The following is a 226,474-nucleotide window of genomic DNA, read 5'->3' on the forward strand; positions in this document are numbered from 1 at the left end:
CCGACGATGACGTCACCCCACTGATGGTCCAGCAGGCGGGGCACCGATCGCACGTTCCACCTGGGGCGCCGGCTGCCGCAGCCTGCATCGGGCCGCTCCTGCCAAGTGGCGCATCAGTCCGGACTGACACGAACCCAGCTCCTTCCTCGCACCCAACCTGTCTGGTCAATAGGTTGGGTCGCGCAACACACTGGTAGCTATTCCATCAGCAGGACGTGTGTGTGTGTGTGTGTGTGTGTGTGTGTGTGTGTGTGTGTGTGTGCGTGGTGTGTGTGTGTGTGTGTGTGCGTGTGGCGTGGTGTGTGCGTGGTGTGTGTGTGTGTGTGTGTGTGGCGTGGTGTGTGTGTGTGTGTGTGTGGCGTGGTGTGTGTGTGTGCGTGTGTGTGTGTGTGTGTGTGCGCGTGTGTGTGTGTGCATGCTACTTTATTATATTATCAATAAATGTGGCATGTTGCCTTATCCCCCTGAAAAAGATCCCCTGTGCTTCTTTTAAGCATAATAATGGGGCTTGCTAGGAAGAAGATGACTGGCACACCCTCCGGAACTTGTTCCCCCACCAGCCCCGCCACCGGGGGCTGAGATGCTGCCCTCACTCAACCCCCTCTGGGCTGCGTGGAGGTGCCATCCGGGGCCAGGCAAGCCCTGCTGGGCCAGGGGGAGGCTGCCCGCCGGCCCTTTCCCCAGCACCAGCCTGCACCCGCTGCTAAATGTGCGAAGGGTCAGAGCAGCCAAACAGCTGACGGCACCAGGCGCTTCCCCAAAGCAGAGCCATGACAAGGCCAGAAAGGGGAAGTGGCCCATTCACCCAGATTTCTCTCCAGCCTGGGATGAAATCACTCTCCCCGGAGCCAGTGGGCACAGACGGCAGCTCGTCGGGCCGGAGGGGATTTCCTAAGGCAGCTGCTCTCTGAGAAGGTAACGTTTCCTGCTCCTCCAGCCCCGTTCGGGACCCCCGGCGGGGGCGTGTCGTGTCCTGGGGGGCCCTTGCGGCTGGACTCGGGGATAAGGGGGGTGTCATCGGGCACTGCTTGGGTGCAGGGTGGTCCCGGGGTGACATGCGGAGACCCAGAATGCAGCACAGTTCGGATCCTATCAGAGGACAGCTCGTCGGGCTGCAGGCTCAGGCCGGGCCCGGGGGTGGCGTTCCAGGGGGGAGCCAGAGCTAAGGAAGGGAGTCGGTGAGACATCAGCTGGGCGTTAGGCAGCACGGGCCTTCGGAAAGGATGCGAGGAGTGGGGAGACCTCGGGGGGGGGGAAGTGACCCCACGCAGACACCTGCCGGAATCCAGCACAAGGAGGGGACCCGAGAAGGTCGGTGGGAAGCTGGGAACCCCACCACGGTGCTTCTCAGCACTGGTGGCCCTGGATGGAGCCAGGCATGGGGAGAAGGGTCTGCTCCCTTATGGGGAGTTTCTAGAGCCACAAGCACCTGGCACAGCCCCTAGGTCCTGCCTCCCCTAGAGCGGTGTGCACCCCCGGCACCCGGCTGCCTCTGGCAGTGACCCAGGGCTGTGTGCACCCCAGGACGGGCCCCTGGGCACCTTTGCCAGGACCACAGAGAGGACGTGTCCCTGCGGGGGAAGGAGAGAAATGGGTCTTCCCGTCAGCCTACAGGAGCCTGCTGAAAATCAGGCTCGGCCGCGCACCCTCGGCCAATAAAGGCAGATTCTCTGCTGCATGGTTGCCAGAAGTACCAGGAGCTAAGAGGGGTGAAGGGACAAGCGGGAGACTGGTGAATTGAAAGGAAACGGGCTGCCTGGAATCCACAGGGAGGGTGTTAGCAGCCCTGTTCTGTGCTGCTAGCTAGAGATGAATGACTCCACCGTCCTGGTCTTTCACTTGTACTTCTCTGCTCTGGAGGTCCCCAGTTCAGCCAGTGGGCAGGTGTCATCCCACTTCCATGCACAAGGTACAGCTAACCTGCAGAACTCCCTGCTGCAGGGTTGGGCACTGGACAATTCCCAAAGGGCCTGAGTAGCTAACGGGAAGTTGATGTTGGCCAGTCGTGGGCTCCTGCAGGTACGGCTTGCATCTCTCTGGTGTGCTCTTCCTCCTTGGTTGTGGGGGAGGAGAAGAAGGGAGCTGTGGCCAGAGACTCCCCCTCGCTCGTTCCCCCGCTCCCGAAGGAATGGGCTGCGTGGGAGGGGCCCGTAGTGCTGCCCCCCTGGGGCTCCAGGAAGGCAGTAATGCATCATGGAAGGTGTAGTCCAGCTGGGAAGCCCATCCCAGAGAGGTGAATGGAGACAGGTGGCCCTTCAACTACAACTCCCAGGATGCATTGCCACTGCATTTCCAAATTGCCAGGTGTCGCGGTTTTTCCCCTTTCCCTGGAATGCAGCTGGGGGGCCTGTCCTGAGGCAGGGGAGCCTCTGGGGCGGTGCTCGCCACAGTGAGATGGGTCCCAGCTGTAACACGTGGGGCTGAGACCTGTGGGTTTGCATTGGACCCATCTCTCATATGTCACAGCGGCACTGAGAGACCCTAACCCCAATCAGGCCCCATTGCGCTGGGCTCTGCCCAGACCCACGGTCCCTGCCCCAAAGAGTTCATAAGCTAAGGCTTTGCGGGCTAGTGGGCAGAGCACCGGCCTGGCAGTCAGGACAGCAGCCTTCCATTCCTGGTCTGGGGAGTGACCTCAGACAACCCTGTGCCTCGGTTTCCCCATCTGTAAAATGGGGATACTGCCCTCCTTTGTAAAGCACCTTGAGCGTGCGGGATGAGGCGCGCTAGACGGGAGCTGGGTATTCCCATCAAATCAAGCTAACGGGGGGGTGGGGGCAGAGACCACGAGAGTTGCCCAGGGTCATGCAGAACTAGGAGCAGCCCCCAGACCCCCTGCATCTGTGACTAGTGCCCTAGCCCCTGGACCACCACAGCCAGCACCGCGAGAGGGGTCAGACCCAGACCCCCAGAGCCTTGGGGCTGTTCAAACCCACATTCAGATCCCAATGCCACAAGTGGTTCTTGGACCACCCACAGGCCTAACCCGCGTCCCAGCATCCCTTGCTTCAGAGAGCTGCCAGAGAAACCCAGGTGAGCCGACAGCCTCGCCGGGCCCCTGGACGCGGGCGGGAGGAGGGTAGCTCCATGCTCCAGAAAGGGGTGTGGCTTCAGGCAGACGGGGCGGGGCCAAGGGCAGCCAACTATCAATGGCACCTGGACCATGTTGCCTACCCCCAGCAGTGCTTAGAGCACGCCACGCAATGCCCACGCCTCCTCTGGCAGCCCTAGGAACTGCCCGGAACATGCCACGCAGTGCCCACGCCTCCTCCGGCAGCCCTAAGAACTGCCCGGAACATGCCACTCAGTGCCCACGCCTCCTCCGGCAGCCCTAAGCATTGCCCGGAACATGCCACTCAGTGCCCACGCCTCCTCTGGCAGCCCTAAGAACTGCGTGGAACATGCCACGCAGTGCCCACGCCCCCTCTGGCAGCCCTAAGAACTGCCCGGAACATGCCACGCAGTGCCCACGCCTCCTCCGGCAGCCCTAAGAACTGCCCGGAACATGCCACGCAGTGCCCACGCTTCCTCTGGCAGCCATAAGAACTGCACGGAACATGCCACTCAGTGCCCACGCCTCCTCCGGCAGCCCTAAGCATTGCCCGGAACATGCCACGCAGTGCCCACACCTCCTCTGGCAGCCCTAAGAACTGCCCGGAGCATGCCACGCAGTGCCCACGCCTCCTCTGGCAGCCCTAAGAACTGCCCGGAACATGCCACTCAGTGCCCACGCCTCCTCTGGCAGCCCTAAGAACTGCCTGGAACGCGCCATGCGGCGCACCCCCATTCCCCAGCAGCCCTAAGAACTGCCCGGAACATGCCACGCAGTGCCCACGCCTCCTCCGGCAGCCCTAAGCATTGCCCGGAACATGCCACGCAGTGCCCACGCCTCCTCTGGCAGCCCTAAGAACTGCCCGGAACATGCCACTCAGTGCCCACGCCTCCTCCGGCAGCCCTAAGCATTGCCCGGAACATGCCACGCAGTGCCCACGCCTCCTCCGGCAGCCCTAAAATCTGCACGGAACATGCCACTCAGTGCCCACGCCTCCTCCGGCAGCCCTAAGCATTGCCCAGAACATGCCACGCAGTGCCCACGCCTCCTCCGGCAGCCCTAAGAACTGCCCGGAACATGCCACTCAGTGCCCACGCCTCCTCCGGCAGCCCTAAGCATTGCCCAGAACATGCCACGCAGTGCCCACGCCTCCTCTGGCAGCCCTAAGAACTGCGTGGAACATGCCACGCAGTGCCCATGCCTCCTCTGTCAGCCCTAAGAACTGCGTGGAACATGCCACGCAATGCCCACGCCTCCTCTGGCAGCCCTAAGAACTGCGTGGAACATGCCACGCAGTGCCCACACCTCCTCTGGCAGCCCTAAGAACTGCGTGGAACATGCCACGCAGTGCCCATGCCTCCTCTGGCAGCCCTAAGAACTGCCCGGCACATGCCACGCAGTGCCCACGCCTCCTCTGGCAGCCCTAAGATCTGCCCGGAACGCGCCATGCGGCACCCCCTCATTCCCCAGCAGCCCTAAGAATTGTCCGGAGCATGCCACGTTGTACCCCTGCCTCCCCCAGCAGCCCTAAGAACTGCCCGGAATATGCCACGTTACACCCCTGCCTCCCCCAGCAGCCCTAAGAACTGCCCGGAATATGCCACGTTACACCCCTGCCTCCCCCAGCAGCCCTAAGAACTGCCCGGAATATGCCACGTTACACCCCTGCCTCCCCCAGCAGCCCTAAGAACTGCCCGGAATATGCCACGTTACACCCCTGCCTCCACCAGCAGCCCTAAGAACTGCCCAGAATATGCCACGTTACACCCCTGCCTCCCCCAGCAGCCCTAAGAACTGCCCAGAATATGCCACGTTACACCCCTGCCTCCCCCAGCAGCCCTAAGAACTGCCCAGAATATGCCACGTTACACCCCTGCCTCCCCCAGCAGCCCTAAGAGCCACCAGGAATGTGCCATGTGGCACCCCAGGCAGCCCTAAGAGCTACTCGGAACGCACCACGTGGTACCCCCGCCTCTCCAGGAAGCCCTAAGAGCCACCCAGAGCCACCATGTGGCATCCCAGGCAGATCTAAAAGCCACCCAGAACGCACCAGGTGGCACCTCCGCCTCCCCAGGCAGCCCTTGAGCCACCCGGGGCATGCCATGTGGCATCTCCGCATCCCCCAGGAGCCCTAAGAACTGCCCGGAGTGTGCCACGTTGCACCCCTGCCTCCCCCAGCAGCCCTAAGAACTGCCCTGAGCATGCCACGTTGCACCCCTGCCTCCCCCAGCAGCCCTTAGAGCTGCCCGGAACGCACCATGTGGCAACCCAGGCAGCCCAAAAAGCCACCCGGAACGCGCCACATGGCACTCCAGCTGCAGTTTAAAGGGCTTGGGGCTCCGAGTGCCTTTGCTGCCATAGTAGCCGCTGGAGTTGACTCACCAGGGCGTGGGGCAGTTGCCCCGTTCCCCGCCCCCACAACTGACAGGCCTGGTGAAAACGAAACTGTAAAACCAGGGCAGGAGCACAGAGAAACGAAACTTAGTGGCAAAGCGTGTGGGGAACCAGCTGGGACCCTGCAGGGAGACGGGACCTTCACTTCCTTCTCGGCCCTGCAGGCTCTCTGGCACCCCGCCCGCCTGGGTCAGCGCGGTAATGTGGCGGTCGTCTTTGGCGCCAAGTTGGGACAAACACATAGGCCCCTAATTCCCAGTGGGATGCCCTGGGTGGGGGCGTATCCCCCACTGAGCTTTGCCATTCAGCCATGAGGGGGTGGATCATTTTCCAGCGGGGAGCCCCGAGCGGACCAGGTGGCAATCGCAACTGGCCTGTCCTACCCCCCGCACCGCAAACTTGCACCCTGGAGATGGCTGGGAAACGCAGATGCTGTTTGCAAAGCAGGTCGGAAAGTTGTCACCGTCACGCTTGCCCAGATTTCACCTTTTGGAAAAGGCCCGGCCTGCGAAAAAATCACCAAATTAAACCACAAACATTTTCCAGTAAAAAAAAAGTTGTGTCAAAACTCGTCGCACTTTCAACTGGCTTCGTTTTCCAAGCCTCATAGACTCCTAGACTTTAAGGTCAGAAGGGACCATTATGATCATCTAGTCTGACCCCCTGCACAGTGCAGGCCACAGAATCTCAACCACCCCTCCTAGAATAATCCTCTCACCTATGTCTCAGATATTGAAGCCTTCAAATACTTTGAAGACCCCAAGATGCAGAGAATCCTCCAGCTGTGATCTGTGCCCCATGCTACAGAGGAAGGCGAAAAACCTCCAGGGTCTCTGCCAATCTACCCTGGAGGAAAATTCCTTCCCGACCCCAAATATGGCGATCAGCTAAACCCTGAGCATGTGGGCAAGACTCATCAGCCAGACACCCAGAAATTCTCTATAGTAACTCCTATCATCCCTCCATTGACCTATTTACCTCTGATAATGAATGGTCAGTTAGTTACCAAGATCATGTTATCTCATCAAACCATCCCCTTCGTAAACCCATCTAATTTAATCTTGAAACCAGATAGATCTTTTGCCCCCACTACTTCCCTTGGAAGGCCGTTCCAGAACCTCACTCCTCTAATGGTTAGAAACCTTCGTCTAATCTCACGTCTAAACTTCCTACTAGCCAGCTTATATCCATTTGTTCTTGTGTCCACATTAGTATTAAACTTAAATAATTCCTCTCGCTCCCTGGTATTTATCCCTCTAATATATTTAAAGAGTGCAATCATATCTCCCCTCAGCCTTCTTTTGGTTAAAGTAAACAAGCCAAGCTCCTTGAGTCTCCTTTCATAAGACAGGTTTTCCATTCCTCGGATCATCCTAGTGGCCCTTCTTTGTACCTGTTCCAGTTTGAATTCACCCTTCTTAAACATGGGAGACCAGAACCGCACACAGTATTCCAACTGGGGTCTCACCAATGCCTTGTATAATGGCACTAACACCTCCTTATCTCTACTGGAAATACCTCGCTTAATACATCCCAAGACCGTATTAGCCTTTTTCATGGACATGTCACAATGGTGGCTCATAGTCATCCTATAATCAACCAGGACTCCGAGGTCCTTCTCCTCCTCCGTTACTTCCAACTGATGTGTCCCCAGGTTATAACTAAAATTCTTGTTATTAATCCCTAAATGCATAACCTTACACTTCTCACTATTCAATTTCATCCTATTGCTATCACTCCAATTTACAAGATCATCCAGATCTTCCTGTATGATATCCCGATCCTTTTCTGAATTGGCAATAGCTCCCAACTTTGTGTCATCCGCAAATTTTATCAGGACACTTCCACTTTTGGTGCCAAGGTCAGCGATAAAAAGATTAAATAAAATTGGCCCCAAAACTGTCCGGAGCATGCTATGCCTGGGGGGAAGCATGTGGTCTTGTCCCCAGCAAGCAGCTGGCCTGGGCCAGGGATAAAAGCCTGCGACGACAGCTTCTGGCCTTCGCTGGAGATCTCGGGGTCTGTCTTTGCTAGTGTCCCAGAGTGGAGGATGTAGATGGTAAAGGGTGCCCATAGAGGGCTGTTTGCAACGTACTCTATCTTCAGTACTACTAGCACTCCCATGGGCATAGCATCAGCATTGCTCCTCACCTCTGTTTATTCATAGACCTAGGGATAAACACAGAACCTAGACCTCCCAACCCTCCTAACTAGCTCACCTAACTGCTAGGCCATCCTGCTCTCAGACTCTGAGCCATCCCCATAACGACATCTGGGCCCCGCCTCAGGCCAGGGGGCCAGACTAGACCTCTCTGGCCCCTTTCACCCCTCCCTTTCTGTGGTTGGACCTAGAAAACGGATGAGTAATGCATCAGGTGCTGTTCTTCCTATATGCCCTAGGTGCTGCTGTTTCAACAAATCACATAGACCTCAGTAGGCACCACACCAGGGCACGTCTACACTAGGAAACTAGTTCGAAATAACTAAAATCGATTGAATAACTCCCAATTTTACAAAATCGACCTAGCGCGTCCACACTGCGGGGAAGCCTCGTAATGAGTCCAAGGCAGGCTCCGTGAATGCGGACGCACCATCTCGACTTAGCGCCCCAGGAAGCACTGGGGAGTAATTCGTTCGAATGACTCTGGGAAGTCGTTATTTCAAAGTAGCGGCAGCGGAGGGTCCACACTAACGCTATTTCGAAATAACGATTTTCAAAGGAAGTGTTATTCCCTGAGGAAAGCAGGAGTCCAGATTTCGAAATAAGCGGCCCGTTATTTCAAAATAAAGGGTTTGGTAGTGTGGACACTCTGCTTATTCATTTGACCTAAGGAGGGTTATTTCGAAATAAAGCCCTAGTGTAGACCAGGGCCAGGAGTGCTTAATATTGTATGGATTACAGAGAAAAGATGACTAATATTCCAATTCACTGAATCCTTAGACCTTGAAAGGGCAAACTTCTTAAACCTTTGTACTCCGAGTGGAGCATAGGTCATCTGCAAGTCTCCTCCACTTTACTCTGTCTTGAGACAAAACTTCCAGCTGACTCCAGGAGTGCCCCAGTTGTTGTCTTTCAGTCTCAGTAAATCTTCTCCACGTTGTCCAAGGTCTTCCTCTTTTGCGTTTTCCTTGCGGGTTCCATGGGAGAGCTTGGCGGACTATGCTGGAAGATGGTTTTCTGAGAGTGTGGCCTCGCCAGCCCCACTTTCTTCTCTTGATTTGAATGTCAAGTGGTTCTTGTCCTGCGCTGTTCCAAAGCTCCTCACTTGTGACAAAGTCTTGCCGTTTGCTGTGAAGGATGGACCTCAGGCATCTGTTTAGGAATGTCTGTAGCTGGTGATTTGAAGACTTTTTAGTACGCCAGGTCTCGCAGCCATACAAGGGGTCTATTGAAAGGACAATAGATTAGTATAAATACTGACTTCAAGTCTAAAAAAGGTACTAGGTCATGAGCGTTGGTGAGTAAAACCCACTTCATCAGATGAGTTGAAGTGGAAATATAGAATCCAAAGGATATGTAACAGCAAAGGAAGCTACCTGTCAATTGTAGGACCAGTGTTAATGAAGCTAATTAAGTCAGGGTGGATGAGTTTCATTCACAGCATTTGAAGTGAGGATGCGAATATCAAAGGCAGGGAAGTTGTCTTTGTAGTGCGATAACCAGTTAAGATCTTTATTCAAGCCTAAGTGGATAGCGTTGGAACTTATAAATGAACCCCAGTTCCACCGGCTCCCTCTGTAATTGGATGATAAAATTCTTTTGTAGAAGTAAGGCTGCTTTTAAATCTCTTATTGAATGTCCAGGGAGGTTAAAATGTTCTCCTATACTATAGGTGTGTGTGTGTTCATAGAATCATAGAGCTGGAAGAGACCTTAGGAGGCCATCAAGTCCAGCCCCCTACTCAAGGCAGGATCGATCCCAATTAAATCAATCCAGCCAGGACTTTGTCAAGCTGAGACTTAAATACCTCTAGGGATGGAGACTCCACTACTTCCCTAGGGAACCCATCCCAGGGCTTCCCCACCCTCCTAGTGAAATAGTTTTCCCTAATATCCAACCTGGACCTCTCCCACCAGAGCTTCCAAACAAGCCATGCAGAAAGGTAGTTTTGTCTAAGGCCTCTCATTGGCTGCCCAGAACTAGTGGGTTGTCCAATCAGGAGGGGGTTATCTTCAAGCAGCAGGTAAGTGACAGGTGAGGTCTCCAACCAACACCCTCTCTGGAGGGGTCTGGTTTAACAAGGCCATGGAGCTAGGTTACGCTCCCCCGCCCCCCGCACACACGCAATGCCCCACGCCCCCGTCCCTGGACCACAGGAAGGCCAGGTACGTGTTTTTCCAGCTGCGGTGGAGTCACTGTAGAGAACAGAATCCAGATTCCGGTGGCTGTAGTGTGAATCCGGAGTAACCATGCAGGAGTCAGCGGCGTTCCTCTACCCCGGTCCTGGTTCAGTTGAGAGCCAAATGTATCCCGTTGCAAACAAAAGCCGTTTGATGGGTGTTCAGCATAATCCAGGTGAGATGAGTGGGGTCTTGGCCCCAGGCCTTGCAGGCAGATGACCCTTAGTCTGAGCAGAGGGGCCAAGGATTCGCTGGGCCATGAAGACTACATCTGGTTGCGGTTGCAGCACAGCGGAAGGGCAGCATGGAGGAACCCTGCCCTACTGCTTCTCAGCCTGCATCGTATCTGTGGTTTAAAGCAAACCAAAGGCAGTACTCTTCACACAACCTGTGGAACTCCTCGCCAGGGGATGTTCTGAAGACCAGGACTTTAACAGGGTTCCAAAAAGAGCTAGATAAATTCATGGACAATAGGTCCGTCAGTGGCTATTAACCAGGTTGGGCAAGAATGGTGTCCCTAGCTCCTGTTTGTCAGAGGCTGGGAATGGGTGACAGGCCCTTATCATAAAAACTAACCATCCCACGAGAGCCTACTGAATGATCCTCTTTTCCGTTCCACCAGGATCTTCCATAACCTCGCCCAGCGGGAGCAGCCATGCCCTTCTTACTGCAGCTTATCTTCCTGGCCAGCCACGTCCAGCAAGGTACGGTGCCAAGTGTAACCCTAGCAATAATGATCAATGACGTTCTGTGCTGCCCCTCTCCTCCCTCTGCCTGGCACAGCTCACGGTTTGGACCATTGGGAAAAGGCTAAATAATCAGGCAGAAAGTATCATAATCCTGCTCTATAACTCCTGGTACACTCATGCTTTGAGTACTGCCTACAGTTCTGGTCACCCCAACTCAAAAGATGTATTAACAATGGAATTGCACCAGGAAGGGCGTCATGGCTCCTTCCCCACCCTGGCACAATAAATGCAGAAGTGGGGGCCAGCAAGTGTACCCCAAAACCTTATCTACCAGGCTTTGGCATAAAACTTCCCCCAAAATCTTAAAACCCTAGATTTTGGGAATAAAACTTCCACTGCCACCACCCAAATATTAATAAATAGACCAGGCGAGAGACTATTTGAGAAACTCACCCTGAAAATAAAAATCAGGGCACACAATTAACCAATGCTAGGTTAATAAAAAGGAAGGAGAAAGAACTTTTATTATTACAACAATATTCCTGTTGCAAGCATAGTGACTAGATGGAAAGATAACAAAATATACACTTGGAGAGACGTCATGGGCCTAGAATTTAGTTACAAAGAAAAGCCAAAACATCTTTTGAACGGTGCCCAGATCTCAGATCCCATTCCCAAACCTTAAAACAATAAAACCGAATGGATTTATCTAAACTTTACCCTACTTACAGAAAGTGAAGGATTGTTCCTTGGGGAGAGAGGCGTGTCTGTATGCCTCTCTCTGTAGCTGCAGAGGAACTGTCAGAGAGACAAAGGAGGGAAAAACCCAAATTCCTTTGTCCCAGTTTGAAATTCCGACCTACATTCCTATTGGCCACTCCACCTGGCTAGGTGTAGTTAACCCCTTAGTCCCCAGGCTGCTGGCTAACCCTCATAATCATGACAAAGGGCAACAAAAATGATTAGGGGGATGGAACAGCTTCCATATGAGGAGAGATTCAAAAGACTGTGACTGTTCAGTTTGGAAAAGAGGCGCCTAAGGAGGGATGTGATAAAGGTTAATCAATGCATGGAGTGAAGAAAGTGAGTCGGGAAGTGTTACTGACGCTGTCTCACAACACAAGAGTCAGGGGTTACCCACTGAAATGTATAGACAGTGGGTTTAAAATAAACAAAAGGAAGTATTTCTGCACACAGTGCAAAGTTAACTTGTGGAACTCCTTGCCAGGGGACGCTGTGAAGGCCAAAGCTATAACAGGCTTCAGAAAAGAATATTAGCCAAGATGGCCAGGAATACATGCCCCTGCTCTGGGTGCCACTAGCCTGGAATGGGTGACAGGGAAGGGGTCACTTGATGGCTACCTGTTCTGTTCATTCCCTGTTAACCCCTGGCATTAACCACTGTGGAAAACAGGACACTGGGTTAGCTGGACCATTGGCCTGACCCAGTGTAGCTGTGCTTGTGTTCTAATCCCGAGCTTGGCGCATTCTCTCTCCTAAGTTCAGGAACAATGCCGGACTGGAGCCCTATATATTCTCCCAGGGCAGAACTCCCTGGTTTTACACAGCGTGGGTGGAAGTAGAATCAAACAACGGAGCATTTTCTGGCCCTAAAGTTCTGAACAAACCTTAATTAACCAATCTTTTTGCAGCAGGTGGCATTAAGTATTTGTATTTCTGTTACACTTAGGACACAGAACACAGGTGGTGCGTCTTTATCCCCATTTTACAGACAGGCAAACTGAGGCAATGAGTGACAGCACCCCAAACTTCCTGATTTTGGACGCCCAGCTTCTGGGCCCAATAAAAGCACCAGCCGCTCACTCTAGGACAAATTCCCGACTGGGATGACTCTGTTAACTTGAACGGAGTTACCCCAGGAACCGGTTTGGCTCCTTGACTTTAAGGGGAATTGCGGCTGGTTGGCGCTTCTGAAAATCTGGGCCCAAGAGAGATGCTCAAGCCCCTGCCCCTCTCCCTGCCCCGCAGACTTACACACAGAGAGACATGGCAGATGAGTAGCAAGGCCAGAACGGAAGGGATCTCTACCCAGGGATCTACTGATGGCCTGGGTAGATTTGCTCTGTTCCCCTCCGTCTGCTGCAGCCTTTGGCTCGTGGGGAGTCAACTACCCCGAAACTCTGCATGGCGTGGAGGGTTCCTGCGTCCTGATCCCCTGCACCTTCAGCTACCCCAGCACGGTGACCCCCACGAACGGCATCATGGCCATCTGGTACAAGGGTTACGAAGAACAGCGCATCGTGATCTACCACTCGGCCACTCCCAGCGAGGTCAACGGCCAGTTCCAGGGCCGCACTGAGCTGCTGGGCAGCCCAGCCACTCAGAACTGCACCCTGCTGCTACGGGGCCTGAGGCCCGAGGACAGCGGGAAGTATAACTTCAGGTTCGAGATCAATGAGGGCGACCGCTGGTCAGACCTACGTGGGGTGACGCTGACAGTTACCGGTGAGTATGGAGACGAGCTGGCCCGAGGGGGTGAAAGTACACCTGCTCCAGTGTGTGTCATGAGCCCTGTACTGCTGCCAGCTGTGGGCGAGTCTCCTGCAGCTCCTGCTTTTGCAGCAGCTGAGTTCTATCCCTGGTGCTGCCATGAATGTCCAAGGGTACAGCACCATGATGGAGGAATGAACTGGCAGCGCTGCTAGCCCATTGCAGATACCCCAGAATATCCCCGTTCTTTCCATCCCTAGGTGCCCCCAGCAGCCCGACCATTGCTGCCCCAGACGACATAAGGGAGGGCACGAGAGTGAACTTTACCTGCTCCAGTCCATACGCCTGCCCGTACGACAGCGTCACTCTGCAGTGGAGGGGCTACAATGCTCCGGGCGCCACCGTAGTGGGGACGGTGCAACTGGACACGGCTGGGGCCCTCCGCCAGGAGACCCTGGTGACCTCCTTGTCCTGGCAGGACCACTCCAAAAAACTGTCCTGCCAAGTATCTGTTGGCGCTAAGCAGGCAGTGGGGGAAATCGCTCTGCAGGTGAAATGTGAGTAGCTCAGACGCGGGCCGTGCGGATGGGGAGGGAGGACCAGCCGCTCCGGCCGCGGTTTCTCCATTGCCCAAGTCACGTCTTAAGAACAGAAGAAGTCTTCTCTGCACACAATGCTGCTAGTTGTGCTCTGCCACCCGCCCAGAAATTCATGGCTGGATTCAAATGGGCGTCTGGGCTCCCTAAATCCTCTTCCAAGCTTGACTCTGTAGTTTAGAACAGAGTTGTCAGACCTGTAGATGGGGAGAAAACAACATGGTTTCTGGAAAGGGAAATCCTGCCTTACTAATCTGCTAGATAAAAAATAGTCTGGTAGCACTTTATAGACTAACAAAACATCTAAGAAGCGGGCTGTGCCCACAAAAGCTCATGATCCCATCGATCTGTTTTGTTTGTCTATAAAGTGCTACCAGACCATTTGTTGTTTTTTAAGTTTATCCTGTACAGTGACGCAGTGGGGGGGCTGTCTGCTCCCCCCCCCCCCCCGCGCTGCGAAGTGTGATTCCCACTGACACATCCACATGTGGTAATGTAGTGTCAGTTCCTTGCGGGTTGCTATGCTGTGGGCTGTGGCTGACCCCTACTGGCTGGTGTCCAGAGCACTGCCTAGCAGGTGGGCTGCCTAGGTCACATAGACAAGGACCCAACCGGTCAGACCGGTTGAGGGCAGCAAGGGAACTAAGGAAGTGAGTGTGCAGGGGAAGGGGAATCTGGGGCTGGAACCATGAAGGAGACAGACTAAGGAGGGGGCTAGGAATCTAAGGGTCCAGGGACCCCATCTCAAGGGGGTCTGAGGCATCCTGGCCCAGACTCCTGTAGCCACATCATGTCTATGCTGTGCTGTACCCTGGAGAAGCAATACACCCCCTCTATTCTACTGGTGGGTGGAGTCTGTTCTTGCTGCTACGGGGCTGCAGGATTGGAGGAACCCCAACTCACCGTCATACAGACTAACTTGGCTACCCTCTGAAGCTTCTGAATAATCTATTAGAGCATGGGTTCCCAAACTGGGGGGGCGTGACTCCCTGGGGGGGGCGTGAAGAAGTTCCAGGGAGGGCCTGAGGCGACCCAGCCTCCCCCATCAAGTTTTGCTCCTCTTAGCCGATGGGGACTGTGCGGCAGCCACGTCCTCCCCACGGCACTGGCTTCCTGGGCCCAGCCCGTTCCAGTCCCTACTCATGCTGCTGCCTCCTTTCCGGGGGGCGGCGAGGCCCCAGGCTGTGCTGCCCAGGGGGCGCGGTTTGGAAACAGCCTGGAGTCCCGGATCCAGCCTCCCGCGATTCCCGTCTGTGGCGGCGCCCGTCAGGTGCTTCATTCCTCGCCTGCCACTTCCTTCCCCTGCCGCCCCTGCAGACGCCCCGAAGGGCACCAAGGCGTCGCTCAGCCCCTCTGCGAAGAACATCCGGGTGGGCGACAGCGTGACGCTCTCGTGCAGCGTGAACAGCAGCTTCCCCGCCGTCACCGCCTACCGGTGGTACAAGGGCGAGGCCGCCCTGGCGAGCCAGCAGAGCCTGACGCTGCAGAGCGTGACGCGGGACGATTACGGCCCGTACCACTGCGAAGCGGAGAACCCAGTCGGGACAGGAGTGGCCGAAGCGGTTGTGCTGTATGTTTTCTGTGAGTATGGCAGACGGGGGCCTCGGGTCCCTTCGGGATAATCCACCGGTGGGCCGGGGGAGATTGGCGGACACTGCCCGTCCACTGGCCTGGCTTCCTGTGGTTCTCACTGGCCACGAATCACTGGTCCCGGTCAGTGGACACTGCGGGGAGCCGTGCCGGTGGAAGCGCCACCTCAGCAAAACGGATGAGCGGCGTGACGCAGGCCGTGGGTTGCCCGCCACGTGGTTTCAAGGTGACCACATGCAGCAAAGAGGCCTAAAACCAGTCCCTCATCTAGGCCAGGATGGCCAGAGACGGGTGTTGTCACAAACCAGCAAAATTCTCTCCACCCTAATGCAACGGACCGCCTACCCCAGTGGTTTTCGCTAGAGTTGGCTGGGAACTTTGCGAGGAATGTGGAGTTGGGTTTGTTTGGTAATAAAATGCGGATTTGTCAAAACCCAAACCGTTTGCAAAGCAGGGTCGGTTGGAAGGACTCTCGCCACTCAAAAATGTCACAGGAAACATTTCTGAAATGGTAATGCTGACCAGTGTTGACGTGTTGACATTGGAGTGTTACCATTTTAAAGCTGAAAATGACTTTTTTTTTTAAAGAAATGTTCATACATTTTGACTAAAAAAGTTAAGGGGCAAAGGTCAAAATCAACCCAAAACAGGCCATTGACCCAAACCAATTTTTTCTCCTGTTCACAAAAATTTGAGATTTTGACTTTTCGTCCCAATTCTGGACAGGAACATGTTTTTAATGTCTCCGGGGTTTCCCCCGACCCTCTGGTTAGATGGGAAAACTGTTTCATACTCAGCTTGATTGATCACCCTCATGTCCGAGGGCCTCGCATGCACCAATGATCCTACCCTTTGGGAGAAGGAAGTATTGCTAGTTCTCTTTCACACATGGGGAAACTGAGGCACGGAGCGAGTAAAGGACTTGCCCAAACACAGCACGCCTGAAGTGTAGGAACAACTGAGTCCCAAATCTCCTAGGACCCAATGAGGTGGATTAACCACAAACCCAGCCTTCCTCCCCATTTACTCTTGCATCCCAGAGAGGATGGCGTCTTCACGCAGCGCGCAGTCAACCTGTGGAACTCCTTGCCAGAGGATGTGGTGAAGATCAGGACCTGAATAGGGCTCAAAAAAGAGCTGGACATATTCATGGAGGTTAGGTCCATCAATGGCTCTTAGCCAGGATGGGTAGGGACGGTGTCCCTGGCCTTTGTTTGTCTGGAAATGGATGACAGGAGAGGGATCATGTGAGGATACCTGTTCTGGTCACTCCCTCTGGAGCACCTGGCACTGGCCACTGTGGGCAGGCAGGACACTGAGCTAGATGGACCTTTAGTCTGACCCAGCCTGGCCATTCTGATATTCTTAAAGCTTTATAACTGTCTTCTTGAATCCGGATGGTGTCCAATTCGTGGCTAGAAGCTTGACCCTCAGTAGCCCTTCAAATCGGGCTGCTGCCCTCTCATGGGTGCCGAAAGTTGGCTAGGCTCAGCTGGGTGTGTCCCACGTGCCCCGTTCCCTGACTCAGCAGGGGTCCGGAGCACTGGGGCACCTCGCCCTGTTCTCTGCCCGTGGCGCAAAGCAATCTAGCGCCCCAAAGGCGGTCACATTGTGGGGTGACTCGGGCAGGGGTGAGGGGGTGGCCGGGCGGTGCTGGTGGCCCACGCAATGCCGGTCAGACTGGACCATCTGCCCGCCCCTTCTAGCGTTAACCCACCCTGCTGTCGTCCCCTGCAGCTGCCGTGCTCTCGGTGACTCCTTCTGCGGAGACCCAGGAAGGCCAGAGGGTCACGCTGAGCTGCGACGTGCCCGGCGACGACAGCCAGGACCTCACCTACAGCTGGTACAAGAACAACGTCTGGCTCAAGGCAGGCACGGCCCGCGCCCTGGTGTTTCACCAGGTGGCCGCCAGCGACACCGGCTACTACGCGTGCAAGGCGCACAACGACAAAGGGAGCGAGATGTCCCAGGTCGTCGGGCTGAGCGTGTTCTGTAAGTGTGCCGCCCAACGCGCGCGCAGCTCCCGCCTGGGCACAGACCCACAGGGCCCTAGAGCAGGAGGGGGCCTCGCGAGAGCACCGGATCCAGTCCCCGGCGCTCACGGCAGGACCACGCGCCATCCAGATCAGTCCTGAGGTGTCTGGCCAAGCTGCCCTGCCATATCTCCAGCGATGGAGATTCCCCAACCCCCCCACGCCACAGGGCACCGGGATCATGAAGGGTTAATCGATGATGAATCGATGGGAGGAGCTCGCCAAGGAGAGGGGCAAACTGCAGAGCTTTGCCCACGGAGGTCTCTGGGTGAAGGAGAATGTGGGTGGCCCACAAGCCCCTTCCCCCGCTTGGAGGAGGCTAGCCCCATGGCTCCTGCCCCTGCCTGCCCCCCCACCGGAGCCCCTGGGTGCCAGCCACCCCGCAGTGCCAGGCGCAGCGCTGGGCACTGAGTTCCCACCAGGGTGGGGGCCAGGCCGCGATTTAGGGGAGGTTTAACAGGGGCAGCAGGAATCACAGGCGGGGGAGGCTTTGCCTTCCTAAACCGCCAGTCTGGCCCCGCCCACGCTCTGGCCAGCGTACGTGCAGGAAGTAGGGATGTGGGGGGAGCGTGCGGCACCCCCAGGCTTTGCACCCAGCTTCTCCACACCCAGGCCCCAGCCCCGCTGCCAACCTGCCGCTGGCTCCCCCAGCCTGGGGTCACGGCCTCTGGGTGGACTCTCCGGGATCCCCCCCCCCGCCACCCCCCAGAGCCCAGGCCGCCAGCTGTGGCTGTGGTCTGGGAGAGATGGCCACCCTAGGAGAGACCCCCCGCCTGGGCGATGGGGGGGGGGCAAACAGGTGCGATTCCCCCCATCTTCCCCCACAGCGCTTCACCGCCCGGCTCGGCACAGCCCCAATGCCGTGTCTCCCTTCCCCCCACAGACCCCCCGCGGGCGCTGGCGATCGCCTTGTTCCAGGAGACGCAGGAGGGGCGGCTGGCCATCGTTCACTGCACGGTGGACAGCCACCCGCTCTCGGCCCTGGCCCTCTACCACAACGGGGCCCTCCTGGCCAGCAGCAGCTCCCATGCCGCCCCCAACCAGCGCCTCAGCGTCACCGCCTCCCACAACTCCCTGAAGCTGGAGCTCCGGGACGTGCTGCCGGAGGACGACGGGCAGTACCGGTGCACGGCGAGCAACGCCTACGGCAACGCCACCGCCGTCCGGCTCTTCCACGCCCAAAGTGAGTGCGCCCTCGGGGGCTCCCGCTGGGGGGGGCTGCCACAGAGCGGCCGCTCGCCCCCTCCCGGATTTGGGGCCTTCTCTGAGGAGCATGAACCTCCTCACAGGGCAGACCCTGGGCCACGTGGTCTCAGCGCCCCAGCCAGCTGGCGCTAACCTCCCTCCCCGGAGGGGGACAGGGGCAGGAACGGAGTACAACTGACTCTTCAAAATGGCCCCAGTACAAGAGAGACCCCTGCCCCCTCGGGTGCCTAACACCCATCCTCCTCCAGGGGCCATGTGCCTCTGGCCCCAGGTTCACAGCCTCTGCCCACCAGGTTTTCCCTGGGTTCTGGGCCCTCTGGTTCCAGGCCTCCCTTGTCCTTCAGCCCAGGGTGCGGCGGCGCGTCAGGTTCCCCTGCCCCCTGCACCCCCATAATGGCATGGACAGACTCCCCCAGCCAGTAGAACAGAGGGAGTTTATTGCTTCTCCAGGATACAGCACAGCACAGATGTCACCAGGTTCCAGGGCAGGCCTAGGATGCCTCAGGCCCCCTTGAGATGGGGGAGTCTGGCCCCCTAAATCCCAGCCCCTTTCCCTAGGCTGCTTCCTCCATGATACCAGACTAAAAACCGTCCCTTCCAGCCCTGCCCCCCAGCCAGGAGCTGGCCTCCCCTCCTTCCTTTGTTTCTCTCCCTGGGAGATAACTGGTCGGACAGGTTGGGAGCCCCTTGCATAATGACTCATCCCCTGCCCTGCTGGGCCGTGCTACAAACAGCTGCCAGCGGAGATCACCCACAGCCCACCGCCCAGCAAAGCAACCAGCAAGGTACCTCCCACTACGTCACACAGGGCAACCCTCAGCTCTCTCTTACCTGGCTCTCCTCCCTTTCTCTGCCTTGGGCGCCTTCCTGTGTGAGCACCGCTCTCTTCCCAGCTGGGCTGGGGCCCCCGCTGCGCCTGGCCACTCCCACCCCCTCCGCAGTCAAACTCACAAACTCACCGAAAGCTCCGAGCCAGTGCAACATGGCCACCGTTGTTTGTATTTTTCCAACGTCTTCATGCGTTTGGCTTTGAGAAATGCCAGCGTTTCGTTTCCCTTCCTTTCACGGCCTCCTCTCTTGACCGAAATCACGTGGGCGCTGGGCGGAGTGTTCCTTCCCCGCTCGCTTTTCCCTTTCCTCATTTTTCCTTTTTCCACTCGGTGACGTGTCCCGTCTTCCCCCCCGTTTCAGACCAGTTAGGCTATGTCTAGACTGTAGGGATCTATTGGAAAAAGCTACGCAAATTGTGCTCTGCAATTTGCGTAGCTTTTTACAATAGTTTTTTCGGAAGAGGCTTTTCTGAAATTTGGCCCTTCTACAATGGAACAAATTTCGGAAAAGCCTCCTCTTTCGAAGGATCCCTTATTCCTCGTGGAATGAGGAATGCAGGGATCCCTTAAAGAGCACATTTACTCTTCCGCCAAAAAAGCGGAAGAGCAAACTTATTCCCTGCATGCGGCGGAGTTTTCCTGGGATACACCCCCGCAGCGTAGACATAGCCTTAGAGAGCAGCAAAAGGGAAAAAAAGAAGAGGAAAGTGGAAGGGGGAGGAGAAACAACCTCGCCAGTTTGCTCATCCAGTTGGATACACAGAGAGGGAAGGAAAGAAGAGAAAAAAGAAAAAATACCCAAAATTTATAGTTTCCAAATTTAAGGAATTTTTACATCTTTGAAAATGAAAATGAAACCAAAATGTCACTGGGAATAAACGGAAACATTTAGTTCTGGTTAGAAATTTCGTATTGAAAAATGGCATTTTGCTCAACAACATAATCCCTTTTTAGCAAATCCCATTTTTTTCAGTAGGAAAATCTTTGGGATAAAACATGTGGGCCAGCTGTAGCTATAGAGTGCTCACGGACTGATGCTTTCAACTTACTTTTCTCCAGTCTCCTGGATCGGGCCTCGAAGAAGCTACAGCTGATGACAAATGCAGATGTTTGGGTTCTGGCTAGGTGGGGAGGAAGAGAGCGTGTTCTGGTGCTGAAATTCTTATTTCTGAGCCAAGATGCTTCATACCGGCCTGGTGTCTCCTTAGAGAATTCTTTTCTTTTCAGCTGTCTCTGGAAGGAACCTATTACTTTGATTGGAAAAGCCAGGGGCCTCCCTTGCAGAACTAGTCAGAAAACGTTTGGAGGTTTTTTTCCTGTTGGAAATTTTGAGTTTTTACCCAATTTTTTTGATTTCTTGGCAAAAAAACTGAAAAATTAAACTTATTGATTGAAAATTTTCAACTACAGCCTGTCCCCGAGTTGCGAACGGTCGACTTACGACCGTTCGCATTTACGACCGAAGCTGTTGTAAATGGCGGACCCCAAGTTAAGAACATGATCTGCACTTACGAACAGCATGGTTGCATGTAACTCTTTGAGGTCCAACTTACAAACAAACCGAGTTACGACCAATTGCTCGGTCCGTAACCGGTTCGTAAGTCGGGGAGAGGCTATAGAAGCCAAAAACATTTCAGTTTGGAAATATAGTGATGGTACTTTATGGGAATTGTAGTGTAGGGGCTTCATGGTCCCTTTCACTTCTATAGTCCAGAATCCCTGGCCAAACCACAATTCCCATGATGCATCCTGGCTCCCTTCTTGCCGAGCGACCACAGGTGCATCATGGGACCTCCTGGTACAATGCATCACAGGAGATATATTTTCACTAGGGAACCCAGCCCACAGAGAAGAATGGGGGCAGGAGATCCCAGAACTACAACTCCCATGAGGCACTGCAATAGTATCACTTCATCAAAGTGTTTCAGCTTTGGCCATAAACTTCTCTGGGTTTGGATGTAGGGTTGCCAGGTGTCTGGTATTCACCCGGACAGTCTGGTATTTTTGCCTCCTGTCCAGTAAAAAAAAATCAGAGAATACTGAACACCTGAGATGTCCGAAATTTTCTGATTTTTTCCCTGGCTAGGAGGTGAAAATGCCAGGCACCTGGCAACCCTACAAACACTCGGTGCCCGGCCTCCTGCCCCCCCCCCCCCGATTCCCTCCTGGCCCCCAATACCCCCAGCCTCCTGACCCCAACTTACCTGGTTCTGCAAGGCTGCCGGCACAAAATGGCTGCTGGCAAAAAGACCCAGAGGAAGTAATGCAATCCCCGCACTCACTCTTAAAGGGGACATGCTGTTTTAATGCTGTTTTATTTAATTTTTTTTCTTTGCTTAATAAGTCTTGGAGTCCTTTTTTTTTTCTTTCCTTCAACAGAATGTTTTACCCGTGTTTTGGGGTTTTTTTTGGGGGGGGTGTCGGTATTTTTGTTTCAATCATCTGGCAACCCTATTTGGATGTTAGAGGTTTTTTGACAAACAGTCATGTTTCCCCACACAGAAAGCAGACTTCTTTTGTGGAAAACTTAGTTTTGCAACACACACACAAAAAAATCTGTGGAAAAAATGTATGTCAACAGAATTTTTCCACCCCCTTCAGCTGCCTGCTCTTTTGGGGCAGCTATCCAAAGGTGGTTGGACAGGCTGAAAGCCATCTCGCCAGTCATACAGGGGCCTCTTCTCCTTCCCCCAAGCAGGAAACAATTAAACAGAACAGCAAAGAACGAACCGCAGCCCACAACGCTGCTGAGTAGGCAAAACCAGCCACAAGCAGGGCACTGAATGGAGGCTCAGCAGCTGGACTAGAGGCCCGATTCCAGTGTCCCTGGCGTCCTTGCCTTCCCCTCCCCCTCCCAGGACTCCCTTTGCCCTCCACGCAGGAGCTGATCAGCCTGGGTGAGGCCCGGAGCGTACGTCGTGGGTAACGACCCCACGAGGCTTCACCTCCAAGTTCCGACTCCTCAGCTTCCCTCCCTCTTCCAGCGGCCAGGGTGCTGATCAGTCCCTCCCCGGAGGTGCGCGAAGGAGACGGGGTCACCCTGAGGTGCGTCGCCACCCGAAGCGCCGAGGAGGGGACCAGCTACATCTGGTATAAGAACGCCAGGTGGCTGAAGGAGAGCTCTGAGAACACCCTGCTCCTCCCGGCCGCCGGCAGCAAGGACGCGGGCGCCTTCCAGTGTACGGCCCGGAATAGCCGAGGCAGCAGCACCTCTCCGGCGGTGCCCCTGCGGGTGCTGTGTAAGTCTGGCCTCCCTTCCGCAGCCCTCGGAGTAAGGCAGGAGGGGGAATTCTGTGTCCGTAGGGATCTGGCTACTACGCCGATCAGCTGGGGGACATCTTGGGGAGTGTCCACACCCCAAAGGCCAGGGTCTGCTCTTATTTACCCCACTGTGAAACCAAAGTGATCCCCGAATCAGTGGTTACTCCAGACTTACACCAGCCTGTCTGAGTGCGGAATCCGGCCCTGACCACCTGTAGTAAGGAAGTAAGATGGGAGTCGGTTATCTGATCAGTCTGGAAGTACCGCCCTGGTCATGAGCTGATGCTAGGCCCGGCAACCTCCACACCCCAGCAACCTTCTCGCTGAAGTCACCCAGGATCTGTCTACACAGCAGTGCTCTAGCTACCCCGCGTCTATTTCGAAATAGAGCGGACCTGCTATTTCGCCATCCCTGTAAACCTCATTCTATGAGGAGTAAGGGATGCTCGAAATAGCCTTTATTTCAATTGTTGGTGCTGTGTAGACAGCACCAAATTTCAAAATAGACTCAAAATAAGCTACACAATTTGCATAGCACAAATTGCGTATCTTTTTTTGAGTTTTGGGCGCTGTGTAGATGCACCCACAGTGGGGCAGCACTGCCGGAGTTGTCATCTCACAGGTGAGATGTAGCACCGGTGTCGTGACCATTCATGGTAGATAAAAGCAGGCCTGGACTGGCACTCTGCATAAGAATACAGGTGGAACCTCTCTAATCCGGCACTCTCTGGTCCGGCAACCTCCGTGGTCCGGCATGATTTTAATTAGCCAGATGTCCACTTTGCATGGGTGTGGCCAAGTTTCCCGTGGACCCATAAAGTCTGTTTACAGCCGACAGTCCTAGCTCTCAGTGTTCTGGGCTGTGATTTAGCTCTAATTTACCCCTCCATGTCTTCTAAGACCCAGCAAGCAGTGACATTGTGGGTAATGTTGCCTGACAATATTGACCTCCCCTGGTCCAGCAAATTCTCTGGTTCAGCACCAGGCAGGTCCCGAGGGTACCAGACTAGAGAGGTCCAACCTGTATTAACTCCCATGCCCGGCCCAAATTCCACCTGTGGCAATTGCCTCTCTTCTCCCTGTCGTTTTAGCAGGAATTGGTTGGTTTTGCAGCCTTAACTTCAGCATAACGTCGCCACGTGCTGTTCACCAGCTGCTATGTTCCACCCCAGAGCTGCATGTGCATTTCAGTGGTGAATAAAGTGTTCGCTACTCACAGTGTCCGTATGAGTTTAGATTTCTGGCCTCTATCGGGATGTAAGGTATTGCCAGCCGTGTTCCCTGTAAGCTGAGCGCTTGGGCGGCCACCCAGTAGAGATTCAAATGCCACCCGGACGATTAGCAGAGCACCCACCACTGGTTACGTGTTTGTCTATGGTGGTGCACATCTGTACATTCCTTGGTGCATATAACAAAATTGATTCCACACACGGATGGAAAAAATGAGAGGGAACATTGGTTGCCAGGGTTTGTCCTGATGTAGTAAACAGTCATACGTCATACAATGTTTTAACCCTGCAGTCCCACCGAGACGGCCCCTGATGAGCTCCCTGCTCGAGACGCCGGACAGGCATGTGGGTGTGATCCTGTGCACGGCCGACAGCGACCCACCAGCTGAATTAGCCCTGTCCAGAGGCGATGACTTGGTAGCTTCCACCAGTGGCTCCCGCACGCTGCCCGGCCAGAGGGTCAGTGCGACGGCCTCGCACAACAGCCTGCGGGTGGAGATCCGCGAGGTGGCGCTGGAGGACGAAGGGACGTACGTGTGCTCGGCTAGGAACGCCTTGGGCAACGCAAGCGCCTCCATGGTCTTCAGCGCAGAGAGTGAGTGGGGGGGACCCAGGCAGGCCGGGGGGGCCAGGCCCTGTGTGGGTGCCAAGGGATGATTCATGCGGGTGGCTGTAAGAACCACGCCCGGCCGTTCCGGTGATTGCTGTGGGGTTCGCTGGAGGGGCAGGTCGTGTCCTGCCACGGTGTGACCCACACGCCTGCCGGGGGAAGGGCACTGTCTCACGGGGTGGCACGGAGACCACTTACCGAGAGAGGAGTTTCCTCTGCAGCCGTGGCTTTCAAACGAGGGGGGGCCCCAGCGCTGGGCGGGGGGATGTCGGGTGCTGGGGCTTGTGGCTGCAGGGGGATCAGGGGAGCAGTGGGGGGCTGAGGCAGCTCCCTGCCTGGCCTGGCACTGCAGACTGCGCTGCACCCCAGAAGCAGCTGCAGCAGGCCCGGCTCCTAGTTGGTGGGGGGAAGCACTGTCCCTGCTCCAAGCACTTGCTCTGCCCTCCCATGGGCTGGGAACCTGCTGCCGGCTGCTTCTGGGGCACAGCCTGGTCTGCAGGGCCAGGAGAGGCAGGAAGCTGCCTTAGCCCCCCTACTGCACCGCTGAGTGGGAGCTGCTCGAGGTCAGTCCCTTCTGCACCCCCAAAGCCGGAGCCAAAGCTCTCACCCTCAGCCCCACCCCATCTCTGACAAACAGAGGCCAGGGACACCATTTCTATCCCCTGGCTAATAGCCTCTTATGGACCTAACCTCCATGAAATTATCTAGCTTCTCTTTAAACTCTGTTATAGTCCTAGCCTTCACAGCCTCCTCTGGCAAGGAGTTCCACAGGTTGACTACACGCTGTGTGAAGAAGAACTTCCTTTTATTAGTTTTAAACCTGCTCCCCATTAACTTCATTTGCTGTCCTCTAGTTCTTCTATTATGGGAACTAATAAATAACTTTTCTTTATCGGCCCTCTCCACCCCACTCATGATTTTATAGACCTCTATCATATCCCCCCTCAGTCTCCTCTTTTCTAAACTGAAAAGTCCCAGTCGCTTTAGCCTCTCCTCATATGGGACCCGTTCCAAACCCCTGATCATTTTAGTTGCTCTTTTCTGAACCCTTTCTAAGGCCAAAATATCTTTTTTTTTTGAGGTGAGGAGACCACAACAGTACACAGTATTCAAGATGTGGGCGTACCATAGTTTTATACAGAGGCAGTAAGATATTCTGGGTCTTATTTTCTATCCCTTTCCTAATCATTCCTAACATCCTATTTGCCTTTTTGACTGCCGCTGCACACTGTGAACGTTTTCAGAGAACTATCCACGTTAACGCCAAGATCTTTCTTGACTTGTCGTAGCCAAATTAGCCCCCATCGTACTGGACGTATAGTTGGGGTTATTTTTTCCAACGTGTATTACTTTACACTTATCCACTTTAATTTCAAAACCTCTGGCCTCCCGCCTTAGCCGCAAGCCAGCTGGCTTTTTGCGCAAGCGGCAGAGACTCACGCACTAAGCGAGAGAGGTCCCAGGTACAGAATGGCTGTAGTGAGGGACTGAGCAAGTATCACATTGTTTGGACATCCTGAGGGCCATTAACTCCCGGGACGACTTCCCCAGGGCCCGGACGGATTCTCCCTCCCTGGCAATTTGGGAATCAGGGAGATGTGCTTCTAAAAGCTGCTCGGGGGATTATCGTGGGGAAGATCTCTGGGCGGAGCTACTCAGATCACAATGACCCCTTCTGGGCTTAGAACCCATGACTCCATGGGTGATTCACTACTGAATCCCCCTTTTCACTCCTGAGGGGGAATGCCTCCCATTTCCGGGGATCCTGTGGAACCGCGGGGCACTGAATAGCACAGATTCATGGAAAGACAGGTCAGCTGTCTGATCCGTCACGCGGGAAGGAAGCTGCCCGGAAGTTCCGCGTGTCCGATTTGGGCCTTTTGCCTGAGTTGGCTACGTGAAACCGAGCGTGTGCGCGTGGAGTCACCATCGTGGAGTCATCCACCACCTCACAAACGACTTCGGGCCGTGCAGTGTTCCCAAGCCGTGGCCGTAGGACAGATTTTCAGGGGACAGCGGTAGGAAAGTGGCTGCCTGAGGGCAGGGTACAGGCCCGCGTGTGGCATCCGAGACGACTCGGTTCATTCGCGGCGAATCAACGACAGGCGTGAGATTTGCAAAACGTTTCCCAAGCCTCGACGCGCCAGAGGCGACGCCTCCCCTCCGCGGGCCAGATTCTGCTGGTGGGAACGCGGTAAATCCGGAGTCGACTGTGACACGTTTACACCGGTGTAACTGTCAAAGCACCATGCCAAAGGTCATCTCACAAGTGCTGGCTGTACCCTCCCCCCACCCCATTTCTCCCCCACAAACGTTCACACGCGCTCGATTGTGCATCCTCCAGGACTTCGCGTACTGCGGTTTTAACTATGAAAACGACACTCCCCCCGTTTCTGAGAGCTTGCTCCCCTGCCTCAGAGAATGACAGAGGCTAGCCCAGAGCCGGGTTGAGTCTAATTGACACGTCCCACACAATGGGGCCCCAGTCCGTCTTTTGGGAGAGTATCCTGCAGCTGCATGTCAGGAAATTAATTGTAGGGTCCAGACAACTCCCCCTTGGGCTAAGCCCATCCCTTGCACCCCCACCAGCTCCCTCCCGGGTCTTCCCTCTGTAGCAGGCATTGTCTTGTGCCCTGTGGCACCTCTGTGTAACTGCCACCAGGTGGATTTGAACCTGGGACCTCAGTACAGGAGCCTCTGCCCTCTGAGCGAAAAGCCAGCTGGCCCTCAGCCCATCCTGTAGAGGTCTCTTGTTCTTAGCGGTTGCTGTGGTCTAGGTGCCACTGCATGGGACAGTGCCCCACACTAGAGCTCTGTCTACACGCACGGCTTCTTGTGCGAGTAATATGCAAATGAGGCTAAGCGTGGAATATCGCCGAGCCTCATTTGCATACCTAACGAGCCACCATTTTTTTTCAGAAGAGGCTCTTGCGCAAGGAGGAGCGTCTACACTGCCCTTCCTTGCGCAAGAAAACCCCTCTTGCGCAATGCCGTTACACCTAGTACTTTTCAGGAAGAACGGCATTGCGCAAGAGGGGTTTTCTTGTGCAAGAAGGGGCCGTGTAGACGCTTCTTCTTGCGCAAGAGCCTCTTCTGCAAAAAATGGTGGCTCATTAGGAATTCAAATGAGGCTCGGCGATATTCCACGCTTAGCCTCATTTGCATATTCCTCACGCAAGAAGCCGCGGGTGTAGACAGAGCCTGGGTGTCTGGGTTGCACCTGCATCTCATTTGTCTCTCTCCCCGTCAGCCGCCAGGATCGTCGCCACCCCTGCCTCCGAGGTGCAGGAAGGCCGGGGGGTCAACCTCACCTGCCAAGTGAGCAGCAACTCCTCCGCCACCACCAGTTACCGCTGGAACAGAAACGGCCAGTGGCTGGCCGAGGGCCTGGCCGGCTCCCTGGTGTTCCGGCAGGTGGCCAGCACGGACGCCGGGGTCTATTACTGCCAGGCCACCAACAACGGCACCCGCAGGAGCTCGGCCTTGCTCTCGCTGAACGTGCTGTGTAAGTTCCGGGCACTGGGCAGCCTCGCTAGTCGGGCCCGTTCCAGCCACTGCAGCTGGGTGCGTGGGGCGGGGGGGTGGTCTGTCCGGGGGAGGTGCCTCGAGGCATGCCGACGGACACATGGGGGTATGGGTGCATGGGCTCCTATCGTGTGCATGCGTAAGATTGTGGTAGTGTGGAGTGTGCACCCGTGTGCATTGTTTGCATGAGAATGCACACATGCATATGCCTGTCTGGGCTCTTGCGTGCATGCCGGCGCATATATGTGTGTGTGGCAACACGTATGTGCACATACAACCTGCACGCCTTCACACTGGCACTCTGGGCCCACTTGGGGCTGAATCATATGGACGGTGAAGACCTTGTCATGCCCTAACCAGAGCCCAGTGACCAGTCTTTTCTTCTGTGTGTCATAGCCCTCGTACTGCTTACCGCTAGTGGTGATTCTCCGCTAGCTCAATCAGCCAAGATCCCATGCTGTCTCTCCCCGTCCCCTCCTCACATATCCAGGCTGCTTGCTTCAGGCTCCAAACTGCTCGCCCGGCTTCTTCCAACTCGCTGCAGGTTTTTTCACGTCAGCCTCCAAACCTCCGAAACGCCTCCTCTGTATTCTCCTGCTCCTGGTCTTTAGTGTCAGCTTCTGCTCTGCCCTGCACATGGCCTGGTCCCTGTGTCCAAGACCACCTCCTCCACCATGGATCCTGCCCCTTGGAACGGCACCAAGAGTAGATTTCAGGGGTTACCATAGCAAGCTATAACCAGAGCACGTCACAATAAATAGCCTGTCTGTAATTAACCGGCTAATGTGGAGAGACTGTGTGTCTGTGTGTGTGTGGGGGTTAGAATGCACATAAGCATGTGTGTGTGTATTTTAGTATGCGTGCATCTTAGAATGCGTGTGTGTATTTTAGCGTGTGTGTGTTAGAATGCGTGTGAGTGTGCGGTTTAGCATGCGTGTGTTAGCATGTAGCTAAGCATGCACGTGTTGCATACAGTTTTAGAGAAGTACGGCACCCCTAGAAAGCCGACACCCCTAGGCATGTGGCGATTGTGCCTAACTGGAAACCGGGTCCCACATGTGAGCATGCGTGTGCCTTAGAATGTACATGTGTGTTCTGGCACACGTGGGAGCATGTGTCTCTGTGTGTGATTCTTTCGAGTGGAACGGAACCAGCGCTTTTCTTCTGTGCGTCATAGCCCTCGTACTGCTTACCGCTGGTGGCGATTCTCCGCTAGCTCAATCAGCCAAGGAGCGGCGTCCCATCGCCGTGGCTGTGGTGTGCAGCAGTGATGACAATGTGCAGGGGGCTTTGGGAGGGACACGGTGGGTCCCCAGGATATTCACAACTCAAAGGCGATCTTTCCTCCCGACTCTTCAGACGCCCCCAGGAATCCCCGGATGACCTCGTTCCTGGAGGCGGAGCTGGGCAGCCTGGCCATCATCCGGTGCGCGGTGGACAGCAACCCCCCCGCCCTGCTCTCCCTGTATAAAGGAGACGAACTTGTGGCCTCCTCCGGCCCCGGCACAGCAGCCGCCCAGCGGGTCAGCGTCACCGCCTCCCAGAACTCCCTGAGGGTGGAGCTCCGGGACATGACGCTGGAGGACGAAGGGAGCTATCGCTTCACCGCCACCAACCCGTACGGCACCTCTTCCGGCCAGCTGTACTTCCGCGTGCAAAGTGAGTACCGAGGAAAGGGCTCGCTCTGTCCTGCCTTCTGCGGGCTGCACCCGGGGCTGCTCACCTGTGTGTCCTAGACCCCACGCTGCTGGGCGGGGTGGAGATGCGCCTTTGGCTCCAGAGCCTCAGGAGCGCAAGATCCAAGTTCGATCCCCGCTCTCATTGTGGACCCCCTCGGATGGGCCTGGGTGGGGTCCCTTTAAAGGCCCCTGCACTAGAGACAGCTGGGAGTCCACAACCGGCCGGGAACCCCGATGAGGCTCCCAGAATGCACCTGGCTAGAAATACCACGAGATGGGCCTTCCTTGTGGGGAGGTTGGGCCCTTGGTCTTCTGTCCATTGCTAGCGGGTTTGGCCTAAGTTCCCCTTCCCTGCAGCCTTCCCCTTCCTGCCCTTTCTGGTGCGGCATAAACAGCTGCCACGCTCCACTGCAGAGGTGGCTGCATCGGGAGGGTGGGGGGTCCGGACTGTAATGCACCGAGGAAGCATTCGGGGTCTATCAGCGCTCACTAGGATTCCTGATGTCTCCCTGAGAGGCAGGCAGAGCCCTGCGCAGGCAGCCAAAGATCCCTGCCCCAGGAAGGCTACACACCAAGGACTCCATCCGGACGTCCTCGCTCAGCCCTTCCTCGGGCGAACGCTCGTCGCCTTTGGGTGCGTGAGCACGGAGCGCAGCCGCTATGGTCCCAGCCCACCTGGACATGGCGGGAGCCCACTCTGAGAGCCGGGCCGAGATCTAGACGTCCCATGTCGGAGACCAAGGGCTGAGTCACAACCGGCCCCATCTCTGGGTTCAGCTCTACCCGTGGCACGTCTGGCCCATCTGGGGGGGAGGGCAGGGCGAGGCGTCCCCTTGCTGCCGAGAGCCTCGAAGTCATTCTCTCTCTCTGCTGTGGCCTGTCTCCATGGCTAGCGGCCCGAGTGCTGATCAGCCCCTCCCCGGAAGTGCAGGAAGGGGACCGTGTCTCCCTGACCTGTGACGTGACCGGAGACGCGCCGGAGGACGCCACCTACACCTGGTACAAGAACAGCCGCCGGGTTCCGGAGGGCTCCGAGCGCTCCCTCACCTTCCCACGCGTCACCAGTGGGGATACCGGCTCCTACCACTGCCAGGCTCGCAGCCCCGAGGGAACCGGCCGCAGCATCTCCCCAGCCGTCAGCTTGCACGTCTCATGTGAGTGGCGTTGTTTCTCCGGGCGTGGCCGCTCCAGTTCTTATGGAGGTCTATGGGCAGCCACCTGTTGATAGTGGAGCCACCCGCTGCATTGCTTAGCTGCACACAGGCCGGGTGCCCTGCGTCTCTCCCAAGCCATGGCTGGAGGGTGGGGGGAGGAATGGCTCGTCACTGGAGCTGGTTGGGAATTTCCCCACCCGCGCAGTTCCCATCAGGCAATGCAGGTTCACCGGCAGCAAAGCGTGCCGCAGCAATGCGCCGTCTGCGGTCAGAATTCATTTTGCAAAGGAAAATGCAAAAAGGGCGTTTTCCACGGGGCGCAATGTTCCATCGACGTGTTTCTTGTTGGCACAGAACGTTTTGCTCTTCCGTGTCGACAGGACTGGGGACGTCAGGTGGCTCCAGTTTTTATTACAAAATCTTACTGTGTGTTTTAGAAACACGAGTCTGTCTGTCTGTGAGTCCATGTGTTCAAGAGCGCCTCCTACAGGATAAGAGCTAGGACCACCAAATTCAGTAGGCAGACTCCTCTTAAAGCAAGCTCAGAGTTTGGCTGAGCCAAGACAATGGGATGTGCCTGGAATTGGATTGTTTCTCATAAAATGGAAAGGGAGGGTGTAGCACAGGCGTGTCAAACTCGAAGGGCCTCACAAATGAAAACTGATAGCTTTCGGGGCCACCAAAGAAAATGTACTTCTATCAGAAAGTCATAATTATTTATTATTATAGATTATATTTTAGGTATACTTTATAATTTTTCAGGTCTTATTTTAATATAATATAATATAATTTGATAATATAATATAATATAATAATTTGACGTGTAAAACTATTTGCCCATATAAAATAATTTGTAATTTAAATATAAATTTTAGGAACTTTTTAATTTTATATAGGATACATAGCTTGTTTTGTTGAAATAAAAAAAAAAGTATAGACCATGGTTAATCAAATAGAACAGGCTTCTGTGAAAATTTCAGATACTTTGTAAGTTTGAGATTTTGCAGAAACATATAATATTCGTGCAATTGCAAAAAATTGACATATATTTATTGATATACAATGAATATACATTTCGTGATTTTAGTTGGGAATAAATAAATAAAAAGCAAAATGTTAACAAAACTTCCCCCTTTTCTCTCCCCCAGAGCCAAGCACTCCCATGCCCCCGTTCTAACCCAATCCCCCTCCGCTCCCCCAGAGTCCCCTCCTGCTCTAACCCAATGCCTCGCCCCCTCCTCCGGAGCCAGGCACCCCCAACCTAATGCCTCCTCCCTCCCCCAGAGCCAGGCACTCCCAGCTCCCCCAATCTAATGCCTGGAGTCACTGCCGCCACCACACGTTTCTTCCTTGGCCACTGGGGTGGCATGAGCCGTCATTGCGGTGCTGTGCGCAGAGCAGCCGGGCGGCCGGCTGTGATCTGCACTCAGCCCCATCCTCCGAGCGGCCAGCGGGCTGCACTTTATTCTTTTATAAGAATGTCGTGGTGGGCTGCAAAAACTTTCCATCGGGCTGCATGCGGCCTGTTTGACACACCTGGTAGCCAGGAGGGACAGTTGTTCTGCAAAATGACCACAAGGGGGCAGCAAGGGGACTGGGACAGCTCTAACCCCAGTGGGCCAGCAGGGGGCGGGGATGGAGAAAGGGACAGCTGGCTCTATCTGTTTCAGAGAGTTTGTCTGTCTGTCTGTGTGTCTGTCTTTCCCCCAGCCCGGGGACATGCACCCTGCCCCTGGCTGTGCCTGCTGGAGCTGCAGCAGACATGGACAGGTGCTTCTCTCCTGGCCCCAAGCTGCAGCAGGGAGAGATGGTGGGGGTTGCCCTCCCCCCCAGGGTAGCCTGCACCCTGAACCCCTCCCCCCCCCACTCCACCCCAGAGCAAAGAGCGAATGAAGAAAAACAAAACGCATTTGAGTTAAGGACCAGAGCGACGCTGGGTGCATCTCCTAGTAGAATCTAAAACGGAAACAAGGAGGCGACCTCGGTACAGCCCCTTTCAGCTGTGTCCAAACGAAATCTGTCGGTTGGCCTGAAGCATCATTGTTTTCCTTCTGAATTTCGGGGAGCGGGAAATTCCAGCGCTCTTTGGTTGTGGCCCATTCTGGGAAGTGAAAAGGCCGGTTCCTGCCCAGCTCCGATTCTGCCGGCAGCCGCTGCTGGCCTGGCTGCTCTAGGGCAGCCCATGCCTCCCGGGGTTCGGGCTCTGCTTGGGACGAGCCCGATGCAGGAGCCCAAATTACCCGGCAATGCTCACGCTGACCTCAGCCAAGACAGCCCAGAAACCACGGGGAAGAGAAGTTCCCTCTTATTTTTCCCATTTCCAAGCAGAATGAATTTTGTTACGTGCACCAATGTGCAGGTGACGTGTGACACGGAGAGGATGTGTGACGCGGAGGTAAAGCCACTCATCACCTTCCCATTGGTGCTCATAACAGAATTCAGGGGGTGGGCCAAGGGGTTCTGAGCTTGGGAGGGGGCTCTGGTCTGGGACAGAGGCTTGGGGTGGAAGGGTTCTGGTTGGGGATGAGGGGTTTGGGGTGCAGGAAGGGGCTGCAGGCTGGGGGATTTGGAAACCCAGAGGAGGCTGCAGGTTGAGGCAGGGGGGTGAGGCAGGAGCAGCTACCCGACAGAGTCAATGAAGCTGGGATTCAAATATTGCGGCAGTCAAGACGCAGATTGGTCGACGGGGAACACCTTTGTCGGCCTGGTCGACGGGGAACACCTTTGTCGGCCACTCCTGTAAACCGTGTTTCACGAGGCATAAGGGAGCGGTTGGCAAAGGCTTCCCTTATCGATTGATCCACGTCTTGACTTGTGCGCTGTGCCGACGATCAGCTGAGCCGGCCCAGCGCGGCAGCCATTTTTATTTTAATGAAGCGGGGGATATTTAAATCCCCACTTCACTGGCTATGCCGGGTAGTCTGATTTACACGCCGGCAGAGGCACGTAGTCTAGACATACCCTAAAAGTCTAACTGGCTGACACTTCAAACCCCAACAGCCACAGTGACCTCAAAAGCGAGACCTTTTCACTTTAACCCTTTGGAAGCTTTCTCCCCCCCCAAAAACGTTATTCAAGGCCGGAGATTTGTCGATTTCACAAGCAGGACCGTTTTCAGTTAATCAAGATTTTTTACCTCCCCCACCCCACGTTTTACACTGAAAAGTCCCAATCAGCTCTAGAAATAGGGGCCAGACACAAATATTCATTGGAAGGTACTCACAGTGGAATGGGAGAGGAGCTGTTCGGACTCTTCCAGGCGGATCGGTCTGTCTCTTCCTTTTCCCGTTATTGGGAGTGTGGGAGGGGCTGCAAGGCGGCACGGTCCCTGCCCCGGAGAGCCTACACGACAAAAGGCCTTGAGCGGTGAAGGGGGGAGGGGAGAGGGTCCCAGCACCGACCTCTCAAGCGGCCGACAGTGAACGTGCTGCCGGTGACTCAGGCTGGCCGCCTGCTTTGCTGGTCAAAGGCGGAATCGTGGCAGGGGAGGCTCCGGGTGATGGGCGCGGCGAGCTTAACGCCAGTGTCTCGCCCCACAGATCCGCCCCGGCAGCCCCAGCTCAGCTCCCTCCTGGGGACGCAGGGCGGGCCGCTGGGGGTTCTCCAGTGCACCGTTGCCAGCGACCCGCCGGCCGAGTTAGCCCTCTTCCGCGGAGGGGAGCTCCTGGCTTCGAGCGCTGGCTCCCAGCCCGCGGCCGGGCAGCGCCTCAGGGTCTCCTCCGCGCACAACAGCTTGAGGGTGGAGATCCAGGCTGTGGTCATGGAGGACGAAGGAGAGTACGTGTGTTCAGCCAGGAACGCCTACGGCAACGCCAGCACCGCCCTGAACTTCACCGCCGAGAGTGAGTGCGGGGCTGGCCTCTGCCGCCCGCCGGCTGCCCCTGCGTTGGCTGTGTCCAGCCCCATGCATACTGCTGTGTCCAGCCGCCCCCAGCCCCTGCATACTGCTGTGTCCAGCCCCATGCATTCTGCTGTGTCCAGCCCCATGCATACTGCTGTGTCCAGCCGCCTCCAGCCCCCTGCATACTGCTGTGTCCAGCCGCCCCCAGCCCCATGCATACTGCTGTGTCCAGCCGCCTCCACCCCCTGCATACTGCTGTGTCCAGCCACCCCCAGCCCCTGCATACTGCTGTGTCCAGCCGCCCCCACCCCATGCATACTGCTGTGTCCAGCCGCCTCCACCCCCTGTATACTGCTGTGTCCAGCCGCCCCCAGCCCCTGCATACTGCTGTGTCCAGCCGCCTCCACCCCCTGTATACTGCTGTGTCCAGCCGCCCCCAGCCCCTGCATACTGCTGTGTCCAGCCGCCTCCACCCCCTGCATACTGCTGTGTCCAGCCGCCCCCAGCCCCATGCATACTGCTGTGTCCAGCCGCCCCCGCCCCCTGCATACTGCTGTGTCCAGCCGCCCCCAGCCCCATGCATACTGCTGTGTCCAGCCAACCCCACCCCCTGCATACTGCTGTGTCCAGCCGCCCCCAGCCCCTGCATACTGCTGTGTCCAGCCACCCCCAGCCCCTGCATACTGCTGTGTCCAGCCACCCCCAGCCCCTGCATACTGCTGTGTCCAGCCGCCCCCAGCCCCTGCATACTGCTGTGTCCAGCCGCCCCCAGCCCCTGCATACTGCTGTGTCCAGCCGCCCCCACCCCCTGCATACTGCTGTGTCCAGCCGCCCCCAGCCCCATGCATACTGCTGTGTCCAGCCGCCCCCAGCCCCTGCATACTGGTGTGTCCAGCCGCCTCCACCCCCTGCATACTGCTGTGTCCAGCCGCCCCCAGCCCCTGCATACTGGTGTGTCCAGCCGCCCCCACCCTCCTGCATTGGCTGTGTCCAGCCCCATGCATACTGCTGTGTGCAGCCGCCCCCAGCCCCATGCATACTGCTGTGTCCAGCCAACCCCACCCCCTGCATACTGCTGTGTGCAGCCGCCCCCAGCCCCATGCATACTGCTGTGTCCAGCCAACCCCACCCCATGCATACTGCTGTGTCCAGCCGCCCCCGCCCCCTGCATACTGCTGTGTCCATCCACCCCCACCCTCCTGCATTGGCTGTGTCCAGCCCCATGCATACTGCTGTGTGCAGCCGCCCCCAGCCCCATGCATACTGCTGTGTGCAGCCGCCCCCAGCCCCATGCATACTGCAGTGTCCAGCCAACCCCACCCCCTGCATACTGCTGTGTCCAGCCCCATGCATTCTGCTGTGTCCAGCCGCCCCCAGCCCCATGCATACTGCTGTGTCCAGCCGCCCCCAGCCCCATGCATACTGCTGTGTCCAGCCGCCCCCAGCCCCATGCATACTGCTGTGTCCAGCCGCCCCCAGCCCCTGCATACTGCTGTGTCCAGCCGCCCCCAGCCCCATGCATACTGCTGTGTCCAGCCGCCTCCACCCCCTGCATACTGCTGTGTCCAGCCACCCCCAGCCCCTGCATACTGCTGTGTCCAGCCGCCCCCAGCCCCTGCATACTGCTGTGTCCAGCCGCCTCCACCCCCTGCATACTGCTGTGTCCAGCCGCCCCCAGCCCCATGCATACTGCTGTGTCCAGCCGCCTCCACCCCCTGCATACTGCTGTGTCCAGCCGCCCCCAGCCCCATGCATACTGCTGTGTCCAGCCAACCCCACCCCCTGCATACTGCTGTGTCCAGCCGCCCCCAGCCCCTGCATACTGGTGTGTCCAGCCGCCCCCACCCTCCTGCATTGGCTGTGTCCAGCCCCATGCATACTGCTGTGTGCAGCCGCCCCCAGCCCCATGCATACTGCTGTGTCCAGCCAACCCCACCCCATGCATACTGCTGTGTCCAGCCGCCCCCCCCCCCTGCATACTGCTGTGTCCATCCACCCCCACCCTCCTGCATTGGCTGTGTCCAGCCCCATGCATACTGCTGTGTGCAGCCGCCCCCAGCCCCATGCATACTGCTGTGTGCAGCCGCCCCCAGCCCCATGCATACTGCTGTGTCCAGCCACCCCCACCCCCTGCATACTGCTGTGTCCAGCCGCCCCCACCCCCTGCATACTGGTGTGTCCAGCCGCCCCCACCCCCCTGCATACTGCTGTGTCCAGCCGCCCCCAGCCCCTGCATACTGCTGTGTCCAGCCGCCCCCAGCCCCATGCATACTGCTGTGTCCAGCCGCCCCCAGCCCCATGCATACTGCTGTGTCCAGCCGCCCCCACCCCCCTGCATACTGCTGTGTCCAGCCGCCCCCACCCCCCTGCATACTGCTGTGTCCAGCCACCCCCCCACTCCCTGCATACTGCTGTGTCCAGCCGTCCCCCACCCTCCTGCATACTGCTGTGTCCAGCCACCCCCACCCCCACATTCTTCTGTGTTGTGTCCAGCCATCCAGCCACCTGCCTCCCCCTTGTATCTATAGTCCCCTCCATCCACCCCCATCCACACCCTGCACCCATCCATCCATCTGCAAGTACCCACTTATCTGCCTGCCCATCCCCCTACATATCTCTTTATATCTATCCATCCTTCACCATATTTATCCATGTACCTATTTAATCCCTGCATCCCTGTATATACCCCTGAATTCCTCCATCAATCCCCCTTCATGCCCACTTTATCTATCTATCCCCCCAAACACCCTCAATCTATTTATCTATCCCCATACACCCACCTCTATCTCTATCCGCACACACGCCCTCTATCCATCTATCCATCCATCCCCCCACACCCCCTCTATCTGTCATTTTCTTGCCTTCTTTCCCCCAGCTGCCCGGGTGTGGATCTCGCCCTCCCCGGACGTCCGCGAAGGGGAGGCCGTTAACCTGACCTGCGCAGTGGACAGCGACGCGCCGGCGATGCCGCACTACACCTGGTACAAGAACAGTATCTGGTTCCGCGAGGGCCCCGCCAGGTCTCTCGTGTTTCCCAAGGTCGCGGCCGCCGACGCTGGGTCCTACCACTGCACGGCGACGACCCAGGACAGGGTTAGAAGCTCTTCCCCGGGCGCTCTGAACGTCCTGTGTGAGTCCTCGGCATGGGCGGGGGTCAGAGAAAAATGCCTCTGTGCACCCACCGGCTCCGCCCAGAGCGCCCAGCCCACCGGCGCTAGGAGAGGAAGCGGGATAAGAGACCACTCCGTATATCGGTGGGGAGGGGAGGCTCGACCTTCCGAAGCATCCTGCTTTGGCCACACATAGTGTGTGTCCCGGCCCAGTCTCCAGAAAGTGGACAGCGGCCCATGCAAACCACGTCTGAGAGGAAAGGCATCCAAACATTAGTGAGAGAGATGCCTCTGGGGGGAGCCTTAGGCGGCTGAGCTAGCCCTTGGGAACTGGGGGCTCGAAGGATCTGGGAATGGCGTCCAGGAAGGGGCGGGGGCTAGTCTGGGCTCAGGGAAGGGTCCTGGTCCCACCCTGACTCGCCAGAGAGGAAATTCTGGTGTTTGCCCATCCCCGTATTAGATCTTTGTCTGCTAGACTGAAGAGCCCGTTCGTCGATGTTCATTCCGCGTGTCGGTTCAGAGGGGACCGGGATTGTGGAGTTAAACAAACCCTTCTGCCCAATGTCTTGGCCCAGCCCTGAGGTCCCCCCAAAACTCAGCCAACGCACACCGGGTTCTCCTCGCTCCGGCTATCCTGCGTATCAGGCGCTGAGCCGAGAATGCGGAATGAACGTCGCTGAGAACGGCCCACGAGGACGGGCTTGGATTCTGAGCGGAGTCCCCGTCGCCGCGGTTCTAGCCCTGTTTGAGTTTCTCCTCTCTGAACAGTCGTGCAGAATTGATCCCTGGAGGGCGGGGGGGGGGGGCAAAGGTCCCCTTCACCCAATCAGAGGACAGGAACACACCATGTGACACGGAGGTGTCCCATGAACACACAGCTCGATTTTCATAGGGAACACTCGTCACACACAGCTTACTGATGAGCTACAGTACTAATAGCTACAGTTATTAGTTTTATTAAAACTAATACAAGAAAGTCCTTCTTCACACAGCGTGTAGTCAACCTGTGGAACTCCTTGCCAGAGGAGGCTGTGAAGGCTAGAACTATAACAGAGTTTAAAGAGAAGCTAGATAATTTCATGGAGGTTAGATCCACAAAAGGCTATTAGAAGGGATAGAAATGGTATCTCTGGCCTCTGTTTGTCAGAGGCTGGAGATAGATGGCAGGAGACAAATCGCTTGATCATTGTCTTCGGTCCACCCCCTCCGGGCACGACGCTGACCACTTTGGCAGACAGGATACTGGGCTAGATGGACCTTTGGTCTGACCCAGTACGGCCGTTCATATGTTCTTATGCACAGGCCAAGTGTCAGTCATAGAAATCCCTGGCCAAGTCGCGTCGAATAAGGACGGGAGAAAAAAGAGGCACGGGGCCCCGAACGGGCGATCGGTGACCGACCGCTTGCCTAGCTCTGACAACGGCTCCTTCGTGGCTCTAGGTCACAGATTCATGGAGGCCATCTGATTGTCCAGCCTACCCGCCGCTGGAGCACAGGGAATTCCACCCCCTTGGGAGCTCTCACGAAATCCTCCTTCCTTGCAGACCCGCCCAGGAACCTCTGGGTGAAGTCCTTCCTGGAGATCCCAGGTGGGAAGCTCGCCATCATCGCCTGTGCGGTGGACAGTAACCCGCTGTCGGAACTGGCCCTGCGCCGGGGCGCCGAGCTGGTGGCTTCCGACTCCTCCCGCGGCGCTGGAGCCGCCGGAGGGAGGCTCCACGTCTCGGCCTCTCCGAATGCCTTGAAACTGGAGATCCGGGGCGTCAGCGTGGAGGATGCAGGGACGTACGAGTGCCTGGCAACCAATCAGGTCGGCAAGGCCAGCGCCTCTGTGCGCGTCAGCGTCGAGAGTGAGTTCGGAGTGCACCATGCTGGCTTAGGGGGGATTCAGGGCACAGCCTCTCCCCTTTGCTCTGCCCCCTGCGCCAGGGAGTGGAATCTTCCTGTCTATTTTGGCAGGGAGTCTCCCGCCCAGGGGCGTGCTAAGGGGGCAAAGAAGCAGTGGAGTGGTCCCACCGAGCACAGGGGGTGTGGCGAGACCGGGAGGCTGAAACATGCTGCCCCCGGCTGGTGACTACGGATCATTGCCAGATGTGGAGGCTGGAGCAGCCCCCAGGCGGCTGTAACCTCTGCCGGGGCTGGGGCGGAAGGAGGCAAAGCAGCGCGGATCCGTACCCATCCCGCGAGCGGTCTCCAGCTGCTAATCGTGGGCATCAGAGGGCTGCCCCAGCTGTATCCCGCTTTGCTCCGGTTTCTTCCCCAGCCGCGAGGGTTGTCATCCAGCCAGGGCCTGACGTACGGGAGGGGGACCCGGTCACGCTGACCTGTGAGGATACCGGTGCCCGGCCGAGCACCGTTTACACCTGGCACAAGAACGCCAAATGGCTGAGGGAGGGTCCTGCCAAGGCCTTCACCATCCGGGGCGCGGCGGGCTCCGACGCCGGCTCGTACAGCTGCACGGCTCACGACGACGGGGGAAGGAGGACGTCTCTGCCCACCGCCTTGCAGGTGCTCTGTAAGTTGCCTGCCGTTTAGACACCGTTACGAGGGAGGCGTGGAAGCGAATTCCCAGGGCGGGTGACTCCGGCCACTCAACCGGGGCGGGGGATGGTTTCCCTGGACGAAGGGGGACCGTTCCCGACTGGTTACCCCCCAAGTGGGTCCAGTGCTTGAAACGTGACCCATACTCGGGAAGCTCTTTGTCTCCCTCTAGTGGCTGAGCCACGTCAGCGGTTAACGAGGCCGCCACCGTAATGAACCAACTTGGCTCTTCCCCCCGTGCTTTTAGCTCCGTAAGCCCTGCGTTCCAACCCCGCTGGCCCAAACGGGGGGAGGCATAGAATCGGACCAGGCCAGAACCCGCAACGTAAACCCAGAGGGCCGGGTTCTCCCGAGCGCTACCGCCCTCCGGTGATCCACGGACCGCTGAGCAATGTAGACCTTACAACGATACGGGCCTTCAAAATGCCAGCGCTAGAAAGAGAGTGACTCCGGCAGCGCCACTCTGTGTTTACACCAGAGCCTGGAAAGTGGTGCGCATCTGCCCACGCATTCTATTAGCAGTGGGTCCCACCGCCACGGTTTCCCACCTTGCTGCCTGCCTTCCCTCGGCCCTGGCTTGCCGGGCAAGCTCCAGAGGGGAGAGAGGAGACGCTGCGGCCCATGCCACCTTCGGCCTCGCTGCTGTGACGGCCACTGGGAGGCGATCAGAGCCAGCAGCGAGGCTCAGACCCCCAGTCACTTCTCAGAGGTCAGTGGACAGCCCTTCAGCGCCCGTGGACAGCTAGTCTGGGAGGAGAGCAGGGGGCTACTGGCATGGGCCTCGCTCCGGAGCAGAAATTCCAATTTTATTTGGCCACAGAACCCTTTGAAACTCAAAAGGATTTTGCGGATCCTCTAACAACAGTCTGATATATGGAGTCATAGAATCCTAGCGCTGGAAGAGACCTCGGGTCACCAAGTCCAGCCCCCTGCCCAAGGCAGGACCAATCCCAATTAAATCAACCCAGCCAGGGCTTTGTCAAGCCGAGACTTAAACACCTCTAGAGATGGAGATTCCACCCCCTCCCTAGGGAACCCAGCCCAGCGCTTCCCCACCCGCCTAGGGAAATCGTTTTTCCTAATGTCCAACCTAGACCTCCCCCACTGCAACTTGAGCCCATTGCTCCTTGTTCTGCCACCTGTCACTACTGAGAACAGCCTTTCTCCAGCCTCTTTGGAACCTCCCTTCCGGGATTTGAAGGCTGCTCTCAAATCCCCCCTCACTCTTCTCTTCTGCAAACTAAACAGACCCAAATCCCTCAGCCTCTCCTCGTAGGTCATGTGCTCCAGCCCCCAAATCATTTTGTTGCCCTCCACTGGCCCCTCTCCAATGTGCCCACATCCTTTCTGTAGTGGGGGGCCCAGAACTGGACACAATACTCCAGATGTGGCCTCCCCAGAGCCGAATAAAGGGGAATAATGACATCTCTGGATCTCCTGGCCATGCCCCTCCTAATGCAGCCTAGTACGTCGTCAGCCTTCTTGGCTACAAGGGCGCCCTGTTGACTCATATCCAGCTTCTCCTCCACTGTAACCCCCAGGGCCTTTTCTGCAGAACTGCTGCTTAGCCAGTCGGTCCCCAGCCTGTAACAATATTTGGGATTCCTCCGTCCCAAGGGCAGGACTCTGCACTTGTCCTTGTTGAACCTCATCAGATTTATTTTGTCCCAATCCTCTCATCTGTTTAGATCACTCTGGACCCTATCCCTGCCCTCCAGCGTATCTACCTCTCCCCCTAATTTAGTGTCAACTGGAGCTGAAAAAGTAGACCACAAATGAGTAATACTAAAGAAATGCTCAACAAGGTCATGAGATCGACATTTAGTTTAATTGCACATATTTAAAAACAAAAATCACATTTAATGTGTACAAAAAATAAAGCTAAAAAACTAATGAAGCGTTTCCTTTTTTCAAATGATTCAAGCTTCCACTTAAAAAAACTAACGTCTTTATCTCTGTATTCTGAGTGATCTGTTTCAAAATGTCTTCGCAATTTAGCAGGTACTAAAGAGCTATTAGAGAATATTTTGTTTCACAGTATACACTGGGCATCTGGAGCATCTTTATTTCTATCGCTTGTGAATCCAAATGACAAATAGTCCTCAGCATACCTGTGTTTCTTATTACTTGGCTGTAATTCTTCATAATTAGCTTAAGCTGCCTCGTTATCGTCTTTGCTGGTTTCAGTAACAACAGGAGTGTTTGAAGTACAGGTACTCACTTTTTTCTTTACAGTTCCTTCTTTTAGCCAATGATCCATGGGGAATTTTTGTATCAAGAATTTAAATTCTATGTGTAGATACTGTTAACGTGTCGTATTGTTAAAGTCACCCATGTGATCCACGCTCCCTGACAGTGAGTACGGGGATTTCCGGTGTTATATAGCACGCGACTGCATCACTGCCTGCCTGCACGTGCAGCGCTGAGTAGTGAATAGAATTTTCTCACGGAATCCTTAGTTTCACGTTGCGGAAACTGTGGGGTTCCACGGAATACCATTTGGGAAACACTGCTTTAGAGCCAATGGGGAAATGTGAAAGCAAAAAATTCCTTGCAGCCAAACAGAGGAAAGGGTCAGTTTCCCTTCTCCAACATGTTTGAACAGGAGTTTCTCGGTTGCTGACACACCCCATTTTGCCACGTTCTAAATGTGCTTTGATTCAAAAAGATGTCCCGTTTTCGGCATTTAAGCTCACCGAAGATACAAACCACGTACAAATCATGCATCGGCCCACACATAAAAAAACCGCATCAGCAATTCTTGAAACAAAACGCTTTGCTTGCCATGCTCAGAAACAAATGCCAGATTTGTGGTGTGCCCACGTTTTTGAGATTTGGGGTTTTCATCCTGATTTGGGACAGGAAGAATTGTTGAAGTCTCAAAAACACCCAAAGGACGGGAAACGCTTTCTCTGTCCAGCACTACTCCATACCCCCTGCCAATCCCCAGGGCTGTGTGGTCAAACTGTGCAACCCCCTTCCAGGAGAAAGTCACCCTCTTTGTTTCTTGTTCTCGCCCCTGCAGATGCCCCAAAGCAGCCTTCTCTGAGCTCCTTCCTCAATGCCCAAGATGGGCGCCGGGCCATCATCCAATGCACCGTGGACAGTCACCCACCGTCAGATCTGGCCTTGTACAGAGGAGATAAAGTCACCCTCGTGGCTGCGACCCAGGGCTCTCCTGGCTTGCCCAGCCAGCGTCTGAGCATCCAGGTGTCCCCGAACTCCCTCACGGTGGAGATGAAGGACATAGTGTTGGAAGATGCCGGCCAGTATGTCTGCTCGGCTAACAACACCTACGGCACCGCCACGGCGTCCGTGCGCTTCGGCGTGGAGAGTGAGTGCCGGTGTCTTTTCACCCTGCAGGCCGCGCCCTCTCCCACGAGCACCCACAGGCGGGGCGGGGGAAGGGGGTTGGATTCTGCTCCACAGTATGAGGCAAAGCAGAATCTGGATTTGGGGCACCACCCTGCAGTCCACAGGGAGACTGAGTGGGACTCCCGAGCTGAGCACGCCAGCTGATCTGTGTGCGGAGCTCAAGGCTGGCCCCCGGTGCCAGGCTGACACACTTGAGGCGCAGACGGAGCATTCCGAAGTGGTCTAGGGGGTTTAGACACGTGCCTACCCATACGGTGATGTTGACGAGGCGGGTGAGGTCTGTGCAGAAGTTGATCCAACAAAAGATACCGTGTCACCCATCTTGTCTCGCTAATATCCTGGGGTGATATGGCTACCACAACACTGTCTAGGAGATAGGTGTCAAAATCCCCTAGGCTCTTCCCCGCCCCCGTGCTAGCTGTCTCTGCACAGGCAGTGGCGGTGCAACGTGCTTCTCCCAGCCAACGTGCCCCAACTCTGACCAGCAGTGCGTAGATCATTCGTTTGTTTGGTCCACTCCAAGGAGTCAGCAAGGATGGAATCAGTACCAGTGACGAGGGTGGGTAGGCATCGGTCCACGGGGAGCTGGACTAAGACCAGCCACGCTGCCCTCAGAAGGGACATGTGATGGGTTCCTTCCAGGGTGCCAGGTGGACCTGGGGTACCACTGAGCCCCTGTCTCCCTAGCCAGTGCAAGCCTGCACTTCCACCTGCCTTCACCCGGGTGGGGACACCAGACTCCCTCGCCACCAGCTTCCTGGCCTGCTCCCTGAAGCGGCCACCGTGTCCCTGCGTCCCCTAGGCTAGGGGCAATTGGGGGAGCGCCGTGCACTGCCCCCGCCCTGAGTACTGGCTCTGCAGCTCCCATTGGCTGGGAACTGCAGCCAATGGGAGCTCCAGGGGCAGCACGCAGAACTACCTGGGCCCTTGGCCTAGGGGCCACAGGGACTAGCCGGGTGCTTTCATGAGCAGCACAGAGCCAGGGCAGACACTGCGTGGCCAACTGGGAGCCATCAGAGGTAAGTGCCACCCAGCCAGAGTCTGTGCCCAGATCCCCCTCCCTTCGCCCCAACTCCTACCCCAGGCCAGAACCCCCTCCCACTCTCTAACTCTCTTCCAGACCCCACTCCTCAGCCCCCCTCCCCCATACCCAAACAGCCTCCCACACCCCAATTCCCTGCCCCAGCCCGGAGCCCTCTCTTGCACCCCAACTCCCTGCCCAGAGCCCCCTCCTGCACCCCAGCCCCTCATCCCCAGCCCCACCCAGAGCCTGCATTCCCGGCGGCGCTGTGTGGGGCCCAAGGTGGGAGGAAACGCTCAGCTTCCCACCCCAGGGGCTGTGTGCACCTCGTGGCAGGGGTTCCCTGTCCCGTGTGGCGGCACTTGGACCACGTACCGCGTGCAAAAGGGCTGCACATGCGTGTTCGCGACAAACGGACAGGTCGTCACCGAGAGCAGAGATCAAAGCAGATTCCCTGGGAAACAGAGAAAACCCCAAAGGGCGTGTAGCCCTCTAGACAGGTTGGGCATCAAATTCTCACCCTGAGACGCAACCAGGCCTGCAGATTCTTAAGGCACAAGCTGCCTTGGCTTGGCGGCTGGAGTTTCTCAGGTTTTCACGCGCAGGCCAGAAATCCCTTTAGCCTGAGTCCGTGTCATCCCCCAGGTCAGTCTCGCCAGAGGAGGCTGTGACAGCCAGGAGCTTAACAGCATCCATGAAAGAGCTAGATACATCCATGGAGGATAGGTCCAACGGTGGCTATTAGCCTGGCAGGGACCTCAGGAGCCATCCAGTAGCCCCCTGCCCAAAGCAGGACCGACCCCAACTCAATCAACCCAGCCAGGGCTTGGTCAAGCAGGGACTTAAACACCTCTAGGGATGGAGATTCCACCCCCTCCCTAGGGAACCCAGCCCAGGGCTTCCCCACCCGCCTAGGGAAATCGTTTTTCCTAATATCCAACCTAGACCTCCCCCACTGCAACTTGACACCATTGCTCCTCATTCTGCCCTCCGCCCCCACTGGCTGTGTCTAGACTGCAGGGTTTTTTCGAAAAAACTTCCCCTGCGTCTAGACTACAGCCGCGTTCTTTTGAAATTAAATCAAAAGAACGCGGCTTTTCTTTCGACGGCGGTACTCCTCATTTCACGAGGAAGAACACCTTTTTTCAAAAGTGCTCTTTCGAAAAAAGACGTTCTTGAATGCAAACAGGGCTTTTTCGAAAGAGAGCATCCAGACTGCCTGGGTGCTCTTTTTCGAAAAAGCGGCTTGCTTTTTCAAAAGTACTGCTTGCAGTCTAGACGCTCTTTTTCGAAAGAGGCTTGCAGTCTCGACGTAGCCACTGTGAACAGCCTCTCTCCATCCTCTTTGGAACCCCCCTCCAGGGAACTGAAGGCTGCTCTCAAATCCCCCCTCACTCTTCTCTTCTGCAGACTCAACAAACCCAAATCCCTCAGCCTTTCCTCTGGGCCACATGCTCCATCCCCTAATCATTCTTCTCCCCATCAGCGGTCAGAGTCCGGATAGAGCCGTCTCAGGAAATCCAGGAAGGAGCCGCAGTCAATGTGACCTGCGTGGTTGCCAGTTGGCTCGGGGGAGAGACCAACTACACCTGGTATAAGAACAGCAAATGGCTGCAGGACGGCCCAGCGAGCTCGCTCCATCTCGACAGAGTAACCAGCACCGACACCGGGTCGTACCACTGTCGGGCAGAGGGCAGGACTGGGAGAGCCACCTCGGCCCTGCTCAGCTTGGACGTGCTCTGTGAGTGTCGCTGGGCTCGGTTTGTTCACGCTAAATCAAGGCAACTTGGGATCGACATTGTTATTATAAGCGGGGGAATGGTCCCGCTATTGTGGGGAACTTTCCTGGCTTCTATACACCCCGGTGAAATGAACCAGCGAAAGGATCTGAGTCCCCGCTCCCACTTCCTTTACCCCACAGCTCCCTGATCCTGAGGGCTCCCCCTCCACTCTCCTGAGTAGCAGAGTCCTCGAAACCCCAACAAAGCTGGGCCCAGGTTTCCTGGGGCTTAATCCCCGACCTTGTAGTCACTAGGGGCAGGAGTTAGGGTGTCCCCACTCCGAGGTGCTCTCTTCACACTGCAGGCCTTCTTGGCCCAGCGATCACTTCATAAGGTTCAAAGCAAATACAATTTATTAAACATCAACTGATTAAAGAGAAAAGAATAAGAAAAAATGAGAAAGTTTAAATGAGAACACACAGCCCTGCTCTGTAGCACGGGACATCAAACCAGCAGCCTGCAGAGTGTAAGGACAGTCCACAGTCTCTTCCTTAGAGGCCCCTTAGAGGCCATGGCTGTGCTGCAGGGGGGCTGCAGGCTGGACACGCTTGCTCTGGCAGTGACCACACAGCCTCAAGCTCTAAGTGGCCAGACCCCTGTGATGTAGTGGGGGTACTTGCTGGGCTGTGGTGACCCCTGCTGTCTGGAGCAAGACCCAGCAGGGGAAACCTGGCTAGGCAGAGATAAGGCCAAACTGGTTGAACCAGTGGCCAGACACCCCCCATGGAGAGGAACAAAGGAAGGTGGAATGCTGCCCTGACTGCGGGGGCAGGGCTGGAGGGGAATTTAGTTAGACTGTGGAAGAGCATGGAGGAGAGCCTAGGGGAAGGGGCTGGAGTTTAGGGGCCCAGTCTCCCCCATCTCAAGGGGGCCTGAGGCATCCTAGCCCAGTTCCTGTAACCAGATTACATCTGTGCTGCGCTGTGCTGGAGGAGCAATAAACCACCCTCAATTCCACTGGCTGGTGCAGTCTGTTTGTGCCATTTCGGGGTGCAGGAGACGGGGAACCCCCAACGCGCCGTCACACTGGTGTCAGAAGTGGGATCCACGGCACCCCGTGGATGAAGCTTCCAGCGGCGAGCGACAAGGCGCAGTAGAAGCAAGAGCCCTGGAGCCAGGCGTGCTGGAGACAGAGCGAAGCGGTTCCTGGGAATCGTGGGGCGCTGCAGCACTAGACTGGTGAGTCTGCACCGAGGGGCCCAGCGGGCAGATGGCCTACGCCCGACTCTTGAAGGCAGAGCTGGTGGGGCTGTGCAGAGAGAGGGGCTTGCCTGTGCAGAAAGCAACCAAGGCCCAGCTGATTGCTCAGCTAGAAGAGAACGACCAGCCACAGGGCCAGGATCTTGTCCCCAGGGGAAGCAGCCAGACCCCCCCTGAGAGTGTGTCAGGCTCAGAGAGGGGGAGGAGCGCTGGAACCCACAGGAGAGATGAGACAGCTTCCCCCAGGAGGCCTGCAAGCTGCAGCCCATCTAGGGCAGGGGCCAGCCAAGCAGAGCTGCGGCGGCTGGAGATCCAGCTGCGGATCAAGGAATTGGAAGTAGAGGACCGAGAAAGGGATCGCCAAGATCGAGAGAGGCAGCGGCAGCATGAGCTGGCCATGGCAGAGCGGAGAACCGGCGGGGCACCGGCTGCGCCAAGTGCGGATGGGCCCCAGGGTCCCAGGACTGCCAGATGCTTGGAGAGGCCCGTGGTGGCCCAATTGAAGGACATGGGTGACATAGACGGGTTCCTCAGTGCCTTTGAGAGGGCCTGTGGACTGCAACGGGTTCCCCCAGCTGACTGGCTGCAGGAGCTCATCCCCGCACTGAGCCAGGAGGCGGCCGGAGTGCTCAGTCAGCTGGAGGACCTACAGCCCGGGGATTACAACCGAGTCAAGGAGGCCCTGCTGCACAAGTTCGGGCTGACCCCCGAGATGTACAGGAAGAAGTTCCGGGGGGTACAGAAAGGGCCACGGGAGACCTATGTGGATCTGGCCTCCCGCCTGGCGCAATACTGCCGCAAGTGGGTGTCTGGAGTCGGAGCCCAGACCGCAGAGGAGCTGCTCAAGCTGGTCATGATGGAGCAGTTCTATGAAGCGTGCCCACCCAAACTGAGGCTGTGGCTCAAGGACCGGAGACCAGAGAACCCCCAGGAGGCCGGGAGGCTGGCGGATGAGTTCACGGAGAGCCGGTCCGGGTGTGAACGGGAGTCCCGGAGAGAAAGGGAACCGCGCAGAGACCGGATCTCGGCTGAGCGACGGAGGGAGTCAACTACGGGGCGAGACCAAGGAACAGGTCGTCTGCGCCCCAGAGAACCAGCCAGGGCCTGGACAGAGACAGCCCAAAGCCTAACTTGCCAGCGCTGTGGGCAAAAAGGCCACAAGAGGGCTCAGTGCACCAGGTCCCGGGACCGGGGACTTTCCAGGGTTAACTGGCTGGGGCGGGAGGAAGGGCAGGCTGCCCCAGAGGCAGGGGCTGGCAGGCAAACCTCAGCTCAGAGAGAGGGGAAGGATGCTCAGTGCACCTCCCCTGGGAGGTCTGATTCTCAGGAGGCGGATTTCTCCGTGTACCGGGTGGGGGCAGGACGGCCCCTGCGGAGCGAGTGCCTCATACCCCTGGAGGTGGATGGTAGGAAGGTGACGGGCTTCTGGGACACGGGGGCGGAGGTGACTCTGGCCCGATCTGACATAGTGGCCCAGGAGCGGATACTACCCCACGCGCAGCTGACCCTGAAGGGCATAGACGGGTCCCCGTTTAAGGTGCCTGTAGCCAGGGTGCATCTGAAATGGGGGGCCAAGGAGGGCCTCAAGGAAGTGGGGGTGCACCCGCACTTGCCCACCGAGGTGCTGATGGGGAATGACCTAGAGGAGTGGCCCCATGGATCCCAGCGGGCTCTAGTCCCTACCCGGAGCCAGAGCCAGCGGGGGGCCGACAACGTGGGTCCAGGGAAGGACTCCTGGCAGCGTCCTCAGGGTCCCATCCCAGTGGACACGGGGTCCAGCCAGGCTGGGACTCCGGACCTAGGCAGAGGTGGGGGACAGGTCCCGATCCCTGCCTCAGCAGCTGAATTCCAGGCTGAGGTGCAGGCAGACCCCTCCTTGCAGAGGCTGAGGGACCAGGCTGGCCTCCGTGCAGCTCAGCCCCGGGGGAGAGGTGGCCAGGAGAGATTCCTGCGGGAGCGTGGGCTCCTGTTCCGTGAGTGGCTCCCCCCCAGGAAGGCGAGGGCATGGGGTGTCCAGCGGCAGCTGGTCGTCCCCCGAAAGTATCGCCTCAAGCTGCTGTATTTGGCCCACGACGTCCCCGTTGGGGGCCACCGGGGGATCCGGAGCACCCGGCTGAAGCTGCTCCAGCACTTCTATTGGCCAGGAATCTTTACAGCCGTGCAGCGGTACTGCCGGTCCTGTGACTCCTGCCAGAGGGGCGGGAAGGCCCAAGACAGGAGGAAAGCGGCTTGGGGGTCTCTACCCCAGATAGACCCTCTGGGCTTGCTGAGAGAGTTATGGGAGGGGAAGACCTCCCTGGATGGAGCATCGGGGATGGAAGCCGCCCTGGCTGTCCAGAGAAGGCTCGCTGGGCTCATGGCCCCGGCCCGAGAGACCCTGGCCAGAGATCAAAGCCAGCGGAAGGGTGGGTGTGACCCCCGAGGACCGGCCTGCGCCAGTCGCCCTGGAGCGGGGCGGCGAGTGGACAGAGGGAAGCCAGCTCATGTGGGGCCTCGCCACGGCCGGCCCGAGTCAAGGGGAGCACCCATGTCCCCGGGGCGGGTTCCCACGCAGAGGACCCGAACTTCCCTAGGTCACGAGCGGAGTGACCCTGCTCAGTTCGCTCTCGGAGGGGGGAGAACTGTGATGTAGTGGGGGTACTTGCTGGGCTGTGGTGACCCCTGCTGTCTGGAGCAAGACCCAGCAGGGGAAACCTGGCTAGGCAGAGATAAGGCCAAACTGGTTGAACCAGTGGCCAGACACCCCCCATGGAGAGGAACAAAGGAAGGTGGAATGCTGCCCTGACTGCGGGGGCAGGGCTGGAGGGGAATTTAGTTAGACTGTGGAAGAGCATGGAGGAGAGCCTAGGGGAAGGGGCTGGAGTTTAGGGGCCCAGTCTCCCCCATCTCAAGGGGGCCTGAGGCATCCTAGCCCAGTTCCTGTAACCAGATTACATCTGTGCTGCGCTGTGCTGGAGGAGCAATAAACCACCCTCAATTCCACTGGCTGGTGCAGTCTGTTTGTGCCATTTCGGGGTGCAGGAGACGGGGAACCCCCAACGCGCCGTCACAACCCCTCTCCCAGTCTGGCCTGCAGGGCCTCTTGGCTGGTGATATCTCCCTGCCCAGAGCCTCTCCCCGCACTTTGCTGGTCCCAGCTGCTCACCACACCCAGCTGCAGGCTGTGCTGCTTTGCCAGTCTCCAGCTCCTTGCGTTGCTTCTCTGTCTCTTTTGGCTCTCTGAGCACTGCCAGTCTGCTGCTCAACACAGGGTCTGCGCTCCTTGGGCTGTGCGTGCCTGGCTTTGTTGCTGCAAAACTGCCCCTCAGCACAGCTTGCACTCCTTGGGCTGTGTGTGTCTGGCTCTGTTGCTGTAGGACTGCTTCTCCACACAGCTTGCACTCCTTGGGCTGTGCGTGCCTGGCTCTGTTGCTGCAGGACTGCTTCTCCACACAGCTTGCACTCCTTGGGCTGTGCGTGCCTGGCTCTGTTGCTGCAGGACTGCTTCTCCACACAGCTTGCACTCCTTGAGCAGTCTGTGCCTGGCTCTGTTGCTGCAAAACTGCCCCTCAGCACAGCTTGCACTCCTTGGGCTGTGTGTGCCTGGCTCTGCTGCTGCAAAACTGCCCCTCAGCACAGCTTGCACTCCTTGAGCTGTCTGTGCCTGGCTCTGTTGCTGCAGGACTTCTTCTCCATACAGCTTGCTCCTCTTAGCAGTCTCTCAGCTCTCTCCTTGCTCAGAGAGACCCAGAACAATCCCAGCTCACAGGGAGGACGGGGCTTGGCCTCTCACTTTCCTCACTGGCCTGTCCAACCTGTCAATCAGGCTGAGCTGGAGTGTTGGCTGCTTTCCATTGTCTCTGGGGTCTGTTAGTCTTATGGACCCTTTCCCTTTTGATACTGCGAGCTGGCAAACCAAAACTCCCACAGGCTACATCTACATTGGCACCCCTTTCCGGAAAAGGGATGCTAATGAGACCAGTCGGAATTGCAAATCCACGGGGGATTTAAATATCCCCCGCGGCATTTGCATTTACATGGCTGCCGCTTTTTTCCGGCTCGGGGTTATGCCGGAGAAAAGCGCCAGTCTAGATGCGATTTTCCGGAAAATAAACCCTTTTCCGGAAGATCTCTTATTCCTACTTTCAAGAGAAGGGCAACTAAAATGATGAGGAGTTTGGAACGGGCCGCATATGAGGAGAGATTAAAGAAACTAGGACTTTTCATCTTGGAAAAGAGGAGACTAAGGGGGGATAGGATAGAGGTCTATAAAAGCATGAGTGGGGTGGAGAAAATGAATAAGGAAAAGTGATGTACTTGTTCCCATAATATAAGAACTAGGGGTCACCGAAGTAAATTAATGGGCAGCAAGTTTAAAACAAATGAAAGGAATCATAGAATTCTAGCGCTGGAAGAGACCTCAGGAGTCATCAAGTCCAGCCCCCTGCCCAAGGCAGGACCAACCCCAACTCAATCAACCCAGCCAGGGCTTTGTCAAGCTGAGACTTAAACACCTCTAGGGATGAAGATTCCATCACCTCCCTACGTAACCCAATCCAGTGCTTCCCCACCCTCCTAGTGAAAGTTTTTCCTAATGTCCAACCCAGGCCTCTCCCATTGTAACTTGAGACCATTGCTCCTTGTTCCGCATCTGTCACTAAAAGTTCTTCTTCACACAGCGCACAGTCAACCTGTGGAACTCCTTGCCTGAGGAGATTGTGAAGGGTAGGACTATAACTGGGTTTAAAAGAGAACTAGATAATTTTAGGTCCATTAATAGCTATTAGCCAGGATGGGTAAGGAATGGTGTCCCTAACCTCTGTTTGTCAGAGGGTGGAGATGGATGGCAGGAGAGAGATGGCTTGATCATTACCTGTTCGGTTCACTCCCTTTGGGGCACCTGGTATTGGCCACTTTTGGCAGACAGGATACTGGGATGGATGGACCTTTGTGTGACCCCGTGTGGTCATTCGTACGTTCGTATGACCACATGGAACCATTTTGCCAGAATGCTCTGCTTGCACAGAAGTTTTCAAGGGGGAATGATCAAGCTGTTTGGTTGTGAGAAGGTCCAAATGTTTTGTTCCAGCCAGGCTGAAATACTTCATTTGGATACCAGCCCAGAAGAGTCGACATTCCTAAGTCGAAACGAAACCTTCTGACCGGACCCAAAGGACGTGTTCCAAGGCGGTGGAGATGAAATATTCCATAGGGCAAAATAAGGGGCGAGATTTCAAATCAGGACCAAAATGCACACTTGAAATCTCGGAATGTCCCATGGGCTGGAAACTCTGTTCTGTGATTGGTCCTTGTCAATCGCTGGAGACTACCATGGGCTGCTGTTACCCCGTCACTTCCTCTTCGGCGGTTGCAGACGTCCAGTCACCTGCTCTAACAATGACGTTGTCTCCCCTTTGCAGACGCTCCCAGGAACCCATCGCTGCAGGCCTTCCTGGAGAACCGTAACGCAAGGGTGGGGCTCCTCCATTGCACTGCCGATGGCAACCCCCAGGCTGAATTAGCCCTGTACAGAGAGGATAAGTTAGTGGCTTCCAGCCACGGCCCCCGCTCAGCAGCCAACCACAGGCTCAGCGTGTTTCCGTCCTTCAACGCCTTGAGAGTGGAGATCCGGGACGTCACGTCGGCGGACTCGGCAGAGTACACATGTGTTGCCAGGAACAGGCTGGGCAACGTGACAGTCACTGCCTACTTCAGGGCACAAAGTAAGTCAGGCGGCTCGGGGGCTGCCACGTCCTGTCGGGTCCATCCCCGCGGGCCACACTGGGTTATTCCCGACAGCATGTCCGTCCAGTCCAGTTATATCCAGCAGAGGGCTCAGACACTCCGAGGTGCAGGTCAGATCCCATCCAGCAGGGGGCAGGGAAGCACACGGGGATACATGCATAATAAGAACGGCCACACGGGGTCAGACCAAAGGTCCATCTCGCCCAGTGTCCTGTCTGCGGACAGCGGCCAGTGCCAGGTGCCCCAGAGGGAGTGAACACAACAGGGAATCGTCCAGTGATCCCTCCCGTCACCCATTCCCAGCCTCTGACAAACAGAGGCTTGGACACCTTTCCTTCCCATTCTGGCTAAGAGCCACTGATGGACCTAACCTCCATGAATTTATCTAGCTCTTTTTTAAATCTAATTACAATTTTGGCCTTCACAGCATCCCCTGGCAATGAGTTCCACAGGTTGACTGGGCGTTGTGGGATCACTTTTGTTGCCCTTCTCAGTCCCTTTTCCAGTTCTAAGGTATCTTTTTTGGGATGGGCTGCCCACATCCACACTCAGTTGAGGTGCAGGGCACCCCGGATTTCTATAGCGGCACTGTGGTTTTTTATGGTCTTTGTAGCTACCTAAGGGTTGCCAGCGTTCTGTTGGGGTGGTTGCCTGCCGCAGCACGTTGAGCAGATGTTTTCAGACAACTATCTGCAAAGTCTCCAAGATCTCTTGGAGGTCTGGACCCACCCCGCAGAGGGCAGGGGGACTCCCATGCAGGATGGGCTTTGTCCATCGGGGGGCGGTGGAGCACAGCCAGTAGACAGGAGTCGATGACCGGAACAACACATTGATGACTCGGCTGTTGCGGTAGAAGGACACAGCCCCATGGCTCTGAGCGTATTGTCACCACGCAGGCAGCTGTTGGTGGATTTCACATTGGCCGGACTAACCCGTCTCTTCTCCCTCCTCCTCAGCTCTCACTGAGCTCCGCATGTACAAGATCCTGGCCGGGTTGTTCATCACAGCGCTGCTGGCTGGAGCTCTGGCCATTGCGGCTGTCCTGCTCCGGCCCAGGTGACGTGGCTCTTGCTGCTGTTGGAAACGGCACAGGGGTGTCCCATTGGGCTGGCTCGCAGGAGCTGGGAAGGGACAACTTGTCCACGGGAGGGGCGGGGGAAGACACCTGAAGCCCAGCCCCTTCGCCCAAAGCCACGCCCCTTACCCTGAGACCACGCCCCTTCACAACCTTTTCTCTCTCCCTCTCCCCGCAGCCAAGCCTGCAGGGTGCAACCTGGGCTTCCCCGGCCACTGGGCTCCCATGTGGCGCACCCCAGCCCCTCCGGGGCGGCTGGGCAGCGTAGGCCACTTTGGGAAGGCAACGCCTTCCCTTGCCTCCATCACCCGCTGCCCAGGGGTTTGTCCCATGGGCTGGAGACCCTGAGCCTAATCAAAGGGGAGCCCAGCCATGGCAGGAGCAAGAAGTGGCAGAGAAAGGGGATGGCGTGGCAAGCGGCGGCAGCGTCTGGCTGCCGAGGGCGAGGAAGGCTCTCCAGGCAGGGAGGCCGGGAGAGGCGCTGACAAAGGTCTGCAAGGAGGAAGAGAGACCTGGGCTGTGTGGCTGCAGGACTGGACTTTGTTGTTGTGGGGAGAGGGGACGATTTTATGTATTGTTTTATATGGCTCAAACCAGCCCCCAAAGGGGGGGGGGGGCAAGTTTGAATGATGAATAAGCCTGAAGTGAAGTGGATTTGAACAGTCCAAGAGGGAAACTGAGGCAGGCTGCCTGTAGGCCATGAGGGGACGCACAGGAGGCTGCTGGCCGGGTGACAGGCTATGTTGCGGGGTTCCTGGCCGGGGCAGTGGTGAACAGGCGTTGTGTGACCCACAGAGGCTGGGACTGCGTCGGCTGGTCCCGCAGACGCTGTGGAGACTGGCTCTTTTAGCTAAGGAGGCCCCTGGCTCATGCCCTGATGGTGCCATCTGGGGGGCACCGGGGGGTGCTGCGGCAGGTCTCAGTCCAATTCCAGCCGTGGCAACCCAACGGGCCCCATCCTTAGCAGAGCCCAGTGACCGACTGGCCCTGGAGAACGGCCGCCCCTCCCCTCCCGAGTGGGTGGGTTCGGACACCCCCGCTGGAGGTCAGACGCCACGCTGAGGGGCGCATGGGACTAGCACGGTGCGTGTCAGATCCCTCATTAATGGCTGGCCCCCTGCAGGATAACAGTCTACTACTGCTAGCAGGGGCATTCCTTTAACTCCGGCAGCAGAGGCCCGCTCTGGGTTCTGCCCTGCGGAGGGCCCACACGAGGGGCGGGGATGCAGACGGGCAGGAGAGCGGGCCTGCTGGGCCGGGCTTTCTCTGCTCCTAAAATGATCCCTCGTGAGCATCCACCACCCTCAGCATGACACGGGTGTCGCCTCCCCCCTGCCCAGGCTGAAGAAGCTGATGAAGCTGCAAGCGGACGAGAGCGCCCTGGAGCTGACCGGCGCGCCGGAACGATCCCAGGTGCGGTTCCTGCCGGGCTGGCCTGCCACAGGGCGCGGCTCCTGGCCTGGGGCCAGACCCCGAGCTGCCCGGAGGTGGACAAGCCAGTGGGGGCTGTGTACCACTGGGAAGTGGGGCTGCAGTACCGCCATGCTGTGGGCATCCCCGCCACGTGCCCGTGCTGCCCAGAGGCCTGGCTGCTGGGCCCGCTGCTCTCCAGGGGCTCCGGTCCCAGGCCTGGGTCCCGCTCGGCTGCTGGTCACACTGCCAGGCCCCGCATTCTGGGTCCTGCCCAGCCGGCCCTGGGATCCTGGCCACCAGCCCCACATGCTGGGTCCTGCCCAGCCGAGCCCGGGATCCTGGCCACCAGCCCCACATGCGGGGTCCTGCCCAGCCGAGCCCGGGATCCTGGTCACCAGCCCCACATGCTGGGTCCTGCCCAGCCGAGCCCGGGATCCTGGCCACTAGCCCCACATGCTGGGTCCTGCCCAGCCGGCCCCGGGATCCTGGCCACCAGCCCCACATGCTGGGTCCTGCCCAGCCGGCCCCGGGATCCTGGCCACCAGCCCCACATGCGGGGTCCTGCCCAGCCGGCCCCGGGATCCTGGCCACTAGCCCCACATGCTGGGTCCTGCCCAGCCGAGCCCGGGATCCTGGCCACTAGCCCCACATGTGGGGTCCTGCCCAGCCGAGCCCGGGATCCTGGCCACTAGCCCCACATGCTGGGTCCTGCCCAGCCGAGCCCGGGATCCTGGCCACCAGCCCCACATGCTGGGTCCTGCCCAGCCGGGCCCGGGATCCTGGCCACTAGCCCCACATGCGGGGTCCTGCCCAGCCGAGCCCGGGATCCTGGCCACCAGCCCCACATGCGGGGTCCTGCCCAGCCGAGCCCGGGATCCTGGCCACTAGCCCCACATGCTGGGTCCTGCCCAGCCGAGCCCGGGATCCTGGCCACTAGCCCCACATGCGGGGTCCTGCCCAGCCGGCCCCGGGATCCTGGTCACTAGCCCCACATGCTGGGTCCTGCCCAGCCGAGCCCGGGATCCTGGCCACTAGCCCCACATGCAGGGTCCTGCCCAGCCGAGCCCGGGATCCTGGCCACTAGCCCCACATGCTGGGTCCTGCCCAGCCGAGCCCGGGATCCTGGCCACTAGCCCCACATGCGGGGTCCTGCCCAGCCGAGCCCGGGATCCTGGCCACTAGCCCCACATGCTGGGTCCTGCCCAGCCGAGCCCGGGATCCTGGCCACTAGCCCCACATGCAGGGTCCTGCCCAGCCGAGCCCGGGATCCTGGCCACTAGCCCCACATGCTGGGTCCTGCCCAGCCGAGCCCGGGATCCTGGCCACTAGCCCCACATGCGGGGTCCTGCCCATCTGAGCCCGGGATCCTGGCCACCAGCCCCACATGCGGGGTCCTGCCCAGCCGAGCCCGGGATCCTGGCCACTAGCCCCACATGCGGGGTCCTGCCCAGCCGAGCCCGGGATCCTGGCCACTAGCCCCACATGCGGGGTCCTGCCCAGCCGGCCCCGGGATCCTGGCCACTAGCCCCACATGCGGGGTCCTGCCCAGCCGGCCCCGGGATCCTGGCCACCAGCCCCACATGCGGGGTCCTGCCCAGCCGGCCCCGGGATCCTGGCCACCAGCCCCACATGCGGGGTCCTGCCCATCTGAGCCCGGGATCCTGGCCACTAGCCCCACATGCTGGGTCCTGCCCAGCCGAGCCCGGGATCCTGGCCACTAGCCCCACATGCGGGGTCCTGCCCAGCCGAGCCCGGGATCCTGGCCACTAGCCCCACATGCGGAGTCCTGCCCAGCCGGCCCCGGGATCCTGGCCACTAGCCCCACATGCTGGGTCCTGCCCAGCCGAGCCCGGGATCCTGGCCACTAGCCCCACATGCTGGGTCCTGCCCAGCCGGCCCCGGGATCCTGGCCACCAGCCCCACATGCGGGGTCCTGCCCAGCCGGCCCCGGGATCCTGGCCACTAGCCCCACATGCGGGGTCCTGCCCAGCCGAGCCCGGGATCCTGGCCACCAGCCCCACATGCTGGGTCCTGCCCAGCCGAGCCCGGGATCCTGGCCACTAGCCCCACATGCGGGGTCCTGCCCAGCCGGCCCCGGGATCCTGGCCACCAGCCCCACATGCGGAGTCCTGCCCAGCTGAGCCCGGGATCCTGGCCACCAGCCCCACATGCTGGGTCCTGCCCAGCCGGCCCCGGGATCCTGGCCACCAGCCCCACATGCTGGGTCCTGCCCAGCTGAGCCCGGGATCCTGGCCACCAGCCCCACATGCGGGGTCCTGCCCAGCCGAGCCCGGGATCCTGGCCACTAGCCCCACATGCGGAGTCCTGCCCAGCTGAGCCCGGGATCCTGGCCACCAGCCCCACATGCGGAGTCCTGCCCAGCTGAGCCCGGGATCCTGGCCACCAGCCCCACATGCTGGGTCCTGCCCAGCCAGCCCCGGGATCCTGGCCACTAGCCCCACATGCGGGGTCCTGCCCAGCCGAGCCCGGGATCCTGGCCACTAGCCCCACATGCTGGGTCCTGCCCAGCCGAGCCCGGGATCCTGGCCACTAGCCCCACATGCTGGGTCCTGCCCAGCCGGCCCCGGGATCCTGGCCACCAGCCCCACATGCTGGGTCCTGCCCAGCCGGCCCCGGGATCCTGGCCACCAGCCCCACATGCTGGGTCCTGCCCAGCCGAGCCCGGGATCCTGGCCACTAGCCCCACATGCAGGGTCCTGCCCAGCCGAGCCCGGGATCCTGGCCACTAGCCCCACATGCGGGGTCCTGCCCAGCCGAGCCCGGGATCCTGGCCACCAGCCCAACATGCGGGGTCCTGCCCAGCCGAGCCCGGGATCCTGGCCACTAGCCCCACATGCGGGGTCCTGCCCAGCCGAGCCCGGGATCCTGGCCACCAGCCCCACATGCGGGGTCCTGCCCAGCTGAGCCCGGGATCCTGGCCACCAGCCCCACATGCTGGGTCCTGCCAGCCGGCCCCGGGATCCTGGCCACTAGCCCCACATGCGGGGTCCTGCCCAGCCGGCCCCGGGATCCTGGCCACTAGCCCCACATGCGGGGTCCTGCCCAGCCGGCCCCGGGATCCTGGCCACTAGCCCCACATGCTGGGTCCTGCCCAGCCGAGCCCGGGATCCTGGCCACCAGCCCCACATGCTGGGTCCTGCCCAGCCGGCCCCGGGATCCTGGCCACCAGCCCCACATGCGGGGTCCTGCCCAGCCGAGCCCGGGATCCTGACCACCAGCCCCACATGCGGGGTCCTGCCCAGCCGGCCCCGGGATCCTGGCCACCAGCCCCACATGCGGGGTCCTGCCCAGCCGGCCCCGGGATCCTGGCCACTAGCCCCACATGCGGGGTCCTGCCCAGCCGAGCCCGGGATCCTGGCCACTAGCCCCACATGCGGGGTCCTGCCCAGCCGAGCCCGGGATCCTGGCCACCAGCCCCACATGCGGGGTCCTGCCCAGCCGAGCCCGGGATCCTGGCCACCAGCCCCACATGCTGGGTCCTGCCCAGCCGAGCCCGGGATCCTGGCCACCAGCCCCACATGCTGGGTCCTGCCCAGCCGAGCCCGGGATCCTGGCCACTAGCCCCACATGCTGGGTCCTGCCCAGCTGAGCCCGGGATCCTGGCCACCAGCCCCACATGCTGGGTCCTGCCAGCCGGCCCCGGGATCCTGGCCACTAGCCCCACATGCGGGGTCCTGCCCAGCCGGCCCCGGGATCCTGGCCACCAGCCCCACATGCGGGGTCCTGCCCAGCCGAGCCCGGGATCCTGGCCACTAGCCCCACATGCGGGGTCCTGCCCAGCCGAGCCCGGGATCCTGGCCACTAGCCCCACATGCGGGGTCCTGCCCAGCCAGCCCCGGGATCCTGGCCACCAGCCCCACATGCGGGGTCCTGCCCAGCCGGCCCCGGGATCCTGGCCACCAGCCCCACATGCTGGGTCCTGCCCAGCCGGCCCCGGGATCCTGGCCACCAGCCCCACATGCGGGGTCCTGTCTAGCCAGCCCCGGGATCCTGGCCACTAGCCCCACATGCGGGGTCCTGCCCAGCCGAGCCCGGGATCCTGGCCACTAGCCCCACATGCGGGGTCCTGCCCAGCCGAGCCCGGGATCCTGGCCACTAGCCCCACATGCGGGGTCCTGCCCAGCCGAGCCCGGGATCCTGGCCACTAGCCCCACATGCTGGGTCCTGCCCAGCCGAGCCCGGGATCCTGGCCACTAGCCCCACATGCTGGGTCCTGCCCAGCCGGCCCCGGGATCCTGGCCACTAGCCCCACATGCGGGGTCCTGCCCAGCCGGCCCCGGGATCCTGGCCACCAGCCCCACATGCGGGGTCCTGTCTAGCCAGCCCCGGGATCCTGGCCACTAGCCCCACATGCTGGGTCCTGCCCAGCCGAGCCCGGGATCCTGGCCACTAGCCCCACATGCTGGGTCCTGCCCAGCCGAGCCCGGGATCCTGGCCACTAGCCCCACATGCGGGGTCCTGCCCAGCCGGCCCCGGGATCCTGGCCACCAGCCCCACATGCTGGGTCCTGCCCAGCCGAGCCCGGGATCCTGGCCACTAGCCCCACATGCTGGGTCCTGCCCAGCCGAGCCCGGGATCCTGGCCACTAGCCCCACATGCTGGGTCCTGCCCAGCCAGCCCCGGGATCCTGGCCACTAGCCCCACATGCTGGGTCCTGCCCAGCCGGCCCCGGGATCCTGGCCACTAGCCCCACATGCGGGGTCCTGCCCAGCCGGCCCCGGGATCCTGGCCACTAGCCCCACATGCGGGGTCCTGCCCAGCCGAGCCCGGGATCCTGGCCACTAGCCCCACATGCGGGGTCCTGCCCAGCCGAGCCCGGGATCCTGGCCACCAGCCCCACATGCTGGGTCCTGCCCAGCCGAGCCCGGGATCCTGGCCACTAGCCCCACATGCGGGGTCCTGCCCAGCCGAGCCCGGGATCCTGGCCACTAGCCCCACATGCGGGGTCCTGCCCAGCCGGCCCCGGGATCCTGGCCACTAGCCCCACATGCGGGGTCCTGCCCAGCCGAGCCCGGGATCCTGGCCACCAGCCCCACATGCAGGGTCCTGCCCAGCCGAGCCCGGGATCCTGGCCACTAGCCCCACATGCGGGGTCCTGCCCAGCCGAGCCCGGGATCCTGGCCACCAGCCCCACATGCGGGGTCCTGCCCAGCCGGCCCCGGGATCCTGGCCACTAGCCCCACATGCTGGGTCCTGCCCAGCCGAGCCCGGGATCCTGGCCACTAGCCCCACATGCTGGGTCCTGCCCAGCCGAGCCCGGGATCCTGGCCACCAGCCCCACATGCGGGGTCCTGCCCAGCCGAGCCCGGGATCCTGGCCACCAGCCCCACATGCGGGGTCCTGCCCAGCCGAGCCCGGGATCCTGGCCTCTAGCCCCACATGCTGGGTCCTGCCCAGCCGGCCCCGGGATCCTGGCCACTAGCCCCACATGCTGGGTCCTGCCCAGCCGGCCCCGGGATCCTGGCCACTAGCCCCACATGCTGGGTCCTGCCCAGCCGAGCCCGGGATCCTGGCCACCAGCCCCACATGCTGGGTCCTGCCCAGCCGAGCCCGGGATCCTGGCCACTAGCCCCACATGCGGGGTCCTGCCCAGCCGGCCCCGGGATCCTGGCCACTAGCCCCACATGCGGGGTCCTGCCCAGCCGAGCCTGGGATCCTGGCCACCAGCCCCACATGCGGGGTCCTGCCCAGCCGGCCCCGGGATCCTGGCCACTAGCCCCACATGCTGGGTCCTGCCCAGCCGGCCCCGGGATCCTGGCCACCAGCCCCACATGCTGGGTCCTGCCCAGCCGGCCCCGGGATCCTGGCCACCAGCCCCACATGCGGGGTCCTGCCCAGCCGAGCCCGGGATCCTGGCCACCAGCCCCACATGCGGGGTCCTGCCCAGCCGAGCCCGGGATCCTGGCCACTAGCCCCACATGCGGGGTCCTGCCCAGCCGGCCCCGGGATCCTGGCCACTAGCCCCACATGCGGGGTCCTGCCCAGCCGGCCCCGGGATCCTGGCCACTAGCCCCACATGCGGGGTCCTGCCCAGCCGAGCCCGGGATCCTGGCCACTAGCCCCACATGCGGGGTCCTGCCCAGCCGAGCCCGGGATCCTGGCCACTAGCCCCACATGCGGGGTCCTGCCCAGCCGGCCCCGGGATCCTGGCCACTAGCCCCACATGCGGAGTCCTGCCCAGCCGGCCCCGGGATCCTGGCCACTAGCCCCACATGCGGGGTCCTGCCCAGCCGAGCCCGGGATCCTGGCCACCAGCCCCACATGCGGGGTCCTGCCCAGCCGGCCCCGGGATCCTGGCCACTAGCCCCACATGCGGGGTCCTGCCCAGCCGGCCCCGGGATCCTGGCCACCAGCCCCACATGCGGAGTCCTGCCCAGCCGAGCCCGGGATCCTGGCCACTAGCCCCACATGCGGGGTCCTGTCTAGCCAGCCCCGGGATCCTGGCCACTAGCCCCACATGCGGGGTCCTGCCCAGCCGAGCCCGGGATCCTGGCCTCCAGCCCCACATGCGGGGTCCTGCCCAGCCGAGCCCGGGATCCTGGCCTCCAGCCCCACATGCGGGGTCCTGCCCAGCCGAGCCCGGGATCCTGGCCACCAGCCCCACATGCTGGGTCCTGCCCAGCCGAGCCCGGGATCCTGGCCACCAGCCCCACATGCGGGGTCCTGCCCAGCCGAGCCCGGGATCCTGGCCACCAGCCCCACATGCTGGGTCCTGCCCAGCCGGCCCCGGGATCCTGGCCACCAGCCCCACATGCGGGGTCCTGCCCAGCCGAGCCCGGGATCCTGGCCACTAGCCCCACATGCGGGGTCCTGCCCAGCCGGCCCCGGGATCCTGGCCACTAGCCCCACATGCTGGGTCCTGCCCAGCCGAGCCCGGGATCCTGGCCACTAGCCCCACATGCTGGGTCCTGCCCAGCCGGCCCCGGGATCCTGGCCACTAGCCCCACATGCTGGGTCCTGCCCAGCCGAGCCCGGGATCCTGGCCACTAGCCCCACATGCGGGGTCCTGCCCAGCCGAGCCCGGGATCCTGGCCACTAGCCCCACATGCTGGGTCCTGCCCAGCCGGCCCCGGGATCCTGGCCACCAGCCCCACATGCTGGGTCCTGCCCAGCCGAGCCCGGGATCCTGGCCACTAGCCCCACATGCTGGGTCCTGCCCAGCCGGCCCCGGGATCCTGGCCTCCAGCCCCACATGCGGGGTCCTGCCCAGCCGAGCCCGGGATCCTGGCCACCAGCCCCACATGCTGGGTCCTGCCCAGCCGAGCCCGGGATCCTGGCCACTAGCCCCACATGCGGGGTCCTGCCCAGCCGAGCCCGGGATCCTGGCCACTAGCCCCACATGCGGGGTCCTGCCCAGCCGAGCCCGGGATCCTGGCCACCAGCCCCACATGCTGGGTCCTGCCCAGCTGGCCCCGGGATCCTGGCCACTAGCCCCACATGCTGGGTCCTGCCAGCCGGCCCCGGGATCCTGGCCACTAGCCCCACATGCTGGGTCCTGCCCAGCCGGCCCCGGGATCCTGGCCACTAGCCCCACATGCGGGGTCCTGCCCAGCCGAGCCCGGGATCCTGGCCACTAGCCCCACATGCTGGGTCCTGCGCAGCCGAGCCCGGGATCCTGGCCACTAGCCCCACATGCTGGGTCCTGCCCAGCCGAGCCCGGGATCCTGGCCACTAGCCCCACATGCTGGGTCCTGCCCAGCCGGCCCCGGGATCCTGGCCACCAGCCCCACATGCGGGGTCCTGCCCAGCCGGCCCCGGGATCCTGGCCACTAGCCCCACATGCGGGGTCCTGCCCAGCCGGCCCCGGGATCCTGGCCACTAGCCCCACATGCTGGGTCCTGCCCAGCCGAGCCCGGGATCCTGGCCACTAGCCCCACATGCTGGGTCCTGCCCAGCCGAGCCCGGGATCCTGGCCACTAGCCCCACATGCTGGGTCCTGCCCAGCCGGCCCCGGGATCCTGGCCACTAGCCCCACATGCGGGGTCCTGCCCAGCCGGCCCCAGGATCCTGGCCACTAGCCCCACATGCGGGGTCCTGCCCAGCCGAGCCCGGGATCCTGGCCACTAGCCCCACATGCGGGGTCCTGCCCAGCCGAGCCCGGGATCCTGGCCACCAGCCCCACATGCTGGGTCCTGCCCAGCCGAGCCCGGGATCCTGGCCACTAGCCCCACATGCGGGGTCCTGCCCAGCCGAGCCCGGGATCCTGGCCACCAGCCCCACATGCTGGGTCCTGCCCAGCCGAGCCCGGGATCCTGGCCACCAGCCCCACATGCTGGGTCCTGCCCAGCCGGCCCCGGGATCCTGGCCACTAGCCCCACATGCGGGGTCCTGCCCAGCCGGCCCCGGGATCCTGGCCACTAGCCCCACATGCTGGGTCCTGCCCAGCCGAGCCCGGGATCCTGGCCTCCAGCCCCACATGCGGGGTCCTGCCCAGCCGAGCCCGGGATCCTGGCCACTAGCCCCACATGCGGGGTCCTGCCCAGCCGAGCCCGGGATCCTGGCCACTAGCCCCACATGCGGGGTCCTGCCCAGCCGAGCCCGGGATCCTGGCCACTAGCCCCACATGCTGGGTCCTGCCCAGCCGAGCCCGGGATCCTGGCCACCAGCCCCACATGCGGGGTCCTGCCCAGCCGAGCCCGGGATCCTGGCCACTAGCCCCACATGCTGGGTCCTGCCCAGCCGAGCCCGGGATCCTGGCCACCAGCCCCACATGCTGGGTCCTGCCCAGCCGAGCCCGGGATCCTGGCCACTAGCCCCACATGCGGGGTCCTGCCCAGCCGAGCCCGGGATCCTGGCCACTAGCCCCACATGCTGGGTCCTGCCCAGCCGAGCCCGGGATCCTGGCCACCAGCCCCACATGCGGAGTCCTGCCCAGCCGGCCCCGGGATCTTGGCCACTAGCCCCACATGCTGGGTCCTGCCCAGCCGAGCCCGGGATCCTGGCCACCAGCCCCACATGCTGGGTCCTGCCCAGCCAGCCCCGGGATCCTGGCCACCAGCCCCACATGCGGGGTCCTGCCCAGCCGGCCCCGGGATCCTGGCCACCAGCCCCACATGCGGGGTCCTGCCCAGCCGAGCCCGGGATCCTGGCCACCAGCCCCACATGCGGAGTCCTGCCCAGCCGGCCCCGGGATCCTAGCCACTAGCCCCACATGCGGGGTCCTGCCCAGCCGGCCCCGGGATCCTAGCCACTAGCCCCACATGCGGAGTCCTGCCCAGCCGGCCCCGGGATCCTGGCCACCAGCCCCACATGCGGGGTCCTGCCCAGCCGAGCCCGGGATCCTGGCCACTAGCCCCACATGCGGGGTCCTGCCCAGCTGGCCCCGGGATCCTGGCCACTAGCCCCACATGCGGAGTCCTGCCCAGCCGGCCCCGGGATCCTGGCCACTAGCCCCACATGCGGGGTCCTGCCCAGCCGGCCCCGGGATCCTGGCCACCAGCCCCACATGCTGGGTCCTGCCCAGCCGGCCCCGGGATCCTGGCCACTAGCCCCACATGCTGGGTCCTGCCCAGCCGAGCCCGGGATCCTGGCCACCAGCCCCACATGCAGGGTCCTGCCCAGCCGAGCCCGGGATCCTGGCCACTAGCCCCACATGCGGGGTCCTGCCCAGCCGGCCCCGGGATCCTGGCCACCAGCCCCACATGCTGGGTCCTGCCCAGCCGGCCCCGGGATCCTGGCCACTAGCCCCACATGCAGGGTCCTGCCCAGCCGGCCCGGGATCCTGGCCACTAGCCCCACATGCTGGGTCCTGCCCAGCCGAGCCCGGGATCCTGGCCAGCAGCCCCACATGCAGGGTCCTGCCCAGCCGAGCCCGGGATCCTGACCACCAGCCCCACATGCGGGGTCCTGCCCAGCCGAGCCCGGGATCCTGGCCACTAGCCCCACATGCGGGGTCCTGCCCATCTGAGCCCGGGATCCTGGCCACTAGCCCCACATGCGGGGTCCTGCCCAGCCGAGCCCGGGATCCTGGCCTCCAGCCCCACATGCGGGGTCCTGCCCAGCCGAGCCCGGGATCCTGGCCACCAGCCCCACATGCTGGGTCCTGCCCAGCCGAGCCCGGGATCCTGGCCACTAGCCCCACATGCTGGGTCCTGCCCAGCCGAGCCCGGGATCCTGGCCACCAGCCCCACATGCTGGGTCCTGCCCAGCCGAGCCCGGGATCCTGGCCACCAGCCCCACATGCGGGGTCCTGCCCAGCCGAGCCCGGGATCCTGGCCACTAGCCCCACATGCGGGGTCCTGCCCAGCCGAGCCCGGGATCCTGGCCACTAGCCCCACATGCGGGGTCCTGCCCAGCCGAGCCCGGGATCCTGGCCACTAGCCCCACATGCGGGGTCCTGCCCATCTGAGCCCGGGATCCTGGCCACTAGCCCCACATGCGGGGTCCTGCCCAGCCGAGCCCGGGATCCTGGCCACTAGCCCCACATGCGGGGTCCTGCCCATCTGAGCCCGGGATCCTGGCCACTAGCCCCACATGCTGGGTCCTGCCCAGCCGGCCCCGGGATCCTGGCCACCAGCCCCACATGCTGGGTCCTGCCCAGCCGAGCCCGGGATCCTGGCCACTAGCCCCACATGCTGGGTCCTGCCCAGCCGAGCCCGGGATCCTGGCCACTAGCCCCACATGCGGGGTCCTGCCCAGCCGAGCCCGGGATCCTGGCCACTAGCCCCACATGCGGGGTCCTGCCCAGCCGAGCCCGGGATCCTGGCCACTAGCCCCACATGCGGGGTCCTGCCCAGCCGAGCCCGGGATCCTGGCCACTAGCCCCACATGCTGGGTCCTGCCCAGCCGGCCCCGGGATCCTGGCCACTAGCCCCACATGCGGGGTCCTGCCCAGCCGGCCCCGGGATCCTGGCCACCAGCCCCACATGCGGGGTCCTGCCCAGCCGAGCCCGGGATCCTGGCCACCAGCCCCACATGCGGGGTCCTGCCCAGCCGGCCCCGGGATCCTGGCCACTAGCCCCACATGCGGGGTCCTGCCCAGCCGAGCCCGGGATCCTGGCCACTAGCCCCACATGCAGGGTCCTGCCCAGCAGGCCCCGGGATCCTGGCCACTAGCCCCACATGCTGGGTCCTGCCCAGCCGAGCCCGGGATCCTGGCCACCAGCCCCACATGCAGGGTCCTGCCCAGCCGAGCCCGGGATCCTGGCCACCAGCCCCACATGCTGGGTCCTGCCCAGCCGGCCCCGGGATCCTGGCCACTAGCCCCACATGCTGGGTCCTGCCCAGCCGGCCCCGGGATCCTGGCCACTAGCCCCACATGCTGGGTCCTGCCCAGCCGAGCCCGGGATCCTGGCCACCAGCCCCACATGCTGGGTCCTGCCCAGCCGAGCCCGGGATCCTGGTCACCAGCCCCACATGCTGGGTCCTGCCCAGCCGGCCCCGGGATCCTGGTCACCAGCCCCACATGCTGGGTCCTGCCCAGCCGGCCCCGGGATCCTGGCCACCAGCCCCACATGCGGGGTCCTGCCCAGCCGAGCCCGGGATCCTGGCCACTAGCCCCACATGCAGGGTCCTGCCCAGCCGGCCCCGGGATCCTGGCCACTAGCCCCACATGCTGGGTCCTGCCCAGCCGAGCCCGGGATCCTGGCCACTAGCCCCACATGCTGGGTCCTGCCCAGCCAGCCCCGGGATCCTGGCCACTAGCCCCACATGCTGGGTCCTGCCCAGCCAGCCCCGGGATCCTGGCCACCAGCCCCACATGCGGGGTCCTGCCCAGCCGAGCCCGGGATCCTGGCCACTAGCCCCACATGCTGGGTCCTGCCCAGCCAGCCCCGGGATCCTGGCCACCAGCCCCACATGCGGGGTCCTGCCCAGCCGAGCCCGGGATCCTGGCCACTAGCCCCACATGCGGGGTCCTGCCCAGCCGAGCCCGGGATCCTGGCCACTAGCCCCACATGCTGGGTCCTGCCCAGCCGAGCCCGGGATCCTGGCCACTAGCCCCACATGCGGGGTCCTGCCCAGCCAGCCCCGGGATCCTGGCCACTAGCCCCACATGCTGGGTCCTGCCCAGCCGAGCCCGGGATCCTGGCCACTAGCCCCACATGCGGGGTCCTGCCCAGCCGAGCCCGGGATCCTGGCCACCAGCCCCACATGCGGGGTCCTGCCCAGCCGAGCCCGGGATCCTGGCCACCAGCCCCACATGCGGGGTCCTGCCCAGCCGGCCCCGGGATCCTGGCCACTAGCCCCACATGCGGGGTCCTGCCCAGCCGAGCCCGGGATCCTGGCCACCAGCCCCACATGCGGGGTCCTGCCCAGCCGAGCCCGGGATCCTGGCCACCAGCCCCACATGCGGGGTCCTGCCCAGCCGGCCCCGGGATCCTGGCCACTAGCCCCACATGCGGGGTCCTGCCCAGCCGGCCCCGGGATCCTGGCCACTAGCCCCACATGCTGGGTCCTGCCCAGCCGAGCCCGGGATCCTGGCCACTAGCCCCACATGCGGGGTCCTGCCCAGCCGGCCCCGGGATCCTGGCCACTAGCCCCACATGCGGGGTCCTGCCCAGCCGAGCCCGGGATCCTGGCCACTAGCCCCACATGCGGGGTCCTGCCCAGCCGAGCCCGGGATCCTGGCCACTAGCCCCACATGCGGGGTCCTGCCCAGCCGAGCCCGGGATCCTGGCCACCAGCCCCACATGCGGGGTCCTGCCCAGCCGAGCCCGGGATCCTGGCCACTAGCCCCACATGCTGGGTCCTGCCCAGCCGGCCCCGGGATCCTGGCCACTAGCCCCACATGCTGGGTCCTGCCCAGCCGGCCCCGGGATCCTGGCCACTAGCCCCACATGCTGGGTCCTGCCCAGCCGGCCCCGGGATCCTGGCCACTAGCCCCACATGCGGGGTCCTGCCCAGCCGAGCCCGGGATCCTGGCCACTAGCCCCACATGCGGGGTCCTGCCCAGCCGAGCCCGGGATCCTGGTCACCAGCCCCACATGCTGGGTCCTGCCCAGCCGAGCCCGGGATCCTGGCCACTAGCCCCACATGCTGGGTCCTGCCCAGCCGAGCCCGGGATCCTGGCCACCAGCCCCACATGCGGGGTCCTGCCCAGCCGGCCCCGGGATCCTGGCCACTAGCCCCACATGCGGGGTCCTGCCCAGCCGAGCCCGGGATCCTGGCCACTAGCCCCACATGCGGGGTCCTGCCCAGCCGAGCCCGGGATCCTGGCCACCAGCCCCACATGCTGGGTCCTGCCCAGCCGGCCCCGGGATCCTGGCCACCAGCCCCACATGCTGGGTCCTGCCCAGCCGGCCCCGGGATCCTGGCCACCAGCCCCACATGCGGGGTCCTGCCCAGCCGAGCCCGGGATCCTGGCCACTAGCCCCACATGCGGGGTCCTGCCCAGCCGGCCCCGGGATCCTGGCCACTAGCCCCACATGCGGGGTCCTGCCCAGCCGAGCCCGGGATCCTGGCCACTAGCCCCACATGCTGGGTCCTGCCCAGCCGGCCCCGGGATCCTGGCCACTAGCCCCACATGCGGGGTCCTGCCCAGCCGGCCCCGGGATCCTGGCCACTAGCCCCACATGCGGGGTCCTGTCTAGCCAGCCCCGGGATCCTGGCCACTAGCCCCACATGCGGGGTCCTGCCCAGCCGGCCCCGGGATCCTGGCCACTAGCCCCACATGCGGGGTCCTGCCCAGCCGAGCCCGGGATCCTGGCCACCAGCCCCACATGCTGGGTCCTGCCCAGCCGAGCCCGGGATCCTGGCCACTAGCCCCACATGCGGGGTCCTGCCCAGCCGAGCCCGGGATCCTGGCCACCAGCCCCACATGCTGGGTCCTGCCCAGCCGAGCCCGGGATCCTGGCCACCAGCCCCACATGCGGGGTCCTGCCCAGCCGAGCCCGGGATCCTGGCCACCAGCCCCACATGCGGGGTCCTGCCCAGCCGAGCCCGGGATCCTGGCCACTAGCCCCACATGCGGGGTCCTGCCCAGCCGAGCCCGGGATCCTGGCCACTAGCCCCACATGCGGGGTCCTGCCCAGCCGGCCCCGGGATCCTGGCCACTAGCCCCACATGCGGGGTCCTGTCTAGCCAGCCCCGGGATCCTGGCCACTAGCCCCACATGCTGGGTCCTGCCCAGCCGGCCCCGGGATCCTGGCCACCAGCCCCACATGCTGGGTCCTGCCCAGCCGAGCCCGGGATCCTGGCCACTAGCCCCACATGCTGGGTCCTGCCCAGCCGGCCCCGGGATCCTGGCCACTAGCCCCACATGCTGGGTCCTGCCCAGCCGAGCCCGGGATCCTGGCCACTAGCCCCACATGCGGGGTCCTGCCCAGCCGAGCCCGGGATCCTGGCCACTAGCCCCACATGCGGGGTCCTGCCCAGCCGACCCCGGGATCCTGGCCACTAGCCCCACATGCGGGGTCCTGCCCAGCCGAGCCCGGGATCCTGGCCACTAGCCCCACATGCGGGGTCCTGCCCAGCCGGCCCCGGGATCCTGGCCACTAGCCCCACATGCGGGGTCCTGCCCAGCTGAGCCCGGGATCCTGGCCACTAGCCCCACATGCTGGGTCCTGCCCAGCCGGCCCCGGGATCCTGGCCACTAGCCCCACATGCGGGGTCCTGCCCAGCTGAGCCCGGGATCCTGGCCACTAGCCCCACATGCGGGGTCCTGCCCAGCCGGCCCCGGGATCCTGGCCACTAGCCCCACATGCGGGGTCCTGCCCAGCTGAGCCCGGGATCCTGGCCACTAGCCCCACATGCGGGGTCCTGCCCAGCCGGCCCCGGGATCCTGGCCACTAGCCCCACATGCGGGGTCCTGCCCAGCCGGCCCCGGGATCCTGGCCACTAGCCCCACATGCGGGGTCCTGCCCAGCCGAGCCCGGGATCCTGGCTACTAGCCCCACATGCGGGGTCCTGTCTAGCCAGCCCCGGGATCCTGGCCACTAGCCCCACATGCGGGGTCCTGCCCAGCCGAGCCCGGGATCCTGGCCACCAGCCCCACATGCTGGGTCCTGCCCAGCCGAGCCCGGGATCCTGGCCACTAGCCCCACATGCGGGGTCCTGCCCAGCCGAGCCCGGGATCCTGGCCACTAGCCCCACATGCGGGGTCCTGCCCAGCCGGCCCCGGGATCCTGGCCACTAGCCCCACATGCGGGGTCCTGTCTAGCCAGCCCCGGGATCCTGGCCACTAGCCCCACATGCTGGGTCCTGCCCAGCCGGCCCCGGGATCCTGGCCACTAGCCCCACATGCTGGGTCCTGCCCAGCCGGCCCCAGGATCCTGGCCACTAGCCCCACATGCAGGGTCCTGCCCAGCCGAGCCCGGGATCCTGGCCACTAGCCCCACATGCTGGGTCCTGCCCAGCCGGCCCCAGGATCCTGGCCACTAGCCCCACATGCGGGGTGCTGAACACCAGCCCCAGCTCTAAGGGGCTCTGAGGGGCACAGATACAGGTAAAGGGGGGTGCAGCTTAGCACCCCTACTCCACAAATTGCTCCCACACCTCTGCCCCGGCGTCAGGGGAGCTCTGCTGAGGGGCGCCGGGTGGCTGACGACCATTAGCCAGATGTTACCTGGTTTCAGTGGAGCCCACGGCTGGCCAGGAGGAGCCCTGGGCTGGGGGAGGAATCCCCGGGTGAGCAGAGCGGCAGGTGGACCACAGGGGCCTGGAGGGCGTGCTCCGAATACAAGGCCACGGAGCCCTCACCTGCGACCCCGGCAGGAGGGTCAAAGACAGGCAGAGTTCGTGGCACTGCCCCTGGCAGCAGAGCTCACGGCTCCCTGTGTGTGGCCCGTGGCCAGCCCAGGCGCGTCCCACATGCATAGGGTTGCCAGATGGTTTAACAAAAAATACCAAAACACCCCCGCCCCCCCCCAAAAAAAATCCACTGGGGGAAAAAATCTGTTGAGCAAATAAAAAGGGGGGGGGGAGGCCAAAGTTGCTGAGCAAAAAAAAAAACCCCAAAATTAAAAATTAAAAAAAAAAAAAGAACACTGCGCCTTTAAATGGCCCCACACTCCTCACCGGGCTTCTGTCCGAGGGAAACAGGAAATACCTGGGTTTTTTCTACCAGATGGGGAACCTGAATAACAGACAGTCCGGTCCGGGTGAAAACCAGACACCTGGCAACCCTACACAGGCGGGTTTGGGCCTCTGGGGCTTGTCCCAGCAAATTCCAACCAGGCGGGATTCTGTAACTTTTCCAGGAAGACGAGGCCTGCTCGACCCACAGCTAACCACAGCACCCAGCCGCACCTGGAGCAGCCCACCCGGCAGCAGCACCGGGAACCCCCGCCTAGCTGGACTGGACTGCAAGAGCCACAGCGAGAGAAGGAAATGCATCCCCCTTGCAAGGCGAGCGGGAGATGGAGCCAGCCTGGGCGGGAGAACTAACTCGGGGCCAGGCTGCCGGGGCAGGCCCCCTCTCCTCTGGCCCTTCCAGGCCTTCCTCCCTCACCCGTCCTCGTCCTTCTCCCCTGGCCTGTCCCCACTCCTACGTCAGCTGTCCTCTCTCAGTGGCATAGGTTTAGTGCTCACCTTCCTTGGAACGTTGTATCTGTCACCCGCAGGACGGCTGTGAGCACCTGGAGCCCGGCTGTGACAAATCCCAGCCTGTTTCTTTTTTAATTCTAACCACGCTTGTCATCAACACCATAATCTCCCAGCCACGCAACTCCCCAGTCACAAAATAAAGAAAGGCGCAAAGTGCACGACGCCGGCGTCACAAGGAGCAGTCCCCTGGCCTGACCCTGCGGAGAGGAAGGCAACGGGCACGCCGGGCCGGCTTTAAGCCGATTCGGCCGATTCCCCGGAATGGGGCCCCGTGCCTAAGGGGGCCCTGCACCTGGGTGTGCGATGCACGTGCAGTGCCACGGGCGCGTTACGCATGAGCGGGGCTCCTGGGCGCACAACGCATATGGAGTGCCGCCCCGGTTGTGCGGCGCACACGCAGCACCACCCTGGGCGCACGGCGCACACACAGGGCCCCGGGCGCACGGCGCGCACACACAGGGCCCCGGGCGCACGGCGCGCACACACAGGGCCCCGGGCGCACGGCGCGCACACACAGGGCCCCGGGCGCACGGCGCGCACACAGAGGGCCCCGGGCGCACGGCGCGCACACACAGGGCCCCGGGCGCACGGCGCGCACACACAGGGCCCCGGGCGCACGGCGCGCACACACAGGGCCCCGGGCGCACGGCGCGCACACACAGGGCCCCGGGCGCACGGCGCGCACACACAGGGCCCCGGGCGCACGGCGCGCACACACAGGGCCCCGGGCGCACGGCGCGCACACACAGGGCCCCGGGCGCACGGCGCGCACACACAGGGCCCCGGGCGCACGGCGCGCACACACAGGGCCCCGGGCGCACGGCGCACACACACAGGGCCCCGGGCGCACGGCGCACACACACAGGGCCCCGGGCGCACGGCGCACACACAGGGCCCCGGGCGCACGGCGCGCACACACAGGGCCCCGGGCGCACGGCGCGCACACACAGGGCCCCGGGCGCACGGCGCGCACACACAGGGCCCCGGGCGCACGGCGCGCACACACAGGGCCCCGGGCGCACGGCGCACACACACAGGGCCCCGGGCGCACGGCGCACACACACAGGGCCCCGGGCGCACGGCGCACACACAGGGCCCCGGGCGCACGGCGCACACACAGGGCCCCGGGCGCACGGCGCGCACACACAGGGCCCCGGGCGCACGGCGCGCACACACAGGGCCCCGGGCGCACGGCGCACACACAGGGTCCCGGGCGCACGGCGCACACACAGGGCCCCGGGCGCACGGCGCGCACACACAGGGCCCCAGGCGCACGGCGCGCACACAGGGCCCCGGGCGCACGGCGCGCACACACAGGGCCCCGGGCGCACGGCGCACACACAGGGCCCCGGGCGCACGGCGCACACACAGGGCCCCGGGCGCACGGCGCGCACACACAGGGCCCCGGGCGCACGGCGCGCACACACAGGGCCCCGGGCGCACGGCGCGCACACACAGGGCCCCGGGCGCACGGCGCGCACACACAGGGCCCCGGGCGCACGGCGCACACACAGGGCCCCGGGCGCACGGCGCACACACAGGGCCCCGGGCGCACGGCGCGCACACACAGGGCCCCGGGCGCACGGCGCGCACACACAGGGCCCCGGGCGCACGGCGCACACACAGGGCCCCGGGCGCACGGCGCACACACAGGGCCCCGGGCGCACGGCACACACACAGGGCCCTGGGTGCGTGGCTCGTGCGCGGTCCCGCCCCTGAAATCGGGCCCCACAGGGACGCTCTGGCTTGCAGGATCGAGCCCTTAACCCTAGCTGTCCTTCACGCCTGCTGGACTAGGGGAACTCTGGAGCCGCTCTTCAGCCTCTGACGACGGAGGGGCACCGCAGATGGGGCTTGGCCCTCCAGGGGGATGTGCCCAGCCGTGACGTACCGGGCTGGGTCTGGGCACCTCTGAGAGCGTCTGCTCAGGGCAAATTGCTCCAAACAAGGGCTCTTACCAGCCCCAGACTGGAGACCTTCCCAAACCGGTCACAAACCAGTCCCAACGAGCAAAACCCCTCAGGCAACCCAGCTATCCCTGTGCCACAATCAGCCCCTGGCCTAACACACAGGTGAGGGGCTATAGAACCCAATCTCACCTACCCCAAATGGGTTCTTCCGGTCCCAAGAAACCAGCCACAGATCCCAGGTCAATTTCCCCTCTGGATCTTCCCCACAAGATCATGCTGAGCCAATCCTTTAGAATCTAAAAATCGAAAGGTTTATTACTAAGGGGAAAAAAAGCCTGAGAGTGAGGTTGTTAAAGTATCCTACATTACATGCCTCGAATCTCCCAGTTCTCGATGCACTCGCAGCAGAGATGTTATAAACTGCTATCTTAAAAGTCTCTGGTTACATCCTATGTCCGGATGGGCCCACGGTTCTTTCCGGCTCGCTGTCCCTCGCAAAGCTGCATCTGGAATCAATAGTAGAACTGAAGTCCACATGGAGGGTGCCACATGGCACTTATATACCTCTCCTGGCATCCTCCCGGCCAGAGCAGGTCGCATGGTCGAGTGACCGATCTGTTTCACATGCTGGCAGCTGTCATGCCCCGGCTGGTTTGCAGGTCTCCAGGTTTCCAGACGCATTCCTCAGGGGTGTGTTGGCACCGAGAGATCCATTGGCCCTGGAGCTGTGCTAATTAACACAGTCACTGGCTGAACATTGCTCTCTCAGACAGAGAGCCTTCCAGCATAAGCACAGAGCACATGTTTACAGCTCCACATACAGACATCACACAAGTACATGAAGAGCACACACAGAATCAGTAGGACACAAGCTTTCATGTGATACCTCACATGGCCCCCTTTGTTCAGACTTTGGGGCAACCCACCCCCCCATGGGTGCAGCAGTGATCTTTAAAATCCAATAACGTGACACCAGCAACCCACATTCAACCCTCCTGTGTCTGATTTACCTAATGGCAGCTACGGGAGAGAAGGCATTGCACAGCTGTGGCCTATGGATGGTTCTCCTGATGGGAATGTATAGATTATAAAGCTGGAAATGGGATCCATCTAGGATCCATTTAGGATTATAAAGAGGCGGGATCACTTGACAATTCCCTGTTGTGTTCCTTCCTTCTGGAGCACCTGGCGTTGGCCACTGTGGGCAGACAGGACACGGGGCTGAATGGACCTTTGACCTGACCCAGTGTGGCTGGTTTTATGTTCTTATAAAGCCACAGGGGACCACCGTGACTACTCAATCCAACATCCTGTACAATTAATTGCCGGGGTTATTCCTGCTGGAACTGGAGCAAATCTTTTAGAAAAACAGCCAGGCTTGATTTTAAACTTGCCAGTGACGGAGAATCCCCTCCCCCAGCCCTTGGTAAATTATTTACCCCCACGTAGAACTATAACAGAGTTTAAAGAGAAGCTAGATAATTTCATGGAGGTTAGGTCCATAAAAGGCTATTAGCCAGGGGATAAAATGGTGTCCCTGGCCTCTGTTTGTCAGAGGCTGGAGAGGGATGGCAGGAGACAAATCGCTTGATCATTGTCTTCGGTCCACCCCCTCTGGGGCACCTGGTGCTGGCCACTGTCGGCAGACAGGATACTGGGCTAGATGGACCTTTGGTCTGACCCAGTCCGGCCGTTCTTATGCTGTCAAATGACTCCTCTGATGTCGTCCAGCCTCGACTTCCAGCCCTCAGACAGCATTAGACCTTGGGCAGCAAAGTGGACCAGGCCTCTGCTACCAAATCTGTGTCCCCGTGTAGATCCAGCCCTTTAAACAAACCCAGCTGCTTACCCCAACGCTGCCCGCACTTTGCAGGATGCCTGGGTGTGGAGTTCCGCTTTGGTCCATTGTAGACACAGGGGCCAGTCGTAACGTTTGGGTCTGGATCCCGGCTTTTCCTGAAGTCCTTGTGTGATTGGGTCAGAGGACGCCTGGTCGGGTCCCTCTCTAATTGTAGCGGCAGGGGGGTGGACAGGCAGAGCCTGGCAAATCCATGGGTGTGCACTTTACATCTGTGGGGTTTCACATCTGCCCACATGGACGAGGCTACCTACAGATCTTTACTGCAGATGTGAACACAGGTGCCAATTTGATATCCCTGTGGGGCTCAGCTGATAGGGTTTGAGTTTCTCTCCAGGTACAGAGCAGGGGCTCCGTAGGTCAGTGTGACGACGCGTTGGGGTCCCCCGTCTCCTGCACCCCCGAAATGGCACGAACAGACTCTGCCAGCCAGTAGAATAGAGGTGGTTTATTGCTTCTTCAGGATACAGCACAGCACAGATGTAATCTGGTTACAGGGCAGGCCTAGGATGCCTCAGCCCCCCCTTGATATGGGGCAGGGGTCTCGGCTTCTAAACCCCCCAGCCTGTTGCTGAGGCTGCTTCCTCCATCCTCCCAGACAGAAACTAACCTAACTCTCCTCCAGCCCTACCCCCAGCCAGGGCAGCATCCACCTTCCTTTGTCCCTCTCCATGGGGGTTAGCTGGTCGGACGGGTTGAGAGATCCCTTTGCATAATGACCAGACAGCAGAGACTGGGCAACCAAATGGCGGATGGAATTCAATGGTGATAAGTGCAAAGTAGCGCACATGGGACAACAGAATCCCAACTAACCATACTAAATGATGGGATCTAAATTAGCGGCTCCCACTCCAGAGAGATCTTGGAGTCACTGTGGATAGTTCTGTTGCATAGTGTTGTTTGCACCGTGGCAAAGGAAGCCAACATGATTCTGGGAGGCATTCACAGGAGTGTTGTGAGCCAGACACGAGACGTCATTCTTCCGCTCTGCTCTGCGCGGATTAGGCCTCAGTTGGAGTCTTGTGTCCAGTTCTGGGCACATTTCAAGAAAGATGTGGACAACCTGGAGAAGGTCCAGAGAAGAGCAAGAAGAATGATTCAAGGTCTAGAAACCATGAGCGATGAGGGCAGACTGAAGGAATTGGGCTTGTTTAGTTTGGAAAGGAGAAGACTGAGAGGGGACATGAGAGCAGCTTGCAAGTACCCAAAAGGAGTGTTCCAAACAGTGTTCCCAAAATACTTCACTTACGTCCACACTGCAATCGTGTTCTTTTGAACAAAGGGGTGTTTCTGACATTGGTAAATCTCTTTCTGCGAGGAAGAAGCCTTTTTCCAAACGAGCTCTTTCGGAAGACGGCGTGTGTGGATAGGGAAGAGGGAGTTCTTTTGAAAGAAGAGGAAAAAGCACAGGTGCCCTGGTGGCCACTCCATCCATAGTAATCACAGCTTAAATGAAATGATTAATTAAATGAATGGAGATGCCTATCTCCTAGAACTGGAAGGGACCTTGCAAGGTCATTGAGTCCAGTCCCCTGCCCTCACAGCAGGACCAAGTACCAGCCCTGACAGATTTTGCCCCAGATCCCTAAATGGCCCCATTAAGGATTGAACTCACAACCCTGGGTTTAGCAGACTAATGTGCAAGCCACTGAGCTAGCCCTCCACCAACACGTGAGCATCCACACTGAATGGAGACTATCTTTTCAATGCACTTTTGCTGTGTAGACGCTCTCTTCCGGAAGAAGTTTTTTGGAAGATCTCTTCCGGAAAAGCGTCTTCCGAAAGAAGCCTGCAGTCTAGACATAGCCGCAGTCTGATCTATGCACTGCACCCACCAGCTCTCCTCTTACTGCCGGCTGGGCCAGTTTTCTCTTCAAATTCAGTCTTCTAACCCCACCCGGTTCCTTGGCTCCAGCCTTTATTGGCATGGCCAATAGGTGGCGCTGCGAGGCTGTAGCATCCACTCTGAGCTGGCAGGCACTCACCCAGGGCTGGCTGGAGTGTGCACCATGGCCAGAGGGGCTGTATTTGATGGAAGGAGGGTTGGACCTCTCCAAATCCAGACAAAAATTCCTCTGCGGGCTTGCTTTGCTGGCCTGGGCCTGACAGCAGGGACTGAGCTATATGGATCAGCACGTTTGCAGATGACACTACACTAGAGGTGCATAATTGGCTGGATAACCGTAGTCAGAGAGTTGTTGTTAACGGTGCTAAATCCTGCTGGAAAGGGATAGAATCATAGAATCATAGAATCATAGGACTGGAAGGGACCTCAAGAGGTCATCGAGTCCAGCCCCCCGCCCTCAAGGCAGGACCAAGCTCCATCTACACCATCCCTGACAGATGTCTATCTAACCTGTTCTTAAATATCTCCAGAGAGGGAGATTCCACCACCTCCCTTGGCAATTTATTCCAATAATTGACCACCCTGACAGTTAGGAATTTTTTCCTAATGTCCAATCTAAACCTCCCCTGCTGCACTTTAAGCCCATTACTCCTTGTCCTGTCCTCAGAAACCAAGAGGAACAAATTTTCTCCTTCCTCCTTGTGACACCCTTTTAGATATTTGAAAACCGCTATCATGTCCCCCCTTAATCTTCTTTTTTCCAAACTAAACAAGCCCAGTTCACGAAGCCTGGCTTCATAGGTCATGTTCTCTAGACCTTTAATCATTCTTGTCGCTCTTCTCTGTACCCTTTCCAATTTCTCCACATCTTTCTTGAAATGTGGCGCCCAGAACTGGACACAGTACTCCAGCTGAGGCCTAACTACTGCAGAGTAGAGCGGCAGAATGACTTCACGAGTTTTGCTTACAACACACCTGTTGATACAACCTAGAATCATATTTGCTTGTTCCAGGCTTCATGAACTGGGCTTGTTTAGTTTGGAAAAAAGAAGATTAAGGGGGGACATGATAGCGATTTTCAAATATCTAAAAGGGTGTCAGAAGGAGGAAGGAGAAAATTTGTTCCTCTTGGTTTCTGAGGACAGGACAAGGAGTAATGGGCTTAAAGTGCAGCAGGGGAGGTTTAGATTGGACATTAGGAAAAAATTCCTAACTGTCAGGGTGGTCAAATATTGGAATAAATTGCCAAGGGAGGTGGTGGAATCTCCCTCTCTGGAGATATTTAAGAACAGGTTGGATAGACATCTGTCAGGGATGGTGTAGACGGAGCTTGGTCCTGCCTTGAGGGCGGGGGGCTGGACTCGATGACCTCTCGAGGTCCCTTCCAGTCCTATGATTCTATGATTCTAGAGGGGGAGGTAGATATGCTAGAGGGCAGGGATAGCGTCAAGAGAAACCTAGATACATTGGAGGTTTGGGCCAAAAGAAATCTGAGGCCATTCAACAAGGACAAGTGCAGAGTCCTGCATATGGGATGGAAGAATCCCAAGTATTGGTACAGGCTGGGGACCGACCAGCTAAGTAGCAGTTCGGCAGAAAAGGCCCTGGGGGTTACAGCAGATGAGAAGCTGGAGATGAGCCAACAGGGCGCCCTTGTAGCCAAGAAGGCTGACGACGTACTAGGCTGCATTAGGAGGAGCATTGCCAGCAGATCCAGAGCAGTGATTATTCCCCTTTATTTGGCACTGGGGAGGCCAAATCTGGAGTTCTGTGTCCAGTTCTGGGGCCCCCACTCGAGAAAGGTCGTGGACGCATTGGAGAGGGGCCGGTCCGCTCTCTGCCCCACAGGACAAGGTGAGAGTTGAGTATTTGCACCGGCAGCCCCTGGGACTGTCGATCACCAGACAGGAGGTCATGCGAGGAGCTGATTGCCAATGGAAGATGTTGTGTCCTGGCCAGCGACAACAGACAAACTACTGGGGAACATCGTAGTGGACAAAGAGCTATTGGCTCCCCAGGGCAATCAACTGCTGCGTTGCCAGTTCGAGGCAGAAGCAGGGAAGGGATGAAATTCCTGGTTCTGTATCTTTATGCCGTGTGGCTTTGGAAGGGCAAGAATGACTCAGCATAAGCAAAGGATCCCCAGTGCTTACATTAGCCCCACCGGACATGACGACTTGGCTTATCTTTGCAGTTTCTCTATTACTTTTTTAAACTTAAGCCTGCGACTCATTTGCGTGTGTCTGTTACCGGCTTTAACTTCGTAACTAGCGCTCTCGCTCCCTTTTGAAGAAATCTGTGCATCCTTTATGGGTGGGTTGGCTACAGGCTTTGTCAGGGGTGAGGGATTGAAAGTGCAGTTGACCAGGCAGGTGACTGGTCCTTTTGGCCTGGGAGTCACCTAGATATTGCTGTGATCTTTGGCATCAGGGGCTGTAACACAAAGGCTGGTGGTCCTGGTGGCGAGACAGATCAGGACACGCAAGGGGCTGTAATAGTGTTGGAGGAGTGTACTCATGATGCTCGGTTGGTGAAACCTAAGCACAGACTCACAGCCAGTCGGGTTTTGCCCTGCTCCCTGGCCGGAAGCTGGTACTCATGCTGCCGAGTCACCGCAGGACAGGCGGGTGTGGAAAAATGCACTTAGGAGAGGAGATGAGAAAGCTCAGCTGGTCTGCAGGGCGAGAGGCACTCGGGTGGCTCTCTCTGCACACCCCAGAGAGGACAAAGAGCTAGTGACCCTACCGACAAGGGTGGCCCAATGGGGAGAAACGGGCCAGCAATCAGCTGAGGCTGGAAAAGAGAAGACGGTTTCTAACCATCAGAGGAGGGAGGCTCTGGAACAGCCCCCAAGAGGAGCAAGGGGAGCAAAGGGCAGAAGTGGTTAGAAGACAGAGCGTGGTAAGTATCAGAGGGGTCACTGTGTTAGTCTGAATCTGCAAAAGCGACGAGGAGTCCTGTGGCACCTTATAGACCAACAGATTTATTGGAGCATAAGCTTTCCTGGGCAAAGACCCACCTCGTCAGATGCATGTAGTGGAAATTCCAGAGGCAGGTATAAATATACAGGCATAAGAAAAGAGTACCAATCAAGAGTAAGGCTAGAGATAACAGGGTCAATTCAGTCAGGGAGGATGAAGCCCACTTCTAGCAGTTGATGAGGAGGCGTGAAAACCAAAAGAGGAGAAACTGCATTTGTAGTTGTGTGACGGCGGGTTGGGGGTCCCCCGTCTCCTGCACCCCGAAATGGCACAAACAGACTGCACCAGTCGGTGGAATTGAGGAAGTTTATTGCCTCTCCAGGATACAGCACAGCACAGATGTAGTCTGGTCACAGAGCTGGGCTAGGATGCCTCAGGCCCCCTTGAGTTGGGGGGAGACTGGGCCCCTAAACTCCAGCCCCTTTCCCTAGGCTGTCTCCTCCATGCTCTCAGCCAGCAACTAACTAACCCTCTTCCAGCCCTACCCCCCAGCCAGGGCAGCATTCCCCCTTCTTTTGTTCCTCTCCATGGGGGGTGTCTGGCCATACTGGTTTGCATAGTGACTCATCCTGTTTTGCTGGGTCGTGGTACCCACGGCAGCCAGTGGGGGTTACCCCAGAGCCAGCAGCATAGAAACCAGCCAGGTACCCCCACTACGTCACAAGTTGACTAGCCATTCACAGTCTTTGTTAAATCCTAAGGTGATGGTATCAAATTTGCAGATGAATTCTAGCTCTGCGATTTCTCTTTGAAGTCTGTTCTTGAAGTTTTTTTGCGGCAGGATGGCTGCTTTTAAATCTGCTTCTGTGTCCAGGGAGATTGAAGTGTTCTCCATCTACAAGACAAGCCCAACAAAGAAAGCAGCAGAGCACCACTGGCCATTACCTACAGTCCTCGGCTAAAACCTCTCCAACATATCATCAGTGATCTACAACCCATCCTGGACAACGATCCCTCGCTTTCACAGACCTGGGAGGCAGGCCAGTTCTCGCCCACAGACAACCTGCCAACCTGAAGCAAATTCTCACCAGCAACTGCACACCGCACCATAACAACTCTAACTCAGGAACCAATCCCTGCAACAAACCTCGGTGCCAACTCTGCCCACATATCTACACCAGCAACACCATCACAGGACCTAACCACATCAGCCACACCCTCATGGGTTCATTCACCTGCACATCCACCAATGTAATATACGCCATCATGTGCCAGAAATGCCCCTCTGCCATGTACATCGGCCAAACTAGACAGTCCTTACGTAAAAGAATAAACAGATACAAATCAGATATCAGGAATGGTAATATACAAAAACCTGTAGGAGAACACTTCAATCTCCCTGGACACAGGGACATCAGAGGCCAAGGAGAACAATTTTTCTCCTGCCTCCTTGTGATATCCATTTAGATACTTGAAAACTGCTCTCATGTCCCCTCTCGGTCTTCTCTTTTCCAAACTAAACAAGCCCAATTCTTTCAGTCTTCCTGCACAGGGCATGTTTTCTAGACCCTGACTCATTTTTGTTGCTCTTCTCTGGACCTTCTCCAATTTCTCCACATCTTTCTTGAAACGCGGTGCCCAGAACTGGACACAACACTCCAACGGAGGCCGAATCAGCACAGAGCAGAGCAGAAGAATGACTTCTTGTGTCTTGCTCATAACACACCTGTTAATTCCTCCCAGAATCACATTTGCTTTTTTTGCAACAGAGTCGCACTACGACTGATTATTTTTCGGGAAGAACGGCATTGCGCAAGAGGGCTTTTCTTGCGCAAGAAGGGGCCGTGTAGACGCTCCTTCTGGCGCAAGAGCCTCTTCTGCAAAAATGGAGGCTCATTAGGTATGCAAATGAGGCTTGGCAATATTCCACGCTCAGCCTCATTTGCATATTTCTGGCGCAACAACCCGCCAGTGTAGACATAGCCCTATTTAGCTTGATGACCCAGGTGCTCCCTGCCAGTCCCAGATCTAACTCCTGCGTGTAGACAAGGCCTTGGACAGAGAAAGAGAAACCGAGGTCCAGACTCTTCCTGAAGGTCATTGGCAGAGACAGGAACAAAACTCTGTCTCCTCCCAGCTACGTTTGAGCCTCAGCTGCTAGATCACACCTGAAGAGCAAAGTGCAGTGCTTCTGTGCGCACGTCTGCACAGACCTGCCGCGCCTGTCTCTCTTCCTCCGCCTGCTTTGGCTCTCTCCTTTTCCTTTTACGCGGGCGCAAAGCGTCTTAAGCCCAATCCTTCGCTAACGTGGCTTATGGGCCAGGCGAGTCACTTCCATTAGGTCACAGGGCAAACTGGGGGCCAGGGACTGACCATCTGGCAAAGCATCTTCCAAAACAGCACCAGGTCTCCCTCATCAGCTAAATCCAACGGCGTATTAAATGTGACCCGCTGCTTACACTAATCCCTGGCATGTTTGAGCTGCACGTTGATCTTGGGGGGCATGCTCCGGACCAGTGGATAATGCACCCAGGTTGGATTCACTGCTGATAAGAGCTGACCTCAGCTCGCCAATTAGGTTACTAATTATTATTGGGCTTTGCATTATGTGGCACATTTTCATCCTAGGATATCGCCTCAATGCGCCTGGTTATGATCGCTCATTTAATACGTTAATTACAGCTCCCAGTCTCCTCCTCCTCCCCGACACACACACAGTGTCCTCTCGGCAGGAACACAAAGGCGCCCACAGGCCTGTATGCTGCAAGCCGTCAGCAGGAGGTGGTGAGGCGTGTGAACAGCGGCACGGACACGCGGCCCAACAGGCCCGTTCAAGGGGAGCATTCATACTGGGGAGCCACAAGACCCTTGAATTGGCACGAGGCCTGGATATTTTCAGGTACACTGCTGGCGAACTTGCCTTGGCAATGAACTGAGGGCATGGAGCGAAGCTACATGCATTCATATACTAACCTGTAGGCCAGTGGGTCTCCACCTTTCCGGCCCAAGACCCACCCCACTCAACGCACCAGCTAACCACTCGTGATGACAAAATGGGTGCAAGAGGGGCGGGAGAGGGGGTCTGGCTGGGAGGGAGGGTGCAGGAGTGAGCTGGGGGGGCAGCTCTGGCCAGGAGGGGAGTTGGCGGCAGGAGTGGGGTGGGGGCGGTTTGGGTGAGAAGGACAGGGAAGGACTTAGGGGTGAAGTGGTGATGGGGGACTGGGCAGGGGAGGAGTGCAGGAATGAAGAGGGGGTGGGGGTCTGGGTGGGAGGAGGTGAAGGAGTGGACTGAGGGCGGGGGGGGAGTCTGGTAGGGGAGTTGGGTGCAGGTGTGGGGAGGTTGAGTGAGAGGGAGGGGGCGGGGCGAAGTGGTGATGTGGGGCTGGGAGGGAGGGGCAGGAGTTGTCTGGGGGTGGGGGGTCTGGGTGGGAGGGAAGGTGCAAGAGGAGGCTGGGGGTGCAGGGTCTTGCCAGGAAGGGAACGGGGGGCACTTACCTAGCCCTGTGCCTCCCGCCAATCCTAGGCACTGCTCCGGCTGCTCCCATTGGCCAGGATTCCGGCCAATGGGAGCAGCGGGGGAAGCCTGCTGGCCAATGGTTTCCTGCCCTGCTGTTCCCCCGGACGGGGGAGGGGAGGCAGCGGGACGGGGAGTCGTTTCCCACCCCGTGAGCCGGATCTGGCCCGTGAGGCTTTCGCCCCTCCCCCACAGCAGGAAGCCGGCGCTCGCGCCAACCTCGCGGGGCGGGGGAAGGGGAAGGAGCCCCGAGCCTGCGGCCCACCTGCAGGGCTGTCCCGGACCACGCGCTGAGTCCCACGGGGCTGTGGCCATTGTCCCTGCCAAAGGCTGGTTCTAGCTATTCCAGCCACTGGCAAGTATTCCCCTGTCCCTGGCCTCGGGGCGGCTATTTCCTCTCTGGCTAGTGGGGCCCGGAGAACAGAGCAGCAGCTGCTGCAAAGCCGAGCGCTCAGCCGGTTCCCGTCTGCAGATGGCAGCCGTGGAGCAGAGACCTGGCCCCGCACAGCCCTCAGGCACAACCCCACACACCCGAAAATCTCATAAAAGCCCCCACAATGTGTCTAGCTCTTCCCCTGCCCCCTGGAGCATCCCAGCACCTTCCCCGGCCCCTCCATCTCTCCCTGCTAGTGCCTGGGTCCTCTCACCCATTCCCAGCCTCGGACAAACAGAGGCCAGGGACAGCTAATAGCCACTGATGGACCTACCCTCCGTGAATTTATCTAGCTCCTTTTCAAACCCTGATATAGTCTTGGCCAGTGATCCCCAACGCGGTGCCCGTGGGTGTCATGGCGCCGGCCAGGGCATTTATGTGTGCCTGCCTAGTGACCAGGGCCAGCCCAAGGCATTCTTGTACCCCAGGCCTCTGGCGCCCGGCACCACCCCCAGGCGTGCGACGCATGCACAGCCCCCACCCTGGGCGCATGCGCAGCCCCGCCCCCAGCAGCCCCAGAAGGTTGAGGACCACTGGTCTTGGCCTTCACAACATCCTCTGGCAAGGGGTTCCACAGATTGACTGTGTAGAGCATGACAAAATACTTCCTTTTGTTCTTGTGTTACGGGAGGGGGTAAATAACACTTCCCTCGTCACTTTCTCCACAGCAGTCCCAATTGTGTAACCCCCTATCATGTCCCTCCTTTGTTTTTCCCTTTTCCAAGCTGAGAAGTCACAGTCCTTTTATTCTCTCCTCACATGGAAGATGGTCCAGACCCTCCTAATTTCTGTGGTTATTCTTCGCACTACTGATAGATCTCTTCTGCGGTGGCGTGACCACAACCGCACACTGCAATCACGCACGACTACAGATCCAGCGTGCCCTACGTTTGTATTCATCAACTTCCTGTTTTATTGGCGAGGCTTTTCCTAATGCCTTCTCCCATCCCTAACGCTTTGGGCTGCCGCTGCCCAGTGAGCAGATGTTTGCAGAGAACTGCCCACCATGACTCCCAGATCTCTTTCTGGAATAGGAACAGCTCATTTCCACCTACCACGCTAGCAGTTCTGTAGCTTCGGAGCTGGGCTCCATCGGCGCTCGGGGCAGATCCCTTCTGGTCCTGGCAACTTGTTCCTGTTTAGTTTACCAGTTTGCTCCCAAACCTCTTCTAGAGACACCTCAGTGCGGGACAAGTCCTCAGACAGGAGGGGCTCTGGGAGCAGTGGGGTCCTGGGAGTGGTGAGGCCCTGGGGGGGGGCACAGGGGAGGAGTTCGGGGAGCGGTGGGGCCCTTGGCGGGGTGTGGCGGAGGAAGGGGCTCGGGGAGCCATGGGGGTTGGGGGCTGTGGCAGAGAGAGGTTCAGGGGAGCGGTGGGGAGTCTGGGGAGTGTGACGAAGAGGAGGGGCTCAGGGAGCAGTGGGGTCCTGGGGGTGTGGCAGAAGGGAGGGTCTTGGGGAGCAGAGGGCTGTGGCAGAAAGAGGTTTGGGGAGTCTGGGGTGTGTGACAAAGAGGAGGGGCTCAGGGAGCGGTGGGTGCCAGGGGGTGTGGTGGGGGAGGGGTTTGGGGAGGGTGGGGGCCAGGGGGTGTGGTGGAGGGAGGGGTTCAGGGAGCGGTGGGGGTTGGGGGGGTGGAGAGCAGGGGCTCTGGGAGAGGTGTGGGCCCAGGGGGTGGAGCGGGGAATCCCGGGGGTGGTGGGAGCCTGGAGGAGGTGGCAGAGAGGAGGGGTTCAGAGGGTGGAGGTGGATCTGAGGGGGTGTTGCAGAGAGGGGAGGCTCAGGGAACAGTGGCGGGGTGTGGCGGAGGGGAGGGGCTCGAGGAGGTATGGGGGGTGTGGCGAAGGGGAGGGGCTCGGGGAGAGGCGGAGGCTCTGGGGGGGAGGGAGAGCGGACGAACGCGGGGGGGGCGAGGAGCAGAACGGGGAGGCGCCAAGCGCAGGCGGGGCCGGGGCGGAGCAGGGAGGCGTGTGGGCGGGGCCTGCGGTGAAGAGGAGGGGCCACGAGCAGAAGGAGGCGGGGCAGGGAGCGAACCCCCCCCCCCCCTCCCCGTCCCCCCGGCGGGCCGGAGAACTTGGCTGAGTTCGCTCGGGTTTGAGCAGAGCTTTCGGGGCCCAGCCAGTCCCGCTGTGACCCCCCCCACACACACATTGTCCAGGAGCCCGTGGCCCCGCTGTGTCCCCCCCCCCCCATTGCACTGCGTCGCCCTCCCCCCCCGGACCGACAAGCCGGCCGTCCAGGGGGGAGAGGTTTTGCAGCCAGCGCCCCTCGTGCTTCGCCCGGGGGGTCTAGCGCTGCAGACGGCTGGCCCAGAGCGGACTCGCCGCGGATGCTGCGCCCTTGGTAGAACCTGGCAGACGGGTCGCCATTGGGGGTAACTCCTAGCCGCCCCCCAGCGCGCTGCGGCGGGTGGGGAGGGAGGTGCACAGTGGAGTTGGACCTGGAATTGCAGTGCTGCGGTGCAGACCTCTGCTATTGGAGTTACAGTACAAGTTGCACCTCTCCACTCCGGGGTGCTCTGGGCCGGCAACATCCATAGTCCGGCATGACCAGTGTTCCGGGATCAGAGTCCTGACGCGCTGCAGAGGGCAGTGGGGTCCGAGCAGTGCATGGCCCAATTGAGTGGGGGGGGGGGGCCAGGAAGCCTGGTGAGGGGGGGCTGGCGAGGGCCCTGAAATGACCTCCCCGTCTGGAAAACATCCCTCATTCGGGACCAGTCGGGTCCGGAAGGTGCTGGACCAAGCAGGTCCAACCTGGAATGACAACAGCAGCTGGTAGCTGAAGTAGGCCGTTATCCTTTACTGGCTTAGATCCAGGGAGTTAATGCAGCGTGACAAGCGTCCAGGGAGACCCTTCCGCACTCAAGTCATCTCTCCAATGATTCATGCAAGTAGAAGGCATCCGGCACAGAGCGGCACATCACAAGGGAGGAGGCTGGAAGGAACCTTTGGCCTCCCACGCCAGCCAGCCAGCCGCAATTCCATTCATAGATGGGTCGAGTTCTAGCTAGTGCGCTGCTTTGCTCCTCAACTGCTCCCTTTGGAGGCCAACCCAGAACCTCCTTCTGCTGGTGGGGCATGGGCTGCTCTTTACAGGGCAGCGGTAGCGGCCGGTGATCCTGGTGTGATTTTGACTTGCTTTTGGGGTCGTTTCTACCGCTGCCAGCTGACTAGGCCCAATGTGCCCACTCCAGACAGGGCGTCTAGTCAGTGTTTCCAATTCAACCCTACTTCACTTCCAATCGAGAGCTGGCAGAAAATGTTCCCATTTCTCAGCCGAAAAGGGCCTTTTCCCCCAAACAATGAAACTTTTTCTTTGGGAAATGTCCTGTTTGGAGAGGAAAATCTAAACCAAATCTGAATTATTGCTTCCTGTTTGGTTTCCTTGTTCGTTCCTCCCCCCATCCCCCCTGTTCTTTTCCCATTTTACCACTTGAAAGGGGGAGGAGAGAGGAAAAAATAAGAAGGGGGAGAGGGAAATGAAAACAAAACTGCTCAGTTTTCCAGATAGTCGATTTTTAGGTTCCCACTTCAGTTTTTCACCAAAAGATGTTCTTAATAATGTGGGGGAGGGCGGGGGCAGGTCTGGACTGTGCCTCTTCACACCAGGACCCAGTGTTACAGGCTGCCTTCTGCTCTAGCACCCCCCTGTTGTCTGCAACTCCGGATCTTCCACAGTCGACCTGTGGAACTCCCTGCCAGAGGATGTTATGAAGGCCAGGACTTTGACACAGTTGGAGAAAGATCTAGATAAATTCATGGAGATTAGGTCTGTCCATGGCTTGTGACGGCACGTTGGGGGTTCCCCGTCTCCTGCACCCCGAAATGGCACAAACAGACTGTACCAGCCAGTGGAATTGAGGGTGGTTTATTGCTCCTCCAGCACAGCGCAGCACAGATGTAATCTGGTTACAGGAACTGGGCTAGGATGCCTCAGGCCCCCTTGAGATGGGGGAGACTGGGCCCCTAAAACTCCAGCTCCTCTCCCTAGGCTGTCTCGTCCATCCTCCCAGACAGCCACCAACCAACTAACCCACTTCCAGCCCTGCCCCCCAGCCAGGGCCGCATTCACCTTCCTTTGTTCCTCTCCATGGGGGGTGTCTGGCCACTGGTTCAACAAGTTTGTCCTTATCTCTGCCTAGTGAGGTTTTCCCTGCTGGGTCTTGCTCCAGACAGCAGGGGTCACCACATCCCAGCAAGTACCCCCACTACGTCACATGGCTATAGCCAGGTTGGGCAGGGATGGTGTTTCCGGCCTCTGTTTGTCAGAGGCTGGGAATAGGTGACAAGGGAGGGATCACGTGAGGGTTCCCTGTTCTGTTCCTTCCCTCTGGGGCACCTGGCGTTGGCCACTATCAGCAGGCAGGACACTGGGCTAGAGGGACCTTTGATCTGACCCAGTCCGGCCGTTCCTATGTTCTTATGATTTCAGTGGTCTGCAGCCCAGCCCTGGCCCTAAGCTCTCCAGTTCAGTCCCCTTCCCGGGTAACAACAGTCCAACTCCAAGGGCAAAGGAGCATCCAGACAAGCGCTTCTGCCGCCTCCGGGGCTCAATTCTCAGCCCCCTCTGTGCTACACGTGCGCCCTTCCCATCTCCTTACAGTGAGTTGTGGGCACCAGGGCCAAAAGCAAAGATAAAACAACCCGGCTGCTCCTACTCACCATTCGCCTCTTTAAGCACCCCAGGAGCGCAGCAGCCCCTTTGGCCACAGCGTCGTCCTGGGAGCTCAGCTGAGTATCCGCCATGACCCCTGAATCTTTCCCGGAGTCCCTGCTGCCAGAATGGAGTCCACCTCCTTCCCTTCCCCCTCTAAGCCTGGCCGTGGAGCACCTCTCCAGTGCTAGCTGAGTTACTGACACTGCACAAGCGGGACAAGTATCTTTAGCCGGCTTTCCCAGTGGGGAAACTGAGGCACGCAGCAATGCGGCCTCTTCTCCAAGGTGTGGCAGCAGGCCAGGAACAGAACGCAGGATCCTACCCCAGAGCCATGTCCAGCCAGCGGCACTGCCCACCAATGTCCCCTCTAACATGTGCGGAATAAATTGTGCTCTGTGCACCAAGAGATGTGTGGATGCGCACCACCAGGAGAAACACAGGCTGCCGGCTGTGGGCGCTCTGCCAGTCAACGGGACAGCATTTGACTCTCTCCTGGGGGCCACCCCAAGCGCCCAGCTTCCAGGGGACACCTCGCAGCCCTTAGGGGAGCGGACACAACAGGACCCGCCCCTGGGTGCAGCAGAGCTGGGGTCGGGGGCAAGTCACAGTCCCCCTGCCTCCCGGGTGGGCCCTGCTATAGCTCTATGGGGAGGGGGGGAGGCAGCAGGGCCTGGGGGAGCCCTGGGGATGAGGGGGTGGCTGCGAGCAAGCAGCAGAAGTGATGGGGAGACTGGGGCGGGGGCGCGTCTGAGGATCACACCCTGCCTGGAAGAAGGGACCCAGCTGCGCCCCCCCCCGCCGCTAAGCCCAGAGCCCGGCCCGAAGCGCGTTGCGTGCAGCCCCTAGAGGGCGGTGCAGGGTCCAGATCGCCGCTTCCTGCAGGCCCTGTCCGCGCTGCGTGTGGTTGCGGGCTGGCCCGGGGGAGCGCCTTTCAGCCAGCGCGGGGGTGTGGGGGGGGGGGGTTGCGGAGGAGGGTGTGGGACTGTGTGTGTGTGATGGGGGGCGATGTGTGCGCGTCGTGCATGTCAACCTGGGTGGGGGGGGGGGCTGTGTCCTTTGGGGGCCGGTGTGTGTGCTGTCCTCCTTCCTTCCAGTGGGGGGGGGGGGGCTGTGTCCTTTGGGGGCCGGTGTGTGTGCTGTCCTCCTTCCTTCCAGTGGGGGGGTGGCTGTGTGAAGTACATTTCAACCACCTTCCCCCTCCTTCCTTCCAACCTGCCTCGCCAACTGTGTGTGTGAGAACAGGGCCAGACATCGCTGTGGAACAGAGCAAGGCAGGGGTGTGAGAGAGAAGGAGAATTCAGGAAATAGGCTCTGACACTGGGCACACACACACCAGCGGGGCTCTCCCGCTATTCGTTCATTTCATTAAATAATCTATTCTGTGAACCAGCTTCTATCTCCATATGAATGTGCGCAGGCAAACACCCATCCCCCCCCCCCTTCAGCCTGAGCCATGGGGGCCCTCAAAACACACCGGGCAACCGCCCGTAGCAGCCTTGGCTTGTGAGCCTGACCCCAAGTCCACCGTGTGGGTCTGGACCCAGATGCTTTTCGCCGGCTCACTGCGCTCGGGGTCGCTGCGCTACGAGCCAGCCTGGGTCCCGAACCGCTGGCCATAGCGGAGTGCAGCGCTCAGGAAAGCAATCGGAGAGCACCGGGGGAAGCTCCATGCGCCTTCGCCCTTTCTGGGGCACGACTGAGGGTGGGGGTTGCATCTTGTGACCAGCCCGCCGGCTAAGTAACTTCTCTGACAAAAGGGGTTAGTCTGTACAGGATACCCTTAAAAACAACCAATGGGCGGGTAGCACTTTATGGACTAATAGAACCTGGAGATGGGATCGTGAGCTTTCGTGGGCGCAGCCCACTTCTTCGGATGACCGGAGTTTTGAGTTTAGGATGTGCAGACCCAAAATAAATAGGGGAGAAGGGAGGGGGAGGAAAAAAGGAGGGAGCGGGAAACAAGGAGCCGAGGGTATGGATTTATGAAGGGGAAACGGGAAGGCAGAACTGGGAGTAAGCGGGCACCCGAAGCTTGGGTATTTAAAAGGAAGCGGATAAGAATGAAAGGCAGTCAGAGGAATCCACACGAAGAGCTGTTTGCACCTTCCTTGACTGGCCGGTTGCATCCGCCCCCGGGCTTTGAAACCGGCGAGGAAAGAGCAGCCGGGTGCGAGCAGAAACCCAGGCTGCGCGCTGCGAGTCCGGCGTGACAGGTTCAAAGCGTCCCACGTCGCTTCCCCCGACTGGAAGGAGACAGTTTCGCTTTGGGGCTCTTTAATCGGAGACTTCCCGAGCCCCGCTGGGGTTCTCTCTCTCTCTGCCGCTGGAGTCACTGGCTGACTTCGCAGAGTTCGGGTCCGCGGGCTCCCCAAAATGGTGTAGCTTTCCCCCTCGCTGTGTGGCCAGGGCACTGGCGCTGGCCGGTCCAGAGCCCCTTTCCCGTACAGCTCCCCGGCTCTTGTTTGCGCTTCGCCCTGGATTCAAATATTTTCTTAATTCGGGGACTATTTTAGAATTCCCCTTTGCCTTGGATGCCGGGTGGGGGACGCTCCCCTCAATTAAAGGAGCAACAAGCGCCGCCGTGGTTATAGGCGCAGTGTGCGCCTGGGTTGCACCTTTGACTACGCGTGTAAACACCCCATCTTCGGGCAGAATCCGTTTCAGAATAAAAATCTCCATTCGCGTGTCACGGGATTCCTCGCCTCGCTTCAAGGCATGAGGCTCTGAGAAGAGAGCACATTGAGGAGACGGAAAGGGCTTGAAAACCAACCCCCTTGCCTTCCACACCCTGAGACGAACAACTCCGATGCGCTCCCGAATCACTGTAAATCGATTTATTTGCCAATCCGAATTTTTAACCAAACAACGTTCGAAGGACGAAGTTGGGTAAACGAATGACTTCAGATCGGACACGCATCTCTGGCTGGTGAAAGCGGAGCAAACGATCAGTATTTACTTGGGGAGCACCTGATATTAACGAGAATGCACGTAACCCGCAGCCCTTGGCATTGTAGAGTGAATGGCAAGGTCCTTTTTAAATTTCCCTTTCTCCTTTCTCACAAACACAGGTTCGCCCCCTCCCTTGCTTCTGATCACAGCTTTTAATTAAGAAAATAACTCATCCGTATCCGTCATTGTTTTGCTATTTTCGATTCAGCCACTACAAAAATCTAGGGGGGAAAACGCACAATAATTGAGAGAAACCCAAATATCCATGTTTACAAGAGATTTGGTCTTGTTGACCTCGCCTTTTTGAGTTCGTTTGTGTTTAAATCAGTGAATCCTTTCTTACGTGTTTTCGGGGGTGGTGGAGAGGAATCACATGATGTTATTTTTAGGAACTCCCTATAAAGAACCGATTTTTTTAAAGCCTTGTAAATCCTCTTTTGGAATCAGTCCAAACGGAGAAGCATTTTTTTTTTTAAAGCCAAACGTGAGAATGAAAGATTGGGGTTTTTCCGTATTCATTTGTGAAAGAAAGAAAGAAAGAAAGAAAGAAAGAAAGAAAGAAAGAAAGAAAGAAAGAAAGAAAGAAAGAAAGAAAGAAAGAAAGAAAGAAAGAAAGAAAGAAAGAAAGAAAGAAAGAAAGAAAGAAAGAAAGCTGTTAAAATTCAGGATGAGACGCATATTCCGGTGTATTTGAAATCACACTCCTTCAAGTCACAAGAGGCTTCGGGGGAATATTTGCAAACACACTCAGCGATCGGATTCAACAGAGGAAACAAAAAGTGTTTCTGTGAGGCCGGGCGTAGAAAGGCACCTGGGAGACCAGACACTGCGAACCAGGGCCAGGCTACTGCAGCGCGGGGTGTGTGCCAACAGCGTCTTTATTTCCCCCCAAATATTGACAGGGCGCATTCAAAATGTGCTAACAACGCGAGTCGCTGGATCGCGGGGGTGAGCAGGCAGGGGCCATGTTCCTGGAGCTAAATAAATCTTCGAGGATTTGCTTATCCATGTAAAATGGGAGAGAACAGATTAAATGCGGGTGGAAAGATGAGTGAAAGAGGCCACAAGAAAGAGAGAGAATGTGTGTAGATAGATAGATAGATACAGGGTGTGTGTGGGGATAGATAGATAGATAGATAGATAGATAGATAGATAGGGTGTATGGGGATAGATAGATAGATAGAGGGGGTGTATGGGGATAGATAGATAGATAGATAGATAGATAGATAGAGGGGGTGTATGGGGATAGATAGATAGATAGATAGATAGATAGATAGATAGATAGATAGATAGATAGATAGATAGATAGGGGGGTGTATGGGGATAGATAGATAGATAGATAGATAGATAGATAGATAGATAGATAGATAGATAGATAGATAGATAGATAGATAGATAGATAGGGCGACCCTCAAATCAATGGGAATTACGCCTGTGTCCCAACATTGGGGGGTTTGGATTTTCTTTGAAAAATTGGCGATATTGACCAAAAGATTTTACATTGTCTTGGGGACAGAGGCAATACGCCCCCCCCCCAAAAAAAATCCCCAGCCCAGCAGTGACATAACAGAAGTGCGGGCCCCCCGCAGAATGACCGGCAGTGGAGACACAGAAAAGGGGGACGGGATTCTGCCTGAAACTCGCCTTCCCAGCCGGTGCTACCAGGGCAGATTCTGAAACTGACCAGACCGCCAAGCACGGAGGTTCCAAAAGGTGCAATTCTACCCCCCGGGCAGGTCGGAGTAACGGGGAGATCGGTCCGAGCAGTGTCTGCCCAGCAGGGTCCGAAGGAAGCAAACGGCCGGACTCCAGGATTCGAACAACCCTGGAGTTCAGGTTGTTTTCTATCTGCCTGGCCCTGGGTCCTCGTGTGTTTTCTCCCTTTGCAATCTTCGGGTGGAATTTGCCCTTCCCCTCCGCTCTGACTCTGAGCCCGCGGAGCGCCTTTGCCTGCATTTGCGAGCCGGGTTTTTCTTTTAAACTGGAATCGAATCCGGATCCGAGACATCTGAGTATAAACCCTCCCACAGTCGCTCGGTGGCCCCCTCGCCAGCCCCGGAAGGTTTTTACTTTACACCAAAGGCGACAGCTTTGATACTTTCTTCCCCTCGCAGTTTTCCCGCCCCTCACACTGATTAGTTTTTTGTTTGATTGTTTGTTTTTAACAGTAATGTCTCACCCATCTGCGGTACCGAGAGAGAAAACACACGTGCCCGGCCCGAGGAAGACCCCTTCCCTGTCCTTGTCTCACAAATACCGCTCTAGTAACCACTGACGACTGAGTAAATTCCCCTGGGGGAGTAAAATATTTCCCCGCAGTCTTCTGGCACTTGAACCGCGAGTGGCTGATTTAGGAGCATTTTTTCCGGTGCCGTGTTTCAAATCGCTCCGAGTTCGATCCCAGCCATGTAGGTCTGAGCCAGGCGAATCGAGCCCAACCTGTTTACAGGGGAAGTCTAAATCCGGAGATTCCCTACCCGGCGTCTCCGGCAGCCAAGCGGGGGAGATGGTCGCTTGTCAATTTCACCGCGTTCTCCTTCCAGTCCCCAGCCCCGAGCGCAGTGCGGGTGGGAAGAGGCCTTGTTCCCTGCCCGGAGCGGAGGGTGTGTGTGTGGGGGGGGATGGGGTTTCGGAGAGCGGCTGCGGCTTGCACGGAGGGTGCGCACCTGGAATCCCTGATCGGCCCCTCGCGAGGGCTTTGGCTATGCAGGGGTTAAGCTTCGGCCCGCGGGGGGGGGGGGCTGCCTGGAGGGGGCTGGCAGAGGGATTGTGCCCTACACAAGCCCACCCTGCCCAGGGGTTCGGGGGGGGGGCAGGCGCGCGGCTCTGGGAGCTGGTCCCTGTCGCGCTCCCCCTGGCATCCTGGCCTTTGGGACAGGCGTGTCCAGGCGCTGGGTACTGACGGAGCGATTCTCATCGGCTCTGCCCCGGATCTCTGCGGGAACCAGCTCGCAGCGCCCCGGGAAAGCCGCTGGGAAGGGAAGGAGCCATGCACACACAACTTGCACATGCGGCCATGCACACACACAATCTGCACAACACACACAGAGCATGCACACGCATCTATGCACACACACAACCTGCGCAGCAGAGAGCATGCGCACGCATCCATGCACACACACACAACCTGCACAACACACACAGAGCATGTAGTTACATTCATGCAAGCAACCTGCACGTACATCCATACACACACAATCAACACAACACACACCAAACACACAGACAACTGCTACAAGCCCATAGAACAAAACCGCTACATGCATTCACACAACAGACACAGCACATATAAATAACCACTCACAAAACGCATATATGCAGGACACAGGCACAAACATACAACATATGCACAGAAGAAAACACACACACAACGTGTGTAAAACATACAAACCCACATATAAAACATATCCACGTACAGCTCATCTAGACGGCCCACATACCCACCATGCAAACACACACACCATGTAAACACACACACGCATCGTGAAAACACATACACACACCATGCAAATGCGCACATACACACCATGTAAACACACACCCAACAGAAAAACACATACACACACCAAACACATACACACGTGCAAATACACACCCAACAGACAAACAGCCCCCCCCCCCCCCCCCCCCCCACCAACCAGACAAACACACACACACACCAGACAGGCCCCTCTGCTCCATCCCACAGAGCGCGCGCTAGGCCCACGCTCCCGCCTGGCGCTCACCGCCCAGCGTCAATTTCATTCACCCCCCCCCCTCCGCCCCCCCGCCCGCGGACTCGCCCCCGTCCCACCTTGCAGCCAGCGCGGTCTCCTCTTCCACCCTCCGCTGCAGACACCCAGGGGCGCCCTTCCCTGGCGCGGGGCTAATCTCCGCTCTTGACCATCACGCAGCTCGGGCTCCCTCGCCAGCCCAGACGCCACGGCGGATGGGCCCTGGCTGCGTCACTCCCCCTCCACGTGCCCCCTTGGCCCGGCGCGCCGCTCCCGGCCCGGCTCGCTGGCAGGCCCCCGCCTCCCTCGCCTGCCCGGCGCCCGGTGAACTCGTGGACCGACTGCGGGGCCCTGCCAGCGCCGCGCCGCCCTCCAGCCCCTCCCTGGAGCCCCCCCCCCCCCACTCACTAGCCGGGGCAGGGGAAGGCGTTGACTCTGCCGCAGCAAAGGAGGGGAGGGGGCGGAGTAGAGGGGCCGTGCGGGGTGGGGGTTGGGGGCCAGGGAGGGTAGAGGGGCCGTGGAGGGGGGGTGAGGGGCCGTGCGGGGGGCAGTAGAGGGGCCGTGCGGGGGGGCAGTAGAGGGGCCGTGGGGGGGGGGGGTAGAGGGGCCGTGCGGGGGGAGGTAGAGGGGCCGTGCGGGGGGGTAGAGGGGCCGTGGGGGAGGTAGAGGGGCCGTGCGGGGCGGGTAGAGGGGCCGTGGGAGAGGTAGAGGGGCCGTGCGGGGAGGTAGAGGGGCCGTGGGGGGGTAGAGGGGCCGTGCGGGGCGGGTAGAGGGGCCGTGGGAGAGGTAGAGGGGCCGTGCGGGGAGGTAGAGGGGCCGTGGGGGAGGTAGAGGGGCCGTGCGGGGAGGTAGAGGGGCCGTGGGGGAGGTAGAGGGGCCGTGCGGGGGGGTAGAGGGGCCGTGGGGGAGGTAGAGGGGCCGTGGGGGGGGGGTAGAGGGGCCGGGGGGGGGGGTAGAGGGGCCGTGCGGGGGGAGGTAGAGGGGCCGGGCGGGGAGAGGTAGAGGGGCCGTGCGGGGGGGCGGTAGAGGGGCCGTGGGGGCGTAAGAGGGGCCGTGGGGGGGTGTAGAGGGGCCGTGGGGGCCCTTCCGCCCCAGGGTCCTGCGAGGCACCAGCTGCAAGCGGCGCTTGGCCAAACTCAGCCTGTCAAGGAAGCACCTTGCGGCCAAGGGTATGTGTGAGTGTGTATGGAGATAGGTTTGTGTCTGTGGGTGTGGGTGTGTGTGGAGATGGGTGTGCGTGTGGAAATGTGTGTGTGTGTGTGTGTGTGTGTGGCGATGGGTGTGCATGTGGAAATGTGTGTGTGTACTGAAATGTGTGGGTGTGTGTGTGGAGATGGGTGGGTGTGTGGGTGTGGCGATGGGTGTGTGTGTGGCAATGGGTGTGTGTCCGTTTGTGTGGCGATGGGTGAGAGTGTGGCGGTGGGTGTGTGCGTGTACGGAGATGGGTGTGTGTAGGTGGGTGTGGCCATCGGTGTGGGTGTGGCGATGTGTGTGTGGCGATGGGTGTGGATGTGGGTGTGGCGATGGGTGTGGGTGTGGGTGTGGCGATGGGTGTGTGTTCGTGTGTGTGTGGCGGTGGGTGTGTGCGTTTACGGAGATGGGTGTGTGGGTGTGGCGATGGGTGTGTGTGGGTGTGGCGATGGGTGTGTGTTCGTGTGTGTGTGGCGGTGGGTGTGTGCGTGTACGGAGATGGGTGTGGGGGTGTGTGGCGATGGGTGTGTGTGGGTGTGGCGATGGGTGTGTGTGGGTGTGGCGATGGGTGTGTGTGTGGCGATGGGTGTGTGTGGGTGTGGCGATGGGTGTGTGTGGGTGTGGCGATGGGTGTGGGGGGTGTGTGGCGATGGGTGTGTGTGGGTGTGGCGATGGGTGTGGCGATGGGTGAGAACGGGGCAAACGGGCCGCGTCCCGGTGGCTGCTGCGGGAGCGGATCGGCGCTGCGGGGTTCCGCTGCTCCCCGCGGGCTGCAGGCGCGTGAGCGATGCTCAGCGGGCCCCGGGCAGTGCTCGGCCTCTCTGCGCAGGCCTGGCCCGGCCCCAGCCGCGTGTTTAGCCCGGGCCTGGCCCGGGAGTGTCAGATCCCGACCCGCGCCTGGGTCCAGCCACGCGGCGCGGAGGCCCCTGCCCGGGCCACGGTCCGGCTCCAGCTGTGCGGACTAGCGCGCTCTGGCCCCAGAGTCGAGTGGGCCCAGCTAAGGCCCCGAACGCGGCTCCCTGCGCCCCTCCCGGATACTGCTGGGGGGGTCCTCGCCCTGAGCCCCCCCCCCACGACAGTCCCCTTGCTCTGTCCACATCCCAGCGCGCCGTTCCCTCGAGAGCTCCCCCCGCTACCCAACTCGCCCTGGCAGCAGCCTGGGGGGCGGGGCAGGGGGCTTGGTGCCGCTTCCGAAGATAAGCGAGAAGCCACCCGAGAGGGAGCGGGGGGGGGGGGGGGGCACAGACTTTCCTTGGGCTTGTTTCCCACTGCTTCCGCTCCAGCTCCTGGCTATAGCCCCCCCCCCCGAACACACCCACACCCACGTAACACAGATGCCTCTGTACCACACCCACGCATACCCCTGTACCACACCCACGCATACCTATAAAATACGCACACCCCTGTAACACGGACACATGCATACCCATGTATGTACACGCCTGTAACACACACACACACACACCTGTAACACACACGCACACACACCTGTAAGACGCACACACGCGGACTTGCAGTTTACAGGTGGCGTTTGGAACCCGCAGCTAGGTCGGGTCTCCCCCCCCCCCCCACCGCGGGGCGCAGCTTCTTGGTAGTTTATTTGCAGTTTATAGCGCCCGGTCCCGCCCCAACACACACACACACACACACACTCACACACACACACACACTCTCTCTCAGGGTATGTCTACACTACAAAGTTAGTTCGAACTAGCGCTGTAGTGTAGACGTACCCTCATAGACACACATACATACACCTCTCTCTCTCTCTCTCTCTCTCTCTCTCTCACACACACACACACACACACACACACACACTCGCCAGGGAAGTGCGAAGTGGTGCAGTGCCAGGCGGGTGCCAGGCGCTGACAGGGGCGGCGGTGGTGGGCCCGATCCTTCCCTCCTCGTCTGAGTAAAGAGTGCGGGGATCGGGCCCTGCGTTCGCACCCCAGCAGTTACCCCAAGAGTGAGAGCAGGGGCCGATCCCCGTAATTGCCTCGCTCAGACCCGCACAGGACGGTCTCTGCTTAAGGGACACGTGTCCCCCCCCCCCCCAACCCCCCGCGGGACCAGCCGTCTCCAGGGCTCGGTGGAAGGGCTGGCGAAGTCAAATGTCCGACCTGCCCCCTCCTGGCACGCCGCCGTATTTCAACCCGGCCCCCTCCCCGCCGCTTCCCGGATCTGCTGATCCCGGCTCGGTCCCAGGCCGGAAAGACTTTGTATTGGACCCCCGGGGTTCGAGCCCGGCTCCGCTTGGCGTCCCCGCCCTCCCGCAGCCCTGGGAAAGGCCGGGCAGAAAACCCAATCGCCCGCTGGCTCGAGACTCTGGAGCTGCAGGGACCTGCCGGAGGTTGTTTGCAAGGGCAGGACTTTCAGTCCCCCCCCCCCCCCCCCCACGCTAGGAGCGGAGTTCGGTGTCTAATCCGGAGTCACTGCCTACCTGCTACACATCGGCTCGGAAACTCTGTTCGGCCAAACCAGAACTCTGTTCTGGGCTGCCTGGGTCTCCTTTCCCTTAGCACCGCCCCGACTAACGCCCCTTCCTTCTTGGGATCTTCAGCCAGACTTAGCCAGGCCCCCTTGCCATGTTGCTGGGGGAGTTACGGGATGGGACCAAGTGCCTAAAAGGGGGAGGGGGGCGGGGAATTGTTCCCCTTGGCCTCTGAGGACAGGACAAGAAGCAAGGGGCTTAAACTGCAGCAAGGGAGGTTGAGGTTGGACAGTAGGAAAAACTCCCTGCCTGTCAGGGGGTCAAACACTGGAATAAATTGCCCAGGGAGTTGTGGAGTCTCCATCCCTGGAGATACTGAAGAGCAGGTTGGACAGACACCTGTCAGGGATGGGCTAGTCTAGATGGTGCTTGGTCCTGCCGTGAGGTCCAGGGACTGGACTCCCTGCCTCTCCAGGCCCCTGTGCTAGGAGCCCCTGAAATCGGTCAGTCTGGAGCCGCACCATAGTGCTCTCCCAACCCGGGTAGGAGATCTGTGCGGCCGCGGGGAGACGCGGGGTGTTTGCGCGGGGGCCCCGGAACGTCCGCCGGATCCATCCCCCATTGCCCCAGACAGGCGGCTCCGCGCTCCCCTCCCGGGCCCCCAAAGTGCCGTTTCCTGTGCGAGGCGCGTGGGCTCGGAGTTCGCCCGGCTCCGCAGGCTCGAACCCCTCGCTAGCGAAATCCCTGCTGGCCCGGGGCGGGAGGGGGCAGAAGGGTCGGAACTTCTGGGGTCGCCAGGAAATTGACAGATTGTTTAGTGCCCGTCCCAGAAGGGGTTTCCCTTAAACCCCTCGTCCGAGCGGGACCCAGCCCGGCCCCGCAAAGCCGCCTCGGTACTAGCAGGGAGAGGGAGAGAGAAAGTGTGTGTGTATGTGTGTGTGTGTGTGTGTGTGTACACAGTCTCTCTCTCCCCCACACACACAAATTCTCTCTCCCCCACACGCAGAAATTCTCTCTCTCTCTCTCTCTCTCTCTCTCTCTCTCTCTCTGTGTGTGTAGAAGCAGAAAGCCGGGCTGGCTCTCCTAACCGCAGACTCCCAGCCTAGCTCTGCCAGCGCCGCTAGATTGTTTTGCTGGGGGAAAGGGGAAGGGAATTCCGCTTATTTTTAAAACAAACTTGCACCGCGCAGGACCCGATCCTGCAGGACCCGATCCAGGCAGAACTCCCATGGGTCCCAACCCCGCACTCCTTCCTTCGCACGTTTTAAGGCCTCATCTTTCCACGTTCAAACGCTGCACGGGAACACATATTTCAAACATATATCAGGATTTTATTGACCCGGGTGATTTCCACAAACAATCTACTGCGGATTGAATGTGGGAAGTCGCATCGCAGCTCTGTCTGTACTCTGGGCAAATCCATGCCCCGAACCGGACCTTGCGCTCCCCCCCCACACACCAGAGAAACCGTATTTCGCTCGCGCGGCGCAAGTGTGTGTGTGGGGGGGGGGGGGTACAGTAGACAGCAGATAAGCACGACAGGCATCCGCGAAATGTCCCAGGATCGCTGTTGTCAATTTCACTGTCACCTTCCCCACGCTGCTTGGGATCGGTGGCTCAGTTGCCAGTTGGGTTGGAAGCAGGTTGGTTGGTTTGAACCGGAGGCATTGAGGCCGGAATCGCTTCGCTCTCGAGGCTCTGGCACATCAGATGGTGCAGGAGAGCTTCCCCTTCTCCTCTCTTCTTCGGTGCGTATTCGCCTGGTTGTAAAAAGGCGCAAAGACGACATAAAAAGAAAATTAAAAACGCCAGGAGGGCATCGCTTCTGATTTCCCATTGAACGTTGCGGGATCTTAACCCAGGCCAATGCAGGCAGCGCTGTCTTTACAAAACCATCCCATCCCTTCCCAATCATTTCAACTTCCACCCTTTTATTGCTAGGGAAGCGCCGAAACGGCGGTCACAATTTCTAGAAACATTTATGCGCCCAGGAACGAAACTGATCCTGCGTTCAACTGGAGCGCTAAAACTCAACGAAAGGATTCCCGATTTGCGCCAATGTATCCGCCCTTCACACGGGGCCCCACAAGGGAAAAATAGGCAGGGAAGGGGGTAGTTGTACTGCCCATATTTGGGAAGTGTTTTGTATCAAGTTGGAAGAAAAAAAAAGAACAAAACAATGCAGGGTGCTGTGTGATGGGTAAAAAAAGCTGCGTTTTACGCATCCTATTTTGTGTCAAAGAAAATCTGGAATAATTTCTACAATTCATTTTTCCTATGGTATCTATCAGCTTGAGCCTCAGAGGGGTCGCCCTGTTAGTCTGTAACTTTAAACATGAGTGGCACCTTAGAAACAAATATATCACCTATATAAAATCACGAGTTTTCGTGGGCAAAACCCACTTCACCTGATTTTTTGTACCCACGAAAGCTCCCGTTACTCGTTTCTATCTGTTTGCTACTCTCTAAGGCGCTGCAAACTTCGGGACCCGCCACCGAAGTATCAGCGAGCGAGCAGGGAGGAAAATGCCTGAATTCGTGAGCTGCACGTTTTTGAACAGAAAAAAAAGTACGTCGAAGCCAAGTTTGCACATCATGGTTGGGGGAAACAAGGAATCCGGCGCCGGAGCCAAACGATTCAAGTCTGGGGTGCGTGTGTCAATTTCAGGCCCCGAGGGAGCGGACCCTGCGGAGTTTCTGGGAAAACGTTGGGGACAGACCGGCCAGCAGGAGTCTGGGGAGCTGTGGAGTTAGCAGGGCGCCGTGGAGAGCCCTCTCTCAGGGGGGCTGCAGTGGGGAGCCGGGGTCTGACCTGGGCGGAACTTGCCCGCCTATGAACAGGGGTGTACCAGGGGCAGCGGATCTCCCGCAGCTGCAGCAAGGCCGAGGGGGCTCCGCAAATGGCAGACTTGGGCCCGCTGCCCTAGAGCTCGCCAGGGCCACCCGAGCTCTGAAGGGGGCGCGTGAGACTGGCAAGCGCCCCTCTCGCTTGTCCGCAGCAGACTCTCAATCAGCCACAAACACTGGCCAACTCCTCCCCCCTTCCCAAGAGAGGCGCCCGGCCGGGTCAGCCAGGAGGGGAGGGGCGCGCTGCCCAAGGGCGCAGGGCGCACGCTGGCCCACGTACATAACCCACGGGCACCCCCGCCGCACGGCGAACCCCCGCGAGCCCACGTACCTTCCCACGCACTGAGCAGCGCGCCCCCCACTGTATGGGGCGTGTCTTTGGGGAAAGCTGAGCCGCGGGTGGGGGAGCCGGGCTCGGTCCGCCTGCCTCCAACCGGGAAACCGGCCTCGCCCGGACCCTTCGCTTCCTCCCCGAATCTCACCTTGGGAACGCCCCGCGCTTTTATACCCCCCCTCGCCCCCGCGCCTGGTTCCTGGGCGAGAAAGCGCAGGAGCTCGCGTGTCCACGGGGGCGCAGCCGGGGACTCCTTGCTTACCAATCACTAGCCAGGGACGGGCCGCAGGAAATTACGTGTGTGGCCAGCAGTCAATTTAAAATCGCTTCTGTAGTGGCCTGCCCGGCCCGGCTCACTCGCTCCATGCCCCGGCCGGCGAGCAGGCGGCGGGGGGAGGCGGGAAGTTGCTGATTCCGGCGGTTCCCGGCGGGGCTTCTCCCTGCCTTTGCTCGCTCCGCCGGGGCCGAGAGATGGAGACGCGCAGGGGGGGGCGGCCGAGAAACCCGGACTGTTTGCACTAGCCTCCCCCCCCCGCCGCCCCTTTGTGCGCCCCCCCTTGCCGAAGCGGCATCGATCCGCGAAGCGGCGGCACAAGCCCGACCTGCCCCTCGGCCGAGATGTGAAGGGCCGGGCTACCCCTCGCTTGGCTGCTCCGCCGGCTGTCGCTCATCGGAGAGAGAGAGGCGAAGAAGGCAGCGCAGGACCGACCACAGCCTCTGCTCCCGGCCGGCCCAGAAGAGCGGTGCCTGGCGGGAGGGGGGCGCATGAGAGCGGACCCGGACCGTCAAAGTTTTTAATTCTTTTTTTTTCTCCCACCCCCCCTCTCCGGTCTGCCCCAAGCGCCCGAGACCGCTGGCAGCGGCGTTTGGGGGGGGGGGGCTTACCCTGGGAGGGGCTGGTTAAATTGAACCGGCCTGCCCCACAGCCGGAGAGGGGGAGCCGGGAGAAGGGGGGTGGGAGCAGGAAGGGCAGCAGGGATCGGGGCGGGGGGGCTTTCTGGGCCTTCCCGACCATGGTGCTCGCCCTGCGGGAGGGCCCCGTCGCTGCACCCCCGGGGCGCTGACCCGCACCTGGTTTCGGGGGGCAGGAGGAGCCCCCCCGCCGCCGCGCCCCGCTCGCTGTCCCTGGATGTGCGACCCCTCCGCGGCGGCCACAGGCATGAGCGATGGCGGGGCCCCGGCCGGCAGGAGCCCCCTGGTGCTGGGCGAGCCGGGCGCCCCGGAGCGAGCCCGGGCTAAGGGCGGCCCCCGAGGGGAGCTGGAGAGCGCGCTGCGGGCCGGCGGCGGCACCGGACTCAAGGACTTGCCGGGGACTTCGGCGTCCAGCCCGGGCGCTTCCCAGGAGTGCGCCCCGGAGAGCGACAGCCAGGCCGGGGGAGGAGAGGCGGATTACTGCCGCCGGATCCTGGTGCGAGGTAAGGGGAGCGCGGCCCCGCACCCCCCCTAGAACCTACCCCTGCACCCCAGTCCCATCCCCGGACCGCAGCCTGCCCCACCCCCGGGAACCCCCACCCGGACTCCCCGCCACCTCCTCAGAGGCCCCCATAGGCGCCTCGAGCCCCACTCGCTGCCCCCCGGAACAGCACCGATCCCCACCCCTCCCCCCACAACAATACCCCTCTTCCCCCGACTGCCCCGGGCCTGGCCGCTCCCTTCCCACCATGCCAGTCCCCCCACCCCAGGCGGCCGCAGCGCGCCGCGGGGCTGCGGCCGTGTCAGGCGAGCTGTGCCCGAGCGAAGCTGCCCCCCCCCATTTCCGGCGCGGCTCCATCGCTCCCGGGGCCCACGAAGGACCAATGCCAAAGCGGTGGTGTGTGTGGGGGGGCTGATTGTCAATCGCCCCTCCCCCCCCCGCCTCGCTCCCAGCTCGGGGTGCTTCGTGCGGAGACTTGGGGGGCTGGGTGCGTGTCTGGGGCGGACACACACAGACCCATTGGTTCGTCTCTTCCCTTTCACACGCTCCGCCGGTGCACTGCATTTTGGGGTGGGGGGACCCCAAACCTTCGCCGACCCCGCTTCCCGAGATGGGGGGGGGGATCCGAGGGGGCTTCTCGGGCGTGGGGGGGTGTTAATATTTGTCGCAGGAAAGAGGCGTCATGGAAGCCCCAGCGAGAGAAGAGTCGCACTTGCTCGGCTCCGAGGCATAAATAACCCCCCCCCCCCGGGGGCCCTTCCGACCCGGCTCGGCGGCTGCGAGGCTGGAGCCGAGACCGGCCCGCGGGGGGCCCGGGCCCGGGAGGCTTCTGGGTGCAGAAGGAGGCGGGGGAAGGGGAATCAAGTCTGGGGATCCAGGCCCCAGCGAGGTTTTCTTCTCTCTGCTGTTCCTGACTGAGAATTGCAGCGGCCCGCTAGCTGGGGAGCCGCTTGCCTTGGCCGGGGCCCCTTCTTCCAGCCCCCCCCGCCCCCCCGCGCTTTTCACCGCTGGGAGCCTGGCTGGGCAGCTCCGGCCACAATGCGCCCGCGGGGCGAGCCACTCCGGGCAGGCGAGCAGTTCGAACCCGCTTGTCCCCCTTGGCCGATTCGGAGGGTTTTGTGTCCCCCCCCCCCCCCCGCCCCTCCGCGGAATCCTGAACCGGTTCCAAGAGCGGCGGGGGCTCGCGTGTAAACCTCCCCCACCCCTCCGAAATGCGGGGCTTCCTGGCAGAGCCGGGCATGCCCACGGAATCCTTCCCCGCGCCGCGCCGCCAGCTGGCAGGGTAGAAGCGGCCCCCACCGCTGGCCGAAGCCGGGTGAGCGCGGACCCATGCCTCTGCTCGCAGCCCCGGGAAGCCGGGCCGAAAACCTCCGTCCGCTGGGAAACCGGCCCGGCCGGGTCTAAGTCGGGGCCCGCTTTGTGCGGGGCCGTGTGAGCGCCGAGCCGCGGCCGGGTTTGCGCAGGGGCTCTGTGCCCGCAAGGCTGTGCGCGCCTCAGCCAGGGCCCCCCGGAGCACGCCTGGGCCTCGGCGCTCGGGAGCGCCCTGCGGCCGGCGAGATGGAGAGGCTGGGGCGGGCGGCGGCGGGTTCGCTCCAGTGAGGCGCGAGGGGCTGTATTTACACGGGGCTTCTGCTTCGGGTGTTCCCCGGGCCGCTAGATTTACGGTGTGTCTGCACCTCCGGCGAGTGCGGAGAGTAGCGCTTCCCGGCTAGACATCCGGCTAGCTGTCCGTCCCTCTGTCTGCCTGTCTCCCCCTCTCTGGCTATCCCCAGGCACTCTATCTATCTATCTATCTATCTATCTATCTATCTATCTATCTATCCATCCCCAACCGGATAAACACACAGACAGACAAATATGGGCGAGTCCCACCCGTGTGGGGGTGTCTGCTGCCTACCGTGGGTGCCTAAGGACATGTTTGTAAATATGGGCGTGTATGTTTGGGGCTATGTAGCGTTCGTGCGCCTGTATGTCCTAGAGGCAGTAAAATCTAAACCTGCCGCTCTGTGTGTGAGGAGATTGTGGGTCTGATCGGACGGGCCGGTCCCGGTGTGTTGCCGCACGGGTAGCGATGCACAGCTCGCCGCGTATTGGGCCGGGAGCATGACTATTTTGTCAGCAAATATCCGTAAAGATCCAAACTCCCCGCCCACGCTGCAAGCACAGGAAAAATATTGCAATCCATCCGCAACAAATTCAGCCAGGCAAAGGGAGACAGGTCCTGCCCCAGCCCTTACTCCGGTCCGAGTTCAGCGCAGGCCGGCTGGCAATTTAGGTTCCCATGATTATAAAATGTTAACGATTTGAATTTCAGCATTGGCCGCCAGTCAGTAATTATTGTCTGCCCCCCCCCCCCGTTACCCCCCGCCACTGGTACATATAAAAATTGGTACACATAAAAATGCGTACAATAGAGATCGGCAGGATCGGTTATAATGATCGCAACATTAAAACCATATTCTGCCAAGCCGATGTGTTTTGTGTGTGTGGGACGCGCGCACACCCAGAAAGAAATTATTTCCAGATGTAGATGTGGCGCGTGTAAACAAACGATATGTAGGTACACACATGTGTGTTTCCTACAACGCAGCAAAATACTGGCCGCCATACTTCGCTAAACCATCTATTGCTAAATGGGAGTGTCGTTATATAGACACAAAAGCAAACTGCCCGTCGCTCTATAGCGCTAAACGTGTAACATCCGTGTGTCGTTCATATGCGCAAAGAAACGAATCTAGAGAGAGCGATCGGCACGTTTGTGTCACACGTACCCCCAAAATGTTCCTTGCTCTCTAGCTAAACCTCCATCGCTAAATGTGTCCACACTACCGAAAATATACACACAAGCCAGCTCCCTCTCGCCAAGTGGGTTTTGCCAGGGCCGACTTATCCATTCGGCACCAGGCCTAGGGCCCACGATACTCTTAGGGGCCCACGAAAATGTTTTAATTTCTTTTAAAATCAGAAGAAAAAAATGAACTTTTAGGGTGGAAGAAAATGTTTTAATTTCCTTCTCCCTGCAGAAAAAAATGAAACGTTTAGGGCCCACGGAAATCTATTCAATTTTGCCGAAAACAGAAAAAAATAAAATGTTGACGTATTAAAATTATTTTTATTTAATGCGGCCTTGGGTTGTGCCCAGGAAAGCTCGGGTGACTTGCCGGCGGTTTGTTAGTCTCGAAGGTGCCCCAGGACCGCTGGTTGTTGGTATCTCGCTCGGTGTTTACTAAATGTGTGTGCGGGGCAGATCTACACCGAGGCGAAGTGTCTCTTGCTGCCCGCGTGTTGGGGGCCCGGGTAGAGAAAGGAAAGCCGTGCCCAAGCCTGCATTGCCGAATGGGTGTGCAGAGTGCGCACGTAGGAGCAAGCGACACCCGGCCGTGTAGTGCTGCCTGTGTTGAGCGCTCTGTGTGCTCCCCAGGTGGGTGTGCACGAATAGAGGCAAAATGCACAGACAAATGCACCCCCCCCAGCGACAGAGAATTGTTGTCCCCCCGGGGGGGGGGGGAGTACCTGCCTTGCATCTACACCTAGCGCGGCGAGGCCAACGCCACCGTGGTGTGTAGCTTCACCCGGTCACACAGTTCCAGGGGACGCGGACGCTTTGCATGGAGGGGGCTGGAGGTGGGGAGCAAGAGGCGCTGGCATCTCCGCTTCCTCTTTGCCCCCCCCCCCGATTGAATAGGGGGGGCAGAACGAACTCCAAGCCTCTACCTCGCTGCTCTGCTCCCCTTTCCCCGGCTGTGTAGACATCCCCGCTTTGGTGCCGGCCGTGACCCGGTCGGGGGATGGGTTAGGCGTCAGGGCGCCTTTGCGGCTGTTGCGTAACCATCAGGCGCATGCCACCACCCCGTGCCTCAGTTTCCCCCGTCTCAACTGGGGAACAGTTACACGGGGAGCAGGCCATGGGGGGTTAGTTACCCGCCCTCCAGCCCGACTCCTCCTGGGGGCAGGAGTCCGTGAGTGCCGCCTCATCTTGAGAGGAGGGCAGTAGCGCCTAGTGGTGCCAAATGTTCCTGATTTCCGTACCGCCTTGCACCCCGGGCCTGGGCATCCCGCGAGAGCAGCTTTGCTAGAGCGGGGCCGCCCCTGGCTCAGCTGTGCGCGGACCCCGAGACTGTCTGGGTTCCGCGCGGGCGGAAATCCGCGCTCTAGGCCGCGGGGCCTGGCGGACCTGGCTCGGAAGCTGGTGTGGGAACCCTGGAGAAGCCGGGGTCAGCGCGAGGTCACAGAGCTCTCCCCCCCCCCCCGCCCGCACCGGCCTTGATTGACGTCCCAGGCCAGCCACGAAGCAAGGCCGCGCAGCCTGGCCGGGTCCCCGCCGCGCGTGGGGCGTAGCCTGGGACAGGATCCTGGGCGGGGTGGCCCCGTGGGCCAGATCCGGCCAGGCGGGAATCACGCGGGATGCCTCCCTCTTCCAGGGCCAGAGCCAGCCCCTGCGTGCTCCGGGGTCCCCGGCTCCAGCTGGCGGGGAGATGGGGGGGGGGGTTGGTTCAATCCCCGCGCTCCTCCATTTTGCAGCGTTTGGCACAAAATGGAGGCAGCAGCTGGAGTGGGAAAGTAGCCGCATCCTTGCACCCCAAATACCGCTACTGGGGCCCGCGCGGCCCTGCGCCCTTCCCCGCCCCCACCCCGCTTTTTGCCTCTCCCCCAGGAAGGAGAAATGGCGGAAAACTCCCCGCACATCAGCCGATGCTCAGAAAGTCCATGGAAACAATCCCCCGCGTCTCGCGTGAGAAACGCGCCGTGGCCCTGGGAACCGAACGCGCGCGCGGTCCCCTACAATACTTGGCCTCGGCGCTGCGTGGGTCCCCGGCGGCGGGGTTGCGTGGGCAGGCGCGGGGCGTGGCGGAGATGGGCGCTCGCCACACACCTGCTCTTTCGGGTTTATTTCGCAGCGGAGTGGCTATTTCCACGTGCGGTGGAGGCGGGGAAGGGGCCGGATCGACTCGCGGGGCTTGGATCTCTTCTTTGCAAGGCTGGTTTGGACTGTCTAGGACTAGGCTTTCCAACCCCACGCGGGCCTCTACTCCACCCGTGGGCGACGGAAACTTAATTTCCGTGGCAAAAGGCGCCGCGGCTTGTCAAGAAAATGGTTTTTAAGAGCTGGTGCTCGTCTCCAGCGTGCTGCTCAAGGGGAAAAAAATCTCATTGAAACCTCCCTCTTTCCCAGCCAAGACAAGGGCGCGTTTGCTCCGTTTTGGCCCCCTCGACGTTTGCTGGGCAAATAGAAAGGGGAAGGGAAAGACGAGAGAGACCCCCAGTACCCTATCCGCATCCCACAGGCATGTTACACAGCTCGGCTCTGAAGATTTCCCCTAGTATGTCCTGTCCTAAAAGACACGCGTCTGTGGTGCCGAGATGTAAAAATGACACCGGGCTTCCAGCACCCTTCCAGGTTAGAGTTTAAAAAGTAATTTCTCTGCGATCAGTTTGTTTAACGCCAGCGGACCCGCGCCCCCCTACATACAACCATTTCAGTCCCAAGAAACTAACCTCTATACATCTTTCTGGAGGATCAGCTGTCAACAGCCACAGCGATGGCTCGAGAGGACAGACATGGCGTTTTATAAACAGCGTAGTTCACTTCTTGTCGATAGGAAAACGTCATATCGCATTTTTATTGTTTTTAATTGTTATGGTTCCCACAGAAGCCTCTCCATGTAGAGATAGAATTGCACTGACAATTACAAAGTGAACGGACAAGTGTCCGTGCATTTATTGCACGGACAATTAAAAATGGAACGGACGATTGTCCGTGCAATAAATGCAGGAACAATGAAAAATGGAACGAACAATTTTTCCGTGCAAAGGGACAATTAAAAATGGAACGAACAATTGTCCGTGCAATAATTGCAAGGACAATTAAAAATGGAACGGACAGTTGTCCGTGCAATAATTGCAGAGGCAATTAAAAATTGAGCGGACAATTGTTCGTGCTATTTTATAACTATATGGAGAGGCTCTTGTGGAAATTGTGATTTTATTTATATATAATTGTCCGTGCAATTTTCAGTCCTGGCACCTTTCGTTTAAAGCCCCAACAAATAAGTAACTAGCTCGCGCAACGTTGCGCGTTCATTCAGGGGCTGGTTTTATTAAATCGAAAGGAAACGGGAGGAGAATCGTTCTAAAATGTGTCCGAGTTTGAGCCAGCAGAGAATCCGGAGTGAATCCCGTTTGCCGATCCAAAGCATCTGCATTTGGAAAAAGAAACGGAGCCACGGCCTCTGCTAGGAAAGTGTTCGGCTCTGCCGAAGAAATACGCGTGGCAAACAGGTCTCTTTGTTTTCTTTCTGCGCGCCTCTCCGGCCACGCAAACCAAAACAAACAAAAAACCGCGCAGAGGAGTCAGGTTTTTGCTTTCGGTTAACTCGGTCGCGTTTAGACGGCAGGCTGTGCCAGAACTCGGTTGTATTCGATGCCAAATCGGAAACCGGACTCAGGGCAGAATTCTGCCTTGTGTGCGCCTCCGTGCGCTTGCTAGGTGCGCGTTTACACCGAGCGCAGTGAGGGGTATGCCTGTGAACCGCAGTGTAAACGCGCCCGGGCAGTTCTGACGGGGCATAGACACAGCCCATAAGGCTGCGCGTTCAAGACCCCCGACTGCACGCGGAAAGCCGCGCTCTTTCCCCTGGACGGCTTGGCTGAACAAGGCGGCGCGCAATCGGTCTATTTCCTTTTGGCAATACAGTCCCAGCTGTACAAGATAGGGTTGGGCCCCCCTGAGCCCCATCGCGGGGGATCTGCCAGAAGGGAAGTGCTAGAAACTGCTGCTGAGCTCTGCCCCCCACCCCGCTTCGCCCAGCGTCCGCGCAGGGCACCCGCGGAAACGGATCCTCGCTTGTCGTTCCTAGCGGAGCCGAAGAATTGGTGTGGGCAGCTTTCTGGAAATAGGGGAGACGCCTGAGTGTATTTGGCAATAACACGTGCTTATAAATGGGGGCGGGGGCTTGTGACCCACCTCCTCTCTCCCCCCCCCCCCCCCGCACCTCTACCTGCCCCCCAGCCCAGCCCGGACTCCGCTGCCCTGGGCAGGCCGGGAGAGGCACCGCGATTTGGGCGGCAGACAGAGGGGCAGGTGTGTCTTGCCCCTGCTGCCGCGCTGGAGCCCAGGGCGCGGAGGGGGGGGGGGGGTGTTTGGAGACACGCGTGTGAGAGGCGGGGCCGTGGGGGCCTGCAGAGGCGCCGAGATTTTTACCCCCGGACGCATCCTCCCTCTGGCCTCCTGCCCCTGGCGGGGGAGCGCCCGGCAGCCCGGGGTGCCTCAGGGAGCAGCCACCAGCCCGCAGAAAGGGCCCTGCACCCCCAGCCGGCCCGGGGTCTGGGCTGCCCGGAGTCTGCTGCGTCCAGGGCGAACCCCTCCCGTCGGCGCCCCGGGAACGCCAAGCGACATGAAACCCCATAAAGGCGCATTGGCTGGTTCCCCAAACCTGCTGCCCGGGCCCGTCCTGCAGGAGGGAGCTGCGGGGCGCTGCACCACTGCGCGTACGATCCGGTATCTGTCCCGGCTAGCCGGAATGCGCCCCCGGTAACACCGCGCACAACCTGTGTGCTTCTGTGCGTGTGTGTGCTCTGAGTCCCTGAGTGTGTGCGTCTGTGAGTGTGCGTGTGTGTGTGCTCGGAGTCCCTGTGTGCGTGCTTCTGTGCGTGTGTGTGTGTGCTCTGAGTCCCTGTGTGTGTGCTTCCGTGTGTGTGCGTGTGTGTGCTCTGAGTCCCTGTGTGTGTGCTTCTGTGTGTGTGCGTGTGTGTGCTCTGAGTCCCTGTGTGTGTGCTTCTGTGTGTGTGCGTGTGTGTGCTCTGAGTCCCTGTGTGTGTGCTTCTGTGTGTGTGCGTGTGTGTGCTCTGAGTCCCTGTGTGTGTGCTTCTGTGCGTGTGTGTGTGTCTGTGTGTGCTCAGAGTCCCTGAGTGTGTGCGTCTGTGAGTGTGAGTGTGTGTGTGCTCGGAGTCCCTGTGTGCATGCTTCTGTGTGTGTGTGTGTATGTGTGTGTGTGTGTGTGTGTGTGTGTGTGTGTGCGTGTGCTCGGAGTCCCTGAGTGTGTGCTTCTGTGCGTGTGTGTGCTCTGAGTCCCTGTGTGTGTGCTTTTATGTGTTTGTGTGTGTGTGTGCTCTGAGTCCGAGTGTGTGCGTCTGTGAGTGCGTGTGTGTGTGCTCGGAGTCCCTGTGTGGGTGCTTCTGTGTGTGTGTGTGTGTGTGTGTGTGTGTGCTCGGAGTCCCTGAGTGTGTGCGTCTGTGAGTGTGTGTGTGTGTGCTTCTGTGTGTGTGTGGGTGTGCTCGGAGTCCCTGAGTGTGTGCTTCTGTGTGTGTGTGTGTGTGTGTGTGTGATACATACATACTCTGACTCTCTGAGGGTGCACCTACACAGCACCCTAAACTCGGAATAAGAGTATCTTATCTCAAACCTATTTCAAAATGGTTTATTTTGAAAATTGGAGCATCTCCACAGCACCACATTTCAAAATAGCACGCCATTTTGAGCCATCCCTTATCCCTCTGGCAATGAGGTTTACCAGGAGGGCGAAATAGCACTCCTCTTATTTTGAAAAATACCGCTTGAAGACGTGAGGTAGCTATTTCAGAATACCTCTGGTATCCTGAAATAGCTGTGCAGTGTAGACATACCCTGAGTGTGTGTTTCTATTTGTGTGTGTGCATGTGTACTCTGAGTCCCTGTTTCTATTGTGTGTGTGTGTGTGTGTGTGTGTGCGCGCATGTGTGTGTGTGCATGCATGTAAACTTTGAGTCCCTGAGGGTATGTCTACACAGCAAAGTTATTTCGAAATAACAGCAGTTATTCAAAATAACTTTCCTAGCATCTACACAGCCATTCCGTTATTTGAAATTAATTTGAAATAGGGGAGGGCTTATTTCAAAATTGGTAAACCTCATTCCACGAGGAATAGTGCCAATTTTGAAACTGCTATTTCGAAATAAGCGCTGTGTAGATATTTATTTTGAAACGGGGTCCCCAGCCCTTCCCAGGGTGCCCTGCTGGCCGCCCTGGCCACAAGGCAACTTCTGACCTGATGCCCTGCTGGAACTGGTTCCAACCAACCTTAAATGTGATTCAACATCCACTCAGTGTGGACGCGCTATTTCGAAATAGAAAAACTCCATTTTGAAATGCATTTTGTGTGTAGACACGTTATTTCGAAATAAGTTATTTCGAATTAACTATTTTGAAATAGCTTATTTTGAAATAACGCTGTCGTGTAGACATACCCTGAGTGTGTTTCTGTGTGTGTGTGTGTGTGTGTGTGCGCATGCACGCATGTGTACTCTGAGTCTCTGAGTGTATTTGCGTATCAGAGCTACAAAGATGTGCTGGTTAATCCTCATGGAAGATATGATGTGGTGTGTCTCTAGATATGTATTTCCAAATACACAGAGGTACAGCTGTCAGTATGAGATACATAAAACACACACATATATATTAATCTCTCTTGAATACAACCCATATGCACGTGTGTATATTTAAATCTCTTGTAAATAGGAGTATGGACCAAACAGGTCGGCAGTGTTGTTGTAGTTGTGTTGGAGACACAAGATGGGCGAGGGAATATTTTTTCTGGGGCTCTCAAGCCGGAGGGACACCGAGCTCTCCCAGGGTTGCATCTCACCTAGATATTTGCCTACTTTCACAACAGGCGGTGGGAAAAGCGTTAGAGTGGTCCGTCTAAGCTACCCTCTCATACAGAACCACAAATGGTTCTACCGCCCCGTGTCCTAGGCACTGAACTGTACCTGGGATAATGTCATTCCATTGGATTTGTTGCTAATTAGTGATAGAAATGTAGCCGTGTTAGTCTGGTGTAGCTGAAACAAAAAACAGGACTATGTAGCACTTTAAAGACTAACAAGATGGTTTATTAGGTGATGAGCTTTCGTGGGCCAGACCCACTTCCTTAGATCAAATAGTGGAATTTGACAATTGTGACTATTTTCTTCCACTATTTGCTCTGAGGAAGTGGGTCTGGCCCACGAAAACTCATCACCTAATAAACCATCTTGGTAGTCTTTAAAGTGCTACATAGTCTTGCTGATTAGGTGATAGGAAGGAGAGAGGCAGCATGTTGTCAGTCGAGGCGGGCTGTCACACTTGGATACTCACTTAAAAATGGCCTGTCTCCAAAATCAGAGAGGTGAAACTTGGCTCTTTCCTCAACAGGAGTTGGTCCAAGAAAAGACGCCCTCCGCACCTTGCCTCTGGCATAACTTGGCACACAAGTACACACGCAATGTGTGTGACCTCTGTCTGTGAGCGTGTGCTGTAAACCGTATCTACTGAGCACACGTCGTGACATACAGCGAACGGGCGTGTAGGGAAATTATGCAGCTGGAAGGGACCCCCATGTGTTCCTCCTCCCAGTATTTCTCTGTCCTCGCTGTTTCAGGGTGTTGGATCAGCAATTCCCAATGATCAGCCCATGGACTGGTGCCGGTCCCTGAGATCTCCCTGACATGGTTTAGGAAGGCAGCAGGCTAGTCCCCGGTACCAGAAAGGTTGAGATACAGTGATAGAGCCATCTTGGTCTAGGACTTTGGGGCTGGCGGTGGGATGGGGAGATGCCGGGCACTATTAATAGCCATTGAAATGAATGTATCTAGCTCATTTTGAACCCTGTTATAGTTTTGTCCTTCACAACACCCTCTGGCAAGGAGTTCCACAGGTTGACTGTGAAAAACAAGACTTCCTTTGGTTTGTTTTAAACCTGCTGCCTGTTTGTTTCATTGGGTTTCCCTGGGTTCTTGTGTTAGGAGAAGAAATAAACAACTTTCCTTATCTACTCTCTGCTCCTCGTGGGCAATCAGTCTTTCAGGGCCTGCTCTGGTGTAGCTCCCACTGGCTGGCGGGGGAGGATGAGCTGTGCATGAGCATGGCATGTGGCAAGAGGGGTCCCGGAGCTCCCCCCAGCCTATCTGAAAATGCAGCGTCCCTTTTCCAAGCGGTAGCCAGGCTTCAACCCGTTGTGGCACAGTGGTCATCCAGGGGTTAACTGGATTACGCAGAGGAATATTATGGGCTGGAGCTATGCTCCTCCCCCTCCCCTACTTCCTGTAGTTAGCAGGTGCCCCTCCTTGCTCTGTTCCATGGCTGGAGAGAGCATTGTCCTTCCAGCAGGCAGTGGAAGAAGCGTGCGTGTTGTGTGCACCGAGGGGCTGGCCGGGAGGGTGGGCTGTGCACGAGCATGGCATGTGGGGCCACGAGGACTCGCAGCCAGCCAGTGAAACTCGCAAATGAGGCTGGAGAAGGACCCCTGACTCGGTGGCCAGAGAGCACGTTTGAAAAACCAGGACACATTTTTGTTTGTGTGTGTGTGTGAGTGTGTGCGCGTGTACGAGTGTGCTTGTGCATGTGCAAGTGTGTGCGTGCATGTGCACGTGTGGTAGTGTGCGCGCGTGTGTGATAGGTCCAGAGATAAGACAAAGGCACCAATATTGGGATGGTCCCAGTAATACTGGGGTGGCTGATCACCCTGCCCATCGCAGACCCCTGGGGTTCATGGCCGGTGGCAGTAACACCCGCTCCCCTGGAAGGCGTTTGTTACAGCCTCAGACGCCCGGAGAGAAGGGGTTAGCAAGATCTGCAAAACCAGTGACAAATCCCAGCCCGGCCCCCATAGCTAGCCTCACGAGCCCTATTGCTATTCTAGCCCCACTGCTCTCCCAGGCCTGCCCACCCTGCCCTCTTCCTTCCACCTCCAGCCGCAGCGCCGTGCCCCGCCGTCTCCCACGCCTCTCCCTGTCTGCGCCCTTCCCCTGCCCTCCCCCAACCCCTTGTCTCTCTCCTCCCCACCTGGCTCCACCTGGTTCAGAAGCCCGCGCTCAGGGCAGGGTCTAGGGGAGCAAAGCGGGACTGACCCCGGGGCTTGATGTGGGACCCATGGCAGTAAACTTGCTGGAGATTCCGAGATGCCTTCTGCTGTAATTTGAAAGACGTCCCCGCGGTTCCCCGTCCCACGCACCCTCTGCCTGCCAAGCACCAGCAAGGCTCCCGCCCTACTGCCTGTCCTAGCCTGCCGGGCGCAGCGTGGGCCCGGTGCTCCGAAATTCTGCAGAAATGGCAGCAGAGGAGCAGCAGAAGGCCCCGGTTCCCCTTCTGCGCGGGGGGAGGGTGGGCGAGACGCTGCTCTGACCTCCCAACATTGTCCAAGGTTTATTCCCCTGCACCGTGGGCACCTCCCCAAGGTCGGCCGCACACACGCTAGGCCAGAGCCCGCCGGCCGTGGGGGCCGTGCCGCGGAGAAGCGGCTTTGTTTGTGTGGGCCGGCATTGGATCGCCAACGCGCCGGGGAAGAGGCCGGGTCGCCTCAGGAGAGCTGGGCGAGTCCTACATAACATCCGTACGCGGGGCCCTGACCCCTCTCGCAGCTGCCCCCGGCAGCCTAGGATTTTGCATTTATTTTTGTTGCATTTTATTTCTGTTCACTAGGTAATTTCTGTGACTAATTCTTGGGCTGCGGGTCACGTGAGAGCAGCTTAACTGTAAGCGCTCAATAATTCAGCGCTCCACATTGGCGCTTGTGTTGCTTAGATTTGATCAGTCCCAAAGCTCGCTAGGTCTCTCCCTCTCCCCCCGCCTCGCCCCCAGGAAACAGGTGCTTCTCCGAGCAAACCCCTGAAGCTTCATTTTCGAGGCAAGTGCCTTCTTTCTCGTCGTCTCTCTGGCCCGGGATCCTGGTCACATGGCAGCAGTCCTGCTTTTTGATTGGACGAGTGCCATGTTCCAGGGCATTTTTTTTAATCAAAACACATTTTCCATTCAAAATGGCGTTTGGACAAAAAGAAACATTTGTGCAGAAAACTTTCGTTTTGGTGAAAATGTTCCAGTTTGCCCATAAGAAGCTAAATGTTTTTGCTCTTAAAAAAAAAAACTGTTTAAAAAACTCCCACATTTTTTCATACAAAAATGTCTGGCTTCCAGTTTCAAAAATCACAATTTTTTGACCAAACCCCCTTTAAAAAGAGGAATATTTTTCTGCTTCCAGCTTAAGTTTTTCATCCAAAAAATCAAATGTTTTTTAATTCAGATTTTTCCCCATAGATGTGTAGGTTATCAAACCAGCAGAGCTCACTAGATTATCTTACCCCTGCACTGAGCCCACGAACATGGGTTTGGCTGAAGTATCGTCCAGAAAAGCAACTAGACTGGATTTAAAAGCATTTTTAAAGTCTCCCCCCAAAGAAAATAACTGGTGGTTTTTGAATAGCTCCTGGACTCCTAGACCATAAGAGGGGACCCAGGACTGTTGTTCTCCTTAACTCTGCCCTTTGTAGTTTTGGGGGCTGTGTTTTTCAGGGCTGAATATGCCCTGAGATCAGGTGCCTTCTCCTCACCCTGCTCTTCTCGTGGTCACTCACAGATGCCAAAGGGACCATCCGGGAGATTGTTCTCCCCAAAGGGCTGGATCTGGACCGGCCCAAAAGGACCCGAACCTCTTTCACAGCCGAGCAGCTGTACAGGCTGGAACTGGAATTTCAGCGGTGCCAGTATGTCGTCGGCAGGGAGAGGACGGAGCTCGCCAGGCAGCTCAACCTATCAGAAACACAGGTAAGGAACAAGGGCTCTGGGGGCTATTCCTGCACACTTTGGGGGAGGGGGGTGAAATGCCTGTGGACCATGAAGGATGGCCCTGTCACCTGCAGCACAGCACTCTGGCGCCTCCTAGGGCTGAGGTGCTAGACCTACAGCCGCTTTGCTCCCTGGCTTGGCTGTGGGGAGCGTTTGAGCTGGGCACTGAGAGGAGACTCATGCGCTAAAGCCCCTGTATGGCATTTCCCCAGTAGAAAGGATTCTAAACCACCCTGTTAATCAACAGCATCCTGCCATCGACGACGCTGCAGTGACGAGGTCCCTGGCAGTGCGGGGTGGTGCACGCCGTGCAGGGTCACCGGCTAGGGGAGGCATGTATGGCTCAGTTTCCACTTATGGCTGTCATGTGGTTCGATTTTAGAGTCGAACGAAATCAGGACACTCCAGAGACCCTTACCCACTTTCTTATTGATTGCAAGCTTGAGGCAGTTAATGCAGTTGTTGAAATTTTACAAGCCTTAAAAACAATCACTACACAATTTAAACCTTAAATGCGATACATTCAGAGCCATTAGTACAGCGCAAACAATGCAAAAGCAATGAATAGAAGATTTAGTATATTACAATAATTAAGCCTGGTTCACTTATACGTCACCCGTAGGCCACCTACAGTACCAGGCGGGAGGTTTGTGGTCCCTGTGACTCCTATGCATTGGGATGCCGGCACGAAGGATCTATTTACTTCTAGTTACATTGAGCAGGACTTGTGGGTCAGTCCTCTTCCCTCCCTCCCAGCGATTCTTCTTACCAAGCCCATTTTATAGCAAAGCGAGACTTGGTCGTTTTAATAATATCTACCAGTTAATTACGTCTTGTGGAAGATACTCCCAATGCCCTTATTTAGTGTACATCCTGCTACTCGGGATGCTGCAAAAATGACATGTGTGTTTAACACTTTTTATGGCTGTATCTGGAATTTTTGCTTATCAGAAATAGAAGGACCAGTATAAGGTTTCTCCCGATGTCCTTGGTGTGGTCTCACTGTACCCTGCAGTGTCTGTATAAATTAAATAAATAGAGATTTCCTATCTCCTAGAACTGGAAGGAACCAAAGCTCATTGAGTCCAGTCCCCTGCCTTCACAGCAGGACCAAGTACCATCCCTGACAAATTTTTTGCCCCAAAATGGCCTCTGCAAGGATTGAACTCTCAACCCTGGGCTTAGCAGGCCAATGCACAAACCACCAAGCTATCCCTCTGCCTTCAAAAATATTCCTGGCTATCAAACATTCCTGCCTCCCGCCCCTTCGGCCTTGCCTGTATCCTCACGTGCACTAGACTTAAGACAGGCCTGGGTTTGCTTTGTTCGAGAACTGCACTGTGGTCAAGGCAGGGCCGTCCAGGCTGCCCCACAATGGGGTGTCCTCTGATATCCCCACTGTTTGAACCCAGAACAGTTACTTTAAGAGCACAGGATTCTGCTACTGAAGGTAAAGGAGCAGCTCCATTACCTGTTTAGGAGTAGTAGGCTGTCATACTGTCTGTGGACCAGCCTCACAAAGAGCAGATGACACAGTCAGTCAGAGTTAACTTTCAGGGGATGCTCATCCTACATCTGAGGCTCCCAAAAGAACCAAATCATTTTGGGACGAGAAGGAATTTTGCTGGGACTCTGGCAGGTACCCATCATGAGTCTGTGAGTTATCAAGTCATTTTAAGACAGAACCTTGAAGGAAAAGTTAAATGTCTATGCTACTGACATCAACGTAAGAATCATTGTAAAGATGCTATTGTTATCGAAAGTGCCCCTTGACAAGCTAGGAAATTCATACCTCAGGTTAATCTTACAAGACACCCAGGCTTTCCAAAGTAGGGAAGGTCTCAACTAGGATCCCTAAATAACCTTAACTCTGCCCTTTTGATGAGACCAGGCCCAGTCTTCCCTGCTTCGTTGTTTCCATTCCTACTCTGTCAAAGTCATTACTGCTGCAAGTAAAGGCTCCAGAAAGCCTTTAATCTACCTGGGCTGCTCATATCTGGAGAGGGTGCTGCCTGTGTGTAGCTGGCAGGTGAGGTACTGAAGGGGAGTACGCAGGAACATTGGCTTTATGCCTGATTTCACCTCTTCGCGTCTCTGATCGCAAGTGGGGTGCTTCATCGTGATGCCAGCCTTCGCCTTTTTCACATGTGAGCTATGAGATGATTGGCGCATAGGATGCATCTATACAGAGACTCTATATCTGTCTGTCCAATGGCACTTGGGAGAATTGGCTGACTCATAGGCTACGTCTACATTGGCAAGATTTTGTGCAAATACTTTTAACGCAAGAGTTTTTGCGTTGAAGTATTTGCGCAAGAGAGCGTCTACATTGGCATGTGCTTTTGCACAAGAGATGTGCTTTTGCACAAAAGCATCCGTGCCATTGTAGACGCTCTCGTGCACAAGAAATCTCCGATGACCATTTTAGCCATCAGGCTTTCTTGCACAAGAAATTTATGTTGCCTGTCTACACTGGCCTCTTGCGCAAGACCAGTAGCCCAAGAGGGCTTTTTCCTGAGCGGGAGCATCATAGTTCTTGCACAAGAAGCCCTGATTTCACACATTAGAACGTCCGTGTTCTTGCGCAAGAACTCCCCGCCAGTGTAGACAGGTAGCATGTTTTTGCGCAAAATCATGCCAATGTAGACACAGCCATAAAGTTTGATCCGAAAAGTTGCTGAATGCCTGGCATTGGTCAGCCTACACGATAAGGCAGGTGTGGGCCAAAGGGCCTCCGCGGGCCAAATTTGGCCCGCCCCATATCCTGGCCCCACCCCTTCTGATTTAGGCCCCACCCTTTCATTTTTGAAGTGGCCCCCAGCCAAAAATTATTGCCCACCCCGGCGATAAGACCTTACGGGGCTCAGGATGGAACAGTTGCTCTCAGCTGGCTCTTTGTGTGATCATGGGGTTGTTGGGTAGGTTTGTGTCGGTGGAACATGCAGGAGTGTGAAAGAGGCCAGACCTCGCACAAGCCTGGTATGGGTAACGGCAAAGCGGCGATCATAGAACTGTCAGCAAGTTTCTGTCCAAACCATTATTTTGGACCAAAAAAGAGGTTTTTTATGCAAACAGGCCGGAACTGAGGAGAGAAGGTGAACATTTTTAATAGAATTTTTCTGCTGTTTGCCAAAAGAAAAAAATGACAAACAAAAAATGCTGCAGTTCTCAGCAACTGCTAGCCAAACATGATCGCCACTAAGCAAGGAGAAGATGCGATCCGGACCTTCCATGTGCTTCAGAACGGTCTCCGTAGGGCCGTGCGCCCAACCCAATGCCATCAAAGTTCGTGGCTACATTCCCACCCTCTTTGCTGGGATCAGACGCTGTCGCTCTGCTTCTATTCGCGCCAACAGAAACGAGATGCTCCATTTCCTGGCAGGTGTTGCATTTTCACATTTTTCTTCCATTCCAAAATGTGCCCACATGAGAAAACCACAAAAGCATTTTGTTCCAATTTTGACCTGTTTTTCCTTCAAAAAACCCCTGTAAAAAAAGAATCGCATTAGAACATAAGAACATAGGAACGGCCGTACTGGGTCAGACCAAAGGTCCATCCAGCCCAGTATCCTGTCTGCCGACAGTGGCCAGCACCAGGTGCCCCAGAGGGGGTGGACCGAAGACAATGATCAAGCGATTTGTCTCCTGCCATCCCTCTCCAGCCTCTGACAAACAGAGGCCAAGGACACCATTTTATCCCCTGGCCAATAGCCTTTTATGGACCTAACCTCCAGGAAATTATCTAGCTTCTCTTTAAACTCTATTCTAGTCCTAGCCTTCACAGCATTCCCCAAAAGGGGTTTCGAAATGAGGAATGGAAACAGTTCCGTCAGCACACATCAAAACTGGGCCGTTTCGGCACGATCAGAACACGACGTTTCAGGCAGGGCCGGGCGGGGCGTTTTGCAACAGAATTCCGTCCGCGCCGACACGTGTTTTGAAAATGGTCGAATGTGGACGGAAGCCTCAGTTTCCCCGGAAAACCTGATGAGGTGAATGTTTTCTGACCAGTTCTAGGGTCAGGGGTCAACCTCCTTCTAAGCAAAGAGCCGAATTCCAGGCTTGAGCATAACCCATAGGCCGGGGGATACGTTGAGGACGAAGCGTTCCCTGCTTGCTCTCAGGAGTGACCGCTCGCATCGGTACAGGGCTTGCACTGAGATCAAGTAGTAACAAAATGTCTAGTTGTTTATTAAATTAGATTAATTAATTAGGTTAGATAAATGTCTATCAGGGATGGTCTAGACAGTATTTGGTCCTGCCATGAGGGCAGGGGACTGGACTCGATGACCTCTCGAGGTCCCTTCCAGTCCTAGTGTTCTATGATTCTATTAATTGTTCCGTGCCCTGTTATAGCATCCGTCGCTTGGTGAGAAAATCTCCCTCCACGCCACCGACTGCCTCTACTCATTCCTTCTCTCCTGTCACCCGTTCCTCTGCGTTTCTCCATTGGCGCAGCTTTGCACCTCCCTGCGGCCCTTCCCGCTTCATCTCCTTCCCTTCGGCACTTCCCGGTGCCCTGGGCTTCACGCCCGTGTCCTGCCCCATCTCACCTACACAAAGTGACCGGTGAGGGAATAGTGAACGCTGACACCGAGGCCTCGTGGCTGGCTCCCAATGCTGATATTCCAGTCCGGTTAATAGAGGACTGTGCTGCTCATCCGTCGGGCCCCTGGCCAGAACCAGGCCCCTCTTCGGCTGGTCCTCCACTAGCGCTCAGGGAGAGAGAGTATGTGCCCCCAGCCAGCATTAAATCAGTGGAGGATGGAGGGAAACAGAGGGGCAGTGAGTAGCTGAAGAGACCAGTAGAACAGCTGTTTAGAACCCAGGTCATAGAACCCCAGGGCTGGCAGAGACCTCAGGGGTCATCAAGTCCAGCCCCCTGCCCAAAGCAGGACCAACCCAACTCAATCATCCCAGCCAGGGCTTGGTCCACCCGGGACTTAAACACCTCTAGGGATGGAGATTCCACCCCCTCCCTAGGGAACCCATCCCAGCGCTTCCCCACCCACCTAGGGAAATCGTTTTTCCTAATGTCCAACCTAGACCTCTCCCACTGCAACTTGAGCCCATTGCTCCTTGTTCTGCATCTGCCCCCACTGAGAACAGCCTCTCTCCAGCCTCTTTGGAACCCCCTGTGACGTAGTGGGGGTACCTGGCTGGTTTCTATGCTGCTGGCTCTGGGGTAACCCCCACTGGCTGCCGTGGGTACCACGACCCAGCAAAACAGGATGAGTCACTATGCAAACCAGTGGCCAGACACCCCCCATGGAGAGGAACAAAGGAAGGTGGATGCTGCCCTGGCTGGGGGGCAGGGCTGGAAGAGAGTTAGTTGGTTGGTGGCTGTCTGTGAGGATGGATGAGACAGCCTAGGGAGAGGAGCTGGAGTTTTAGGGGCCCAGTCTCCCCCATCTCAAGGGGGCCTGAGGCATCCTAGCCCAGTTCCTGTAACCAGATTACATCTGTGCTGTGCTGTATCCTGGAGAGGCAATAAACTTCCTCTATTCCACCGGCTGGTGCAGTCTGTTTGGGCCATTTCGGGGTGCAGGAGACGGGGGACCCCCAACGCGCCGTCACACCCCCCTTCAGGGAGTTGCAGGCTGCTCTCAAATCCCCCCTCACTCTTCTCTTCTGCAGACTGAACAAGCCCAAATCTCTCAACCTCTCCTCGTAGGTCATGTGCTCCAGCCCCCGAATCATTTTCATTGCCCTCCACTGGACTCTCTCCAGTGAGTCCACATCCTTTCTGTAATGGGGGGGGGGTGACCAGAACTGGACACAATACTCCAGATGTGGCCTCCCCAGTGCAGAATAAAGGAGAATAATCACTTCTCTAGATCTCTAGGTCATGTGGATGACTACTCTACCTACTAGGCCATACAGTCTTTTCAAACCCATGAACATAATGGGCTTAAAGTGCAGCAGGGGAGGTTTAGATTGGACATTAGGAAAAAATTCCTAACTGTCAGGGTGGTCAAATATTGGAATAAATTGCCAAGGGAGGTGGTGGAATCTCCCTCTCTGGAGATATTTAAGAACAGGTTAGATAGACATCTGTCAGGGATGGTGTAGATGGAGCTTGATCCTGCCCTGAGGGCGGGGGGCTGGACTCGATGACCTCTCAAGGTCCCTTCCAGTCCTATGATTCTATGATTCTATGATTTCTTTGCTGTGTACTCGTCTATTTGGTCCAGGACCAAATTTCCCTAGGAAAAGTGAAATGTACTCACCCTATTGCACGCAATGATGAAATCCCGATACCGACCCAAGGCAGGAAGGCAAGCGAGACTTTATTTTGATTTCTTACCTGTTCGTTCCAGCAAATGAAACTGCTCCCTCTGCCTTCTGCCCTTTCCTGAGCCCTCCTGGACGGGAGCCACAACTGTTTGGCTATTTTACTAATCCGTGGAAATGACTATTTATTTTAAGCCGGTTTCGTCAGCAGTGAGATTCTGTCCGGCCGCTCCAGATGCAAGAGTCTGGATTTAATCTAATAAAGCGAAGGCCGGGTTCCAAATTGCACCTGCGTCAAGCCGAAGTGCCTCCACGGAGCCACTCTAATTGACGCCAGGGTAAATGGGGTCAGAAATTTGGCCCTGTATTCCTGGCACCTGATCAGGGCTTTTCCCTAAGCAACATGCTGTCAGGCATTAGGTGAAAATGACCCTTCTTTTGTATCGCAGAGATATGGGAAATGTGATACCCTTGTGCAGACAGGGAGGAGGAAATGTCAGAAGTTTGTTTGACAGCAGATAATTCCCATCAATCCTCTGGCATCAGAGGGAAGAGAAAGCAGGGAAGTGGTGAGTTCAGAGAGGTCACTGGCCCGGTCTCTTTTGGCCACGAGTCCAAAACTGGAGCTGGTGGCCAACGGATGTGTTCTTATTCTCCGGGGCTGTGTCTAAACTACATGGCTCCATCGACGGAGCCATGTAGATGAGGCTGATCGGCAAAGGGAAATGAAGCCGCGATTTAAATAATCGTGGCTTCATTTAAATTTAAATGGCTGCCGCGCTGAGCCGACAAACAGCTGATCAGCTGTTCGTCGGCTCAGCGCGCTAGTCTGGATGCTCCCGCGCCTACCTGAAAGCCCTTTATCGACCTCCCCATTATGCCTCGTAGGATGAGGTTTACCGGGGAGGTCGATAAAGGGCTTTCATGTCGGCAGGGGAGCATCCAGACTGCTCCGATCTGCCGACAAACAGCTGATCGGCAGAGCGGGGCAGCCATTTAATTTTAAACGAAGCCGCGGTTATTTTAATCGTGGCTTCATTTCCCTTTGCCGAACAAACAAATCTACATGGCTCCGTCGACGGAGCCACGTAGTCTAGACGTACCCTGGTTGAAATGAGGTGATGGGTCAATGCTTTGGATACAGTCTCCCCCAGGATTCTTGCCAGCATGGGATGGAAGTATGGATTGGATAAACGGGCTGTATGGCGGATAGAAAGCTGGCTAGATTGTTGGGCTCAAGAGGTAGGGATCAACGGGTCTATATCTGGCTTGGCGGTTGGTTTCAAGTGGAGTGCCCTAAGGGTTGGTTCTAGGACCAGTTTTGTTCAACATCTTTATGAATGACCTGGATGAGGGGATGGATTGAACCCTCAGCAAGTCTGTGGATGATGCTTTGCTAGGGGGAGAGGTAGATACGCTGGAGGGCAGAGATAGGGTCCAGAGTGACTTAGACAGATTAGAGGATTGGGCCACAAGAAATCTGATGAGGTTCAACAAGGACAAGTGTAAAGTCCTGCCCTTGGGATGGAAGAATCCCAAGCATAGTTACAAGCTGGGGACCAACCAGCTAAGTAGCAGTTCTGCAGAAAAGCGCCTGGGGGTTACGGTGGATGAGAAGCTGGAGATGAGTCAACAGAGGTGTTTAAGTCCCGGCTGGACCAAGCCCTGGCTGGGATGATTGAGTTGGGTTGGTCCTGCCTTGGGCCAGGGGCCGGACCCGATGACTCCTGAAGTCTCTGCTGGCCCTGGGAGTCTAACTCTGGGATTCATTCCATCCAAATTATTCCGTCCATAAAACACGCTCATGAGCATCTCTCCTTAGCTCCACCCATCTCCAGCCCTCGCCTGCAGCCCCAGCTCTCTGGGGAAAGAAATGTCCCCGAACGGCTCCCTGGGTTCCTCCGGTCGGTGCAGTAAAAGACCCCAAGGGACTGTCTGCTCATGTAGCCCGGCCTCCAGCGTGACACCGGCCAGGGGACTGTCCCCAGACGATCCCCCGCGCACGCTGGAGCCAGCTCCCGAGCGCAATCCCCCTCGGCTAATAATCGGCCTCGGCCCCTCCCTGATGCGTGAGCCGAAGGGGCGCGGCGGTGTCCCAGACCCCAGCTGCAGCCCCTCCCCTCTGGTAACGCCGGTCCGGTCCTCCCCCACGGAGGGGCGGTGCTGGGGCCGTTTGAAGGGAGCCTTGGAGCGTGGCTGCTGCTCCGCTGTGGTCCCACGGGATGCTGGGGGAGTCGTGCAAATGCTCCATCCCTGCAGAGGGCTTGGGTGGCCATGGATCTCCCCCGCTGGGATGCGTCTCCCCCTCCCCCGGTCTCTTCCTCCTCAGGGTGTCACCCGGCCTCCCCCGGCGGGGAGAACACGCTGGGGGCTCCTGGAGCTGCCCCATCCCGTGCTGGCATGAGCCCAGTGTCGCCGGGGGGAGCGGTACGGCGGGGGGCCCAGAAGCGCTCAGGGGGATTCAAGGCCACCCGGGAAGGCCGCAGGTCCGGAACCAGACGCCAGGGGTGTATTTATTGCTCGTTAACAATCCCCGCCCTGGGAGATGACGGACCACAGGCCTGCGACCAGCCGCGGCGTCCTCCGGCGGCACAAAGCGCCCGCCACCCTGCGCGGGGCCTGCCGGGCGGACAGGGCAGCAAAGCCGCAGGAGAGCGTGGCTGCCGGAAACCCCCGTGCAGGCTGGGTGCCGACGCCAAGGGGGCGGGACGGGAGGGTCTCAAAGGCCCCGTTCCCCTCGGCTTCCCATTGGAAACCTCCCCCTTCGCGCCCCGGGGGAGAGGAGAGCTGGGGGCCCTGTAGTGGTTGGAGCATCCCAGCCCCGTGGACCAGGGGAGAGAGACAGAACAGGGGCGGGCAGAGCTAAACTGCCTCCAGTCCTCTGTCTGTCCGGCCGTCCCTCTGTCCGTCCTCACGAATGTGGGTTCCTACAGCAGTACAGGTTGGACCTCCTTGGTCCAGCGCCCTCAGGAGCTGACTGGTCCCGGATGAGGGATTTTGCCGCACCAGGGGAGGTCATTTTTGGACCCCTGGCCTGGCCGCTGGCCTCCCCGCTGGCTCCCCACCTCCTGCTGGCCCCATGGCCTTGCCCATGGCTGTGCCAGGCAGCCCTGCACTGGGGCTCCGGGCAGCCGTATGCACCAGGGCTCTGTGGGCAGCTGCATGCACGCCAGGTCTCCCATCCTCACTGGGCAGCCACATGCCAGGTCTGCCCACTGCCCTCTCGGCCCCGCAGGGATCCTTGCTGCCGGCCCTCCACCGGGACGCTCAGGTCCTGCAACATCCGTGCCGGACCGTGCATGTTGCCGGACCAGAGAATCCCGGTTAAGAGAGTTTCAGCCTCCGGTTGGCAGCCCCCTTGGGCTCGGTGCCGTGCACACACAGGGGAAGACCCCAAGCACGTAGGCCCAGATCCTCGCAGCGGTTCAGGTGCCCAACGGCTTTTGAATCAGGCGCCTGAGGGTCTGGACCCGCGAGCTTCATTACAAACAAGGGGCCCAAGTCAGTGCCAAGCCTTAGAGCGGGAGGGGGATGGAGAGGTCACTAGTCATGCAGGGCGCTCACATTCGATGGGTCTCGGTGGTGCAAAATCGATCTCCTTAACCCTAACCCTAATCGATCTCCTTATCTAGCCCGTCCGGCCTCCACGAGGGTAGGGGTAGGTGGATGATCTCTATGGCTGGGCTCGTAGCACCAGGCTCCCCTTGGGGGTTACTTTTGGAATACCACCAAGTTCTGAAGGGCACAGATCAGGGGTTTGGGTTCTCCTAGCTGAGAAGATCCAGGCAAGGAACCACGGGAGTTTCTAAGGCAGGGACTCTACCACGCCAAGGCCAATGTGTCTCTGCCGTGCTCCTCACCACGCCGCTTCCGCGGAGAAGTCCGGTTGGAAACGGGGTCACTCGGAGCTGGCTGCATTGGCACTCGTGTAAACTGGGAGCAATTCCTCCAAAGTCCGTGGCGTCACAGCAGCCCCAACCTGGAGAGAGATCAGAAGTAGACTCATTCTGTCCTTGGCTTTGCTGCCAGTCAGATGGTTTCCATCAGATTTGACAATTAGCACGGCCCACCAGGACAGGGGATGAGTCATTATGCAAGGGGGCTTCGAACCTGTCTGACCAGTGATCTCCCAGGGAGCGGAACAATGGGAAGAAGGGGAGTGGAGCCCTGGCTGGGGGCAGGGCTGGAAGTGAGTTAGGGAAGTTTCTGGCTGGTACCATGGAGGAAGCAGCCTAGGGAAGAGGCTGAGATTTAGGGGCCCAGGCTCCCCCATCTCAAGGGAGGCTGAGGCATCCTAGGCCTGCCCTGTAACCAGATTATATTTGTGCTGCACTGTATCCTGGAGGAACAATAAACTCCCTCTATTCTACTGGCTGGTGGAGTCTGTCCGTGCCATTACGGGGGTGCAGGAGACAGGAAAACCCCAATGCGCCGTCACAGCTTATGAGCGGGAGATCAGGATCAGCCTTTGGTTTCGACTGTATTCGGACTGGAAGAAATCGGTGTGTCCTGTATCTCACTGCAGGGCTGTTTGCAGTTCCCACCGCTGCCCCCGTTATCTGAAAATAATCTTTATGATCCGAGCTGGCTGCAAAAACCGTATCAGCTGTGGCAGACATTGCAAAGCATCGCCGTTGGCATTGAAATAAAAAAAAAAGGTCAACATTTCAGAATTCCGTCGACCGACGTTGTTTGCTGAATCTTTCAACCCGCTGGCTGAAGACCCTGAACAAGTGCCTAAATGGATGTGTGACGTAGTGGGGGTACCTGGCTGGTTTCTATGCTGCTGGCTCTGGGGGAACCCCCACTGGCTGCCGTGGGTACCACGACCCAGCAAAACAGGATGAGTCACTATGCAAACCAGTGGCCAGACACCCCCCATGGAGAGGAACAAAGGAAGGTGGAATGCTGCCTTGGCTGGGGGGCAGGGCTGGAAGTGAGTGAGTTGGTTGCTGGCTGTCGGAGGGCATGGATGAGACAGCCTAGGGAGAGGAGCTGGAGTTTAGGGGCCCAGTCTCCCCCATCTCAAGGGGGCCTGAGGCATCCTAGCCCAGTTCCTGTGACCAGATTACATCTGTGCTGCGCTGTGCTGGAGGAGCAGTAAACCACCCTCAATTCCACTGGCTGGTGCAGTCTGTTTGCGCCATTTCGGGGTGCAGGAGACGGGGGACCCCAACGCGCCGTCACACTGGTGTCAGAAGTGGGATGCACTGCACCCCGTGGATGGAGCTTCCAGCGGCAAGCGACGAGGCGCAGTAGAAGCAAGAGCCCTGGAGCCAGGCATGCTGGAGACAGAGCGAAGCGGTTCCTGGGAATCGTGGGGCGCTGCAGCACTAGACTGGTGAGTCTGCACCGAGGGGCCCAGCGGGCAGATGGCCTACGCCCGACTCTTGAAGGCAGAGCTGGTGGGGCTGTGCAGAGAGAGGGGCTTGCCTGTGCAGAAAGCAACCAAGGCCCAGCTGATTGCTCAGCTAGAAGAGAACGACCAGCCACAGGGCCAGGATCTTGTCCCCAGGGGAAGCAGCCAGACCCCCCCTGAGAGTGTGTCAGGCTCAGAGAGGGGGAGGAGCGCTGGAACCCACAGGAGAGATGAGACAGCTTCCCCCAGGAGGCCTGCAAGCTGCAGCCCATCTAGGGCAGGGGCCAGCCAAGCAGAGCTGCGGCGGCTGGAGATCCAGCTGCGGATCAGGGAATTGGAAGTAGAGGACCGAGAGAAGGAGCGCCAAGATCGAGAGAGGCAGCGACAGCATGAGCTGGCCATGGCAGAGCGGAGAACCGGCGGGGCACCGGCTGCGCCAAGTGCGGATGGGCCCCAAGGTCCCAGGGCTGCCAGCCACTTGGAGAGGCTCGTGGTGGCCCAATTGAAGGACATGGGTGACATAGACGGGTTCCTCAGCTCCTTTGAGAGGGCCTGTGGACTGCAACGGGTTCCCCCAGCTGACTGGCTGCAGGAGCTCATCCCCGCACTGAGCCAGGAGGCGGCCGGAGTGCTCAGTCAGCTGGAGGACCTACAGCCAGGGGATTACAACCGAGTCAAGGAGGCCCTGCTGCACAAGTTCGGGCTGACCCCCGAGATATACAGGAAGAAGTTCCGGGGGGTACAGAAAGGGCCACGGGAGACCTATGTGGACCTGGCCTCCCGCCTGGCGCAATACTGCCGCAAGTGGGTGTCTGGAGTTGGAGCCCAGACCGCAGAGGAGCTGCTCAAGCTGGTCATGATGGAGCAGTTCTATGAAGCGTGCCCACCCAAACTGAGGCTGTGGCTCAAGGACCGGAGACCAGAGAACCCCCAGGAGGCCGGGAGACTGGCGGATGAGTTCACGGAGAGCCGGTCCGGGTGTGAACGGGAGTCCCGGAGAGAAAGGGAACCGCGCAGAGACCGGATCTCGGCTGAGCGACGGAGGGAGTCAACTACGGGGCGAGACCAAGGAACAGGTCGTCTGCGCCCCAGAGAACCAGCCAGGGCCTGGACAGAGACAGCCCAAAGCCTAACTTGCCATCGCTGTGGGCAAAAAGGCCACAAGAGGGCTCAGTGCACCAGGTCCCAGGACCGGGGACTGTCCAGGGTTAACTGGCTGGGGCGGGAGGAAGGGCAGGCTGCCCCAGAGGCAGGGGCTGGCAGGCAAACCTCAGCTCAGAGAGAGGGGAAGGATGCTCAGTGCACCTCCCCTGGGAGGTCTGATTCTCAGGAGGCGGATTTCTCCGTGTACCGGGTGGGGGCAGGACGGCCCCTGCGGAGCGAGTGCCTCATACCCCTGGAGGTGGATGGTAGGAAGGTGACGGGCTTCTGGGACACGGGGGCGGAGGTGACTCTGGCCCGATCTGACATAGTGGCCCAGGAGCGGATACTACCCCACGCGCAGCTGACCCTGAAGGGCATAGACGGGTCCCCGTTTAAGGTGCCTGTAGCCAGGGTGCATCTGAAATGGGGGGCGAAGGAAGGCCTCAAGGAAGTGGGGGTGCACCCGCACTTGCCCACCGAGGTGCTGATGGGGAACGACCTAGAGGAGTGGCCCCATGAATCCCAGCGGGCTCTAGTCACTACCCGGAGCCAGAGCCAGCGGGGGGCTGACAACGTGGGTCCAGGGAAGGACTCCTGGCAGCGTCCTCAGGGTCCCATCCCAGTGGACACGGGGTCCAGCCAGGCTGGGACTCCGGACCTAGGCAGAGGTGGGGGACAGGTCCCGATCCCTGCCTCAGCAGCTGAATTCCAGGCTGAGGTGCAGGCAGACCCCTCCTTGCAGAGGCTGAGGGACCAGGCTGGCCTCCGTGCAGCTCAGCCCCGGGGGAGAGGTGGCCAGGAGAGATTCCTGCGGGAGCGTGGGCTCCTGTTCCGTGAGTGGCTCCCCCCCAGGAAGGCGAGGGCATGGAGGGTAGAGCGGCAGCTGGTCGTCCCCCGAAAGTATCGCCTCAAGCTGCTGTATTTGGCCCACGATGTCCCCGTTGGGGGCCACCGGGGGATCCGGAGCACCTGGCTGAAGCTGCTCCAGCACTTCTATTGGCCGGGAATCTTTACAGCCGTGCAGCGGTACTGCCGGTCCTGTGACTCCTGCCAGAGGGGCGGGAAGGCCCAAGACAGGAGGAACGCGGCTTGGGGGTCTCTACCCCAGATAGACCCTCTGGGCTTGCTGAGAGAGTTATGGGAGGGGAAGTCCTCCCTGGATGGAGCATCGGGGGTGGAAGCCGCCCTGGCTGTCCAGAGAAGGCTCGCTGGGCTCATGGCCCTGGCCCGAGAGACCCCGGCCAGAGATCAAGGCCAGCGGAAGGGTGGGTGTGACCCCCGAGGACAGGCCTGGGCCAGTCACCCTGGAGCGGGGCGGCGAGTGGACAGAGGGAAGCCAATTCATGTGGGGCCTCGCCACGGCCGGCCCGAGTCAAGGGGAGCACCCATGTCCCCAGGGCGGGTTCCCACGCAGAGGACCCGAACTTCCCTAGGTCACGAGCGGAGTGACCCTGCTCAGTTCGCTCTCGGAGGGGGGAGAACTGTGACGTAGTGGGGGTACCTGGCTGGTTTCTATGCTGCTGGCTCTGGGGGAACCCCCACTGGCTGCCGTGGGTACCACGACCCAGCAAAACAGGATGAGTCACTATGCAAACCAGTGGCCAGACACCCCCCATGGAGAGGAACAAAGGAAGGTGGAATGCTGCCTTGGCTGGGGGGCAGGGCTGGAAGTGAGTGAGTTGGTTGCTGGCTGTCGGAGGGCATGGATGAGACAGCCTAGGGAGAGGAGCTGGAGTTTAGGGGCCCAGTCTCCCCCATCTCAAGGGGGCCTGAGGCATCCTAGCCCAGTTCCTGTGACCAGATTACATCTGTGCTGCGCTGTGCTGGAGGAGCAGTAAACCACCCTCAATTCCACTGGCTGGTGCAGTCTGTTTGCGCCATTTCGGGGTGCAGGAGACGGGGGACCCCAACGCGCCGTCACAGGATGTCACAAGGAAGAGGGAGAAAAATTGCTCTCCTTGGCCTCGGAGAATAGGACAAGAATTAAGGGGCTTAAACTGCAGCAAAGGAGGTTTAGGTTGGACATTAGGAAAAACTTCCTGCCTATCAGGGTGGTTAAACACTGGAATAAATTGCCCAGGGAGGTTGTGGAATCTCCATCTCTGGAGATATTGAAGAGCAGGTTGGACAGAGCTTTCAGGGATGAGCTGGACCGGGGCTACTCAATTTTGGAAGCTCTGGGGGCCACAATAATACTCCCAGCACATGCCGAGGGCCACAACTTAAGCGTGGTTGCATAGACATGCAAATACATACGCAAATATACGGAAATAGCTTCTTTCACACCGACTGGCATAAATAGAAAGATTAAGACAAGGCTACGCAACACACAGGCCCCGTTTCCGTCAGTTCTGCTGCTATTAATAAAATGCAACAGTGATCCCATTTCTACCAATGTGACAGCACTTTGAATGAGCAATGACAGTCCAGGAATTGAACTACGTAAATGCATCTTAACAGAAGACCGTTCTATTGACTACTCTTTTATTTTGGCTCCCACCCGCAGCCTGCGTGTTGAGCCCTGTGTAAACCCAAACCTCACCGCAGGCTGCAAACAAACGGGTGGTCCGTGGGCCATGTGTTGGGTAGCCGTGGTCTAGACAAGGCTTGTTCCTGCCATGAGGGCTGGGGACTGGATTCAATGCCCTCGCGGGTTGCTTTCCCGTGCTAAGGTTCTATGATTCTACACTTCCAAGATTTTCCACCTAACCCCCCCCCCTCCACTTTACTTTTGTCCACCATCAAATGCGAAAGCATCTGAATTCATCCAAAAATGGAACTCCGGAAACCGCTGACTCCATTTCCGATGGATGTTCACGTCACCGGGCCGTGAGATGAACGCCGCCGTTTTTACGATGAACTGCGCTGGCAGGAGGACAGGCGCTGCCCTGAACGGACACCGTTCCCTTCTGCTCCTGTGGCTATTTGTGAGTCACGAGCTCTTTGCGGCGAAGGTCACGAGGCGCCGTGGCCGCATGCGTCAGAGACGACGCCTCCTCCTCTCTCCGTGCAGAGGAGTTTGGTGCGGCCCTTTGTTCCACAGCTGATAGGGCACATGACTCATCTTCCTGGGGGGCCTCCCCTTGTCTGGTTTGTTGGATATCCCAGAGGACAGGTGGCTGCCACAGCCCCAAACCCCGTGCCATGATTGGCAATAATTGTCTTCCTTCCTGGCAGCATCACTGAACACACAAAGGATTGCCCTGGCCACGGACTTTGAACTGTTCTCTCACTCCTAGAGGAAGTCCCTCCAGGACAGATTTGAAGCACATTGTAAGTGGCATGGTACGTGTGTGAAGCTCGCCTCGTCTCTGCCTGCGTTCCACGTGGCCTGTTGATTAAGCAGTTCTCATGACCTCAGCACTCGTGGTCCCGAGTTCTCTTGTGACCTCAGCACTCGTGGTCCCGAGTTCTCTTGTGACCTCAGCACTCGTGGTCCCGGCACACTTGTGAGACACGGCGCTCTCGTGGGGAGCAGGTCTCATGGAGCTCTCGTGCGATTGGGGCACGAGGCTTTGGGAAAGGCAGCATCACCAGGCAATGTGGTGGGGACTTTCGGACGACAGGTTGTGAACTTCCGGCAGCCTGTCCAGATGGTCATGGGGTTAATCATAGGATTAGCCACAAATCCCAGAATAATTCTGGGCGTCATAATGAGGACAGGTGAAAAATTTCCACCAAAACTGGTTTCAGAGAAAAAATGGGAATTGACTCCTTATTTTCGTGGTGGAAAGTTTTTACTTTCTTCAAAACACGCGATTTTTGGTCAAAAAATTGAAAACCCCAAATCCTTTCAGCCACAGGCTGTAACCATCAGGCTCTCAGGGGGAAAAAAAAACGCTTTTTTTTTTTTTAAACAAAAGTTGAAAGTTTCAGTGGAAAAAAATTTTTTTTCGGCCATGCCACAGTGGACCATCAAAATGAGAGAGGCTTGAGCTTGTGTAACCCACACACCTACGCTATGTCTACACTCGCGGCTTCTTGCACGAGTAATATGCAAATGAGGCTAAGCATGGAATATCACCAAGCCTCATTTGCATACCTAATGAGCCACCATTTTTTTCAGAAGAGGCTCTTGCGCAAGAAGGAGTGTTTTTCTGAAAAAAATGGTGGCTCATTAGGTATGCAAATGAGGCTTGGTGATAGTCCACGCTTAGCCTAATTTGCATATTACTTGCGCAAGAAGCCGCGAGTGTAGACACAGCCCTAGTGTGGTTACTGAGCAATGCAAGTGGTACCTAGACCACAGCAACAGTTAAGACCAAGAGCCCTCTACAGCAGGGGCTGGGAGCCAGCTGGCTTTTAGCTCAGGCGGTAGAGGCTCCTATACTCCACTTCAGAGGCCCCAGGTTCAAATCCCAGGTGGTTACACTTGAGCCAAATCCACAGCTCTGTATTGTTATCTTTGCTCTTATAACCATTCACAGAGAGTAGTTGTCAGTGGTTCCCAGATAATCTAGAAGGACAGAAAGAACGGAGCTCTGCAGGGATTGGTTTTTGGGACCAGATCTATTCAATATCTTCATTGATTGTTTAGATAATGGCACAGAGAGTATGCTGATAAAGTGTGCAGGTGATACCAAGCTGGGTGGGGTTGGCAATTTCTTTGGAGGGTAGGGTCATCATTCCAAATGTTCCGGATAAACTGGAGAAGTGGTCTGAAGTAAGTAGGATGAAACTCAACAAGGACAAATGCAAAATGCTCCATGTAGGAAGGAGCAATCAGTTTCACACATACAAAACTAGCAAGAAGCACGGCGGAAAGGGATCTAGGGGTCATAGTGGATCACAGGCTAAATAGGAGTCAAACAAACGTGATTCTGGGAGGCATTCACAGGAGTGTTGTGAGCAAGACACGAGACGTCATTCTGCTGATTAGGCCCCAATTTGGAGTATTGCGGCCAGTTCTGGGCATTACATTTCAGGAATGATGTGGCGAAATTGGAGAGGGTCCAGAGAAGAGCAACAAGAATGATGCAAGGTCTAGAGAACATGAGCCATGAGGGAAGACTGAAAAAACTGAGCTTATTTAGTTTAGAAAAGAGAAGACTGAGAGGGGACATGAGAGCAGGGGAGGTTTAGGTTGGACATTAGGAAAAACTTCCTGCCTGTCGGGGTGATTAAAAGTGTTAGTCTCTGGCAAAACTCATAGATTCATGGGAGGCATGTGCCCCATGCTGTGAAGTGTGCTAGGACCTCTTCAGTCCGGCTACCGACAGGGACTGCGACATGAACGCTGATCCGTGCCAGGGAAACAGTCCAGCATCAGGACCCGAGTTGGTCCTAAAGCTAGAAGCCCCCGTCCTGCCCTCCTGGCCAGTCCTCACTCTGTATTTCTGCCTTTTTGAAGTTACTAGGTCTCCAGGAAAGCAACCCTGGATATCAGACTTCCTCTTCTAGAGCTCGATCCCCTAAGGAACCTGCTCTTCCCACTGACTCCCACAGCACCTCAAGAACCCAGCCCCCCATTGTGTGTGTACAGTACAATCCCCCATTGTGTATGTGCAATAGAAACCCCCATTATGTATGTACAGTAGAACCCACCCCCCTTGTGAATGTACAGTAGAAGACACCCCATTGTGTATGTAAAATAGAACCCCCCCCCATTGTGTATGTACAGTAGAAGACCTCCAAATGGAATTTATTCATACCTCTGAAAAGTTTCAAAAGTTTACAACTGAACAGTGACTTAATATAATTTTAAAACTTTATGACGCAGAAGAAAAATGTTGGTTTTTAACCATCTTGTTTTACACAGCACAAGCACAGAAACGGCTGCTTTACCGTCTTTTTGTTTGTTAAATCAGCCCTTTCTTAGTAGTTTACATGTAACACGGCACTTTTTTTGGGGGGGGGGGGCGGTCTTTGCTGCAGCCTGACTGGCTACTTCCAGTCCCCAGGGAGGTGTGTGGTCAGTTTGTAACTCTGATGTCGCGTCTAGACTGCAGGTGGATCTTTCGAAAGAAAAATCCGCTTTTTCGAAAGAGAGCACCCAGCGAGTCTGGATGCTCTCTTTCGAAGATGGCCTCTTTACATTGACGAACGCCTTCCTTCGAAAGAGGAACTTTCGAAGGAAGGCGTTCTTCCTCGTGAAACGAGGTTTACCGCCATCGAAAGAAAAGCCGCGTTCTTTCGAAATAATTTCGAAAGAACACGGCTTGAGTCTGGACGCAGGGGAAGTTTTTTCGGGAAAAGGCTACTTTTCCCGAAAAAACCCCTGAGTCTGGACACGGCCTAAGAGTAGAAGGTGGCCCCCGGGGCCTCTAACAGGATGCAAGCTGCAAAATGAAGCTTGCTGCGGGAATGGATTAAAAGTTCAATGCATCTTGTGGGAGAGACTGAATCCTCTGGCGTGGATGGAGAATTACAATCATGTGCAGCGTTTAGGCCAAGCGTACAGAGACCTCTCTCCTCCGCCTGCCCCTTTTCCGAGCGCCTTGTTGGCTAAATGGAATGTTAAGAGCATTTCCGCCCCTTTTCTCCAGGCTGGGATCAACGGGCAAAAGAAATTCAGAGTCGGGTTTCCGGTCTCTGGGTTGGAGTCTGAAATTTGGGCTATTTGCAGAGACATCTGCTCCTGCGCCCGGCTAATCGTGAGGACAAATTGTATCTGTGGAGTATTGAAAACTCGGTTACCGTGGTAGGCTGGCAGTGTAAATTTCAGGGGTTTTCCCTCGTCTTGGCTGCAGTCTTGGCCATGATTGGGTTTAGCATCAGTCAGTGTGCGGTCAGCCCGCGGATAGTAAAGGTGGAGAGTTGTGGTTTTAGGTGTGTCGGGAACAGCCGGCTTTGTGTGTCTCCGTTTTTTGGGTTCTTGTGAGTTACTTGCTGACTTCTAAGGAGGATTACGCTGCAACCTGCCAGCACGGATATTGATGTTTTTACCTGACTTCTCTGTGTGCATGCCATGCGCGGAACAGTGCCTGCAATTTCAATCAAAACCTTGTTAGAGCCAGGTTGAAAATGTGGCTCCTGTTCTCGTCTGGAGTTGGGCCCTGTTGCAGGCGGCCAGATCTGGATCCACACTTTGCAGCTGGCTCGTTTGTCTATAATAGGCAAGCCACGGCTCAAGATCTGTTCCTCCCCAGACTCTGGGGAACTGTAGGTCTGGGTGTGGATTGAAACTGCCCAAGCGGATAGCCTGGTTACACTTCTGCCCAGTCAACCTGCTTATCTGACTGCTAAGCAGGGGCAGAATGAGCCAGCTTGGGGGTCACTGCATTAAGGGGGAGGTCACTTTGTAAAACTGTGTTGGGGGCAATCATGGTTTCAGAAAACCGGGGCTGGGACCCTTTTGGGAGCCACACAGTTCTGAGGTTCCAGTAAATGATTCCAGTTCGCACCTTCTCTGAGAATTGATCCCAACTTCTCCCCGGCCCTTCAGCCACCCCCTGGACGGAGCCTTGTCTGTAAGCTCCAGGTGACGTAGTGGGGATTGTGTTTGCTCTGTGTGTGTGTCGGTGCCTCAGTTTCCCTGGGCACTGCAGCACTACCTGGCTGAGGAGGGGAGGCCAGGCAGGACTCACCGTGAAAGTGTGTCAGTCTCTCATGCCTTGAGGACCAGGTGACAGGGGATAACACGCTGGGCCCCGGACTCTGAACAAAGGAGTGGGTAGGGCTTCCTAGACGGCCAGGACCTGTTGCTGAGAGCGTGAGTTACTTTATTCGGCTGGCTTAGGGAGAAGGGAGTCTAGCTGGCTTGGGGGACCAGGCAGGACCCTGGCTCTGGGTCCCCACTAATACCCAAGATGGATTGTACCGTCTGCTCCTGGTTCCTGTGACAACAAATCTGTGCTACGCTGTGACTCTGGGAACCAATAAACTTTCTCTTCTACCTGCCGCCTGAGAGTCCCGTCTGGCTGCGGATGTGGGGGCAGGGCCCGGTGACTCCCCCATTCTCCATGACACTCTAAGGGTACGTCTACACTAGCTCGTTAGTTCGAGCTAGGTAGGCAAATGAGGGCAACCGGGGTTGCAAATGACGCCTGGGATTTAAATATCCCGGGCTTCATTTGCATGTTCCCGGGCACCGCCATTTTTAAATCCCTCTTAGTCCGAATTCGGTGCCCGCAGCTCATGGAATGAGGAGTAACAGCAGTTCGAATTAGGATCTTTAATTCGAGCTCCCTACTCCGTGCCGCTTGTAGCCGCGGGCACAGAGTTCGGACTAAGGCGGATTTAAAAATGGCGGCGCCCGGAAACATGCAAATGAAGCCCGGGATATTTAAATCCCAGGCTTCATTTGCAACCCCGGTTGCCATCATTTGCCTACCGTGCTCAAACTAACGAGCTAGTGTAGATGTACCCTAGGGCTGTGTCTACACTGGCATGATTTTCCGGTAATGCGTTTAACGGAAAAGTTTTCCGTTAAAAGCATTTTCGGAACAGTGTGTCTAGATTGGCACGGACACTTTTCCGCAAAAGCACTTCCACAAAAAAGCCCCGATTGCCATTTTCGCCATCGGGGCTTTTTAGCGCAAAACAAATCTGAGCTGTCTACACTGGCCCTTTTGCGCAAAAGGACTTTTGCCTGAACGGGAGCAGAATAGTATTTCCGCAAGAAGCACTGATTTCTTACAGTAGGAAGTCAATGCTTTTGCAGAAATTCAAGCAGCCAGTGTAGACAGCTGGCAAGTTTTTCTGGAAAAGCGGCTGATTTTCCGGAAAAACTGGCCAGTGTAGACACAGCCGAGATGTTTTGCACAATGGGATTTTTCCCTCCTGCTCTCCTGTTTCTCCTGCTCTCCCCCCGGTTCCTGGCTTCCAGATTCTGGACAGGAAGGACCTGAAATCTCTTGAAAGCCAAACCCCGGTGCTCAGATCCGGTCAGAACACCGGAGGCAGGTTCCCCATTGCTCATAAGAGCAAAGAGTTCTGTGATTTCCGGCCCGTGACGTGCGCCTTAGCCTCTGGGGACCTAGCCAGATGCTAAGAGGGGGGGTTCCAGAGAGGATGGCAAGAAGCTGGTCTCAGTGGTGGCAGAAAAAGGAGCAATGGTCTCAAGTTGCAGTGGGGGAGGTCTAGGTTGGATATTAGGAAGGTGGGGAAGCGCTGGGCTGGGTTCCCTAGGGAGGGGGTGGAATCTCCATCCCTAGAGGTGTTTAAGTCCTGGCTTGACCAAGCCCTGGCTGGGGTGATTGAATTGGGGTTGGTCCTGCTTTGGGCAGGGGGCTGGACTCAATGACTCCTGAGCCTGTGCCTTCCTACCCGCCATCCTTGCAGGGCCTTCCGGCCCCATGTGGCGTTCCTTGCACTGCCAGCCCCATGGGACTCCGGGACGTTGGCCCCCAGGATCTGGGAGGATGCAGTGAACTTGCCCTGGGCTGATTTCTGGCTCACAGCAGCCCCGGGGTGACAACGCCACCAGACCCTGCAGCCTCGCTTTGAGGGTGCGTCTAGACTACGCGGCTCTGTCGACAGAGAGATGTAGATTAGGCACATCGAAATTGCTAATGAAGCAGGGATTTAACTATCCCGCACTTCATTAGCATAAACATGGCTGCCGCTTTTTTCCGAAATGGAGCTTTTTCGAAAAAACCCGGCAGCCTAGACACGGGATCTTTAATAAACCCTTTTTCGAAAGATCCCGTATTCCTCCAAAAATGAGGGTTATAGGATCTTTCAAAAAAAGGGTTTATTTTTCCAAAGATCCTGTCTAGACTGCCAGGTTTTTTTTCCAAAAAAGCTCCATTTCGAAAAAAAGCGGTGGCCATGCTTATGCTAATGAAGAGCGGGATATTTAAATCCCTGCTTCATTAGCAATTTCGATGTGCCTAATCTACATCTCTCTGTCGACAGCCTGAATGTGGGTCCTTTATGCCATTCTACGAGCCCGGTTCTGCCGCGTGTCATGCCCCCCGCACTCCAGACCATGGGAACTGAGAGCGATCCGCAGCCCCCCCGGAGCAAGCCCTGCCCGGGGGCACAGAGAGGCGAGGGGGCAAATTGTGAGGCCGCTCAGAGGTCACAGGTGTGGGCCTGAATCCAGCCTTCGCCCTCTCCGCCACCATTGTCGTTCCCTGTCAGAACGAACTAATCCCCAAGCGGGCCCTCCGACGGAAGCTATGAATAGCTCAGATGCGGGCAGGCATGGAGCAGCACATGGCAGAGAGAGCGCTAAACCGCCGAGGTCATCCGCAGGGCAGCCTGTTAAATAATAATCGTCAAAACCGGCCTCCGCTCTGCCTCTGCCCGGGCGGCCGCCGGCGCTGTGCACAGCCAAGGTGAACTGCGGCATTGTCAGTTTCAGCGCGGGCGGGCGCCCGGGAGGGGAAGCTGCCTGACAGACACCGAATGGCCCGTCCTTTGGGGGACCTTCCTGTCAGGAGGGGGGACGTGCAGAGGAGGATTAACGAGCAGTTATCACCCGCCCCTCACGTGGGACAAGGTGGGAGGAGATGGGGGGAAAAGTTCAGTCCAGTTGGACAGGCAGGTTGTGATGGGGAGAGAGAGAAACATTCCCTACTCTGGCTAATGCCAGCCAAGGTGACGGGTCATAGAATCATAGAATCATAGGACTGGAAGGGACCTCGAGAGGTCATCGAGTCCAGCCCCCCGCCCTCAAGGCAGGACCAAGCTCCACCTACACCATCCCTGACAGATGTCTATCTAACCTGTTCTTAAATATCTCCAGAGAGGGAGATTCCACCACCTCCCTTGGCAATTTATTCCAAGATTTGACCACCCTGACAGTTAGGAATTTTTTCCTAATGTCCAATCTAAACCTCCCCTGCTGCACTTTAAGCCCATTACTCCTTGTCCTGTCCTCAGAAACCAAGAGGAACAAATTTTCTCCTTCCTCCTTGTGACACCCTTTTAGATATTTGAAAACCGCTATCATGTCCCCCCTTAATCTTCTTTTTTCCAAACTAAACAAGCCCAGTTCATGAAGCCTGGCTTCATAGGTCATGTTCTCTAGACCTTTAATCATTCTTGTCGCTCTTCTCTGTACCCTCTCCAATTTCTCCACATCTTTCTTGAAATGTGGCGCCCAGAACTGGACACAGTACTCCAGCTGACAATGCATGGAGAAAGGGCAGGCCCCCAGCTGGCCCCAAGGCAGACATTCAGGGACACTAGAGAACTGTGGGTATGTGCATGGTCAGCGCCCCGGAGGGATCAGGAGAACTTACCGTCTGCCTGAACTCGGGACCTGTCCTATCTAGCACAGTGGGGGTGCACAAGGCAACGGTGGTGTTAACATACACTCTGCACCAGATCCACAGCCAGCGTTATGTGGACTTAATGGAGCGCCGCTGATTTGCACCGAGAATCTGGTCGCTTAGACCACGTTTGCTTTCGTGTGACACTGCGGGGGCAGAATCTCCACTCCTAGAGGTGTTTATGTCCCAGCCTGGCAAAGCCCTGGTTGGGATGATTGAGTTGGGTTGGTCCTGTTTTGGGCTGGGGGCTGGACTTGATGACTCCTGGGGTGTCTGCCAGCCCTGGGGTTCTAGGATAAATTGCTAAAACTTTCTTGCTTGCACAAGGATGGATGCTCCCCTTTTCAAAGGCAGGGGTATGAGTTAGGCTGTATCTAAACTACAGAGATTTTTCCGAAAAACAGCCGTTTTCCTGAAAAAGCTTCCCTTACGTCCACACTGCAATCGCATTCTTTCAAAAAAAAAAAAAAATTGAAAGAACAGAGGGGTTTTTCCAGCATTGGTAAACCTCTTTGCTGTGTAGACACTCTCTTTCGCAAGATGTGTTTTCGGAAGATCTCTTCCAGAAAAGCTTCTTCTGAAAGATGCCTGGGCGAGACGTCTAGACTGGCATGATTTTCTGCAAATGCTTTTAACGGAAAAGTTTTTCCATTAAAAACATTTGCGGAAAAGAGCATCTAGATTGGCACGGATGCTTTTCTGCAAAAGCACATTTTGTGGAAAAGCGTCAGTGCCAATCTAGACGCGGTTTTGCGCAATAAAGCCCCAATCGCCATTTTTGCAATCGGGGCTTTTTTGCACAAAACAATGCCGCGCTGTCTACACTGGCCCTCTTGCGCAAAAGCATTTGAGCAAGAGGGCTTTTGCCTGAATGGGAGCAGCATAGCATTTCCACAGGAACACTGATAATCTTACATGAGATTGTCGGTGTTCTTGCAGAAATTCAAGTGGCCAGTGTAGACAGCTGGCAAGTTTTTCCGCAAAAGCACCTGCTTTTGCGGAAAAACTTGCCAGTCTAGATGGAGCCCTGCAGTCTAGACATAGCCTTAGTCTTGCAGTTGTATTTACAGTCAAATTGGTGGCGTAACTCTGGAGTTATATCACCCTGCCTGAGGACATTTGTCCCACTAAATTCGGGGACCCTAGTTTGGAGTTACCCCAGTTTTACCCGGCTGGAATCTGGCCCTTTTTCCCACCTGAGCATTTTCGGGAGGACTTTTGTAGCTCACATTGGTTTTCTTAAAACAGTTTTCAAATGAGGGGTCATGCCCCAGTGCTTGGGGGGGGGAATGTTGGGTGCTGGGGCTTGTGGCTGCAGGGGGGTCAGGGGAGTAGTGGGGGGACTGAGGCAGCTCCCTGCTTGGCCTGGCATCGCAAACTGTGCTGCACCCCAGAAGTGGCCGGCAGCAGGCCCGGCTCCTAGGTAGGAGGGGGGAGCGCATAGGGCTCCCCGCACTGCCCCTGCCCCCAGCACTAGCTCTGCCCTCCCATTGGCTGGGAACCTGCTGCCAGTTGCTTCTGGGGTGCAGCCTGGTCTGTGGAGTCTGGATACCCCTCCCCCTCACCAAAAACCCCCACAAGCTCTTCTCTGTAACCCCCCAGGGGCAGAAACTCGTTAGATGGAAGCTGAGACTCTTCCCAAATCCCCTGGCTCCAGAGACGGGGTCTCAAGTAAAGCCCCCAAGAGCCTCACGAGACGAGGAGAACCAGAGCCAGAGGCGGGAGTCAATTCAGGCTAGAAATGAAGGGCTCTGAGCCGGTGGCACGGCGTCTCTGGGCCGTAAGCGAGGGGATAAAGAGGCTAGTCACCCGCTTCGTTAATTTCAACGGGCCCCGGCTGAGAATGGAGCCAGCTGGCAGCCCCTCCCCCATTGAGGCAGGGGGGCTAGAAAGGGAGGAAATCCCTGGTCCCCCCCATTAACTGCCCCTCGTCCTGGCTTGCTCCCCCCCCCCCCCCCGTGCACCCATTTCTCCATCACCTGGGGTCGTGCCGGCGAGTGTCGAAAACATGCCCTAGCCCAACCACAGGCGACGGGTGGGACGCAGAAATTGCTGGGTGAGGATGAGAGCGGAGGATCCCAATGGTCCCTTCCGGCCTGCAAATCGTTTAATCCATGACGATGAGACTGGACAAAGGCCTGGAGAACACGTTGTGGGGAACAAGCCAGCGTGGTCCTGGGGAATAGCGGAGAATGGGCCTTAGCAGGTCGGCTTTTCCTGCAAGTAGGGTGTGAAGCCGCTCCCTGCATTGGCGGCAGTGGAGGCCGGACGCGGCTGATGGCGCCGTTTGAACCCTCCCCTGTCCCGGCTGGAAATGCTGCCGAGGCTGGAGTGGGGCTGAGGGTTGGATCTGGCTTGGCGTGTTGCTGGGGCTTCCTACTCGGTTGACACGTGGAGAGTTAGTGGAAAGAACTAAGCCAAACCTGGGGATGAACCTGCTGCAGAGCGGATGTAACCAGATGACCTTACCCATCCTGCCGCCCAATACACCACCACCCTGACTCAGAGGAACAACCGGGCGGAGATGGGTCAGATCTGCTGTGAAAGATGCTAGTTCTCTGCCGGGATCTGGACTGACGGGTGGCACCAAGGTATTTCACATGGGCCAACAGCACTCACTAGTTAGCAGCAAATTGTCAAACGGCTGAAGTGGAGCCACAGAGGCAGAGAGAGAATATGAGCAGCTGCCAGGGGTTATTACGCTTGTCTAGAGGTAAGGAGGCCTACGTTCAAATCTCTGTTCCAGCACAGGCTTTATGTGCCTCGGTTTCCCTCTGTCCAAGGGGCATAACAGAGATTCGCTTTCTCGGGGGGAGTGTTTTGGAGACAAAGCCAGCAGAAAGACTGTCAGCAGAATTAGAATTTCCAACTTTGGGGGGGGGATTTCAACATTCTGAAATGCGTTGTCACTCCAGATTGGAACAAAAATACATATTTTCAAAATGTCCCACCCAACCAAAATGCCAAAAAGAATGCCTGGCTCCAAACGTTTGTTTTGGAACAAAAAATATAATTTTGCTTCAAAGTAAAATTTGTGTTTCATGGGGTCTTTTTCATTTTAACATTATTTTTATTATTTCTACATTATTTCATGTCATGTCAGCAGTAGTACATACTATGACATGTCACGTTAGCCAGTGACATTGCTGACATGCATTGTGACATACTGTGATCGTGAAAGTGGTCTGTTCATTTTGTATTATTTTATTATACTTTAGAATCGTCAAGGGCAGCTACTGCTTAGCACAGATTTAAATATCTAATGTTCTAGACCAGAGTGTGTTCTGTTTGTGTTGTAATGAAATTGTCTGACACTTTCACGAAAAAAGTAAGATAAAGACTCGGTGTGTTAATTAGTGCAACAGTTGTCAATATCCTAGACACATAACTCCTGGTTAACACCAGGAGAGGAGACAGCAGTGTAGTGAATTGGGGCTGGTAGGGCCAGTGCCCTGGGATGGTGTAGAAATTTGAAATTAGCCCAACAGTTGCTGCTGCTTGGAACACAACCAGCTGCCGAGTCCTTGCTGAATTGCTGCTCTGACACAATGCTGCTGCCGCGCACTGTGTAGCCAGGCTGAGAGCAAGACCCACACATGCGACTGCCTATTTCCACCTCTATGTTGTTGGAAAACTCGCAGCCGTTTAGGGGAGGGGACTCAGCAGTTGTGCGTATTCCACAAAATTCCATTGTTAACCCACAACACTGCCATGATGTTCTTAGGGCCCTCGCTATGGTTCTAGGTCTTGGGATGAACGAGTGGTAAACAGAAGGAAAGCTGGCCTGATAGATAGGCTATTAGACTTGGCACCAATGCCAGCTCTGCTACAGCCTCCCTGCATGGCCTTGGTTGAGTTACTTAAGGTCCCAGTTCAGGATAGTCACAATGACTTCAGTGGGACTTACATGCTATAATAATCAAAAGCCATGTTTTCTTTTCTGAACTGCTTTCTGAATCTCTCTGCACCTGGGCAGCTAATAATAATTATTACTGAGCAGGGTTAGGGTTAGGGATAATAATTCTGCCTTGTCTGATCTTGTCTGAGGACTTTCGATGCTCCTAACATAATAAAATCATGTGCCATCTAGCTCTATGGGTGGATACCCTGGAAACAGAGCATCCAGTCTCTCAATCTGGCCTTTCAAAGGGTGAGAAACACCCCTCATTTCCAGTGCTGCTGAACTTTGGTGGCCGTAGCTTGTAATGAGCTGGGTTATGTTAACCTAAAGTTTTTGATATGATCTCCCACTGGGTTCTGTGGTTAGACACTGGAATACATTGCCTAGTGGGGGCTGTGGAATCTCCATCACTGGAGATATTTCAGAGCAGGTTAGACAGACACCTGTCAGTGATGATTGGTGCTTGGTCCTGCCGTGGGGCAGGGGACTGGACTTGATGCCCTCGCGAAGTCCCTTCCAGTTCTAGGTTTCTATGATTCTGTGATTTTATGATTCTTGCCAGCACGTGAAGGAAGTATGGATTGGATCCAGGGACAGTAAGGTGGCTAGAAAGCTGGCTAGATTGTCGGGCTCAATGCGGAGTGATCAATTACAAGATGTCTGGTTGGTGGTTGGTTTGAAGCAGAGTGCTCCAAGGGTCGGTTCTGGGGCTGGTTTTGTTCAACATCTTTATGAATGACCTGGATGAGGGGATGGATTGCACCCTCAGCAAGTTCGCAGATGACACTACACTAGAGGGGGAGGTAGATATGTTGGAGGGCAGGGATAGGGTCCAGAGTGACCTGGACACATTGGAGGGTTGAGTCAAAAGAAACCTGATGAGGTTCAACAAGGAGAAGTGCAGAGTCCTGCCCTTGGGACGGAAGAATCCCAAGTATTGGTACAGGCTGGGGACCGACCGGCTAAGTAGCAGTTCTGCAGAAAAGGACCTGGGGGTTACAGTGGATGAGAAGCTGGAGATGAGTCAACAGGCGCCCTTGTAGCCAAGAAGGCGAATGGCATATTAGGGGGCATTAGGAGGAGCATTGCCAGCAGATCCAGAGATGTCATCATTCCCCTTTATTCGGCTTTGGTGAGGCCGCATCTGGAGTATTGTGTCCAGTTCTGGGCCCCCCACTACAGAAAGGATGTGGACGCATTGGGGAGGGACCAGCGGAGGGCAACCAAAATGATTAGGGGGCTGGAGCATATGACCTATGAGGAGAGGCTGAGGGATTTGGGCTTGTTCAGTCTGCAGAAGAGAAGAGTGAGGGGGGATTTGAGAGCAGCCTGCAACTCCCTGAAGGGGGGTTCCAAAGAGGCTGGCGAGAGGCTGTTCTCAGTGGTAACAGATGGCAGAACGAGGCTCAAGTTGCAGTGGGGGAGGTCTAGGTTGGACATTAGGAAAAACTATTTCCCTAAGAGGGTGGGGAAGTGCTGGGCTGGGTTCCCGAGAGAGGGGGTGGAATCTCCATCCCTAGAGGTATTTAAGTCCCGGCTGGACAAAGCCCTGGCTGGGATGCTTGAATTGGGCTTGGTCCTGCCTTGGGCAGGGGGCCGAACTCCATGACTCCTGAGGTTTCTGCCAGCCCTGGGATTCTAGGATTCTGGGAAAATCTGGGGCACTGCTGGGTCCTAATGTCCACCCTCCTGTCTCTTCCTATCCTGGCCCTGTGGCTCCACTTCCTTTTGGAGGAGTTCTTTAACTGACCAGTGACAGAGCCTCCTGTTTGCAGAGCAGTGAGCCTGGGGAAGAGCCATGCGAGTGGTAAGGCTCCATTTGCCAGCCCTAAATACCTCCTGCCAGTTTCTGCATTTCCCGTGTCAGCCTGCAGGGCCAGAGTTTAAAATTTGCTGAACAATATTTCATGAGTGTGTGGCTAACGATGATACAGTCATAGCTCTAAAATTCCAGTCCTGCCGGGCTCCTGTGGGGCCCGGGGACCCCAGTCTCGTAGCACTGCATAGGCCCCGAGCATCCTCAGGCCGGCCCTGGCTGCTTTCCCATATCTCCTTGTAGCACAGTGACACCTGCAGGATGGGCACCAGAGTTACCTGATTTCCATTGCACGTGGGCCAGGCTCCCAGATGTGCAGCAGCCTGGTTGGGCCAGGCCCCTGGCAGTGCCGTGGGCACATCTGGAGTGGAGAGGGGACCCCTGGCAGCACAGACACCGTGGTGCCCTGTTTTGCTACCGGTGGAGGAAGGGAAAGGGGTAGAGCCGGTGCCAAGGGGCATGGCGTAGATGGCCCCGTGCCACGTCTAACCCCGGCCGTGGCCTTGGCATGTGAGCGGCCCCGTTTATACCACTCCTGGTGGAACTTGGGAGAGCTGAACACATCCCCCTCGCTCCTTCCTGCCTGGCTGGCTTCAGGGTCCCCAGGCCACACCACTGGCTGCCCTCCTGGGCGGAGGTTCAGGCCCCGTCCTTCAGGCTGCTCCTGTCGGCGAGGTGGCAGGGCCGAGTGAAACCCACAGGCCTCCAGAGTGACAGGTGGACGCTCACAGCTCGAAGGCCGGCTGCTGTCAATCCCCGGCCATCCCTGGGGCAGCAGGGGGAAGATATTGAATTGACTGTCCATTGGTTTCAGGTCAAGCTTTGTCCAAGGTTCGGAGCAGACATTTCAGCCCTGTCCGGCTCCCCTCAGCCTCCACCCAGAGCGCAGGCTCTTCTAGGCTGCCATCCTGGGGTGCGGTACTGAGCGGCTGGGTCACGTAGGGCCGGTCACGGCCTGCCTCGGTTTCCCCTCCCATCCTTGGTCTGATGGGAAGAGCATTATTCTTTGTATCCAGCAGCAGCTGGATGCAGCAAGGGGGCTCAGGGCCCCACAGCGCCAGCCCCGAACAGGTTCATAGAGGGCCAAGGCCACAAGGGAGCGCTGTGATCCTCTAGTATGACCTCCGGGGCAGGTAGCCCAGGCTTGAATTCATTCCAGGAGCAGATCACTGATCAGCCAGCCCCTCTGGGCTTTTGATGGACAAGGATGGAGAAACCACCCCGCCACTGGGGGAATTGACAGGAGGGGGGTGAGCAAGACACGAGACGTCATTCTTCCGCTCTGCTCTGCGCTGATTCGGCCTCCGCTGGAGTCTTGTGTCCAGTTCTGGGCACCACAATTCAGGAAGGATGTGGAGAAATGGGAGAGGGTCCAGAGAAGAGCAACAAGAACGATTCAAGGGCTAGAGAACGTGAGCTAGGAGGGAAGGCAGAAAGAATTGGGTTTGTTTAATTTAGAAAAGAGAAGACGGAGAGGGGACATGAGAGCCGTTTTCAAGTGTCTAAAAGGGCGATATAAGGAGGAAGGAGAAAAATTGTTCTCTTGGCTTCTGAGGACAGGACAAGAAGCAAGGGGCTTAAACTGCAGGAAGGGAGGTTTAGGTTGGACATTAGGAAAAACTTCCTGCCTGTCAGGGTGGTTCAAGACCGGAATAAATTGCCCCGGGGGGTTGTGGAATCTCCATCCTTGGAGATGTTTAAGAGCCGGTTAGACAGGCATCCACCAGGGATGATCTAGACCATAGGTTCTCAAACTGGGGGGCATGACCCTCTTGGGGAGGGGCATGAAGAAATTCCGGGACGGGGGCGCAACACGACCCAGCTCCCCCGCATCATTTCCTTTCCTCCCTCCCCCAAGAAAGAGCCTGGTCCATCCAGTAAAAAAATTCCGAAAATGAATGGGCAGACTTCAAAATGGCCGCCTTAAAAGGGCAATGCCTGCTCTGCTCTTAAAAGGGTAACTTTTTTTTTTTTTGTCAACAACTTCTCTCCTCCTCTTTTTTTACACTGGTTCTAGGAATTAAAGGGGCTGCAACTGTTTTTGGCCCCGGTCAGTTCCTTTTTTTCCCCCAACATGTTTTGCTGCTATAATTTTTTGGGAGGGGAGGTGTAGGGTTTCTCAAAAATCGAAAAGGGGGCGTTTTGTCAAAAAGTTTGGAAACCAGTGATCTAGGCGGTGCTTAGTCCTGCCATGAGGGCAGGGGACTAGACTTGATTCCTCACAAGGTCCCTTCCAGTTCTGGTATTCTATGATTCGATGATTCCTTGCCTGCCTTGGAAAAACACTGTGCCGTTCTCCTGACCCTGATTCAAAGGGTACAGCTCTGCCGTGAATGTGTAGCAGCATCCGCCCCTCTGCCCCAGACGCGTAAGGACCAGGGACTGGTATCTTTGTATCTTTTAAGCATATCTTTAATGGCCAAGCCTGCCTTGGAAAAAGGCTTTTTCTTCTCAGCAGCATTAATGACAAATGTGAGCAGATGCTGGGCAAATGTTTCTCTGTCTCAACAGCGCTGAGTGCCTGGAATTATTTGCTTTTCAGGAAACCTTTTATTCCTCTGGCCAACAGCTGATCCTTTCCGAGAAAGTGCCAGATGGTAGCGAGCGGTTCAGTCTGCGTACACTCACGTTCCGCTGCCTCTGCAGGGCTTGGACGGAGAATGAATGAGATCCCTGGAGCAGTGAAGCCAATTTAAACTTAAATTTAAACGTATCTTGCTCCCCTTCTTATCAGGGCAGCTCCTGTTCTTTAATGTACCAATCCTCACGGCAGCCTCCCTCAGGTCCTGTCCCAGCAGTTACCTGTCCACTGGCCTGGCGCCTTTCAGCCCAGCGGGTATCATATGTAGGAGGTGCCTTGCCAGTGGCCACTGCATGTGGCTTAGATACACGTTTTGGGCCCCAGCATACATCAGACATGTCACAACTTGGTTCGGTGATGTGACAGGAGCCCCCAGGGGTTAAAGCCGATTACCCAGTGAAAACTACCGGATGATGGTGAAACAAATGATTTTTTATTAAGTAAAACGATTCTTTTATTAAAACCAAATGACTTTAAAATGAGTTTTTAACAAGTAATTGCCTCGTGCTTTTACAGGAGGGAAAAACTGAACCAAACTTTGTGATTATAATTCGATTATATTAAATCACTCTCTCTGATTCGCTTAAGGCAGCGCAGCATGCAAGCAAAAAATACAAAAGCAAAGCCAATATAATGATAATAAAAACTCCATCCGCAGCCAGCCCCTCTATGGCTTCAGGTGGAGTTCGTCACTAAACTACCTCTACAAATTAACAATTCCCGGGTTTCTATTTTAGGGCAGCAGGTGGAGTTAGTCATTAATCTACCTCTACAACTTAACAACTCCTGGGTTTCTATTTCTAAAACTTATACTTGGCCTAAATACAACACCGTTACACAACACAAGATTATACAATTTACATAGTGAGGTTAATAGAACTCAGTTACACTCTACAGAATTACACAGTGAAATTAACACGATTCAACTCTTAACTAAGCGATATGTAAGCGATACTTACAAATCCAGCAACGATAACAGTGTAAAGACACGCTAGAACTCGGAGCATGCTCAGAACTCGCGCACCCCTATTTTTGACTCGAGGGGTGGGGAGGCAGCCTCAGGGTGATCAATCCTTCAGCCGGGCAAAAAGACACGTGCCCTCAATACATGGAACCTACCTGAACAAAGGGGTCGAGGGTCTTTTATAACATAACCTGATGTCCGGTACCTTATTAGGGTCTGTTCCCTGGCTGGGCCTGATAAGCTGGTAATGAGGTAATGTGCAATACTGCCCTATTGGATTTTTCATGATGCCTGCCTGATGGCCCTGTGGACGGTGCCGGGTGTGGGCATGGTCAGTGTGTATGGCAGTTGTGTCTTATCTCCCTATGCCTACCTCCCTGCCTTCAAGGACCGGTCAAGAGAGTCTTATTTATCTCTTGCAGCTGTGCTCTATCTTTTCATGCTCACCTCCCTGTTCTATGATGCCTACAAGGTTAGATTCCGTTCACTGAAAGCTGCATTGTGTGCTTACAAGTTATGCTTTCTCAGAGTGTCAGCAGCCTGCATTTTCTGTGAGGGGCCTTTGTGTGGCAGGATGGGCAATGCGCGCGCGAGGCCGTGGCCAAAAGGACCTGCTCTGCGACAAGACAGAGCTATATCACGGGAGAGAGGTTTCCCTCCTGACCCCACCTAGCCTGGTGCCCTGGAGCATGAGGATCCGCAACCCCCAACACGCCTGTCTTAGCAAGTGACACCGCAGATGTTACTCCTGCTGCGTAAATCGCCCTTGGGGAAACCACAGAGCACGCCCGTGCTGATGGGCTAGAACTGAAACACCCGACTGTAAGCTGTAGTCTGACTGTCCGTCCGTCCGTCCCCATCCACACCCCTCCTCTACCTATGCAGACCTGCCCTCTTCTGCCTGTGTCCGTCTCTACCTGGCGTCTCTGCCTCTCTCCGGCTGCTCCTCTATCAGGCCCTTGACCTTTGGCCGTCCAGGCACCGAGGTTGGAGGCAGAGCAGCAGGAGGAGCTGGTGGCTATAGGGAGGCCAGTGATGTCCAAGGGCCGGGCTCCTGCAGGGGTTGGAGGAAGAGTCTGCGATTTGGTGCATCTGAAGCCCATGGAGTGTGGGTGCAGTCCTTAGGGCCGGACGTGCCCAGAGCCCAGGCGTGTCCAGACCCTGGGGAGCCGGTCGGTACATGTCAGGGTCAGCGGAGGCCTGTGGGACCTAGTCTGAGCTGTGGACGACAGGCCGGGGGTGCCACGCCCGGATTGCTTCCGCAAGCCCCTGTCTGGTGGTCGCGCTCGAGCGCGTCCTAGAGGGAAACAAGGCTCTTGCTTTGGACAGTCCCCGATGGAGCATCGGCCCTGCCCCTGGACGGGGCGTGTGCTTGGGGACAGAGGCTGGGGGCTGCTCCGGGGTGTGGTTTGGCCCCGTCTCCCTCCCTCACAGGCCGTTGCTTTGCATGCTGGGTAAATGTGCCCAGCAGCTACTGGTATCCCTCCCCTCCAGCGCTCCTGGTCTCGAGGGACCGGTGCAGCCCAAACACAGCTGGGGAGATCCCCTCTGCCGTATCCGCTTAGCCCTCCCCCCTTACACCCCACCCTGCGCCATGGCTCCATGCAGCAAGGGCATCCTCTGCTCTTCAGGGGCCCAGTGTGTGCCCGGGAGGGACTCTTGCTGCCCAGTCGGCCACCCCATGGGGGCTGTAGGTCGCTGTCTCCCTGGCTCATGGGCTGCGGGAGCCATTCGCTCTGGGATGTTTAACACATTGTGGCTTTCTCTCTCTCTTTTCCCGTCCCCTCCTTTTCTCCTCCCCCCGCCCCGCTTCCTCCTGCCTTTCCTGCATGGGCTGCTCTTTCTTCTTTCCCGACTTCCCGGTGCATGCTCGCTCCCCACTCCCCCACCTCCCCTGCCCCCATCACCCTGTTTTCCCCTCTTTCCCACTTTGGCTACACTCCATCCGTCTCCCCCCCCCCCCCCACCAGGTGAAAGTCTGGTTCCAAAACCGGCGCACCAAGCAGAAAAAGGACCAGAGCAGGGACTCTGAGAAACGCTCGTCCTCCACCTCCGAATCCTTCGCCACCTGCAACATCCTCCGGCTCCTGGAACAAGGGAGACTCTTGTCCGTGCCGGCCCCGTCCAACCTGCTCTCTCCGAATTCCAGCGCCATCGGGAGCCCCGCCGGGAGCGGATCCAGCCTGATTCCCTCCGACCCCACCTCGCCCGGGCTGAGCAGCGGGAACAGCCCTCCCGCCACAAGAGCCTTCAGCCTGCAGGTCCCCTCTCTCGCTTCCTCCTCCTCCCCCCGGCTGCCTGCAACCCCGGTCTGTTTCAGCAGCCCCCTCTTGGGAAGCCTGCACGAGCTGCCGGGCGGCTACGGACTGGGGAGCTCGGCCTTTGAGCCTTACATGCGGCTGGAAAGGAAAGACAGTTCTCTGCCCAGCAAGAAGCCGAGTCCTTAACGCAAAGCCAGTGTCAAAATCTCCTCCTCGCCCCCACCCACCCCGTGACTCCCGCCTGGGGCGGCTCCTTCACCGGTGGAAGGTCAAGAGACTGTCGGTCGCGTGTCCAGGTGACGTGTGCGTGCGTGTGACTGTCACGGGGATGCATACACAGCTGCAGGCCTTGCCCGGCTTGGCATGCCCGGCTTGGCGGGGACTCACGGGGAAGCCACTTCTGCTGTGTCCCCCTCCGGTGCCGGGTTGCTAGGGGGTCAAATGCACCTGCTGGAGGTGCCAGCCGGGTAGGGTTGATACACAGAGGGTCTGTCGCTCGCCGGGGGGGCAGGGGAAAGGTTTGCTGGCGCCGTGTGTTTTATTCTGCCGTTGATTGCCAATGTTCCTCACACCAGAGCCAGGTGCCGCCGTGTAAGTCCGCCACGGCGCTGTCACTGTCAGGCCCATTGGATTTCAGGCTCCAAAAGTCACCCAACGCGCTGACTGTGGAGCCAGGCCCGGAGCGAGGCCAAGCGGGACAGAGTGTGATTGGTGGGGGGGGGTTGCCATGTTACATTCAAGGGCCTGCGTGTTGATGAGGGAGGCAGTGCAACCTCGTGGTTAGAGCAGAGAGGTGGGAGCCCCGGGCTCCTGGGTGCTATTCCTGACTCTGCCACTGGGCAAGTCCCCCATTCCGTGCCTCAGTTTCCCCACCTGTAAAGAATTGTGGTTGGGGGAGGGGGCATCACAAAAGGAGGGAGGCTCAGAGTCTAGGCTCTTCGGTCTTGCCTTAATCTATCCCTGTTGCATAGGGGGCCAGCCCTTCCGTCTCCTGAATTAATCCCATGAGGCCAGGGGCAGGGGGGAGCCTAAAGGGGGAAGCAGGCAGGAGGGGTCAGGAGGTCTGTCCATGCGGGCTGGCACTGGTGCCAACCATCCTTTCAGTGCCCCGTACACCACGTAGCTGCGCAGCAAAGGCCGGTTCCCAATGCCGCCGCGCTGACACTGCATCCCGCGTTCCACCCCAAAGGCGTCCGAATCTGCAGCCCGCCGGCTTTGGGCAGGGTGAAGAAAGCCCCAGCGGGGGGTAGGAAGTCCAGGCAGCATGGAGTGTGGGTAGCCCACCAGCATCCCCGTGTCTGCACCCACAGGCCACGCTCCGGGGCAGCAGCGAAAGAATAGACGCCACTCCCAAGCCAGCTGCCAGCCTGGCCCATATGGGAGCTAGAAACCACGGCTCTGCAGGGGCGGTAACTAAAGTGGTTCCCGGGTTTCTGGCTTTTCTGCTAGGGCCCGGGGAAAAGACCTTGAGACCCAAACTGTCCATGTCAACCTACGCTGGCAGCTTGTGGATTAGACACTAGGGCCTAGACCCTCAAAGGGATTTTGGTGCCAGTGGGAATTAGGCACCTAAATACCTTTGGCGAGCTGGGCCTACCCCTTTAGCTAGATCTTTTCTGAACTTTAAGACGGCTCAGAAGGCGTCCAAAGGTGGAGGCAGCTCCTTGCCTTAAAGGGATGCCTTCCGGGGACAGCTTGTCGGTTTGGGTACGTCTACTCTGCAGTGCTATTTCGGGATACCAGAGGTATCCCACGTCTTTTGAACGCTATTTTGAAATAGAGCGGACGCGTTATTCCACGAGGAATAAGGGATGTCTCAAAACAGCGCTCTATTTCCAAATGTGGCGCTGGGTAGACAGGCCTAATTTCGAAATAGCCTATTTCGAGAGAGCATCGCAATAAGAAATTGCGTGTCTTATTTCAAGCTAAGGGTGCCGTGTAGACACACCCTTTCACACAACACATGTTCAAAGCAACTTGGGCATTTCCCCTCCTTGACCCACGGATGGTTTTGACGGACATGCCCATCTTCCAGGTTTTGGCGAGAAACGCTTGGCTGCAGAAAACCAACCTTTGTGGGTTGAGGGTTTGATTTTTTCCAACAAAGGGGCATAATTCCCATACAAATTCCTGCTGGGACGGAAAGCCAGTTTCTGCCGGGGAAAAAACCACTTTTGATTGACCATTTTTGAGCATTTCTTGTTAAAAGTGGCTCGGGGCACCCCTCTGTCCCCGTGTGCTGCTGGCTGTTCTCTGATTGGCTGAGAACCTGCTGAAAGAGGGATGCAACCAAATGTGAAACTGACCAAGTGACTAGACAGGGGAACAGCCTGAAAATGACTGTACAAAACTATTATCGAATGCACAAAACAACCAAACTGACACAGGAAAGTGGATCCCTTTTCCTGCCTCCCCTTGCTCATTTCAGCTTTCTAGGGGTGCCTCTACACTGCCCCTGGAGCTTGAAATAAGTGATGCAAATTGCGTCGCTTATTTTGAGTTAATTTCGAAATGGCTTCTTTCAAAACTTGGTGCTGTCTACACGGCATTTATTTCTAAATAAATCGCTCTTCCGAAACATCCCTTGGGGTGCATCTACACAGCGCTCTAAACTCAAAATAAGATATGCACTGTGCGCCATGCAAATTGTGCATCTTATTTCGAATCTACTTCAAAATAGTTTATTTTGAGATTTGGTGTGTCTACACAGAGCCAAATGTCGAAATAATGCGCGATTTCGAGCCATCCTTTAACCCTCGTGCAACGAGGTTTACTGGGATGGCGAAATAACGTGCCTGTTATCTAGACACATATTTTGAAATAAGGGGTGGCTTGTGTACCTGCTCTGGTATCCCAAAATAGCTGTGCGTGTAGACATACCCTTGCTCCTCGTGGAAAGAGGTTTCCAGGGACATAAGAATAGCAAGCCTGTTCTATTTAGAAATAACAGCCGTGCTCAAAAGACATGGGGTAGCGATTTCGGGTTACCGCTGGTCTCCTGAAATAGCGCCACAGTGTAGACATAGCCTCAGGGTGCTGCAGCTGCTGCCGGAGAAGAGTTTCTGGGAGAAGAGCCATTGGGGGTATCTCTGTCACCGGATGTCTGAGGTGGGGGGGAAAAGAAAAAATGGGCGATCCTGCTTCCGATTTGGAACCCTCCTGGATTTGGACTAAGGGTGTTAAAGACCAGTCAACTTTCTGATAAGCATTTGCTTATCGGATAGTCGATAAGCACTTCCGCATTCCTCCTTTGAAATGTACAAGAATCCCCAGCAGGGACTCTTGTGTATTTCAAAGCCATGGAGCCTGGGGTCAGCGGGGGACTCAGTCCTCTGCTAACCCCAGGCTCCATGCTACTCTGCATGCTCCTAGGAGCCCGGGGTCAGCTGGTGAGACCCCCGCTGACCCCGGGCTCCCCACGGCTGCCCCTTTGAATTGTGTAGATGCTGGGGACTCTTGTACATTTCAAAGCAGGCACCCACGTGCAGCCCAGAGTTTGCAGGACTTCCGGCTGGCTCCGGGCTGCACCCGGAGTTCTGCATTCCTCCACTGACATGTACAAGAGCCCCAGTGGGAGCTCTTGTACGTTTCAGAGGAGGAATGCGGAAGTGCCTGTCGACTAGTCAATGAACCGCATTTCAACAGCCTTCATTTGGACCCACATTTTGGTTTAGCCTCCTGTAAAGTAAGACAGAGGAGGGGCCTTTATGGAAGGGTTTCAAACATCCCCTGATTGTTATTGGGACACTGGTTCTGACCCGTTTCCGAGAGATCGGGGACAGACTCAGGAGTGTTTCTCCAGACTCCCCGGCCATGGGTAGTTCCGATCCGACAAAGCCCCCTTGATCGGGTTCTGTGAGACCCAGCTCAGCAGTGGGCAGCGCCGAACCCCCCCTGTTTCCTCCCCATCTCTAATTTAAGCCCTGTCCCTTCCCTGCCTCTCAGGTGCAATGGGTGACAAGCGACACTAGCACTTCGGTGCAGACACCAGAGTCCGTCTGCTGAGGGGCACGGCTGAGCGGAGCCAGGGCTGGCCGTGATGCCTGCCTACGTGTCTGGCCGGGGCCTGGGAACCGGGAGCTAGACGCCCCAACAGGCAAAGAGCAGCCGAATCCAGGCAGAGCCCCCGTGACCACACAAGTGCATTATTAGCCATGGGCCCAATCCTGCACTCCGGACCCCCATGGACATCAGTGGGAGCTGGGCTGGGCTGTTGAGCCCCTGCCTAGCACTGCCTGGAGCATCGATGGTACCTCTCCGAATTGGGCCCACAAGGCTTCAGGATTTCCTCCCTCCCTCTCGGCTCCCGTGCAGGCACAGATCCTGACCCTGCAAGCGGCTGAAGTCCCTTAACGCGTTGTGGGGAGTGGTGGTGGCTGATCAGCAGAGCACGACCTCCTAGCGTGGTCCCCGGGGCTCGTGGGATCCCGGGATGCACAGACAGGAGCGGGAGCAGAAAGCTGATTTTCCCTCACTATCTGGCCCCAGTTCAAGGAGGATGTGGACAGATGGGAGGGGGTCAGAAAAGAGTCACGTCCCTGATGAAAAGATCAGAAAACTCCAGGAATTCTGTCGGCTTTGCTTAACCACGAGCGGGTTCAAGGACTCAGTCTCCAAGCAGCTGGGTGGGGGACACACTGGTTCAAAGGGGCGCTCCAGTCTAGGCGCGAAATGTTAAGCATTGGAACAACGCACCAGGAGCACCATGGATTCTCCAGCCCTGGAAGCTGGAGGGCAGGTCTCCGGCCTGGGTGACGTAGGTCAGACTAGATGGTCCCCATGGGCCCGTGTCCCCTGTGAGCCTGTGAGCTTGTGCGGCCGCTCCGGAGAGATTCCAACGCCGCCCAGCTGAGTAGCAGCGTGCCCACAGCCAGGTGTGTGTTTCTCCTGGTGGTGCACATCTGCACATACAAATTATTCCGCACATGGATGGAACAGATGAGAGGGAACGTCGCAGGGTCCTGGCAGGCCTGGGAGTCTGTGGCTTTGAGGGCACATTAAATAAGATCCCGATCCTGGCCGCTTTGCCATTCCTGGGCTCCCCAATCGCGCCCAATGCTTCCGTGAGGCCAGGGTTTGGCCTGTGGCAAGTTGTGCTTGGATTGCGGCTCGCTGCTTTGCACTGTTCTGGCCTGGCCTGGCTCTCTCTAGGGAGCCCCCCGGCCCGCCTCATCCCTCTCCCCACGTCCCAGCGCCTCTCCGGCTCAGAGCCGAGCGGCACGCGGCTGAGAGCCTGGGCTGGCTCTTGTGCCAAGGGGTGCAGATGGGCTTGGGGATGGGAGGGTCCCCCGGCTGCCTCCAGCCAGCACCCGGCTTTGGGGAGGAGAGTCTTCTGGGAAGGAGCATGAGTGAGCACGCAGGAGCATCCGCCGCCCCCGCAACCAAATTTGCCCAGAGCCACAGGCCGGGCCTGCCGTGTGACTGCTCCCCTTGGGGCCCGGGGCCCCGCCTGCCAGTCCAGCCCCTTCTCCGGAGTGTGGCCAGTAAATCAACCAGCCGCTCCCCCTTTGTCACGGCCACAGCCCCTGGGGCCCGCGGGGCCGACTCAGTCACGTCAGTTTCACCACCAGCCGCGCACAAGGGAGGGATGCGACCAGCCGCCTGCCCTGACACCTCTGGCGGCCTCGCCCAAGGGATCCGGCACACCTGGGCCGCTGGGGAAGGGAGAAGCCACCCTCTACCCCAGGGCCTTTCGGAGCGCTGTCCAGCTCATCCTTTGCCTCCTCCCTCCCCGCTGCATTCAGCTCTGGGAAGCAGGAACGGGTCCACCCAGAGAGCCACAGCCCTGGAGAGTTTGGCCTGTAGGGACCAGCCGCCCAAGTCTGGCACATCTGCTGGTGCTCAGGGCAGCCCCGAGAGGTGAAGTTCGGAGTCTGGGGCACCTCCCACTGCCCAGCAGACCCTGCCCACCGGCCTCAGCCCAGGGCGCGTCAGCTCAGCCCCACGCAGCCTGGCCACCCACCAGCTCGCGTTCTGCCCCGGGAATCCTGGGCCAGGCGCCTGCCAACCTCCCTGGCCTGTCCCCCCTCCCAATGCCCTCTGGGGTCCCCACTGCCGACCCAGGGCAACCCTCGCCGGTTCCAGGGACTCGCTGCTTGTGTCACCGTGGGCAGGATCCGCCCCGGATGTCTGGGGTTGGGTTTCCCCGGCCTCCCGCCTGTGAGTGCGTGTGCCGGGAGACTGGCGCCGTGGTGCTGGGCTCACAGCACAGGCACGGTCACCCCAACAGGACTGAGGACGCCCTGTAGCCATAGGGAGGGAGGAGCCCCCCAAGTCTCTGATTTGCTCCCCTTGTCCGTTCCCAGCCAGCCGGTGCCTCTCTCCGGTCCCCCTTGTTATCTTCATTTGCTCCCCGATCCCTGCCTCTCCTCTGCCTACATCCCCTGCTGCCACGCGGTCGGTGCCCTCCAGAGACACCCCTCGGCACGCTGCTGTCTGCTGGCAGCGAGCCGACTCCCACCCAACCTCGACCTTCGGGCCACGGCATTTTAGGGCTTATTGCAGCCGCCTGCCTTTGGGTGGGGCCGCGGGGCCTTTCTGAGGGACCACCCAGCCGCTGCCGTGGGCCCGGGGCAACAAACTGTTGCCAATTCCTATCCTTGTGTCCCCGCGCACGTTGTCCCAGACATTCAGCCCTCTGGGAAGACAGTGGGGAGTATGCACTGGGGTGTGCAAGCAGGGGTTTCCGGGACTTAGGGGGTGAGGCGGAGCTAGGCTAGATTCTAGCACTTATCCTGAGGCTGCGGGTTCAAGGCTGCTGTAGACTAGAAGGGTCATTTCTCACCTGCAGGGGGGTAAATCAAAATGTCTGGGGGCTTCCTGTGGAGGTTGTTGAGCAGAATAACTTTGGCAAAACCATTTACAGGCATCACCTTTTTCCAGCCACAAGAGCGCAACCCGTTTGTCTGTGACAATTCTGGCTTTTCGACCCCGGAACAGTTTTCCCAGGAGCTGGTTGTTTCAGTCCCCCCCGCCCCCAGCCCGCCCTCGGGTCCAGCTTTTTGTCACAACGCAGAACCGTTTCCTAGGAACTATTTAACCAATCAGCGACTGGCTGGCCGCGACGGCGCGTGTCTCCCCCACCTGCTCCAGTAACGAGCAAGGCCCTGGGTTCTCTGGTGCTTTTCATATAAGGACTCTTTGGCCTAAATTCACCCCCGCTCATGCTCGTTAGCAGCTGCGTGTCTAATAAACCCCAGGAGGGTCGTTAGTGGGGTCAAGCATTTGTCTTTCCAAACCTAGAGCTAGGCATGTGATTTGGTGCTGTGCGGAATCGGGTCCTAAAAGCACAGACCCCTTCTGCTTTAACTCCCTGCACTGCCCTGCCAAAGCTGTGTCCTGTGGGGGGGCCCTGTCTCTTACCCCCTCGCCCGTGCGTTCCACTCCACCCACCATGGCGAAAGGAAATATTTAAAATAAATGTTTTTATAAAAAGGTTTTACTGATTTAAAAAAAAAAATCTATGAAATTATTTATTTATTGTGCATGTCACCCTCAGAGCACTTGGCAAATATTAGCTAATTAGCACCCCCGTGGGAGGGAGGGAAGCAGCTCAAGCTGGGGAAACTGAGGCACGACAGGCCTGACACCATCCCAACCTCCTAGGCATCGTTGGCGGAGCCTGGAATAATGTCTGTCCCTGGCCCAGAGCCTCCAAGGTGCAGCAAACGGTCTTCGAGGATTTGGGTCCCAGTTTTTTGCTGAGATCACTTCTCTCCATTCTTAGCAGAGCATCTGGTTTACAGTTCCCCAAATTTGACTTTTCCCAGGACTTTTTCGTTTCACTTGCAACGGCAACCACAAATTGCAACGGCATTGGCACCGTTCCCCTCCTAAGGGTTCCTACAAGCCCTGGGGACCAGTCTGCCTTTTTTCTGCCATTATTGGTTGACACAAGGCATTGCCACGGGATAAAACACCCCACACGTACGTTTTGGCCCGTTTTTTTCTTTTTCATTCCTTCCCCCAGCTCTGTTTGCAATCTGCTTGTCTGAAACACCGACACCTAGAATTGGAGCCTCGTGCCTGTGTGACCCACACACGGGTAGTGCGGTGCCCTGTCCCATAGCGTGGCACTTACAGCACTTTCAGAGAGAGATAGGAACAAGGCAGCTCTACAGCCTGAGCTGCGAGCCAGCTGGATTTCTAGCTCAAACTGTAGAGCAGTGTTCTCCAATTCGGATGGGTCCTGCCTTGGCCAGGGGGCTGGACTTGATGACCTCCTGAGGTCTCTGCCCGCTCTATGATGTATCAAGTGAAAGTAAGGGTTCCTTCAGAACTCAGCACGGCCCTGCCCCCTCTTAAAGAGACAGAGCCTTTTTTCAGTGGGTCTTTTTTTTTTTTTTTGCCTGACAAGATTTACCCTGGCAACCCTAGGGGTTCCTTGAAATGCTTTCAAGCTGCAAAGGGTTCTGTGGCCAAATTAAATTGGGAAACACTGCTGTCGAGGCTCCTACCCTAAACTCTGGCAGTCCCCGGTTCAAATTTGCCCTGGTTATACTTGTACACAGTTTCCTTTTCATGGTCAAGGGCATTTCATGGTTCACTCCTGAGGCGGGGAATTTCTGATCTTTTGAAGGTTGACTCAGCCACATGCAGCAACAGCGGTGCACAGATCCTGTAAGTTCCGTACGACAAATTTCATATTTGCCTGGGGCTATGTCTACACTACAAAGAAAAGTCAGGAAAAGATACACAAATTGCAAACCGCTTTTCTTTCGGAGGAGGCTTTTCCAAAATTTGGCCCGTCTACATGGCGCCAAATTTTGGAAAAACCTGCTCTTTCGACACATCCCTTCTTCCTTGTACAACGAGGTTTACAGGGATGGTGAAAGAGCACGTCCGCTTTTCCGAAATTTGTTTTGGAAAAGTGGACGCATTCCACTTGGATGCAGCATAGCTTTTCCAGGATACCTCCGGATACCCCGGAAAAGAGCTGCAGTGTAGACATAGCCTGGAGGTCCAAAACTGGGCAGAAATGAGGTAGGGTTGTATCCCTCTCACCCAGTGGACCTGGAAAGAAGAAACTTCTTTTATGGGCAGCTAATCCCATATCTACCTGCTCCAGGTTTCATGCACGTTTCTCGGGTGCTGGTCCCTGTCCGAGGAAGGATCCCGGGGCAGGATAGTCAGCTCCAAGCAGTCCCCTGTTCCAATCCCTGAAAAGGAGCCTGGGAAATATTGACGAGGAAGTTGCTTTGCAAAGATCCTTGTGTCTTGTCCTAGTTTGGGGACGATTGGGCGGATCAGGTGAAAAAGCCACTGCCCTTTGGGAGAGCTGTCTTTTGTCTTTGTACAGGTAGAGGAGAAAAGGGACAACATTCATCCCCATTAGGGGCCAGTTTTCTTGCAAAAGCACCTCCAAAGTTTTGAACGTTCAAAATGTCCCAAAAGAATTAGGGTTTGTGAGAGTTTACAATTTCTCCAGTTTTGATGCAAACGCCTCCTGCCCCCCACCCCTTCGCAACTCTACCAAACTCTCCATCTTTTGGAGACAATGATGTAGACAGTCATACACTTGAGCTATGTCTACACTGCAGGCTGTTTTGCGCAAGAACTGTTTTGCACAAGAGTTCTTGTGCAAAAGTTTTTGCGCACGAGCGTGTCCACACGGCCATGTGCTTTTGCACAAGAGCGTCCATGGCCGTGTGGATGCTCTCTTGCACAAGAAAGCTCTGATGACCATTTTAGCCATAGGGGTTTCTTGTGCAAGGAATCCATGTTGCCCGTCCACACTGCCTTCTTGTGGAAGAGCTCTTGTGCAAAAAGGCTTATTCCTCGTGGGGAAAGGAATAACGCTTTTGCAAGAAGCCCTCTTTTCCGACACTTTACTGTAAATTGACTTGTGCAGTGTAGACACTCTGCAAGTTTTTGCACAAGAACAAATGTTCTTGAACAAAAATCCTGCAGTGTAGACATAGCCTAGGGGAGGAAAACCACTAAGGCCCTGGAAGAAAATGCAAATATTTTTCACAAACCTCCGGGGAGGGAGGGGGAGAGAAGAGCAGAATTCCCATTTTTACCTGGCCCCGATCCTGAGTCCTAGTTCACGCTGCTGCTTATTTATTACGACACAGAGAGATCCTTCCAAAATCACTAAAGCCCCCCTCACCTGCCCCGAAACAATCAGACGTCCGCTTGAGCCAGCCATCGCTTCGCCATCAAATCTGAAATCAGCGACGCCCACCCGTCCGCCCAGTCTCTCTCTCACACACACACGTCTAAGTCTTGACCGCCTGGAGATGTATCTTCACTTGTACAACTTGAAAAAAAACCAACCCGAGTACTGTATGTCAAACGTTGATGAATGACGTGGTTTCTGATGGTTAATAAAAGTGATGTCATGATGCCACCTGCCTTTTCTTCCATCGCTTTGCGAGTCTGCGTAGAGAGTGCGCCCAGCTCCATAGTGCCACAGGGTGAGCACGCGGGTAGCATCAGTAGCTCCCACTGGGACTGGTTTTAAGGCAAAAAGTTTGGGGAAATGTTCCCCAATGTCCCCCCTGCTCCGCATTGATAAACCAAGTCAGCAAAATACAAGCCGCTTAAAAATAAAATGTCAGCCCTCCACCAGGGCTCACACACAACCCTACAATAACAAAGCAATGTGTGCAGCCTGTGTTTGTGTGGGCCGACAATAGCCAAGGAGGGTGGGGGGGTAAAAGGGAGTCTTTAAGGCCATGTCTGGCAGAGAAACACCTCCCCCCTGTCCTGCCCAGGGAAATCAAATGAATAGTACACTTCCCTTCACAGTCACACAGTCACACACACACACACAGATGGGCGCTCTCACAACACTTTCACATAGAAACTAAAGTTGCTACCTGGCTTGGCCGACAGGGGCTGGGTCTCTCAGTAGTAGCCCGGATCTGTTCACTCCCTCTGGGGTAGCTGGCATTGGCCACTGTTGGAAGAAAGGATGCTGGGCGTGATGGTCGATTGGATGTTCTGTACCCGCTAGTCTCCGGTGCGTTGTCTAGTCTCACATGGCCCTTGCCCCCAGGGCAGCCCGAGCACTGTGACTGTGCTGGGACCCAGTCCACAGTACATGCCGCTTGTATCTGCCCCACCGTGCCTGCCAGGGACAGGGAATCCCTGAGCCCTAAGTGACAGGACCAAGGCCACAAAGAGAGTCAGTGGCAGAGAGAGTTCACTTCTCCCTCCCAGGTCTGTGCTCAGATTGCTGGGCTATGCTGAAAGGTCCACAAAGATTGACTGTACTACTATCCACGATTACACAAACAAACACACACACACACACACAAGCCTCTTCCTGCCCACACTGCCTCACAATCTGCACCTTATACATGCAGACACACACCACCACCTTCTTTACCACACTGCTCCCCTATACACACACAAAACCACTTACACAAGCACACATAATTACGCACCCTTCTCCCTGCGTGCACACACATTAAAAAAGCACCTACACACATGTATCTTCTCCCCCAAACACAGACAATTTCACAACTCTTGCTCTACCCACAAAATCACTTTCTACCCCCCAGCACACAGCTATACAACCCCCTGCTACCCACAGCCACCACCTACTCCTCCGTCATAAAATGACACAACCCTCTTGTGGACACAACCCCTCTGCCATGCACCCCCCTTCTACTCCCCGACACACAACTACACACAGTCCCTGTCACACACAACCACCCCTTATCCCCCAGCACACGATCACACATACCCTGCCACACACTACTCTCCTGGCATACAGCTATGCACACCCTGCTACACAACTACACATACACCCTGACACACACAACCACCCCTACTTGCTCAACACACACACTCTGCTACACACACACCACAGAACTACACACACCCCACCACAATTACACACATACACCCCGGCACACACAACCACCCTGCTCTCCTGACACACAGAGCTCCCTGCAGAGTACTGCTCCAGGTGGGAGCTCTCAGGTGACCTTCACCTGCTGACGGGGCTGGGCTGCCAGCCAGGTGTGGGGCTGGCAGTTTACAGTCAACAGGGCCCGCGTGGGCAGGTCTCGCCCAGGCCTGGGCCAGCCGGCAGAGCCAGGGAGGGTCAGATCAGACCGGCTGGGCCGGCCAGGGAGGAGAAGGAGCGTGACCCTCGGCTATAAATCCCCCTGCCGAGGCCAGCCCGGCTCCTCCCGCCCCAGCTGTGCCCAGCCATGGCTGCCAAGGTAGCGATGCCGCTCGGCAGGCACCCAGCCGCCCTGGCAGGGGCCCACGAGCACGTCCAGGCCGTCACCAGGAATTACGTCTCCAACCCCAGGCTGAGTGAGTACCCGGGAGGGCGGGGGGGGGGGGCGCAGTGCCAGGGGGGGGGCCATGCAGTGCTGGCGAGAATGCTCCTCTCCCCCCCCAGTTCCCCAAGATGGTGGTTTAGAGTGGGGCGGGGTGGGAGCAGAGACCTGCAGGGACTTCAGATTTTTGGAGCTCCCCCCCCCCCCATCTGTGTGGGTTCGGCCTTGGAGCCAGAGCTGTCCCTGGCTACCCGACAGTGTCATCTAGTGGTTAGAGCAGTGACTAGGTGGGGGGACCCGGACACTGGGAATCTGTCCCCTGCTCTGCTATTGACTCACCGTGCGGCCCTGGGCAAGTCACTCAATCTGCTCTGTGCCTCAGTTTCCCCAGCTGTGGAATGGGGCGAGTCCCCTGTCCTGAAGTGGCTTGGCTCCCCTCGGCTAGGTGTGGGGCATGGGGCATGTTTGTGGGAGGTGCACAGAAAGACCCTCCCCCCCGACAACCCTGGCGATTGAGGCATTTGTATCGCAGGCTCACGGGGGCTCACCACCCGCTTTTGGGGGGGGGAGGGGTCTGTTGGATCAGAGTCTGTAACTCCTTCTGGGGTGGGAACCTTTTCAGCTCTGCTTCCTGCCTCCTGCTTGTGTTAGCTGCCCCCTGCCCCCCCAAAGGGCCTGGAATGGGGCCAGGGGCCCGTCTCCCCTTGGCAGCGGGGCTGGTTTGCCTGTCCCGTGGCTTCCTATCACACCCCCGGTCCTACCGAGGCTCCGAGTCTGGGGCCCTGTGTCATACTGAAGTAAAAAGACATTTGCCCCAAGGTGAGGGGTGCTGGGCCGGCGCCTCTTCTCAGCAGCCCTGGCGTGAATCCGGAGTGACGCCAGAACTACCCCGTGTAAATGAGAACAGAACTGGGCCCAGAAAGCGGATTGCTCTGTGAGAAACTTTGGCTGGCAAAGGTGTCTGCCTCTGGCCAAATTCTGTGGGAAAGTCACTTGGAAAAATGCTCAGCGCTCCCCCCTCTCGTTAGCCCCCAGAGATGTGGGGTGGGAGGTGGATGGGAGAGAGACCAGGTTCTGTTTGTGTCTTCTTTGGTGTGTGTGTGTGTGTGTGTGTGTGTGTGAGAGAGAGAGAGAGAGAGAGAGAGAGAGAGAGAGAGAGAGAGAGAGACCAGGTTCTGTTTGTGTCTTCTTTGGTGTGTGTGTGTGTGTGAGAGAGAGAGAGAGAGAGAGAGAGAGAGAGAAGGTTCTGTTTGTGTCTTCTTTGGTGTGTGTGTGTGTGTGTGAGAGAGAGAGAGAGAGAGAGAGAGAGAGAGAGAGACACACCAGGTTCTGTTTGTGTCTTCTTTGGTGTGTGTGTGTGTGTGTGTGAGAGAGAGAGAGAGAGAGGGAGAGAGAGAGAGACCAGGTTCTGTTTGTGTCTTCTTTGGTGTGTGTGTGTGTGTGTGTGTGTGTGTGTGTGTGAGAGAGAGAGAGAGAGAGAGACCAGGTTCTGTTTGTGTCTTCTTTGGTGTGTGTGTGTGAGAGAGAGAGAGAGAGAGAGAGAGAGAGAGAGAAGGTTCTGTTTGTGTCTTCTTTGGTGTGTGTGTGTGTGTGTGTGTGAGAGAGAGAGAGAGAGAGAGAGAGAGAGAGAGAGAGACCAGGTTCTGTTTGTGTGTGTAGGGGTGTGTGTGTGTGTGAGATCAGGTTCTGTTTGTGTAGTTAGTGTTGCGTGGGTGCACACCTGTTTACTTGTCTGTCTTCCGATCTGCCTCCAGACACACGCAGGCCGCATGTTTGTGTCCCACCACCCGCACCCCAACCCCCCTCCTCGCAGATGCCTCCCGGCTAACCTTGCCCAAGGAGAACTCGGGGAAGAGTTCCCAGGCTGACGTCAGCCCAGCCCAGCAGCTCCTCAGAGTAACCCCCTTCCCCCCCTACTCCCCCAACACCCCTGCTCCCAGCTCAGCCTGTTTCAGGAGCAGGGCAAGAGATGAGCTGAAGTCTGTAAACCAAACCAGCCCCCCCTCCCCCCAACCATGCAGCAGCTCCTGTGTCCACCCGGGCACTGGCCTGTGTGTACGCAGAGCCCTCCCCCCACCACTGGATGGAATCAGAACTGCTCGTGCGTGTGTCATGGGCCCCGCACTGCACACAACCGATGGCGATGCTCTGCTACAGGCTTGGCGTTTGGAACAGGCGGAGCTGAGCTGAGTGGCCTGCTGTGACCATGAAATGCTGAGTGGCCGAGGGAGGCAGGAGACTGGCTGGTGTGGGAGGGGGGGCTCTGGCCGGGTGTGCACCTCACATGGTGGGCACTAAGGGCTTAGGCCCGACACACCCAGCTCCCTGCAGGAGAGGGGCTGAATCGGCCCCCGTAACTCAGTGCAGCTGCACAGAACGGTGGGGACATTTCTCACCAGCCCAGGGGCCTTTGAGATCCCAACGGCCTCTGCCCTTATCCAGCCGAATGTCTCAGGGTAGGGGCTGCCTGTGCCGGGCCACACTGAGGCCAAGGGAGCCAGGCCAGCGCCCGAGGCCGTAGGCGCCCGACCAGGAATGAACACCTAGGAGTGCCCGGCTCACACTCACCAGCGCGGGATCCGAAGCGCCCCGTGCCTCAGTTTCCCCCACTGTGCAGTGAAGTGCAAGCTCAGGGCCCGGTTGGGAGCTTGCTTTGGGGAAAGGGAAGGGGGCAGGAAGGTTGTGCCCTACCGCTCTGAGGTCAACACGCTTCCCTTTGCCCCATGGGCTGCCACCTCCTGGTCCGGTTCCAGGGGACTCCAGACCGGCCTGGCCACACTCTGCCTCGGGGGCATTTGTCCCCCCTCACGCTGAACCGAACTGGTCCAGCCAAACAGCTCCTGTTTGCTGTCAACAGCCAGGGCTGGGCTCTGCAGGGACAGGCTGGGCCCCACCAGATGGGTTGGCGCCCGGGGCCAGGGAGAGCTCACAACAAGGAGGCAACAGGATGAGGGATCAAGTTCAGAGGCAGCTTGCGGCTGGGAGCCTGGGGCAGGTGGCTGCTCATTCAATCCCAGCTCCATGGGGCCAGGGAAAGTTGGGCAACTTTTCCTGCAATGGGGGGGAGGGAGGGAATAGCTCCCCCTCCCTTCCTTTGTCAGTCACAGTCTGGGAGGAAATTCTCATTTTTTCACAAAAGGGTGGGGACACGGAGGGTTAATCATAACCCAGCCTGGTTGTGGTTTAGCCGCTGATTTTGTTTTTTAACCCGGGCTGCTCCTTCCCCCTGAGGCACGGAGGGTGAAAAGTGGGGAAAAAATGAAAAAAGGTTTGGGCGCGTGACAGGAAAACTACCACGAGTCCCGTTTGTCACACAACAACATCCCAGCACTGCCGGACGGACAGGCCCCGGATTCCTGGACTCGCTCAGCCTCGAGGAGCTAAGGCGCCTTCACCCTATTGGATCCCCACCAGACCCGCCGCCCTGCCTGAAGCAAAGCCGTTAAACGCCTGTCGCGCCACGAAAACGGGGATTGTCAAACACACCCACTAACGCTCCTCCCCTCCAACCGGCCGAGTCCCCGCGGAGCGATTCCTTGCGTGGCCTGGCTGGACGGTCCAATGACTCGCCACGGAGACGTGTCCGCGCCCGTGTGAGCCTACAATGAAACGGTGGTTCGCTGGCATTCACCCGAAAAACAGCAAACCCTTCCGTGCCAGTCGGTTCGAGGCCCGGCAGCATTCAGGGCTGGGCCCCGGAAGAGAACATCAGAGCGGCCCGACGGGGTCAGACCGAAGGTCCCACTAGCCCAGGGTCCTGTCTGCCAAGAGGGGCCAAGGCCAGGAGCCCCCGAGGGAGGGAACAGAACAGGGAACCATCCAGCCATCCCTCCCCTGTCACCCAGTCCCATCCGCTGACAAACAGGCTGGGGCACCCTCCCTGCCCGGCCAGGTGTCCCTGGCCTCTGTTTGTCTGGAAATGGGCGACAGGGGAGGGATCATGCGAGGGATCCGGGTGTGTTCACTCCCTCTGGGGCCCCTGGCGTTGGCCCCTGTGGGCAGACAGGACACGGGGCTGGACGGACGGACCGTTGGTCTGACCCCGCCTGGCCGTTCTGACATTCTCACGTTCTTGCCTTGGAATCTGTGAATCTCGGTGGGTTTGCCAGGGCTTGCAGGACTGTCGATTAGCCCCCTGAACCTGCAGAGCTGGGGCTATCCCCGGGCCCGGATACGCCCCGCTCTGCAAACGGGCAGCTGGCGTTTCCAGGGCTCTGCTGATGTTTTCCGGAGCTGGAGCAAGGCCGGAAGGTGCTAAGTGCTCCTGGTAATGGCTGGGTGGGGCTTGGAAACAGCTGGCAAGCTCTCAGGAGAAATGGGCCCCGCAGAGGCTGGGCATGCGGCGTAGCCAAGAACTCATCAGTCAGGCGCTGTTGCTTGCAGGCAGGCCGTGGGCTCGGGGCTCCCCTGCCCTGGCGCGCCGGCCCTGCACCTCCCCTGCACATTGCTGGAGCACCCGCTGCCCGCGGGCATGCTGGGAAGACCCGAGGCTCCGGAGCGGGATCTGCCACGCCCGGGCAGAAAGCAGCTCTTGGCGCTGCTGCTGGCTGGGGGAACGGTAGCACAGGAAACGGCTTTCCCCTCTGCTCCCATTGGCCGCAATCCTGGCCAATAGGAGCAGCGAAGGAGAGGGGGGGAGCCTAGGAGTGGTGGGGGATGCAGAGCAAGGAAAGTGTCCCCCATCCCACCATGTCCAGACTCCACCCCCATCTCCCTCACGTGCACTCGCCATGCCGAGACCCCACCCCCTCAACCCGCTCCTGCACCCTTCCCCCTCCCAGACCCGAAACCCCCAGCCCGCTCTTGCACCCTTCCCCCTCCCAGACCCGAAATCCCCAGCCTGCTCCTGCACCCTTCCCCCTCCCAGACCCGAAACCCCCAGCCTGCTCCTGAACCCTTCCCCCTCCCAGACCCGAAACCCCCAGCCTGCTCCTGCACCCTTCCCCCATCCAGACCCGAAACCCCCAGCCTGCTCCTGCACCCTTCCCCCATCCAGACCCGAAACCCCCAGCCTGCTCCTGCACCCTTCTCCCGACCAGACCCGAAACCCCCAGCCCGCTCCTGCACCCTTCTCCCGACCAGACCCGAAACCCCCAGCCCACTCTTGCACCCTTCCCCCCCATCCAGACCCCATCCCCCTAGCCGGCTCCTGCACCCTTCCCCCAACCAGACCCGAAACCTTCAGCCTGCTCCTGCACCCTTTCCCTGACCAGACCCGAAACCCCCAGCCTGCTCCTGCACCCTTCCTCCTTCCAGAACCGAAACCCCCAGCCTGCTCCTGCACCCTTCCCCCGACCAGACCCGAAACCCCCAGCCTGCTCCTGCACCCTTCCCCCGACAAGACCCGAAATCCCCAGCCTGCTCCTGCACCCTTCCCCCGACCAGACCTGAAACCCTCAGCCTGCTCCTGCACCCTTCCCCCGACCAGACCCGAAACCTTCAGCCTGCTCCTGCACCCTTCCCCCCTTCCAGACCAGAAACCCCCAGCCTGCTCCTGCACCCTTCCCCTGACAAGACCCGAAACCTTCAGCCTGCTCCTGCACCCTTCCCCCGACCAGACCCGAAACCCCCAGCCTGCTCCTGCACCCTTCCCCCGACCAGACCCGAAACCTTCAGCCTGCTCCTGCACCCTTCCCCCCTTCCAGACCAGAAACCCCCAGCCCGCTCCTGCACCCTTCCCCCGTCCAGACCCGAAACCCTCAGCCCGCTCCTGCACCATTTCGTCATCACGGGAGGGTGGCTGATGGTCCGTGGAAAAGCTGGAGTTGGGTGGGGGTGGGCCACAGGCCGAAACATTCGAGCCTCGTGGCATTCATGTAAACTGAGGACAGGGTGTGCGGCATGGTTCCGAGAGGCGCGTAGGCCCAGGAGGGACTTCTAGGTCATCTCGGCTGTCCTTTGGCACGGCACAGGGCCAGGGGTCCCATCCAGTTCCCTCTGCAGTGAACAGTCCCTACGTTTGGCGGAAGACACCTAGGAGAACCCCTTGCGAACAGATTATAGCCACAACCAGGCAGGGCCTCCAAACATTGCCTTCTGCCAGCCACACTGAGCAATTCCCAGAACCCGACGGTGACAGAGAACCGGAAAGGCCACCGTGCGGATGTGACTGCAGCAGATTTGGAAAGGCGTTGGGTCTTGATCCATTCACAAAAACAAGCCCCAATGGCTGGAAGCCAGTTTCCCCCTCCCACGAGAATCTCAGCGATTGGAAAGTTTTCCCTTCCCGACTTGCAATGAAAAATCGAAATCTCAGCCCTTCTCAGCAAATCAAGAATCCTGAAAAAGCCCCTGTAAAACTGTTTCATTTGGATGTTAATCTTCTTGTGCATTTACTTATTCATTGCGCTTTTTACTCTAAATTACATTGTGAAACAAAAAGTCCTTTTGACCCAAACAGACTTTTTTAAAAACGTTGAAAGTCCTGTTTTAACAATTTAGGGGGGTTCCCCCTGTTTTTCAAAATGGGAAAACTTTGCCCAAACTTTGCAGTCCTTTCCTGCAATTTCAATGAATTGAGGCTTTCCCAGGAAAAACGCTCCGTGGAAAATGTTCCGAGTCGCTCCCAAGCCTGGCTCCACCCGAGATCAAGTTGTGACTTTGGCTAGGAATGGAGACAAAAGTGACTCTCAGAAGAGGGATTGAAGCTCAATGAACCAGAACGTCATTCTGCATAAACCGGGAAATTAGTGCTCTGCCAACGTGAACACTGGAAGCAAAGTGGGAGCTGGTTTCAAACCACAGTCATGGAGCAAACCGAAGCCACAAAGTGAAAAGAAGTCGGGCGGCAGTGTTGTGCAGGCAGAGGTGACTACAATTCAGTGACACCAATTTCTGAAACCGAATCTGACCATTTTCAGTATGAAACCTAGAATGAGCTGGCATTGCCAGAGCTGGAGAGCGTAAGCCTAGATGAATGGCACACTCAAAGCCGGGCGCTTCTCCGTATAACGCCGCACTGGAACCAGGGCCGGATTAACGAGCGGGGCAGCTGCCCGAGGTGCCAACCTATGGGGGGTGCCGGATGGCAGCTGTAAGGGGCGCTACGCTCCCAGGTGCGCGGCGCCTCTTAGAGCTGCCATCAGGCCTGGGACCGGGGGCCACGCGGTGCCTGATGGCAGCACTAAGGGGCATAGCACATCAAGGGGCATGTGTCGTGCGCCCGCTGCCTGGGGCGTAGGAATGGCTCAAGCCGGCCCCGACTGGAGCTATAGCCGATTAAAGGGCTGCATGCGCAGTTGCCTTGGAAATATGGACCATAATCCATAGCACCCATGGGAGCAGTGTTCCCTGTAGGCAGAGTGCCCAGGCGGCCACCCAGGAGAGATCCAAATGCCATCCAGCTTATTTGAAAAGCGCCCACAACCGGCAGCATGAGTTTTGACTGGTGGTGCACATCTGCACATGCCTCAGTGCATATAACAAAATTTATTCCACATACGGATAGAAAAAAAATTCGAGGGAACATTGCACAGGCGTGCTGCCAAGTGTCAAATGACCGTCTGCCTTGATAAAGGATGCCGTCAAAGCAAAGGTCTCCGCAAGCAGGTACAGTCAACACGGGAGGCAGAATGCAAAAGACCACTGATTCCACTTGATGGCCATTGAAAGGGGCGGGTAAAATTTGGGAGAAAGGAAAAGCTCTCAGGCAAGAGAGCAAATACCTTTTGGAAGGACCGTAGAGAGAGCCTGGAACGCGAGCAGCCGAGGAACCAATGGCTCACCGCTATTTATACCACAGCCAGGACTGTGCCACGGAAATAGAGCCCAGTTCAGTGCGAGCTGGTCTGAGGTTGGCATGTAGGGACTCCAGTCGAAAGGGGAAGGTTTCCGCTTCGGAGTGGACTACTAGCCAATTGGTTTGTCAAGTGGAGCTGCTTTGTGGGTTGCTTGCCATGCTATTCCCAATGGGTTCATAACAGGTACCAGTTGCTGGAGTTCCCCCAAGACCTCGGCGACTCGGTTTCCCCAAAGTGAGTCCTGCTCCAGTTTCAGCACTCGGGTTCTGGCACAGCACAGCCCTGCTCAGCTGATCAGGCTTCCCATAAAACTCCACCTTAAAAGTAGGGACAATGTTCGCCCTCCTCATACTATTTATTATTTGCAGAACGGCTGCAGGGTGAGACCCCACTGCGCTAGGTGCTGTACAAGCGGTGTGCAGACAGACCGCCCCTGCCCCAAAGAGCTTACAGTCGAAGGTTCTCAACCCATTGGCCGCCTGTGAGCCAATCCGCACCCAGCTGCAGCCCATGTGACTTCCCCCGGGGCCATGGGGGTGGGATGTGGCGTGTGTGTGGCTGTGAATCACACAGCCCAGAGCCAGCTGCCTTTGCAGCCTACATTGGCAAATAGGCTGAGAACCACCAGTCTCAGGACTTCTTCCAAAGCAGCCTGGGCAAGTCTGGTGGCAGATCAGCTTTGCCTGGACATTCCCACCCCAAAGGCTGAGCGTTTCTTGCCACAGCTCAGTCAGGAAAAGCGGTTTTCGGGGGCTAATTTCGGGAGGACTTTCCTAGGTTTTGTTACCGCTGGACCTGGCAGTGTCTCCTCCACGGGGCCACTTGGCGCTCCCAAGTTCGCCGCGGGCCCAAGTCTGTTTTGTGCAACAGAAAACGTGACCGCGAGCCCCGCATTTTTTCCAGGCTAGCTCATTGGCTTCACGCTTGGGCGCGCGGCCATTCGGGGGCCTCCGTCACATGACCGTGCAGGTGTGTCTGGGAAACGGCCACTGCGGGCCTTAATTAGTGGCATAGAGTGTGACCCCCCGTTGGGCCTTTCACAGGGTCCGGCCGGCTTGGAGAGGCCAATGTGTGTGACAGCGCTGCACAAACTGACACATCGCACAATGGGCAGGTTGCCTAAGAAGCCAGCGCTGGTCGCTGAGGGAGCGTCGGGAAAGTTCGAAGCCGGCGCGGGCCTCTCTGGGGAAAGCGGGGGGCACCGGCGGTGGAGCAGAAAACGTCCAGCGTCTTCTGGAGTGTCCGACGTCACGGCATCGACGCGGGGCTGGGCCTGCGAGATACCGAGTGTCCTGGTCTCTGTTTGTGAAGGGCGCTCAGCTCCTTGCAGGATGGAAACGGCTACGTTTTGGCATGTAAGGCGTCGGCTGCGCCGAAGTGTCAGCGTGCCTCTGTAGAATTCCCCAGTGCTTCACACAGGCTGGTCGGGAGCCACCTCCCCATTTCGCAACTGGGGAAACCGAGGCACGGCGAGACAGAAAGGGACTTGCCCAAGGGCACTCAGTTGGTCAGTGGCAAAGCTGGGGATAGAGCAGGTACGTCGACATGGCAAAACCAAACCAAACAAAAAACCTCGCCGCTGGTCGGAGCTGGATCAGTGTTTTAACTGGGCTACAAGGCTAAAAATAGCTCAGGTCTGAGACACCCTGGGAACCTCCCGGCCCAATCTTGAGCCTGCGTGTGAGCATCTACATGGCTATTTTTAGCTCTGGTGCGTGAGCGCGAGTCAGGTGGTCCGCCTCTGGCCCTCGTGGTCACGAGGGTGTTTGTGCAATGTAGGTGTGCTCCTAGTGTGTGGGGGGCCTACATGTGGACTGTGGTTGTGCAGGGTGTATGCATACCGTCGCCCAAAGCGGGATGGAAACTGTGTGTCATGGGCCCCGTACTGCTATTGGTGACTCTCTTTTTAGGGCTGTCAGAGCAGGGGTGGGAGGGGGACCCAAGTTTGAGTCCCAGGCCATGGCTACAGTGTTTGCGTCATGTCTGCTGTTCAGAGCGGAGCGCAGTGACTGGCCCCACACATTCATGGGGGCCCCGGAGTGGGGGGCACGCACGTTGAAGCCCCTTTGAGTGTCACGAGGCCTTGGGGTAAAGGAGACGTGGGCCCGGAGTCCCTGCAGCAGGGCCAGGATTCGAGCGTGGAACAACCCCCCTCCCAGACAGAGAGCGCTCCCTTCTGTCCCCTCGTGGCGCAGGGAGAGCCGGCAGACCCGCCAGCCACGCCACGGGCAGGACAGGCTGAAAGGAGCCAGCTTCTGGCAGGGGAAGCAAGATAATTGGGTGGGGGGGTTGGTTTTGGTTTTACCATTAACCTCTCCAGTTCTTAGGGCTGCATTGTGAATCTTGCCCTAAAGCCCCAGCTGCTGGAGTCAGGGGACGAGGTGAAGTGCCCGGCTTCCCCGAGAAACGGGCCCGTAGGCCAAATTTTGTGGGCCCCAGCCTGCCCTCCAAGGATCCTTCTAGGTCCAGTCAGAGGCAAACCAGGGAGCTTCTGTGTGGGCGCAGGCCGGCTCCGGGGCCCTCGCAAACCAGTCCTGGCGGGCGGCTGCTGGTGCCACCCTCACCGGGCTGTTTCCTTGGACTCTCTCTGTTATTAGCTGCTCCGTGGGTCTGTTTCCGTGACGGGGGGGCGGAGGGGGTCCATTTCGCGTGGGGAACGGCAGCTCTCTCCCTACGCCCAGGCTCACGAGGCGGCCTCGCGGCTCCTGCCCCCTCTTTCACCTCTCCTCCCGCTTACACACTTTCACCCGTCCCGGTGGGGAGCAGGGGCGATCCGGAGCCGCGAGCGGCCGATCCCGCGAGGCCGAGGGGCGAGCCGCCCCCGTGGGCTGAGCCTGGGTCGCAGCCAGCCGCGCGGCCAATCCTTCCGGAGAGAAACGAGCACTTTGCACCCGAGCCCTAACCTCCCCGTCAGGCCTCTCCGACCCCCCCACTGAAGAGAGGACCCACCCTAGAGATGCCAGGGAAGGGGGGGCGAGGACGGGGAGGGGAGAGGAGGGATGATTGGAAACAATTAGTGCTTTGGTGTAGTTGGGCTGGTTGTCCTCTTTGTCAGCACAGTCAATTTCCTTTGCTACTTTGCCCGCCCCCCCCCTTCCTCGGCTCTCCCCCCTCCTCCTGCCCCAAGGGGAGTTAATAGTGCGTGATTGTCAGGGCTAATGGAGATTGCAAGTGACAGGAGCTGTGAATTTGGGGATGGGTGTGTGGAAAGGCCAGGTTGAAAGACTTTCTTTCTTTTTTTATAATTTGTTCCCCCTCCTCTCCTTTGGCGGAATTGGCAGCTTTCTCTCCCCTCTCGCCTTGCTCCCCCGTCGCCACAAAAATCACAGCCCACCCACCCAGCCAGCCAGCCGTGCCGCCTCGGCGTCCAGGCCTTTTTCTCCTAACAGTTCAGCCCCTTAATTATTGGAATTGGTGCCTTCCGGTGCAGGGGGGGGGGTCTCTTTCTCTCTTTCCTTCTCACTTTTGTCTCATTCTCTTTGCTTACATTTCCATCTTCCTCTCGGTGCATTTTCTGTCTTCTCTCTCTCTCTCCCTTCCTCCCCTCTTCTTCCTGCCACTCCGTTACTGTCCCTCCCACCGATGGATTTTCAGCCTGGCGTGATCAGGGTCCATGTTCTATTTTGCGTGGCCTTGTTATGTCCTCGGCGCGCTGAGGTTGCCCCATGTGTGCGGCAGCTCTGGGCACCGTTGTGCGGGACACACCAAAGCCCAAAGCTGGCAAGCTAGAGCCGTGCTCATCTCCAACAGGTGGCTAAAGGAGGGAAGTCCCCAGGCATGGAGAAATCCTCTTTCATCTGCTTTTCAGCAGAGAGCATGAGTGAGACTGTGCCAGAGGAGAGAAAACTTGCATGGGAGAGACCTCATTTCGGCCCCGTAAGAGGCATGTGCCGTAGCACACACGTGTGTGGTTTCAGGAGAACCAATGCACGGACGCAAAGCTGGTTCACAATTTTTTTCTTAACATTTTTTGCTACAAAAACCAGTTGGTTTTGATTAACAAGAAAATTTTCCCACCAATGGAACCAGGTTGGGCATTAGGAAAAAATTCCTACCCGTCAGGGTGGTTAAACACTGGAATAAATTGCCTAGGGGGGTTGTGGAATCTCCATCACTGGAGATATTGAAGAGCAGGTTGGACAGATATTCATTGGGGAATGGTCTGGAGGTGTTTGGTCCTGCCGTGAGGGCGGGGGACTGGACTTGATGACCTCTCGACGTCCCTTCCAGTCCGAGTGTTCTAGGATTCTATGATCTGTTCATAAAAATATCGCTGCGGCTGTCGAAAGGCTGAACGTGTCGTTGCTCATCAGCTGAAGACGGTTTGGTTTTTAGATGTTGCCGATAAAACAAATCACCGTAGGTAGCCGATTTGGGGGGAAATCAGAAACATTCACCCACCAACTTTGGAAAGAAAAGAACAATTTGTGTGTGCCTCGAAAATACGTTTTTTGACTAACTCTGCCCACGCTGCGGTCCTTACTTCTCTGGGTGCGTCTACCGAGCACCTGGGGACCGGAGAGAGCAGCTGGGGACCGAGTACCAGCCAGAGGGTCAGGTGGGGTTGTGCCAGGGTGTGACGGCACGTTGGGGGTTCCCCGTCTCCTGCACCCCGAAATGGCACAAACAGACTGTACCAGCCAGTGGAATTGAGGGTGGTTTATTGCTCCTCCAGCACAGCGCAGCACAGATGTAATCTGGTTACAGGAACTGGGCTAGGAGGCCTCAGGCCCCCTTGAGATGGGGGAGACTGGGCCCCTAAACTCCAGCTCCTCTCCCTAGGCTGTCTCATCCATCCTCACAGACAGCCACCAACCAACTCACTAACTTCCAGCCCTGCCCCCCAGCCAAGGCAGCATTCCACCTTCCTTTGTTCCTCTCCATGGGGGGTGTCTGGCCACTGGTTTGCATAGTGACTCATCCTGTTTTGCTGGGTCGTGGTACCCAGGGCAGCCAGTGGGGGTTCCCCCAGAGCCAGCAGCATAGAAACCAGCCAGGTACCCCCACTACGTCACAGTTCTCCCCCCTCCGAGAGCGAACTGAGCAGGGTCACTCCGCTCGTGACCTAGGGAAGTTCGGGTCCTCTGCGTGGGAACCCGCCCCGGGGACATGGGTGCTCCCCTTGACTCGGGCCGGCCGTGGCGAGGACCCACATGAATTGGCTTCCCTCTGTCCACTCGCCGCCCCGCTCCAGGGCGACTGGCACAGGCCTGTCCTCGGGGGTCACACCCACCCTTCCACTGGCCTTGATCTCTGGCCAGGGTCTCTCGGGCTGGGGCCATGAGCCCAGCGAGCCTTCTCTGGACAGCCAGGGCGGCTTCCACCCCCGATGCTCCATCCAGGGAGGACTTCCCCTCCCATAACTCTCTCAGCAAGCCCAGAGGGTCTATCTGGGGTAGAGCCCCCCAAGCCGCTTTCCTCCTGTCTTGGGCCTTCCCGCCCCTCTGGCAGGAGTCACAGGACCGGCAGTACCGCTGCACGGCTGTAAAGATTCCCGGCCAATAGAAGTGCTGGAGCAGCTTCAGCCGGGTGCTCCGGATCCCCCGGTGGCCCCCAATGGGGGAATCGTGGGCCAAATACAGCAGCTTGAGGCGATACTTTCGGGGGACGACCAGCTGCCGCTGGACCCCCCATGCCCTCGCCTTCCTGGGGGGGAGCCACTCACGGAACAGGAGCCCACGCTCCCGCAGGAATCTCTCCTGGCCACCTCTCCCCCGGGGCTGAGCTGCACGGAGGCCAGCCTGGTCCCTCAGCCTCTGCAAGGAGGGGTCTGCCTGCACCTCAGCCTGGAATTCAGCTGCTGAGGCAGGGATCGGGACCTGTTCCCCACCTTTGCCTAGGTCCGGAGTCCCAGCCTGGCTGGACCCCGTGTCCACTGGGATGGGACCCTGAGGACGCTGCCAGGAGTCCTTCCCTGGACCTACGTTGTCAGCCCCCCGCTGGCTCTGGCTCCAGGTAGTGACTAGAGCCCGCTGGGATTCATGGGGCCACTCCTCTAGGTCATTCCCCATCAGCACCTCGGTGGGCAAGTGCGGGTGCACCCCCACTTCCTTGAGGCCTTCCTTCGCCCCCCATTTCAGATGCACCCGGGCTACAGGCACCTTAAACGGGGACCCGTCTATGCCCTTCAGGGTCAGCTGCGCGTGGGGTAGTATCCGCTCCGGGGCCACTATGTCGGATCGGGCCAGAGTCACCTCCGCCCCCGTGTCCCAGAAGCCCGTCACCTTCCTACCATCCACCTCCAGGGGTATGAGGCACTCGCTCCGCAGGGGCCGTCCTGCCCCCACCCGGTGCACGGAGAAATCCGCCTCCTGAGAATCAGACCTCCCAGGGGAGGTGCACTGAGCATCCTTCCCCTCTCTCTGAGCTGAGGTTTGCCTGCCAGCCCCTGCCTCTGGGACAGCCTGCCCTTCCTCCCGCCCCAGCCAGTTAACCCTGGAAAGTCCCCGGTCCTGGGACCTGGTGCACTGAGCCCTCTTGTGGCCTTTTTGCCCACAGCGATGGCAAGTTAGGCTTTGGGCTGTCTCTGTCCAGGCCCTGGCTGGTTCTCTGGGGCGCAGATGACCTGTTCCTTGGTCTCGCCCCGTAGTTGACTCCCTCCGTCGCTCAGCCGAGATCCGGTCTCTGCGCGGTTCCCTCTCTCTCCGGGACTCCCGTTCACACCCGGACCGGCTCTCCGTGAACTCATCCGCCAGTCTCCCGGCCTCCTGGGGGTTCTCTGGTCTCCGGTCCTTGAGCCACAGCCTCAGTTTGGGTGGGCACGCTTCATAGAACTGCTCCATCATGACCAGCTTGAGCAGCTCCTCTGCGGTCTGGGCTCCGACTCCAGACACCCACTTGCGGCAGTATTGCGCCAGGCGGGAGGCCAGGTCCACATAGGTCTCCCGTGGCCCTTTCTGTACCCCCCGGAACTTCTTCCTGTACATCTCGGGGGTCAGCCCGAACTTGTGCAGCAGGGCCTCCTTGACTCGGTTGTAATCCCCTGGCTGTAGGTCCTCCAGCTGACTGAGCACTCCGGCCGCCTCCTGGTTCAGTGCGGGGACGAGCTCCTGCAGCCAGTCAGCTGGGGGGACCCGTTGCAGTCCACAGGCCCTCTCAAAGGCACTGAGGAACCCGTCTATGTCACCCATGTCCTTCAGTTGGGCCACCACGAGCCTCTCCAAGCGTCTGGCAGTCCTGGGACCCTGGGGCCCATCCGCACTTGGCGCAGCCGGTGCCCCGCCGGTTCTCCGCTCTGCCATGGCCAGCTCATGCTGCCGCTGCCTCTCTCGATCTTGGCGCTCCCTCTCTCGGTCCTGGCGGTCCCTCTCTCGGTCCTGGCGGTCCTTCTCTCGGTCCTCTACTTCCAATTCCCTGATCCGCAGCTGGATCTCCAGCCGCCGCAGCTCCGCTGGGCTGGCCCCTGCCCTAGATGGGCTACGGCTTGCAGGCCTCCCGGGAGACGCTGTCTCATCTCTCCGTTGGGTTCCAGCGCTCCTCCCCCTCTCTGAGCCTGACACACTCTCAGGGGGGGTCTGGCTGCTTCCCCTGGGGACAAGATCCTGGCCCTGTGGCTGGTCATTATCTTCCAGCTGGGCAATCAGCTGGGCCTTGGTTGCTTTCTGCACAGGCAAGCCCCTCTCTCTGCACAGCCCCACCAGCTTTGCCTTCAAGAGTCGGGCGTAGGCCATCTGGCCGCTGGGCCCCTCGGTGCAGACTCACCAGTCTAGTGCTGCAGCGCCCCACGATTCCCAGGAACCGCTTCGCTCTGTCTCCAGCACGCCTGGCTCCAGGGCTCTTGCTTCTACTGCGCCTTGTCGCTTGCCGCTGGAAGCTCCATCCACGGGGTGCAGTGCATCCCACTTCTGACACCAGTGTGACGGCACGTTGGGGGTTCCCCGTCTCCTGCACCCCGAAATGGCACAAACAGACTGTACCAGCCAGTGGAATTGAGGGTGGTTTATTGCTCCTCCAGCACAGCGCAGCACAGATGTAATCTGGTTACAGGAACTGGGCTAGGAGGCCTCAGGCCCCCTTGAGATGGGGGAGACTGGGCCCCTAAACTCCAGCTCCTCTCCCTAGGCTGTCTCATCCATCCTCACAGACAGCCACCAACCAACTCACTAACTTCCAGCCCTGCCCCCCAGCCAAGGCAGCATTCCACCTTCCTTTGTTCCTCTCCATGGGGGGTGTCTGGCCACTGGTTTGCATAGTGACTCATCCTGTTTTGCTGGGTCGTGGTACCCAGGGCAGCCAGTGGGGGTTCCCCCAGAGCCAGCAGCATAGAAACCAGCCAGGTACCCCCACTACGTCACAGTGCTGGCTACCGACATCCTCACAGCGGCTAGGAGACACCCTAAGCCACACTGGCCTGCCTCTGCGCACGTAGCTTGTTATCCTGTCCTTTCCCACCCTCCTGCGTCCGCTGTTTGCCTCTCTCTGTGCTTTCTTCCAAACAGCACATACACCTGGAACACCTCTCGGGACCGATCCTTTAACCTGTTCCTCTTTCCCATCCCTCTCAGGACACAGGCCTGTCTAAGGATTTTATCCCGATCTTCATCCCCGTTCTGAGCGTCTTGCACAAAATCCATAGGAGTCGCAGACTTCGTGGAAATTCTGGCTCTTCGGTCTTATCAGGGCCATCCCGGGATGGAGAGTGTGTGTGATTTTCTTTGGGATTTTCCTTTGGGATTTGTTAGCTGGCTGGGGGCGGGGGGTTATTTATTTTTGCTTAATTTATTTAAATATTTTTACCCCGCCTTTTTATTTAAAATATTCCAGGGTTACTGGCTGAAGGGGTGTCAATGCTGGGAATGCCATTCCTACGGAGCAGATGCCTTTCCAAACAGGAAGGGTTGGCAGTGTTTCCTAACGGGCGCAATTGGCCTGATCTCCGGATGACAGTCCTGTAGCTGGATTAGGCACTTGGCCCCTGGCTCCCACATGCTCCATCCCCTGTCAAAATGAGGCCTTTGCTCTAGCAGTGATGTAGCCAGAAGGGCCCCCTTGGGTGAGTCCCGACTTGAGGTTGATGGACAAAAATAGGAGGTGGGGAGAGTGGGACAGGTGGGACGGGGGGTAAGCCCTGGCCATGCTCCCGGGCCCTGCCCCTGGCTGGCTTGCCAGGTGGAGGTGGGTGCTCCAGTCCTGCTCCCCAGCTGGAGCACCGGGTGGGCCGTAGGGGGGCAGGCCGGAATGCAAAGTAGGGGGGGAATGCAGGCCCCCCCGGGGCTCTAGCTAGGGCTTGATCCATGTGTTGCTTGGATGATTAAAACCAAAAGGCTTCATCTGGCGTCAGGGGCTGCGTGGGAGCCAGCAACGGGGCTGCAACCCGGCACCGAGGGGCTTGGGGAGAAGGGGAGCCACGTCTGGGCTTGACAGCGACAGGGTCAGGTCGGTCCCGTGGCCGAAGAGGCCGGGGAACACAAGCAAGGCCTGAGGCGGGGGGATGGGCACACGGAGAAGCTGGCCGGAGGCCGCTGCGCCAGCCAGGGGCACAGCTGAGGAGTGAGAACCGGAGCACGAGGCTCAGATGGGCTCTAGGCTTGGACAGAGAGAGCAGCAGCTTTCAGGCACCAGCCCCGCTGTCTGGAGCGGACCCTCCCCAAGCCCTCAGGCCTCGGTGGGAAGGAGCTGCCCCCCCCAGCCGCTGCCCGGGGGGCTGTGAGTCTCCAGAATGGGGCCTGGCGGCGAGTGTGTGCCAGGTGGCTCGGAGCCGGGGCCGCTTTTAGAGATCGGCAAGGCCTGCACCGGCCGCCTGCTCCATCGCCTCCTCGCTCCTGTGCGTGGTTTCTAAAGAAGGGCTGGCGAGGAGAGAAGAAAAGGCCCCAACAAAACCTCCCAGGGGAAGGGAAGCCGCCGGAGCAGCAAAGGAAAACGTGGGGAGGGAAATAATCAGAGGAATGGTCACTTGGGGAGAAAAGAGACAAAGGCGAGGGGGGGGCAACGCCTGGGGGGGAGGGCCCCCACACCGCCCCGCCAGCCTGCAGTACGGGAGGCCGGTGGCTGGGCAGAACTGCGAGGTAATGGGGTTGTAGAAATGGAAGGACTCTGAGCACCCCCTCGAGAAGGGGACTCGGGTTCGGGCCGGAGCGATACAGAGCGAGTGGAGAGGCAGCAAAGACACTACTGGCTATGGCAGAACTAGGCAGAGGGTGGGAGTCAATGTTCCTCCACATTTTTTCCATCTGTGTGCAGAATAAATTTTGTTTTGTGCACCGAGGTGTGTGCAGATGGGCACCACCCATCGGAACCCACGCTGCCAGCAGTGGGCGCTCTGCTAATCAGCTGGGCGGCACCGGAATCTCTCCTAGTGCTCAGCTTACAGGGAACGCTGCTGGGAGTCCAAGAAGGTTGGATTAGGATGCTAGGTGTGTATGCAGAAGAGCAGGCTCTGCCACCGCCTCGTGGTGTGTCCTTGGTCAAGTCCCTCGATCTCCTTGTCAGAGGTCCCCATCTCCCAGACGCAGCACCAGCTGATCCCTTTGTCTTGTCTCCGACACTGCAAGCTCAGAAGGGCACAGAGTGTCTCTGGCCGCGCACAAGGGCTCGCTCCAGGGAGTGCCTAGGTGCTCCCCAAGCTCGGAGCTGCAGCTGCTTTTATCTGGAGCACGATTCCAGTCGGCTTCTGTGGAAACTGCATGGACACGTGGTGCTTTCTGCTCCTGGCTTTGCCTCTAATGCCTTCCACGATTGAGGGCAAGGTAAAGAACCGGCCACGGGCCCCACGGAGAGGCTACCAGGGTCAGCCAGGTGGCAGAGTGCTTGGAGGGGGAACAGCACCAGTGCTGAAACATCTTTACAAATGGGCTGGCCTGGTCTCTCACACGGGGGGTGTCAGTCTCCCCAGCTCAGTGGAACTGAACCACGCCCGTACTCGGAGGGGAGATTTCCACCACACTGCCCCAGGAAAACCCGCCCACCAGAGCCCATGCTCCTCCGCCCACACACTGTGGCCAGCTGGTCTCGGCCCCCCTCCCAATGTGGCTGCTGGCCCTGGCCCCAGCCTGCTCCAACCCCAGAGCTCCGGAGAGCCAGCCAGCGAGCATGGCACATGGCACAACTGGAAGGGACCTTGAAAGGGCATCCAATCCAGTCCCCTGCCCTCACGGCGGGACCAAGCACCGTCTAGACCATCCCGGACAGGTGTGTCCAACCTGCTCTGAAATATCCCCAGTGATGGAGATTCCACAACCCCTCTAGGCAATTTATCCCAGTGTTTAACCACCCTGCCAGGCAGGAAGTTTTTCCTAATGTCCAACCTAAACCTCCCTTGCTGCAGTTTAAGCCCCTTGCTTTTTGCCCTGTCCCAAAGGGCAAAGGGAACAATTTTTCTCCCTCCTCCTTGTGATGCCCTTTTAGGTATTTAAAAGCTGCTCTCATGTCCCCTCTCAGTCTTCTCCTTTCCAAACTAAACAAGCCCAATTCCTTCAGCCTTCCCTCATAGGTCACATTCTCTAGACCTTTCATCATTTGTGTTGCTCTTCTCTGGACCTTCTGCAATTTCTCCACATCTTTCTTGAAATGCGGCGCCCAGAACTGGACATAAGACTCCAACTGAGGCCTGTTTAAAGGCACCCTGCCCTTTTCCTATACTGCCAGAGGAGCCCAAACAGGATGGGAAAGGAGGGACGGAGATGGTGGAGCACGGGGGCCATGGAGCGGGTGTGGGCCAGCAGAAGGAAGCAGATGTCCAGCCGAGTGCCACGGCCAATATTCCTTCATGCTGGATGTTGGTTTGGCCCAACAACGTCAGGATTCGTGCTGCAACCAAAGGGGATGTGTGGGTGTGTTTGTGCAGGGAGGGGTTGTAAGATTCAAGGAACCCTTGTAAGCTGAGAAGGGCACAGAGTGTCTCTGGCCATGCACAAGGGACCCCTGCATTGAAGGCGCAGAAGGAGAGCCCAGTGGGACATGGGGTAGATCACTTGAGGACGGGATGTTTTTCATCCGCTTTCCCTTGCTTCCTGCTCAGGGCTGGGCTAGAAAGTACCATGAGGTCTGACATGCCACTCACACCGGCATTACGCCCGGCTGTGATGTGCCTGGCTTCAGAAGAGTTGCTACCGACTTGCACCAGGCAGCGAGGGCGGCCAGAGAGAGGAACGGAGAGCGCCTCTCCCGGGGGACATTCCTCCCACCTGGAGGCTCCGATAGGATAGGTATGGTACATAGCTGGCCACAGTCCTGGCCCTGACACTCGGGCAGCCTGAGCGGGCAAGATGGGTGAAAGGAAGGCTCCCTTTTGCCGATGGGGAAACTGAGGCACAGCAGGATCTTAATGGCAAGGTCACTCATGGGGGCTGCAAATCAGCAATGAGAGACACAGAAAATGTTTGGGAAGCCCAACATGGCTGCCCGAAATGCCCCTGGTTTTATGGGGGTGGGTGGCGGGGGGGCAAGCCAGAAGCAGTCTGGTCCGTTTGCCCTGGTCCGTTGCAGTGGGAGCCAGTTGCAAAGACAGGATGGCGACCTGAACGGTCCCAGGTCTCGGGGGTGACACTCTGGGGCCATCTCCAGCCCAGGCCTGGAGAGGTGTGTGATTTCCGAGCGGCAGCCGCAGGGCTGGGTCCAGGAGAAGCCGAAATTCCCCGGGCTGGGCCGCGGCTATAAACCCTGCGAAACAAACCGAGGGCAAAGGCCTTGCTGCCAGCCACGGGTCTCCTGACAGCTTCTCTATGAACCCCCCATGGGCAAAATCTGAGCCCGGAGTCCAGCTGCGGTGCTAGGGTCCAGCTCTTTTTAGATGCCCACTCGGGCTCCAGGCTGCATTCAGGGTAAACTGTGGGTCTGCCCTGTGGGATCGGGAGCGCGAGTTGCAGTGAAGCCCAATCACGCGTGTTTCACTGACAAGTGGAACGAGGGTTTTTCTAGCTGCCGGCCCTGCAGCCTACCTCGACCTCTGCCTAGCTGCTGACCCGTAGACTCAGTGTCCAGGCAGCGTCCTCCCTCTGTCTGCATCTGTCTCTTGCCCCTTGTGCTAGATTTAGCCTGCGACCTCTTGGTGCCGGCACCCTCCTTTTGTACAGCACCGAGCGTGGCAGACCGGTGAGCAATGACTCGGGCTCCAGACGGCCCGATCCCACAAATAACGTTTGCTTTTCGAACGCCAGGGCCACACGCTGCCCCCTGGCATCTGACAGGCCAGCTGGGGCGTGCCGTCTCCCAGGTCACCACCAGGTATCAAGGGTCTTCAATGTTCCTCTGAGATTTTCCATCCAAGGGCGGAACAAATTTTGTTCCATGCACCGCGGCAGGTGTGGATGTGCACCAGCGGTAGACACAAACAGCCTGGCTGCGGGCGCTCTGCCCATCAGCTGAATCTCAGCTGGGGGGCCGCCCATGCGAACGCAGGAACACGGGTCTACAGGCCGAATGCTGCCCCTCCCTGTCCCCACCTGTGCATCGGGATGCCTGGGGGCGGCTGGGTGCACAATCCCCCTGGTGGTGCACAAGGCCACCTCCTTCCTTCCGCCGAGTGAGCGCCAGCAGGAGGAACGTGCCGCCAACGCGCCGGCGGATCTGACTGCAGCGCGCCCAGGGAGCAGTGTGTGTGTGAGGAGTGAGGGGGGGTGTTAAAGCGAGCGAGCGTGTCGCACCACGGCCACGGCGGATGAAGTCACCCAGCCCTGGCGTGCAGCGGGCTGTGGGCGGGGCCGGACGTGCACCCTCGTTAATTGCACTGGCAGCAGCCCCGCCGGCGTGGGGGGGAGAGGCCGACGGACGTTTCGCCTTCGTAGCGGGGCCTCCCCTCCGGCCGCGTCAGCGCCTGGCTTGTGGTTGCCGCGGGGGCTGGTCGGGCCGGGGTGGGAGGAGACACCCCCCCTTTCGGGGGGGCAGGGTCTGAAATCTGGCAAAGCGCAAAGTGGAGGATTCCACCCCCCTCCAGCTCCCCCCGCCCCTCGCTGGGCCCGGCGCTCGCAGATGTGCAAACACACTGAGGCCAGCGCAGGCCCACTGGGCAGGTTGTGACCTTTACAGAAATGGTGGCTCGACATGTCAGGACTAATGGATCCGAGGCGGCGAGGCGCGGGCAGGGGGCAGGGAGGGAGGGCGCGTTCCGGACGAGCCCCGCGCAAGCGCGGCTCTGGCCGCCGGAGGAATGGCTGGTGGAGCCAGGCACGGGCGCACCCTGCAGGGCTGGGCCGCACCAGCTCTCTGGGGCTCGCTTGCACGCCCTCTCCCCTGCTGTAACAAGTCCCCGTGCACCTGGCAGTGTCACCACCGAACTGCACGCCGCTGTCATCTGAATCGGCATGGTGCTAACGGGGGTAGATCTCCCTGCCCCACACGCATGGCCCCCTGCATGTTTGAGCTACGGGAGAATCGCCGCGGGCAGTGCAGAGCCTATGACACACAGCTGACCAGCTCCGATTCCATCCAAAAGAGCGCAGTTTGCTGGCTCTCGCTCTCTTTCGTACCCACCAGCCTTTTCACAGTGGGAGGGAGGCCGCTTTTGGGACATCTCCGTGGGCTGCAGAAATATAATTCCAGAGCTAGAACCCGATCCAGGCTTTCGGATTTATCCAAAAAAACAGCCATGGGGTTACACGTTAAGTACCAGAGCAGCCCCCCTCCTACATGAACTTCAATGACATCTCAAGGTGGCGAGGGCACCACCAAACATATTTGTGGGGGCATATGCCCTCTCCTTCCTGGTCCAGGGAGGAGACCAACAGCCTCCTAGCTACAGTGAAGATGCTGGCTCATCTTTGGCCCTTGCAGAGCTAAACTCTCTCCCCACCAGGATCCCAGCTGCCCTGATCACAGGAGCCCCCCCCTTGGCCGGTTCTGCGACCCAGTGACCAACGCCTGGCTGTGTCCGAGACAGTTCACAGGCAGTCGCGGAAATGTTGACACTTTTCGATGCAGCATTTCTGATTTGAAACATTTTGGATCAGTGTCTTCTGCTCTCTCCTTTCTTTGATAGTCTGACTGTTGTTCCAGTTTGGGATGAAAACTCGTGTCGAAATGTTAGAATTTTCGGCAGGACCAAAAGTCCATTTTTGCAAACACCGTCTACTAGACAACGCCACACAGGCCTCTAGTCAAAGGGCGCTTGGGGGCGGAAAAGCCAGCCAATTGCTAAACTACACAGAAAAGGGGCGAAGAACGATATGGAAAACGTTATACTGCGCTTGTCACAACATACGTCAGTGGCCTAGACCAGTGTTTCTCAGTGCCCTTAGGATGGGGTGGGGGAGGGATACACAAACACAACTGAAATTTGGAGAAAACTGAATTTTTGTTTGAAGTTTTACAGCATTTTATTATTTTTGTACTTTTTACACCCACAAATTTCATTGCTGGCCCGGCTACGATTACGTTGTTTCAACAAATGTGTTGCAATGGTAGAAAAAAAATGTGTGTGTCTGAAAATTGTAGGTATTACAATTCTTTTTTGAAAAAGGGGTACTTTATTTAAAAAAAGTTGAGAAACTGGTCTACACGGAGTGCCATATGGTTGATCACATCTCAAAAATAGTCCGGTATTTCGGTATCCGGAAATAGCTATTCCGCATCTTTTAAACAAGCCCGTTCTTTCGAAAGCAACGGCGCTATTCCGACGTGCCTGTAAACCTCGATCCACGAGGAGTAAGGGATGTTTCGGAATAGTGCTCTGTTTCGAAATACACTCCAAATACGCTATGCAATGTGCGTTGCTCAGATTGCGTAGCTTATTGCCAGCTACGGGTGCAGTGTAGACACACCCTCAGTGCACTAGGGGTGCTGAAAGCCAGCCCCCTACCCTTCTCCACCCTTCCCCAGCAGGGATTAGGTGCAGGGACAGGACAGCAGAGCCACAGGGCTACCAAGAGCCATGGGATGAATCATTTTATGAAGTAGAGGAATATGAACTGCCCTGGTAAAAATCGATAAAAGAACGAACAGCCTAGAGAAGAGAGAGCGAGGACCTTCATTCTCGTAACTGATGGGTGGGCAATAACACGGTGGCAGAAGGCTGCAGCGACCGTATTTACCTGCACGGCCGCAGGGACCGGGACTGCCAATGGGAGCAGCAGAAAGTGGCGCGGATTAGGACACCTCCTCCTGCCGCTCCCAGCAGTCCGTGGCCCACAGGGGCTTGATCACTGTCTCTGTGGTCGTGCAGGTCAATATGGGGGTGGCCCACCAGGATCTAACCCTGGCGGACCAGATCCAGCCCGCCGGCCGGTATTTCTCCGCCCCGCTCCATCGTATCTCAAGAACCAGGAGGCGTTCAGTGAACTTGAAAGGTGGCAAATTCAAAATAGCTGAAAGGAAATAGCTTTTCCCCATGGTGTGTGAATCACCTGTGGAACTCATTGCTGCTGGGTGCAGCTAAGGGCATAGACGCTTAAGTGGAAAACAGGACTAGCCAGAATTATTTACACTAACACTCATTTTGGAAGGGACGGAAACCCTTGTATTGAGGATATTTCACTAGTCTCTACTTTACAATAGCAGGCCCCTGTGGGCAGAGACGGTCTTTTTGTTCTGTTTGTACAGCTCCTAGCGCAGTACAGTCCCAGTCCACGACGGGGGCAGGTAGGCACTTCCACAGTGTAAACGCTACTCCTAGGAGGTAGGAGGAGACCTGACTAGGGGGCGGATTATCCCACTCAGCCGGCTGTGGGGTCCAGCGTGTGGGGCTGGCGATGGTCAGAGGCAGGAGGCCGGAGCAATGGCCCCAGGTTCAGTCGACTGGCGGTTCCGAGGGTTTGCTGCTTTCTGCGGAGCGGCGGCTGCTGCCACGAGTCCCTGGGACCTGCCCCGTCTGTCGGGCGCCCGCCGTCTTCGCAGCCCGTTTCTAACGCCGCGCTCTTCGCTCCGCAGCCTACAAGACGGTGTGCGGGGTCAACGGGCCGCTGGTGGTGCTGGACAACGTGAAGGTAACGGAAACGCGTTCCCCGGCCCTGGGCTCTCCCCCCAGCTCCCCGCCCCCGCCCTCTCCCCCCACAGACCTGGCCCCCGCCTCTCCCAGGAGTGCTCCCGCTTTCCCCACCTGGGCCCTCCTCAGTGGTGCCTTGGGACACGAGTCCGGGGGGGAGGGGCAGAGATATTTGAGTTCCCCAGGGGGCATCTCCCCACTCCGGCCCTGGACTGGCCCCTCCTTGGGATGACTGGAACCCCCAGCCCAGGGCTCAGGGGGCAGAGAGAAGAAGGACGAGGGGGTACCCACAGATGGGAGGCGGATTAAGGCCGAGGCGTGACAGGCCTGTCGCTAGGGCCCCACGAATTCGGAGCGCAAGGGGAAGATGGAACACGGCCTGAGGACACCCGATGCCGCAGCTTCACCCGCCCGAGGGGGCAGAGCCTGGGCCAGGAATCCCCCAGTGCTGCCCCCCGCCGGCCCCAGCGGAGCCTGTCGGTCGCACCCTGGGCCTGGGGCGCTCCCCCAAGCTGCGGGGCGAGCGCTGGCCGGGCAGCAGGGACTCTGGGTCCCCATGCCATGCCCAGGGCTCCCGAATGGCTGAACTGCCCCCGCCCCGGTGCAGTGAGGGGGGAGGGGAGCAGGACACCGAGGGCCGGGCCTGGCCAGTGGTTCCCTCACGCCTGGTGAGGGCACCAGAGAGGGGCCGGGGTGTGTCTCAGACCCGGCTCCTCCGAGGGATTTAGGTGCCTAACGCCCACCAGAGCGAGGAGGTGCCCAAATACCTTAGGCTTGGGGAGGCAGCTGGGAGGGGCAGGGGGCCCATTTGGGGCGGACGGATGAAGGGCACCACAAGGGGGAGCCCTGCAGGGTCCTGTCCCCCTGGGCAGAGCCCTGCCCCCCAGTGTGGTAAGGGGGGCAGTGGGGGAGGAGGGGTCTCCATGGGCCCTGGCTGGCAGCTGACACTCGTCAAGGGGAGGGAGGGGGCCTGTCCTGGCCCCACTGCCAGGGTGGTCGTTAAGCCCCGGTTGGGGAGGGCAGCGAGCAAGGGAGCCCTCCCGCCCGGCCCCCTCCCCGCTTAGCGCGACCCTGGCTGGCTGGAAAATAACCCTGGTGTGTGGCACAGACCCCCCAAGTCCTGTGCAGTTTGGGCTGCCCGGCGGGGCAAGGAGAGGCCGGGGATTCCCGTGGGCCAGCTGGAGCCCTGGGCCCTTGAAATTGCTGGAGGGTGGACATGGCTCTGTGCCCCTAGAAGGGGTGTGGCTTCAGGCAGGAGGGCGGGGCTTCAGGCAGAAGGGGCGGGGCTAGGGCAGTCAGCCCTCAGCTTGCCCAGAGCGCGCCGCACCCCCCTTGCCTTTCCATACAGCCGGGATACCCAGTACTTGAAACCCCTGCACCTCCCCACGGCCAGATCCCCCAGTGAAAATTCTGCCGTGAAAATCTGCGTGGAAATCTGGCGTGACATCTCCCCTTTGGCACCCGTGGGCCTAGACCTTTGTGCAAACTGACTGGTCTGTGGGCTGCAGCCAGCCCCCAGCAGCGTGTTCGGAGCCAGGGGGAAACGCGGCTGCTTGGTTTGGCAAAGTGACCTCTAGTGGACACGGGTGTCCTCGTCTTGCCCGGGCAGGGCCGATTCTGCCTGGACACGGACGGCCTGGCCTTGCGTCCCCACACACCAGGCGCTGGTTTGGTGACGGGGGCCTGATGGGCTGGCTCTCTGGGACCAGAGTTCTGTGCCTGGTGCCAATCGCAGCGCTCGTCGGCCGAGAAGGGATCGACCCGCCAAAGCGCCCGCTGTCTCCTGGGCTCCCAAAGCCGCCCCCAGGCAGCCCGGAGAAGAGGACTCAGCCAGCTGAGAGAGGACGGGGTCTGGGGGTACCGGAGGGGGGCAGGTTGCACAAGGGGCCAGGGCCCAGTGAAATGTCACGTCTAACCCGTTAACTGATGAAATGGGATTTTACATCCCTTGTAGGTGCGGGGGGTGGGGCAGAGCTAGGGCCAGGCTATGGGGCAGTGAGCAGTCGGGCCGCGCTCCTGCTGCCATAGGAATACCCGGATGTGTTCCTCACTGTTCCGCTGGCTGGGGGGTTTAGGCACCAACCCGGCGGGTTACAAGCCAGCCCAGGCTCTCCCCAGCCATTCCCATGAGCTCGGGGTGGAGCTGGTCGGTTGTACCGAGGCGGGGAGCTTGTGGGGGGCTGGGGGTGTGTGCGGGGGGAGGGTTGCTTCACGGACACTAACCCCGACCTTGCTTCTCTCTGCACAGTTCGCCCAGTACGCCGAGATCGTCAATTTCACCCTTCCCAACGGCACCACGCGGAGCGGGCAGATCCTGGAAGTGGTGGGGACTAAGGCTATCGTGCAGGTGAGAACACAAGTGCCCTGGCCTCACGCTCCTGCGCCCCAGCCCTGAGCCCCCTCCCACACTCAAAATCCTGGGACCTACCCCCCCACGTGCATTTTGTTACGCGCGCCGTGGGAAGGTGATCTGCCGCACATTCAGAATTTGTTCCGCGCAGGGGTGGGGAAGACAGGAGGGACCCTGCTTGCCACGCTGGGCCCGGCATACGCCGAGTTCGCTGGCACCCGGGAATGCGCATTCCTAGCGTGACTTGAGTTCCTCAAACCCAGATCCTTCCCGCACAAGAGCCAAAAGCGAGGAGAGAGCCCAAGCAGGCGCTTTGACCCCATTGTCCGTGGGCGTGGAGAGAATTATAGAATCCTGGAACCCTAGAACTGGAAGGGACCTCGAGAGGGCATCGGGTCCAGTCCCCTGCCCCCACGGCAGGACACAGCACCGTCTAGACCAGCAGTTCCTAACCGTACTGCAGCCTGCACCTGCTTTGTTCTCAAAATATGGTCTCGCGCCCCTTATTAAAAATCGTTGAAGTAGGTCAGTTCTTTAAACCTAAGCTATATCATCAAAATCTGGCATGTCTCACACCCCCAGAAAGGGCGTCTCGCACCCCCGGGGGGGGGGGCGTGCACCCCAGGTTAAGAACCACTAATCATAAGAACGGCCGAACTGGGTCAGACCAAAGGTCCATCTAGCCCAGTATCCTGTCTGCCGACAGTGGCCAGCACCAGGTGCCCCAGAGGGGGTGGACTGAAGACAATGATCAAGCGATTTGTCTCCTGCCATCCCTCTCCAGCCTCTGACAAACAGAGGTCAAGGACACCATTTTATCCCCTGGCTAATAGCCTTTTATGGACCTAACCTCCATGAAATTATCTAGCTTCTCTTTAAACTCTGTTATAGTCCTAGCCTTCACAGCCTCCTCCGGCAAGGAGTTCCACAGGTTGACTACATGCTGTGTGAAGAACTTTCTTTTATTCGTTTTAAACCTGCTACCCATTAATTTCATTTGGTGTCCTCTAGTTCTTCTATTTAGGGAACTAATAAATAACTTTTCTTTATCAGCCCTCTCCACACCACTCATGATTTTATAGACCTCTAGCATATACTGGTCTAGATCTTCCCTGACAGGTGTCTGTCCCACCCTCTCTTAACTATCTCCAGTGATGGAGATTCCACAACCTCCCTGGGCGATTTATTCCAGTGTTTAACCACCTTGGCAGGCAGGAAGTTTTTCCCCAATGTCCAACCTAAACCTCCCTTGGTGCAGTTTAAGCCCATTGCTTCTTGTCCTATCCTCAGAGGCCAAGGGGAACAATTTTCTCCCGCCTCCTCGTGACACCCTTTTAGGTACTTAATAGCTGCTCTCATGTCCCCTCTCAGTCTTCTCCTTTCCAAACTAATCAAGCCCAATTCTTTCAGTCTTCTCTCATAGGATAATTAATAATTAATAATAAAGTGGGTCTTTGAGTTGGGGGTTGATTGGGGCCCCCAGCCCGTCTGGGACTACATGGGGATGGCAGGGGAGTCCCAGCTTTCTCTGAAAGCACCCTGACCTTTTGTAATCTAACTCCCTGTCCTTTCCCTTCGCCCCCTGTCACCCGGCTTGCCCCCTGGCAGTCATTAATGCCTGGAGCTCAGCCTATGGAAACAAGGGAGCTGAGCAGTTGACCTGCCTGGGACCTCTGCCGGCGAGCTGCCAAACTTCACTCCTGCAATGCGGCCGAGACCTCTGCAGCACCCTGCTAATCCTATTAGGGAGTCAGCCTCCCCAAACCCGAGCCTGCTGCCGCCGCGGCTTACGAAGGGCCTGACCCACACACAGGCGCGGGGGCGGGGCCGCCTTTTCCTTTCGGGCCTGCCCGCCGCGCCGGCCGCAGCTGCAGAGAGGTCTGAATGAACCCGCTGGAATGTGGCACATTCTTTCCCAAGGGGCCACACAGCTCAAATTAAAGCAGCGGTCGGGAGGTTAATTAATACAAATGGTGGCCAATATTATACCGATCAGCGTGCCTCTGGGCTCCCTTTTCTGCTAGAGCGCGCAGCCAGGAGGTTTTTCACTGAGCGAGAGGAGAGAGGTTGCAGGTTTAAACAGAGGGGTAGCCACGCAGGTGGGTGCCTGTGACGGCGTGTTGGGGGTTCCCCGTCTCCTGCACCCCGAGATGGCACAAACAGACTGCACCAGCCAGTGGAATAGAGGAAGTTTATTGCCTCTCCAGGATACAGCATAGCACAGATGTAGTCTGGTCACAGAACTGGGCTAGGATGCCTCAGGCCCCCTTGAGTTGGGGGGAGACTGGGCCCCTAAACTCCAGCTCCTCTCCCTAGGCTGTCTCCTCCATGCTCTCCCACAGTAACAACTAAATTCCCTTGCAGCCCTGCCCCCCAGTCCAGGGCAGCATTCACCTTCCTTTGTTCCTCTCCATGGGGGGTGTCTGGCCACTGGTTCGACAAGTTTGGCCTTATCTCTGCCTAGCGAGATTTTCCCTGCTGGGTCTTGCTCCAGACAGCAGGGGTCACCACAGCCCAGCAAGTACCCCCACTACGTCACAGTTCTCCCCCCTCCGAGAGCGAACTGAGCAGGGTCACTCCGCTCGTGACCTGGGGAAGTTCGGGCCCCTCGCTACGGGACAGCGCGTCGGCGATGATGTTGGCGCTCCCCTTGACGTGGATCACTTCCATGTCGTAGTCCTGCAGGAGCAGGCTCCACCGCAGCAGCTTGGCGTTCGTCCCTTTCATCTGGTGCAGCCAGGTCAGGGGGCAGTGGTCGGTGAACACCGTGAAACGCCGGCCAAACAGGTACGGCTGCAGCTTTTGCAGGGCCCACACCATGGCCAGGCATTCCCTCTCTACGGTCGCGTAGCTCCGCTCCCGGGGCAGCAGCTTCCTGCTCAGGTACACGATGGGGTGACGTTCCCCTTTCTCGTCCGCCTGCATCAGCACCGCCCCCAGCCCAGTGTCCGAGGCGTCCGTAAACACGATAAAGGGCTTGTCGAAGTCTGGGTTTACCAACACTGGGGCCTTGGCCAGGGCTCCCTTCAGGGCACAGAGAGCCCTCTGGCACTGCTCCGTCCAGACCACCCTGTCGGGCCTCCCCTTCCTGCACAGCTCTGTGATCGGGGCAGCGATGGAGCTGAAGTTGGGCACAAACCTCCGGTAGTACCCCGCCATCCCAATGAAAGCCTGGACCTGCTTCTTGGTCTGGGGCACAGGCCAGTCCCGGATGGCCTCCACTTTGGCCGGCTCTGGCTTCAAGCAGCCGCTCCCCACCTTATGGCCCAGGTAGGACACTTCGGCCATTCCAACCTTGCACTTCCCAGCCTTTACGGTCAGCCCAGCCTCCCTCAGCCGATCCAGTACCTGGCTGACCTGGGCCACGTGGTCCTCCCAGGACTGGCTGAAGACGCAGATGTCATCGATGTACGCTAGGGCACAGTTCTCCATTCCCCTCAGCAGCTGGTCCACCAGGCGCTGGAAGGTGGCCGGCGCCCCTTTGAGGCCAAAGGGTAGGACCAGGAACTCATAGAGCCCCAGCGGCGTGATGAAAGCCGATTTCAGTCTGGCCTCCTGGTCTAGCGGCACCTGCCAGTAGCCCTTGGTGAGGTCCAGGGTGGTGAGATAGCGAGCTCCCCCCAGCTTGTCCAGGAGCTCGTCGGGCCTTGGCATCGGGTAGGCGTCGGACACCGTGATGGCGTTGAGCTTCCGGTAGTCCACGCAGAACCGGATCGACCCGTCCTTCTTGGGAACCAGCACCACGGGAGAGGCCCAGGGGCTGGAGGACGGCTGGATCACCCCCAGGGCCAACATGTCCTGGACCTCTCTCTCCAGGTCCTGGGCTGTTTTCCCTGTGACTCTGAATGGGGAGCAGCGCACCGGGGGGTGAGTGCCCGTCTGCACCCGGTGGACAGCCAGGTTGGTGAGACCCGGCTTGTTGGAGAACAGCTGCTGGTGGGAGCGCAGCACCTCCCGGATCTCGGCCTGCTGGGCCGGGGTGAGCTGGTCCGAGAGGGAAATTGACTCCAGCGAAGAGTCCTCTCCGGTCCCAGGGAACAGGCCCACCAGGGGATCCTCCCCCTGCTCCTCCCAGGGCTTACACACGGCCAGCACCAAGTTCTCCCTGTCCCAGTACGGCTTCATCATGTTAACATGATATACCCGCTGGCCGCGCGTCCGGCCCGTCAGCTCCACCACGTAGTTCACCTTGTTCAGCTGCTTAACCACCTTGAAGGGGCCGTCCCAGGCGGCTTGCAGCTTGTTCTTCCGCACGGGGATCAGGACCATCACCTGGTCCCCGGTAGCGTAGGCGCGGGCCCGTGCATTGCGGTCGTACCAGACCTTCTGCTTCCTCTGGGCCCTGCTCAGGTTCTCTCTGGCCAGGCCCATGAGCTCGGCAAGTCTTTCCCGGAATGTCAGGACGTATTCCACGACCGGCTCACCCTCCGGGGAGACCTTCCCCTCCCACTCGTCTTTCAATAAGTCCAGGGGGCCCCTCACTCGCCTCCCATATAACAGCTCGAACGGCGAGAACCCCGTGGACTCCTGGGGCACTTCCCTGTACGCAAACAGCAGGTGGGGTAGGTACTTGTCCCTGTCCTGCGGGTGTTTGTGCATAAAGGTCCGTAGCATCTGCTTCAGAGTCCCATTGAACCTCTCCACCAACCCGTTGGTCTGGGGGTGATACGCCGAGGCCCAGGTGTGTTGCACCCCACTCTTCTCCCACAAGCACTGGAGCAGGGCCGACATGAAGTTGGATCCCTGGTCCGTGAGAACCTCCTGGGGAAACCCCACCCTGCTGAAAATGGTCAGCAGTGCGTCTGCCACCGTGTCTGCCTCGATGGAGGGCAGGGCCACGGCCTCGGGGTAGCGGGTGGCAAAGTCCACCACCACCAGGATGTATTTCTTCCCTGTCCGGGTCGCTCTGTTGAAGGGCCCCACAATATCCATCGCCACCTTCTGGAAAGGCTCCTCTATGATGGGCAGGGGTCTCAATGCAGCTTTCTTCCTGTCTTGGGCCTTCCCCACTCGTTGGCAGGAGTCGCAGGACCGGCAGTACCGCTGGACAGCTGCAAACATCCCCGGCCAATAGAAGTTTTGGAGCAGCCTCAGCCGCGTGCGCCGGATCCCCTGGTGTCCCGAGAACGGGATGTCATGGGCCAGGTGTAGCAGCTTGCGGCGATACCTTTGGGGAACCACCAGCTGCCGCTGGAGCCCCCACTTGCCTACCGTCCCGGGGGAAAGCCATTCCCGGTACAGAAATCCCCTCTCCCACCGGAACTTCTCCTGGCAATCTCCTCCTAGGGGTTGAGCGGCACCCAGGTCAGCCCGGTCCCTCAGGGCCTGCAGGGAGGGATCCGCTCGCACCTCCGCCTGGAATTCAGCGGCTGGGGCTGGGACAGGGCCGTGGTTCCCCCCACTGCCTAGGTCCAACTCTAGGTCCGCTGGGACGGGGCCCTGGGCCCCCTGTTGGGGAACCTCCTCGAGTTCCGGGCCGCAAGCCCCTCGCTTGCTCTGGCTACGGGTGGTGACCAGCGTCCTGTGGGGTCCGTCTGGCCACTCCTCTAGGTCACTCCCCATTAGCACGTCGGTGGGCAAGTGCGGGTGCACCCCCACTTCCTTGGGGCCCTCCTTGGCCTCCCATTTCAGATGCACCCTGGCTACAGGTACCTCAAAGGGGGTGCCGCCTATGCCCCTCAGTGTCAGCTGAGTGTCGGGTAGCATACGGTCTGGGGCCACTATGTCGGGCCGGGCCAGCGTCACCTCCGCCCCCGTGTCCCAGAAACCCGTCACCTTCCTACCATCCACCTCCAGGGGTACGAGGCAGTCCCTCCGTAGGGGCCGCCCCGCCCCCACCCGGTGCACGGATAAATCTGTCTCCCGAGGGTCGGACCTCCCAGGGGAGGTGCACTGAGCATCCTTCCCCTCTCTCTGAGCTGAGGTTTGCTGGCCAGCCCCTGCCACTGGGGCAGCCTGCCCTTCCTCCCGCCCCAGCCAGTTAACCCTGGAACGTCCCAGGTCATGGGACCTGTTCTTGCGCCTGGTGCATTGAGCCCTCTTGTGGCCTCGTTGCCCACAGCGATGGCAAGTTAGGTTCTGTGGGCCCATTCGGGTCGGCTCTGCCCGGGCCCTGGCTGGTTTTCTGGGGTATCGACGACTGGTCCTGGTCCCTGGGGCTCGCCTCGGAGGTGTCTCTCTCCGTTGCTCCGCCGAGAACCGGTCTCTGCGCGATTCTCTTTCTCTCCGGGACTCCCGTTCACCCCCGGACCGGCTCTCCGTGAACTCATCCGCCAGTCTCCCGGCCTCCTGGGGGTTCTCTGGTCTCCGGTCCTTGAGCCACAGCCTCAGTTTGGGTGGGCACGCTTCATAGAACTGCTCCATCATGACCAGCTTGAGCAGCTTCTCTGCGGTCTGGGCTCCGACTCCCGAGACCCACTTGCGGCAGTATTGCGCCAGGCGGGAGGCCAGGTCCACATAGGTCTCCCGTGGCCCTTTCTGTACCCCCCGGAACTTCTTCCTGTACATCTCGGGGGTCAGCCCGAACTTGTGCAGCAGGGCCTCCTTGACTCGGTTGTAATCCCCTGGCTGTAGGTCCTCCAGCTGACTGAGCACTCCGGCCGCCTCCTGGTTCAGTGCGGGGACGAGCTCCTGCAGCCAGTCAGCTGGGGGGACCTGTTGCAGCCCACAGGCCCTCTCAAAGGAGCTGAGGAACCCGTCTATGTCACCCACGTCCTTCAATTGGGCCACTGTGAGCCTCTCCAAGCGCCTGGCATCCCCGGGACTCTGGGGCCCATCCACTCTTGGCGCAGCCGGGGCCCCGCAGGTTCTCTGCTCTGCCATGGCCAGCTCATGCTGTCGCTGCCTCTCTCGGTCCTGGCGCTCCCTCTCTCGGTCCTGGCGGTCCTTCTCTCGGTCCTGGCGTTCCTTCTCTCTGTCCTGTACTTCCAATTCCTTCATCCGCAGCTGGATCTCCAGCCGCCGCAGCTCCGCTGGGCTGGCCCCTGCCCTAGATGGGCTACGGCTTGCAGGCCTCCCGGGAGACGCTGTCTCATCTCTCCGGTGGGTTCCAGCGCTCCTCCCCCTCTCTGAGCCTGACACACTCTCAGGGGGGGTCTGGCTGCTTCCCCTGGGGACAAGATCCTGGCCCCGTGGCTGGTCATTCTCTTCCAGCTGGGTAATCAGCTGGGCCTTGGTTGCTTTCCGCACCGGCAAGCCCCTCTCTCTGCACAGCCCCACCAGCTCTGCCTTCAAGAGTCGGGCGTAGGCCATCTGCCCGCTGGGCCCCTCGGTGCAGACTCACCAGTCTAGTGCTGCAGCGCCCCACGATTCCCAGGAACCGCTTCGCTCTGTCTCCAGCACGCCTGGCTCCAGGGCTCTTGCTTCTACAGCGCCTTGTCGCTCACCGCTGGAAGCTTCATCCACGGGGTGCAGTGCATCCCACTTCTGACACCAGTGTGACGGCGTGTTGGGGGTTCCCCGTCTCCTGCACCCCGAGATGGCACAAACAGACTGCACCAGCCAGTGGAATAGAGGAAGTTTATTGCCTCTCCAGGATACAGCATAGCACAGATGTAGTCTGGTCACAGAACTGGGCTAGGATGCCTCAGGCCCCCTTGAGTTGGGGGAGACTGGGCCCCTAAACTCCAGCTCCTCTCCCTAGGCTGTCTCCTCCATGCTCTCCCACAGTAACAACTAAATTCCCTTGCAGCCCTGCCCCCCAGTCCAGGGCAGCATTCACCTTCCTTTGTTCCTCTCCATGGGGGGTGTCTGGCCACTGGTTCGACAAGTTTGGCCTTATCTCTGCCTAGCGAGATTTTCCCTGCTGGGTCTTGCTCCAGACAGCAGGGGTCACCACAGCCCAGCAAGTACCCCCACTACGTCACAGTGCCATCCAGTGCTTCCCAGCTAGGTGAATCCCACTGCCCCAGACCCACACACTGCTGCAGTGAGGCTAGAGACCGGCAAGTGTGCAAGCTCTGTGCCACGCTAGAGAGCCGGCACCCTGAGACACACCCAGACAGGGTATGGCTAGACTACGTGCCTCTGCCGACAGAGGCGTGTAAATTAGACTACCGGGCATAGTCAATGAAACGGGGATTTACAAATCCCCCGCTTCATTAGAATAACAATGGCTGCCACATTGTGCCGGCTCAGCTGATCGTCGGATATTTAAATCCCCGTTTCATTGACTATGTCGGGTAGTCTAATTTACACACCTCTGTCGGCAGAGGCATGTAGTCTAGACATGCCCACCGTGTCCAGTCATATCACAGAACAACAGTGTTGGTCCAAAGTCCACTGAAATCAGTGGAAAAACTCCCTTTAATGTATTTCCCATCAGGTCCTAAAAGACCAGAGTTTTCTTCACTCCAAAATTTCCTTCCTCCCTCCCTCCCTCCCTCCCTCCCTCCCCTCTCTCTTTCTCTCTCTCTCAATGCAGATCACAAACCATTATCTTCGAGATCCCCCTCCCCTCGGTTCATTTGAACCCACCTGGCCCTCTCCAGCCATTTGCCGTTAATCCCCCACTAATCGCCACTAACTGGGTTCCTGTCCCCTGCAGGTGTTTGAAGGCACATCTGGGATTGATGCCAAGAAGACCTCCTGCGAGTTTACTGGGGACATCCTCCGGACCCCTGTGTCTGAGGACATGCTGGGTAAGAGCGGTGGGGAACAGATCCATCTCCGCACACAGACCTCGGTGGGAAAAATAACCAGCAACAAGCGACCGGGCCAGCAATAAGGGGCTGATTTTGCATTTGCAGCGTTTGCTTTGTCAGCGTGAAGCGTCGCTTTGCTCTGTTTACCCTGGTCTCACCGGCCCGGAGGCAGGGGCTGCAGGTCGGGCGACCGGACACCCCGAAACCTTCAGGGCCAGCCCCATGTCCCCAGATCTCTGAAACTGGCCGTCCAGCCTGGATTCTCTGGACTTTGCATGGCGGGCAGCGTTGGGGGGTAGTAGTAAGCCACACGGGTAGCTCTGTGAACCTGCCGTGAGTGCCAAATCCAGCTCTGGGCTCTGAGGCTGGTCTCTCTAACGGAGCTCACCAATGGCCCCTTTCCATCAGCCAATGTGTGGAAGAGGCATGGGCGGCGGGTGAAGGCCCCGCCGGGGAAGGCAAGCTGAAGTCTCGCCCCTTCTGCCTGAAGCCCCACCCCTTCCTCAGACCACGCCCCTTCAACAACCTCCCTGCCAACCCCGCCAGCCAAGCCCCACTCAACACCAGGTGAGGGCCGGGGCTGCCACACACCGCAGCCCCAGCCCTCCCCGGCCTCTGGGCTGCCACGTGGCGCGACCCCAGCCCCTCCTGGGTGGCTGGGCAGTGCAGGCAGCTTTGGGAAGGTAATGCCTTCCCTTGCCTCCGTTCCCTGCCGCCCATGGGCAGAGGTGTTCCACGGCCCGCCCTGAGTCCGAGCTACCCCAGTGTCTGGGCGGAGGCGCCTCGTTTGTCCTCAGAGCCCCTCCAGGAGAGAGGAAACCCAGACACCGTACCCTGCTGTGCCCTGCAGCATGGAGTGCCCAGCGTGAAGGAGCGGGCGTGGTTCACGCTCCCCAGAGACAGCCGCGCAGGCAGCAATGGGCCGGCGCTCCGGCAGGAAGAGCCTCGCTGGATCTCCAGGGGGCGTCCGCTGGGCAGCAGGCGGAGATGCTGGTGGAAGCTGCTCACCTGGAGAGAGCCACGGCCGGGGAAGGAGGCCTGGGTTAGCGGGGGGCAGCCTTCCCCCACACAGCTGTGAGCGCAAGGCCCAGCCAGGGGGCAAATCGGGTGCCCTCCTCCTTGTTCCTCATGACCTGCGTTAAGTCCACGAGCAGCCCCCGCAGAACCCCGTCAGCCCCAAACCCGCCCGCCCCACGCCGCTCCCCCCGCGCACACTGCGCCTGTGTATAGATCGGCACCCAGCTGTCACCGCGCTGGGGAATCGATAGCGCCGCGTTAGCACCCCCCCACGCCGGCGATAGGCCTCTCTTCCGGCCCTTTAAGAGGGCCAGGGAAGCATTGTCCCTTGTCACTGCGGATAAGGATCAATAGGAGATGGGGCTGGGAAGAGGGAAGCAGGGACCATGAAAGGTCAGTAACCTTGGGGCTCGCTCTGCCGCTATTTGTCTTGGACACACAGCTGTTTAATTTAGCACCGAAGCAAAAGCCGGGGCGGGAGGTGAGAGGCGGGGGGGGGGGGGAGCGGCTGGAGGAAACATCTAGTAAAACAAAGCACCTGGGTAATTAGGGCTGAGCCAAAGCCCCCCCGCGCGCCCCCCCTCAAGTCAGAGACAAGAGTCCCTGAGCTCGACTCAGGCGCTGACAGCCGGCTGGATGGGCAGGTGTCTTGTGCAAAATGGCTTCTGCTTGCAGCCAGCCATGGGGAGAGCCCTGGCATTGGAGGAGTGGCCCAGGGGTTTGGATGCCAACAAGGGACGCTGAAAAAAAATCTTGCTTGGATCCCTCGCTCTGCCACCAGTCCCAGCAAGGGACGGGAACTGAAGAAGGTTTGCAACTTTTCTGAGCTTAGAAACCCAGCACTGGCACATGCAGGGTTCTCCAGGAAGGGAGCCAAGCCCAAGACAGGTGAAAGGGGTGTGGTTGGTGTAACAGCCACACAGTGGATTTGAACTGGGGACTTCTGGAGCTTAGTATAGGAGTCTCTACAGCCTGAGCGGAAAGCCAGCTGGTGCACGCCTTGGATTGCAGCATGTAGAGCTCCCTTGCTCTTCTCTCTGGCTGTAAGTGGTCCAAGTGCCACCACATTACATCGGCACATGTTGTTTGCTTCCACCCAGCCGTCCGGCTCTCTCGGGACTACAGGTTGAAACTCTCTCATCCGGCGCCCTTGGAACCAGCCCAGTGCCGAACCAGAGAATTTGCCGGATCAGGGAGGTCAATATTGTCGGGCAGCATTACCTGCGCTTCCACCGCTCGCTGGGCTCTGAGAAGACATTAGGGCTATGTCTACCCTGGCAGCTTCTTTCGCAAGAACTGTTTTGCGGAAGAGTTCTTGCGCAAAAAGTCTTCCACAGGAGCGCGTCCGCACTGGCGTGTGTTTTTGCTCAAGAGATGTGCTTTTGTGCAAGAGAGTCTAAGGCAGTGTGGACGGTCTCTTGCACAAGAAAGCTCTGATGGCCATTTTAGCCATAGGGGTTTCTTAGAATCATAGAATAATAGGACTGGAAGGGACCTCGAGAGGTCATCGAGTCCAGCCCCCCGCCCTCAAGGCAGGACCAAGCTCCATCTACACCATCCCTGACAGATGTCTATCTAACCTGTTCTTAAATATCTCCAGAGAAGGAGATTCCACCACCTCCCTTGGCAATTTATTCCAATATTTGACCACCCTGACAGTTAGGAATTTTTTCCTAATGTCCAATCTAATATTCCCCTGCTGCACTTTAAGCCCATTACTCCTTGTCCTGTCCTCAGAAACCAAGAGGAACAAATTTTCTCCTTCCTCCTTGTGACACCCTTTTAGATATTTGAAAACCGCTATCATGTCCCCCCTTAATCTTCTTTTTTCCAAACTAAACAAGCCCAGGTCATGAAGCCTGGCTTCATAGGTCATGTTCTCTAGATCTTTAATCATTCTTGTCGCTCTTCTCTATACCCTTTCCAATTTCTCCACATCTTTCTTGAAATGTGGCGCCCAGAACTGGACACAGTACTCCAGCTGAGGCCTAACTAGTGCAGAGTAGAGCGGCAGAATGACTTCACGAGTTTTGCTTACAACACACCTGTTGATACAACCTAGAATCATATTTGCTTTTTTTGCAACAGCATCACACTGTTGACTCATATTCAACTTGTGGTCCACTATGACCCCTAGATCCCTTTCCGCCATGCTCCTTCCTAGACAGTCGCTTCCCATCTTGTATGTATGGAACTGATTGTTCCTTCCTAAGTGGAGCACTTTGCATTTCTCTTTATTAAACCTCATCCTGTTTACCTCTGACCATTTCTCTAACTTGCTAAGGTCATTTTGAATTATGTCCCTATCCTCCAAAGAAGTCGCAACCCCACCCAGTTTGGTATCATCTACAAATTTCATCTTGCGCAAGAAATTCATGTTGCCTGTCTACACTGCCCTCTTCTGGAAGAGCTCTTGTGCAAGAGGACTTCTTCCTCATGGGGAAAGGAATAACTCTCCCGGAAGAAGCCCTGTTTTCCAACGGTCTACTGTAAGGCTACGTCTAGATTGGCATGATTTTCCGGAAATGCTTTTAACGGAAAAGTTTTCCGTTAAAAGCATTTTCGGAAAAGAGCATCTAGATTGGCACGGATGCTTTTCCGCAAAAGCACTTTTTGCAGAAAAGCGTGCGTGGCCAATCTAGACGCGCTTTTCTGCAAAAAAGCCCCGATCGCCATTTTCACAATCGGGGCTTTTTTGCAGAAAACAAATCTGAGCTGTCTACACTGGCCCTTTTGCGCAAAACTTTTGCGCAAAAGGGACTTTTGCCTGAACGGGAGCAGCATCGTATTTCCGCCAAAAGCACTGATTTCGTACAGTAGGAAGTCAGTGTTCTTGCGGAAATTCAAGCAGCCAGTGTCGACAGCTGGCAAGTGTTTCCGGAAAAGCGGCTGATTTTCCGGAAAAACTGGCCAGTCTAGACACAGCCTTTATGTACTTGCGCAAGAACACACGTGCAGCGTAGACACCCGGCAAGTTTTTCCACAAGAACAGCTGTTCTTGCGCAAGAAGCCGCCAGTGAAAACATAGCATAGGGGTCAATGTGAGCTAAATCACAGCCTGGAACAGAGGGCCAGGCCTGGGGGCTGTAAACAAACTTTATAGGACTGCAGGAAACTTGGCCACACCTCTGATAAGAGGACGTCCGGCTAACTCAAAGCATGCCTGACCACGGATGTTGCCGGGCTGAAGAGTGCCGGATTAGAGAGGTTCCGCCTCTAATGACCTGTCTTCTCCATTTTTTGCCGTTCCCCCGATCTTCGCGCCATCAGCAAACTCTGTAAGTGATGGCCAATGGCCCCTCTAATCTCTTCCATCCATGTGCAGATTTTTTCCATTCCCATGTGGAATAAATGTTGCTGCGCACCAAGGTGCGTGCGAATGTGCACCACCAGTAAAAACCAAAAGCTGAGCTGCGGGCACTCTGCTAATCAGCTGGGCTATGTTGGAATCTCTCCAAATGTCGTGGTGATGACTCCGTGATCTTCCAGGCCATTGGAGAAAATGTTACCGAGCCTTTATTTCCCTTTGCAGGCCGGGTGTTTAACGGTTCTGCAAAACCCATCGACAAAGGCCCAGCTGTGATGGCCGAAGATTTTCTCGATATTAACGGTAAGCTCCTTGCAATGGATTAAGATGGTAACAGATGTTGAGCTCATGATCTAAGGGGCCAGGACCGTGTCTTCCCATGTGGTGGAATAACAGCCAGTGGCCCTTTTAGCGTCAGTCACAGCAGAGTGTCCCAGGAGAATAAGTCTGTCCGTGGCTATTAGACAAGGTGGGCAGGGATCGATGCTCCCTCTAATCTTTTTCATCCATGTGCGGAATAAATGTTGTCACATGCACCAAGGCATCTGCAAATGTGCACCACCAGTAGGAACACACACCTAGCTGGGGGTGCTCTGCTAATCAGCTGGGCGGCGTTTGAATCACTTTGAAGAGACCGCACAAGCGCCCGGCGTGCAGGGAACACTGGCAGGGACTCCGCCCCAAATCCGGTGTCTGTAAACCTCTGACTGCAGACACTGGGAACCGGCGACAGGGGAGGGACCGCCCGATAGTTGCCCTGTTCTGTTCGTTGCCTCGGCTGCACCTGGTTTGTTCCTATGAGCAGCCCAGCAAGCCGGGCCGTGCACCCCTGCATTTAAAAGTGACCCTACAATAACAAACCAGGGTCCGTGAGCATCTTAGCAATCGCCCCTCCTCCTTTCCTGTTTCAGGGCAGCCCATCAACCCTCACGGGCGCATATACCCCGAGGAGATGATCCAGACGGGCATCTCGCCCATTGACGTCATGAACAGCATCGCCAGGGGGCAGAAGATCCCCATCTTCTCCGCGGCCGGGCTCCCTCACAACGAGGTAGGCCCTCCCTCCAGCCCGCCCTGGCCCCCCGGCACCGGGGGTGGCCAGGGCATGGGGGCGCCTGGAGAAGCGGGGAGCCGTTGCTGCTGGAGAGGTGCTGGAGCTTGGGCCCGTGGGGCACTGCAAGCGCTGGGACCAGCAGGCCCGGTTGCCATGGGCGTTTCCTGGGGGGCGGGTAATGCTGGCTGTTGTTTGAACCCCCTGTTCCTAGCTGGCCCAGTTTGCCATTCCCAACAGCTGCCCCGCAATGGCTGGCTGGGGGGCATCCCGGGGGAGCCGCCCCTCAGGGCCTCTTTGCCAGCAGACCAGCCCAAGAACCCCCCGGCACCCCCAAATCCTGAAGCAGGGAAGCCGCAGCCAGGGTGGGCCTAGGAGAGGGCACCAGGCCCTAGAGAAGGTCTCTCTGCATCAGAGCAGAGACCCACACGGCCTAGGTCAGCTCATGCAAAACGTGTGGGCTTGCCCCAAAGCGCTGCTCCATACACCCCTCGGCCTCCTGCACCCCTCCGTCTCGGCCCAGGGTGTCACAGGATGGTCTGGACCCGAGGGGATCCCCACTCTTGTGCTGGTGGTGGGGCCCGCCGGACAGGAACAGCACCCCTGGCTCTGGGTGGGGCAAGCAGGCGGCTTCCGTGAGGCCTCCATCCTCTCTGACCGGGGAGGTCGATTCATTGCCCGCTTCTGGTGAGAAGCCCCCCCGCTGTCGTGCACTCGCTCATCGCTCTGCGGGGGGGCGTGCCAGCCCCACACGAAGGCCCAGGCCGGGGAACAGAGGGGGCTAGGCTGGGCCGGGCAAATGCCATCCCTCAGGCACTGCTGAGCAGAACATGGGTGAGGGCACCAGAGTCACTGGCCCCGGCCCCGAGAACCGTAATGAACCAGCTGCCAGGCCCCAGACGGAGGCATCGGGACCCATTCAGGTAGTGCAGGACATAGCGGAGTCCCGGAGAGACCCTTCTGTTCAAACCGTGGAGCCCAACCTCGGCCCTCACCGCAATCTCCCCCAACCCGGCCTCCCGAGTCCCAAGCTAGCAGCCGTCCCCTCGTGCGTCTCTCCGCGACCAGCCCCACACCGGGAATAAAGCCACGCCCTGGGACCCAGCTGCGCAGCTGCACCCCGCAAATAAGAAACAACCGAACCTCACAACAAACGTTTTGTAGGCATCACACTGGCTGAAGTGTTCAGTGAGTCTTTAGGGAGAACTGGGGGGGGGGTTGCAGGAATCATTCCCCAAACAGCATAGGGGAATGAGTTCGTGACTAACCTCGGAAATGGACACTTTGTCCAGCTATGAAAGCATACGGTGTTTTCCTAAGGGAAGGCCTGTGTGGGCAAGGCACACCAGGAATCGTGGATTCGATGTCCTACTCTCTTGACACTGTTTCCAGGAAAGCTACAGCTCTGTGCCTCAGTTTCCCCAACTATAAAACGGGGAGAGTGCGGCCACATCTCCCTTCATGAGACACTTTGAGATGATGGTAATAATATATGAAAATGGAAGAAAGGTGAAGCTGACAGCAATCAGTATCAGTCAGAAGCTAGGAATTATAGAAAATTGATAAGGGAAGCAAAAGGGCACATGAAAAAAATCGGCGAGGAGTCCTGTGACACCTTATAGACTAACTGAAGTGTAGGAGCATAAGCTGACGAAGTGGGTCTTTGCTCACGAAAGCTTATGCTCCTACACTTCAGTTAGTCTATAAGGTGCCACAGGACTCCTCGCCGCTTTTGCAGATTCAGACTAACACGGCTACACCTCTGATACGGCTACACCTCTGATACATGAAAAAATCGATGGCCAGCAGAGTTAAGAATTGTAAGAATGAGGTTTTGAAGTATATTAAGAACAATAAGACTTCTGACAGTGGCACTAGTCCATTACTGGATGGTAAAATGAGATTTATTAATAATAATGCAGAAAAGTGACCAAAATATTTCTGTTCTGTATTTAGGAAAACCAGATTGTATAATCATATTATATTATATGATTACACAATTATATGGTGATGATCTTCCAGTCTACTGGGAAGTCAGGGGGCTGTTAAGCAGATGCGTCTAAAGTCAGACACTTTGAAATCAGAAGCTCAGACCTCTTTGCATCCAAGAGTTTTAAAAGAGCTGGCTGAGGAAAGCATTGTCCCATTAGCGCTGATTTTCAATGTACACTGGGACTGTGGGGCAGATCCAAAAGCTAGCCCTGGAAAGGAGTTCCCCAGGTGGGCTGTGCGCTGCATGAAGGAATATTTCCTTTGGTTTGCTTTCAACCTGCTGCCTAATCATTTCCTTAGGTGACCTCTGATTCATGCAAGTAGATACCTTTAGGGGAAAGTAGTTTGCTCGCAGGACGGAGGCTCCGGAAGCGGCAGCGATGCTGAAAGAGCTGTGGGGGTCATGGTGAAGAACCAGCTGCACACGAGCTCCCGGTGCGGTGCTGGGGCCAAAGGGGCTGGCGTGATCCTTGGGATCTAGAATAGGAGCAGTGAGGTTATTTTACCTCTGGGGTGACCGTGCTGGGATCCTGTGCCTGGGTCTGGGGCCTCCCATTCTAGGATGCTGATAATTTCGAGAGGGGTCAGAGAAGAGCCAGGAGAAGGAGGAGGAAGCCTGCCCACTGGACTCAAGGAGCGTACCAAGGAGCCGGCTCAGGGGCACTGGATCACCATCTATCAGCATGTGCCTGGGGACAGATATTTAACAGCTCTGCAGCCCAGCGTACCAGAGTGTGGCCGGATCCAGGGGCTGGGAGTTGAGGCTAGACAGCATCAGATTGGGAAAGCCATGGACATTTTCAATAGGGAGAGTGGTCGGAACAATTTGCCGGGGGCTGTGCCGAGGTCCCTGGGGCGGACACTTTTTCAGCCCCGGAGGCCAGCTCTGCTCCAGGGCGTGTTGGGGGCAGGTCTCCGGCCTGGGCAGAGGAGATGGTGACAACGGACAGGTCTGCCCCGGTGCTGTGTGACGAGCCCGGCAAGGCTACCCCAGCCAGCAGGAGCCGGCGCCGGGCGGGGCTGGCGCAGGAAGGGCAGAGTGCGCTGAAATGCCAAGCGGCGTGCGCCCTGCTCCCAGCGCCTCGGTCGTGCCCTTTGCTGAACTCGAAATACCAGCTGGATCTATAAACGCAACCGGGGCGGCAGCACGCGGGGCTCCGCGGCCCGAGAGGCGATGGAGCAGCAGCAGCGCCGGCCGCCCAGCGAGGCCGAGGTGCAATCGGATGGAAAACCCGGCCTGACAGATCCGGAGTGACAGGCCAAAGGGAGGGTCACGGAGCCAGGCCCGGTGCGGTGGGTGCCGCGGCCTCCGCCAGAAGTGGGCAGGGATCGGGGAGCGCAGCCGGCGGTAAAGGGCAGGGAAATAGTTTCCTCCATGGCCCTCTCTTTGGGGGATCGGGGGCGCTGGTAGGTCCACGTGCCTGTGTGAGAGCCAGGCCTCCACGTGGCCCCCTCCCCCGCCTCTGCCGTCCCATCTGGCTCCCAGTCCAGCCCAGGCTGCCCGCTGCCCCGGAAGGGTGCGTGTGCAGTGCACACAGCTCGGGAGTTTGCATCCTGCAGATGGCAACCAGCAGACTCACAGCTGGGGGATGTTTGTGCAAATGCATGCACGCACACACACGCACATGCATGCGCACCCCAGCACATACAGACATGTCCACACATGCCCTCACACACGTATGTACACATATATGTAAACGTGCACATGCATGCACACACCTGTATGCATACGCACACTCACATCCATGCACGCATGCACGTGTGCACACATACACACGCTTGTACACGCATTCACATGCTTGCACACACCCATTAGTTGATTCCTGCAGCAACAGGCACTGGGGAACATGTGTGCACATGTACACACGCAAACGCACACATACATGCACACACACATACATGTAAATGTGCACATGCATGAACACACCTGCACGCATACACACACTCACATCCATGCACACATGCACACACACACACCTGTACACATATTCACATGATTGCACACACACATTAGTTGATTCCCGCAGCAGTAGGCACTGGGAAACATGTGTGCACATCTACACATGCACGCACGCACACACGCGCGTGCATGCACACACACAAGTTGATTCTGTCCAGCAGAGGACACGGGGGACGCGTGTGTACATGCACACACACACACACACACACACACACACACACACACACACATGCATTTTAATTCCATCCAGCAGGGGGTGGTGAGACACCCACACACCTGCTGCATCGCCAGCTCCAAAACCTCCCAGTACATGGGTCTAGCTGGAGCGCCGGCCTTTCTGACCCCTGCTTCCATACGGGCTCCGGCTTCAGCAGCGGGAGCGGCCTGGCTTGTGACCCAGGTTCCCAGGCCGGCCCCTCCCAGACCCCATTCTCCTGGGCTCCATCCCGCATCGGTCCCCCCTCTTCCACGGCCGACTCGGTCCTAGCGTGGCCGATGCTGGGACTGAGCCCAGACCCGCCCCAGCTGGACACACGAGTCGCTACAGCCCGAGCCCCAAAGCCAGGCTGCGGAGGAGGGGCTGTAGCAGCCCCCTCCCATCCTGTGGGTCAGGCTCAGAGCAGGACGTGACACAGGCTTGTGGCTTATTACGACTATTGTTGTTTGTTATTTGCACGGCCTGGGAACCTGGGTCACAAGCCAGACCTGCGCTGCGCCAGGCGCTGCAGCGATGTAGGAGAAAAAGGCCCCTGCACCCCAGCGGCGGGGCCATAACCAGCATGACTGCAGGGGAGAGATTTGGGGGGGAAGGGGAGAAAGAGAACGAGGCGGTTTGGGGGATGTTTACAGGGAGCAACAGCAGAGAAAGCAGCAAGGGGGTCACCCAATGAAATGAACCGGTAGCAGGTTTAAAACAAACCAAAGGACGTTTTTCTTCATGCAGCACTCAGTCAACCTGTGGAACTCCTCGCCAGAGGATGTGGTGAAGACCAGGATTTTAGCAGGGTTCAAAAAAGAACGAGATAAATTCATGGAGGACAGGTCCATCTGTGGCTATTAGCCAGGCTGGTAGGGAGGGTGTTCCTGGCCTCTGTTTATCAGAAGCTGGTTATGGGTGACGGGAGGGATCACTGGATGATTCCCTGTTCTGTTCCCTCCCTCTGGGGCACCTGGTGTTGGCCACTGTGGGCAGACAGGACACTGCGCTGGAGGGACCTTTGGTCTGACCCCGTCTGGCTGCTCTTATGGGCTTGTCTGAAAAGAGACCGAGGGGGCGGTGGCGCCGGGGCAGCAAGGGCCGTTTGGAGACCAGCTTTGGCATCTCAGGGGTGCGTGAGAGCGAACAGGATGTGGGGCTCGGCCGTGTGGGGCCTGGACAGAGACCGTGCAGCTGATCTTTGATGGGTAGCGGCGGGAGGCAAAGAGAGGGGTGCCGTGGTCTCCGGGCCGGGCCTGCGAGAAGGCTGGAGCAGTGGGTGGGCAGGAAAGGCCGTATCCCCGTTCACTGAGCTCTGACCCAGCTTCGGTCTCCATCGGCCGACTGCTTTGCTGGGCTCACCCCCGGGCAGCTCGGCCCTCTGGCTCTGCGTCGGGCTCAGGCCGCAGACCTAGATCCAGGACCCGGGCATCTGGCTCCGAGTCGGGGCTGAAGCATCGGCCCAGCTCTGGCTCCGATCCCGCGACTCTCCCCCCCTCCCCCCCCGCAGATCGCCGCCCAGATCTGCAGGCAGGCCGGGCTGGTGAAAAAGTCCAAGGACGTGATGGACTACCACGAAGAGAACTTCGCCATCGTCTTCGCAGCCATGGGGGTGAGTCCCGCCGGGGGCCGGGAGGCTGCGGAGGCGACGGCCCAGGCCTGGGGGCTGGGGTCAGCGGCGCTTGCTCGGGGCAGCCTGGGTGTGGGGCTGAGGGTGGGTGGCAGGGTGGCACCGGAGCTGAGCCAGGGATCAGCCAGGGCCTGCGGGCAGGGGCCGCCTTGCAGACCACGGCTGGAGGGCAGGGGGAGCACGGGGCCCACGGCTAGATTATGTGTGTCTGCAGGATGCCCTCCCCCAGCTCTCAGGCCGCGGCGGGGCTCTGACCCACAGGGGCGGCTGGTTCCCCTCCAGCCCCGCCTCCATGGCCAGGGCACCCAAAGCTCCACGTGGCATCACCCAAGAGGGATCCGACGTCCTGCCTTGGGAGCCGCCGCCAGGGAGGGCAAGGCAGGGGGTGAGGTTGGCCGGGAAGGACGCGGAGCCCCGGAACTGCGGCCCGGTCCCCTCGGGCTTTGCCTGGGGTCTGGGAGACTCCCCCCGGGAAGAGCCGGGTGACACGGATCAGCAGCCCCTTGCTCCCCCCTGCTGGACAGCTGTGTCCTTACAACCGGCTCCGCTCCCAGCCGCTGGCACAAGCTGCTTCCCCCAGAGCCAGGGCCGGGTGCCGGGTGCCTGGTGCCTGGTGCGTGTTGCAGTAGCCGGGGGAGCCGGCACTGGCCTCCCTAGAGGAGAGACTCTGGGACGGAAAAGCACAACAGGAGGCGACTTACGCGGACGAGGTGGGGTCAGCGCTAGAAACCAGGACTCAGGACACGTGGGGGGTAGTCCCAGCTCTGCCCTGACTCCCCGAGGCTCCCTGAGCAAGCCACAGCCCCTCCCCCTGGCCTCAGTTTCTCCATCTGTGCAATGGGCCCGGCCATGCTGCTCAGCTCCGCCCCATTCTGTCTGGCATTGGCAGGTGAACATGGAAACCGCCCGCTTCTTCAAGTCGGACTTCGAGGAGAACGGCTCCATGGCGAACGTGTGCCTCTTCCTGAACCTCGCCAACGACCCCACGTGAGTGTGGCCCACGTGAGTGTGGCCCCGGCCTGTCCTCGAGGGACTGGGCACTACCGTAATACACCAAATAGCCATTGAAGTGTACAGCGCCTAGCGCAATGGGGCCCTGTCCATGGCTAGGCACCTGGGAGCTACCATAATACACCTAATAGCAGCTAAACTGTACAACACCCGGCGCAACAGGGTCCTGTCCATGGCTAGGCACCTGGGAGCTACCATAATACACCTAATAGCAGCTAAACTGTACAGCACCCAGCGCAACAGGGTCCTGTCCGTGGCTAGGCACCTGGGAGCTACCATAATACACCTAATAGCAGCTAAACTGTACAACACCCGGCGCAACAGGGCCCTGTCCATGGCTAGGCACCTGGGAGCTACCATAATACACCTAATAGCAGCTAAACTGTACAACACCCGGCGCAACAGGGTCCTGTCCATGGCTAGGCACCTGGGAGCTACCATAATACACCTAATAGCAGCTAAACTGTACAGCACCCGGCGCAACAGGGTCCTGTCCATGGCTAGGCACCTGGGAGCTACCATAATACACGTAATAGCAGCTAAACTGTACAGCACCCGGCGCAACAGGGTCCTGTCCATGGCTAGGCACCTGGGAGCTACCATAATACACGTAATAGCAGCTAAACTGTACAGCACCCGGTGCAACAGGGTCCTGTCCATGGCTAGGCACCTGGGTGTTACTGTAAGACACCTAATAGCCATTAAACTGAGCAGCACCCGGCGCAACAGGGTCCTGTCCATGGCTGGGCAGCTGGGTGTTACCGTAAGACACCTAATAGCCATTAAACTGTGCAGCAGAGCTCTTGGGCACTACAGTAATACAAATAATAATACTGAGACATGGAGCCTGCAGGCACCTTAGTCTTGGCGTTGAGCTCCCTTCCCCCAGTGTAAATCCGGAGTCGCTCCGTGGAAGTGGATGGAATTGCTCCGTGGTAAGTGAGAAGAGGGTCAGACCCCTGGGCCTCGTTCTCTCTGGAGTACTTCCACTGAGGTCATTGGGTCCAATCCCCCAGTGCATTATGGGCCCAAATGCCACCTTAGGGCGGGGCACGTCTCTCTGGGCGGAGCTTACACTCCTCTGCCCCGTGCATGCTACAGGTGGGTCCGGCCTCCTCCAGCATCCTCTGGAAGGTGCCTCCGCTCCTGCCGGGGGTGCCAGTCCTGCTCATGGGCCAACGGAGCGTTGATTCCAACGGGTGCCGGAGCGGAGCCCGGGGCCCGATCCTGCAACGCGCAGGGTGCCCTCACCACCCCTTGACATCAGCTGGAGAGGCAGCTGCCTTCTCCCTTGCAGATTTCACTGTCGTGGGGGTTCCCCGCTCCTCCCCGGGACCCTATGCTGAGAGTGTAAGGCCCTGACTGCCCCCTGCTGGACGGACTCGGAACTGCTCCCTGCTCGCCTTAGGCCCAATGGGGAGGGCCGGGTTTGTGGCCGGGGGCTCCGAGCAGGAGTCACATGGCCAGGGTGCAGCCAGGGCGTCCCAGTTCCCCGGGGGCACGCTTGGGAGGGAACCCCCGGGTCAGCGACGCCCAGCTGGGACTGTGCCCCGAGGAGCCTGGCCTCTGGCCGCGGTGTCGCCTTTGGCGGGGGGCTGCGTGGTGCCCTAGGCGACCCCCCCCCACTCACAGCCCTCTCCCCCGCAGGATCGAGCGCATCATCACCCCGCGCCTGGCGCTGACCACGGCCGAGTTCCTGGCCTACCAGTGCGAGAAGCACGTCCTGGTGATCCTGACCGACATGAGCTCCTATGCGGAGGCCCTGCGGGAGGTCAGCGCCGGGCGCCGTGGCTGGACCGCCCCCACCCCCCGGCCTTCCCCTGTGAAGGGGCCAGGCCGGGTCCCCCTGCCCAGGGAGGGGCCAGGGGAACTCAGGGGTGTTATGCCTGGTGGTGACCCCGTTCCCCATCCATTCAGTGCCATGCCCCCGCCCGGCGTGCACAAGAGGCCGGGTCAGTGTTACACGTCCCCCCGGGAGGGCTGGCTGGGGGGCAGGGGATGATCATGTGGCCGACTTTCTGCCCCAACCTTCTGGGAGCGTCTTTCCTGGCCAGGTTCCTTCCTTCCGGCCCCTAGGCCTCCCCCCCGCCCCCCGGCTGCGCCCGGTCTCAGTGGCTGCCGGGCCACACGCTCGTCGCAGGAGCTGGGGATGGGCAAGTGACTCAGCTCACACCTGCCTCCGTCCTGGCGCCACGTGTGGCTCTGCCGTTGCCGGGGGGCTAATCTGCAAAGCAGCCGAGGGACCAGCCATCCTGGGATTTCCCGCGCCGATGCCCTCCGTGGCTCTCTCTCCCTGCGCCGTGGCCCCCCCGGCCAGTCCTCCCCCTGCTTGGAAAAGGAAGGGGGCTGGACTAACCCCAGGGAGCAAGCCAGAGGAGGGGCAGGAATGTGAGCTGAGGGGCAGCAGGAGGGTGTCAGTGGGGGGCAGAGAACTGTGGAGGGGGCAGAATTGCTGCTAGGGCCCTGCCCCCGGGCCGGGCATGAGAACTGCACAGAGTCACCAGCGGGGGCGCTGCAGCTCCGTGCCACAGGCCCCACACGTGCGGGTTGGGCTGACGGTGGGAGGGGTCCGCCCCACAGGACCCCTTGGGAGGATCCCAGGCGGGGGGGGGGGGGGGAGCAGGGCTCTCTCCTGCAGCAGTAACCCCTGCCCCCGGCTCTTCCCCTCAGGTGTCGGCAGCCAGAGAGGAGGTGCCAGGCCGCAGGGGCTTCCCGGGCTACATGTACACCGACCTGGCCACCATCTACGAGCGCGCCGGGCGCGTGGAGGGCAGGAACGGCTCCATCACGCAGATCCCCATCCTCACCATGCCCAACGACGGTGAGTCCGGGCCCCGGGCGCAGCACCTTTCATGCGGCGTGAGCAGACAGGATCCCCACAGCTGGCCATGGCCTGCACCCAGGGGGGCAAATTTCAGCAGGCGGCCGTGCCCACAAATCCGAGGGGGGTGTCTCAGCAGGCAGCCGTACCCACACACCCACTGGGGTGATCTCGGCAGACGGCTGTATCCGCACAACCGCTGAGGGGATCTCAGCAGACGGCTGTGCCCGCACACCCCGTGGGGGGGATCTCAGCAGGCGGCTGTACCTGTACACCCCGTCGGGGGGATCTCAGCAGGCGACTGTACCCGCACACCCCGTGGGGGGAATCTCAGCAGGCGACTGTACCCGCACACCCCATGGGGGGAATCTCAGCAGGCGGCTGTACCTGTACACCCTGTCGGGGGGATCTCAGCAGGCGACTGTACCCGCACACCCGCTGGGGGGATCTCGGTAGGCAGCTGTGCCCGCACACCTGGTGGGGGGGATCTCAGCAGGCGACTGTACCCGCACACCCCGTGGGGGGAATCTCAGCAGGCGACTGTACCCGCACACCCGCTGGGGGGATCTCGGTAGGCAGCTGTGCCCGCACACCTGGTGGGGGGGATCTCAGCAGGCGACTGTACCCGCACACCTGATGGGAGGGATCTCAGCAGGCGGCTGTGCCCGCACACCCCGTGGGGGGGATCTCAGCAGGTGACTGTACCCGCACACCTGGTGGGAGGGATCTCAGCAGGCGACTGTACCCGCACATCTAGTGGGAGGGATCTCAGCAGGCGACTGTACCCGCACATCTAGTGGGAGGGATCTCAGCAGGCGACTGTACCCGCACACCTGGTGGGGGGGATCTCAGCAGGCGACTGTACCCGCACACCTGGTGGGAGGGATCTCATCAGGCGACTGTACCCGCACACCTGGTGGGAGGGATCTCAGCAGGCGACTGTACCCGCACACCTGGTGGGGGGGATCTCAGCAGGCGACTGTACCCGCACACCTGGTGGGGGGGATCTCAGCAGGCGACTGTACCCGCACACCTGGTGGGGGGGATCTCAGCAGGCGACTGTACCCGCACACCTGGTGGGAGGGATCTCAGCAGGCGACTGTACCCGCACACCTGGTGGGAGGGATCTCAGCAGGCGACTGTACCCGCACACCTGGTGGGAGGAATCTCAGCAGGCGACTGTACCCGCACACCTGGTGGGAGGAATCTCAGCAGGCGACTGTACCCGCACACCTGGTGGGGGGGATCTCAGCAGGCAGCCAGGCCCACACACCCAATGGGGGCGCGGATCTTAGCAGGCGGCCGTGCCCGCACACCCGGTGGGGGGAGGTCTCAGCAGGTCCCGTGCTCACACCCAGCCACGTTGTCCCCCGCTCTGGTCATGATGCCTGCAGAGACGGGTGCAGCCAGACGCGGGGGTGTCGGACTCAGCTGCGCTCCCAGACAGTGGGGCTAGAACCGGCCCCCAGCACCCGGTGCAGCAGCTGCGAGCTACGCACACCCGCCGTGGCTTGGGCGAGCAGCGCTAGAGCCGTTACCCGCCCTGCGGGCCAGCCAGCAGGAGGCAGCAGCGCGCTGCAGGCTATGCCCAGCCCACAGGTCTGCCGGCCCTGGGGGCGAGCCAGGCTGGGCTGAGCTGTCCCGGCGGGGCCTGGCCCTGGAGCCTCCGCGTGGGAAGCAGGAACTGGAAAGGGGGAAGCTGCCGCCCAGGTCGGGCTCCGCCCCCTCTCGATTCCTTTTCTAGGGCCCACAAGTTCCCCTATTCGATGAGCCAGAATCCCTCAGTCTGCAGCCAGCCCCCTCCTCCCCAGCTGTCAGTGGAGAGCGGGGGCGGGGGGGGTTGCCCAATGTGGCTCCGAAAGCCTTGCCTCTTTGGGGGGCTGCCGGGGGGGAGGGCGCCCCCCGCTCCCGTGGAAATGCCCGCCGGAGGAGTCGCCAGGGCAGGACGGGCCTGCAGGGAGCCACGGGGGTGGGGGTTTCTGGGATCGTCCCGTGGCGGGTTCTCCCCCGACGGCAGGTTCCCCCGGGAGCAGCGGGAGGTTGGCCCGGAGGCCCCCCGACGGCACGGCCCCGGGGCAAACACGGCCCTGTCCACTTCAGTGGGCTGGGGCTGAGCCGTCCAATCGGGGGGGGGTGTAGCTAGCCGATGTGTTGGGGACGGAGACGGTCCCCGCGCCGATATTGGCGCCTGCTTCCCTCCCTGCAGGGGCCGCGGGGCGAGCGGAGGGGGCTGCCGGGCGGTGCGACGGTGCCAGGCCTCAGCGTCTGCCATGGCTCTGTCTTTCCCTTCGCAGACATCACCCACCCCATCCCCGACTTGACGGGCTTCATCACGGAGGGGCAGGTGTACGTGGACCGACAGCTCCACAACAGACAGGTGCGCCCCGTCCCGCTGTGCGGCCCCAGGGGAGCTGCGGGCCCCGGCTCTGACCCGGCCGCCCTGCTGGCCACGGCCTCGGGAAACCCACTGCCGAGGGAGAGGGCCCCTGGCACCGCAGGGAGCCGTGGCATAGCTCCTCCCGGGCGGCATCCCTAGCAAAGCAGGTGAGAGGGGTCTGGGGATCGGAGTGGCTAGAGAGCGGGGCACGTGGGAAACCGAGGCACGATCTGCCGCCCAGGGCACCGCGCTGGGTGCCAGGACCACCGCCAGCTGGGCCGGGCTCCCTCGTGGCTCATACGGCGCCTGGCTCTAAAGCGGGGGTCACAATCCCCACCTCCGGCAGGGGGTTCACTAGTGGGTGTCCGGGGGCGACACGCCCGCCGTGCAGGGCGTGCGAAGGTCGCCGTGTTCGTGTGCTTTCTGCCACTACAGATCTACCCCCCGATCAACGTGCTGCCCTCCCTGTCCCGTCTGATGAAGTCAGCTATCGGGGAGGGCATGACCCGGAAGGACCACGGGGATGTGTCCAACCAACTGGTAAGCGCAGCACTGGGGGGGTGGGGGGGAGTTGTCCATCCCAGCCCCTCTCGCCTGCCCTGTCATACGCCCAGCCGGAGGCTGCCTCTGTTTTCCCAGCATGTCAACCAGGTCACTGCGCTGGTTTCCCCAGAGGAAGCACAGACTAGTGGTTAGGGTGCTAGCTTGGGACACTTGGCTCAGTTCCCTGCTGTGCCCCACACTCCCTGTGCATTGCCCGGTCTCTCTGCCTCAGTTTCTCATAAAAGAGGAGAGACCAGCCCCGCTTGCCTCACTGGGGGTAATCACGTGGTGCCCATCACCCTAGCGTCTGGGCACCTCAGTCCCCGCACAGCCCTATTGCAAGCTCCCCATTCACCTCCCCGCCCTTTCGGTCGCCCGCCCAGTACGCCTGCTACGCCATCGGGAAGGACGTCCAGGCCATGAAGGCCGTGGTCGGGGAGGAGGCTCTGTCGGCGGACGACCTGCTCTACCTGGAGTTCCTGCAGAAGTTTGAGAAGCAATTCATCGCGCAGGGTAAGGGGCCGGCCTCCCGCCGGGCAGCCCAGAGCCAGGCCCGCAGGCCCGACAGGCACGCAGAGCCCACGTGTGGGCCGCTGGACGGGGGTGGGCACAGCCGCAGCGAGCCGCTGGGTTTGCCAGCCGTTCTCCATCCTCTCTTGGGGCCTGGCCACTTTCCAGCCCCCTGGAGCATGGGTGCCCCCGGCTGTCTTTGGGGGGCTCCTTAGCCATTCTCCAGCCCCGCCCGGGGAGCAGGGCTCCATATCCGTAACCCCCCGGGGCGTGCGTGACAGACCAGGCCAGCTCTGGGCACCTCTGAGAGCGTCAACTCAGGGAGAATTGCTCAAAACCAGGGCTCCATACGGCCCTAGACGAGACCTTTCCCAAACCGGCCACAAACCAGCCACACCGAGCGCTCCAGCTGCCAATCCAGCCAGCAGGAAGCCTCACAAGCAAAACCCCTCAGACACCCTCGCTCTCCCTGTGCCACAGTCAGCCCCAGGCCTGCCCACGGTGAGATTATAAAACCCGATCTCACCAACCCCCAACAGATCCTCCCGGTCCCAAAGAACCAGACGCAATTCTCGGTCAGTTTACACTTTGGATCTTACCCACAAGAGCACGTTGGGCCAATCCTTTAGCATCTACAATCTAAGGCTGCGTCTAGACTGGCAAGTTTTTCCGCCAAAGCCATCGCTTTAAAACTTGCCAGCTGTCTACACTGGCCGCTTGATTTTGCACAAAAGCACGGACGTGCTACTGTCCGAAATCAGTGCTTCTTGCGCAAATGCTTTGACGTTCCCGTTCGGGCAAAAGCCCTTTTCCGGAAATGTTTTTGCGCAAGAGGGCCAGTGTAGACCGCTAAGAACTGTTTTGCGCAAAAAAGCCCCAATGGCGAAAATGGCGAGCGGGGCTTTCTTGCGCAAAACCGCGTCTAGATTGGCACGGACGCTTTTCCGAAAAAGTTCTTTTGCAGAAAAGCGTCTGTGCCAATCTAGATGCTCTTTTCCACAAATGCTTTTAACGGAAAAACGTTTCCGTTAAAAGCATTTGCGGAAAATCATGCCAGTCTAGACGCAGCCTAAAGGTTTATTAACCAAAGGAAGAAAAGGTGGAGAGTGAGGTTGTTAAGGAGAACACGTTACATGCATCAAATCACCCAGTTCTCAATACAGGCTCTCAGCAGAGAGGTTACAAATTGCTAGCTTGAAAGTCTCTGCTGTACACCCTGTATTGGGATGGGTCCATGAGCCTTCCCGGCTCTCCGTCCCTCGCAAGGCTGCATCTGGGATCAGTAGCAAGACTGAAGACAAGCTGGAGAGTGCCTCGTGGAATTGTATGTCCATTCCTGGTGTCTCTCACGTTGGAGCGGGTCACGTGGCCACGTGACCTGTCTGGGTTTCTCATGCCAGCAGCAATGAGGTACTGGCCAGTCTGCAGGGCCCCAGGCCCATGGAGCGCTCCCAGACACAGAACGTCTACACTACAACAGAGCCGTGTTCGCAACTCCGCATGCAGACGTCACACAAGCACACGAGTAGCACACATAGACTCAGTAGGAAATAAGCTTTCATCTGACACCTCACATGGCCCCCTTTGTACAGACTTTGGGGCGACCCCCCCCCCCCCGTGGGCACAGCGGTGATCTGGCTGCTCCCTTTAAAATCCAATAACATGACAGCATGCAGCTGTCCAGCCGGGCCCCGGGTCTCTGCAGCCAGGCTCCCAATGCGCCTCTGTCCCTCTCCCCAGGCCCCTACGAGAACAGAACCATCTTCGAATCGCTGGACATCGGCTGGCAGCTGCTCCGCATCTTCCCGAAGGAGCTGCTGAAGCGCATCCCCGAGAGCATCCTGGCCGAGTACTACCCGCGGGAGGCCAAAGCGGCCGGCCCTCAGCACACTGACACCGCCCTGTAGCTGCTGACTCTGCCCGGCCCGATCCTTTGCTCCGGGCCCCCCACCGGCCTCCCGTTCCTTTCCCCGGTGGCGGGGCGGGCAGCGTGATACTTACCCCACCCGCAGCAACTGTGCCCCTTGGCGCTGACCCCGTGTGCCCCTGGTGGCTGGAGGCAGTGCTGCCCCAGCCCTGCCTCAGTTTCCCCATGGCATTCTCCAGCCTGCTCCGGCCGTAAATGTGACTGGCCCTCTGGTGCCCCTTGTGGGGTGACAGAGTCCCTCCGGTAATTGCAGCAAGATTTCCTCTTTAACCCCTGCCTGGCTGAGTTAACCCTGTTCACCAGGCAGGCAGGGCTAGGATAGCCCAGCCTCGCAGCCCCGATTCAGCCCAGCACGGATGGCTCCTCGCTGCCTCTGTGCAGTGGTCCCCTGCCCTCTCCAGTCTTCCTGGCCGGAGGCAGAACTGAGCCCTTCCCCCAGGGACGGAGCCTGGGGTGAGGGGTGCATCAGGGCAGCCCCCCAGGAAAGCTGTTCTACTGTCCCCCCCCCCCCCCCCGGCTGCCTGTTGGCTGGAGCAGTCTGGGGAAGGGGAGAGGACCCACCTCCGGGAAGGAGGGAGAACCGCCAGAAATAGTCCACGTCCCCGGGGGTTATTTTACTGGAAACCAAAAGGCCACTTTGGTCCCCAGGGTGCCCCTGCCCTGCTCTAGGGTGTCCAGATCCCTCCCTCCCAGGCTCTGGCGCCCATCTTCCCAGCTCCGGGGCCTGGCTATTGACAACGTGCCCTGGGCTGGAGCCTGCCACGGCGCGCGGGTCCTTCACCCTCAGTAAAAGAACGTGGGGAAAATCCGTCTCCGGCACTTTAATTGTGGGACATGGCGGGTGGGGGAGGGGCTGTTTGGAAATGACTCCAGCCATTGGAGGGGGGTCAGAAAGCTCGGCTCCCCCCGCTGGCCCCGCATGGCTGACCGCAGGGCGCCTGTACGAGCGGTAGCCGTGGCTGGGCAGAGCCGTGGCCTGGCCGAGGCGTGGGGGGCACAAGAATGTACCAGCCCATCCCGGGCTCCGGAGCCTCGGGCGTCCTGCTGTCAGACCGAGCAGGCTCCGACCGCCGCTGCTGCCGGTGCTGGGTCCCAACCAGGACGGGCCCTCCGGCCCCAGCCCCGGCGCCACACGCCACATCTCACGTCCCAGAGCTTAGCCCGGGGTGTCGGAGCACACGGCCGGCCCATGCGGGGCTCGCGGACGCTGCCTGAAGAGCTGAGACCCCTGGAGGAAGCCGGTGCCGCACGGCTCCTGGTTCGCCGTGGGACTTTATGCTCCAACCCGCCCCCCAACCCGATGCCCTTGGCGCTTTTGGCACAGGGAGGCTGGTGCCCAGACGGCGCCAAGGGGAGACGGGGCAGGTGCTGGGTGGGGCGGGGGCGCCGCAGGCCGCTCTGCGAACGTGGATTTCGGAGGAAATCAAGCCCAGCGCTAACGAGTGAGGTGCCCATCCCCAGCGCTGGCTGTCCGTAGGGATCAGGGCCTGCAGCCGAGCCAGCCTCCGGGCCACCTAGCGAGCACAGCGAGCCTGGAGTCGGCTGCCTGGAAGCTCCACTGCCTGGCGGGTCGGAGGAGGCAGCCGACCAGCTCTTATGCCCAGTAGCAGCTCAAAGCATTCGCCCTCCTGCCTTCGTTCTGCCTTGTTTCCCTTCGCGCAACCCGGTTCTGCCCGTCAGCTCTGACTTCCGCCTCCAGCTGTGACCCTCTGCTCTGCCCCGGGGCTCCCCTTCCTGGTGACTGACTCTTGCTCTAACCACTAGGCCTGACTGCCCGTGGCCCAGCGATTTAAAGGACCCGGTCGCCCACCACTGCTACTGAGGCTGTAGCAGCAGCCGCCAGGGCCCTGAGCAGCATAGGTGGTGCAGAAGGGCCAGCAGGGGAGAGGCTAGCTCCAGCCCCGCCCCTTCTGCCCAAGACCCCTCCCCTTCTGGGTGTGCAGAGCCGAGCCCACTCCTCCACCCGCCCAGGGGCCGGCAGCCTTGTGTGCCAGCAACCCCTCTCATCAAGTGCTGCACATTGAGGTGTAAGACCCCAGCAATAGCAGCTGAAGGACAATCTGCCCTCACTCCATGACCCCTTGTCATGGCTCTGTCCCCACTCTGGCATGATGAATGCAGAAGTGGAGGCCCACAGAAGTACCCCAAAACCTAGATTTTGGGGATAAAAACTCTGCTGCCACGACCCAACTAATGATACAAAAAATCAGGGGAGAGATCTCTTGGGAACTTTCACCCCTAAAGTACAAAGCAGGACACAAAAATGAACCAGTAGCAGGCTATAAAAAGAAAAGAGAAAGAACTTTTATTATCACCACACTATGCTTGTTGCCAGCATAATGACTAGATGGTTGAGTCACGAAGTTATATACTCCTGGGGAATTCCACCAGGGGCCCAGACTTAGTTAAAAAGGAGAGGAGGAGAGGAAACCCCATTTTAAATGCACAGACATCAGACTCCCATTTCCCCAACCATAAAACAATAAAACCTAACAGATGTATCTAAACTTGACCCTACTTACAGATAGTGAAGAGTCTTTCTTTGGAGGGAGACATTCTGTCTGTTTCCCTCAGTAGCTGGAGAGAAACTACCCAGAACAAAAGAGAGAAAAAAACCCAAAATTCCTTTGTCCCAGTTTGAAATTCCTACCTGCATTCCTATTGGCTGAATCTACCTAGCTTAGGTAAGGGACATAGTTAGGGATTTTGCATTTGCCGTTACCACGGGCCAGTCTTTACATGGGAAATCTGTGAATATTGGTCAGCTCACCCCAGACGAAAGGGGTGACGTGGGGTGCACATGTTACCCCCACACCTGCTGGGCGTGGGGTGCTAAGACGTGGTTATTTCGGGAAAAACCCCGTCTCTCAAAATAACCCTTTTTCCTCATACAATGAGGGTGTGTCTAGACAACAGGGTTTTTTCGAAAAAAAAACCCTCCCCCTGCGTCTAGACTGCTGCTGCGTTCTTTCGAAAGTAAATCAAAAGAATGTGGCAGTTTTTTTGACCACAGAAAACCTCCTTTTTACGGGGAAGAACGCCTTTTTTCGACAGTGCTCTTTCGAACAAAGGCGCTATGGAATGGAAACAGGGCTTTTTTGAAAGACAGCATCCAGACTGCCTGGGTGCTCTCTTTCAAAAAAGCGACTTGCTTTTTCGAAAGTTCTGGTTGTAGTCTAGATGCTCTTTTTCGAAAGAGGCTTGCAGTCTTGACGTAGCCTGAGGTTTGCCAGTTATTTCGAGAGAAGGGTTTTCCCTCGAAATAAACGCGTCTTAACAGCGTCTGTTATTTCAAAATAGCGCCATAACGTGAATATGCAAATGAAGCGCGGGATATTTAAATCCCGGCTTCATTTGCAATTTCGAATGGCTTCATTTGCATCCCTCTCTCGAAAGAGGGTGTAAGTGTAGACATACCCTGGCAGATTAAAGGGAGCCTACAGCACCTGGGTTCACTTTAAGGCCACCCTTCCCTGTGGGGGGTCTGGATAGCTTAGTGCTGTGGTCACCAACCAGTAGATTGCGATCTACCGGTCGATCTCAGGGGCTCTAAGAGTCGCTCTTGAGTCCTCTCTGAACTGCGTGCCTGCGCAGTACATTTACATTAGATTTCCTCATTTGAGGAGCAGCTACTCACTGAGCAAGCTTCCCAGGCTGAGCGCAGGATCACAGATGCCCATCTGATGGACTGTATACAACTAGCAATCTCAGACTACAACCCAGACTTCAAGACACTGGCAGATACTGTTCAGTCACGGGTGTCACACTGAGACTTTGTTATTGGAAGAAAAAATATATAATGATCAATACTTGATTTGAGATTTACAAAATAGCAGAGAACAAAATGTATAATTGTAAATGCTTCATTTGACATTTAAATAGCATGAATTAAAAACAGACCATTTATTTCATAACTATAAACATGTGATTTTAATTTTATATATTGCATAATTTAAAAATAAACTGTTTAACAAAGTGTGTAAGGGCTGGGGATAGCAAGTGATGGACAGGAGAATAGAGAGGGCGGGGCTTCCAGGAAGGGGCGGGGCGATAGATCTTCGCCTGTTCTGAGACTTAAAAAGTGATCTTGGGGGTAAAAAGGTTGGAGACCCCTGGCTTAGTGGTTTGAGCATTAGCCTCCTAAACCCAGGGTTGTGAGATCAACCCTGGAGGAAGCCATTTAGGGATCTGGGGCAAAATCTATCAGGGATGGTACTTGGTCCTGCTGTGAGGGCAGGGGGCTGGACTTGATGACCTTTCAAGGTCCCTTCTAGTTCTAGGAGATGGGCATCTCCATTCTTTTTTTTTTTTTAATTTAGTGGCCGGGGCGGGGGAGCACTTGTCTGCATAACTGAGGGGAGTAGCTATTGCCGGGTAAATTGGTCCGCAATAAACACTCTGGACTGGCTCTCCGGATGAGTGCTCTTGCTTCAGAATAGCCAGCAATTCCCAGTCATGCAGGCAAAGCCTCCGTGTGCACCAGGATCCCTCCCGTGGTGTTTTGTGCTCCCCTTGCACCAATGAGATTCCAAGAGTCTGGGCCCTTTTACACCCTTCTGTCACATTACTGGATTTTGAGGAGAGAAGCCAGATCACTGCTGCACCCATGGGGGGGTGTTGGCCCCAAAAATGGTATAAAAGGGGGCCATGTGAGGTGTTGAATAGAAGCTCACTGTCTGCTAATCCTATGTACGCTGTTCATGTGATGGTATAATGTCTGTGTGTGTAGGTAGGAATCTGTAATCTGTGTGGATACTGAATATTTCTCTGCATGTGGTTGAGCACTGGGCAGAGCCCGGCCTATGAACATGCTAATCAGCAAGGCCCTGTGGGACAATGGCACTCGATGGGCCAAGGACACACCTAAAGCATGAGGGCAGACACCTGAGGGCTGCCAGCAGGGATAGGCCGCTGGCCAGGTGACCTGCTGCAGCCAAGAAGAGGCCAGGAAGGATGTATAAAGAGGCCATGTGGGGGACTCCATCTTGGTCTTCAGCTCAGCACTTCATCCCAGAGGCAGCACTGCAGGGATCGAAGAGCCCGGAAGACCTGTGAACCCATCCTGATGCTAGGATGTG

The 226,474-nt window shown here is 58.2% G+C and overlaps 3 protein-coding genes and 1 long non-coding RNA gene across 4 annotated transcripts; 3 read left to right on the top strand and 1 right to left on the bottom strand.

Moving 5' to 3' along the window:
• Window positions 1-626: 626 nt before the first annotated feature.
• Window positions 627-72,663, top strand: SIGLEC1 (sialic acid binding Ig like lectin 1). Its single transcript, XM_075931078.2, has 22 exons — window positions 627-915; window positions 10,410-10,491; window positions 12,583-12,942; window positions 13,188-13,484; window positions 14,841-15,104; window positions 16,851-17,105; window positions 18,030-18,329; window positions 22,167-22,421; window positions 23,965-24,267; window positions 27,533-27,787; window positions 29,167-29,466; window positions 30,380-30,640; window positions 34,180-34,482; window positions 37,357-37,611; window positions 39,136-39,441; window positions 39,855-40,106; window positions 43,158-43,466; window positions 46,015-46,269; window positions 52,909-53,211; window positions 54,190-54,289; window positions 55,649-55,721; window positions 71,879-72,663. The coding sequence occupies exons 2-22, from the start codon at window positions 10,443-10,445 to the stop codon at window positions 71,906-71,908; spliced, it is 5,085 nt and encodes a 1,694-aa protein (XP_075787193.2). The 5' UTR covers window positions 627-915; window positions 10,410-10,442; the 3' UTR covers window positions 71,909-72,663.
• Window positions 72,664-100,727: 28,064 nt separating this feature from the next.
• Window positions 100,728-103,086, bottom strand: LOC142829717 (uncharacterized). Its single transcript, XR_012904471.2, has 2 exons — window positions 102,819-103,086; window positions 100,728-101,400 (listed from the first exon to the last, which is right to left on the bottom strand). It is a non-coding gene; the product is annotated as an uncharacterized LOC142829717 (long non-coding RNA).
• An 11-nt stretch (window positions 103,087-103,097) lies between these two features.
• On the top strand, window positions 103,098-163,558 carry VAX2 (ventral anterior homeobox 2). The gene is made up of 3 exons (XM_075931077.2): window positions 103,098-104,236; window positions 117,600-117,787; window positions 152,939-163,558. The coding sequence occupies exons 1-3, from the start codon at window positions 103,951-103,953 to the stop codon at window positions 153,413-153,415; spliced, it is 951 nt and encodes a 316-aa protein (XP_075787192.2). The 5' UTR covers window positions 103,098-103,950; the 3' UTR covers window positions 153,416-163,558.
• Window positions 163,559-165,244: 1,686 nt separating this feature from the next.
• ATP6V1B1 (ATPase H+ transporting V1 subunit B1) lies at window positions 165,245-222,202 on the top strand. Its single transcript, XM_089777721.1, has 14 exons — window positions 165,245-165,505; window positions 190,008-190,063; window positions 192,311-192,409; window positions 200,958-201,051; window positions 205,604-205,681; window positions 206,290-206,429; window positions 212,088-212,189; window positions 213,097-213,194; window positions 214,866-214,989; window positions 215,889-216,039; window positions 218,334-218,416; window positions 218,852-218,956; window positions 219,343-219,472; window positions 221,210-222,202. The coding sequence occupies exons 1-14, from the start codon at window positions 165,397-165,399 to the stop codon at window positions 221,374-221,376; spliced, it is 1,536 nt and encodes a 511-aa protein (XP_089633847.1). The 5' UTR covers window positions 165,245-165,396; the 3' UTR covers window positions 221,377-222,202.
• Window positions 222,203-226,474: the final 4,272 nt, after the last annotated feature.

This window comes from Pelodiscus sinensis, chromosome 4 (assembly GCF_052426305.1).
Source record: "Pelodiscus sinensis isolate ZL-2025 chromosome 4, ASM5242630v1, whole genome shotgun sequence".
NCBI classification, from domain to species: Eukaryota; Metazoa; Chordata; order Testudines; family Trionychidae; genus Pelodiscus; species Pelodiscus sinensis.

Coding starts and splice junctions, on each gene's coding strand:
- SIGLEC1 (XM_075931078.2), top strand. CDS start 10,443: ATGCCCTTCTTACTGCAGCTTATCTTCCTGGCCAGCCACGTCCAGCAA. Junction 12,943..13,187: donor GGTGACGCTGACAGTTACCG/GTGAGTATGGAG, acceptor TTCCATCCCTAG/GTGCCCCCAGCAGCCCGACC. Junction 24,268..27,532: donor CATGGTCTTCAGCGCAGAGA/GTGAGTGGGGGG, acceptor TCTCCCCGTCAG/CCGCCAGGATCGTCGCCACC.
- VAX2 (XM_075931077.2), top strand. CDS start 103,951: ATGTGCGACCCCTCCGCGGCGGCCACAGGCATGAGCGATGGCGGGGCC. Junction 104,237..117,599: donor CCGCCGGATCCTGGTGCGAG/GTAAGGGGAGCG, acceptor GGTCACTCACAG/ATGCCAAAGGGACCATCCGG. Junction 117,788..152,938: donor TCAACCTATCAGAAACACAG/GTAAGGAACAAG, acceptor CCCCCCCACCAG/GTGAAAGTCTGGTTCCAAAA.
- ATP6V1B1 (XM_089777721.1), top strand. CDS start 165,397: ATGGCTGCCAAGGTAGCGATGCCGCTCGGCAGGCACCCAGCCGCCCTG. Junction 165,506..190,007: donor CGTCTCCAACCCCAGGCTGA/GTGAGTACCCGG, acceptor TTCGCTCCGCAG/CCTACAAGACGGTGTGCGGG. Junction 219,473..221,209: donor GAAGCAATTCATCGCGCAGG/GTAAGGGGCCGG, acceptor CCCTCTCCCCAG/GCCCCTACGAGAACAGAACC.